Source organism: Rhinoderma darwinii, chromosome 10 (genome assembly GCF_050947455.1).
Source record: "Rhinoderma darwinii isolate aRhiDar2 chromosome 10, aRhiDar2.hap1, whole genome shotgun sequence".
NCBI lineage: Eukaryota > Metazoa > Chordata > Amphibia > Anura > Rhinodermatidae > Rhinoderma > Rhinoderma darwinii.
In genome coordinates, this window is record NC_134696.1 from 103,913,158 (window position 1) to 104,187,900 (window position 274,743).

Consider the following 274,743-nt stretch of genomic DNA (forward strand, 5'->3'; position numbering starts at 1 on the left):
GTGTATAATACAGGATGTAACTCAGGATCAGTACAGGATAAGTAATGTAATGTATGTGCACAGTGACTCCACCAGCAGAATAGTGAGTGCAGCTCTGGAGTATAATACAGGATGTAACTCAGGATCAGTACAGGATAAGTAATGTAATGTATGTACACAGTGACTCCACCAGCAGAATAGTGAGTGCAGCTCTGGAGTATAATACAGGATGTAACTCAGGATCAGTACAGGATAAGTAATGTAATGTATGTACACAGTGACTCCACCAGCAGAATAGTGAGTGCAGCTCTGGAGTATAATACAGGATGTAACTCAGGATCAGTACAGGATAAGTAATATAATGTATGTACACAGTGACTCCATCAGCAGAATAGTGAGTGCAGCTCTGGAGTATAATACAGGCTATAACTCAGGATCAGTACAGGATAAGTAATGTAATGTATGTACACAGTGACTGCACCAGCAGAATAGTGAGTGCAGCTCTGGAGTATAATACAGGATATAACTCAGGACCAGCACAGGATAAGTAATAATTTTGGGCAGACCTCCCCTTTAATCAGATGTTTATGTTCCACGTCTATTTTATGGAGAACATTATAATACACGGTCCTGTTTCTGCAGTTCCCCTCGGTGTCTCTGGCCTATGAGAAAGCTGAGAGTGACATCATGCACCTGAAGCCAAGAAACCCACGTCGTGACCGTCTAGTGAATGAATCTCTGGCGGTGTACTCCTACTTCCAGATCGGTAAATGAAGAGGAAATATGGGGTGCAGATATAGAAGATATTTGTGTTCCCACAAGTTAATCACATTAGGGGGGGGGGGAAGGGTTGACTTGGTAAATTGGTCCTGAACGAGGACATAACCTGACAATGAAGGAAGAACACAGATCTTCTCCTGATATTATTATCCCTCCTCTTCTCAGGTGTCATTCAGTCATTCGCCGGCTTCGTGGACTACTTCACAGCGATGGCTCAGGAGGGCTGGTTCCCGGCCTACTGTCTGGGGCTCCGCGCCAACTGGGAGAACCAGCACTTACAGGATTTGCAGGACAGCTACGGACAGGAATGGGTAATACAAGATGAATGATATTTCCAACTTACTGATTCACCCCAATTCTGGATCAGTCCAACTATTGGTCTGCCACCTTCCTCTTGTTCTCCCCTCCATGGAGCAGGAATCTTTGGTAGTGTGCAGTACTCCTCGCCATCCTGCAGGTGTCACTGTGGTACACTTGGGGCAGTACATTGATCCGATATGAACCTCCGTGTCTTTGATTTCCAGACGTTCAGTCAGCGCCTCTACCAGCAGTACAACTGTTACACCGTCTTCTTCCTCAGTATCGAGATCTGCCAGATTTCCGACGTCCTCATCCGAAAAACCAGGCGTCTGTCCGTCTTCCAGCAGGGATTCTTCAGGTGCGTTACTACAGCCTCATCCTCCTGAGCTCCATCATCCTCCAGGTCAGAGGATCACATGATTATTGAGTCATGTGACACTGGTGACATCACTGCTCTCCTGATAGAAGTTATATTTCACAGGCATCACGGGACTCCTTTACAGTTACAGACTCTGATAATCTGGAACATTTGTTGAAAATTCCAAACCATTGGAAGTTTTATTAACCACAGTTCTGTCCTTAGAGTCAATGCAAGTGGTCAGATACTAAAGGACTCCAGCTGCACCCCCCACCCCTCAACCAAATCCCCTTAGGACTAAACGTTCAGGAGTATTTGGGACTTTATGCTAGTGCCGGATTAGCAGATTTCCAGACAGAGGCTTGTGGAGCCTAATTCTAAATCCACAGCAGAGGCCTCATTTGCTATAGATGGTACCGCTGTCCTCTTATGTGGCCTCTGGGCCCCTCAGACACCGGGGCCCGGGTATAAAAGCAGCTTCTGATTCCAGACAATCTGGTTCCGGATTAAAGGACTTGTACTAGATGACATAGATGGTCGTATATGATAAGGATTTCCTTCCTCCCGTAGGAATAAAGTCTTGGTGCTCGCCATCGTCTTCCAGCTTCTTCTCGGTAACTTCTTGTGTTACTGCCCGGGAATGCCCAACGTCTTCAACTTCATGCCCATCCGGTAAGAAAATCTGTAAGACGACCCGATAAAATTCATGTCCTGTGCCCTGAAATCTGGTCCTCACAAGGACAAGTCACATCTCACCAGAAAGGTCCGTCTTTGACCCCCCGTCTTTGACCCCCGTCTCCATCTTTTTAGGTTCCAGTGGTGGCTCGTCCCTGTGCCGTTCGGTATCCTGATTTTCGTTTATGATGAGATCCGTAAGCTTGCCATCCGCAGACACCCAGGAAGTGAGTAGACCAATCCTATAAACCGTACATACTCAGCAGAGTAAGCATTAACAAGCAGAGCTGCAGTATAAAGTACGGTGGATAGACAGAGCAGCAGTCCAAGCATTTGATAAGACAAGAGGTGGATTTCAGGCGGTCAGACTTCATTAGATAATTATTTGAAATTGGAACCACTAATCACAACTGTGCCCAGACACAGCAGACCTGCAGTGTAAAGCATGGGGGAAAAGAGCAGCCCACGCCTATAGTGAAATAGGAGGCAGATTTCCGACTACCATAGACTCCAATAGCCAGTGCAGCTAAACTGGAGTCCCTGTGAACATAATACACAGCAGGGAGGGGGTCACCCGATCATGAGAAGTGCTCAGTCCAGCTTATAACCGATCACCTGTAAGATTGTCCTCAATATTTCTCCGTCCCACAATCCCATTGGGTGCTCGCTCTGCTGTCAATCATATTCAGAGATGACAATCATTTCACTGTACAATGAGAAGGGGTGTGGCCTAATGAAAGGAGTGACGGGTGACAGTGGTGCATTGTGGGTGTACTTACTTTTGCAATCATCTGCACTAAAGCGAAAACTAACAAAGAAAACTTGCACCTGCAACACCAATAACCCTGCAGATTATCTACTGCCGCCTGACTCCATAAAAATGATGTTACTGGCCCTTTAAATCGTCCTCATACTGACTTTGTGTTCTCCCGCAGGCTGGTGGGACAAGGAGCTTTACTATTAGCTGCCCGGACCCCGTCACATACCCCCCGCTCCTCCTCCGCAGCTGAAGACACAGGAAGTCGTACCCCTCACTCACAAGGAGCCCGTTCTGGATTTTCTCCAACGCAAGACGACGAATCAGAGAATCTGCTGTATATATAACAAATCTGGAAAATTGATTTCAGAAATGGCGCTACCCGCGAGCTCCCCCGGGCACGGCTGCAGTGTCGCGCCACAGTGGCAGCGGTAGATCCGCACGCAGAGGGGCGGGCACTTTCTTACCCTCTATTTCTGCTGTGACTCCGCCTATTGCGCCACGATAATGTGGCGCACGTGGTTGTAGATCGTGTGTGACGTCACCGCTCCGTACAATGGAGATTACCGGATTATACAAATAAATTCTTAAAACCGTAACTGCTGCGCGTCGTGTTCAGGGGCCGCACCTCCGGTAATTGTGGCAGTCTTCACTGCCGCTCTGGAATTCTATTTATGAACCCGGAGAGCACTGGAATAGTGGGAGGGCATACAGCAAGGCAGATAATGATGTAAAACTGATCACTGCTGTGGGTTTGTTACAATTGTATCCAGTCTAGACAATTATTGGCAGTTATGGAGTGGGAGAACAGCCCATGTGCTGGCAGGAGCATGCTCAGTGCAGTAGCAGCGGCGCTACAGATCAGATCGTTCTCTGTTGACACCGGCAATCTTCAAAGACATAATGAGGGGGTTTTTGTTTTTTTTATAAACTCCCTAAAAATAAGCCTGATTATAGTCAATAAAATTGTGAATGCAGCTCTGGATGTGACTGGAGTATACAACTTGATCAGAACACAATAAGTAAAGCAATGGCCGTGCCCACGGCAAGAATTACACATGGAACCGTCCAGCGGTCAGACCCCTCAGCTGAGACCCCGTACTGTGCTGCACTCTGCTGCATTGCATTCTGTGAGATGTATTTTGTACATGATATACATACATTGTCCACAATGCACTGCAGAGTGGAATGCAATGTATATACACTTAAACAGCAGGGGCCATCAGTAAGACAAACATTAAATCTGCAAAATAGTGAATGCAGCTCTGGATGTGATTGGAGTATAAAAGTTGATGCAACTCAGGATCAGAACAAGATCAGTGAAGCCAGGGCAGTGCCCACAGCAGGGCGCTCAGAATGACATATGGAAACTTCCAGCACGCAGCTTTCAGACACCCCTGCCGACTCACCTGAGATTCCATACGTTCTGCTACATTGCATTCAGGGAGATGTACTTTCTACCTGGTGTATGCACATTTCCCACAAAGCACTGCAGCGTGGAATGCAGCGTATATACACTAAAACAGCAGGGGGCAGCAGTGAGATATACAGTGAATCCATAGAGTAAACGCAGCTTTGGATGTGACTGGAGTGACACCAATGTTTTCTTTTCCCACAAGTCTAGAGGTCAAACGAATGGTCCAAGTGTCTTTTATTATAAAGATTTTACGAAATTAATTTAAAGCAGAACACACATAGCGTCGTCCCCGCCCTCGGGGCGCTCAGTTACCGTGAACGAGGCTTACAAAGAGCGTGAGGCAGCTCAGGGACAGCACGCCGGTGGTCACCGCCTTCAGGAGCAGAGACGTCCAGCTGCCCAGCAAGAAAATGTGCACAAAGCAGCTGCAAAGAAAGAGACAGAGGGTCACAGGAGGATTAACCCCTTAAGCACTATTTTAAATTTTTCGTTTTTCCCTCCCCGCCTTCCAAGAGCCGTATTTTTAGTTATTTTTTTCCCGTCAATAGAGCGGCGCGGGGGCTTCTCTTTTGCGGGAGGAGTTGTAGTTTCTAACAGCGCCACGTAAAGTACCAAATCGCGGGCTGAAATTGGAAAAAACTGCGATTCCTCCATGGTTTGTTTTTACGGCTTTCACCGTGCTGTAAAAACGACAACTTAACTTTATTCTGCGTCTCAGTACGATTACGGCGATACCGAATGTACACAGGTTTTTCATATTTTACAAAGAAAAAAACTATTTATTAAAAAAAAACAAAAAAAGTTTTGTTTCACCGCATTCTGGGAGCCGTAACTTTATTTTTCCGTGGATTGGGCGGTGTCGGGGAGAATTTCTTTGCGGGACGAGCTGCAGTTTTTATTGGTATCATTTTTTGGTACATGCGACTTTTTGATCACTTTTTATAAAAAAAAAATTTAGAGCCGAGGTGACCCAAAAACTGATTTTGGCGGTTAAAATTTTTGTTTTTGTACGGCGTTCACCGTGCGAGTTGAATAACGGTATATTGTTATAGTTCAGACTTTTACAGACGCAGAAATACAGATTTTGTTATTTTTGACATTACTTTAGAGGAAAAAAAAAAAAATAAATAAAAAAAAAAAAATAAAAAAATCGGGAAAAGGTGTTTTTTTTTTTTACACTTTTTATTAGTCCCACTAGGGGGACATGAACCAGCGATCGTTAGGTCGCTCGCGCATTGCAGCATATCGTCATTTTTACAGGCTCCTGTTCAGCCCTGGCCACAGGCAGACAGAAGGCAGTGCTGGGGGCTTTCATTAGGCCCCTGGGCTGCCATGACAACCATCGGCAGCCCATGATCGCATTGTGGGGGCACTGTTAAGCCGCCCCACCCCTCTTTTCAACGCCTCGGATGCCGCGGTCGTGGTTAACCGCAGCATTTGAGGGGTTAAACGGCCGGGAACACCGTTCCTTGCCGTTAGTCCTGGGTGTCAGCTGTAGAACACAGCCGACACCCGCAGCGTACGGAGCGCACTCAGCCCGTGACCGCGCTCCATACTTCCCTATATTGCTTATCACGTACATGTACGTGACTGGGGTTAAAGGGCAACTCCAGGAAGCAGCTTACATAAAGAGCAATGCCCCAAAAATTCCCTTATTATAAACTGAATCCCTCCCCCCACTGGCAGAGAGAAGGATCTGAGGCTTCAGAGCCAACCACTGCACACTACAGGCTGCCACAAACAGCAGTCTACAGAGCGTCAGTGACATCGCGGCATCACCCTCCCGTCTACTCACTCCATGAGGAAGGCCTTGTACATGCTGAGCCCCAGGAGCACGGTGACAGGCAGACGGAAGTGAGCGGGGAGATCATAGCGCGTCCACATCCAGACCAGCGCCGCTACCGCCATGTAGTGCACCTACAAAAGCAACGGGTACAGGTTAAAAGGTGAAACGGGCATTTAGAGGGTAATATGAGGCAGGAGGGTGAGGGGGTCATACCAGGCTGATGTTAGAGTCGATGCTCATCTGGATGTACTTCCAGTCAAATTCAATTCCTCGGGCACCGACCCAAAGAGGAAGACACCTGGCACCAGACGAGACGTGGCATCAGGTTAAAGGTGAATACCAAAGATTACAGGGGAAATCCACCCAGAAGTGATTATCGCATGTGACCGGTCACTTGGCGAGCCCCGGTCAGTCACTCGGCCGGCGAGCCCCGGTCAGTCACTCGGCCGGCGAGCCCCGGTCAGTCACTCGGCCGGCGAGCCCCGGTCAGTCACTCGGCCGGCGAGCCCCGGTCACTCACTCGGCCGGCGAGCCCCGGTCACTCACTCGGCCGGCGAGCCCCGGTCACTCACTCGGCCGGCGAGCCCCGGTCACTCACTCGGCCGGCGAGCCCCGGTCACTCACTCGGCCGGCGAGCCCCGGTCACTCACTCGGCCGGCGAGCCCCGGTCACTCACTCGGCCGGCGAGCCCCGGTCACTCACTCGGCCGGCGAGCCCCGGTCACTCACTCGGCCGGCGAGCCCCGGTCACTCACTCGGCCGGCGAGCTACTTCTGGGTGCACTTCCCTTTAAATACGATTTTTTACACTCAGGCTCTGAAGGTTAGTGAGAAGTCTTACCTGGACATGACCAGTTCTGCGGTCGCCCATCCCATCGCTGCCACCATTATCTTGTACTCCCCTTTTCCTGCGTTCCGAGACATTACCAAATGCAAACCCAACAAATCTGCCAGATCAACCGTGGCCTTCATGAACTCCTAGGAGACAAACGTTCCCGTCATAAATAACATCATGGTGATCTGCACTCTGCTCTATCTATATGTTATACTCCAGTCACATCCAGAGCTGCACTCACATCATATTACAGTTACATCCAGAGCTGCACTCACATCATATTACAGTTACATCCAGAGCTGCATTCGCATGTCTGATATTACAGTCACATCCAGAGCTGCACTCGCATGTCTGATATTACAGTCACATCCAGAGCTGCACTCGCATGTCTGATATTACAGTCACATCCAGAGCTGCATTCACGTCTGATATTACAGTCACATCCAGAGCTGCATTCAGAATCCTACAGATTCATCAGCACAGGGCTGCCAAACACTCCCAAGCATCTTAATTGAGCACCCATAATGCATTGCAGGAAGGGCATGATTTTTTTACTGCAGCAATTCCCCTCCTTTCCACCATGCGGCCCCCGGGACCCCCTCATGTACAGATATAAGATGTTCATATTGAGGACTGGCTATTATGGGATTCCCCGGCACATCCGAGCACAATCCCACACGCGGAACCTACAGTTATAGGGGTTGTTTCCCCCGAATATCTTCTCAACATGTGATGTCCGGGCTGCGGTCCTCAGTCCTGGGGTCCTGATCGCTGCCCCCCCCCCCCTATAACCTCCAGAGTGGACGATCCCTTATAGCATTTCCAGTCTCTCACCCCAATAAAGTCGAAGGCTCCGGCCGCTCCTTCCCAGGTCGGGAAAAACGTTGCCAGGAAAAGCATCTGTAACCGGAAGAGAAGATCATGAGCGGCTGCCAAACCTCCGCCCCCCAACACTCCCTGTACGAGCCGGTCCCCCCCTGAACCCCACAGCAGCGGCACACACACGTCCCCCCCCCCCCCATATCCAGACTCTAGAGCCTCCATAGCGGGCATGACAACCCCTCACTGACTGCCCCTCTATACCATCACCCCTCACCCACAACCTCACCACCCCCGGAACTACAGCAATATACTCTGACCACCTGACAACGAGATGTGCCCCCCCCCCCCCCCCACTATGTTATCAACCATGCCACATGCACCCCCAGCGTTACACTACACAGGCATTACCAACCCTATCAACTACCCCCTCCCCCTCTACCACCTGCACCCAATCCCATGTGACCTAGCGCTGGTGTATCTCCCAACCCTGCTGCCCCCCCTGACCCACAGCGCTGCCCCCAACCACCTGTGCCACTCCCTGCTGTGCCAACCCGTGCCTTCTACCCTGGTAACACCCTGTTCTGTGACGCTGCCGCTGCTGAAATAATAGAGGCGAGGTTTACATCTCCGGTGCCACCACCAGCCCTGGTACTGTGTTACCCACCCCCATGCCACGCCCTGGTGCCACCTTTACCCGCTGTTCTACATCCAACACCCTGTGCCTCCTATGCAAACCTTAGCCATGTAATGCCATTCACCCTGTGCCCCCTCACCTTGCAGAGCTGCACACACAGGTAGGTGGCTCCGGCCTGGACACATCTCCAGAAGGCGCTGTACTCCGACCTGCAACACAGACACATGGTCACCCGGTGCCCACCACCTCCACTCCGGTGCCCACCACCTCCCCGCTCCCGGTACTCACAGGCCGCTGCATTTGTAGGTGATGAAATACGGGAAATAGGCCAAAGCGAAGCAATTTCCGAAATGAAAGAGCGTCATGGCGACCAGCGACCCCGGCCCGGTCACCTCTCAGAGGCCAATCGAAACCAGGTCAGCGCGCATGCGCAGTACAGGTTGACCTCTGACACCTATCTTCGCATGCGCAGTAAGTGACAGCTAGACGAGAGGGGGTCATTTTCTGAGCATGCGCAGTAAGTGACAGCTAGACAAAGGGGGGGCATTTTCTGAGCACGCGCAGTAAGTGACAGCTAGACGAAGGGGGGGTCATTTTCTGAGCATGCGCAGTAAGTGACATCTAGACGAGGGGGGTCATTTTCTGAGCATGCGTAGTAAGTGACAGCTAGACGAAGGGGGGGGTCATTTTCTGAGCACGCGCAGTAAGTGACAGCTAGACAAAGGGGGGGCGTTTTCTGAGCACGCGCAGTAAGTGACAGCTAGACGAAGGGGGTTCATTTTCTGAGCATGCGCAGTAAGTGACAGCTAGACGAAGGGGGGTTCATTTTCTGAGCATGCGCAGTAAGTGACAGCTAGACGAATGGGGGGGGGCATTTTCTGACCATGCGCAGTAAGTGACAGCTAGACGAAGGGGGGTTCATTTTCTAAGCATGCGCAGTAAGTGACAGCTAGACGAATGGGGGGGGCATTTTCTGACCATGCGCAGTAAGTGACAGCTAGGTGAAGGGTGGGTTATTTTCTAAGCATGCGCAGTAAGTGACAGCTAGACTTAAGGGGGGGGGGGGTTAGGTGTGTTCTCAGTGACCACTCAGTGGATGCGCCTTTATAATATGGACCGGAGAATGACCGGCAGCAGGTGAAGGGTTATAAATCAGCAAGATCTTCATATCTGAAGTCACCGATGTAACACCTTGTAAAATATTCTACTAATCCACGATCCAAGTCACATCCTTGAAATGAGCCGCTGAAGGTATCAGACACTATGTAGCAATTAGAAAGATTTGAAAACCTGGAAAAGTTCTCATTCTCACAAAGCATGCTGGGAACACCTTATAGAAATCATTGTCCAAGACTAGAAAAACACAGCGCCACACCTGTTCAGTGGTTGTGTGTGGTATTGCAGCTAAGCTCATTCACTTCAATGAATCTGACCTGCAATACCAGACACAACCTGTGGTCAGATGTGGCGCTGTTTTTTGGAAGAAAGCAGCAATGTTTTTCTAATCCTGGACAATCCCTTTAAATAAAAGTGATTTCCGGAATTTTATTCAATATTTGAAGTTTTATTCCTTTAGGGGATATGATGAGAGGTAAATATGCTCCATGTCTGGTGGGGATGTACGGAGAGCAAGCGTTCACCCACCGAGGAACCCGAGCAAGGAAATGGCGGCAGGAAGGTCTTGGTAGCACCTCGCGGTAAACTTCTCGTTGGTCCAGGCTGGATTGTATAAAGGTCAACGATAAACTGGAGATAATCTTGAAGGAATATGGCGGCTCCCTGGCCCAACGGATAACATTAAGGCAATGTGGGAATTGGCTCTGCCCTTTAACCCCCCCCCCACCCCATTTTTTTTCTTGCCCCCATCTAGGACGGGTCAACAATATGCCCTCAAAACCACAGTGGAAAAACGGTCTACATTGTGTTGGATGGTGAAGGGGTTAATAGTGGTTGTCTATCTATAATTGATTTTATTACATCTAAAACGGTCCAGGGTTCTTTATAGGGGTTGGAGTTCTGTTTTTCTGACACATAGCTCCAAATCCCCTATTTTTCTTCACATGGCCATAGAACAACATAATAAAATTCTGGATACCTGCAGCCACCACTAGGGGGAGCTCATTGCATAGGGATTTAGACAGCTTACATAAATCAGTATGTAGTGAGCTCCCCCTAGTGGTGACAGAAAGAATTTTGCTGAATATTTTCTCCTGAAATGCTTAGACCACCTCTAAGCAGTTCAGGAGAAAATATTGAGCAAAATTCTTTCTTTCTGTCACCACTAGGGGGAGCTCACTACATCCTGGTACTGGGAACCCTCTCTAAGTGCGCCCCTGCCTTTCAGGATCCCCAGTCGGGGGGGAGAGCCGTGTGTCTCTCACTATAGAAGACTCGGCACCTCCATATATTACAAAGAAATCCCATTGATTTCAATGATGCAATACTTCATTTCCCCTGTGGTAGCGCTGCAGGGAAATTGGACACTAGGTTACACCATAGATTATAATTGATCGTCAGTGGATCGTACATTGTACTCCGCCGATAGATAACACTGAAGAAAAAATGTCGGACTCCGATAGATTGTTTTTATTTTTAAAGATGGCCGCTTGTATCACAAGATAAATCCTTCCGCATCTAACCACGAGAAGAATTTTAATATTGATTTTACAAAAATTATTTTAATTTACTCTATTATAGGAATTCGTGGTAAAATACAAGAAAAAAAAAAAAAAGGGCGGTTTTCGGGATGTTTTGCCGCATTTGTTGTTTGCAGAGGTCACGTGATTCCCGAAGGTCATCAGTTTGATGCAATAGTCTGAAATAAAACAGAGCGTACGGGGTTAATGTGAGATAAATTGCCAATGCAGCAAAAAAAAAATCAACCAATCAGATCGCTGCTTTTATGCGTCAGGTTTAAAAATGAATGCGGTGTTGTGATTGGTTGCCGTGCACCATGGGATACGTACTGTGCTGATCCAGCTGTTGTAGTCGGAGACGCGGCTGAAGACGGACGGCTTCTTGTAGTAGTTACATCCGAGGGAGGAACCAAAACTGACCACGCCATGGACTTCCCAGACGCCTTGGTCATTCAGACAGTTCAAGGGTCCTCCAGAATCTCCCTGCAAAACCAAAGTCACATTATAGGTCAGTGGTCCTCAACCTGCGGCTCCCCAGCTGTCGCAAAACTACAACTCCCAGCATGCCCTGACAGCCACAGTTTGGAGAACGCTTATCGGTTATAACTAATTGTCTCCTTTATACATACACACACAGCATCATTTTGTCCTTTGACTCCCCTCACATCCAGAGCTGCATTTAATACGGCTGGTTTCCTGTTAACACTCAGGATACAGAACCTTACATGTTGCTGCTTCCCCCTACATTGCTGTCTTACAGAACATGTTCTGCTGCAGTGTATTTTGGTAAGTGTAGTGTCACCAGGAGGGACTCTACCTAGAGTGCATTGCATTATGGGATCTCATCTAAATTGTAAGGAGCTTATCCAACAGCTGCTGTTCTGATTATTACAAGTGATGTCCAGCAGAATATTGCCTGCAGCTCTGGATGTGACCGGAGTATATGACATAATGTCACTCAAGACCACAACAAGATACGAGTACTAAAAACAAAAAAATCAAATAAATTACGTAGCAGCTTGAGATAACGCCATCTCCACCAGCGCAAATCATGTTAGTCTGAACTGATTTACCCCACCAGTCAGACTGAGAGCACGTGGCATGGTCCACCACCAACAGAGAACCTTGCTGCAGCTTGTCAGGAGAAGGACCATCAGCTATAAAAGACAAAAATCATCATCAAAATGAAGCAATAAAAAAGCCTACAAGCAGCTAGAAACCTCAATGTAACACTTATGGCCTAAACATAGAATAGTCTATTCCAAAACTCATGGAACCGCCATGGGGTCAGACATGACGCCTCTTAGGGTGAGCATAGGGAGTGCAGAGGCAAGAGTTGCACCTGGGGCCTGGAGGGAGCACAAACTGCCACGTAAGAAGACTCCAGTATTATAAATGGTATGTGCTAGATGGGGACCCTGGTACAGATTTTGCTTTGGGGCTCAGGAGCTTCATGTTCCTCCTCCATTGCCTTATCAAGTGACTTCCTGCATTTTATACTATACAATAAAAAAAACTTTGTTGTAAAACCGCACATAGTTGGAGGTTTAATGCAACTTTAATTTACAATACTATGGAACTGCCATGGGGTCACGCACAAGCCCTTCATTCATTTGTGGCCCTGATCTCACACTTATAACAAGTCTATATATTGAACGTCACTTACTTTGCAGATTGCCCCATCCAGTGACATAGCAGCCAACATTGTTATTCAGTATACTACCAGCAGCGGGCAGGCATGCAGGCTGGATAGTGTCGCTAAATTCTACTGGTTGTTCCAACTTAATCAGAGAGATATCGAATCTGGTGAGAAATATTTTATATATAAAATATCTCTTGTTTTAGAGAGGAGCAATGCCACCCTCCGCCCAGTGCCACTTTCCCTTGTTTGCTACATTTTGGACCTGTACTTATGGCAATGAGGTGCCAGGCATTAATTCACATTTTTTGGGGTTAATGTTCCAATGGTATATATAATCTAGCTATTCAATAATGATAGTCACAGGGGGCGGGGCTCTGACAACCTTAATGTAACAGGTACTATAAATATTCAAAAAATTCGAAAGGAATCCTATTATGATCTCATTGGACCTTCCCATAAATAACCCCTAAAGATGGACTCGGTGAGGACATTACCCTGCAGAGAGTCTGTTTGGGTTCCATTTTGAATGATTGATCAGTTTAACGACGCTGATGGTCTTCTGACCGGATTCAGCCACCCGAAAGTTGTGTTTACCCAACATGACACGGTAGATGTTGGAGGAACTGAAAAAGAGAGAAGCCATGGGGGCGAGTTTGAGGCCAACATTCTCCGTAACAATGTAACAGTTTAATAATATACATTACTAAAAAGTGTCACATGACCTCATGCAAAATACAAAACCACTCTCACCATAAACCCCCTTAGCCCAGTCGTCAGTGGTCTGCCATTGCTCCTTTACGCACTCACCTGATGCAGTGAGCAGCAGTCAGCACCCAGTTGGATGAGATGAGACTTGCTCCGCATGTGTGATACCAGTATCCATTATAGATGTACTGGAGAGACACCTGCATCACGGGAGAAAACCGCCCTCTGTTATTAATGAACACGTAACATACATAGAACAACAAATTACAGAGTACAGGTCTCCATAAACAGCACCCGGATCCTGTCGGCAGTGACCACGGGGTCATCATCAGGTCATTCTGGGGCAAATCTAATAATTTATGACAAATAATAAAGGACCTGCATTTGGTCTATATGGAGGAGGAAGCTCCACTCACCTGCCAGGGCCAGCTGTGGGGTATAACCTCATCACCATTTACCACTCGTGATACCAAGGGATTGTAAGTGGGGACTCCGCAGCCGGACGCTGTGCAAGACAAAAGCAAAAGATTAATTACAGGAAAAAAAAGAGTAACTAAGAGCGACCACAGATGGGCAGATAGGTCACTGGCACTGTCCTAGGATCCTCTATGTGCCCGCACTGCCATGCCGGAAATGCCTCTTATCTCGCCCTATAAGATCCAACCCTCACCCAGTCACCAGGAGCACTGCTACTACTTACCCCCAGTCACCAGGAGCACTGCTACTACTTACCCCCAGCCACCAGGATCACTGCTACTACTTACCCCCAGTCACCAGGAGCACTGCTACTACTTACCCCTAGCCACCAGGAACACTGCTACTACTTACCCCCAACCACCAGGATCACTGCTACTACTTACCCCCAGCCACCAGGATCACGGCTACTACTTACCCCCAGCCACCAGGAACACTGCTACTACTTACCCCCAACCACCAGGATCACTGATACTACTTACCCCCAGCCACCAGGAGCACTGCTACTACTTATCCCCAGTCACCAGGATCACGGCTACTACTTATCCCCAGTCACCAGGAGCACTGCTACTACTTACCCCCAGTCACCAGGAGCACTGCTACTACTTACCCCCAGCCACCAGGATCACTGCTACTACTTAACCCCAGTCACCAGGAGCAATGCTACTATTTACCCCCAGCCAGCAGGTCATGTATTCTATACTACTTACCCCCATCCACCAGGAGCACAGTTACTTCCTACCCTCAGCCACCAGGATCAGTTCTACTACTTACCTCCAGCCACCAGGAACACTGCTAATACCACGGGGATCATCATGGAGAATGTGGCGCCCAGTGCCGTGGCTCGTATTTATGGAGTAGCCTTATCTGGTGTTTGCACAGCCGTAGCTGTATACTGTAGCTGAAGCTGTTCCCACCACCAAGAATGTTTACAAACCAGATTATAAGAGACCTTGTGTAAAAATACATTTCCAAATTAATGTTCTGCGCCGAAAACAACCGCAGCATCTATTATGAGCGCGTTACCAGGTTTGGAAAAAGAGGAAAAGGTCAAAGATGTGTTCTACAGAGAGCAGGGGGTGCATGGGCTTTCCACGGGGCGCAGCGTCATCACTACCATAAGGGTCTGTTTCACGTGACCACACAGATGGGCAAAAACAGCGCCACGTGGCCGTATAGAGACAAGAGCGTTTCTGGTTTGTGGTGACAGGTGGCACAGCCCTCGTAGGAGGCAACTCTAGTGGCGATTACTTTTAGTCAGAGGTCAAGGTCATGTAATTGTTTAACATCCAACAGAGCACCCTCGTCCCCCATCTCCCACCCTGGGCCCACATTGGACTCTATTATCTACATAGGATTGAAATAATGGCCTAGGACTTCTCAGTCCACCATCGGGGCCCTAAGTACCTTGCATTTAATTTGCATTTAAACCAGAAGGGTGGAAAAGTTGTAACAAAACTTTTTCCTTTGCAGCAGCTGCCTGGCATTGAGCGGAGTCAGCTTGCAGCCCAGTAGTGCTAGTTCTTCTCACTGAATTAGAATATCATCAAAAAGTTACTTTATGTCAGTAATTCAATTCAAAAAGTGTCTCTCATATTCTATAGATTCATTACACACAGAGGGATCTCATATATTCTATAGATTCATCACACAGAGGGATCTATTTCCAGCAATTTTTTCTGTTAATGTTGATGATTATGGGAACAGTTACTGAAAACCCAAAATGTTGTGTCTCAGAAAATGAGAATATTATATAAGCCCAATTTCAAAAATGATTTTTAATACCGAAATCTCGTCCTACAGAGAAGTCTGTCCAGTATCTGCCCTCAATACTTGGCCGGGTCTCCGACTCTGCATAAATTCTGCATCAATGCGGCGTGGCATGGAGGCGATCAGTCTGTGGCACTGCTGAGGTGTTATCAATGCGGCGTGGCATGGAGGTGATCAGCCTGTGGCACTGCTGAGGTGTTATCAATGCAGCGTGGCATGGAGGTGATCAGCCTGTGGCACTGCTGAGGGGTAATCAATGCGGCGTGGCATGGAGGCGATCAGTCTGTGGCACTGCTGAGGTGTTATCAATGCGGCGTGGCATGGAGGTGATCAGCCTGTGGCACTGCTGAGGTGTTATCAATGCGGCGTGGCATGGAGGTGATCAGCCTGTGGCACTGCTGAGGGGTTATCAATGCGGCGTGGCATGGAGGCGATCAGTCTGTGGCACTGCTGACAATTCATCCCACAGATTTATGTTTAACTCCATCTCCACCCTCCTCACTCCGCATGGTGGAGTTGGGGGGGGCACATATTTTACAGGGGGTGACGGTCACAGTCATTGATGCTGTAATGTGATTATCAGAGATGTTACTATTGAACCTTCATTGTGACAACGTAACAGGAAAACATCTGCAGGTTCCTTACATGTAAACTTAGAATTCAACTGGTGTCCGAGTAGCAATTACAGGGCTGGTTTTAAGGGTGGGCGACCTGTGCGGTCTGCGGTGGGGGGCACCACGGATGGACGGGCGCTTGAGGCGAGCATCTACTAGCAGTTTTATGTAGACATTATATTGCACCGTTGTTGGATGACTGTGTATGGGGCTGTTATGTGGTCACTATATGTTGGTCTATGAGCACTGTATGTTGGTCTATGAGCACGGTATGTTGGTCTATGAGCACGGTATGTTGGTCTATGAGCACGGTATGTTGGTCTATGAGCACGGTATGTTGGACTATGAGCACTGTATGTTGGACTATGAGCACTGTATGTTGGTCTATGAGCACTGTATGTAGGTCTATGAGCACTGTATGTAGGTCTATGAGCACTGTATGTAGGTCTATGAGCACTGTATGTAGGTCTATGAGCACTGTATGTAGGTCTATGAGCACTGTATGTTGGTCTATGAGCACTGTATGTTGGTCTATGAGCACTGTATGTAGGTCTATGAGCACTGTATGTAGGTCTATGAGCACTGTATGTAGGTCTATGGGCACTGTATGTTGGTCTATGAGCATTGTATGTTGGTCTATGAGCATTGTATGTAGGACTATGAGCATTGTATGTAGGACTATGAGCACTGTATGTAGGACTATGAGCACTGTATGTTGTCTATGAGCACTGTATGTTGGTCTATGAGCACTGTATGTAGGTCTATGAGCACTGTATGTAGGTCTATGAGCACTGTATGTTGGTCTATGAGCACTGTATGTAGGTCTATGAGCACTGTATGTAGGTCTATGAGCACTGTATGTGGGACTATGAGCACTGTATGTAGGACTATGAGCACTGTATGTAGGACTATGAGCTATGTATGTAGGACTATGAGCACTGTATGTAGGACTATGAGCACTGTATGTAGGACTATGAGCACTGTATGTTGGTCTATGAGCACTGTATGTTGGTCTATGAGCACTGTATGTAGGTCTATGAGCATTGTATGTTGGACTATGAGCACTGTATGTTGGTCTATGAGCACTGTATGTTCGTTAATGAGCACTGCATGTTGGACTATGAGCACTGTATGTAGGACTATGAGCTATGTATGTAGGACTATGAGCACTGTATGTAGGACTATGAGCTATGTATGTAGGACTATGAGCACTGTATGTAGGACTATGAGCTATGTATGTAGGACTATGAGCACTGTATGTAGGACTATGAGCACTGTATGTAGGACTATGAGCACTGTATGTTGGTCTATGAGCACTGTATGTTGGTCTATGAGCACTGTATGTTGGTCTATGAGCACTGTATGTAGGTCTATGAGCATTGTATGTTGGACTATGAGCACTGTATGTTGGTCTATGAGCACTGTATGTTCGTTAATGAGCACTGCATGTTGGACTATGAGCACTGTATGTAGGACTATGAGCACTGTATGTTGGTCTATGAGCACTGTATGTTGGTCTATGAGCACTGTATGTTGGTCTATGAGCACTGTATGTAGGTCTATGAGCACTGTATGTAGGTCTATGAGCACTGTATGTAGGTCTATGAGCACTGTATGTAGGACTATGAGCACTGTATGTAGGACTATGAGCACTGTATGTAGGACTAGGAGCACTGTATGTAGGACTATGAGCACTGTATGTTGGACTATGAGCACTGTATGTAGGTCTATGAGCACTGTATGTTGGTCTATGAGCACTGTATGTTGGTCTATGAGCACTGTATGTTGGTCTATGAGCACTGTATGTAGGTCTATGAGCACTGTATGTAGGTCTATGAGCACTGTATGTAGGACTATGAGCACTGTATGTAGGACTATGAGCTATGTATGTAGGACTATGAGCACTGTATGTAGGACTATGAGCACTGTATGTAGGACTATGAGCACTGTATGTTGGTCTATGAGCACTGTATGTTGGTCTATGAGCACTGTATGTAGGTCTATGAGCATTGTATGTTGGACTATGAGCACTGTATGTTGGTCTATGAGCACTGTATGTTCGTTAATGAGCACTGCATGTTGGACTATGAGCACTGTATGTAGGACTATGAGCACTGTATGTTGGTCTATGAGCACTGTATGTTGGTCTATGAGCACTGTATGTTGGTCTATGAGCACTGTATGTAGGTCTATGAGCACTGTATGTAGGTCTATGAGCACTGTATGTAGGACTATGAGCACTGTATGTAGGACTAGGAGCACTGTATGTAGGACTAGGAGCACTGTATGTAGGACTATGAGCACTGTATGTTGGACTATGAGCACTGTATGTAGGTCTATGAGCACTGTATGTTGGTCTATGAGCACTGTATGTTGGTCTATGAGCACTGTATGTTCGTTAATGAGCACTGCATGTTGGACTATGAGCACTGCATGTTGGACTATGAGCACTGTATGTTGGACTATGAGCACTGTATGTAGGTCTATGAGCATTGTATGTAGGTCTATGAGCACTGTAAGTCGGACTATGAGCACTGTATGTTGGTCTATGAGCATTGTATGTTGGACTATGAGCACTGTATGTTGGACTATGAGCACTGTATGTTGGACTATGAGCACTGTATGTTGGACTATGAGCACTGTATGTTGGACTATGAGCACTGTATGTTGGACTATGAGCACTGTATGTTGGACTATGAGCACTGTATGTAGGTCTATGAGCACTGTATGTAGGTCTATGAGCACTGTATGTAGGTCTATGAGCACTGTATGTTGGTCTATGAGCACTGTATGTTGGTCTATGAGCACTGTATGTTGGTCTATGAGCACTGTATGTTGGTCTATGAGCACTATATGTTGGTCTATGAGCACTGTATGTTGGTCTATGAGCACTGTATGTTGGTCTATGAGCACTGTATGTTGGTCTATGAGCACTGTATGTAGGACTATGAGCACTGTATGTTGGTCTATGAGCACTGTATGTTGGTCTATGAGCACTGTATGTTGGTCTATGAGCACTGTATGTAGGACTATGAGCACTGTATGTAGGTCTATGAGCACTGTATGTAGGTCTATGAGCACTGTATGTAGGACTATGAGCACTGTATGTAGGTCTATGAGCACTGTATGTTGGTCTATGAGCACTGTATGTTGGTCTATGAGCACTGTATGTTTGTCTATGAGCACTGTATGTTGGTTTATGAGCACTGTATGTTGGACTATGAGCACTGTATGTAGGTCTATGAGCACTGTATGTTGGTCTATGAGCACTGTATGTTGGTCTATGAGCTCTGTATGTTGGTTTATGAGCACTGTATGTTGGTTTATGAGCACTGTATGTTGGTCTATGAGCACTGTATGTAGGTCTATGAGCTCTGTATGTAGGTCTATGAGCACTGTATGTTGGACTATGAGCACTGTATGTAGGTCTATGAGCACTGTATGTTGGTCTATGAGCACTGTATGGTGGACTATGAGCACTGTATGGTGGACTATGAGCACTGTATGTAGGTCTATGAGCACTGTATGTTGGTCTATGAGCACTGTATGTTGGTCTATGAGCACTGTATGTTGGTCTATGAGCACTGTATGTTGGTCTATGAGCACTGTATGTTGGTTTATGAGCGCTGTATGTTGGTCTATGAGCGCTGTATGTTGGTTTATGAGCACTGTATGTTCGTTTATGAGCACTGTATGTTGGTCTATGAGCACTGTATGTAGGTCTATGAGCACTGTATGTAGGTCTATGAGCACTGTATGTAGGTCTATGAGCACTGTATGTTGGTTTATGAGCACTGTATGTTGGTCTATGAGCACTGTATGTTGGTCTATGAGCACTGTATGTTGGTTTATGAGCACTGTATGTTCGTTTATGAGCACTGTATGTTCGTTTATGAGCTCTGTATCATAGCTATGATTAAGAACTGAAAAGTTCGAAACGCGTCGGCGTTCTCTCCCGGGATTTTTTTAATTTCTTGTTTTAATTTTTTTCGTTTTAACTGTTTTAACAGTTTTGTATTTTTTCACATCATATCGTGTGCTGGACCTCTAACTTTTCTCCTTGGATTTCTAGCTACTCCTGACATAACTCTCTTGCCCATGCACCGAATAATCATGGAATGTGGTGTCTTTACTTCGAATGAGTGGTGAGCGGACCAATTTTTCTGGTATATTTTTTTACTTAGTATCATACATGATAGGACTAGATACACGGCTCAGCAGACAGTATCACACATGATAGGATTAGATACACAGCTCAGCAGACAGTATCACACATGATAGTATTATATACACGGCTCAGCAGACAGTATCACACATGATAGGATTAGATACACAGCTCAGCAGACAGTATCATACATGATAGGATTATATACACAGCTCAGCAGACAGTATCACACAGGATAGGATTAGATACACAGCTCAGTAGACAGTATCACACAGGATAGGATTAGATACACAGCTCAGCAGACAGTATCACACATGATAGGATTAGATACCCAGCTCAGCAGACAGTATCACACATGATAGGATTAGATACACAGCTCAGCAGACAGTATCACACATGATAGGATTAGATACACAGCTCAGCAGACAGTATCACACATGATAGGATTAGATACACAGCTCAGCAGACAGTATCACACATGATAGGATTAGATACACAGCTCAGCAGACAGTATCACACATGATAGGATTAGATACACAGCTCAGCAGACAGTATCACACATGATAGGATTAGATACACAGCTCAGCAGACAGTATCACACATGATAGGATTAGATACATGGGCTCAGCAGACAGTATCACACATGACAGGATTAGATACACAGCTCAGCAGACAGTATCACACAGGATAGGATTAGATACCCAGCTCAGTAGACAGTATCACACATGATAGGATTAGATACCCAGCTCAGCAGACAGTATCACACATGATAGGATTAGATACACAGCTCAGCAGACAGTATCACACATGATAGGATTAGATACACAGCTCAGCAGACAGTATCACACATGATAGGATTAGATACACAGCTCAGCAGACAGTATCACACATGATAGGATTAGATACACAGCTCAGCAGACAGTATCACACATGATAGGATTAGATACAGGGGCTCAGCAGACCGTATCACACATGATAGGATTAGATACACAGCTCAGCAGACAGTATCACACATGATAGGATTAGATACACAGCTCAGCAGTAAACAGCCACTGGAGATAATACGTAACCTTTGCACATACACCATGAACCATCCCCCATTTTAACTATATCTGGGAGTAATTTTGTATATTTTTGAGTTTTTCTTTCTGCCGGGTCGGGGGAGGGGTCTCATGACTGATAAATAAAGACTTTACACCGCGGTTCAGCCGGATTCTTAGTTTCTTTATTGTTTTAGAAAGTTATTACATCGTGCAGGACATTAAACAGGAGATGATAACGGATAAGATCTCGCCAAGATCTGCGGTCGCTGCTGGAGGACGACTCTTCTTAGTTATTGAGGATTTTCTGTAAGTGAATAGTTACATGTGAGATACATTATATACTCCGCTGTTACAATGTAAATAAACTGCATATAATAATATGGCGGAATCTAAAGAAAAGCGAACACGTCCCACTGATGACACTGCGCTGTATATGGAAGAACCCTGCAGTACCACAATCCCCCACTAGAGGCCACTAGTGTCCTGTATTCCAGCTGACGTAACACTGTATAATGGAGTTTGTGGATTATATGGGGCAGGAATCGGATAGACATTCAGGAACATTTTATATAAGAAATTCATATATAGCATCTGGAAAGTAGGAGTAACGGTGACCTGCCGCTCTGAAATGAGGGTCTAAATTCCCCCTAATAACCCCCCGCTGTGCCTGAGTGAGGACCAGTGACACCCCAATAATATGTATTAGGTCTCTTGACAAGACTCTGGATGTGTATGAAGCTCCGCATGAGGGGCCGTGGGTAAAACTCACGTCGTTGATCCAGTCGATGTAGGCGGACACACGGGTGAAGACAGTGGGCTTCTTCTCGTAGTTGCAGCTGATTCCGGAGCCAAAGCTGACGACGCCGTGAACTTCCCAGGCTCCACCGGCAGCCTGACAGTTCAGAGGACCGCCAGAGTCTCCCTGTGAGGTGATACATTCAGCGGTTAGAAACTGGATACAATGTGATACAATAAGATATTATCTGAAAAATTATCCCCAAAAAAATAGCAAGAATCTTATGGATACAACTTCAAACCCCCGCATGACCACTGGCCAAAAGTTACAGGCGTCAGTCCTGCCTCCTAGGTCTGTGTCATGTGACTGTAAACGAGACCCCAATTTACAGTGACTATTAACTAGACAGTCTAATGTCCAGATTACTTATAGAATACAACTAGATAAAAGAGTAGAGCTGAGTTACAGCCTGTATAAAACTCCAGAGCTGCAATCATAAATCTGCTGGTATTTATTGAAAACAGTCAGCAAGCTTGAGGTATGACAAACACCTAAAACATTAGCTGAGCCTCTATAATAAAGGTGGGTAGTTTTTTTTCTACATCAGATGATTATGCGCCTGGTGTAAAGCTCTGGAGTATAATACAGGATATAACTCAGGATCAGTACAGGATAAGTAATGTAATGTATGTACACAGTGACCCCACCAGCAGAATAGTGAGTGCAGCTCTGGAGTATAATACAGGATATAATTCAGGATCAGTACAGGATAAGTAATGTAATGTATGTGCACAGTGACTCCACCAGCAGAATAGTGAGTGCAGCTCTGGAGTATAATACAGGATGTAACTCAGGATCAGTACAGGATAAGTAATGTAATGTATGTACACAGTGACTCCACCAGCAGAATAGTGAGTGCAGCTCTGGAGTATAATACAGGATGTAACTCAGCATCAGTACAGGATAAGTAATGTAATGTATGTACACAGTGACTCCACCAGCAGAATAGTGAGTGCAGCTCTGGAGTATAACACAGGATGTAACTCAGGATCAGTACAGGATAAGTAATGTATGTATACAGTGACTCCACCAGCAGAATAGTGAGTGCAGCTCTGGAGTATAATACAGGATGTAACTCCGGATCAGTACAGGATAAGTAATGTAATGTATGTACACAGTGACTCCACCAGCAGAATAGTGAGTGCAGCTCTGGAGTATAATACAGGATGTAACTCAGGATCAGTACAGGATAAGTAATGTAATGTATGTACACAGTGACTCCCCCAGCAGAATAGTGAGTGCAGCTCTGGAGTATAATACAGGAGGTAACTCAGGATCAGTACAGGATAAGTAATGTAATGTATGTACACAGTGACTCCACCAGCAGAATAGTGAGTGCAGCTCTGGAGTATAATACAGAATATAACTCAGGATCAGTACAGGATAAGTAATGTAATGTATGTACACAGTGACTCCCCCAGCAGAATAGTGAGTGCAGCTCTGGAGTATAATACAGGATATAACTCCGGATCAGTACAGGATAAGTAATGTAATGTATGTACACAGTGACTCCACCAGCAGAATAGTGAGTGCAGCTCTGGAGTATAATACAGGATGTAACTCAGGATCAGTACAGGATAAGTAATGTAATGTATGTACACAGTGACTCCCCCAGCAGAATAGTGAGTGCAGCTCTGGAGTATAATACAGGATATAACTCAGGATCAGTACAGGATAAGTAATGTAATGTATGTACACAGTGACTCCACCAGCAGAATAGTGAGTGCAGCTCTGGAGTATAATACAGGATGTAACCCAGGATCAGTACAGGATAAGTAATGTAATGTATGTACACAGTGACTGCACCAGCAGAATAGTGAGTGCAGCTCTGGAGTATAATACAGGATGTAACTCCGGATCAGTACAGGATAAGTAATGTAATATATGTACACAGTGACTCCACCAGCAGAATAGTGAGTGCAGCTCTGGAGTATAATACAGGATATAACTCAGGATCAGTACAGAATAAGTAATGTAGGTACACAGTAACTCCACCAGCAGAATAGTGAGTGCAGCTCTGGAGTATAATACAGGATATAACTCAGGATCAGTACAGGATAAGTAATGTAATGTATGTACACAGTGAGTCCACCAGCAGAATAGTGAGTGCAGCTCTGGAGTATAATACAGGATATAACTCAGGATCAGTACAGGATAAGTAATGTAATGTATGTACACAGTGACTCCACCAGCAGAATAGTGAGTGCAGCTCTGGAGTATAATACAGGATATAACTCAGGATCAGTACAGGATAAGTAATGTAATGTATGTACACAGTGACTCCACCAGCAGAATAGTGAGTGCAGCTCTGGAGTATAATACAGGATGTAACCCAGGATCAGTACAGGATAAGAAATGTCATGTATGTACACAGTGACTCCACTAGCAGAATAGTGAGTGCAGCTCTGGAGTATAATACAGGATATAACTCAGGATCAGTACAGAATAAATAATGTAGGTACACAGTAACTCCACCAGCAGAATAGTGAGTGCAGCTCTGGAGTATAATACAGGATGTAACTCAGGATCAGTACAGGATAAGTAATGTAATGTATGTACACAGTGACTGCACCAGCAGAATAGTGAGTGCAGCTCTGGAGTATAATACAGGATGTAACTCCGGATCAGTACAGGATAAGAAATGTCATGTATGTACACAGTGACTCCACTAGCAGAATAGTGAGTGCAGCTCTGGAGTATAATACAGGATGTAACTCAGGATCAGTACAGAATAAGTAATGTAGGTACACAGTAACTCCACCAGCAGAATAGTGAGTGCAGCTCTGGAGTATAATACAGGATGTAACTCAGGATCAGTACAGGATAAGTAATGTAATGTATGTACACAGTGACTCCACCAGCAGAATAGTGAGTGCAGCTCTGGAGTATAATATATAGTATATATAAAATGTAAAATATTTTTATGAAAACAATAAAGATTTGGATTCAGAAATATTTGGTTTTCTTACATTGCATCCAGACACGATTCCGTCACCTCCAGCGCACACCATGGTGGTCCTTACTTGGGTGCCCCACCAGTCACGCAGGGTGCAGGTAGCGTAATCGACCACAGGAAGAAGAGCCTGCTGGAGATTGTCAGCGATTGGTCCGTTGGCTGAAGAACAAAGTATATTGTATTAATTGACGGTCCGGCGGTCGGGATACATGTATTGGATACTGAGTAAATTTATTCTATGGTCATGGAGCGCAGTAAAAAATATGTTATTTGAGGTATGAGGCACATTGTACCTTGTGACTCTTTCTGTTACCTATGGAGAAGTTACTTACTGTACAGACGTCCCCATCCGGTGACAAAGCAGGGGAAGTCGTGTTCCAGGAGGGCGCTATCAGCTGGCAGGCAGGCGGGTTGCACGCTTTCGCTCCGTTGCACGGACTCGGACAGCTTGATGAGGGCGATGTCATTACTGAGACACAGACCAGAGATGGAGCGTTAGTGGGATCCTGGATCTGTGTAGGGGGCCCCTGAACATTACGGGGCCCCTGGCTGGCTGGTTGTACTTACATGATGAAGAAGGAGTTCCATTTCTCATGAACAATAATCTTCTCGGGAGAGAGGATGGCGGATCCTTCCTCCTCTTCAACAAGGTTGTGTTTTCCGACCAGGACTCTGTAGACGCGGGAGGAGCTGAGCGAGACGAGATATTATTAACAATGAGACATCGCGGAATATGGCGCTAGTCGCATATATATTTATACAGACTCCACCCACAATACAATGTGGGTGTGGTTAAGTTGTCAGAGTAGTCGACCTGTGGAAGGGGCATACAAGCGCTGTTCATGGCAGCCTGTATCCTGCGAATGAGCCAATCGCTCGCAGTGCAACTCCCTAATGTGATCATTGTCATGGCACTTGCTGTATATATGATCAGTATGATACCTGATACAGTGAGCAGCAGTCAGGACCCAGTTATCAGCAATCAGAGTGCCCCCGCATGTGTGCCCCCAGTTTCCGCTGGTGCCTTGGTACTGCAGGGAAATCTATAGTGGGAAGAAAAACATTATTGTATTAATGGAGGTTCCGGCATTTGGCATGGGATATCTCATGTCCGCTCTACGGTCCGTACCTGCCATGGCCAACTGTGTGCCCGCACATCGATGCCGCCCACCACTCTGGACAGGATGGGCTGCACAGCCGGAACACCGCAGCTATAGGCTGCAACAAGCAACACAGGTCAATCAACACTGGACGCAAAGGACGGACGACACAGAAGAGAATTTCACCCTAAAATACAAGTCCTGGAGTCGTCCTCTAATGTCAAGCGCTTGAAAATTCTGTTCTTTGTCATTTCTCAGGGATATCTGGCCCTGGGAAAGCTGGGTGACAACCAATATGGCTCTTAAAGGGTTATCACAAGGCTTTTCTGGTGTCCTGAAGGGCTCTACATCCCCTGCCCTTGTATTGCTGCATATCTAGGCCAATCAGGGAAAGCTGGGTGACAATCAAGAAAAAGATCTAAGACATAAATTTACTGCGGATTCTTATTTTTAGGGGTTAACCAGCTACGTCGGTGACACTTGACCATCATTGACCCCGCCGGGCCTTGACCCGTAGGCTCTGCACTGCATCTAAAACGCAACGTGGGAGTGATGTGGCCGGCCGCCACCGGACGATCCCATATAATGGGCCATTGCTGGCCACCCCATTGCCAGCCGCCGTGACCCCACCGGACCCTGCGCCATGGACATAAAGTTGGAGAAGTCCTGAATTACCGTAAGCCAGAGAGAGAGCGAGAACCACGAGCTTCAACATTGTGACGTGTCAGATCCCCCCCGACTGGAGACACCATTTATATAGCGAGCGGCCCTGACTCTCCGCCATAATGACCCCACCGAGGAGATCGCTGCAGCCAATGAAACCCGTCCACATTGCTCTCCAGGACGCCGGCTGCAGAATCTTCTGGTAGAAGTCATTACTCACCGAGCAGATAAGAACCTGTTTACCTTGTGGGACTGAAGTGACAAGTGCAACAATTTACATCAGACAGATGTGCAGATGCTGCGACATTCACAGGACGAGGCCTCAGCGTAACACTAAGGAGACCAGGCCTCTATATGAGAGGATTGTATATATACAGACTCTATAGATCCCATACTGATGGAGCATCCGGAGGCGAGGCCCCTATATGAAGGACTATCTATATACGGACTCTATAGATCACACAATGATGGGCTATCCTGAGCCGAGACCCTTATATGAGGGGATTGTATATTGTACTGTATATTGTATATTGTACAGATTATAGATTGTACGGATCCTATAGATCACACTAATGGACTATCCTGAGCCAAGGTCCCTATATGATGGACTCTATAGATCCCATACTGATGGACCAAACGGAGCCGAGGCCCCTATATGAAGGACTCTAGATCCCATATTGATGGTCCATCCGGAGCCGAGGTCCCTACATGAAGGACTATATATACAGATTCTATTGATCACATACTGATGGACTATCCTGAGCCGAGAACTCTATACGAGGGGATTTTATATACGATACCATAGATCACACACTAATGGACTATGCTGAGCCGAGACCTCTATATGAGGGGATTGTATATACAGATCCTATAGATCACGTACTGATGGACTATCCTGAGCCGAGAACTCTATACGAGGGGATTGTATATATGGACCACACACTTTGGGACTAACCTGGGCCCTCAATCTTATATTCAGAAAAACCTCTATAAAGCACATCCAGTGTTATACAACAGTAGTACATGGGATATACGCTGCCGCTCCGTAAATATTCACAAACCTCCAGTCACCCAAAAATTAATTGAGCGTTAAACATTACATAGTAGACAGGGGAGGAGGGGGATGCAGCTGCACGGTCTCTGTGAGAGGGGAGGAGGGGGATGCAGCCGCACTGTCTCTGTGAGAGGGGAGGAGGGGGATGCAGCTGCACTGTCTCTGTGAGAGGGGAGGAGGGGGATGCAGCTGCACCGTCTCTGTGAGAGGGGAGGAGGGGGATGCAGCCGCACTGTCTCTGTGAGAGGGGAGGAGGCAGCTGCACTGTCTCTGTGAGAGGGGAGGAGGGGGATGCAGCTGCACTGTCTCTGTGAGAGGGGAGGAGCACGGGAGAAGACACCTGATTGGTTCAAACAGTTGAGCATGTCACTTGCATCACACCAGGAAGAGCCGTCCCCTCAGGAGACACGAAGAAAAGAGCAGATGGAAAAACACCCCAAATCTGCAGGTTACACAACATTTCCGGCTGCCCATTAAGGGATGTATATAAAAAACAAAAGTACAAATTTTTTATTTGCTTACCTGTTTGCCAGGTTTTTACTGCATGAGTTTAAAGGTCTGGTGCCTGCAGCTCCTCTCCTGTCCCCATGACAACACTTCATGTACCACGCTATGACAAATTCCCTGTTATGGTAGGGACAGCGTGAGAATACAAGTCCCCAATGTCACATAACTAGGACTGCTACACAAGCCACCTGGGCAGCGGATTGGTACTTGGTAGCACACAATGTCCCTATGAAGTGTTGTCATGGGGACACAGGAGAATAATATAGGTGTGAGACTTATAAATAATGATAACATAAGAAGTAAGCTACCCGAATACTAATATGTTCTCCCTTACAATATTACAGCATTAACCCCGACCGATACTGCCGGCTGTGGACTGGCTGACGTTACGGCTGCCCCCCCCCCCTCCGGTCCGGTCTTCATGGGACAATCCAACTCTTCTCCAGCCTGACAGACTCGTTGCTAGGAATTAATGAGTCTTTTCTATGTGGTTGTCAGGGAGCGAGTCCTTAGCAACCGGCCTCAGGACTTCAACTCAAGGCAGAATTTACATTGACCAGGGGGGGCCAGATTGGAGAAATCCTTTAAGTGTTTAGTCCCTTTAATAAAAACTTACATGGGACAGACAAGTTTTTTTGGGCCGGTTTTCCTGGCAGGGGGTCTGGATATGTTCTGACTCAAGGCTGTTCTCGTCGCAGCAGCTGTGCCTCTTCTCACCGGGTGGAGATGAAGGGTCACGTCCCTAACAAAACTTAGAAAAATCCCTGACAAACTGGATCTTACCTGCAACTTTCTAACAGACTTTGTGTTCCAATTCCCTACCGATTTCAAAATCTCTGCTTGCTGTCAGTGAAAAAGGGACATTTCTGTTTATATCCAGAGACTGAAAACCTGTCCTGACCAAATACTTCTCACAGCTGAGGGTTTGATACAATTGTATCCAGTCTATACAATCCTCTGTCCTGCACTCCATGATACGCAGTTTACCTGCACTGATACATTGTAACAACTATCAGGACAGGAGAGAGATTTGTGCTGCTGATGTGTTCACCTCGCAGAGGTCTATATAGAAAATGGCGCTCTCTATGACCTAAGTTTAAGGATCGGCATTTACCTACGTGACGTTTCTTTTCGGGAGGACTGGGAGCCCCAGTGTTTTCCCGCAGGAACGATGAGTGACTCATCAGAAATAGTCAAGTTTTTTTTTTATTTTTCATGAAAAATGCAAAAACTATACATGTGGGTGGAGCAGGGGCCCTCAGGTCATTGGCCCTGGAGGAGGAGCGTGGTGTCTTCTTACATGACCCCACCCCCTATGAATCTAAGAGATCCCCTTTAATGTCACATTCTGAACATTCAGCTTTTTGTGCTATTAGAGCCTCGAATTCTCGCCCTCGCGGTGCCTCAAAACCAAATGTTCAGTATAAAATCCCCAGAATAATCCAGATCAGCAAATTAATCGCAGATCGTTCTCGTCTCCTTGTTAAAGAGGAACATAAAACGCTCCGATCCCCGGGGGAACGTGAGAAAAAGTTACCGGACGTTTTCTTATTCTTCCTGCAGACATAGAATTAACCACCAGGAGGCGCCGTCGCTGCGCTCATCACCCTGTTCTGAATAAAAATCTCTTCCGGAGAAAGTTAAAATATCCCGGGATTTGCTTGTAGGTTCCTTTAACTGAGACTCTGTCCGCAACCTGCAGATTAACAACATAACATTAGGAATAGTAACTGCTGACATCACCGATCCTCCACAGATAGTCCCACCCCTTATTCTGTGACATCACCAAGAGGTCCCCCTGACCATGGTCTCTGTCCACACTCCTTTAGTTGTGCTATCTCCTAGTGTGAAAGCGGCTTATCTTAGCTCAGGCAGTAATAGGTCCATCATCTGTCATTGACTATTGCCTACCAGTGATAACCAAGGGAGACCATTCAATTTTACTGCAGGCTGTAAAGCAAGATGCTCACATACCCTACGGCGGCCTGAATTATATATACGGAGCATTATTTTTATATATATATATGCGCAACACATACTACATTTTAACAAATGGTGGTGAGGGGGGAGGGGATAATGGAAGAAAATCTTAATAACTGGATGAGTAACTAAGGAGAATAAATCAGACATCTGTCATATATGTAATAGAGAAGATTCTCACCATCACCAGCATTGTCTGAAGATCAAAGGTCCCAGCAAACTGACCCAAAACATCATCTAACGTCTCCACATACCAAGTACCACTTAATGTCTCCCTCCAAGACACAAAACCTGAGACAGGAGCAAGAAAGAAAAGAGGAAAAGAAGTTATATTCTTGTATATAGGAGCAGTATTATAGTAGTTATATTCTTGTATAATGGGGCAGTATTATAGTGGTTATATTCTTGTATATAGGGGGCAGTATTATAGTAGTTATATTCTTGTATATAGGGGAAGTATTATAGTAGTTATATTCCTGTATATAGGGAGCAGTATTATAGTAGTTATATTCTTGTATATAGGGGGCAGTATTATAGTAGTTATATCCTTGTATACAGGGGCAGTATTATAGTAGTTAGATTCTTGTATATAGGGGCAGTATTATAGTGGTTATATTCTTGTATATAGGGGGCAGTATTATAGTAGTTATATTCTTATATATAGGGGGCAGTATTATAGTAGTTATATTCTTGTATATAGGAGCAGTATTATAGTAGTTATATTCTTGTATATAGAGGCAGTATTATAGTAGTTATATTCTTGTATATAGGGAGCAGTATTATAGTAGTTATATTCTTGTATATAGGGGGCAGTATTATAGTAGTTATATTCTTGTATATAGGAGCAGTATTATAGTAGTTATATTCTTGTATATAGGGGGCAGTATTATAGTAGTTCTATTCTTGTATATAGGGGCAGTATTATAGTAGTTCTATTCTTGTATATAGGGGCAGTATTATAGTAGTTATATTCTTGTATATAGGGGCAGTATTATAGTAGTTATATTCTTGTATATAGGAGCAGTATTATAGTAGTTATATTCTTGTATATAGGGGGCAGTATTATAGTAGTTATATTCTTGTATATAGGGAGCAGTATTATAGTAGTTATATTCTTGTATATAGGAGCAGTATTATAGTAGTTATATTCTTGTATATAGGGGCAGTATTATAGTAGTTATATTCTTGTATATAGGGGGCAGTATTATAGTAGTTATATTCTTGTATATAGGGGCAGTATTATAGTAGTTATATTCTTGTATATAGGGGGCAGTATTATAGTAGTTCTATTCTTGTATATAGGGGCAGTATTATAGTAGTTATATTCTTGTATATAGGGGCAGTATTATAGTAGTTATATTCTTGTATATAGGGGCAGTATTATAGTAGTTATATTCTTGTATATAGGAGCAGTATTATAGTAGTTATATTCTTGTATATAGGAGCAGTATTATAGTAGTTATATTCCTGTATATAGGAGCAGTATTATAGTAGTTATATTCTTATATATAGGAGCAGTATTATAGTAGTTATATTCTTGTATATAGGGACAGTATTATAGTAGTTATATTCTTGTATATAGGGGGCAGTATTATAGTAGTTATATTCTTGTATATAGGGGCAGTATTATAGTAGTTATATTCTTGTATACAGGGGGCAGTATTATAGTAGTTATATTCTTGTATACAGGGGGCAGTATTATAGTAGTTATAGTCTTATATATAGGAGCAGTATTATAGTAGTTATATTTTTGTATATAGGGGGCAGTATTATAGTAGTTATATTCTTGTATATAGGGAGCAGTATTATAGTAGTTATATTCTTGTGTATAGGAGCAGTATTATAGTAGTTATATTCTTATATATAGGGGCAGTATTATAGTAGTTATATTCTTGTATATAGGGGGCAGTATTATAGTAGTTATATTCTTGTATATAGGAGGCAGTATTATAGTAGTTATATTCTTGTATATAGGGGCAGTATTATAGTAGTTATATTCTTGTATATAGGGAGCAGTATTATAGTAGTTATATTCTTGTATATAGGGGGCAGTATTATAGTAGTTATATTCTTGTATATAGGGGGCAGTATTATAGTAGTTATATTCTTGTATGTAGGGGACAGTATTATTGTAGTTATATTCTTGTATGTAGGGGGCAGTATTATAGTAGTTATATTCTTGTATATAGGGGCAGTAGTATAGTAGTTATATTCTTGTATATAGGAGGCAGTATTATAGTAGTTATATTCTTGTATATAGGGGGCAGTATTATAGTAGTTATATTCTTGTATATAGGAGGCAGTATTATAGTAGTTATATTCTTGTATATAGGGGCAGTATTATAGTAGATATATTCTTGTATATAGGGGCAGTATTATAGTAGTTATATTCTTGTATATAGGAGGCAGTATTATAGTAGTTATATTCTTGTATATAGGAGGCAGTATTATAGTAGTTATATTCTTGTATATAGGAGGCAGTATTATAGTAGTTATATTCTTGTATATAGGAGCAGTATTATAGTAGTTATATTCTTGTATATAGGGGGCAGTATTATAGTAGTTATATTCTTGTATATAGGGGCAGTATTATAGTAGATATATTCTTGTATATAGGAGCAGTATTATAGTAGTTATATTCTTGTATATCGGAGGCAGTATTATAGTAGTTATATTCTTGTATATAGGGGAGTATTATAGTAGTTATATTCTTGTATATAGGGTGCAGTATTATAGTAGTTATATTCTTGTATATAGGAGCAGTATTATAGTAGTTATATTCTTGTATATAGGAGCAGTATTATAGTAGTTATATTCTTGTATATAGAGGGCAGTATTACAGTAGTTATATTCTTGTATATAGGGGGCAGTATTACAGTAGTTATATTCTTGTATATAGGGGGCAGTATTATAGTAGTTACATTCTTGTATATAGGGGGCAGTATTATAGTAGTTATATTCTTGTATATAGGGGCAGTATTATAGTAGTTATATTCTTGTATATAGGGACAGTATTATAGTAGTTATATTCTTGTATATAGGGGGCAGTAATATAGTAGTTATATTCTTGTATATAGGGGCAGTATTATAGTAGTTATATTCTTGTATATAGGGAGCAGTATTATAGTAGTTATATTCTTGTATATAGGGGCAGTATTATAGTAGTTATATTCTTGTATATAGGGGGGCAGTATTATAGTAGTTATATTCTTGTATATAGGGGGCAGTATTATAGCAGTTATATTCTTGTATATAGGAACAGTGTTATAGTGGTTATATTCTTGTATATAGGGGCAGTATTATAGCAGTTATATTCTTGTATATAGGAACAGTGTTATAGTGGTTATATTCTTGTATATAGGGGCAGTATTATAGTGGTTATATTCTTGTATATAGGGGGCAGTATTATAGTAGTTATATTCTTGTATATAGGGGGCAGTATTATAGTGGTTATATTCTTGTATATAGGGGCAGTATTATAGTAGTTATATTCTTGTATATAGGGGGCAGTATTATAGTAGTTATATTCTTGTATATAGGGGTCAGTATTATAGTAGTTATATTCTTGTATATAGGGAGCAGTATTATAGTAGTTATATTCTTGTATATAGGAGCAGTATTATAGTAGTTATATTCTTGTATATAGGGGGCAGTATTATAGTAGTTATATTCTTGTATATAGGGGGCAGTATTATAGTAGTTATATTCTTGTATATAGGAGCAGTATTATAGTAGTTATATTCTTGTATATAGGAGGCAGTATTATAGTAGTTATATTATTGTATATAGCGACAGTATTATAGTAGTTCTATTCTTGTATATAGGGGCAGTATTATACTAGTTCTATTCTTGTATATAGGGGCAGTATTATAGTAGTTATATTCTTGTATATAGGGGCAGTATTATAGTAGTTATATTCTTGTATATAGGAGCAGTATTATAGTAGTTATATTCTTGTATATAGGAGGCAGTATTATAGTAGTTATATTCTTGTATATAGGGGGCAGTATTATAGTAGTTATATTCTTGTATATAGGGGCAGTATTATAGTAGTTATATTCTGGTATATAGAGGGCAGTATTATAGTAGTTATATTCTTGTATATAGAGGCAGTATTATAGTAGTTATATTCTTGTATATAGGGGCAGTATTATAGTAGTTATATTCTTGTATATAGGAGCAGTATTATAGTAGTTATATTCTTGTATATAGGAGCAGTATTATAGTAGTTATATTCTTGTATATAGGAGCAGTATTATAGTAGTTATATTCTTGTATATAGAGGCAGTATTATAGTAGTTATATTCTTGTATATAGGGGCAGTATTATAGTAGTTATATTCTTGTATATAGGAGCAGTATTATAGTAGTTATATTCTTGTATATAGGAGCAGTATTATAGTAGTTATATTCTTGTGTATAGGGGCAGTAATAACGGTACGTGCAGTGGTCCTGTTCATACCAATCACTCTTTACAATATACATGACATGATGCGTTTACCTGGTAAGGTTGAATAAGATACCAGGATATCCCCAGATGTAGGAAGACTGGCCACAGCATCTGTCTCATCGGCGTCTCCTTTGTCTGGATGTACGGGGGTTGCATCAGTTTGTAAAGAATTTGTATCAGATTTATTGAAATGATCTCCTAAATCCCCCGAGTCCACAGCAAAACCTTTGTCCTTCTCCTCTAAAATGACAGAGCGAACAATCCCATTAAAGTCTTTGCAGCCTGAGACTTAAAAGTACACAATGCAACCAGCAGGTGGCACCACAACATTACATCAACTTCATTGAGATAGATTAAAGGGCCACTAACCAATAGAGCAGCAGCGTTATAAGAGGAGCGGCTGATATCAGTCACACATATGATGTAATGTCTCTGGAGGATATAATAGTGCTGGAGTGATATAAGAGGAGCGGCTGATATCAGTCACACATATGATGTAATGTCTCTGGAGGATATAATAGTACTGGAGTGATATAAGAGGAGCGGCTGATATCAGTCACACATATGATGTAATGTCTCTGGAGGATATAATAGTACTGGAGTGATATAAGAGGAGCGGCTGATATCAGTCACACATATGATGTAATGTCTCTGGAGGATATAATAGTACTGGAGTGTTATAAGAGGAGCGGCTGATATCAGTCACAAATATATAGATGTAATGTCTCTGGAGGATATAATAGTACTGGAGTGTTATAAGAGGAGCGGCTGATATCAGTCACACATATGATGTAATGTCTCTGGAGGATATAATAGTACTGGAGTGATATAAGAGGAGCGGCTGATATCAGTCACACATATATAGATGTAATGTCTCTGGAGGATATAATAGTACTGGAGTGATATAAGAGGAGCGGCTGATATCAGTCACACATATGATGTAATGTCTCTGGAGGATATAATAGCACTGGAGTGTTATAAGAGGAGCGGCTGATATCAGTCACACATATGATGTAATGTCTCTGGAGGATATAATAGTGCTGGAGTGATATAAGAGGAGCGGCTGATATCAGTCACATATGATGTAATGTCTCTGGAGGATATAATAGTACTGGAGTGTTATAAGAGGAGCGGCTGATATCAGTCACATATGATGTAATGTCTCTGGAGGATATAATAGTACTGGAGTGATATAAGAGGAGCGGCTGATATCAGTCACACATATGATGTAATGTCTCTGGAGGATATAATAGTGCTGGAGTGATATAAGAGGAGCGGCTGATATCAGTCACATATGATGTAATGTCTCTGGAGGATATAATAGTACTGGAGTGTTATAAGAGGAGCGGCTGATATCAGTCACATATGATGTAATGTCTCTGGAGGATATAATAGTACTGGAGTGATATAAGAGGAGCGGCTGATATCAGTCACATATGATGTAATGTCTCTGGAGGATATAATAGTAGTGGAGTGATATAAGAGGAGCGGCTGATATCAGTCACATATGATGTAATGTCTCTGGAGGATATAATAGTGCTGGAGTGTTATAAGAGGAGCGGCTGATATCAGTCACATATGATGTAATGTCTCTGGAGGATATAATAGTGCTGGAGTGATATAAGAGGAGCGGCTGATATCAGTCACATATGATGTAATGTCTCTGGAGGATATAATAGTACTGGAGTGATATAAGAGGAGCGGCTGATATCAGTCACATATGATGTAATGTCTCTGGAGGATATAATAGTACTGGAGTGATATAAGAGGAGCGGCTGATATCAGTCACACTTATGATGTAATGTCTCTGGAGGATATAATAGTGCTGGAGTGTTATAAGGGGAGCGGCTGATATCAGTCACACTTATGATGTAATGTCTCTGGAGGATATAATAGTGCTGGAGTGTTATAAGGGGAGCGGCTGATATCAGTCACACATATGATGTAATGTCTCTGGAGGATATAATAGTGCTGGAGTGATATAAGAGGAGCGGCTGATATCAGTCACATATGATGTAATGTCTCTGGAGGATATAATAGTGCTGGAGTGATATAAGAGGAGCGGCTGATATCAGTCACATATATGATGTAATGTCTCTGGAGGATATAATAGTACTGGAGTGATATAAGAGGAGCGGCTATCAGTCACACATATGATGTAATGTCTCTGGAGGATATAATAGTACTGGAGTGATATAAGAGGAGCGGCTGATATCAGTCACATATGATGTAATGTCTCTGGAGGATATAATAGTACTGGAGTGTTATAAGAGGAGCGGCTGATATCAGTCACACATATGATGTAATGTCTCTGGGGGATATAATAGTACTGGAGTGTTATAAGAGGAGCGGCTGATATCAGTCACACATATGATGTAATGTCTCTGGAGGATATAATAGTGCTGGAGTGATATAAGAGGAGCGGCTGATATCAGTCACACATATGATGTAATGTCTCTGGAGGATATAATAGTACTGGAGTGATATAAGTGGAGCGGCTGATATCAGTCACACATATGATGTAATGTCTCTGGAGGATATAATAGTACAGGAGTGATATAAGAGGAGCGGCTGATATCAGTCACATATGATGTAATGTCTCTGGAGGATATAATAGTACTGGAGTGATATAAGAGGAGCGGCTGATATCAGTCACACATATGATGTAATGTCTCTGGAGGATATAATAGTACTGGAGTGATATAAGAGGAGCGGCTGATATCAGTCACACATATGATGTAATGTCTCTGGAGGATATAATAGTACTGGAGTGTTATAAGAGGAGCGGCTGATATCAGTCACAAATATATAGATGTAATGTCTCTGGAGGATATAATAGTACTGGAGTGTTATAAGAGGAGCGGCTGATATCAGTCACACATATGATGTAATGTCTCTGGGGGATATAATAGTGCTGGAGTGTTATAAGAGGAGCGGCTGATATCAGTCACACATATGATGTAATGTCTCTGGAGGATATAATAGTGCTGGAGTGTTATAAGAGGAGCGGCTGATATCAGTCACACATATGATGTAATGTCTCTGGAGGATATAATAGTACTGGAGTGTTATAAGAGGAGCGGCTGATATCAGTCACACATATATAGATGTAATGTCTCTGGAGGATATAATAGTACTGGAGTGATATAAGAGGAGCGGCTGATATCAGTCACACATATGATGTAATGTCTCTGGAGGATATAATAGCACTGGAGTGTTATAAGAGGAGCGGCTGATATCAGTCACACATATGATGTAATGTCTCTGGAGGATATAATAGTGCTGGAGTGATATAAGAGGAGCGGCTGATATCAGTCACATATGATGTAATGTCTCTGGAGGATATAATAGTACTGGAGTGTTATAAGAGGAGCGGCTGATATCAGTCACATATGATGTAATGTCTCTGGAGGATATAATAGTACTGGAGTGATATAAGAGGAGCGGCTGATATCAGTCACACATATGATGTAATGTCTCTGGAGGATATAATAGTGCTGGAGTGATATAAGAGGAGCGGCTGATATCAGTCACATATGATGTAATGTCTCTGGAGGATATAATAGTACTGGAGTGTTATAAGAGGAGCGGCTGATATCAGTCACATATGATGTAATGTCTCTGGAGGATATAATAGTACTGGAGTGATATAAGAGGAGCGGCTGATATCAGTCACACATATGATGTAATGTCTCTGGAGGATATAATAGTACTGGAGTGATATAAGAGGAGCGGCTGATATCAGTCACATATGATGTAATGTCTCTGGAGGATATAATAGTAGTGGAGTGATATAAGAGGAGCGGCTGATATCAGTCACATATGATGTAATGTCTCTGGAGGATATAATAGTGCTGGAGTGTTATAAGAGGAGCGGCTGATATCAGTCACATATGATGTAATGTCTCTGGAGGATATAATAGTGCTGGAGTGATATAAGAGGAGCGGCTGATATCAGTCACATATGATGTAATGTCTCTGGAGGATATAATAGTGCTGGAGTGTTATAAGAGGAGCGGCTGATATCAGTCACACATATGATGTAATGTCTCTGGAGGATATAATAGTGCTGGAGTGATATAAGAGGAGCGGCTGATATCAGTCACATATGATGTAATGTCTCTGGAGGATATAATAGTACTGGAGTGATATAAGAGGAGCGGCTGATATCAGTCACATATGATGTAATGTCTCTGGAGGATATAATAGTACTGGAGTGATATAAGAGGAGCGGCTGATATCAGTCACACTTATGATGTAATGTCTCTGGAGGATATAATAGTGCTGGAGTGTTATAAGGGGAGCGGCTGATATCAGTCACACATATGATGTAATGTCTCTGGAGGATATAATAGTGCTGGAGTGATATAAGAGGAGCGGCTGATATCAGTCACATATGATGTAATGTCTCTGGAGGATATAATAGTGCTGGAGTGATATAAGAGGAGCGGCTGATATCAGTCACATATATGATGTAATGTCTCTGGAGGATATAATAGTACTGGAGTGATATAAGAGGAGCGGCTATCAGTCACACATATGATGTAATGTCTCTGGAGGATATAATAGTACTGGAGTGATATAAGAGGAGCGGCTGATATCAGTCACATATGATGTAATGTCTCTGGAGGATATAATAGTACTGGAGTGTTATAAGAGGAGCGGCTGATATCAGTCACACATATGATGTAATGTCTCTGGGGGATATAATAGTACTGGAGTGTTATAAGAGGAGCGGCTGATATCAGTCACACATATGATGTAATGTCTCTGGAGGATATAATAGTACTGGAGTGATATAAGAGGAGCGGCTGATATCAGTCACACATATGATGTAATGTCTCTGGAGGATATAGTAGTACTGGAGTGTTATAAGAGGAGCTGCTGATATCAGTCACATATATATGATGTAATGTCTGGAGGATATAATAGTACTGGAGTGATATAAGAGGAGCGGCTGATATCTGTCACGTATGATGTAATGTCTCTGGAGGATATAATAGTACTGGAGTGTTATAAGAGGAGCGGCTGATATCAGTCACACGTATGATGTAATGTCTCTGGAGGATATAATAGTGCTGGAGTGTTATAAGAGAAGCGGCTGATATCAGTCACACATATGATGTAATGTCTCTGGGGGATATAATAGTACTGGAGTGATATAAGAGGAGCGGCTGATATCAGTCACACATATGATGTAATGTCTCTGGAGGATATAATAGTGCTGGAGCGTTATAAGCGGAGCGGCTGATATCAGTCACACATATGATGTAATGTCTGGAGGATATAATAGTACTGGAGTGATATATGAGGAGCGGCTGATATCAGTCACATATGATGTAATGTCTCTGGAGGATATAATAGTACTGGAGTGATATAAGAGGAGCGGCTGATATCAGTCACATATGATGTAATGTCTCTGGAGGATATAATAGTGCTGGAGTGTTATAAGAGGAGCAGCTGATATCAGTCACATATGATGTAATGTCTCTGGAGGATATAATAGTACTGGAGTGTTATAAGAGGAGCGGCTGATATCAGTCACACATATGATGTAATGTCTCTGGAGGATATAATAGTACTGGAGTGTTATAAGAGGAGCGGCTGATATCAGTCACACATATGATGTAATGTCTCTGGAGGATATAATAGTACTGGAGTGTTATAAGAGGAGCGGCTGATATCAGTCACACATATGATGTAATGTCTCTGGAGGATATAATAGTACTGGAGTGTTATAAGAGGAGCGGCTGATATCAGTCACACATATGATGTAATGTCTCTGGAGGATATAATAGTACTGGAGTGATATAAGAGGAGCGGCTGATATCAGTCACATATGATGTAATGTCTCTGGAGGATATAATAGTACTGGAGTGATATAAGAGGAGCAGCTGATATCAGTCACATATGATGTAATGTCTCTGGAGGATATAATAGTACTGGAGTGATATAAGAGGAGCGGCTGATATCTGTCACGTATGATGTAATGTCTCTGGAGGATATAATAGTACTGGAGTGATATAAGAGGAGCGGCTGATATCAGTCACATATGATGTAATGTCTCTGGAGGATATAATAGTACTGGAGTGATATAAGAGGAGCAGCTGATATCAGTCACATATGATGTAATGTCTCTGGAGGATATAATAGTACTGGAGTGATATAAGAGGAGCGGCTGATATCTGTCACGTATGATGTAATGTCTCTGGAGGATATAATAGTGCTGGAGTGATATAAGAGGAGCAGCTGATATCAGTCACATATATGATGTAATGTCTCTGGAGGATATAATAGTGCTGGAGTGATATAAGAGGAGCGGCTGATATCAGTCACACATATGATGTAATGTCTCTGGAGGATATAATAGTGCTGGAGTGATATAAGAGGAGCGGCTGATATCAGTCACACATATGATGTAATGTCTCTGGAGGATATAATAGTGCTGGAGTGATATAAGAGGAGCGGCTGATATCAGTCACATATGATGTAATGTCTCTGGAGGATATAATAGTACTGGAGTGATATAAGAGGAGCGGCTGATATCAGTCACACATATGATGTAATGTCTCTGGAGGATATAATAGTACTGGAGTGATATAAAAGGAGCGGCTGATATCAGTCACACATATGATGTAATGTCTCTGGAGGATATAATAGTACTGGAGTGTTATAAGAGGAGCGGCTGATATCAGTCACACATATATAGATGTAATGTCTCTGGAGGATATAATAGTACTGGAGTGATATAAGAGGAGCGGCTGATATCAGTCACACATATGATGTAATGTCTCTGGAGGATATAATAGCACTGGAGTGTTATAAGAGGAGCGGCTGATATCAGTCACACATATGATGTAATGTCTCTGGAGGATATAATAGTGCTGGAGTGATATAAGAGGAGCGGCTGATATCAGTCACATATGATGTAATGTCTCTGGAGGATATAATAGTACTGGAGTGTTATAAGAGGAGCGGCTGATATCAGTCACATATGATGTAATGTCTCTGGAGGATATAATAGTACTGGAGTGATATAAGAGGAGCGGCTGATATCAGTCACACATATGATGTAATGTCTCTGGAGGATATAATAGTGCTGGAGTGATATAAGAGGAGCGGCTGATATCAGTCACATATGATGTAATGTCTCTGGAGGATATAATAGTACTGGAGTGTTATAAGAGGAGCGGCTGATATCAGTCACATATGATGTAATGTCTCTGGAGGATATAATAGTACTGGAGTGATATAAGAGGAGCGGCTGATATCAGTCACACATATGATGTAATGTCTCTGGAGGATATAATAGTACTGGAGTGATATAAGAGGAGCGGCTATCAGTCACATATGATGTAATGTCTCTGGAGGATATAATAGTAGTGGAGTGATATAAGAGGAGCGGCTGATATCAGTCACATATGATGTAATGTCTCTGGAGGATATAATAGTACTGGAGTGTTATAAGAGGAGCGGCTGATATCAGTCACACATATGATGTAATGTCTCTGGGGGATATAATAGTACTGGAGTGTTATAAGAGGAGCGGCTGATATCAGTCACACATATGATGTAATGTCTCTGGAGGATATAATAGTGCTGGAGTGATATAAGAGGAGCGGCTGATATCAGTCACACATATGATGTAATGTCTCTGGAGGATATAATAGTACTGGAGTGATATAAGAGGAGCGGCTGATATCAGTCACACATATGATGTAATGTCTCTGGAGGATATAATAGTACTGGAGTGATATAAGAGGAGCGGCTGATATCAGTCACACATATGATGTAATGTCTCTGGAGGATATAATAGTACTGGAGTGTTATAAGAGGAGCGGCTGATATCAGTCACAAATATATAGATGTAATGTCTCTGGAGGATATAATAGTACTGGAGTGTTATAAGAGGAGCGGCTGATATCAGTCACACATATGATGTAATGTCTCTGGAGGATATAATAGTACTGGAGTGTTATAAGAGGAGCGGCTGATATCAGTCACACATATATAGATGTAATGTCTCTGGAGGATATAATAGTAGTGGAGTGATATAAGAGGAGCGGCTGATATCAGTCACATATGATGTAATGTCTCTGGAGGATATAATAGTGCTGGAGTGTTATAAGAGGAGCGGCTGATATCAGTCACACATATGATGTAATGTCTCTGGAGGATATAGTAGTACTGGAGTGTTATAAGAGGAGCGGCTGATATCAGTCACACATATGATGTAATGTCTCTGGAGGATATAGTAGTACTGGAGTGTTATAAGAGGAGCTGCTGATATCAGTCACATATATATGATGTAATGTCTGGAGGATATAATAGTACTGGAGTGATATAAGAGGAGCGGCTGATATCTGTCACGTATGATGTAATGTCTCTGGAGGATATAATAGTACTGGAGTGTTATAAGAGGAGCGGCTGATATCAGTCACACGTATGATGTAATGTCTCTGGAGGATATAATAGTGCTGGAGTGTTATAAGAGAAGCGGCTGATATCAGTCACACATATGATGTAATGTCTCTGGGGGATATAATAGTACTGGAGTGATATAAGAGGAGCGCCTGATATCAGTCACACGTATGATGTAATGTCTCTGGAGGATATAATAGTGCTGGAGTGTTATAAGAGAAGCGGCTGATATCAGTCACACATATGATGTAATGTCTCTGGGGGATATAATAGTACTGGAGTGATATAAGAGGAGCGGCTGATATCAGTCACACATATGATGTAATGTCTCTGGAGGATATAATAGTGCTGGAGCGTTATAAGCGGAGCGGCTGATATCAGTCACACATATGATGTAATGTCTGGAGGATATAATAGTACTGGAGTGATATATGAGGAGCGGCTGATATCAGTCACATATGATGTAATGTCTCTGGAGGATATAATAGTACTGGAGTGATATAAGAGGAGCGGCTGATATCAGTCACATATGATGTAATGTCTCTGGAGGATATAATAGTGCTGGAGTGTTATAAGAGGAGCAGCTGATATCAGTCACATATGATGTAATGTCTCTGGAGGATATAATAGTACTGGAGTGTTATAAGAGGAGCGGCTGATATCAGTCACACATATGATGTAATGTCTCTGGAGGATATAATAGTACTGGAGTGTTATAAGAGGAGCGGCTGATATCAGTCACACATATGATGTAATGTCTCTGGAGGATATAATAGTACTGGAGTGTTATAAGAGGAGCGGCTGATATCAGTCACACATATGATGTAATGTCTCTGGAGGATATAATAGTACTGGAGTGATATAAGAGGAGCGGCTGATATCAGTCACATATGATGTAATGTCTCTGGAGGATATAATAGTACTGGAGTGATATAAGAGGAGCAGCTGATATCAGTCACATATGATGTAATGTCTCTGGAGGATATAATAGTACTGGAGTGTTATAAGAGGAGCGGCTGATATCAGTCACACATATGATGTAATGTCTCTGGAGGATATAATAGTACTGGAGTGATATAAGAGGAGCGGCTGATATCAGTCACATATGATGTAATGTCTCTGGAGGATATAATAGTACTGGAGTGATATAAGAGGAGCAGCTGATATCAGTCACATATGATGTAATGTCTCTGGAGGATATAATAGTGCTGGAGTGATATAAGAGGAGCGGCTGATATCTGTCACGTATGATGTAATGTCTCTGGAGGATATAATAGTACTGGAGTGATATAAGAGGAGCGGCTGATATCAGTTATATATGATGTAATGTCTCTGGAGGATATAATAGTGCTGGAGTGTTATAAGAGGAGCGGCTGATATCAGTCACACATATGATGTAATGTCTCTGGAGGATATAATAGTGCTGGAGTGATATAAGAGGAGCAGCTGATATCAGTCACACATATGATGTAATGTCTCTGGAGGATATAATAGTACTGGAGTGATATAAGAGGAGCGGCTGATATCAGTCACATATATGATGTAATGTCTCTGGAGGATATAATAGTGCTGGAGTGATATAAGAGGAGCGGCTGATATCAGTCACACATATGATGTAATGTCTCTGGAGGATATAATAGTGCTGGAGTGTTATAAGAGGAGCGGCTGATATCAGTCACACATATGATGTAATGTCTCTGGAGGATATAATAGTGCTGGAGTGATATAAGAGGAGCGGCTGATATCAGTCACACATATGATGTAATGTCTCTGGAGGATATAATAGTACTGGAGTGATATAAGAGGAGCGGCTGATATCAGTCACACATATGATGTAATGTCTCTGGAGGATATAATAGTACTGGAGTGATATAAGAGGAGCGGCTGATATCAGTCACACATATGATGTAATGTCTCTGGAGGATATAATAGTACTGGAGTGATACAAGAGGAGCGGCTGATATCAGTCACATATATGATGTAATGTCTCTGGAGGATATAATAGTGCTGGAGTGTAATAAGAGGAGCGGCTGATATCAGTCACATATGATGTAACGTCTCTGGAGGATATAATAGTGCTGGAGTGTTATAAGAGGAGCGGCTGATATCAGTCACACATATGATGTAATGTCTCTGGAGGATATAATAGTACTGGAGTGATATAAGAGGAGCGGCTGATATCAGTCACACATATGATGTAATGTCTCTGGAGGATATAATAGTACTGGAGTGATATAAGAGGAGCGGCTGATATCAGTCACACATATGATGTAATGTCTCTGGAGGATATAATAGTACTGGAGTGATATAAGAGGAGCAGCTGATATCAGTCACACATATGATGTAATGTCTCTGGAGGATATAATAGTACTGGAGTGATATAAGAGGAGCGGCTGATATCAGTCACATATGATGTAATGTCTCTGGAGGATATAATAGTACTGGAGTGATATAAGAGGAGCGGCAGATGGCTGATAACAGTGAACAACAGATAGCTTGAAGCAAATAGAAAGAATACAGACTGTGGGTGTCCCATATTAGAACTATAACCCGGGGACCCCCTGGCCAGTACCTCCCCCGCAGGCCTGGATGAAGAATAGCTTTGGCTTTCCTCGCAGGCTGGCGCAGTCGGAGCCGTTGAAGTAATTCACGATTCGTTGCACAGGGATCAGCCCGCCGTCTGTCCCGTAAACTGCACCAGGAAAGCGAGTGTGTCTGGTCTAGTAGGATGGAACACGAGAGAAAGGGAACATTTCATCACATTCCATTAATCCGGCACCTGATGGCTAATATAACAAGCAGCAAAAATATTCAGGTGCCCGGCAGTAGGGGGCGCTCACCTCACTGCCGTGGGATAAGATGACCACCAGGGAGCAGTCCCGCTTACTGTGATCCATGGAGGCCATGATCTGCAGCTCCTTATGGATCTCCTGTCAATATACAAGACGACACAGAGTAACCAGAGCGGAAAACGACTGTAATCCGGAAACAGCCGACAGCTCCGGAAACAGCCGACAGCTCCGGAAACAGCCGACAGCTCCGGAAACAGCCGACAGCTCCGGGTTATACAAACAGTCAGCGCTACAGGATGGACATAAAACATCTACAGAGAAGAGCGACCAGGGAGTGCCAAATTATCATAGAAACGTCATACCACCATCATACCCCCGTCACACCTCCGTCATACCCCCGTCACACCTCCGCCATACCCCCGTCACACCTCCGCCATACCCCCGTCACACCTCCGCCATACCCCCGTCACACCTCCGCCATACCCCCGTCACACCTCCGCCATACCCCCGTCACACCTCCGTCACACCCCCGTCACACCTCCGTCACACCCCCGTCACACCTCCGTCACACCCCCGTCACACCTCCGTCACACCTCCGTCACACCTCCGTCACACCTCCGTCACACCCCCGTCACACCCCCGTCACACCTCCGTCACACCCCCATATTACCTCTATCATAACACCGCCCTACCACCGTCAAAGTACCATAATAGCTCTATCATACCCCCGTCACACCCCCGTCACACCTCCATCATACCCCCGTCATAGCTCCGTCACACCTCCGTCATACCCCCGTCATACCGCTATAATTAGTTAGTGCTGGATTATCAGACGTCGGTTTAAAGGAACTTTGCTGCAAAATCATTAATAGTAAATACTACAATAACCATCATCCTCCTGGAGTCCTGTTCGGTGCTGGACTGGTCAGATGAACGGTCCGTCGCTCCTCGCACTTACCGCTGTTTTCAGGTTGTTCTTCACCGTCACCTCAAACCGATACGAGCGCATCCGTCTTTCCAGCTTCTCGCGGTCGATGTGTGAGCCGGTTCTGTAGGACAAGCCCGACGACTCGGAGAACTCCATGTTATTGATGATAAGACAGTAGCCGCAGGGGTCATAGTTCATGGGATAATCCTGACCGGAGGAAGAAAGAGCATTTATAGAAACTAAATACGCAACAGCGAAGGAGAACGTAACGCGCCATTTACACCCCCCGCTCCGTAATCAGAGGATGTTCAGAAAATACAAACCGTCTCCATGTCCAGGGGTTTAGGGGTCTGATCAACAAGATCTGAGGAAAGAGAAAAATGTACAAATATTACAGCACTAGAATTCCAGTACGACAGTAAAGACTGACACACACAGGCAGGGCCGGAGGAGGGAAGCAACTCTGCAGATCGATAGCCATTCAGGGTCTATGGAAAGCTGAGTGACTGAATAGAACATTATAAGACACAGTGACTTACGTTTGCCCTCAGGAATCCTGGAGATCGGTGCTGGGGCGATCAGAGCAGGTTTTGTCACCTCCCTCCTCCCCCCGTTTTCCTGCAGGAGGTCGGCGAGGTCGAGCTGCCCAGAGTCCCTCAGACACAGCAGGAACAGGTGGAAGGCGTCGCTGCCGCGGGTCTCAAGGTCGATCAATAACTGGCGGGACTGATCCCTCCGTGTCCCGGCTCTCTGATAGAAAACAAGGAGACCGACAACCGGGTCACAGGAGGGAAGGTGCGGCCAAGAGGTTACTTATAGGACAGGCGCCCCCTCTTTCATATTGTGGGGTGCAGTCGTCTCCTCTCATAGTGGGGGGTGCAGTCGTCTCCTCTCTCACATAGTGGGGGGCGCAGTCGCCTCCTCTCTCACATAGTGGGGGGCGCAGTCGCCTCCTCTCTCACATAGTGGGGGGCGCAGTCGCCTCCTCTCTCATAGTGGGGGGCGCAGTCGTCTCCTCTCTCACATAGTGGGGGGCGCAGTCGCCTCCTCTCTCACATAGTGGGGGGCGCAGTCGCCTCCTCTCTCATAGTGGGGGGCGCAGTCGCCTCCTCTCTCATAGTGGGGGGCGCAGTCGCCTCCTCTCTCATAGTGGGGGGCGCAGTCGCCTCCTCTCTCATAGTGGGGGGCGCAGTCGCCTCCTCTCTCATAGTGGGGGGCGCAGTCGCCTCCTCTCTCATAGTGGGGGGCGCAGTCGCCTCCTCTCTCATAGTGGGGGGCGCAGTCGCCTCCTCTCTCATAGTGGGGGGCGCAGTCGCCTCCTCTCTCATAGTGGGGGGCGCAGTCGCCTCCTCTCTCATAGTGGGGGGCGCAGTCGCCTCCTCTCTCATAGTGGGGGGCGCAGTCGCCTCCTCTCTCATAGTGGGGGGCGCAGTCGCCTCCTCTCTCATAGTGGGGGGCGCAGTCGCCTCCTCTCTCATAGTGGGGGGCGCAGTCGCCTCCTCTCATAGTGGGGGGCGCAGTCGCCTCCTCTCTCATAGTGGGGGGCGCAGTCGTCTCCTCTCTCATAGTGGGGGGCGCAGTCGTCTCCTCTCTCATAGTGGGGGGCGCAGTCGTCTCCTCTCTCATAGTGGGGGGCGCAGTCGTCTCCTCTCTCATAGTGGGGGGCGCAGTCGTCTCCTCTCTCATAGTGGGGGGCGCAGTCGTCTCCTCTCTCATAGTGGGGGGCGCAGTCGTCTCCTCTCTCATAGTGGGGGGCGCAGTCGTCTCCTCTCTCATAGTGGGGGGCGCAGTCGCCTCCTCTCTCATAGTGGGGGGTGCAGTCGCCTCCTCTCTCATAGTGGGGGGTGCAGTCGCCTCCCATTTTGCTCAGTGTAGTCTGTGGGGGCGGCAGCTCTTCTCGGGTTCTCAATCTCCTGTCTGGGGGTCTTGCAGCTGCCGCTATGACCCGTCCCCTCCCCCTCATGTTCTGCGGGTCCTCTCAGTCTATCATCTCTGTGGGACCCTCTGCTGCCCTCACCTGGATCTCCTCGATCATGTCATTGCTGAACACGTCCTTCTCCACCAGCAGATCCCAGATGTCCTTCAGCTCCAGGGATTTGACCAGCCGCACCCGGTTCCGCTGCAGGATCTGCCGGTATCTCTGCTCCATCTTCCTCGTACACTGTCAGAGCGATCTAGGTCGTTCACTTCCGTAAACACAACGTCATCAACCTGCGCCGGCGCAGTATACGTACACCCTGCTGGGAAGCCGCTGGTCACCATGTTTCTACACCTAATGATGTCGGCCTGCACCGACGTTTCAGTTATGTAAGCAAAACAACATGAATATGTGTGAGGCGTAACACTGCAAACTGTAAAGGAACTACAAGTCCCAGCATCTGCCTATATGTAGTCCCATAGATGCTGGATCTCATTGATCAAAAATGGCCCCATAGCAACCAATCAGAGCTCAGCTTTAATGTCTCAAACTGCTCTGGAATTAGAAAAGCTACGCTGTGATTGGTTGCTATGGGCAACAAGGCCAGTGTGTCTGTAAGTCAGTTTTATCACTAATAAAGTTGTATAAATTCAGTTCTGAGTCCAGGCAGCTGTACTTAGGTGCAAGGGAATGATAGAAAATAATGATAGCCACAACAAAATGGCGTCTTCTCTGGTTGTTACATTTTCTCTCAGTCCTGTCAACTCATCCGGTTGTTCTCGGTAGTCACCCCTTTTTTTCACCCCCACATTAAATCTCATTTCAATCTAAACATGAATAGATTCGGTAACCTATAATTTCCACAATATAAACATAATACATTTGGCATCTCACGGTTAAGACCGGTACATACGGAGCGTCCGTCATCTGTGGTGACTGCGTTAAAGGGTGTGTAGACTTTTGCAACAGATGCATCTAAAATAAAAAAGAAAGCGTCTTTGTAAACAGTCTTGATTATAAATCTTCTATGCAGATCTGTGTCTCCATGGTAACAGACTACAAACAAACCCTGTGTAGTCTGATCCTGCAGTCATGTTACTCCCTTACCTCTACTGTCTGTAGATGATAAAGAGGAGGCAGAAGGAGTAACGCATGACTGCAGGACCAGACTACACAAGTTGTGTTTGTAGTCTGTTACCATGGAGACACATAGGTAAGCATAGGAGCTATGGACACGAAATGGGAGGGTGTGAGAACTTGCTTCATTATTCAATTTAGATGCGTTGTAGCAATAACAAATTGTTGCAAAAGTTTACACGACCTCCAAATGAAAATGTGTTTGTTGGTATTATCCTCCACACCGTGCACACGTGGTTCACCCAGCTTTCTAAGGCTCCGGAATAGTAAATCTACCTAGTTATGCAGCAATGAAACATCAGCCAGACTTGTCGGGGAAAGCTGGGTGGCAAACTTAAGGCGGCCATATTGGTTTTTTATCCGGTTTTTCTCCAGCTGCGAGTTGTCACTCAGCTTTCCTAGACTCCCTGAATGGCATATTTCTCGGAGTAATGTTTCATTAGGCAGATATGACATTCCGGGCTCTGGGAAAGCTGGGTGACAATCCCTGTGCACGCTGTAACGGGGATCATATTTCGCCATATTTGCACCATTTGGGGAAGGACGAATTCCGTAGGGATAATGTGAGGGGACTGCAGGGATCAGCGGAGTGACATCCTCTATAGACGAGGCGGCAGCGGTGGCGGCGCGCAGGGCGCAGTCACGGGATTACAGGATCCGTCCTCGAAGAAAGAGCTTTATACTGAGATGCGGGAACTGAGGGGATAATGACGTCCTGTGTAATTACATGTCACTGAATAGTCGCTGTGTGGACGCTGCTGGAATGCCTGATGTGCTCTTAAAGGGGAACTCCAGTTATAATCTGTCATCACAATATAAGTCCGGTCCTGTCTAATGTGAATACGTCTTAATCATTGTAAAAATAAAGGCTCTGCAACTCTCTGCAATACTTTGTTTCAATTCCTCATGATTTTCAAGATCTCTGCTGGCTGTTAGTGACTGAAAACATTCATTGTTTACATCCAGAGTCTGAAAACCTGCACAGATCTAATACTTCTCACAGCTGAGGGTTTGTTACAGTTGTATCCAGTCTAGACAATTATACGTTGGAAATTGTCCGGTCTTTAGATTGATGCATTTTACCTGCGCTGATACATTGTAACAAACTATAAGGATAGGAGAAAGATTTGGACTGCTGACGTGTTCACCTCACAGAGGATTGTCTAGACTGGATACAATTGTAGCAAACCCTGAGCTGTGAGAAGTATGGGGGTGGGGAGAATATGCCGCACTGATCCGCACAACAGGTTGTCACTCCGCTTTCCTGACTGCTGAATGGCTAATCTGTCTGGCTTTGAGTAAGGGGATGTATCATTGCCATTCATGGACCTAGGAAAGCTGAGTGACAACCTCAGTGGGAGGTAATGGCAGCCATATTGTCACCCAGCTTTCCTAGGAACAGATAGAACCCCATTGAGCTCTTTTCATCTTGACAGACGACTTGAATTTCATGTTTTTCTTTTGTTTGTTTTTTAAAGGGACATGACGAGGAATTCACACCTGGAAAAATCTCATGAAGTGAATGGAGTCGGTTTCAGCTCTACAGGCCGGAGCTCTGGTCAGTGCTCAGATTTTTGGCTTGAATGTGACGGCCGCCCCACAGCCTCATGATTGGACTGACGGGTCCATGAGAAAGTTGTTGCGCCCATGTATGAAATTACTTGTCTGACTGGCCCTTTAAATTCCCTTATATTTTTCATACAATAGACCATCTCCATTGACATGAATTTAAATGGGTCGTCTACATTAGGACGAGCTCGATATCAATCAAGTAGTGCTTGACGTGAAGCTCCAACTCCCTGTTCTAAAAGGTGTTCTGCAGCAGCTGAGACATTATTGTATAATACAGATCGTAGCTGCTGCAAAACCTCACTTTGATAAAGCATGGGGAGGGTTTCATGTCAATCAATGATCACTTAACAGATTGCATCTTGGGGGGTGATGTACACTACATTTAACAAGCTGCTTCAGAATTCCTCTACCTCTTTCCTTAAAAAAAGAGGTCCTGCAGCATCTGTGGTGTTTATTATGATATTCTGCAGCAGCTAATATATGTATTATAAGGTTCTGCAGCAGCTGAGGTGTGTAATATGATGTTCTGCAGCAGCTGGTGTGTTCAATGAGGTTCTGCAGCAACTGAGTTGTGTATTATGAAGTTCTGCAGCAGCTGAGGTGTGTTATGATGTTCTGCAGCACCCGAGGTGTGTTCAATGAGGTTCTGCAGCAGCTGAAGGGTGTATTATGAGGTTCTACAGCAGCTGAGGTGTGTATTATGATGTTCTGCAGCAGCTGTGTGTTTAATGAGGTTCTACAGCAGCTGTGTGTATTATGATGTTCTGCAGCAGCTGAGGTGTGTATTATGATGTTCTGCAGCAGCTGAGATGTGTTCACTGAGGTTCTCCAGCAGCTGAGGTGTGTTCAATGAGGTTCTGCAGCAGCTGAGGTGTGTTTTATGATGATCTGCAGCAGGTGAGGTGTGTTCAATGAGGTTCTGCAGTAGCGGAGGTGTGTATAATGAGGTTCTGCAGTAGCGGAGGTGTGTATAATGAGGTTCTGCAGTAGCTGAGGTGTGTATAATGAGGTTCTGCAGTAGCTGAGGTCTGTATAATGAGGTTCTGCAGTAGCTGAGGTCTGTATAATGAGGTTCTGCAGTAGCTGAGGTGTGTATAATGATGTTCTGAAGTAGCTGAGGTCTGTATAATGAGGTTCTGCAGCAGCTGAGGTGTGTATAATGAGGTTCTGCAGTAGCGGAGGTGTGTATAATGAGGTTCTGCAGTAGCTGAGGTGTGTATAATGAGGTTCTGCAGTAGCTGAGGTCTGTATAATGAGGTTCTGCAGTAGCTGAGGTCTGTATAATGAGGTTCTGCAGTAGCTGAGGTGTGTATAATGATGTTCTGAAGTAGCTGAGGTCTGTATAATGAGGTTCTGCAGCAGCTGAGGTGTGTATAATGAGGTTCTGCAGTAGCTGAGGTCTGTATAATGAGGTTCTGCAGTAGCTGAGGTCTGTATAATGAGGTTGTGCAGTAGCTGGTGTGTATAATGAGGTTCTGCAGTAGCTGAGGTCTGTATAATGAGGTTCTGCAGTAGCTGAGGTGTGTATAATGAGGTTCTGCAGTAGCTGAGGTCTGTATAATGAGGTTGTGCAGTAGCTGAGGTGTGTATAATGAGGTTCTGCAGCAGCTGTGTGTAGTATACTATGCAGGTTAAGAATATTGGAAGTCACTTCTAAGCTCCTTGACCTCAATTTACAGCCTGGGTGACGTATGTGGCCCCCGGACTCCTCAGTGACCTAATATTCATATCATTTACAGCTGAGGGGGCCCTATCACATATATTAACTCTTCAGGAGCTGCTGTCACGTCCGCTGTGCTGGAATCTGCTGCACATTACCTGATCTGTTTGGTTGAGGTGCAAAAGTCAATAATTCCTGGAGATGATGAGATTTTTCCTCTGGTCAGAGAGGAAGGGGCTCGGGAGGGGGTGGGACCCGGCGCTGTCAGTCGCTGCTCATTCACCACTCACTTCTCCACATCTCACATTTTCTTCCTTCCTAAGGTTGTTACATGTGATTCCAATCGCCTCTGCCAGCTCTGCTGCTCCTGCGGGAGGGGGTGGCATGGCGGAGACGGCGAGGAGAGTCTCACAGAGGAGAAGTGACAGCGAGACAGGCGAAGACACAATAACCTGCCGGAAAACAGAGTAATGACAGGGATGGAACAACGACTGGAAGGAGAGACGGGGAGACGTAGGATGACGAGGAGGACAAAGACTCGTCAGAATTAACGAAATCGAGGAAAAGATAAAGTGAATGGAATAGGAGAAAAAAGCAGAGACGGGAGAAGGTGAGAAGACGGGACCGGGAGGGAGAGGAGGTAAGAAGAAAAGACGGGACCAGGAGGGACAGGAGGTAAGAAGAAAAGACGGGACCGGGATCCGGGTGGTGGAGAATTTGAGAAGCTAAGATGGGACCAGGATCTGGGTGATGGAGAACTTAAAAAGATAAGACGGGACCCGGATCTGGGTGGTTGAGAACGTAAGAAGATAAGACGGGACCAGGATCTGGGTGGTTGGGAATTCAAGAAGCTAAGACGGGACCGGGATCTGGGTAGTGGAGAACTTAAGAAGATAAGACGGGACCAGAATCTGGGTGGTGGAGAACTTAAGAAGATAAGACGGGACCAGGATCTTGGTGATGGAGTGGTTAAGAAGCTAAGATAGGAACAGGATGGTGGGGAAGGTGAGAAGCTAAGTCGGGACTAAAATCTTGGTGGTGGAGAAGGTCATAAGCTAAGATGGTAACAGGATTTGGATGTTGGATAAGGTGAGAAGCTAAGAAGGGACCAGGATAGTGGGGAAGTTGAGAAGCTCAGGACTGGGGTCGGGATGGTGGAGAAGGGTGAAGCCAAAATGAGCCCAGGGTGGGGATGGAGACGTTAAGACAGGACCAAGGTTGGATAGTGGAGATCTAGGATCAATGGAGAGACACTGGACAAAGAGGAGACACTTTCAATGGCCACGTCTCTGTAGAATAATACTTCACGGCTCACCAAATGGATAAACATTGGGATGGACTAATTGGCAAAGGGGCAGAGGTGGCATCTCCCGATGGGCTGCGGGTCTGGATTGCCGCCTTCCTTTGCTTCATTATCTTTCTCACCACCTTGGGAAACTCTCTACTTATCTTACTCATCTTCACCCAGAGGTCTCTCCGCAACACGTCCAACTATTTCTTGGTGTCCCTCTTCATGTCGGACCTCATGGTGGGCCTGGTGGTGATGCCGCCGGCCATGCTGAACGAACTCTATGGAAGGTGGGTTTTAGACGCGGAGTTCTGCTGCATCTGGTACTCCTTTGATGTGATGTGCTGCAGCGCGTCCATACTCAACCTGTGTGTCATCAGCCTGGACCGGTACCTCCTCATTATCTCCCCGCTCAAGTACAAGCTCCGGATGACGTCCTGTAGGGCCCTAGGCTTGATCTTGGCCACATGGACATTGGCCGCTCTGGCATCTTTCTTGCCCATTGAGATGGGTTGGCATGAGCCGGACTTTGAGTTGCAACCGTCCAACCTGACATCGGCGTCGCAGGAGAAGCAGTGTCGTCTGCTGGTCAGCTTACCCTACGCCTTGATCGCCTCCTGTCTGACCTTCTTTCTCCCATCAGCCGCCATATCATTCACCTACTGCAGGATCCTGCTGGCAGCCAGGAAGCAGGCGGTGCAGGTGGCCTCCTTGACCACGAATGTGCCCAACATGTCTGAAGACCACGTGCAGGTGAGCACCAATTCTGCATGTGACAGAGTACCAACTGTGACTTGTGGAAACGCTTTGCTGTGGTTTACAAAGGCAATGACACCCAGCAAATAGCACAAGAGAAGTGGTACTGTGCCCTGTCCATATATATATGTCCCTGAGAATTACACCCAGTATACAGGACAGGAGGAGTGGTACTGTGCAGTGTATATATATACAGAATAATACAGATACTGATAATTACACCCAGTATACAGGACAGGAGAAGTGGTACTGTGCAGTGTCCATATATACAGAATAATACAGATACTGAGAATTACACCCAGTATACAGGACAGGATAAGTGGTACTGTGCAGTGTCTATATATACAGAATAATACAGATACTGAGAATTACACCCAGTATACAGGACAGGAGAAGTGGTACTGTGCAGTGTATATATACAGACTAATACAGATACTGAGAATTACACCCAGTATACAGGACAGGAGAAGTGGTACTGTGCAGTGTCTATATATACAGAATAATACAGATACTGAGAATTACACCCAGTATACAGGACAGGAGAAGTGGTACTGTGCAGTGTCCATATATACAGAATAATACAGATACTGAGAATTACACCCAGTATACAGGACATGAGAAGTGGTACTGTGCAGTGTCTATATATACAGAATAATACAGATACTGAGAATTACACCCAGTATACAGGACAGGAGAAGTGGTACTGTGCAGTGTCCATATATACAGAATAATACAGATACTGAGAATTACACCCAGTATACAGGACAGGAGAAGTGGTACTGTGCAGTGTGTATATATATACAGAATAATACAAATACTGAGAATTACACCCAGTATACAGGACAGGATAAGTAGTACTGTGCAGTGTCTATATATACAGAATAATACAGATACTGAGAATTACACCCAGTATACAGGACAGGAGAAGTGGTACTGTGCAGTGTCTATATATACAGAATAATACAGATACTGAGAATTACACCCAGTATACAGGACAGGAGAAGTGGTACTGTGCAGTGTCCATATATACAGAATAATACAGATACTGAGAATTACACCCAGTATACAGGACATGAGAAGTGGTACTGTGCAGTGTCTATATATACAGAATAATACATATACTGAGAATTACACCCAGTATACAGGACATGAGAAGTGGTACTGTGCAGTGTATATATATACAGTATAATACAGATACTGAGAATTACACCCAGTATACAGGACAGGAGAAGTGGTACTGTGCAGTGTCCATATATACAGAATAATACAGATACTGAGAATTACACCCAGTATACAGGACAGGAGAAGTGGTACTGTGCAGTGTATATATATACAGAATAATACAGATACTGAGAATTACACCCAGTATACAGGACAGGAGGAGTGGTACTGTGCAGTGTATATATACAGAATAATACAGATACTGAGAATTACACAAAGTATACAGGACAGGAGAAGTGGTACTGTGCAGTGTATATATATACAGAATAATACAGATACTGAGAATTACACTCAGTATACAGGACAGGAGAAGTGGTACTGTGCAGTGTCCATATATACAAAATAATACAGATACTGAGAATTACACCCAGTATACAGGACAGGAGAAGTGGTACTGTGCAGTGTATATACACAGAATAATACAGATACTGAGAATTACACCCAGTATACAGGACAGGAGAAGTGGTACTGTGCAGTGTCCATATATACAGAATAATACAGATACTGAGAATTACACCCAGTATACAGGACAGGAGAAGTGGTACTGTGCAGTGTATATATACAGAATAATACAGATACTGAGAATTACACCCAGTATACAGGACAGGAGAAGTAGTACTGTGCAGTGTATATACACAGAATAATACAGATACTGAGAATTACACCCAGTATACAGGACAGGAGAAGTAGTACTGTGCAGTGTCCATATATACAGAATAATACAGATACTGAGAATTACACCCAGTATACAGGACAGGAGAAGTGGTACTGTGTAGTGTCCATATATACAGATACTGAGAATTACACCCAGTATACAGGACAGGAGAAGTGGTACTGTGCAGAGTCCATATATACAGAATAATACAGATACTGTAAATTACACCCAGTATACAGGACAGGAGAAGTGGTACTGTGCAGTGTCCATATATACAGAATAATACAGATACTGAGAATTACACCCAGTATACAGGACAGGAGAAGTGGTACTGTGCAGTGTATATATATACAGAATAATACAGATACTAAGAATTACACCCAGTATACAGGACAGGAGAAGTGGTACTGTGCAGTGTATATATATACAGAATAATACAGATACTGAGAATTACACCCAGTATACAGGACAGGAGAAGTAGTACTGTGCAGTGTATATATATACAGAATAATACAGATACTGAGAATTACACCCAGTATACAGGACAGGAGAAGTGGTACTGTGCAGTATCCATATATACAGAATAATACAGGTACTGAGAATTACACCCAGTATACAGGACAGGAGAAGTGGTACTGTGCAGTGTCCATATATACAGAATAATACAGATACTGAGAATTACACCCAGTATACAGGACAAGAGAAGTGGTACTGTGCGGTATATATAAACAGAATAATACAGATACTGAGAATTACACCCAGTATACAGGACAGGAGGAGTGGAGACCCCCCGGATGGGAAGAGGCTTTTGGAGGCTCAATTCGTCTCTCTTGGAAGAAGCGGAGATAAGACGGTCCTTTGAGGATTTCTTTCAGAGCCAGGTACCATTACTGGATCTTTGTAGCGGTAAGTCGGAGTGGTGGGAGATGTTCAAAAAAAGGGTGGCGAGTTTCTTCCGCCAGCTCTCGAGCCTCAGGAGCCTGGACAGGTACCGCCTGTATCAGGGCCTGAGGAGGAAACTCGAGCATCTTGTCTCGACTGGAGGTGACCGCGAGGACATCTCCAGAGTGAAATCTTTGCTTAAGAGTTGCCAGTATGATAGACACGCATCTTTAGTTTTTGAGAGGGATTTTGGGAAGTACCGCTCGCCCGACCCCTACAAGAACTGCAAGATGTCAGTAAATAGTAAAGTGGTTTCAGGACTGATGGACAGTACAGGATCCCTGAAAAGGTCCAGATCAGGGATCTTGGAGGTCGTCAGATCCTTTTACTCGCACCTCTTGGGAAAGATGGATCTTGATCGGGATGCGATGTCGGCTTTCCTGGCTGAAACTGTCCCCGAACCAGGAGTAGACCCCTCTCTTGGTGTCTTGGCAGAGGCGATCAGGGAAGAGGAAGTGAGACTGGCGATTGAAGGGCTTGCCCTCAAGAAGTCGCCGGGTCCAGATGGCTTAACGTCTGAATTTTACAAGACCTTTAAGGACATTTTAGTTCCCCTGTTGACTGAGGTGTTGAATGAGTGTCTTTCCTCGGGCACTTTGCCGAAGTCAATGAGGAGGTCGGCCTTGATCATCCTGTCAAAGGGTAAAGATCCATCGCACATTGAGAATTGGCGTCCCATAGCGCTACTCAATGTGGACAGAAAGGTTCTGGCAAAGGTGCTGTTTAATCGGCTGGTGAAATTTGCACCCGGCTCCTTTCGGGGGCTCAGCATTGCTCTGTTCCAGGCCGCAGTGCGTTTAGCGCTGTACTCGGTGTCCGAGAGGCAGTGGAGCAGAGTAGGGCGGGCCGTTGGAAGGGGTACTTGCTGTCCTTGGATCAGGCAAAAGCGTTTGATCGGGTTGATCACGAGTATCTCTGGTCGGGCCTTCTGAGGTATGGTCTGCCGGGGGGGGGTTTGTTGATTGGCTTAAGATCTTGTATGCAGGGGCAGAGAGTTTTCCGCTTGTGAACGGTTGGATTGGCCGCTCTTTTGAGGTTGGGTCTGGGGTTCGCCAGGGTTGCCCGCTGAGCCCGCTTTTATACGTGTTCGCGATTGACCCCTTTCCTTAGGAGGGTGGATCGTGGACCGTTGGTGGGAGTCAGCATGGACTTGGCAGCCTCGGAAGCCACTCTGAGAGTGGTGGCGTATGCGGATGACGTCACCGTCTTTGTGTCCTCGAGAGGGGAGGCAGAGTGAGTGATGTCTGAAGTTGACCGCTACTCGGAGGCATCCGGGTCCATGATCAACCCGGATAAGTGTAAGAGTCTCTGGCTGGGAGGGGGAGATCCTACCTTTGATCTCTCGGACACTCTTCCAGGGCCTCAGGAGTTTGTAAAAATTCTCGGCATCGAATTTGGCCAGGGGGATTACCCCAAACAAAATTGGGACAGCAGGCTAAAGATCGCCGCTCAGAAGGTCGACCAGTGGAAGGGTTGGTCTTTGACCCTCAGGGAAAGGGTCAACTTGATCAAAACTTACCTGCTCCCTTTGTTAATCTATTTGGGCAGTGTCTGCATCTTGCCAGAACCTCTCTGGACTCGGGTCTACAGCTTGTTCTTCCAGATGTTATGGGGGAATAAGCTGAACCTAGTCAAGAGGGAGGTGACATACCGTACGAGGAGACTAGGGGGGTTGTGTATGGTCAACCCTGTGGTATTCCTGGTTAATACCTTTGTAAAGATCAACATGTCAAACCTCTGGCAAGAGAGGGCTCCTCCGTGGGTAGTCTCCTGCAGGGGGTGGTTTCGGCCTTTCTTCCAGGAATGGGAGACAGGAGGGCAAGTGAAGGACCTTCGCACGCCGCATGGGCATCTTCCGTCTTACGCTACCGTGGTTCTGAAAACAATTCGCCGGTGGGGTCTGGGGATGTGGGAGATCAGGACTCTGTCAAGGAGGCTCCTTGACAACAGGGTTCTGTTGACCCATTTCCAGAAGCCCCTGGCGCTCAGGGACTGCCCAAGTCGGGATCTGGAGGTTGGTTTGAGGGATTTAAATTCTAGTAGGATCCCTTTAAAGTTTTGGGACTTGGCTTGGCGTTGCTTCCATGGGAAACTGTATGTGAGGGACAACTTGAAACACAGGAACCCTGAGGAAAGGGGTTGTCCCCGGGAGGAGTGTGGCGGCGTGCTGGAAAGCATGGAGCACTTCCTGCTTCATTGTCCCCTCAATACAGGGGTCTACAGCAGGGTGGGTGCCTCCATTGGTTGGCCTGGTCTGACCGGTCTCTCCTATGCGGAATGGGCCTATGGAACATTCAGACACCTGGGTGGTCGAGATCGGGGCACTTTATTCTTAGTCAGCTTAGCGGTCAGGTACGGCACGTGGAACGCACGGTGTTTTGTATCAACCAGACAAAAAACCCTCCCGGAGGAAGAGGTGGTGAGGAACATTCTCGGTGACCTGGGGAAGGTTCGTTCTTTGGAGTTCGAGAGACTGGGCACGAGTAGGGCCTCCATGCTTTGGAGGGGTTTCTCCTTCAGCGTGCCCTAGTCTAGTCGTCTCTATTCCTGGTGGGGGGCTAATGCTGTCACTGTAGCTTTTTGTTTTCTGTATAGTTGATGATGGATATAGGGCTTGCAGGTACCGAACCAGGGCCTTGTGGGTAGGATTTGTTAAGGATGTGTTATGTGTTATGTCAGGTAATGTATGCCATTGTACAGGCTGAGTCTTTACTTACTATATCTTGTAGAGTGTAGTATTTTTGTATAGATGTGAGGGGGTTAGGTGTTAGGTGGGGAGGGGGGAAAGGGGGGGAGGGGGGGTACAAATAATAAGAAAAAGCCGGGCCCGATCAAAGAGACATTGAAGGATGGACGATGGTGTCGGTCGGAGCTTAAAGGTACGGACTTTGGACTGGACATTGGTCTTGAATTGGGTATAATGTAGATATTATAGATATTATATATATATATGTATGTTCAGTATTGTTTTGTATATATTGTATATATTGGTTACTAATTGGTATTCATATTGCGGATTTGTGGTTAAGAAAAAGGGTGGAGGGAAAAAAAAAAAAAAATAAAAAAATTAAAAATGTAAAAAAAAAAAAAATAATTAAAAAAAAAAAAAAAAAAAAAAAAATTTAAGAAATAAATAAAAGGGGGGGGGTTATTTGCTGATTAGGCTCATGTTGTGTTTTCTCATGTAGGAGTTTCTCATTTTTCCTTGGTTAATATATTTTGATGGGCACATGGACCGGTTAGGGTCAGTTTTTGGTTTTATTGTGGTTTAACAATTTTATTTATTTTATTTTTTAGACTGTTACTGATTTTGTTCTTTTTGAGGCGTCTGGATTGATGTTGTGACTATGAGTTTTGTGTATTTGTATTTATACTGATGTGAGTGACGTGTGGATGATGTGAGTGATGTGTGGATGATGTGAGTTATAATACAGAAGACTGAGTGCTGGTAGGAATGTGATCTGGACCAGAGAGGAGGCGGCCGAGATTCATAATGTGTTTATAACTTGTTCATTTTGTGTTGGTTTATGACCCGTGTATTGTATGTGCGGATTTATGGCATGTGTATGTTTGTTAACATTTATTAAAAAGATGAGAAGTGGTACTGTGCAGTGTATATATACAGAATAATACATATACTGAGAATTACACCCAGTATACAGGACAGGAGAAGTGGTGCTGTGCAGTGTATATATACACAGAGTAATACAGATACTGAGAATTACACCCAGTATACAGGACAGGAGAAGTGGTACTGTGCAGTGTATATATACAGAATAATACATATACTGAGAATTACACCCAGTATACAGGACAGGAGAAGTGGTACTGTGCAGTGTTAATATATACAGAATAATACAGATACTGAGAATTACACCCAGTATACAGGACAGGAGAAGTGGTACTGTGCAGTGTCTATATATACAGAATAATACAGATACTGAGAATTACACCCAGTATACAGGACAGGAGAAGTGGTACTGTGCAGAGTCCATATATACAGAATAATACAGATACTGTAAATTACACCCAGTATACAGGACAGGAGAAGTGGTACTGTGCAGTGTCCATATATACAGAATAATACAGATACTGAGAATTACACCCAGTATACAGGACAGGAGAAGTGGTACTGTGCAGTGTATATATATACAGAATAATACAGATACTAAGAATTACACCCAGTATACAGGACAGGAGAAGTGGTACTGTGCAGTGTATATATATACAGAATAATACAGATACTGAGAATTACACCCAGTATACAGGACAGGAGAAGTAGTACTGTGCAGTGTATATATATACAGAATAATACAGATACTGAGAATTACACCCAGTATACAGGACAGGAGAAGTGGTACTGTGCAGTATCCATATATACAGAATAATACAGGTACTGAGAATTACACCCAGTATACAGGACAGGAGAAGTGGTACTGTGCAGTGTCTATATATACAGAATAATACAGATACTGAGAATTACACCCAGTATACAGGACAGGAGAAGTGGTACTGTGCAGTGTCCATATATACAGAATAATACAGATACTGAGAATTACACCCAGTATACAGGACAAGAGAAGTGGTACTGTGCGGTGTATATATACAGAATAATACAGATACTGAGAATTACACCCAGTATACAGGACAAGAGAAGTGGTACTGTGCGGTATATATAAACAGAATAATACAGATACTGAGAATTACACCCAGTATACAGGACAGGAGGAGTGGAGACCCCCCGGATGGGAAGAGGCTTTTGGAGGCTCAATTCGTCTCTCTTGGAAGAAGCGGAGATAAGACGGTCCTTTGAGGATTTCTTTCAGAGCCAGGTACCATTACTGGATCTTTGTAGCGGTAAGTCGGAGTGGTGGGAGATGTTCAAAAAAAGGGTGGCGAGTTTCTTCCGCCAGCTCTCGAGCCTCAGGAGCCTGGACAGGTACCGCCTGTATCAGGGCCTGAGGAGGAAACTCGAGCATCTTGTCTCGACTGGAGGTGACCGCGAGGACATCTCCAGAGTGAAATCTTTGCTTAAGAGTTGCCAGTATGATAGACACGCATCTTTAGTTTTTGAGAGGGATTTTGGGAAGTACCGCTCGCCCGACCCCTACAAGAACTGCAAGATGTCAGTAAATAGTAAAGTGGTTTCAGGACTGATGGACAGTACAGGATCCCTGAAAAGGTCCAGATCAGGGATCTTGGAGGTCGTCAGATCCTTTTACTCGCACCTCTTGGGAAAGATGGATCTTGATCGGGATGCGATGTCGGCTTTCCTGGCTGAAACTGTCCCCGAACCAGGAGTAGACCCCTCTCTTGGTGTCTTGGCAGAGGCGATCAGGGAAGAGGAAGTGAGACTGGCGATTGAAGGGCTTGCCCTCAAGAAGTCGCCGGGTCCAGATGGCTTAACGTCTGAATTTTACAAGACCTTTAAGGACATTTTAGTTCCCCTGTTGACTGAGGTGTTGAATGAGTGTCTTTCCTCGGGCACTTTGCCGAAGTCAATGAGGAGGTCGGCCTTGATCATCCTGTCAAAGGGTAAAGATCCATCGCACATTGAGAATTGGCGTCCCATAGCGCTACTCAATGTGGACAGAAAGGTTCTGGCAAAGGTGCTGTTTAATCGGCTGGTGAAATTTGCACCCGGCTCCTTTCGGGGGCTCAGCATTGCTCTGTTCCAGGCCGCAGTGCGTTTAGCGCTGTACTCGGTGTCCGAGAGGCAGTGGAGCAGAGTAGGGCGGGCCGTTGGAAGGGGTACTTGCTGTCCTTGGATCAGGCAAAAGCGTTTGATCGGGTTGATCACGAGTATCTCTGGTCGGGCCTTCTGAGGTATGGTCTGCCGGGGGGGGGTTTGTTGATTGGCTTAAGATCTTGTATGCAGGGGCAGAGAGTTTTCCGCTTGTGAACGGTTGGATTGGCCGCTCTTTTGAGGTTGGGTCTGGGGTTCGCCAGGGTTGCCCGCTGAGCCCGCTTTTATACGTGTTCGCGATTGACCCCTTTCCTTAGGAGGGTGGATCGTGGACCGTTGGTGGGAGTCAGCATGGACTTGGCAGCCTCGGAAGCCACTCTGAGAGTGGTGGCGTATGCGGATGACGTCACCGTCTTTGTGTCCTCGAGAGGGGAGGCAGAGTGAGTGATGTCTGAAGTTGACCGCTACTCGGAGGCATCCGGGTCCATGATCAACCCGGATAAGTGTAAGAGTCTCTGGCTGGGAGGGGGAGATCCTACCTTTGATCTCTCGGACACTCTTCCAGGGCCTCAGGAGTTTGTAAAAATTCTCGGCATCGAATTTGGCCAGGGGGATTACCCCAAACAAAATTGGGACAGCAGGCTAAAGATCGCCGCTCAGAAGGTCGACCAGTGGAAGGGTTGGTCTTTGACCCTCAGGGAAAGGGTCAACTTGATCAAAACTTACCTGCTCCCTTTGTTAATCTATTTGGGCAGTGTCTGCATCTTGCCAGAACCTCTCTGGACTCGGGTCTACAGCTTGTTCTTCCAGATGTTATGGGGGAATAAGCTGAACCTAGTCAAGAGGGAGGTGACATACCGTACGAGGAGACTAGGGGGGTTGTGTATGGTCAACCCTGTGGTATTCCTGGTTAATACCTTTGTAAAGATCAACATGTCAAACCTCTGGCAAGAGAGGGCTCCTCCGTGGGTAGTCTCCTGCAGGGGGTGGTTTCGGCCTTTCTTCCAGGAATGGGAGACAGGAGGGCAAGTGAAGGACCTTCGCACGCCGCATGGGCATCTTCCGTCTTACGCTACCGTGGTTCTGAAAACAATTCGCCGGTGGGGTCTGGGGATGTGGGAGATCAGGACTCTGTCAAGGAGGCTCCTTGACAACAGGGTTCTGTTGACCCATTTCCAGAAGCCCCTGGCGCTCAGGGACTGCCCAAGTCGGGATCTGGAGGTTGGTTTGAGGGATTTAAATTCTAGTAGGATCCCTTTAAAGTTTTGGGACTTGGCTTGGCGTTGCTTCCATGGGAAACTGTATGTGAGGGACAACTTGAAACACAGGAACCCTGAGGAAAGGGGTTGTCCCCGGGAGGAGTGTGGCGGCGTGCTGGAAAGCATGGAGCACTTCCTGCTTCATTGTCCCCTCAATACAGGGGTCTACAGCAGGGTGGGTGCCTCCATTGGTTGGCCTGGTCTGACCGGTCTCTCCTATGCGGAATGGGCCTATGGAACATTCAGACACCTGGGTGGTCGAGATCGGGGCACTTTATTCTTAGTCAGCTTAGCGGTCAGGTACGGCACGTGGAACGCACGGTGTTTTGTATCAACCAGACAAAAAACCCTCCCGGAGGAAGAGGTGGTGAGGAACATTCTCGGTGACCTGGGGAAGGTTCGTTCTTTGGAGTTCGAGAGACTGGGCACGAGTAGGGCCTCCATGCTTTGGAGGGGTTTCTCCTTCAGCGTGCCCTAGTCTAGTCGTCTCTATTCCTGGTGGGGGGCTAATGCTGTCACTGTAGCTTTTTGTTTTCTGTATAGTTGATGATGGATATAGGGCTTGCAGGTACCGAACCAGGGCCTTGTGGGTAGGATTTGTTAAGGATGTGTTATGTGTTATGTCAGGTAATGTATGCCATTGTACAGGCTGAGTCTTTACTTACTATATCTTGTAGAGTGTAGTATTTTTGTATAGATGTGAGGGGGTTAGGTGTTAGGTGGGGAGGGGGGAAAGGGGGGGAGGGGGGGTACAAATAATAAGAAAAAGCCGGGCCCGATCAAAGAGACATTGAAGGATGGACGATGGTGTCGGTCGGAGCTTAAAGGTACGGACTTTGGACTGGACATTGGTCTTGAATTGGGTATAATGTAGATATTATAGATATTATATATATATATGTATGTTCAGTATTGTTTTGTATATATTGTATATATTGGTTACTAATTGGTATTCATATTGCGGATTTGTGGTTAAGAAAAAGGGTGGAGGGAAAAAAAAAAAAAATAAAAAAAAAAAAAATTAAAAATGTAAAAAAAAAAAAAAAAATTAAAAAAAAAAAAAAAAATAAATAAATTTAAGAAATAAATAAAAGGGGGGGGGTTATTTGCTGATTAGGCTCATGTTGTGTTTTCTCATGTAGGAGTTTCTCATTTTTCCTTGGTTAATATATTTTGATGGGCACATGGACCGGTTAGGGTCAGTTTTTGGTTTTATTGTGGTTTAACAATTTTATTTATTTTATTTTTTAGACTGTTACTGATTTTGTTCTTTTTGAGGCGTCTGGATTGATGTTGTGACTATGAGTTTTGTGTATTTGTATTTATACTGATGTGAGTGACGTGTGGATGATGAGAGTGATGTGTGGATGATGTGAGTTATAATACAGAAGACTGAGTGCTGGTAGGAATGTGATCTGGACTACAGAATAATACAGATACTGAGAATTACACCCAGTATACAGGACAGGAGAAGTGGTACTGTGCAGTGTCCATATATACAGAATTATATATACTGAGAATTACACCCAGTATACAGGACAGGAGAAGTGGCACTGTGCACTGTCCATATATACAGAATAATACAGATACTGAGAATTACACCCAGTATACAGGACAGGAGACGTGGTACTGTGCACTGTCCATATATACAGAATAATACAGATACTGAGAATTACACCCAGTATACAGGACAGGAGAAGTGGTACTGTGCACTGTCCATATATACAGAATAATACAGATACTGAGAATTACACCCAGTATACAGAACAGGAGAAGTGGTACTGTGTAGTGTATATATATACAGAATAATACAGATACTGAGAATTACACCCAGTATACAGGACAGGAGAAGTTGTACTGTGCAGTGTCCATATATACAGATACTGAGAATTACACCCAGTATACAGAACAGGAGAAGTGGTACTGTGCAGTGTATATACAGAATAATACATATACTGAGAATTACACCCAGTATACAGGACAGGAGAAGTGGTACTGTGCAGTGTGTATATATACAGAATAATACAGATACTGAGAATTACACCCAGTATACAGGACAGGAGAAGTGGTGCTGTGCAGTGTATATATATATACAGAATAATACAGATAGTGAGAATTACACTCAGTATACAGGACAGGAGAAGTGGTACTGTGCAGTGTCCATATATACAGAATTATATATACTGAGAATTACCCCCAGTATACAGGACAGGAGAAGTGGTACTGTGCAGTGTATATACAGAATAATACAGATACTGAGAATTACACCCAGTATACAGGACAGGAGAAGTGGTGCTGTGCAGTGTATATATATATACAGAATAATACAGATAGTGAGAATTACACTCAGTATACAGGACAGGAGAAGTGGTACGGTGCAGTGTCCATATATACAGAATTATATATACTGAGAAATACACCCATTACACTGGACAGATATAATAGTGATTAAGGATTTAAGGCTTTATAGAGCACGGTCCCCTCTCCTGACACATCTGTTTTAGTAAATACTCGTATTCCCTATGAAATAACAATTCTGGAGCATCTTTTCTTAGAACTCTGTGTTGCACCGTTACTCTGTTATTCCTCCTAGAAATTTATGGATACATTTATAACTGGGTGCTACCATTTGGGGGGGGTGTCTCTACATTCTATGAGTGGAAGCACTGATTGGACAGTGTGAGAATGTGTAAGGGACACACCCCCAACTAGTAACACCCAGTTGTCAATGTATTCATAAATTTCTAGGAGGAACAACAGGGGAACGGCACAACGTAGCGTTCTAAGAAAAGCTGCTCCGGAATTGTTATTTCATAGGGGATACGGTTATTTACTAAAAACAGACACGTCAGGAGAGGTGACCGGTCCTCTTTAAGAAGAGATGCAGGAAATCGGAGGCCGGTGATGTCGTTTCTTGTACACTGTTAATATAATGATGGAAATAAAACTGTTCTGTGTCTTTAAAGTTAATTATTATATTTTACAACATGTGATAATCTTATTCTTCCTCTCTAACCAGGAAATAATTAAATGCTTCTGTTCGACAAACACAGGACAGCATTACCAGTGATGGCCACCAGGTGGCAATACGTCAAACAGTGACACCTTGTGGTCACTGGTGGTAATGGTATGCAGTAATAAAATTTGTACAGTGTGTAGGGCAGGATTGACATATACCAGGACTGTGTCGACGAGCAGTTGTCAAATGACATATCCCAGCATGCCCTGTCACCCCGCGGCATCAATCTGATTAGCGCTTTGTTTTAAGCAATGTATTAAATTTACCAAAATTGCATTCACCCCCATGTATCCTAATGATGGTCGGGTTGGGTGTCGATTTGCAAAAAGGCGAAATTGGGTAGATTATTTTCCACATCGCTAGTTAGCGCCATTCTGCTGCCACGACACGAGTGAGATTTACCCTGCAGAACAGCCGCTGCGATGAGTCACATGGTAATATGTTTCCAGTCCTGAACATGAGAACTGTGGGCAAGTCCCTTGCCAGGCTTAGCTCCAGCGCACCACGCATGCATAAAACATCCACACCCCTCTACCCTCTGCTGCAGGGTAACTGGTGCCAACTCAGTGTGTGTCGGGGGAGGGGAGCAGCAATTATCTGCAGAACGGTTTCCAAGCCCCTGATTTTATTCCAGATACATTCGCCTGTTATAATAACACTGACACTTTCGTCATAAACTCTGCGCTGACTCAGCTCTGCTGCAACCTGTAACCGGGATGGGCCCCTTTAAATTAGTGTATCTGTAAAACTGTAAACAAGGGGGCAAAGCTGCACCCATTAAATGGTTTACCCGGAGGTTCATATGCCCCAAAGGAAACCAATAGCAACTGAAGAAAGAAAGGGGGATTTAAAAAAAATATCACTATATGTGCATTGAAAGTGAAATGTCTGTGTAAAGCATGGCGGCCAGGCAGAGATGCTCTGCAGATGCTCTCTACTCCAGCTACCCTATTGGGGGATTCCTCCTTTTTGCCCCTTTAAGGTCACCTTGATATCACATGATCAGCCCCTTCACAAGGGCAAATTTGAAATGGAGATGCTCCTTAAAGGGGGATTCCGCTGCGGAGATCAATTGTATCCAGTCTAGATAATCCTCCATGAGCGAAACAATCAGGACTCCAAACTGAAACATTGTAACAAATGATCATGAAAACCGTCAGCTGTGAAAACCATATTGAGGTCTCTACCAGTTATCAGTCTCTGGAATGTAAAGAATGTCCCCATTCAGTGACAACAAGCAGAGATCTTGAATGTAGTGAGAAATTGAAACAAAGGGGCAGATTTACTAAGATCGGCGTTTCATACGCCATTTTTAGTCTAAAGCCGCAGGAATACGATGCGACAAATTTATTAAGAGACGCACGCCGATCGTGCCCCACAAAGTAGAACCATCGCTTGCGCCGGCGTGGATTTCCGCTATAATTTAAGGCAGTTTCTGGCGTAAATTTGTCGGATGGGCTGGACCGCCTCCTTTCACTAAGCCCCACCCACTGTTTGTTTAAAGGGCAGCGCATCGGAAAACAGTAAAAAGTCGCGAATTATTGCGTAAATATGACCTGCGCCATAATTGGCGACTTTTTAACGCCAGGGCTGGCATAGAACGATGAATAAATCCCGCCATAGTTAGAAGATGCAGAACTTATTATACAATGATTGAGCTTTCGCCCAATGGATGTGGCGCAGGCCGAGCTACGGCAGCGGCATCAACCGCCCACAGTAATGGCTTCTCGTCGCCGTCCCGTGGCGTTGTCGCGGGTGAGAGCTACGTATATGACGCGAGACGCTGATCTCCAGAGCTGCGGTGTGACCTAGATTTTCCAGAGCTCCGCTGCAGATGTGAATGTAATCCACTGACAGACGGAAGATTGGCATATTACGTGCGAGCGCGGGCGCGGTGCCAGGCGGATTGTGCCTGACCCGAATAAACGATGTGCGTCTGATCAGAGATGATGTTGATGGTTTGAGAGAACTCATTATATTATATTACACTACAGGATCCAGTCACATTTTCCGCTCAGCAATCATTATATCCATCATGTCTTATACTCTAGTCACCTCCAGAGCTGCATTCACAATTCTTCTGGTTTCCTGTTACCTCACTGCTGCCCCCTGCTGTGTTGTATGAGAGAAGATAACAGAATCTGCTATTTTTTTTAAAGAAACAGCGTCACTCTAGTCCATAGCCTGTGCCTTGTATTTGCAATACTGGACATGGGGTGGCACCCTTTCTGGAATGTGCCCCAGATGACCCCTTTAAGTGTTATGACCTACTGTGTTCCACCGTGGGAGATGCAATGTTATATATATTCAAAAACAAAACACTACATCTCCTGGAATGCAATGCAGCAGAGTAGCAGAACAGTGATTGTCAGTCTATGGATCATAGTCCGTCCTGTCCTATAATCGTGCCTCTTTTTCTTTTGGCGTCCCAGGTGCTCGCCGTTCCGGTCCTGGAGGGCAGGAAGTTTGTCACGAAGCACAGTAAGAAGGCGCTGAAGGCCAGTCTCACCCTGGGCATCCTGCTGGGCATGTTTTTCGTGGCATTGCTTCCATTCTTCGTCGCCAACATGGTTCAGGTAAGAAAGACGCATGAAACGTGAGACAGAAAACCACAAGTCCCCAGTAAAGTAATGGTTAACAATTCCATTCAGTGATTTTATCAGATTCTGGGAAAGCTGGGTGACAACCAATATGGCGGAAATCACAGCTACCGCAGGGCTGATGTCACAGCTTTTCCTACGTCCTGAATGGCAGATCCGCAGTGCTACATACGCCGCTCCCATATTGCCGATCAGGGTGGGTGGAAAGCTGGGTGAATTCCCATTCAGGAGCTTTATTTAAGGGGATGTCCATAGCACGCAATCGAGTCACTGACAGCAAAAAGCTGATTGACGCCCCCTGTGGGATATAAACCATATTCGAGGACAGATTATCATTGCCCTATAAAAGCTGAGCTAGGGGGCGCCATCTAGTAAATATCCTGTTAATCAGCCAATCAGGAGTTCAGAAGGATTAAGCCCCTCCTCCTGACTGCACTAGGACTCCTCCTTGTGGGTGTGTCATGGCTGAAAAGGCATAAAGGGGAGGGACTATGTGAAAAGCCCATTTTCCTGCTCTCTGATTGGCGGCTTATTTGGCGCCATTGTGCCAGTATTGTTAGAACATCTATAAGGAATCCTTATATAAAGGGGCCGACCCTGGGGACAGTTTCCCTTTAAATAGCGCCTAGGTCATGCCCTGTATTAGGAAGTGATGTGATGCCATCCTGTACATTGTGCCCGGTTTGGTGACCGTCCCCTTGCTGTGCCATGCAGGCCGTCTGTGACTGCGTCCCCCCGGGCTTGTTTGACGTCCTGACGTGGCTCGGATACTTTAACAGCACCATGAACCCCATCATCTACCCCCTCTTCATGAGAGACTTCAAGCGCGCCATGGGGAAGTACCTGCCGTGCTGCCGACGCTCCAGGGTCATCTCGCTGTCCGCGCGCAACTCCAACAGCGCCCCGCGCCTGGGGCTGTCGCTGAGGAACGTCCTGACGCTGCGCGGGGAGACCGACTCCATGTATTCCGCCACTCTGGGCAACGAGCACCTTCTCCAGAACTATAAGGACCACAGCACCGACCCGCTGCCCGTCACCGCCGCCGATTCCGTTAACCTCTTTGACCTGGAGCAGGAGATGCAGGGCCACCAGCTGAATATCCCCATGAGCTGAGCCCAACCGTAAACATGGCCGCCTCATCACGCGCCACCACGGACAACCGCAGAAACGTGCACGGTGCGGCCGGACAGGATCGGTTTCCAGACACAATGGCACGCACCACCCCCCCCCCCCCCCCGAGCTGGAAGGAAACTATAGCCCTGTCCATCCTAATCCTCCTGGTTCACAAATAGAATTCCAGAACTGCAGTGAAGACTGACACCAGTGCAAAACAGACTTATATGTTATCTGGATGTTTGGAAAGCTGGGTGACGACCCCTCTGGACATGGTATTAGGGATTATTAGCATCAATGGCGATAATCCGCGCACACGATGGCGACTCAGGGACGTGCGGTGTATTTGTAAATTGTTTCCTGGGGGAATATTCTTTTCACAGGTAAAGATCATTCATTTCCAGGAGGATTATTCAGAGTGACATCACATGGTTTGTGCTTCTGGATGAAAAGTGTTCAGTCTACAATCTATTGCTCCCTGTTATCAGCCATTTTAGGGTGGGAAGAAGCTGAGCGTACGACAGGTAAATCAGTCTAGTGCTCCCTGTTATCTGCCATTAGGGAGAGGCTGGCGAAAGTGACACGAAGTGCCGAAACCTCCAGAAATCCAGTTCTGCACCGGTCACTGGCCCTTTAAATATAAGCACAAGCTCAGCAGGGAGTTAAATAACTTTGCAAACTTTTTGAGGTACTGGGTCCCCCCCCTCCCCCTCCTATCCACTCCAAAGCTCTACCCATATTATTATAACAGGAAGCCAGCAGAACTGTGGATGCAGCTTTGGAGGTGACTGGAGTATTAGAGTTTTCCTACAGATTCTTTACCATATGATGACATTTTGGGCAGTAAATTAATTCTCTCCCGTCCATTTATTTCCATCATTTGTTTCCTAATAAAGTCAGTGATATTTGATGAACATGGGGGGAGGGGAACGCGCTCGTCCCGGCCGGCGGCACTGACGGAACGCGCTCGATGACATTAGATAAATGTCAGGTATTTGTAATGTGGGAGATCGAGTCATTAAAGGGTCAATCCCGGCTAGACCTCGATTTATGAATTAAAGGGCCGGTCCAGGTTTTTGTAAATGAAGGGTAATTACTGTATAAAGAAAAGTTCTTCTTTCTAAATGATTTTGTGTTTCAATTTCTCAACAAGATCTCTGCTTGCTGTCAGTCCTGACCAAATACTTCTCACAGCTGAGAGTTTGTTACACTTGTATCCAGTCTAGACAAGAAAAGGAAATACAGGTCAATGATGCCACAACAAGACCCTAATACCCCTGAACTTAGGGGGCGCAACTGAGCAAGACTCCTCCTGAAGGGGCGGAAACAGGGTCACATGACACCTCTTAGACAAAGGGGTTTTCTGATTGGACAGCTGCTCCTTATCCATCCATAGTTTACTAATCATTATGGGGGAAGATATTTACACTCCTAGTGGTGAAGGGGTTAACCCCTCTTTACGAAGCCCCTAGGCAGCTGCACTGTGCGTCTCTATGGCATTGCGTTTCAATTCCTCACCATTTTCAAGACCTCTGCTTCCTGTCAGTGCATGGGGATATTCTTGTTTACATCCAAAACTCCTCATGACTTATACTTCTCACAGCTGAGAGTTTGTTACACTTGTATCCGGTCTAGACAAAGAGGTATTGACAGCAGCAGCGCAAATCTCTCTCCTGTCCTGATCGTTTGTTAGTACTGCCTACACTGATACATTGTCACAAACCCTGCACTGTGAAATGTCAACTATGCTGAGAGTGAATTCTGAACACGATCACATTTGTAGGTCCGACGTTCGGCGCTGATGAATTCCAATATATATATTTAAAGGGGCAGAGCTTCCCCAAATGTGTGGCTCCTGCCGGGCCGAGCCCCCGTGAGGGCAGGAGCTGCTATTAGCGGATGAACCAATGTTCTCTTTTTACATCAAATAATATCTCCGTTCATCCTGAGCTACTTGTTTCATGAACAGAATCCCAGAACGGCAGTAAAGACTGACACACAGACACGCAGCGCTGTAAAGCCGGTCATAGATGGAAGGATCAGCGTTAACGACCCAAGAAGTTTTATGATCATTAACAATCATTATGTCTACGGTACTAAAAACTATTCAAATCAGCGCCATTGTTGGAACGGGTAACGTGTTCGCCTTAAAAGGTTTCTCGGACATTAGTGGTAAATGGTCGGATCGGAACGTTCACTCCGGTCCTACAAAAGTCCACGTGGGCACTGCCAGGGGACCATATTTAGCCACATATGCCCCTTCCCCGACAAGCAACGGGTATTCCCGTCTTGTAAAGTGATGGAATATGGCATCACTTTATGATCAGAGGGGGCGCGATCTCTGGGACCCCCACCGATCCAAAGAATGAAGGGGCCGCAGCGCTGATATAACCCTGAGCCCCTTTCTAAGTGTTCCCAGCACAGCGGTGATCCGGGCCACCCGGCCATGCAGGGAGCTATAGCCGGCCCCATTTAAATGGAGCGGGCTGCAGATCTCTGCACAGCATGTGGCTGGCGCCGCTGTGCAGGGCTCTTAAAGGGGTATACCCATCTTATAACGTGACGGCAGATCAATGCGATATGACAACACTTTATGATTGGTGGGGATCCGACCTCTGGGACCACTCCAGATCGTCAAGTGGTGGCCTATCCTAGTGATTTGCCATCAATTTATAAGATGGGAATACCCCTTTAAGAGATGTTTCTGCATAACTAAGCGTATATATCTATGCCATTCAGGGTCCCTAGAAAGCTGTGTGGCATCTGTTAAGGGGCAGCGACTTGTCACCAGGAGGACACAATGTATCTGGGCGTCACGGATACACTCACCGGATGCCGCCTGATGTCAGCTGACCTGCCCGCTGCGGTAACGTGTATCACCGTGTATCACAGTATCTAGGACATTGAGTCTGGATCACCCTACAGAACTGCAGCGGATTTCTGGCTCGTGTTCTGTCTCTTTAAGAGGGTGAGGAGCGTCGCTCTCGGTTTCCGTGTCGCTCTGCTCCTGATCTTCTGTCGCTGTGTTGTTGTTGTTATTGGCGCAGTCCTTACTGTACGTTTCCTCCACCTGCGTGGTACCGCAGCGGGCGCAGGGAGACTGGCACAGGTTTGGGGGGGCGGCAGATGCAGTGGTGATCGGCTCCCAGTCCCAGGGCGAAACGTCCTCCTCACTGCGCGGCTCTTCTGCCGCCTCACTGCTCTGAGACGAAGTGACGAATCCCAGCTGTGGGTGGAGAAGTCCATTCTGCTCTTCCAGCCGACACTCCTTAGTCTTAATGCCCACGGCCTTCAGTATCGTGTCCATCTGCTTTATGTAGTCCAGGTGTCCGTTCACCTATGGGGGAGGGGTGGAGACGTCAAGCCGTTATATACACGCTGATTAATGAGCGTTTCCCCGTAACATTGAACATCCCAGTAAATCTACGTCCTGAGTCGCCCACATAAGTCACGTTATCAAAACTATCACCCGTTTCTGAGTTATATCTGTTCCTGGTGATGACCGCCAATATGGCCGCCGTTACCGCTTCTATAGTCAGGCAACCAATATCCCCCCTAATTATGCAGTGATACACCCTCCGCCCCCTTAATCACACACCCTCCGCCCCCTTAATCACACACCCTCCGCCCCCTTAATCACACACCCTCCGCCCCCTTAATCACACACCCTCCGTCCCCTTAATCACACACCCTCCGTCCCCTTAATCACACACCCCTCCGCCCCCTTAATCACACACCCTCTGCCCCCTTAATCACACACCCTCCGCCCCCTTAATCACACACCCCTCCGACCCCTTAATCACACACCCCTCCGCCCCCTTAATCACACACCCCTCCGCCCCCTTAATCACACACCCCTCCGCCCCCTTAATCACACACCCTCTGCCCCCTTAATCACACACCCCTCCGCCCCCTTAATCACACACCCTCCGCCCCCTTAATCACACACCCCTCCGCCCCCTTAATCACACAACCCTCCGCCCCCTTAATCACACAACCCTCCGCCCCCTTAATCACACACCCCTCCGCCCCCTTAATCACACACCCCTCCGCCCCCTTAATCACACACCCCTCCGCCCCCTTAATCACACACCCTCCGCCCCCTTAATCACACACCCTCCGCCCCCATAATCGCACACTCCTCCGCCCCCTTAATCGCACACCCCTCCGCCCCCTTAATCGCACACCCCTCCGCCCCCTTAATCGCACACCCCTCCGCCCCCTTAATCGCACACCCCTCCGCCCCCTTAATCGCACACCCCTCCGCCCCCTTAATCGCACACCCCTCCGCCCCCTTAATCGCACACCCCTCCGCCCCCTTAATCGCACACCCCTCCGCCCCCTTAATCGCACACCCCTCCGCCCCCTTAATCACACACCCTCCGCCCCCTTAATCACACACCCTCCGCCCCCTTAATCACACACCCCTCCGCCCCCTTAATCACACACCCCTCCGCCCCCTTAATCACACACCCCTCCGCCCCCTTAATCACACACCCTCCGCCCCCTTAATCACACACCCCTCCGCCCCCTTAATCACACACCCTCCGCCCCCTTAATCACACACCCTCCGCCCCCTTAATCACACAACCTCCGCCTCCTTAATCACACACCCCTCCGCCCCCTTAATCGCACACTCCTCCGCCCCCTTAATCGCACACCCCTCCGCCCCCTTAATCGCACACCCCTCCGCCCCCTTAATCGCACACCCCTCCGCCCCCTCAATCGCACACCCCTCCGCCCCCTTAATCGCACACCCCTCCGCCCCCTTAATCGCACACCCTCCGCCCCCTTAATCGCACACCCTCCGCCCCCTTAATCGCACACCCTCCGCCCCCTTAATCACACACCCCTCCGCCCCCTTAATCACACACTCCTCCGCCCCCTTAATCACACACCCTCCGCCCCCTTAATCACACACCCCTCCGCCCCCTTAATCACACACTCCTCCGCCCCCTTAATCACACACCCCTCCGCCCCCTTAATCGCACACCCCTCCGCCCCCTTAATCGCACACCCTCCACCCCCTTAATCACACACCCTCCGCCCCCTTAATCACACAACCTCCGCCTCCTTAATCGCACACCCCTCCGCCCCCTTAATCGCACACCCTCCACCCCCTTAATCGCACACCCTCCGCCCCCTTAATCGCACACCCTCCGCCCCCTTAATCGCACACCCTCCGCCCCCTTAATCGCACACCCTCCGCCCCCTTAATCGCACACCCTCCGCCCCCTTAATCGCACACCCCTCCGCCCCCTTAATCACACACTCCTCCGCCCCCTTAATCACACACCCTCCGCCCCCTTAATCGCACACCCCTCCGCCCCCTTAATCGCACACCCCTCCGCCCCCTTAATCGCACACCCTCCGCCCCCTTAATCACACACCCTCCGCCCCCTTAATCACACACCCCTCCGTCCCCTTAATCGCACACCCTCCGCCCCCTTAATCGCACACCCTCCGCCCCCTTAATCGCACACCCTCCGCCCCCTTAATCGCACACCCTCCGCCCCCTTAATCGCACACCCTCCGCCCCCTTAATCGCACACCCTCCGCCCCCTTAATCGCACACCCTCCGCCCCCTTAATCGCACACCCTCCGCCCCCTTAATCGCACACCCTCCGCCCCCTTAATCGCACACCCCTCCGCCCCCTTAATCACACACCCTCCGCCCCCTTAATCAGCAGATTAGAAAGCTGGGTGACATGTAGCCACCGTGTGCCGTCCGGCCAAGAACCAAATTGCCGCTGTTTTGCGATGCGGTTTTTGGCCGCGCGGCTTGTACAGGTGAAGAACATCGTTTTACAAGCCGCGTGACCAAAAACCGCATCGCAAAACCGTGGCAATTTGGTTCTTGGCCGGACGGCACACGGTGGCTCTGGGCCGTCTTGGAACTAAAATGGTGGCCATGTTGGCGTCACTCTGCCGTCCTGGAATCAGGTCTGACCGAGAGTCGCATTATTAGGAATTCTGTAATATTTATCTGGGATTACTCCGCGATTCTGGCGCCATTTATATCATCATTGCAGATTGCACTAGTGGTGCGATTCCCCCTTATGAGTTGCTGCTCCCGTTGTAAGGGTATGTTCACACGGCAGCGTCCGTAACGGCTGAAATTACGGGGCTGTTTTCAGGAGAAAATTTTCAGGCGCTTTTTGCTGCGTCGATTTACAGACGTAATTGGAGCTGGTTTTCTATGGAGTCCATGGAAAACGGCTCCATTTACGTCTGAAGAAGTGACAGGCACTTCTTTGACGCGGGCGTCTTTTTTACGCCCCGCCTTTTGACAGCGGCGCGTAAAAAAAATTACCGTCGGCACAGAACATCGTAACACCCATTCAAATGAATGGGCAGATGTTTGCCGACGCTATTGAGCCGCATTTTCGGACGGAATTAGTGTGTGTGAACATACCCTTATCCCTCATTTTATTTCTGGCGCTGTGCGGTACGTGATCCCACTGGCGCAGCTGGAAGTCGGTGACAGAGGACGCCGAGGGCTCAGGAATACAAAGCAGCGATAAGGACAAAACCAAAGAAAGAAAATCAGGCGCTTACAGTAGAAAACAAAGGGGAGTGAACTCTGCGCTGCGGGTAATTACGGAGAGCGGCGGCGCGGTAAAGTACGGAGCGGCTGTTCTCTGCCTGTCTCCCCCAAACACCCAGAAACCTGCTGGGATCACCTCCCCCTCCCATGAAAAGGACAGCAGGTCAGCGCTTAATCTGAAGGTGTAATTAGTCTCTGCCAGGTGGGGGCGCCGCGCTAATTACCTGCTGCGATCGTCCGCGCAAATCATCAACTCAATGACAAAACACGGTGGAGAAATGGGAAATAATGATATTAAAGGAATCTCACCAATTATATGTAAGGGCAGTCCTGAGAGGTATTGCTGGGACTTGTAGTTCCTCAGGAGCTGGGAAGTATCAGGTCGCTAGTAAACTCTCCGGAGGATCTAGATCAGGGGTCTCCAGCCCGTGCTTCTCCAAATGTTGCAAAACTACAACCCCCAGCATGCCCTGACCACTGAGAGTGGTAGTTTTGCAAAACGGCACAGGTTGCGGGCCCCCGATGGGGAGTATCAGGAATAATGTAGGGGTGGCTGGGACTTGTAGTTCCACAGTGGATGGTACCGAACAGGCCACTAGTCAAATGGGACGTGAGGATCTAAAGCAATAGCCTTCAAAACTGTGGCGAAACTACAACTCCCAGCATGCCTGCACAGCTGGACAGCCACAGGAAGGGGTTTATGGAGTAACCTTGGGGTTGCTGGGACTTGTAGTTCCACAGGAGCCGGTAAGTAACGAGTTGTCATATACATAAAGCTTGTAGTGTACAAGGGATCCGTCTTGGGATTTGTAGTCCGGCAAGTAACGGGCTGTGAAGTTCTCACGGGTGGAAGAAGTTGTGGAGTCTATGGGATGGCTGGAACTTGTAGTTTCACTCCGACTGGCAAGTAACCGGACGCAGTAAAGAAGGGGATCTAGCATATGAATTATTAGCTGGCTGGGATTTGTAGTTCTGCAGCAGCTGGTGGCTAAGGGGTTACTGGTAATGCACCTATAGCGCTTCTAGCGATGGCTGTGACTTGTGGTTCTACAGCAAACGATAAGTACCAGGGCTGCTAGTACTACACCCATAGACAATCTAGGTTCAAATGATGAGAGTTGTAGTTCCACGACTGCGAAGTAAATGTTTGTAAGGAAAAGCAGCCATTAATGATACAAGAGCTTGTGGGGAGTCCATGGATTGCTGAGACTTGTAGTTCACCCGTCTTCTGGCGCACTCCCGGGTGAAGCGCCTCGTAGGATTTTAGTACCAAGAAATGGAAGAGAGACTGACGGGGGCACGTGACTTATTCCTAGCGCCGGGGGTCGCGCTCCCCTGTCACACGAAGGACCTGACAGGCATTAAGAAAATACGTTTTTGGCTGACCGGTAAAAAACGCATAAAAAAATTGCGCCTGCCATGGCTTCCGATGCGTTTTTTGCAGGTAAAATTTAAAGGGATAGGCCATCAATGTTATATCCTGGTGCCCCTCTATTTTCCCGTGATCGCTGTCGTCCGTCTTATAACCTTCCCTGGGCTCGTTCAGGCATCAAATCCCAGATCGCCGCCGATATCTCCCGATATACAGAAGATGGCGGCTGCTGTCGAGTTCTGTCCCTCGCCCGGCGGTTATGTCTCACGCTCAGCAATGTCTGGCCGCTCGTTACCGAAATGATGTCTCGAGCAGCAGAGAGACTATCGCCAAAAATATATCCGGAAGAGGTAATGGCTTGGGGAAGGGAATGCATCCAGATGTAGCAGAGCTGAGTGTGCCATGCTGATATTATTACAGGTGGTTTTACCTCTAAAGAGATAAATATCAATCTCAGCTCTGCTACATCTGTGCATCAGTCTGCTGCCGGTACGGGGACAGCGACACAAAAACATTGAGGTTCCATAATGCAAACTCATTTTAGTAAAAATTTCTCATTGCAGCCAATAAGGTAATAAAAAAAAAATCTACAACAATTCTATCCAGCCAGCACTTCTTAGATCTGTTCTAGGGAAAGCTGGGTGACAACCAATATGGCCGATCACTCAGCTTTCCCAGACTCCTAAACGGCAAATCGCCATTGGGAGCGGAGGATGTGCTGCTGCATCTAGTAATAGCGGAAACAATACGGAAATTCCGCAACATTTACAGTAGAAGCAAAATGGATGAGATGAAGTAAATCTCGTGTCCGCGCTGCAGAAAAAAACGCAGCGTAAACGTTAATAAATCGACCTGCGCTGCGGAATTTAAACCCGTAGAATGTCCGTTTACGCTGCGTTTTCATTGCTTTTCTGTTGCGTGTTTTTTCCCATTGAATTCGATGGGGATGCAAAAACCCGCTACATAAAGCCAAGTGTTGCGACTTTTGCGGCAGAATCGCAGCGGTTCCGCCGCAAAAATGCTGAGACGGCGCTCTCTCTCTCGTGCTGAGACGGCGCTCTCTCTCTCGTGCTGAGACGGCGCTCTCTCTCTCGTGCTGAGACGGCGCTCTCTCTCGTGCTGAGACGGCGCTCTCTCTCGTGCTGAGACGGCGCTCTCTCTCGTGCTGAGACGGAGCTCTCTCTCGTGCTGAGACGGCGCTCTCTCTCGTGCTGAGACGGCGCTCTCTCTCGTGCTGAGACGGAGCTCTCTCTCGTGCTGAGACGGCGCTCTCTCTCGTGCTGAGACGGAGCTCTCTCTCGTGCTGAGACGGCGCTCTCTCTCGTGCTGAGACGGCGCTCTCTCTCTCGTGCTGAGACGGCGCTCTCTCTCTCGTGCTGAGACGGCGCTCTCTCTCGTGCTGAGACGGCGCTCTCTCTCGTGCTGAGACGGCGCTCTCTCTCTCGTGCTGAGACGCCGCTCTCTCTCTCGTGCTGAGACGCCGCTCTCTCTCGTGCTGAGACGGCGCTCTCTCTCTCGTGCTGAGACGGCGCTCTCTCTCTCGTGCTGAGACGGCGCTCTCTCTCTCGTGCTGAGACGGAGCTCTCTCTCGTGCTGAGACGGCGCTCTCTCTCGTGCTGAGACGGCGCTCTCTCTCTCGTGCTGAGACGGCGCTCTCTCTCTCGTGCTGAGACGGCGCTCTCTCTCGTGCTGAGACGGCGCTCTCTCTCGTGCTGAGACGGCGCTCTCTCTCTCGTGCTGAGACGCCGCTCTCTCTCTCGTGCTGAGACGCCGCTCTCTCTCGTGCTGAGACGGCGCTCTCTCTCGTGCTGAGACGGCGCTCTCTCTCTCGTGCTGAGACGGCGCTCTCTCTCTCGTGCTGAGACGGCGCTCTCTCTCTCGTGCTGAGACGGCGCTCTCTCTCTCGTGCTGAGACGGCGCTCTCTCTCGTGCTGAGACGGCGCTCTCTCTCTCGTGCGGATTAATCCTGAACCTCATTTACATCTTCACGTACGAGAGCGAAACAAAAGTGGATTTAGAAATAATTACATTTGCCTGAGACTCAAAACAAAGTATTCATTTCCAAGAAGAGTAACCCCCTGATCTACGGAGAAACATGGCGGCCTGTTCTGATGGCCGATCCCCGGACAAACTGGGCGGATTATAGAAAAGCGAAGGCGCAAACACCACATAATGGGACAATAACGCTTTATTTAAAGGGATATTCCCCACTTTATCTTCGGGTCCTCATACACGGCCCGACGTAGGCCATGTAAACGAGCGCCGATCAACGAGATAGCTGGTTGACGGTCGCTCATCTGCTCCTTTCACAAGAAGCTATGTTTGGGGACGAGCGATCATTCCCACGATCACGTCGGCAGCGCGTCTTCCTGTTTACACGGATGTCCTGCCGACATCGATCATATATTCTGCTGCATAAGCGACTTGATCAGCTGATGAACGAGTGTTTGCCCGATAATTGGCCCGTGTAAAAGGGCCTTTAGATACAGATATCGGTAGAAAACATCAGAACAAGCAGAGCTGCAGTGTAAAGCACAGAGGACAGGAGGTGAATTTCAGACTACAATAAACAATGCAGCTGGGCTAGAGCCACTGAACATAGCGGTGTCCTAATAAAGCAGAACTAACGAACAACTGATTTAAAGGGTAACTAAACTTTTTGATGGGTGGGGTCCGAGCACTGAGACCCCCATCGATCACTAAATCAAAGCGGCTGAAGCGTTCAGGTAAGCGCTGTGACGATTCGTTTTAGATCTGCTTTCCTTGGAAGGCTCGCCCGGGCGCTTCTGCCGCTTCGTTTTAGCGATTGGTGGGGGTCTCAGTACTCAGACCCCACCCACCAAAACTTCTGACCTGTCAATATAACAAGTCAAAAGTTTTTTAAAAGTTTATTTCCACTTTAAACTGTATAAAGTAATGATAACAAACGACAGTAAAGATTCCCCCGGTCAGAGACATTGCGTCTCTTCCATATCTGTGACTACGGCGTCGACGGCACTTACCACGGAAGACAGGTCCACGTTAATCATTCTGCGGTCGTCCAGGTTCACAGGCTGCAGTCCGGCCACACTGAGCTTCACGGAAGAGCTGCGGTACACGAAGCTGAGCAGCCAGTCGCCTCTGCCACGAGAACAGGTCACATGTCAGGAAACACGTAAAGTCTAACTCCAACTCCTAACAGCATTTCATACATGATGCAATTAATCCTCCCTGCTGCCACCACTAGGGGGAGCTCACTACATACAGATATATACAGCTCCCATAGAGTTACAGGATAATATTCTCCATACCAGCGGCCACCACTAGGGGGAGCTCACTACATACAGATATATATACAGCTCCCATAGAGTTAAATGATAACATTCTCCATACCAGCAGCCACCACTAGGAGGAGCTCACTACATACAGATATATATACAGTTCCAATATAGTTAAATGATCACATTCTCCATACCAGCAGCCACCACTAGAGGGAGCTCACTACATACAGATGTATACAGCACCCATAGAATTACAGGATAACATTCTGCTGCCTGCAGCCACCACTAGGGGGAGCTCACTACATACAGATATATACAGCTCCCATAGAATTAAACCATAAGATTCTGCTACCTGCAGCCAGCACTAGGAGGAGCTCATTACATACAGATATACACAGCTCCCATAGAATTAAATGATAAGATTCTGCTACCTGCAGCCACCACTAGGGGGAGCTCACTACATACAGATGTATACAGCTCCCATAGAGTTACAGGATAACATTCTGCTGCCCGCAGCCACCACTAGGGGGAGCTCACTACATACAGATATACACAGCTCCCATAGAGTTACATGATAACATTCTGCTACCTGCAGCCACCACTAGGGGGAGCTCACTACATACAGATGTATACAGCTCCCATAGAGTTACAGGATAACATTCTGCTGCCTGCAGCCACCACTAGAGGGAGCTCACTACATACAGATATGTACAGCTCCCACTGAGCTTCCTACTAGCTGTATACCTCTGTATGTAAGGAGCAGAGGATTATCTTGACTGGATACAACTGCAGCAAACCCTCAGTTGTGAGAAGTATTAGATCATGATGGAATTTTAGATATAAATAAGAATATTTCTATTCACTGACAACAAGCAGAAATCTTGAAAATAATGAGGAGTTGTAAAAGAAAGTGGATTAAAACATTTCACTACTTATATCAGGGCAGATTATCACCCCCAGACACTATTGGTATAATATCGGCTACAGCCCAGGAATATATGACGTCCGCCCCCAGTCCTCCCCCACAATCTCTGCTCTCACATCTATTCTTGGGTTCTTTAATCAGGGTAATTACTAATCACATTATTCATTCTGCTGCAAACAAGAAATGATTCAGAGGAAGGGAAATATAATACAGATATATATACACATTGTATAGCCAAAAGTATGAGGGGGTTCGGCTTTCAATCACGTTCCAATTCATCCCAAACGTGTTGTACGGGGTTGAGGTCCGGGCTCTGCAGCCACTCGAGTTCCTCCACATCAAACTCCTCACCCCGTGTCTTTACGGAGCTCGCTGTGTGCACCGGGGCGCAGGCGTGGAGCAACAGGAAAGTGCCGAACCCCAAACTGTTACCACAAAGATGCAAACTACAATTGTGTAAAATGTCTTTGTATGTTGTAGCATTAACCCTTCACTGGAAATAAGGGGCCAAACCCTGAAAAACAGCCCCCCGACCATTACTCTTCCTCTATGCATCCTGGTAGGCAGCGTTCTCCTGGCATCCGCCAAACCAGATTCCTCTACCAGACTGCCAGATAGTGAGACATGATTCATCACTGCAGAGAACACGCCGCTCCAGAGTCAAGTGCTTTACACCACTCCAGCAGCCGCCTGGCACTGTGCAGGATGATCTTAGGCTTGTGTGCTGTCACCATCGAAACCCATTTCATGAAGCTGCAGGCGCGCAGTTTTGGTGCGGATGTCACTTATAGAGGCAGCGTGATCTCTGTAGTGAGTGACACAACGGAGGATATTACATGCCACGCGCTTCAGCACTCAGCCGCCCCGCGCTGTGCAGTTTGTAATCCCTACTACTTTCTGGCTCAGACATTGTTACTACTGCATACTTCTGCTTCACAATAATAACACTTACAGGTGACCAGAGCAGATCTAGTAGATAATAATAACACTTACAGGTGACCAGGGCAGATCTAACAGATAATAATAGCACTTACAGGTGACCGGGGCAGATCTAGTAGATAATAATAACACTTACAGGTGACAGAGCAGATCTAGCAGATAATAATAACACTTACAGGTGAATGGGGTAGATCTAGCAGATAATAATAGCACTTACAGGTGACCAGAGCAGATCTAGCAGATAATAACACTTACAGGTGACCGGAGCAGATCTAGCGGATAATAACACTTACAGGTGACTGGAGCAGATCTAGCAGATAATAATAACACAGGTGACTGGGGCAGATCTAGCAGATAATAATAACACTTACAGGAGACTGGGGCAGATCTAGCAGATAATAACACTTACAGGTGACCAGAGCAGATCTAGCAGATAATAACACTTACAGGTGACCGGAGCAGATCTAGCTGATAATAAAATTTACAGGTGACCGGAGCAGATCTAGCAGATAATAATAACACTTACAGGAGACTGGGGCAGATCTAGCAGATAACACTTACAGGTGACTGGGGCAGATCTAGCAGATAACACTTACAGGTGACCGGAGCAGATCTAGCAGATAATAATAGCACTTACAGGTGACCAGAGCAGATCTAGCAGATAATAATAACATTTACAGGTGACTGGGGCAGATCTAGCAGATAATAATAGCACTTACAGGTGACCTGAACAGATCTAGTAGATAATAACACTCACAGGTGACCGGGGCAGATTTAGTAGATAATAATAGCACTTACAGGTGACCTGAACAGATCTAGTAGATAATAACACTCACAGGTGACCGGGGCAGATTTAGTAGATAATAACACTCACAGGTGACCGGAGCACATACTTTTGTCTAGCTATAGGCTGCAGGGTTAGGAGTGATGTCATAGGGTCTACCTGCAGTAACCATTGATGATCCGGCCGGCCACAACACGTGTGAGCGGCTTCCATTTCTTCACGTCTCCTTCTACGGGGGCCCCCAGCAGCACCACGTCCTCGATGATCCCCTCAGCACCTGCCGGGCGAACACAATGCAGCAATCTCCATGACACGTTTACATTACACAACACGGAGTATAACATGATACATCACTGGGGTGCAAGGAGCAAGAACTCAGCATTTCTCCAAGTTAAAAAAATAAAATACTGTTTTTCAGAATTATTGGAAATCTGTGTCTGGGAAAGCCACCCAACTTTCCCAGACACAGATCAACCAAGAAACGGCTGAATACAACAAGTAGAGAGGAGAAAACGACTCCAGGACTCGATAGATGCCAAGGACGACTGTGGCCCTTACCTGCCTCCTGTGCCAGCTCCTGGAGACAGAAGTATATGACTCGGGCCCCGAGGCTGAAGCCGATGAGTGTGACCGGTCGCTTGCCCTGAATGAAGAGAACGATCGTGTTAATGTAGATGTACGGGGGGCGCTGGATCTGATGGCGACAGGGGGTACGGGAGAATAAATGGGAGGCCTGAAGGGGAGCTCGGACACCCCCATACACATGGGATAGTCGGCCGGTCCAGCTGAAATCTGCGGGTGCTGCTGACGTTCATCTAATATCTATGTGCACCTAAAAACAAAACCTATGACAGGCCGATCTCAGGCGACTTCCAGTAAGTAACGCGGCAATTCTCAAAAACAGGTTCTAATACCGGAAACCGGTCCTCATGTTATCAAGATCTCTGCTTCCTGTCAGTGCCTGTCCAGGCCTGATACTTTGGATTTTGTATCCAGTCCAGAGAATCCTCTGTGGGGTTAATATATCAGCAGCACAATTCTCTCTCCTGTTTGTTACAATGTATCAGTTTGAAAGTCCAGACTGTTTAGCTGACAGGGGATTGTCTAGACTGGATACAACTGTAGCAAACCCTCAGCTGTGAGAAGTGTTCGGTCAAGACGAGTTTTCAGCCACTGGATGTAAACAAGCAAGTTTCCGGTTAACGGAAAGCAAGCAGAGGTCTTATAATGGTGAGGAATTAAAACATAAAATGTATTAAAACATTGCGGGACAAAGTTTTACATGACGCACGATGAATGAATAACGTGACCTCGAGCCCCCTCCTCGCTGCAGACCCCTGAGGTAACTCCACTGCCCTATCAAAGCAGCCGAGGGGCCCGCTGCCACCCACACAGCCTGTCCAAGTGTCTACACACAGAATACCAGAGACGTGCCACGCCGCCGCTCCGTGGCGGCAGTCGTGATGAAGTGGCCGTGGTTAATCCGCACTCAGCGCTGTAATTATCCGTTTTCAGTTCGGAGGACATATGGTCAATAATGAGATTGCTGTCAAGAAATGAAATCACACGCGTGCAAGACGTCGGAGGAGCGGCCCCCACCCGCAGGTGTGTGACCCCCCCATACATGAAGTGATTCATCGAGCCTTCCTACATGTCTCTGCATATAGAGAGCTGCAGTGTGAGCGGGCTGGGGGGACCAAGACCCCCCCCCCCCCACAGAAAGACAAGAGTGGGGGAGACTATAAGACAAGACACGAGGAAGAGACAGCAAGAGACAAAGACATAGAGACATAATGGAAGAGACAGCGAGAGAGAAAGACATAGAGACATAATGGAAGAGACAGCGAGAGAGAAAGACAGAGAGAGACATAATGGAAGAGACAGCAAGAGAGAAAGACATAGAGAGACATAATGGAAGAGACAGCGAGAGAGAAAGACATAGAGAGACATAATGGAAGAGACAGCGAGAGAGAAAGACATAGAGAGACATAATGGAAGAGACAGCGAGAGAGAAAGACATAGAGAGACATAATGGAAGAGACAGCGAGAGAGAAAGACATAGAGAGACATAATGGAAGAGACAGCAAGAGAAAAAGACAGAGACATAATGGAAGAGACAGCAAGAGAGAAAGACAGAGAGAGACATAATGGAAGAGACAGCGAGAGAGAAAGACAGAGAGAGACATAATGGAAGAGACAGCGAGAGAGAAAGACAGAGAGACATAATGGAAGACACAGCGAGAGAGAAAGACATAGAGACATAATGGAAGAGACAGCAAGAGAGAAAGACAGAGAGACATAATGGAAGAGACAGCAAGAGAGAAAGACAGAGAGACATAATGGAAGAGACAGCGAGAGAGAAAGACATAGAGACATAATGGAAGAGACAGCGAGAGAGAAAGACATAGAGACATAATGGAAGAGACAGCAAGAGAGAAAGACATAGAGACATAATGGAAGAGACAGCGAGAGAGAAAGACAGAGAGACATAATGGAAGAGACAGCGAGAGAGAAAGACATAGAGACATAATGGAAGAGACAGCAAGAGAGAAAGACATAGAGAGACATAATGGAAGAGACAGCGAGAGAGAAAGACAGAGAGACATAATGGAAGACACAGCGAGAGAGAAAGACATAGAGACATAATGGAAGAGACAGCGAGAGAGAAAGACAGAGAGACATAATGGAAGAGACAGCGAGAGAGAAAGACAGAGAGACATAATGGAAGAGACAGCGAGAGAGAAAGACAGAGAGACATAATGGAAGACACAGCGAGAGAGAAAGACATAGAGACATAATGGAAGAGACAGCGAGAGAGAAAGACAGAGAGACATAATGGAAGAGACAGCGAGAGAGAAAGACAGAGAGACATAATGGAAGAGACAGCGAGAGAGAAAGACATAGAGAGACATAATGGAAGACACAGCGAGAGAGAAAGACATAGAGACATAATGGAAGAGACAGCAAGAGAAAAAGACAGAGACATAATGGAAGAGACAGCAAGAGAGAAAGACAGAGAGACATAATGGAAGAGACAGCGAGAGAGAAAGACATAGAGAGACATAATGGAAGAGACAGCGAGAGAGAAAGACATAGAGACATAATGGAAGAGACAGCGAGAGAGAAAGACAGAGAGACATAATGGAAGACACAGCGAGAGAGAAAGACATAGAGACATAATGGAAGAGACAGCAAGAGAAAAAGACAGAGACATAATGGAAGAGACAGCAAGAGAGAAAGACAGAGAGACATAATGGAAGAGACAGCAAGAGAGAAAGACAGAGAGACATAATGGAAGAGACAGCAAGAGACAAAGACATAGAGACATAATGGAAGAGACAGCGAGAGAGAAAGAGAGAGACATAATGGAAGAGACAGCGAGAGAGAAAGACCTAGAGACATAATGGAAGAGACAGCGAGAGAGAAAGACATAGAGAGACATAATGGAAGAGACAGCGAGAGAGAAAGACATAGAGACATAATGGAAGAGACAGCAAGAGAGAAAGACAGAGAGACATAATGGAAGAGACAGCGAGAGAGAAAGACATAGAGACATAATGGAAGAGACAGCAAGAGAGAAAGACATAGAGACATAATGGAAGACACAGCGAGAGAGAAAGACAGAGAGACATAATGGAAGAGACAGCAAGAGAAAAAGACAGAGACATAATGGAAGAGACAGCAAGAGAGAAAGACAGAGAGACATAATGGAAGAGACAGCGAGAGAGAAAGACATAGAGAGACATAATGGAAGAGACAGCAAGAGAGAAAGACATAGAGACATAATGGAAGAGACAGCAAGAGAAAAAGACAGAGACATAATGGAAGAGACAGCAAGAGAGAAAGACAGAGAGACATAATGGAAGAGACAGCAAGAGAGAAAGACAGAGAGACATAATGGAAGAGACAGCAAGAGACAAAGACATAGAGACATAATGGAAGAGACAGCGAGAGAGAAAGAGAGAGACATAATGGAAGAGACAGCGAGAGAGAAAGACCTAGAGACATAATGGAAGAGACAGCAAGAGAGAAAGACATAGAGAGACATAATGGAAGAGACAGCGAGAGAGAAAGACATAGAGAGACATAATGGAAGAGACAGCGAGAGAGAAAGACAGAGAGACATAATGGAAGAGACAGCGAGAGAAAAAGACAGAGAGACATAATGGAAGAGACAGCAAGAGAGAAAGACAGAGAGAGACATAATGGAAGAGACAGCAAGAGAGAAAGACATAGAGAGACATAATGGAAGAGACAGCGAGAGAGAAAGACATAGAGAGACATAATGGAAGAGACAGCGAGAGAGAAAGACCTAGAGAGACATAATGGAAGAGACAGCAAGAGAGAAAGACATAGAGAGACATAATGGAAGAGACAGCGAGAGAGAAAGACATAGAGAGACATAATGGAAGAGACAGCAAGAGAGAAAGACATAGAGAGATATAATGGAAGAGACAGCGAGAGAAAAAGACAGAGACATAATGGAAGAGACAGCAAGAGAGAAAGACAGAGAGACATAATGGAAGAGACAGCGAGAGAGAAAGACCTAGAGACATAATGGAAGAGACAGCAAGAGAGAAAGACAGAGAGACATAATGGAAGAGACAGCAAGAGAGAAAGACATAGAGACATAATGGAAGAGACAGCGAGAGAGAAAGACATAGAGAGACATAATGGAAGAGACAGCAAGAGAGAAAGACCTAGAGACATAATGGAAGAGACAGCGAGAGAGAAAGACAGAGAGACATAATGGAAGAGACAGCAAGAGAGAAAGACATAGAGACATAATGGAAGAGACAGCAAGAGAGAAAGACATAGAGAGACATAATGGAAGAGACAGCGAGAGAGAAAGACAGAGAGACATAATGGAAGAGACAGCGAGAGAGAAAGACAGAGACATAATGGAAGAGACAGCAAGAGAGAAAGACATAGAGACATAATGGAAGAGACAGCGAGAGAGAAAGACAGAGAGACATAATGGAAGAGACAGCGAGAGAGAAAGACAGAGAGACATAATGGAAGAGACAGCGAGAGAGAAAGACAGAGACATAATGGAAGAGACAGCAAGAGAAAAAGACAGAGAGACATAATGGAAGAGACAGCGAGAGACAAAGACATAGAGACATAATGGAAGAGACAGCAAGAGAGAAAGACATAGAGACATAATGGAAGAGACAGCAAGAGAGAAAGACAGAGACATAATGGAAGAGACAGCGAGAGAGAAAGACATAGAGACATAATGGAAGAGACAGCAAGAGAGAAAGACATAGAGACATAATGGAAGAGACAGCAAGAGACAAAGACATAGAGACATAATGGAAGAGACAGCAAGAGAGAAAGACATAGAGACATAATGGAAGAGACAGCGAGAGAGAAAGACATAGAGACATAATGGAAGAGACAGCAAGAGAAAAAGACATAGAGAGACATAATGGAAGAGACAGCGAGAGAGAAAGACAGAGAGACATAATGGAAGAGACAGCAAGAGAGAAAGACAGAGAGAAATAATGGAAGAGACAGCGAGAGACAGAGACATAGAGAGACATAATGGAAGAGACAGCGAGAGAGAAAGACAGAGAGACATAATGGAAGAGACAGCGAGAGAGAAAGACAGAGAGACATAATGGAAGAGACAGCAAGAGAGAAAGACAGAGAGAGACATAATGGAAGAGACAGCAAGAGAGAAAGACAGAGAGAGACATAATGGAAGAGACAGCAAGAGAGAAAGACAGAGAGACATAATGGAAGAGACAGCGAGAGAAAAAGACCTAGAGACATAATGGAAGAGACAGCGAGAGAAAAAGACACAGAGAGACATAATGGAAGAGACCGCGAGAGAGAAAGACAGAGAGGAGACAAAGTGGAAGAGACAGCAAGAGAGAAAGACAGAGAGAGACATAATGGAAGAGACAGCAAGAGAGAAAGACATAGAGAGACATAATGGAAGAGACAGCGAGAGAGAAAGACAGAGAGACATAATGGAAGAGACAGCAAGAGAGAAAGACATAGAGACATAATGGAAGAGACAGCGAGAGAGAAAGACAGAGAGACATAATGGAAGAGACAGCGAGAGAGAAAGACAGAGAGACATAATGGAAGAGACAGCAAGAGAGAAAGACAGAGAGAGACATAATGGAAGAGACAGCAAGAGAGAAAGACAGAGAGAGACATAATGGAAGAGACAGCAAGAGAGAAAGACAGAGAGACATAATGGAAGAGACAGCGAGAGAAAAAGACCTAGAGACATAATGGAAGAGACCGCGAGAGAGAAAGACAGAGAGGAGACATAATGGAAGAGACAGCAAGAGAGAAAGACAGAGAGAGACATAATGGAAGAGACAGCAAGAGAGAAAGACATAGAGACATAATGGAAGAGACAGCAAGAGAGAAAGACAGAGAGAGACATAATGGAAGAGACAGCAAGAGAGAAAGACAGAGACATAATGGAAGAGACAGCAAGAGAGAAAGACAGAGAGACATAATGGAAGAGACAGCAAGAGAGAAAGACATAGAGACATAATGGAAGAGACAGCGAGAGAGAAAGAGAGAGACATAATGGAAGAGACAGCAAGAGAGAAAGACATAGAGAGACATAATGGAAGAGACCGCGAGAGAGAAAGACATAGAGAGACATAATGGAAGAGACAGCAAGAGAAAAAGACAGAGACATAATGGAAGAGACAGCAAGAGAGAAAGACAGAGAGAGACATAATGGAAGAGACAGCAAGAGAGAAAGACAGAGAGAAATAATGGAAGAGACAGCGAGAGAAAAAGACATAGAGAGACATAATGGAAGAGACAGCGAGAGAGAAAGACAGAGAGACATAATGGAAGAGACAGCAAGAGAAAAAGACAGAGACATAATGGAAGAGACAGCAAGAGAGAAAGACAGAGAGAAATAATGGAAGAGACAGCGAGAGAGAAAGACATAGAGACATAATGGAAGAGACAGCAAGAGAGAAAGACATAGAGAGACATGATGGAAGAGACAGCAAGAGAGAAAGACATAGAGAGACATAATGGAAGAGACAGCGAGAGAGAATGACAGAGAGACATAATGGAAGAGACAGCGAGAGAGAAAGACATAGAGACATAATGGAAGAGACAGCGAGAGAGAAAGACAGAGAGAGACATAATGGAAGAGACAGCAAGAGAGAAAGACAGAGACATAATGGAAGAGACAGCAAGAGAGAAAGACATAGAGACATAATGGAAGAGACAGCGAGAGAGAAAGACAGAGAGAGACATAATGGAAGAGACAGCAAGAGAGAAAGACAGAGACATAACGGAAGAGACAGCAAGAGAGAAAGACAGAGAGAGACATAATGGAAGAGACAGCGAGAGAGAAAGACATAGAGACATAATAGAAGAGACAGCAAGAGAAAAAGACATAGAGACATAATGGAAGAGACAGCGAGAGAGAAAGACATAGAGACATAATGGAAGAGACAGCGAGAGAGAAAGACATAGAGACATAATGGAAGAGACAGCGAGAGAGAAAGACAGAGAGACATAACGGAAGAGACAGCAAGAGAAAAAGACAGAGACATAATGGAAGAGACCGCGAGAGAGAAAGACAGAGAGACATAATGGAAGAGACAGCAAGAGAGAAAGACATAGAGAGACATAATGGAAGAGACAGCAAGAGAGAAAGACAGAGAGAGACATAATGGAAGAGACAGCAAGAGAGAAAGACATAGAGACATAATGGAAGAGACAGCGAGAGAGAAAGACAGAGAGACATAATGGAACAGACAGCGAGAGAGAAAGACATAGAGACATAATGGAAGAGACAGCGAGAGAGAAAGAGAGAGAGACATAATGGAAGAGACAGCAAGAGAGAAAGACATAGAGAGACATAATGGAAGAGACAGCAAGAGAAAAAGACATAGAGACATAATGGAAGAGACAGCAAGAGACAAAGACATAGAGAGACATAATGGAAGAGACAGCAAGAGAAAAAGACAGAGACATAATGGAAGAGACCGCGAGAGAGAAAGACAGAGAGACATAATGGAAGAGACCGCGAGAGAGAAAGACAGAGAGACATAATGGAAGAGACAGCAAGAGAAAAAGACAGAGACATAATGGAAGAGACAGCGAGAGAGAAAGACAGAGAGACATAATGGAAGAGACAGCAAGAGAGAAAGACATAGAGAGACATAATGGAAGAGACAGCAAGAGAGAAAGACAGAGAGAGACATAATGGAAGAGACAGCAAGAGAGAAAGACATAGAGACATAATGGAAGAGACAGCGAGAGAGAAAGACATAGAGACATAATGGAACAGACAGCGAGAGAGAAAGACATAGAGACATAATGGAAGAGACAGCGAGAGAGAAAGAGAGAGAGACATAATGGAAGAGACAGCAAGAGAGAAAGACATAGAGAGACATAATGGAAGAGACAGCAAGAGAAAAAGACATAGAGACATAATGGAAGAGACAGCGAGAGAAAAAGACAGAGACATAATGGAAGAGACCGCGAGAGAGAAAGACAGAGAGACATAATGGAAGAGACCGCGAGAGAGAAAGACAGAGAGACATAATGGAAGAGACAGCAAGAGAAAAAGACATAGAGACATAATGGAAGAGACAGCAAGAGAGAAAGACATAGAGACATAATGGAAGAGACAGCGAGAGAGAAAGACATAGAGACATAATGGAAGAGACAGCGAGAGAGAAAGACATAGAGACATAATGGAAGAGACAGCGAGAGAGAAAGACATAGAGACATAATGGAAGAGACAGCGAGAGAGAAAGACATAGAGACATAATGGAAGAGACAGCGAGAGAGAAAGACATAGAGACATAATGGAAGAGACAGCGAGAGAGAAAGACATAGAGAGACATAATGGAAGAGACAGCAAGAGAGAAAGACAGAGAGACATAATGGAAGAGACAGCGAGAGAGAAAGACACAGAGAGACATAATGGAAGAGACAGCGAGAGAGAAAGACACAGAGAGACATAATGGAAGAGACAGCGAGAGAGAAAGACAGAGAGACATAATGGAAGAGACAGCGAGAGAGAAAGACAGAGAGACATAATGGAAGAGACAGCAAGAGAGAAAGACATAGAGAGACATAATGGAAGAGACAGCGAGAGAAAAAGACAGAGAGACATAATGGAAGAGACAGCGAGAGAGAAAGACAGAGAAATAATGGAAGAGACAGCAAGAGAGAAAGACATAGAGAAATAATGGAAGAGACAGCGAGAGAGAAAGACATAGAGAGACATAATGGAAGAGACAGCAAGAGAGAAAGACAGAGACATAATGGAAGAGACAGCAAGAGAGAAAGACATAGAGAGACATAATGGAAGAGACAGCGAGAGAGAAAGACAGAGAAATAATGGAAGAGACAGCAAGAGACAAAGACATAGAGACATAATGGAAGAGACAGCGAGAGAGAAAGACATAGAGACATAATGGAAGAGACAGCGAGAGAGAAAGACAGAGAGAGACATAATGGAAGAGACAGCAAGAGAGAAAGACATAGAGACATAATGGAAGAGACAGCGAGAGAGAAAGACAGAGAGACATAATGGAAGAGACAGCGAGAGAGAAAGACATAGAGACATAATGGAAGACACAGCGAGAGAGAAAGACAGAGAGACATAATGGAAGAGACAGCAAGAGAGAAAGACAGAGAGAGACATAATGGAAGAGACAGCAAGAGAGAAAGACAGAGAGAGACATAATGGAAGAGACAGCAAGAGAAAAAGACATAGAGACATAATGGAAGAGACAGCAAGAGAGAAAGACATAGAGACATAATGGAAGAGACAGCGAGAGAGAAAGACATAGAGACATAATGGAAGAGACAGCAAGAGACAAAGACATAGAGACATAATGGAAGAGACAGCGAGAGAGAAAGAGAGAGACATAATGGAAGAGACAGCGAGAGAGAAAGACCTAGAGACATAATGGAAGAGACAGCAAGAGAGAAAGACATAGAGACATAATGGAAGAGACAGCGAGAGAGAAAGACATAGAGAGACATAATGGAAGAGACAGCAAGAGAGAAAGACAGAGAGACATAATGGAAGAGACAGCAAGAGAGAAAGACATAGAGACATAATGGAAGAGACAGCGAGAGAGAAAGACAGAGAGACATAATGGAAGAGACAGCGAGAGAGAAAGACATAGAGACATAATGGAAGACACAGCGAGAGAGAAAGACAGAGAGACATAATGGAAGAGACAGCAAGAGAGAATGACATAGAGACATAATGGAAGAGACAGCAAGAGACAAAGACAGAGACATAATGGAAGAGACAGCAAGAGAGAAAGACAGAGAGACATAATGGAAGAGACAGCAAGAGAGAAAGACAGAGAGACATAATGGAAGAGACAGCGAGAGAGAAAGACATAGAGAGACATAATGGAAGAGACAGCAAGAGAGAAAGACATAGAGACATAATGGAAGAGACAGCAAGAGAGAAAGACATAGAGACATAATGGAAGAGACAGCGAGAGAAAAAGACATAGAGACATAATGGAAGAGACAGCAAGAGAAAAAGACAGAGACATAATGGAAGAGACAGCAAGAGAGAAAGACAGAGACATAATGGAAGAGACAGCAAGAGAGAAAGACAGAGAGACATAATGGAAGAGACAGCAAGAGACAAAGACATAGAGACATAATGGAAGAGACAGCGAGAGAGAAAGAGAGAGACATAATGGAAGAGACAGCGAGAGAGAAAGACCTAGAGACATAATGGAAGAGACAGCAAGAGAGAAAGACATAGAGACATAATGGAAGAGACAGCGAGAGAGAAAGACAGAGAGACATAATGGAAGAGACAGCGAGAGAGAAAGACATAGAGAGACATAATGGAAGAGACAGCAAGAGACAAAGACAGAGACATAATGGAAGAGACAGCAAGAGAGAAAGACAGAGAGACATAATGGAAGACACAGCGAGAGAGAAAGACATAGAGACATAATGGAAGAGACAGCAAGAGAAAAAGACAGAGACATAATGGAAGAGACAGCGAGAGAAAAAGACAGAGAGACATAATGGAAGAGACAGCGAGAGAAAAAGACATAGAGACATAATGGAAGAGACAGCAAGAGAGAAAGACAGAGAGAGACATAATGGAAGAGACAGCAAGAGAGAAAGACATAGAGAGACATAATGGAAGAGACAGCAAGAGAGAAAGACATAGAGAGACATAATGGAAGAGACAGCGAGAGAGAAAGACATAGAGAGACATAATGGAAGAGACAGCGAGAGAAAAAGACAGAGAGACATAATGGAAGAGACAGCGAGAGAAAAAGACATAGAGACATAATGGAAGAGACAGCAAGAGAGAAAGACAGAGAGAGACATAATGGAAGAGACAGCGAGAGAGAAAGACAAAGAGAGACATAATGGAAGAGACAGTGAGAGAAAAAGACATAGAGACATAATGGAAGAGACAGCAAGAGAGAAAGACAGAGAGAGACATAATGGAAGAGACAGCGAGAGAGAAAGACATAGAGAGACATAATGGAAGAGACAGCGAGAGAGAAAGACCTAGAGAGACATAATGGAAGAGACAGCAAGAGAGAAAGACATAGAGAGATATAATGGAAGAGACAGCGAGAGAAAAAGACAGAGACATAATGGAAGAGACAGCAAGAGAGAAAGACAGAGAGACATAATGGAAGAGACAGCGAGAGAGAAAGACCTAGAGACATAATGGAAGAGACAGCAAGAGAGAAAGACAGAGAGACATAATGGAAGAGACAGCAAGAGAGAAAGACATAGAGACATAATGGAAGAGACAGCAAGAGAGAAAGACATAGAGACATAATGGAAGAGACAGCGAGAGAGAAAGACATAGAGAGACATAATGGAAGAGACAGCGAGAGAGAAAGACCTAGAGACATAATGGAAGAGACAGCGAGAGAGAAAGACAGAGAGACATAATGGAAGAGACAGCAAGAGAGAAAGACATAGAGACATAATGGAAGAGACAGCAAGAGAGAAAGACATAGAGAGACATAATGGAAGAGACAGCGAGAGAGAAAGACAGAGAGACATAATGGAAGAGACAGCGAGAGAGAAAGACAGAGACATAATGGAAGAGACAGCAAGAGAGAAAGACAGAGAGAGACATAATGGAAGAGACAGCGAGAGAGAAAGACAGAGAGAGACATAATGGAAGAGACAGCAAGAGAGAAAGACAGAGAGAGACATAATGGAAGAGACAGCAAGAGAGAAAGACAGAGAGACATAATGGAAGAGACAGCGAGAGAAAAAGACCTAGAGACATAATGGAAGAGACAGCGAGAGAAAAAGACACAGAGAGACATAATGGAAGAGACCGCGAGAGAGAAAGACAGAGAGGAGACATAATGGAAGAGACAGCAAGAGAGAAAGACAGAGAGAGACATAATGGAAGAGACAGCAAGAGAGAAAGACATAGAGACATAATGGAAGAGACAGCAAGAGAGAAAGACAGAGAGAGACATAATGGAAGAGACAGCAAGAGAGAAAGACAGAGAGACATAATGGAAGAGACAGCAAGAGAGAAAGACATAGAGACATAATGGAAGAGACAGCGAGAGAGAAAGAGAGAGACATAATGGAAGAGACAGCGAGAGAGAAAGACATAGAGAGACATAATGGAAGAGACCGCGAGAGAGAAAGACATAGAGAGACATAATGGAAGAGACAGCAAGAGAAAAAGACAGAGACATAATGGAAGAGACAGCAAGAGAGAAAGACAGAGAGAGACATAATGGAAGAGACAGCAAGAGAGAAAGACAGAGAGAAATAATGGAAGAGACAGCGAGAGAAAAAGACAGAGAGAGACATAATGGAAGAGACAGCAAGAGAGAAAGACAGAGAGAAATAATGGAAGAGACAGCGAGAGAAAAAGACATAGAGAGACATAATGGAAGAGACAGCGAGAGAGAAAGACAGAGAGACATAATGGAAGAGACAGCAAGAGAAAAAGACAGAGACATAATGGAAGAGACAGCAAGAGAGAAAGACAGAGAGAAATAATGGAAGAGACAGCGAGAGAGAAAGACATAGAGACATAATGGAAGAGACAGCAAGAGAGAAAGACATAGAGAGACATGATGGAAGAGACAGCAAGAGAGAAAGACATAGAGAGACATAATGGAAGAGACAGCGAGAGAGAATGACAGAGAGACATAATGGAAGAGACCGCGAGAGAGAAAGACAGAGAGACATAATGGAAGAGACAGCGAGAGAGAAAGACATAGAGACATAATAGAAGAGACAGCAAGAGAGAAAGACATAGAGACATAATGGAAGAGACAGCGAGAGAGAAAGACATAGAGACATAATGGAAGAGACAGCGAGAGAGAAAGACAGAGAGACATAATGGAAGAGACAGCGAGAGAGAAAGACAGAGAGACATAACGGAAGAGACAGCGAGAGAAAAAGACAGAGACATAATGGAAGAGACCGCGAGAGAGAAAGACAGAGAGACATAATGGAAGAGACAGCGAGAGAGAAAGACAGAGAGACATAATGGAAGAGACAGCAAGAGAGAAAGACATAGAGACATAATGGAAGAGACAGCAAGAGAGAAAGACAGAGAGAGACATAATGGAAGAGACAGCAAGAGAGAAAGACATAGAGACATAATGGAAGAGACAGCGACAGAGAAAGACATAGAGAGACATAATGGAAGAGACAGCAAGAGAAAAAGACATAGAGACATAATGGAAGAGACAGCGAGAGAGAAAGAGAGAGAGACATAATGGAAGAGACAGCAAGAGAGAAAGACATAGAGAGACATAATGGAAGAGACAGCAAGAGAAAAAGACATAGAGATACATAATGGAAGAGACAGCAAGAGACAAAGACATAGAGAGACATAATGGAAGAGACAGCAAGAGAAAAAGACAGAGACATAATGGAAGAGACCGCGAGAGAGAAAGACAGAGAGACATAATGGAAGAGACCGCGAGAGAGAAAGACAGAGAGACATAATGGAAGAGACAGCAAGAGAAAAAGACATAGAGACATAATGGAAGAGACCGCGAGAGAGAAAGACATAGAGACATAATGGAAGAGACAGCGAGAGAGAAAGACATAGAGACATAATGGAAGAGACAGCGAGAGAGAAAGACATAGAGACATAATGGAAGAGACAGCGAGAGAGAAAGACATAGAGACATAATGGAAGAGACAGCGAGAGAGAAAGACATAGAGACATAATGGAAGAGACAGCGAGAGAGAAAGACATAGAGACATAATGGAAGAGACAGCGAGAGAGAAAGACATAGAGACATAATGGAAGAGACAGCAAGAGAGAAAGACATAGAGAGACATAATGGAAGAGACAGCAAGAGAGAAAGACAGAGAGACATAATGGAAGAGACAGCAAGAGAGAAAGACATAGAGAGACATAATGGAAGAGACAGCGAGAGAAAAAGACAGAGAGACATAATGGAAGAGACAGCGAGAGAGAAAGACAGAGAAATAATGGAAGAGACAGCAAGAGAGAAAGACATAGAGAAATAATGGAAGAGACAGCGAGAGAGAAAGACATAGAGAGACATAATGGAAGAGACAGCAAGAGAGAAAGACAGAGACATAATGGAAGAGACAGCAAGAGAGAAAGACATAGAGAGACATAATGGAAGAGACAGCAAGAGACAAAGACATAGAGACATAATGGAAGAGACAGCGAGAGAGAAAGACATAGAGACATAATGGAAGAGACAGCGAGAGAGAAAGACAGAGAGAGACATAATGGAAGAGACAGCAAGAGAGAAAGACATAGAGACATAATGGAAGAGACAGCAAGAGAGAAAGACATAGAGACATAATGGAAGACACAGCGAGAGAGAAAGACAGAGAGACATAATGGAAGAGACAGCAAGAGAGAAAGACAGAGAGAGACATAATGGAAGAGACAGCAAGAGAGAAAGACAGAGAGAGACATAATGGAAGAGACAGCAAGAGAAAAAGACATAGAGACATAATGGAAGAGACAGCAAGTGAGAAAGACATAGAGACATAATGGAAGAGACAGCGAGAGAGAAAGACATAGAGACATAATGGAAGAGACAGCGAGAGAGAAAGACATAGAGAGACATAATGGAAGAGACAGCAAGAGAGAAAGACAGAGAGACATAATGGAAGAGACAGCAAGAGAGAAAGACATAGAGACATAATGGAAGAGACAGCAAGAGAGAAAGACAGAGAGACATAATGGAAGAGACAGCGAGAGAGAAAGACATAGAGAGACATAATGGAAGAGACAGCAAGAGAGAAAGACAGAGAGACATAATGGAAGAGACAGCAAGAGAGAAAGACATAGAGACATAATGGAAGAGACAGCAAGAGAGAAAGACAGAGAGACATAATGGAAGAGACAGCGAGAGAGAAAGACATAGAGACATAATGGAAGAGACAGCAAGAGAGAAAGACATAGAGACATAATGGAAGACACAGCGAGAGAGAAAGACAGAGAGACATAATGGAAGACACAGCGAGAGAGAAAGACATAGAGACATAATGGAAGAGACAGCGAGAGAGAAAGACAGAGACATAATGGAAGAGACAGCAAGAGAAAAAGACAGAGACATAATGGAAGAGACAGCAAGAGAGAAAGACAGAGAGACATAATGGAAGAGACAGCGAGAGAGAAAGACATAGAGAGACATAATGGAAGAGACAGCAAGAGAGAAAGACATAGAGACATAATGGAAGAGACAGCGAGAGAGAAAGACATAGAGACATAATGGAAGAGACAGCGAGAGAAAAAGACATAGAGACATAATGGAAGAGACAGCAAGAGAAAAAGACAGAGACATAATGGAAGAGACAGCAAGAGAGAAAGACAGAGAGACATAATGGAAGAGACAGCAAGAGAGAAAGACAGAGAGACATAATGGAAGAGACAGCAAGAGACAAAGACATAGAGACATAATGGAAGAGACAGCGAGAGAGAAAGAGAGAGACATAATGGAAGAGACAGCGAGAGAGAAAGACCTAGAGACATAATGGAAGAGACAGCAAGAGAGAAAGACATAGAGACATAATGGAAGAGACAGCGAGAGAGAAAGACATAGAGAGACATAATGGAAGAGACAGCGAGAGAGAAAGACAGAGAGACATAATGGAAGAGACAGCGAGAGAAAAAGACAGAGAGACATAATGGAAGAGACAGCGAGAGAAAAAGACATAGAGACATAATGGAAGAGACAGCAAGAGAGAAAGACAGAGAGAGACATAATGGAAGAGACAGCAAGAGAGAAAGACATAGAGAGACATAATGGAAGAGACAGCGAGAGAGAAAGACATAGAGAGACATAATGGAAGAGACAGCGAGAGAGAAAGACAAAGAGAGACATAATGGAAGAGACAGTGAGAGAAAAAGACATAGAGACATAATGGAAGAGACAGCAAGAGAGAAAGACATAGAGACATAACAGAAGAGACAGCAAGAGAGAAAGACATAGAGAGACATAATGGAAGAGACAGCGAGAGAGAAAGACCTAGAGAGACATAATGGAAGAGACAGCAAGAGAGAAAGACATAGAGAGATATAATGGAAGAGACAGCGAGAGAAAAAGACAGAGACATAATGGAAGAGACAGCAAGAGAGAAAGACAGAGAGACATAATGGAAGAGACAGCGAGAGAGAAAGACCTAGAGACATAATGGAAGAGACAGCAAGAGAGAAAGACAGAGAGACATAATGGAAGAGACAGCAAGAGAGAAAGACATAGAGACATAATGGAAGAGACAGCGAGAGAGAAAGACATAGAGAGACATAATGGAAGAGACAGCGAGAGAGAAAGACCTAGAGACATAATGGAAGAGACAGCGAGAGAGAAAGACAGAGAGACATAATGGAAGAGACAGCAAGAGAGAAAGACATAGAGACATAATGGAAGAGACAGCAAGAGAAAAAGACATAGAGACATAATGGAAGAGACAGCGAGAGAGAAAGACAGAGAGACATAATGGAAGAGACAGCGAGAGAGAAAGACAGAGACATAATGGAAGAGACAGCAAGAGAGAAAGACAGAGAGAGACATAATGGAAGAGACAGCGAGAGAGAAAGACATAGAGAGACATAATGGAAGAGACAGCAAGAGACAAAGACATAGAGACATAATGGAAGAGACAGCGAGAGAGAAAGACAGAGAGACATAATGGAAGAGACAGCAAGAGAGAAAGACATAGAGACATAATGGAAGAGACAGCAAGAGAGAAAGACAGAGACATAATAGAAGAGACAGCGAGAGAGAAAGACATAGAGACATAATGGAAGAGACAGCAAGAGAGAAAGACATAGAGACATAATGGAAGAGACAGCGAGAGAGAAAGACATAGAGAGACATAATGGAAGAGACAGCGAGAGAGAAAGACAGAGAGACATAATGGAAGAGACAGCAAGAGAGAAAGACAGAGAGAAATAATGGAAGAGACAGCGAGAGAAAAAGACCTAGAGACATAATGGAAGAGACAGCGAGAGAAAAAGACACAGAGAGACATAATGGAAGAGACCGCGAGAGAGAAAGACAGAGAGAGACATAATGGAAGAGACAGCAAGAGAGAAAGACATAGAGACATAATGGAAGAGACAGGAAGAGAGAAAGACAGAGAGAGACATAATGGAAGAGACAGGAAGAGAGAAAGACATAGAGAGACATAATGGAAGAGACAGCAAGAGAGAAAGAGAGAGACATAATGGAAGAGACAGCAAGAGAGAAAGAGAGAGACATAATGGAAGAGACAGCAAGAGAGAAAGACATAGAGAGACATAATGGAAGAGACCGCAAGAGAAAAAGACAGAGACATAATGGAAGAGACAGCAAGAGAGAAAGACAGAGAGAGACATAATGGAAGAGACAGCAAGAGAGAAAGACAGAGAGAAATAATGGAAGAGACAGCAAGAGAGAAAGACAGAGAGACATAATGGAAGAGACAGCAAGAGAAAAAGACAGAGACATAATGGAAGAGACAGCAAGAGAGAAAGACAGAGAGAAATAATGGAAGAGACAGCGAGAGAGAAAGACATAGAGACATAATGGAAGAGACAGGAAGAGAGAAAGACATAGAGACATAATGGAAGAGACAGCAAGAGAGAAAGAGAGAGAGACATAATGGAAGAGACAGCGAGAGAGAAAGACATAGAGACATAATGGAAGAGACCGCGAGAGAGAAAGACATAGAGACATAATAGAAGAGACAGCAAGAGAAAAAGACATAGAGACATAATGGAAGAGACAGCGAGAGAGAAAGACATAGAGACATAATGGAAGAGACAGCGAGAGAGAAAGACATAGAGACATAATGGAAGAGACAGCGAGAGAGAAAGACAGAGAGACATAATGGAAGAGACAGCGAGAGAGAAAGACAGAGAGACATAACGGAAGAGACAGCAAGAGAAAAAGACAGAGACATAATGGAAGAGACCGCGAGAGAGAAAGACAGAGAGACATAATGGAAGAGACAGCGAGAGAGAAAGACAGAGAGACATAATGGAAGAGACAGCAAGAGAGAAAGACATAGAGAGACATAATGGAAGAGACAGCAAGAGAGAAAGACAGAGAGAGACATAATGGAAGAGACAGCAAGAGAGAAAGACAGAGAAATAATGGAAGAGACAGCGAGAGAGAAAGACATAGAGACATAATGGAAGAGACAGCGAGAGAGAAAGACATAGAGACATAATGGAAGAGACAGCAAGAGAGAAAGACATAGAGAGACATAATGGAAGAGACAGCGAGAGAGAAAGACATAGAGACATAATGGAAGAGACAGCGAGAGAGAAAGACATAGAGACATAATGGAACAGACAGCGAGAGAGAAAGACATAGAGACATAATGGAAGAGACAGCAAGAGAGAAAGACATAGAGAGACATAATGGAAGAGACAGCAAGAGAGAAAGACATAGAGAGACATAATGGAAGAGACAGCAAGAGAGAAAGACAGAGAGAGACATAATGGAAGAGACAGCAAGAGAGAAAGACAGAGAGACATAATGGAACAGACAGCGAGAGAGAAAGACATAGAGACATAATGGAAGAGACAGCGAGAGAGAAAGACATAGAGACATAATGGAACAGACAGCGAGAGAGAAAGACATAGAGACATAATGGAAGAGACAGCAAGAGAGAAAGACAGAGAGACATAATGGAAGAGACAGCGAGAGAGAAAGACATAGAGACATAATGGAAGAGACAGCGAGAGAGAAAGACATAGAGACATAATGGAACAGACAGCGAGAGAGAAAGACATAGAGACATAATGGAAGAGACAGCGAGAGAGAAAGACATAGAGACATAATGGAACAGACAGCGAGAGAGAAAGACATAGAGACATAATGGAAGAGACAGCAAGAGAGAAAGACAGAGAGACATAATGGAAGAGACAGCGAGAGAGAAAGAGAGAGAGACATAATGGAAGAGACAGCAAGAGAGAAAGACATAGAGAGACATAATGGAAGAGACAGCAAGAGAAAAAGACATAGAGACATAATGGAAGAGACAGCAAGAGACAAAGACATAGAGAGACATAATGGAAGAGACAGCAAGAGAAAAAGACAGAGACATAATGGAAGAGACCGCGAGAGAGAAAGACAGAGAGACATAATGGAAGAGACCGCGAGAGAGAAAGACAGAGAGACATAATGGAAGAGACAGCAAGAGAAAAAGACATAGAGACATAATGGAAGAGACCGCGAGAGAGAAAGACATAGAGAGACATAATGGAAGAGACAGCGAGAGAGAAAGACATAGAGACATAATGGAAGAGACAGCGAGAGAGAAAGACATAGAGACATAATGGAAGAGACAGCGAGAGAGAAAGACATAGAGACATAATGGAAGAGACAGCGAGAGAGAAAGAGAGAGAGACATAATGGAAGAGACAGCGAGAGAGAAAGACATAGAGACATAATGGAAGAGACAGCGAGAGAGAAAGACAGAGAGAGACATAATGGAAGAGACAGCAAGAGAGAAAGACAGAGAGACATAATGGAAGAGACAGCAAGAGAGAAAGACATAGAGAGACATAATGGAAGAGACAGCGAGAGAAAAAGACAGAGAGACATAATGGAAGAGACAGCAAGAGAGAAAGACATAGAGAAATAATGGAAGAGACAGCGAGAGAGAAAGACATAGAGAGACATAATGGAAGAGACAGCAAGAGAGAAAGACAGAGACATAATGGAAGAGACAGCAAGAGAGAAAGACATAGAGAAATAATGGAAGAGACAGCGAGAGAGAAAGACATAGAGAGACATAATGGAAGAGACAGCAAGAGAGAAAGACAGAGACATAATGGAAGAGACAGCAAGAGAGAAAGACATAGAGAGACATAATGGAAGAGACAGCAAGAGACAAAGACATAGAGACATAATGGAAGAGACAGCGAGAGAGAAAGACATAGAGACATAATGGAAGAGACAGCGAGAGAGAAAGACAGAGAGAGACATAATGGAAGAGACAGCGAGAGAGAAAGACATAGAGACATAATGGAAGAGACAGCGAGAGAGAAAGACATAGAGACATAATGGAAGAGACAGCAAGAGAGAAAGACATAGAGACATAATGGAAGAGACAGCGAGAGAGAAAGACATAGAGACATAATGGAAGAGACAGCGAGAGAGAAAGACAGAGACATAATGGAAGAGACAGCGAGAGAGAAAGACATAGAGAGACATAATGGAAGAGACAGCAAGAGAGAAAGACATAGAGAGACATAATGGAAGAGACAGCGAGAGAGACAGAGAGACATAATGGAAGACACAGCGAGAGAGAAAGACAGAGAGACATAATGGAAGAGACAGCAAGAGAGAAAGACAGAGAGAGACATAATGGAAGAGACAGCAAGAGAGAAAGACAGAGAGAGACATAATGGAAGAGACAGCAAGAGAAAAAGACATAGAGACATAATGGAAGAGACAGCAAGTGAGAAAGACATAGAGACATAATGGAAGAGACAGCGAGAGAGAAAGACAGAGAGACATAATGGAAGAGACAGCGAGAGAGAAAGACAGAGAGACATAATGGAAGAGACAGCAAGAGAGAAAGACATAGAGAGACATAATGGAAGAGACAGCAAGAGAGAAAGACAGAGAGACATAATGGAAGAGACAGCGAGAGAGAAAGACAGAAAGACATAATGGAAGAGACAGCGAGAGAGAAAGACAGAGAGGAGACATAATGGAAGAGACAGCAAGAGAGAAAGAGAGAGAGACATAATGGAAGAGACAGCGAGAGAGAAAGACATAGAGAGACATAATGGAAGAGACAGCGAGAGAAAAAGACAGAGAGACATAATGGAAGAGACAGCGAGAGAGAAAGACATAGAGACATAATGGAAGAGACAGCGAGAGAGAAAGACATAGAGAGACATAATGGAAGAGACAGCAAGAGACAAAGACATAGAGACATAATGGAAGAGACAGCACGAGAGAAAGACAGAGAGAGACATAATGGAAGAGACAGCGAGAGAGAAAGACATAGAGACATAATGGAAGAGACAGCGAGAGAGAAAGACAGAGAGACATAATGGAAGAGACAGCAAGAGAGAAAGACATAGAGAGACATAATGGAAGAGACAGCGAGAGAAAAAGACAGAGAGACATAATGGAAGAGACAGCGAGAGAGAAAGACAGAGAAATAATGGAAGAGACAGCAAGAGAGAAAGACATAGAGAAATAATGGAAGAGACAGCGAGAGAAAAAGACATAGAGAGACATAATGGAAGAGACAGCAAGAGAGAAAGACAGAGACATAATGGAAGAGACAGCAAGAGAGAAAGACATAGAGAGACATAATGGAAGAGACAGCAAGAGACAAAGACATAGAGACATAATGGAAGAGACAGCGAGAGAGAAAGACATAGAGACATAATGGAAGAGACAGCGAGAGAGAAAGACAGAGAGAGACATAATGGAAGAGACAGCAAGAGAGAAAGACATAGAGACATAATAGAAGAGACAGCAAGAGAGAAAGACATAGAGACATAATGGAAGAGACAGCAAGAGAAAAAGACATAGAGACATAATGGAAGAGACAGCAAGAGAGAAAGACAGAGAGACATAATGGAAGAGACAGCAAGAGAGAAAGACATAGAGACATAATGGAAGAGACAGCAAGAGAGAAAGACATAGAGAGACATAATGGAAGAGACAGCGAGAGAGAAAGACAGAGAGACATAATGGAAGAGACAGCGAGAGAGAAAGACAGAGAGACATAATGGAAGAGACAGCAAGAGAGAAAGACATAGAGAGACATAATGGAAGAGACAGCAAGAGAGAAAGACAGAGAGAGACATAATGGAAGAGACAGCAAGAGAGAAAGACATAGAGAGACATAATGGAAGAGACAGCAAGAGAGAAAGACATAGAGACATAATGGAAGAGACAGCGAGAGAGAAAGACAGAGAGACATAATGGAAGAGACAGCGAGAGAGAAAGACATAGAGACATAATGGAAGAGACAGCGAGAGAGAAAGACATAGAGAGACATAATGGAAGAGACAGCGAGAGAAAAAGACAGAGAGACATAATGGAAGAGACAGCAAGAGAGAAAGACAGAGAGAGACATAATGGAAGAGACAGCAAGAGACAAAGACATAGAGACATAATGGAAGAGACAGCAAGAGAGAAAGACAGAGAGAGACATAATGGAAGAGACAGCGAGAGAGAAAGACATAGAGACATAATGGAAGAGACAGCGAGAGAGAAAGACAGAGAGACATAATGGAAGAGACAGCAAGAGAGAAAGACATAGAGAGACATAATGGAAGACACAGCGAGAGAGAAAGACAGAGAAATAATGGAAGAGACAGCGAGAGAAAAAGACAGAGAGACATAATGGAAGAGACAGCGAGAGAGAAAGACAGAGAAATAATGGAAGAGACAGCGAGAGAGAAAGACAGAGACATAATGGAAGAGACAGCAAGAGAGAAAGACATAGAGAGACATAATGGAAGAGACAAAGACATAGAGACATAATGGAAGAGACAGCGAGAGAGAAAGACATAGAGACATAATGGAAGAGACAGCGAGAGAGAAAGACATAGAGAGACATAATGGAAGAGACAGCAAGAGAGAAAGACCTAGAGACATAATGGAAGAGACAGCGAGAGAGAAAGACATAGAGAGACATAATGGAAGAGACAGCGAGAGAGAAAGACATAGAGAGACATAATGGAAGAGACAGCGAGAGAGAAAGACAAAGAGAGACATAATGGAAGAGACAGCAAGAGAGAAAGACATAGAGACATAATGGAAGAGACAGCAAGAGAGAAAGACAGAGAGAGACATAATGGAAGAGACAGCAAGAGAGAAAGACAGAGACATAATGGAAGAGACAGCAAGAGAGAAAGACATAGAGACATAATGGAAGAGACAGCAAGAGAGAAAGACAGAGAGACATAATGGAAGAGACAGCAAGAGAGAAAGACAGAGACATAACGGAAGAGACAGCAAGAGAGAAAGACAGAGAGAGACATAATGGAAGAGACAGCAAGAGAAAAAGACATAGAGACTTAATGGAAGAGACAGCAAGAGAGAAAGACATAGAGACATAATGGAAGAGACAGCGAGAGAGAAAGACAGAGAGACATAATGGAAGAGACAGCGAGAGAGAAAGACATAGAGACATAATGGAAGAGACAGCGAGAGAGAAAGACAGAGAGACATAATGGAAGAGACAGCGAGAGAGAAAGACATAGAGAGACATAATGGAAGAGACAGCGAGAGAGAAAGACATAGAGAGACATAATGGAAGAGACAGCGAGAGAGAAAGACAGAGAGACATAATGGAAGAGACAGCAAGAGAGAAAGACAGAGAGACATAATGGAAGAGACAGCGAGAGAGAAAGAGAGAGAGACATAATGGAAGAGACAGCGAGAGAGAAAGAGAGAGAGACATAATGGAAGAGACAGCAAGAGAGAAAGACATAGAGACATAATGGAAGAGACAGCAAGAGACAAAGACAGAGAGACATAATGGAAGAGACAGCAAGAGAGAAAGACATAGAGAGACATAATGGAAGAGACAGCAAGAGAGAAAGACATAGAGACGTAATGGAAGAGACAGCGAGAGAGAAAGAGAGAGAGACATAATGGAAGAGACAGCGAGAGAGAAAGACATAGAGACATAATGGAAGAGACAGCAAGAGAGAAAGACATAGAGACATAATGGAAGAGACAGCGAGAGAGAAAGACAGAGAGACATAATGGAAGAGACAGCGAGAGAGAAAGACATAGAGACATAATGGAAGAGACAGCGAGAGAGAAAGACAGAGAGACATAATGGAAGAGACAGCAAGAGAGAAAGACATAGAGAGACATAATGGAAGAGACAGCGAGAGAGAAAGACAGAGAGACATAATGGAAGAGACAGCAAGAGAGAAAGACAGAGAGACATAATGGAAGAGACAGCGAGAGAGAAAGAGAGAGAGACATAATGGAAGAGACAGCAAGAGAGAAAGACATAGAGAGACATAATGGAAGAGACAGCAAGAGAGAAAGACATAGAGAGACATAATGGAAGAGACAGCAAGAGAGAAAGACATAGAGACGTAATGGAAGAGACAGCGAGAGAGAAAGAGAGAGAGACATAATGGAAGAGACAGCGAGAGAGAATGAGAGATGGGGAAGGGAAGAGTCAAAACCAAGGAAAGAGAAAAAAGTCAGACAGAGAGAGCAGGAGAACAAAGAGACAGCAGCAAGTGGGAAAGACTATAAGATCAGTCACAATAAAAGAGACACAAACTTCTGTCAGTAAATGATCGGTGATTTTAACCATTGATCGCCTCTCGATTAGTAAAATTTAAATAGAGCCAACATTGTTCTGTATGAGAATGTAGACAGAGAAGAACAGATACCGGGAAAGAGACTGCAAGATGTGGGAGAATGAGACCGCAGGGTGAGGGGATTCTGTGTACAGCACCATGACCAGTCTACCCTGAATCATCAGCCCCGGTCCCCCCACCCCCAGAGAACATGGAGTCACGTTTTTCTTTCTTCCTCATTACCTGCTGTCTCCTGAGCAGTAAATGTGCCAGATGCTTCCCGACTTCTGCAGACCGACTGAGACAAACCCCCCAGGGATTATCAATCACATTGGCCACAGTGATGAGAGAGGCCGGCCAGGTCAGAGCGGTCACGATTCCTGCAATAGAATAGTGAGTGCAGCTCTGGAGTATAATACAGGATATAACTCAGGATCAGTACAGGATAAGTAATATAATGAATATACACTGTGACTCCACCAGCAGAATAGTGAGTGCAGCTCTGGAGTATAATACAGGATGTAACTCAGGATCAGTACAGGATAAGTAATGTAATGTATGTACACAGTGACTCCTCCAGCAGAATAGTGAGTGCAGCTCTGGAGTATAATACAGGATGTAACTCAGGATCAGTACAGGATAAGTAATGTAATGTATGTACACAGTGACTCCACCAGCAGAATAGTGAGTGCAGCTCTGGTGTATAATACAGGATGTAACTCAGGATCAGTACAGGATAAGTAATGTAATGTATGTACACAGTGACTCCACCAGCAGAATAGTGAGTGCAGCTCTGGAGTATAATACAGGATGTAACTCAGGATCAGTACAGGATAAGTAATGTAATGTATGTATACAGTGACTACACCAGCAGAATAGTGAGTGCAGCTCTGGAGTATAATACAGGATGTAACTCAGGATCAGTACAGGATAAGTAATGTAATGTATGTACACAGTGACTCCACCAGCAGAATAGTCAGTGCAGCTCTGGAGTGGGTGGAGTAGGACGTGTGGAGAGAGCTGCTGAGACTACCGTGCAGGCCTTGGATCCAGGGACTTTCCTTATCCTATCTGCCCAGGCCTCATACCATCTGCCTGGGCTTGGAAAGTACCCTGAGGGGGGTTCCATCCTAGGATGGAGCCTCAGACCTCTACCTCCCGGAGCATGCCAGCGGGGGGTAGAGGGTCATCCCAGCTGGCTGGGAATATGAAAACAGTCGCGGGGGTGAGGAGATCATCTCGGGGCAAGGCTGTCCTGGCTCCCCCTGACGCTGGAACCCTGGATAAGGGTATGGAGACGCGGTCCGGCAGGGTGATCGAGGTGTTGTCATCTGGAGAAGGACCAGCGCCGTCCGGACATTTGGATGACGGTCGTGTGGAGGAATGGGGACAGCTGAGGACCGGAGAGACGGTGGAGAACTTCAGCTCCCGTCTGGCTATGCGGTTGGAGGAGTATCGGGACCTCAGGAAGTCGCTGCAACGGCTCCGTGCGGACTTGGCGGTCGCCAGAGGAAGAGCTGCAAAAGCCTCAGGAGGTAAGAGGTCCCGATACCTTTTAAATGTGAAATCCTTGTTGGAGGAAATAAAAGAAGTGGAAGAGAGACGTGAGGAGATTTTGGCAGGCGGAGGGGTGTTTGGTGAAAAATTAAAAAATGAAGAGAGGTTTGCCGAGATGGCAGAACCTATAAAAATAGAATGTGTGGAGGAAGACAGCAGAGCCCCAGACACAGCAAAGGAAAATGTGGGGGAGAAAATGGAGCATGAGAATGCAAAGTCCAGAGAAGGCTCAGATTCTGAGGCACCCAGGAGCAGTGAGGAGGAGGAGGGTGGACTCACAGCTGGGAGAAATCAGGAGAGTTTTGATACTGACAGTGAGCGGCCTCCAGGATTACTTACACAGATCCGTAATGTGGAGTCGCCGGTATCCTTCCAGGGATTTTGTTTCGGTGCAGAGTTACCCGCAGAGGAGGAAAAGCAAAAGAAAAAAAAATTTAAGAAGAAAAAAAAGACAAAGGAAAAAAAATCTGCTGAAGGTTCATTTAAAATGGTGTACACAGCAAGATCCTTCCTGTGCTCTGAGCCTGATGAAAGTCAGGATCAGGGCGCAGGTCCCGCAAGACCCCCAGCTCAAGCCTCTGCAGTGGGGCTGGAGCGGGAATGCGGGGAGAGTGTTACGGGTCCGGCATTAGAACACGTGGTGGTCAAAATGGCGCCGGACGCCAACCCCTGCAAAGGGGGCGGTACTGGTGGCCTGGTGACGCCAGGGGGTGTGTCCCCGTGTCCGGTTAATGGCGAGCCCGGGAAACTGGTCTCTGATGCGAGTCAGCGGTCTGGAGAACGGGTAAACCAGAAACCGGATGTGGTGTCTGAAAGCCGGAAGTCTGTCGGTGTCGCAGTAAAGCCGTCAGACGTTCCGGACAAGGGCGGTCACAGAGGGGGCTCCGGCTCTGTTGGCCACTCCTCTGTGGGAGGGGGGAGTGGTCCGGCGCCGGAGGCGGCTCCAGTGACATCAGTGGCTCCTTCGTCCGCATCACTGAAAAGTGGTGTAGGCGAGAAGGGGGCTGCTGGCGTCGGGGGCGGCGGTGGCCCCTTTCCCAAAAATGTTCCGCACATAGAAAAGATGGAGGTTAATGAGGCGGAGGGCACAGCGGGGACACCGCTTATAACATCTGGTGGCGTCCCTGCAAAGGTGCCTGATGATGCGGAGACTGAAGCAGTGTCTACCCACACAAAATGCACAGAAAAAATACACAACATAGAACCAGGCCTGGCCAGAAGGATGACTGCAGGGGGACCTGGTGGGTTAAATAAAAAAGTTGCGGCTGTGGATGTGGGAACTGCTGGGGTTATGCAGGTGTCTGTAAATAAAGATGCTGGAGTGTCTGCTGGTAATGGGGTGTTGAGTGCTGTGTCTGTAGGTGGTGAGGTGGTGGGTGGTGGGGATGGGGTATCAACCAGGGGCAATGGGCCTGGCGCTCCTCTTGCTGTGACATCCGGCAGGTCTTATGCTGGTGTGGCAGCGGGGGGACAGCGGGCCCACCCATCTTCATCCTCAAGGTCCGGGGACGGTAACTTGCAACAACGTCTCTTGGACGCTTTAAGAGAGGGAAAGCAAACCCTAACCATAGGGGGAGTGCAGAAGGACCTGTCTTTCTGGATAGACAGATATGGTCTAAATGCCTTCCGAGAGCAACGAGGAGATCAGTGGTCGCTCCCAACAGCCGGGCAGGCTGTAGCCAGGAGGAATGTGGTCCGTCTCCGGTGGCGTGGCAATGATGCGTGCCCTCCCAGAAAGAGGGTGGTGGAGCTGCTGCTGGGGATGGGCTTCAAGGCGAGTGACATCTTTGCCTTGATACATCCTCATGGCTCGGTCGAGTTTGACATCAGCTTTGTTCACCTAGGGGGCCTTGAGGTCTTCTGGGGGAACTACGAGCTGATGAAGGACGAGCCTGGCTGGCGAGACTTTGCTGCACAAGCAATTTCTCGCCAAAGTGGTCCCAAGAGAGTGACCGTTCTTACCCGTAATGAGTCACTCTCTTGTATTGATATCATGACCTGGTTGGGAAGGTACGGAGAGGTAGTAGAGATGCCACGGAAGAACATGGATGAGTTTGGCATCTGGTCAGGGGCCTGGACGTTTATGGTTAAATTAAAGCGTCTGGGACAGACGGTGTCCCACATACCATCGTCTGCTTTCCTGGGAAGAGATCGGATCCTTGTCTTCTACCAGGGGCAGCCGAAGTTGTGTCACCGGTGTGGCGACCCCTCACATTTGAGTGCAGGCTGCAAGGTGCAGAAGTGTGCTCATTGTGGGGGGATTGGTCATCTAGCCGCATCGTGTGACCGTATTCGGTGCAACCTGTGTGGTGACTTAGGTCACCCGTTCAGTCGGTGTCCTCGCTCTGTTGTCAATGCTTGTTCCAAACCTGCGGAGGATGAAAGGAGGGAGGCCTCCGTGGGTGAGGGTGCGGGCAGGGACGATGGGGCACAGGGGCAAGGGAAGAATGCAAAGAAGGGTCCCCCTTCTCGCCAGAGAAGGGCGGAGAAGCGAAGGAAGGAGAGGATTTGGAGGGCGCTCCAGGAAACTGGGACAACCTCTGATTCGGATCTGGATGCCCCCCCTGAATCTGATGCCCCTGGCGAGGCCGAATTGAATGGGGAGATGAGGAGGATCCAAAGGGAGCAGAGGGCTGAGGACTCTCAGTCCTCCCACTATGAAAGTGTGGGAGAGGAAGAGAGGACTCAGCCTACAGCAAAAGGGACACCGGGCAAAACCCAAGGGCCAAATACATCTGGCCCCGCCCTGGCCCAGGAAGGTAAATCCTGTACCCCCCTGGTGCGCTCTACTGATCGATACCATGCTCTCGTGGACATTCCAGCCTCTCATACTAAGAGGGAGGGCATGGTAGGGCACCCTAGAGTCGTTGAGCCTCCCCTGCTGCAGGGGCCGTTGCCCCCAGAGGGGGAGGTTGACCCGGTACTTGGGGATGAAGATGGGAATAGGGTGGTGAATATGGACTCCTCAGTTTGCAAGAAGCGAGGCAAAGAAGGGGGGTCCTCATCAGATAGAGGGGGGGGTGGGAAGAAGAAAGCCGTCTAACTCAAACATCCATGATGGCGGCACCCACTCCGTTGACGCTGGCATCAATTAACGTTGCCAGCATTAAGTCAGATAGGGCGAGATTTGCAGCCTTTGATTTTCTTGGCCGAGTTGAAGCCGACATTTTGTTTTTGCAGGAGACCAGGCTGTCACTTTTGGCAGACGTCGTTAAATCTAGGAGGGAGTGGCGACGCGGGCCCTCCTACTGGTCTCTTGCGGCTGAGCCCTATAGCGGAGTGGCGGTCCTTTTCACCGCACCGGTAACATGCCGACGGATGATTGAGTTAGAAATGGGGAGGTGCTTGATCTTAGATGTCCTCATGAGGGGACAGGAATTAAGACTAATCAATATATACGGACCCCAGAGCAAATGGGACCGTAAAAGTCTCTTCATGAGGATTAAGCCTTTCCTTTTTTCAGGTCGACAAGTTATCTTTGGAGGGGACTTCAATACTGTCGTGAGGCCCCGAGATAGAGGAGGTTCCGGAGATAAAAAATTGACCTACGATAGTGTAGCATTAAAAAATATAGTTAGCGATGCTCGCCTGGTGGATATCCACATCAGGCATACCCCAGGCCACTCGGGTTTCACCTATCGTAGAGGTAGTTGTAGGTCTAGGATAGACAGGTTTTTTTTGAAGGAGGAAGCCATCTCTTCACCAGTGTCCGTTGTTGAGGTGGAGTTCTCCGATCACTGTATGATTATTTTCTCTTTGAACATTGCAGAGTCCCTCCAGATGGGAAGAGGTATATGGAGGCTGAATTCTACTCTCTTGGAAGAAGCGGAGATAAGACAGGCCTTTGAGGATTTTCTTCAGAGCCAGGTACCTTTGTTGGATCTCAGTGGTACTAAGTCTGAGTGGTGGGAGTTGTTTAAAGTCCGGGTGGCAGGATTTTTCCGCAGGCTCTCGAGCCTCAGGTCCATGAGTAGGTACCGCCTATATCAGGAACTGAGGAGGAAACTCGAACATCTGGTCTCAACCGGGGGTAGTGGGGAGGAGATCTCCGTGGTGAAAGCTTTGCTCAGGAGGTGTCAGTATGATAGGCACACATCTTTAGTTCTTGAGAGGGATTTCGGGAGGTACCGCTCGCCCGACCCCTACAGGAACTGTAAGATGTCAGTGAGTCGTAAGGTTGTGACAGGACTGATTGATAGTACAGGATCTCTGAAGAGATCCAAATCAGGGATCTTGGAGGTCGTCAGATCCTTCTACTCGCACCTCTTGGGGAAGCAAGATCCAAACCGAGACGAGATGTCGGCTTTCCTGGCTGAAACCATCCCTGAGCCAGGGGTAGACCCCTCTCTCGGTGTTTTGATAGATTCGATCAAGGAAGAGGAAGTGGGATTGGCGATTGATGGGCTTGCCCTCAAAAAATCGCCAGGGCCGGATGGCTTAACATCCGAGTTTTATAAGACTTTTAAAGGAACCCTAGTTCCCCTCTTGACTGAGGTGTTTAATGAGTGCCTTTCCTCGGGTACTTTGCCAATGTCAATGAGGAGGTCGGCCTTGATCGTTTTATCGAAGGGTAAAGACTCGACCCGTATTGAGAATTGGCGTCCCATAGCGCTGCTCAATACGGACAGAAAGGTTCTCGCAAAGGTGCTGTTTAATCGGCTGGTGAAGTTTGCATCCCGGCTCCTTTCGCCGGTCCAGCATTGCTCTGTTCCAGGCCGCAGCACATTTAGTGCTGTCCTCAGTGTCAGAGAGGCAGTGGAGCAGGGAAATTCTGGTCGGTGGGAGGGGTACATCCTGTCCTTGGACCAGGCCAAGGCTTTTGACCGGGTGGACCACGAGTACCTCTGGTCGGTCCTTCTGAGGTACGGCCTACCGGGGGGGTTTGTCAATTGGCTACAGACCTTATACACTGGGGCTGAGACTTTTGCGCTGGTGAACGGTTGGGTTGGAACCCCCTTTGAGGTTGGGTCTGGTGTCCGCCAGGGTTGTCCCTTGAGCCCTTTGCTATATGCGTTCGCAATTGATCCTTTTCTTAAAAGGATCGATCGTGGGCCATTGGCGGGAGTCGGGGCCGGCCTGGAGGGGCCGGAGGCCACTCAGAGGGTGGTTGCGTACGCAGACGACGTCTCCATTTTTGTCTCCTCGAGAGGGGAGGCAGAGTGGGTGATGTCGGAAGTGGAGCGTTACTCATTGGCATCTGGGTCCAAGATCAACCGGGATAAGTGCAAAAGTCTCTGGCTGGGAGGAGGAGATCCTGGTTTTGATCTCCCGGACACCCTTCCAGAGCCTCAGGGGTCTGCTAAGATCTTAGGAGTCGAATTTGGCCCGGGTGATTACCCCAAGAAGAACTGGGAGGATAGGCTGAATCTAGTTGCCCAGAAGGTCGACCAATGGAAGGGTTGGTCCTTAACCCTGAGGGAAAGGGTTCACTTGGCCAAGGCCTACCTGGTGCCCATGTTGCTTTACCTGGGCAGTGTGTGCATCTTGCCAGAACCTCTCTGGACTCGGGTCTATAGCCTGTTCTTCCAGCTGTTATGGGGGAACAGGCTCAACCTAATCAAGAGGGAGGTTACTTACCTACCAAGGACACTAGGCGGGTTAGGTATGGTTAACCCGGTGGTGTTCCTAGTGAACACCTTTGTTAAGATCAACCTGGCAAACCTCTGGCAAGAGAGGGCTCCTTGGTGGATATCCTCCTGCAGGGGGTGGTTTCGGCCTTTCTTCCAGGAATGGGAGAGAGGAGGGCAAGTGAAAGACCTGCGTACACCTCACGGACATCTCCCGGCTTATGCCACCCTGGCGCTGAAGATTGTTCGCCGGTGGGGTCTGGAGGTGTGGGAGATCAGGACCATGTCGAGAAAATTTCTTGACAGGAGGGTCCTGATGACCCACTTCCAGAAGCCCCTGGCGCTCAAAGACTGCCCAAGTAGTGACCTCGGGGTGGGATTAAAACTTTTAAATTCAGCGAGGATTCCCCAGAAGTTTTGGGATCTGGCTTGGCGTTGCTTCCATGGGAGACTGTATGTGAGGGACAATCTAAAGTGCAGAAGCTCTGATCGGGATTGCCCCCGGGAGGAGTGTGGCGGAGTGCTGGAAAGCATGGAGCATTTCCTGCTTCATTGCCCTTTCAATACAGAGGTATACAAAAGGGTGGGAGCCTCCATTGGTTGGCCAGGCCTAACCAGCCTCTCCTATGCTGGGTGGGCCTATGGAGTGTTCGGAGACCTCGGTGGTAGGGACCATTGCACCTTGTTTCTAGTCAGTATAGTGGTCAGGCACTTTATGTGGAATGCACGATGTCTAGTTTCTACCCAGAAGAAAATCCTCCTAGTGGATGAGGTTGTTAGCAATATCATGGGTGACCTGGTGAAGGTGCATTCTTTGGAGGTTGGCAGATTGGGAGCATCCAAAGCCTCTCGTCTTTGGAGGGGCTTTTCCTTTTGGGTGCCTTAATGTGTCTGCCTTCATGAGGGAGGGGGAGTCTTCACCGGTGCTCAACTGGAGGTGGGGGTCTGCGTTCCGCTGAGGCACCAATAAAAAATATAGCGATAGGACTCGGAATAAGGGAAAGGTGAGGGTCAGCATAGGGTCAGCTTTCAATAGGGTCAAGAAAGGGTTAGTAATAGGGTAAGGAGATAGGGCAAGCGATAGGGAGGGTGCAGCGGTGGACGTGGTACCTTGGCCTCTGGGGGGGAGCTGGGGGGGGCTTTCCCTTCTCTCTATCTGGTGATGGGCTAGGTAAGCACTGGAAGATTTTTGTTTTGTTTAGGATTGAAATGGCAGGAAAAAGGTTTACAAGCGACCGAACTTGGTGCTTTCGGGTACGGTGTATTTTGTATATGGTTTGGTATTTGGACAGGTTGGTGACATGTATTGTATTATAATGTAGAAATGTTGTTAGAATAGGGATAGACTTAAGGGGGTTAATAGATAGGTTGGGAGGGGGTCGGGGGGGGGGGGGGGTTTGCCTGACCCAGCCCCGGACTATGCGGACATGGGAGGACATGGGGCGGGGGGCTGGGCTGGGGTGTTGGGTGTGGTGGTGGGGGCCAGCATCTGGACTATGCGGACGTGAGAGGACATGAGGCGAGATGCTGGCTGGGGTGGTGGAGTTTAGGTAAGAAGGGTAAGGTTAGGGAAAGTCAGGATGTGTATAGTGTGATTAAAAAATATATATATATAAAAAAAAAAAAGGATAAAAAAAAAAAAAAAAAAAAAAAATTTAAAAAAAAAATTGGGATTAGTATTATTATATTTTTGATTTTTGGGGTTATTATTATTATTATTTTATTATTATTATGTTGTTGTTTTATTATTATTATCATCATTATTATGTTGTTTCTTTAGGCCCTTGGTTGACGCGGGTCGGGGGATTTTCTGTTAGTACTTTGGATTACGTTTATATGATGTTTGTATATATTCTAGTTATTGTTTAGTTTCGGATGAAGTGTAGATGTAAGTATATAAGAGTGGGGTGTATGTGGCCGGGTCTGGTATCGTTTTCTCTTCTCATATACAGAGATGTATATAAGAAAATTTGTTTATAAGAATTGGGTTGTGACTTTTTGGTTATATGGAATTAGTTATGTATTTGTTTTTCAGTTTATGTTTTGTAAATTTATATAAAATAAAGAGATACAGGATGTAACTCAGGATCAGTACAGGATAAGTAATGTAATGTATGTACACAGTGACTCCACCAGCAGAATAGTGAGTGCCGCACTAGAGTATAATACAGGATGTAACTCAGAATCAGTACAGGATAAGTAATGTAATGTATGTACACAGTGACTCCACCAGCAGAATAGTGAGTGCAGCTCTGGAGTATAATACAGGATGTAACTCAGGATCAGTACAGGATAAGTAATGTAATGTATGTACACAGTGACTCCACCAGCAGAATAGTGAGTGCAGCTCTGGAGTATAATACAGGATGTAACGCTGGATCAGTACAAGATAAGTAATGTAATGTATGTACACAGTGACTCTACCAGCAGAATAGTGAGTGCAGCTCTGGAGTATGATACAGGATGTAACTCAGGATCAGTACAGGATAAGTAATGTATGTACACAGTGACTCCACCAGCAGAATAGTGAGTGCAGCTCTGGAGTATAATACAGGATGTAACTCAGGATCAGTACAGGATAAGTAATGTAATGTATGTACACAGTGACTCTACCAGCAGAATAGTGAGTGCAGCTCTGGAGTATGATACAGGATGTAACTCAGGATCAGTACAGGATAAGTAATGTATGTACACAGTGACTCCACCAGCAGAATAGTGAATGCAGCTCTGGAGTATAATACAGGATGTAACTCAGGATCAGTACAGGATAAGTAATGTATGTACACAGTGACTCCACCAGCAGAATAGCGAGTGCAGCTCTGGAGTATAATACAGGATATAACTCAGGATCCGTACAGGATAAGTAATGTAATGTATGTACACAGTGACTCCACCAGCAGAATAGTGAGTGCTGCTCTGGAGTATAATACAGGATATAACTCAGGATCAGTACAGGATAAGTAACGTAATGTATGTACACAGTGACCACCAGCAGAATAGTGAGTGCAGCTCTGGAGTATAATACAGGATGTAACTCAGGATCAGTACAGGATAAGTAATGTAATGTATGTACACAGTGACTTCACCAGCAGAATAGCGAGTGCAGCTCTGGAGTATAATACAGGATATAACTCAGGATCAGTACAGGATAAGTAATGTAATGTATGTACACAGTGACTCCACCAGCAGAATAGTCAGTGCAGCTCTGGAGTGGGTGGAGTAGGACGTGTGGAGAGAGCTGCTGAGACTACCGTGCAGGCCTTGGATCCAGGGACTTTCCTTATCCTATCTGCCCAGGCCTCATACCATCTGCCTGGGCTTGGAAAGTACCCTGAGGGGGGTTCCATCCTAGGATGGAGCCTCAGACCTCTACCTCCCGGAGCATGCCAGCGGGGGGTAGAGGGTCATCCCAGCTGGCTGGGAATATGAAAACAGTCGCGGGGGTGAGGAGATCATCTCGGGGCAAGGCTGTCCTGGCTCCCCCTGACGCTGGAACCCTGGATAAGGGTATGGAGACGCGGTCCGGCAGGGTGATCGAGGTGTTGTCATCTGGAGAAGGACCAGCGCCGTCCGGACATTTGGATGACGGTCGTGTGGAGGAATGGGGACAGCTGAGGACCGGAGAGACGGTGGAGAACTTCAGCTCCCGTCTGGCTATGCGGTTGGAGGAGTATCGGGACCTCAGGAAGTCGCTGCAACGGCTCCGTGCGGACTTGGCGGTCGCCAGAGGAAGAGCTGCAAAAGCCTCAGGAGGTAAGAGGTCCCGATACCTTTTAAATGTGAAATCCTTGTTGGAGGAAATAAAAGAAGTGGAAGAGAGACGTGAGGAGATTTTGGCAGGCGGAGGGGTGTTTGGTGAAAAATTAAAAAATGAAGAGAGGTTTGCCGAGATGGCAGAACCTATAAAAATAGAATGTGTGGAGGAAGACAGCAGAGCCCCAGACACAGCAAAGGAAAATGTGGGGGAGAAAATGGAGCATGAGAATGCAAAGTCCAGAGAAGGCTCAGATTCTGAGGCACCCAGGAGCAGTGAGGAGGAGGAGGGTGGACACACAGCTGGGAGAAATCAGGAGAGTTTTGATACTGACAGTGAGCGGCCTCCAGGATTACTTACACAGATCCGTAACGTGGAGTCGCCGGTATCCTTCCAGGGATTTTGTTTTGGTGCAGAGTTACCCGCAGAGGAGGAAAAGCAAAAGAAAAAAAAATTTAAGAAGAAAAAAAAGACAAAGGAAAAAAAATCTGCTGAAGGTTCATTTAAAATGGTGTACACAGCAAGATCCTTCCTGTGCTCTGAGCCAGATGCAAGTCAGGATCAGGGCGCAGGTCCCGCAAGACCCCCAGCTCAAGCCTCTGCAGTGGGGCTGGAGCGGGAATGCGGGGAGAGTGTTACGGGTCCGGCATTAGAACACGTGGTGGTCAAAATGGCGCCGGACGCCAACCCCTGCAAAGGGGGCGGTACTGGTGGCCTGGTGACGCCAGGGGGTGTGTCCCCGTGTCCGGTTAATGGCGAGCCCGGGAAACTGGTCTCTGATGCGAGTCAGCGGTCTGGAGAACGGGTAAACCAGAAACCGGATGTGGTGTCTGAAAGCCGGAAGTCTGTCAGTGTCGCAGTAAAGCCGTCAGACGTTCCGGACAAGGGCGGTCACAGAGGGGGCTCCGGCTCTGTTGGCCACTCCTCTGTGGGAGGGGGGAGTGGTCCGGCGCCGGAGGCGGCTCCAGTGACATCAGTGGCTCCTTCGTCCGCATCACTGAAAAGTGGTGTAGGCGAGAAGGGGGCTGCTGGCGTCGGGGGCGGCGGTGGCCCCTTTCCCAAAAATGTTCCGCACATAGAAAAGATGGAGGTTAATGAGGCGGAGGGCACAGCGGGGACACCGCTTATAACATCTGGTGGCGTCCCTGCAAAGGTGCCTGATGATGCGGAGACTGAAGCAGTGTCTACCCACACAAAATGCACAGAAAAAATACATAACATAGAACCAGGCCTGGCCAGAAGGATGACTGCAGGGGGACCTGGTGGGTTAAATAAAAAAGTTGCGGCTGTGGATGTGGGAACTGCTGGGGGTATGCAGGTGTCTGTAAATAAAGATCCTGGAGTGTCTGCTGGTAATGGGGTGTTGAGTGCTGTGTCTGTAGGTGGTGAGGTGGTGGGTGGTGGGGATGGGGTATCAACCAGGGGCAATGGGCCTGGCGCTCCTCTTGCTGTGACATCCGGCAGGTCTTATGCTGGTGTGGCAGCGGGGGGACAGCGGGCCCACCCATCTTCATCCTCAAGGTCCGGGGACGGTAACTTGCAACAACGTCTCTTGGACGCTTTAAGAGAGGGAAAGCAAACCCTAACCATAGGGGGAGTGCAGAAGGACCTGTCTTTCTGGATAGACAGATATGGTCTAAATGCCTTCCGAGAGCAACGAGGAGATCAGTGGTCGCTCCCAACAGCCGGGCAGGCTGTAGCCAGGAGGAATGTGGTCCGTCTCCGGTGGTGTGGCAATGATGCGTGCCCTCCCAGAAAGAGGGTGGTGGAGCTGCTGCTGGGGATGGGCTTCAAGGCGAGTGACATCTTTGCCTTGATACATCCTCATGGCTCGGTCGAGTTTGACATCAGCTTTGTTCACCTAGGGGGCCTTGAGGTCTTCTGGGGGAACTACGAGCTGATGAAGGACGAGCCTGGCTGGCGAGACTTTGCTGCACAAGCAATTTCTCGCCAAAGTGGTCCCAAGAGAGTGACCGTTCTTACCCGTAACGAGTCACTCTCTTGTATTGATATCATGACCTGGTTGGGAAGGTACGGAGAGGTAGTAGAGATGCCACGGAAGAACATGGATGAGTTTGGCATCTGGTCAGGGGCCTGGACGTTCATGGTTAAACTAAAGCGTCTGGGACAGACGGTGTCCCACATACCATCGTCTGCTTTCCTGGGAAGAGATCGGATCCTTGTCTTCTACCAGGGGCAGCCGAAGTTGTGTCACCGGTGTGGCGACCCCTCACATTTGAGTGCAGGCTGCAAGGTGCAGAAGTGTGCTCATTGTGGGGGGATTGGTCATCTAGCCGCATCGTGTGACCGTATTCGGTGCAACCTGTGTGGTGACTTAGGTCACCCGTTCAGTCGGTGTCCTCGCTCTGTTGTCAATGCTTGTTCCAAACCTGCGGAGGATGAAAGGAGGGAGGCCTCCGTGGGTGAGGGTGCGGGCAGGGACGATGGGGCACAGGGGCAAGGGAAGAATGCAAAGAAGGGTCCCCCTTCTCGCCAGAGAAGGGCGGAGAAGCGAAGGAAGGAGAGGATTTGGAGGGCGCTCCAGGAAACTGGGACAACCTCTGATTCGGATCTGGATGCCCCCCCTGAATCTGATGCCCCTGGGGAGGCCGAATTGAATGGGGAGATGAGGAGGATCCAAAGGGAGCAGAGGGCTGAGGACTCTCAGTCCTCCCACTATGAAAGTGTGGGAGAGGAAGAGAGGACTCAGCCTACAGCAAAAGGGACACCGGGCAAAACCCAAGGGCCAAATACATCTGGCCCCGCCCTGGCCCAGGAGGGTAAATCCTGTACCCCCCTGGTGCGCTCTACTGATCGATACCATGCTCTCGTGGACATTCCAGCCTCTCATACTAAGAGGGAGGGCATGGTAGGGCACCCTAGAGTCGTTGAGCCTCCCCTGCTGCAGGGGCCGTTGCCCCCAGAGGGGGAGGTTGACCCGGTACTTGGGGATGAAGATGGGAATAGGGTGGTGAATATGGACTCCTCAGTTTGCAAGAAGCGAGGCAAAGAAGGGGGGTCCTCATCAGATAGAGGGGGGGGTGGGAAGAAGAAAGCCGTCTAACTCAAACATCCATGATGGCGGCACCCACTCCGTTGACGCTGGCATCAATTAATGTTGCCAGCATTAAGTCAGATAGGGCGAGATTTGCAGCCTTTGATTTTCTTGGCCGAGTTGAAGCCGACATTTTGTTTTTGCAGGAGACCAGGCTGTCACTTTTGGCAGACGTCGTTAAATCTAGGAGGGAGTGGCGACGCGGGCCCTCCTACTGGTCTCTTGCGGCTGAGCCCTATAGCGGAGTGGCGGTCCTTTTCACCGCACCGGTAACATGCCGACGGATGATTGAGTTAGAAATGGGGAGGTGCTTGATCTTAGATGTCCTCATGAGGGGACAGGAATTAAGACTAATCAATATATACGGACCCCAGAGCAAATGGGACCGTAAAAGTCTCTTCATGAGGATTAAGCCTTTCCTTTTTTCAGGTCGACAAGTTATCTTTGGAGGGGACTTCAATACTGTCATGAGACCCCGAGATAGAGGAGGTTCCGGAGATAAAAAATTGACCTACGATAGTGTAGCATTAAAAAATATAGTTAGCGATGCTCGCCTGGTGGATATCCACATCAGGCATACCCCAGGCCACTCGGGTTTCACCTATCGTAGAGGTAGTTGTAGGTCTAGGATAGACAGGTTTTTTTTGAAGGAGGAAGCCATCTCTTCACCAGTGTCCGTTGTTGAGGTGGAGTTCTCCGATCACTGTATGATTATTTTCTCTTTGAACATTGCAGAGTCCCTCCAGATGGGAAGAGGTATATGGAGGCTGAATTCTACTCTCTTGGAAGAAGCGGAGATAAGACAGGCCTTTGAGGATTTTCTTCAGAGCCAGGTACCTTTGTTGGATCTCAGTGGTACTAAGTCTGAGTGGTGGGAGTTGTTTAAAGTCCGGGTGGCAGGATTTTTCCGCAGGCTCTCGAGCCTCAGGTCCATGAGTAGGTACCGCCTATATCAGGAACTGAGGAGGAAACTCGAACATCTGGTCTCAACCGGGGGTAGTGGGGAGGAGATCTCCGTGGTGAAAGCTTTGCTCAGGAGGTGTCAGTATGATAGGCACACATCTTTAGTTCTTGAGGGATTTCGGGAGGTACCGCTCGCCCGACCCCTACAGGAACTGTAAGATGTCAGTGAGTCGTAAGGTTGTGACAGGACTGATTGATAGTACAGGATCTCTGAAGAGATCCAAATCAGGGATCTTGGAGGTCGTCAGATCCTTCTACTCGCACCTCTTGGGGAAGCAAGATCCAAACCGAGACGAGATGTCGGCTTTCCTGGCTGAAACCATCCCTGAGCCAGGGGTAGACCCCTCTCTCGGTGTTTTGATAGATTCGATCAAGGAAGAGGAAGTGGGATTGGCGATTGATGGGCTTGCCCTCAAAAAATCGCCAGGGCCGGATGGCTTAACATCCGAGTTTTATAAGACTTTTAAAGGAACCCTAGTTCCCCTCTTGACTGAGGTGTTTAATGAGTGCCTTTCCTCGGGTACTTTGCCAATGTCAATGAGGAGGTCGGCCTTGATCGTTTTATCGAAGGGTAAAGACTCGACCCGTATTGAGAATTGGCGTCCCATAGCGCTGCTCAATACGGACAGAAAGGTTCTCGCAAAGGTGCTGTTTAATCGGCTGGTGAAGTTTGCATCCCGGCTCCTTTCGCCGGTCCAGCATTGCTCTGTTCCAGGCCGCAGCACATTTAGTGCTGTCCTCAGTGTCAGAGAGGCAGTGGAGCAGGGAAATTCTGGTCGGTGGGAGGGGTACATCCTGTCCTTGGACCAGGCCAAGGCTTTTGACCGGGTGGACCACGAGTACCTCTGGTCGGTCCTTCTGAGGTACGGCCTACCGGGGGGGTTTGTCAATTGGCTACAGACCTTATACACTGGGGCTGAGACTTTTGCGCTGGTGAACGGTTGGGTTGGAACCCCCTTTGAGGTTGGGTCTGGTGTCCGCCAGGGTTGTCCCTTGAGCCCTTTGCTATATGCGTTCGCAATTGATCCTTTTCTTAAAAGGATCGATCGTGGGCCATTGGCGGGAGTCGGGGCCGGCCTGGAGGGGCCGGAGGCCACTCAGAGGGTGGTTGCGTACGCAGACGACGTCTCCATTTTTGTCTCCTCGAGAGGGGAGGCAGAGTGGGTGATGTCGGAAGTGGAGCGTTACTCATTGGCATCTGGGTCCAAGATCAACCGGGATAAGTGCAAAAGTCTCTGGCTGGGAGGAGGAGATCCTGGTTTTGATCTCCCGGACACCCTTCCAGAGCCTCAGGGGTCTGCTAAGATCTTAGGAGTCGAATTTGGCCCGGGTGATTACCCCAAGAAGAACTGGGAGGATAGGCTGAATCTAGTTGCCCAGAAGGTCGACCAATGGAAGGGTTGGTCCTTAACCCTGAGGGAAAGGGTTCACTTGGCCAAGGCCTACCTGGTGCCCATGTTGCTTTACCTGGGCAGTGTGTGCATCTTGCCAGAACCTCTCTGGACTCGGGTCTATAGCCTGTTCTTCCAGCTGTTATGGGGGAACAGGCTCAACCTAATCAAGAGGGAGGTTACTTACCTACCAAGGACACTAGGCGGGTTAGGTATGGTTAACCCGGTGGTGTTCCTAGTGAACACCTTTGTTAAGATCAACCTGGCAAACCTCTGGCAAGAGAGGGCTCCTTGGTGGATATCCTCCTGCAGGGGGTGGTTTCGGCCTTTCTTCCAGGAATGGGAGAGAGGAGGGCAAGTGAAAGACCTGCGTACACCTCACGGACATCTCCCGGCTTATGCCACCCTGGTGCTGAAGATTGTTCGCCGGTGGGGTCTGGAGGTGTGGGAGATCAGGACCATGTCGAGAAAATTTCTTGACAGGAGGGTCCTGATGACCCACTTCCAGAAGCCCCTGGCGCTCAAAGACTGCCCAAGTAGTGACCTCGGGGTGGGATTAAAACTTTTAAATTCAGCGAGGATTCCCCAGAAGTTTTGGGATCTGGCTTGGCGTTGCTTCCATGGGAGACTGTATGTGAGGGACAATCTAAAGTGCAGAAGCTCTGATGATCGGGATTGCCCCCGGGAGGAGTGTGGCGGAGTGCTGGAAAGCATGGAGCATTTCCTGCTTCATTGCCCTTTCAATACAGAGGTATACAAAAGGGTGGGAGCCTCCATTGGTTGGCCAGGCCTAACCAGCCTCTCCTATGCTGGGTGGGCCTATGGAGTGTTCGGAGACCTCGGTGGTAGGGACCATTGCACCTTGTTTCTAGTCAGTATAGTGGTCAGGCACTTTATGTGGAATGCACGATGTCTAGTTTCTACCCAGAAGAAAATCCTCCTAGTGGATGAGGTTGTTAGCAATATCATGGGTGACCTGGTGAAGGTGCATTCTTTGGAGGTTGGCAGATTGGGAGCATCCAAAGCCTCTCGTCTTTGGAGGGGCTTTTCCTTTTGGGTGCCTTAATGTGTCTGCCTTCATGAGGGAGGGGGAGTCGTCACCGGTGCTCAACTGGAGGTGGGGGTCTGCGTTCCGCTGAGGCACCAATAAAAAATATAGCGATAGGACTCGGAATAAGGGAAAGGTGAGGGTCAGCATAGGGTCAGCTTTCAATAGGGTCAAGAAAGGGATAGTAATAGGGTAAGGAGATAGGGCAAGCGATAGGGAGGGTGCAGCGGTGGACGTGGTACCTTGGCCTCTGGGGGGGAGCTGGGGGGGGCTTTCCCTTCTCTCTATCTGGTGATGGGCTAGGTAAGCACTGGAAGATTTTTGTTTTGTTTAGGATTGAAATGGCAGGAAAAAGGTTTACAAGCGACCGAACTTGGTGCTTTCGGGTACGGTGTATTTTGTATATGGTTTGGTATTTGGACAAGTTGGTGACGTGTATTGTATTATAATGTAGAAATGTTGTTAGAATAGGGATAGACTTAAGGGGGTTAATAGATAGGTTGGGAGGGGGTCGGGGGGGGGGGGGTTTGCCTGACCCAGCCCCGGACTATGCGGACATGGGAGGACATGGGGCGGGGGGCTGGGCTGGGGTGTTGGGTGTGGTGGTTGGGGCCAGCATCTGGACTATGCGGACGTGAGAGGACATGAGGCGAGATGCTGGCTGGGGTGGTGGAGTTTAGGTAAGAAGGGTAAGGTTAGGGAAAGTCAGGATGTGTATAGTGTGTTTAAAAAATATATATATATAAAAAAAAAAAAGGATAAAAAAAGGATAAAAAAAAAAAAAAAAAAAATTGGGATTAGTATTATTATATTTTGGATTTTTGGGGTTATTATTATTATTATTTTATTATTATTATGTTGTTGTTTTATTATTATTATCATCATTATTATGTTGTTTCTTTAGGCCCTTGGTTGACGCGGGTCGGGGGATTTTCTGTTAGTACTTTGGATTACGTTTATATGATGTTTGTATATATTCTAGTTATTGTTTAGTTTCGGATGAAGTGTAGATGTAAGTATATAAGAGTGGGGTGTATGTGGCCGGGTCTGGTATAGTTTTCTCTTCTCATATACAGAGATGTATATAAGAAAATTTGTTTATAAGAATTGGGTTGTGACTTTTTAGTTATATGGAATTAGTTATGTATTTGTTTTTCAGTTTATGTTTTGTAAATTTATATAAAATAAAGAGATACAGGATATAACTCAGGATCCGTACAGGATAAGTAATGTAATGTATGTACACAGTGACTCCACCAGCAGAATAGTGAGTGCTGCTCTGGAGTATAATACAGGATATAACTCAGGATCAGTACAGGATAAGTAATGTAATGTATGTACACAGTGACCACCAGCAGAATAGTGAGTGCAGCTCTGGAGTATAATGCAGGATGTAACTCAGGATCAGTACAGGATAAGTAATGTATGTACACAGTGACTCCATCAGCAGAATAGTGAGTACAGCTCTGGAGTATAATACAGGATGTAACTCAGGATCAGTACAGGATAAGTAATGTAATGTATGTACACAGTGACTCCACCAGCAGAATAGTGAGTGCAGCTCTGGAGTATAATACAGGATGTAACTCAGGATCAGTACAGGATAAGTAATGTAATGTATGTACACAGTGACTCCAGCAGCAGAATAGTGAGTGCCGCACTAGAGTATAATACAGGATGTAACTCCGGATCAGTACAGGATAAGTAATGTATGTACACAGTGACTCCACCAGCAGAATAGCGAGTGCAGCTCTGGAGTATAATACAGGATATAACTCAGGATCCGTACAGGATAAGTAATGTAATGTATGTACACAGTGACTCCACCAGCAGAATAGTGAGTGCTGCTCTGGAGTATAATACAGGATATAACTCAGGATCAGTACAGGATAAGTAATGTAATGTATGTACACAGTGACCACCAGCAGAATAGTGAGTGCAGCTCTGGAGTATAATACAGGATGTAACTCAGGATCAGTACAGGATAAGTAATGTAATGTATGTACACAGTGACTCCACCAGCAGAATAGCGAGTGCAGCTCTGGAGTATAATACAGGATGTAACTCAGGATCCGTACAGGATAAGTAATGTAATGTATGTACACAGTGACTCCACCAGCAGAATAGTGAGTGCTGCTCTGGAGTATAATACAGGATATAACTCAGGATCAGTACAGGATAAGTAATGTAATGTATGTACACAGTGACCACCAGCAGAATAGTGAGTGCAGCTCTGGAGTATAATGCAGGATGTAACTCAGGATCAGTACAGGATAAGTAATGTAATGTATGTACACAGTGACTCCATCAGCAGAATAGTGAGTGCAGCTCTGGAGTATAATACAGGATATAACTCCGGATCATGTAAAAGTGACTCTATTGTCTCAATTTACATGGCCAGCCAGAGACAGTGTGCACCTACCTGACAGGATGGTATATTTCAGGGCTTCCTGTGCCATCATATTCACCAGGCCGTTCAGTAAGGTATCCAGTGCGTTTCCGAGCTCCATGAGGTATTTAGACTCCCACGCCAGGCAGTATTGTTCAGTAGAGTGCAGCAGACTCTGCCACGGGGCGGCAAAACTCCCTAAACAAGATATTCCCACATTATATGGAGTCCACCTACCTCACCCAAATACTACAGTAACATCAAGTATAAAACTCTCACCGTATTTTCCAGTGGAGAGCCACCCAGTGATGGCGATGCATATGTGGAGCTGACACCCACCGGTCAGCGGTAAAAACTCAAACTCTTCTATGGCTCCAACGCGTTTTTTCATCTTATAACCTGAGACACGGAGGACGCCATCTTGTAAGAATCAGATATATAACGCAGCTGGCACAAAAAACAATCCCGAGATATTCCTATAATATGACCGATCCTACACAGATTGTGGGTGGTATTGCAGCACAGCCCCAGTAACATTAATGTGGCTGAACTGCAATACCAGACACAACCTGTGGTTAGGTGTGGCGCTACTTCTGAAAAAAACCAAAAAACAGCCATGTGTATCTAATCCTGTACTACCCCTTTAATGATTGTAAAATCTTCCTTGACTATGATTCTGGTGTTTTATGAGTGGCACTAACCTGTCAACCCAGCTCCAGCTGCTCCGAAGAGAGACGCCATGATAGCGATGCCGGCAGTGGACCCCAGAACTGCAGCCCCAGCGCTGCCGATGATTGTGGCGGCTCCGGCGGCTACGAACGGAGCGGCGAGTCCTCCTGTCAGGCCTGTTATTAGAAGTACAGCAGATCAGAGACGTCACCTGAGGTAACCAGTTCACATGGCGGCCGAGCGGAGCCTTACGCCAAGACCCTCACCTATAACCGTCCCGCCACCAACAGTGGCCAGGCCTATGAGCAGATATCTCTTCATCTTCTTCCGAGTTTCCTTCTTCCTGCGAGACGCCTGCTCTGACCTGAAATACAACGCGTCGTCGCTTTAAGGGTCAGTTCACACGTAACGCAAATATAGCGGATTTTCCCTATTGAATTCAATGTGGAGGTAAAACCCGCAACAAATAGCAGATGTTGCGATATTTGCGGCAGAAAAGCCACGATTTTGCCGCAAAAATCGAAACGCAGAAAAAAAATAAAAATCTTATACTTACCAAGAATTCTGTTCTTCTTCGTCCAGGCCGGCCTCCTGGGATGACGTTTCATCCCATGTGACCGCTTGATCCAATCACAGGCTGCAGCGGTCACATGGGATGAAACATCATTCCAGGGGGCGGGGCTGCGGGACATCAGAAGGTGACCGTTTATATCTATTGGTCAGCAAGGCAATTACGGCTCTTACATTGGATGTCACCCAGCTTTCCGACAGTCCTGAATGTTATATCTACCGTGATAAGAGAGCGGGAGATGTATTATTACATGACCGGGCAAATATGGCCACCGTACCAAAGTGTAGCGACATAATGGCGGCAATATTGGTTCTTATTCAGCTTTCCCAAGAACTTTCCAGGGAAAAGCTTGTTTAACCCATACACTGCTGGAGTGGCGAAGAACTTCTAAGCACATCCACAGTCACGACGTCAGATAATAATGGCGGCTATTATTACAAGCAAAGAACTCATGGGGGAGGGGAAGGGAGTCTACAAAATCCAAACCCCTATATCAAGTACAGCATCTACTACACGTACTGTATGTAATGGGGTAAAGATTATGGACATTCCAGAAGAAGGACACCGAGGACTAATTAAATGGGTTAATTATGGCGTAAGTGTCAGATACATGCGGGTCCCATCTCTAGAACGGGGCCCTCGTCATCTTTTCTAGCTAAGCTACGTTGTATTCGTAACTCCTATAGAAGTGAATAGAAGTACAAAACTGAATGTAACTACTATAATACTGCCCCCTATGTACAAATATATGGATGTGTAAGGGTAGAAGAGTCTTCATATCTGACTTGACATAGACACAAAAAAAGGTGAAGAAATAAAACATCGTACCTGGGTGGCGGCTCCTTGAGTGGCAGAACAAAGAGTAAAGACAACGTTACTGAGGGACATTATAAGAGAACAGTAATAATTCTAGAACACGATCTGATCGGTATGAAGGTCACGTGTAGTCGTCTGGTCGTGTAGTCGTCTGGTCGTGTAGTCGTCTGGTCGTGTAGTCGTCTGGTCGTGTAGTCGTCTGGTCGTGTAGTCGTCTGGTCGTGTAGTCGTCTGGTCGTGTAGTCGTCTGGTCGTGTAGTCGTCTGGTCATGTAGTCGTCTGGTCGTGTAGTCGTCTGGTCATGTAGTCGTCTGGTCATGTAGTCGTCTGGTCATGTAGTCGTCTGGTCGTGTATTCGTGTAGTCGTCTGGTCTTGTAGTCGTCTGGTCGTGTAGTCGTCTGGTCATGTAGTCGTCTGGTCATGTAGTCGTCTGGTCATGTAGTCGTCTGGTCATGTAGTCGTCTGGTCGTGTATTCGTGTAGTCGTCTGGTTGTGTAGTCGTCTGGTCATGTAGTCGTCTGGTCATGTAGTCATCTGGTCGTGTATTCGTGTAGTCGTCTGGTCGTGTAGTCGTCTGGTCGTGTAGTCGTCTGGTCGTGTATTCGTGTAGTCGTGTATTCGTGTAGTCGTGTATTCGTGTAGTCGTCTGGTCGTGTAGTCGTCTGGTCGTGTATTCGTGTAGTCGTCTGGTCGTGTAGTCGTCTGGTCGTGTAGTCGTCTGGTCGTGTAGTCGTCTGGTCGTGTAGTCGTCTGGTCGTGTAGTCGTCTAGTCGTCTGGTCATGTAGTCGTCTGGTCATGTAGTCGTCTGGTCATGTAGTCGTCTGGTCATGTAGTCGTCTGGTCATGTAGTCGTCTGGTCATGTAGTCGTCTGGTCATGTAGTCGTCTGGTCATGTAGTCGTCTGGTCATGTAGTCGTCTGGTCATGTAGTCGTCTGGTCATGTAGTCGTCTGGTCATGTAGTCGTCTGGTCATGTAGTCGTCTGGTCATGTAGTCGTCTGGTCGTGTAGTCGTCTGGTCGTGTAGTCGTCTGGTCGTGTATTCGTGTAGTCGTCTGGTCGTGTAGTCGTCTGGTCGTGTAGTCGTCTGGTCGTGTATTCATGTAGTCGTCTGGTCGTGTAGTCGTCTGGTCGTGTATTCATGTAGTCGTCTGGTCGTGTAGTCGTCTGGTCGTGTATTCGTGTAGTCGTCTGGTCGTGTAGTCGTCTGGTCGTGTAGTCGTCTGGTCGTGTAGTCGTCTGGTCGTGTAGTCGTCTGGTCGTGTAGTCGTCTGGTCGTGTAGTCGTCTGGTCGTGTAGTCGTCTGGTCATGTAGTCGTCTAGTCCTGTATTCGTGTAGTCGTCTGGTCGTCTGGTCATGTAGTCGTCTAGTCGTGTATTCGTGTAGTCGTCTGGTCGTCTGGTCGTGTGGTCGTCTGGTCGTGTGGTCGTCTGGTCGTGTGGTCGTCTGGTCGTGTAGTCGTCTGGTCGTGTAGTCGTCTGGTCGTGTAGTCGTCTGGTCGTGTAGTCGTCTGGTCGTGTAGTCGTCTGGTCGTGTAGTCGTGTGGTCGTGTAGTCGTGTGGTCGTCTGGTCATCTAGTCGTCTGGTCATCTGGTCATCTGGTCGTGTAGTCGTCTGGTCGTGTAGTCGTCTGGTCGTGTAGTCTTCTGGTCGTGTAGTCTTCTGGTCGTGTAGTCTTCTGGTCGTGTAGTCTTCTGGTCGTGTAGTCGTCTGGTCGTGTAGTCGTCTGGTCGTGTAGTCGTCTGGTCGTGTAGTCGTCTGGTCGTGTAGTCGTCTGGTCGTGTAGTCGTCTGGTCATGTAGTCGTCTGGTCATGTAGTCGTCTAGTCCTGTATTCATGTAGTCGTCTGGTCGTCTGGTCATGTAGTCGTCTAGTCGTGTATTCGTGTAGTCGTCGGGTCGTGTAGTCGTCTGGTCGTGTAGTCGTCTGGTCGTGTAGTCGTCTGGTCGTGCAGTCGTCAGGTCGTCTAGTCGTCTGGTCGTCTGGTCGTGTAGTCGTCTGGTCGTGTAGTCGTCTGGTCGTGTAGTCGTCTGGTCGTCTGGTCGTGTAGTCGTCTGGTCGTGTAGTCGTCTGGTCGTGCAGTCGTCTGGTCGTCTAGTCGTCTGGTCGTCTAGTCGTCTGGTCGTCTAGTCGTCGGGTCGTGTAGTCGTCTGGTCGTGTAGTCGTCTGGTCGTCTGGTCGTGTAGTCGTCTGGTCGTGCAGGTCGTCTAGTCGTCTGGTCGTCTGGTCGTGTAGTCGTCTGGTCGTCTAGTCGTCTGGTCGTCTAGTCGTCTGGTGGTGTAGTTATCTGGTCGTGTGGTTGTCTGGTCGTGTAGTCGTCTGGTCGTGTAGTCGTCTGGTCGTCTAGTCGTGTAGACGCGTGGTCACGAGGTCGCATAGTCGTGTCTGTCCTGTAAACCTCCTGTGATCGGGCTGTGGATCTGTCTGTCGTTCCTCAGTCTTGGGCATTTTTTGGGGTGTCAGTATCTAATGTCCGTACTACAGGTCCCGGCTCTGAGAACATTCAGGGATTTATCTCACCGTCGTGTCACCATAAATAATCATTCAGCTCAATAGATTTTATGACAGTCCCAGTCCCTAATGGCAGAGACAACAGATACGGGGATGTTATTCCTCGGCTTGGGACCGATTTCCTACAGACATCATCTATAGAATCCGGGGGGAATTCCTGTAAAAGGCTCGTACAGTCTTATGTGAATAAAGTGCAATCATTGGATAATAAAAATGTTTGCAATTTTCTAATATACATGGTGTTTCAATTCCACACCTCTTTCAAGATCTCTGCTTGCAGTCAGCGAATGCTTAAAACCTGTACAAACCTAATACTTCTCACAACCTGGGGGTTTGCCACAATTGTAGCCAGTGTACATTCTTCTCTCTGGTCTGCAGACTGATACATTTTACCCACACTGATACATTGTAACAAACAATCAGAACAGAAGAGAGATTTGTGCTGCTGATATATTTAGCTCACAGCAGATTGTCTAGACTGGATACAAATTTAACAAACCCTCACCTGTGAGAAGTGTTTGGTCTATACCAATTCTCAACCCCAAGATGTAAACAAGAATGTTACCATTCACTGAGAGCAAGCAGGGTTCTTGAAAATGGTGCGGAATTGCATCGTAATGTCTATTATAAAGTTGCAGATCTCTTCATTATACATTGGTTAGACTACATTTACATAAAATCCTTACAACCCTGTCCGTAACAATGTAACCTCAGCATGGTGGACTGTACCAGGGGGAGATAAAATAGATTGTAAGCTCCACAGGTAAGGGGACTGTATGTAGGATCCTTAATGCTGGTTGTCAATGTCACACGCTACACGTGGCGATGTAAACAGTGATATAAAGAGACGATCACCCTATAGGTGAAGGGTGTAAGACAGGCCGGGGAATGACATCATCTACCCAGACATGTGCGGGGGCTGCTCTTATACAGCACTGATGGGGTTAATGCTGTAAAATCAACATCCAGAGATACTGCTAAAACAGCTCTGCAACTTTCTAATATAGTTAGTGTTTCAATTCCTCGCCATTTTCAAGATCTCTGCTTGCCGTCAGTGAACAGTCGGAATAGATCAGCTGTATCTATTATTGCTATATGTATATAAGTAAAAAGATTTCTTCCGACTGATGGAAATTTGTTGTGGTGATCGTGGAGAGTGGGGGTTACTGGCTGATTATTGCAGATATTTGCAGTGTATGGCCCTTTAATGAATAGTGTCTCGGTGTGATGTAGCTGTTCTAACTCTGCTTACTCTGATGGCTCCTCTGTGTATTTCTTCAGACTCTGCATCATGGAGTCCTCACTCAGTTCCATGGTTTCCGGGGGGACACGCAGCAGCCAGGAGACGTGGGAGATTAGTACTCGGCTCCGGGCGTCGTAGTACCCTGCACATACATAGAGATTATTTACAAGCCGCGCGATGGACAACGAGCATCAAACTGGCGCTGTTTTCCGATAAGTCGAAAAGTGGCCGAAAATGTTGCGGTGTGACTAAAGCCCTGCAGCGCCCACCATAGGGAAAATGTAGTATTACATGCGGCCCATTAAAATGAATGTCCAGTCATGTGATACAAGGACAGGATCACAAGAGCGAGAGACACTATTTGCGAGGCGGTCCCTGAGTTATAGAGGGGGGGTCTCGAATAAGGGATCCTCTCTATGACATCCAAATCCCCTATTAGGCAATATGAAAAGGGGTTGGTCCTGGATACGAAAACATATATATATGGCGGCAGTTTTTGTAAAACAGCACCACATCTGTCCACAGGTTGTGTATGGTATTGCAGCTCAGCCCTATTTACTATAATGAAGCTGAGCTGCAATACTTGACATGATGTAACTCAAGGGCCGTGAAGCTAAAGATCCAGTTCTCGATATCGTGCAGATTTGTCTTATGAAAACCTTCTAGATATGGGAGGAATCTTTTTAATGACGACCTAAAGCTGGAAGAACCAATCCCTGACGAGCTTCTGGTCCGTCACGTCGGCTGCGGCTCATTTTATAGGGAAACATAAAACAGAACGATCTCCCCGGCTGCAGTTTCATCAAATAAAAACAGATGGAATTTGGAATTAGCATTTAAATCCCACAATCTGCAATGTAACAACCGGTGTCTGTCAGCGACGAGATTTACAATGCGCCGCAAATTACCGCGCGGTGACGTCAGGGGCTCATCACCAGGGTATACAGAGGTTCAGTTATAACAATGACATTGTCGTCAGCCTATTGTCTGAATATTATCATCACCATCACTATCATCATCACTATCATCATCATCATCACCACCATCATTATCATCATCACTATCATTATCACCATCACCATCATCACCACCATCATCATCATCATCACCACCATCATTATCATCATCACTATCATCATTATCATCATCACCATCATCATCATCATTATCATCACCACCATCAACACCATCACTATCATTATCATCACTATCATTATCACCATCACCATCATCACCATCATCACTATCATCACTATCATTATCACCATCACCATGCTTATCATCATCATCATCATCATCATCACTATCATCATCATCATCATCATCATTATTATCATCACCATCCTTATCATCATCACCATCATCATCACCACCATCACTATCATCATCATCACCATCATCATCACCATCATCATCATCATCATCACCACCATCATTATTATCATCACCATCCTTATCATCATCACCATCATCATCATCATCACCATCATCACTATCATCATCACTACCATCATCATCACCATCATTATCATCATCACCATCACCATCACTATCATCATCATCATCACCATCATCACCAACACCATCACTATCATTATCATCATCATCACCACCATCATCATCATCATCATCACCACCATCATCATCATCACCACCATCACTATCATCACCACCATCACTATCATCACCACCATCATTATCATCATCACCACCATCATCATCATTATCATCATCACCATCATCATCATCACCATCATCATCATCACCATCATCATCATCATCACCATCATCATCATCACCATCATTATCATCACCATCATTATTATCATCACCATCCTTATCATCATCATCATCATCATCATCATCACCACCATCACTATCATCATCATCACCATCATCATCACCATCATTATCATCACCATCCTTATCATCATCATCATCATCATCATCATCACTATCATCATCACCACCATCATCATCACCATCATTATCATCATTATCATCATCACCATCATCATCATCACCATCACCACCATCATCATCATTATCATTATCATCATCACCATTATCATCATCACCATCATCACTATCATCATTATCATCATCACATCATCATCATCATCATCATCACCATCATCACCACCATCATCATCATCATCATCACCATCATCACCACCATCATCACCATCATCATCACCACCATCACCATCATCACCATCATCACCACCATCATCACCATCATCACCATCATCATCACCATCATCAACACCATCATCACCATCATCACCATCATCATCACCATCATCATCACCATCATCATCATCACCATCATCATAATTTCCACCATCATCACCACCATCATCATCATCACCGCCATCATTACCACCATCATCACCACCATCATCATCACCGCCATCATTATCATCATCATCACCGCCATCACCACCATCATCATCATCATCACAATCATCATCGTTATCAGAACTTACCATCCTGCAGGCAGAAAGACACCAGATCCTGAAATATAAAATATATGAGACATCGTTACAACAGAAGGAAAGAGTCGTCATATGTAATAAGAAGCAGTCCCTGAAATCTTGAAATATTCTCAGCTGTTTCCAAGTACCCGGGTGCTGTGTGACCACCACTGGCGGCTGCCATGACGGCCTCCATATTGGTTGTCACCCAGTGAATTGAGGTGGTAATAAGACGACGTCTGGAAATCCTCAGTAACATCTGTAGCTGCAATCCATGGGGACTCCATATCATACGGACACATTATGGGGGCCATGGGTGGGGACGGTCACTGATCGCTAGGGTGAAGGGGTCCGGTACGCTCCTTCAACAGTGACTTGGAGATCTTTGGACATACAGGGTTCTCCAAGCGAAAAGCCAGAGGGGCACGACACCTAGAAGTATGCAGCTTAATCATTATATAATGATTGTATAATTTTTGTTCCAATTCCACGCCATTTAAAAAATATTTGCTTGCTGTCAGTGAATGTGAACATTATCCTTTACATCCAGGGGCTAAAACCCTATCCAGACCTAGTTCCCACATAGTTGCTGGACTACAATGCATCAGTGTAAGTCTGGAGTCCAAGCTGTTCAGTTCACAGAGAATTATCTAAAATGAATACATTGCAGCAAACCCTCTGCTGTGTGAGCAGGGAGCTGGATGTGTACAAAAATGTTCTCCTTCACTGACAGAAAGCAGAGATCTCTAGGTTGGAAGGGATTGTATTACTCCTTTGCACATAACAATAACAGATACTGATAATCTATTCTGATTGTTCTCACACAGCAAGCAGAGATCTTGAAATGGTGAGGAATTGAAACGCAGAAATTGACAGAACTTGTCATAATACAATAAGCTTTATTGACATGGGAATGGATGACATCTGTACACTTCACTGCGGGGGGGGGGGGGGGGGTGACCGCCACTCTGTTACCTGAGTGATTACGGTTGGGTTGGTCTTCATGACAGAATCTTCCAGGAGAACATGAGTGAACGTGTCCGTTCCTTCTCCGCCCAGACCGCTGGCGAACGCCTCCATGGCGGGAATAACTGATGGGGAGAGGTCCAGCCATTGCACCAAGTCCCCCACAAACTTCCTGCAGAACTCCCTGTACAGAGAGAAAACGGCCGATGATGACCATAGAGAAAAAACGGACAGGCAGTGAATGGAAACACCACGGAAATGACGCAGGAATTACCTCTGTCCTCTCTCCGGGTACAGCTGAGCCAGTGACAGGCCGCACAGTCCAGCGTAGGCGAAGCGCGCGGGTTCACTCAGCGACCTCCCCAGCACAGCCGCGCTGACGCGTCCGTCCGATCCATCCTGCATGATGTCACCGCCGTCAGCTCGCCTGCAAATACAGGACAATGAACATAGTAGAGCAGAATTCAGTGCTTCAAGAGGAAAACTCCATCTGCAAAAAAAGAAACCCGCTCAGGACTTAGTGGTCGCAATATGGTTCCGTTTTCTGCACCGTATTATAAGTAAAAATGGAAACGCCCGTGTGCGTGCGGCCCCTACCCTGGAAACTCCTGATTCACTGGCCATAAATATATCAGCCGGGCAACGAAGGAAATCACAAAAACATGACCTGTTGGGGGTACGTGAGACAGAGCTATGATCAGTGAGACTGTTCTGTCCCTCCCTATGCTTTACACTGCAGCTCTGCTCTATTAGGACACTACTATGATCAGTGATTCCAGTTTAGCTTCATTGTCTCCTGGAGTCTGATGTAGTGTAAAATCCATCTCCTATCTCTTCAGAAACTCAGGCTGTTTCTCTATCCCTCCCCCATGCTTTACACTGCAGCTCTGATTGTTCTTATTGAATGCTGTGTAAAAGCAGAAGCTCGGCAGGAAGTCAGAACATAGAGGAAGATTATAAACTACAAGCAACTAAAACACTAGTGAGAAATAGATGATCAGGTGACGGCGACATATAGAATGAGGGGGAGGGGCCTCATCAGGGGGAGGAGTCTGGAAATCTGTTTGGTTTATTGAGCTTAGCTTTGGAATTGGGTCACCATATTTACTATGGCTGAAGTCCTACACTGCGCTAGTGTGCGGGGGAAAAAAACGCACAGCAAAACCGCATGCATTTTACTGTGTCCTGATTCCTCATTTGATAGACGCATCCTACTGATGGGAGGTACTGCGTGGCTGCCACTGTTATGGAGGATTAGGCGTGGCTGGCACTAGTATGGGGAATAATGCGTGTTTGGCACTGTTATGGGGGATTATGCATGGCTGGCACTGTTATGGGGGATTATGCATGGCTGGCACTGTTATGGAGGACTATGCGTGGCTGGCACTGTTATGGAGGACTATGCGTGGCTGGCACTGTTATAGGGGATTATATGTGGCTGGCACTGTTATAGGGGATTATGTGGCTGGCACTGTTATAGGGGATTATGTGGCTGACACTGTTATGGGGGATTATGTGTCTGGCACTGTTATAGGGGATTATGTGGCTGGCACTGTTATAGGGGATTATGTGGCTGACACTGTTATGGGGGACTATGCATGGCTGGCACTGTTATAGGGGATTATGTGGCTGGCACTGTTATAGGGGATTATGTGGCTGGCACTGTTATAGGGGATTATGTGGCTGCCACTGTTATAGGGGATTATGCGTGGCTGACACTGTTATGGAGGACTATGCGTGGCTGGCACTGTTATAGGGGATTATGTGGCTGGCACTGTTATAGGGGATTATGTGGCTGACACTGTTATGGGGGATTATGTGTCTGGCACTGTTATAGGGGATTATGTGGCTGGCACTGTTATAGGGGATTATGTGGCTGGCACTGTTATAGGGGATTATGTGGTTGACACTTATGGGGGACTATGCATGGCTGGCACTGTTATAGGGGATTATGTGGCTGGCACTGTTATAGGGGATTATGTGGCTGGCACTGTTATAGGGGATTATGCGTGGCTGACACTGTTATGGAGGACTATGCGTGGCTGGCACTGTTATAGGGGATTATGTGGCTGGCACTGTTATAGGGGATTATGTGGCTGGCACGGTTATAGGGGATTATGTGGTTGACACTGTTATGGGGGACTATGCATGGCTGGCACTGTTATAGGGGATTATGTGGCTGGCACTGTTATAGGGGATTATGTGGCTGGCACTGTTATAGGGGATTATGCGTGGCTGACACTGTTATGGAGGACTATGCGTGGCTGGCACTGTTATAGGGGATTATGTGGCTGGCACTGTTATAGGGGATTATGTGGCTGGCACTGTTATAGGGGATTATGTGGCTGACACTGTTATGGAGAACTATGCGTGGCTGGCGCTGTTATAGGGGATTATGTGTCTGGCACTGTTATGGGGGATTATGTGTCTGGCACTGTTATGGGGGATTATGTGTCTGGCACTGTTATAGGGGATTATGTGGCTGGCACTGTTATAGGGGATTATGTGGCTGACACTGTTATGGAGAACTATGCGTGGCTGGCACTGTTATAGGGGATTATGTGTCTGGCACTGTTATGGGGGATTATGTGTCTGGCACTGTTATGGGGGATTATGTGTCTGGCACTGTTATGGGGGATTATGTGTATGGCACTGTTATGGGGGATTATGTGTCTGGCACTGTTATGGGGGATTATGTGTCTGGCACTGTTATAGGGGATTATGTGGCTGGCACTGTTATAGGGGATTATGTGGCTGACACTGTTATGGAGAACTATGCGTGGCTGGCACTGTTATAGGGGATTATGTGTCTGGCACTGTTATGGGGGATTATGTGGCTGGCACTGTTATGGGGGATTATGTGGCTGGCACTGTTATGGGGGATTATGTGTCTGGCACTGTTATGGGGGATTATATGTGTCTGGCACTGTCAGGGTATGTTCACACGGCCTATTTTCAGACGTAATTCAGGCATTTTACGCCTCGAATAGAAAAGACGGCGCCATCACGTCTGCAAACATCTGTCCATTACTATCAATGGGTTTTACGATGTTCTGTTCAGATGAAGTCTAATTTTACGCGTCGCTGTCAAAAGACGGCGCGTAAAAATACGCCCGTGTCAAAGAAGTGCAGGACACTTCTTTGGACGTTTTTGGAGCCGTTTTTTTCATTGACTCCAATGAAGAACAGCTCCAATTACGTCCGTAATGGACGCCGCGAAAAACGTGAGTACTTGCATTTACGTCTGAAATTCAGGAGCTGTTTACGCCTGAAAACAGCTCCGTAATTTTAGACGTATTTTGCGTGTGAACTTACCCTTATGTCGGGTTTATGTAAGTCTGCCACGGTTATAGGGGATTATGTGTGGCTGGCACTGTTATTGGAGATTATATGTCTGCCACTGTTATGAGGGATTATGCATGTTTGCCACTGTTATGGGGGAACTGTGGTGCAAAATTTACTGTGAAATGATTTTTGTAGACGATGACCCTCTGTTTTACCCAGAATGCTTCTTCAAAGTCGTATTTCCACCTGAGACATTTATAGCCCGTAGATATATATCATCAATGTCTGATAGGTTCGGTACTCCAGACAGGAGAAGACGATGTGGAGTGCTGGCGGTGCGCGCGTGCGGCTCTTTCCATTGAAGTTTATGGGATTAGTGAAATGTTCGGCTGTTTTTGCATCATCCATCCCTCGTTCCCTCTCTGGAGTGCAGGGGACCCCCACTCTCCTCACCTATCAGATCTTTATACCATATACTGTCCATGTGCAATAAATGTGGCATGAGATTCCCCTTATTGTGCTACTTGGGAGCGGTATATTGGGACAATGTGGCCCCCCTATATTATACTGTATGGAAATCTCTAGGTTCTCTCATCCAGTCTTATGTATTTGAACAGACCTAACACTTCTGAGGGGTTGTTACAATTGTATCCAGTCCAGACAATCCTCTGTCAGCTGAACATCCGGTACTCCAGACGGATAAATTTTACCTGCACTGATACATTGTAACAACTATTAGGACAGGACAGAGATTTGACCTACTGACGTGTTTAGGTCATGTAGGAAACGCTGCACTATATATCCAGGCAATGAATGGCACTATGTGGGCAGTATATGACGTTATATGGCGCTGTATACGAGGGTGCACTATGTATCTGGGCACTGTATGGCACTATGTGGGCAGTATATGACGTTATATGGCGCTGTATACGAGGGTGCACTATGTATCGGGGCACTGTATGGCACTATGTGGGCAGTTTATGACGTTATATGGCGCTGCATACGAGGGTGCACTATTTATCGGGGCACTGTATGGCACTATGTGGGCAGTATATGACGTTACATGGCGCTGTTTACAAGTGTGCACTATGTATCGGGCACTGTATGGCACTATGTGGGCAGTATATGACGTTATATGGCGCTGTATACGAGGGTGCACTATGTATCGGGGCACTGTATGGCACTATGTGGGCAGTATATGACGTTATATGGCGCAGTATACGAGTGTGCACTATGTACCAGGGCACTGTATGACGTTATATGGCGCTGTATACGAGGGTGCACTATGTATCGGGGCACTGTATGGCACTATGTGGGCAGTATATGACGTTATATGGCGCTGTATACGAGGGTGCACTATGTATCAGGGCACTGTATGGCACTATGTGGGCAGTATATGACGTTATATGGCACTGTTTACGAGTGTGCACTATGTATCTGGGCACTGTATGGCACTATGTGGGCAGTATATGACGTTATATGGCGCTGTATACGAGGGTGCACTATGTATCGGGGCACTGTATGGCACTATGTGGGCAGTATATGACGTTATATGACGCTGTATACGAGTGTGCACTATATATCCGGCCACTGTATGGCACTATGTGGGCAGTATCTGACGTTACATGGCGCTGTATACGAGTGTGCACTATGTATCAGGGCACTGTATGGCACTATGTGGGCAGTATATGACGTTACATGGTGCTGTATACGAGTGTGCACTATGTATCAGGGCACTGTATGGCACTATGTGGGCAGTATATGACGTTATTTGGCACTGTTTACGAGTGTGCACTATGTATCGGGGCACTGTACGGCACTATGTGGGCAGTATATGACGTTATATGGTGCTGTATACGAGGGTGCACTATGTATCGGGGCACTGTATGGCACTATGTGGGCAGTATATGACGTTACATGGCGCTGTATACGAGGGTGCACTATGTATCGGGGCACTGTATGGCACTATGTGGGCAGTATATGACGTTACATGGTGCTGTATACGAGTGTGCACTATGTATCAGGGCACTGTATGGCACTATGTGGGCAGTATATGACGTTACATGGCGCTGTATACGAGTATGCACTATGTATCTGGGCACTGTATGGCACTATGTGGGCAGTATATGACGTTATATGGCGCTGTATACGAGGGTGCACTATGTATCGGGGCACTGTATGGCACTATGTGGGCAGTATATGATGTTATATGGCACTGTTTACGACTGTGCACTATGTATCTGGGCACTGTATGGCACTATGTGGGCAGTATATGACGTTACATGGTGCTGTATACGAGTGTGCACTATGTATCTGGGCACTGTATGGCACTATGTGGGCAGTATATGACGTTATATGGCCCTGTTTACGAGTGTGCACTATGTATCTGGGCACTGTATGGCACTATGTGGGCAGTATATGACGTTATATGGTGCTGTTTACGAGTGAGCACTATGTATCGGGGCACTGTATGGCACTATGTGGGCAGTATATGACGTTATATGGCGCTGTATACGAGTGTGCACTATGTATCCGGGCACTGTATGGCACTATGTGGGCAGTATATGACGTTATATGACGCTGTATACGAGTGAGCACTATGTATCCGGGCACTGTATGGCACTATGTGGGCAGCATATGACGTTATATGGCGCTGTATACGAGTGTGCACTATGTATCCGGGCACTGTATGGCACTATGTGGGCAGTATATGACGTTATATGTCGCTGTATACGAGGGTGCACTATGTATCGGGGCACTGTATGGCACTATGTGGGCAGTATATGACGTTATATGGCGCTGTATACGAGGGTGCACTATGTATCGGGGCACTGTATGGCACTATGTGGGCAGTATATGACGTTATATGGCGCTGTTTACGAGTGAGCACTATGTATCGGGGCACTGTATGGCACTATGTGGGCAGTATATGACGTTATATGGCGCTGTATACGAGGGTGCACTATGTATCGGGGCACTGTATGGCACTATGTGGGCAGTATATGACGTTATATGGAGCTGTTTACGAGTGAGCACTATGTATCGGGGCACTGTATGGCACTATGTGGGCAGTATATGACGTTATATGGCGCTGTATACGAGGGTGCACTATGTATCTGGGCACTTTATGGCACTATGTGGGCAGTATATGACGTTATATGGCGCTGTATACGAGGGTGCACTATGTATCGGGGCACTGTATGGCACTATGTGGGCAGTATATGACGTTACATGGCGCTGTATACGAGTGTGCACTATGTATCAGGGCACTGTATGGCACTATGTGGGCAGTATATGACGTTACATGGCGCTGTATACGAGTGTGCACTATGTATCTGGGCACTGTATGGCACTATGTGGGCAGTATATGACGTTATATGGCGCTGTATACGAGGGTGCACTATGTATCTGGGCACTGTATGGCACTATGTGGGCAGTATATGACGTTATATGGCGCTGTATACGAGGGTGCACTATGTATCTGGGCACTGTATGGCACTATGTGGGCAGTATATGACGTTATATGGCGCTGTATACGAGGGTGCACTATGTATCGGGGCACTGTATGGCACTATGTGGGCAGTATATGACGTTACATGGTGCTGTATACGAGTGTGCACTATGTATCAGGGCACTGTATGGCACTATGTGGGCAGTATATGACGTTATATGGCACTGTTTACGAGTGTGCACTATGTATCTGGGCACTGTATGGCACTATGTGGGCAGTATATGACGTTATATGGCACTGTTTACGAGTGTGCACTATATATCCGGCCACTGTATGGCACTATGTGGGCAGTATATGATGTTACATGGCGCTGTATACGAGTGTGCACTATGTATCAGGGCACTGTATGGCACTATGTGGGCAGTATATGACGTTACATGGTGCTGTATACGAGTGTGCACTATGTATCAGGGCACTGTATGGCACTATGTGGGCAGTATATGACGTTATATGGCGCTGTTTATGAGTGAGCACTATGTATCGGGGCACTGTATGGCACTATGTGGGCAGTATATGACGTTATATGGCGCTGTATACGAGGGTGCACTATGTATCGGGGCACTGTATGGCACTATGTGGGCAGTATATGACGTTATATGGCGCTGTTTACGAGTGAGCACTATGTATCGGGGCACTGTATGGCACTATGTGGGCAGTATATGACGTTATATGGCGCTGTATACGAGGGTGCACTATGTATCTGGGCACTGTATGGCACTATGTGGGCAGTATATGACGTTATATGGCGCTGTATACGAGGGTGCACTATGTATCGGGGCACTGTATGGCACTATGTGGGCAGTATATGACGTTACATGGCGCTGTATACGAGTGTGCACTATGTATCAGGGCACTGTATGGCACTATGTGGGCAGTATATGACGTTACATGGCGCTGTATACGAGTGTGCACTATGTATCTGGGCACTGTATGGCACTATGTGGGCAGTATATGACGTTATATGGCGCTGTATACGAGGGTGCACTATGTATCTGGGCACTGTATGGCACTATGTGGGCAGTATATGACGTTATATGGCGCTGTATACGAGGGTGCACTATGTATCTGGGCACTGTATGGCACTATGTGGGCAGTATATGACGTTATATGGCGCTGTATACGAGGGTGCACTATGTATCGGGGCACTGTATGGCACTATGTGGGCAGTATATGACGTTATATGGCGCTGTATACGAGGGTGCACTATGTATCTGGGCACTGTATGGCACTATGTGGGCAGTATATGACGTTATATGGCGCTGTATACGAGGGTGCACTATGTATCGGGGCACTGTATGGCACTATGTGGGCAGTTTATGACGTTATATGGCGCTGCATACGAGGGTGCACTATGTATCCGGGCACTGTATGGCACTATGTGGGCAGTATATGACGTTACATGGTGCTGTATACGAGTGTGCACTATGTATCAGGGCACTGTATGGCACTATGTGGGCAGTATATGACGTTATATGGCACTGTTTACGAGTGTGCACTATGTATCTGGGCACTGTATGGCACTATGTGGGCAGTATATGACGTTATATGGCACTGTTTACGAGTGTGCACTATATATCCGGCCACTGTATGGCACTATGTGGGCAGTATATGATGTTACATGGCGCTGTATACGAGTGTGCACTATGTATCAGGGCACTGTATGGCACTATGTGGGCAGTATATGACGTTACATGGTGCTGTATACGAGTGTGCACTATGTATCAGGGCACTGTATGGCACTATGTGGGCAGTATATGACGTTATTTGGCACTGTTTACGAGTGTGCACTATGTATCGGGGCACTGTATGGCACTATGTGGGCAGTATATGACGTTATATGGTGCTGTATACGAGGGTCCACTATGTATCGGGGCACTGTATGGCACTATGTGGGCAGTATATGACGTTACATGGCGCTGTATACGAGGGTGCACTATGTATCGGGGCACTGTATGGCACTATGTGGGCAGTATATGACGTTACATGGTGCTGTATACGAGTGTGCACTATGTATCAGGGCACTGTATGGCACTATGTGGGCAGTATATGACGTTACATGGCGCTGTATACGAGTGTGCACTATGTATCTGGGCACTGTATGGCACTATGTGGGCAGTATATGACGTTATATGGCGCTGTATACGAGGGTGCACTATGTATCGGGGCACTGTATGGCACTATGTGGGCAGTATATGATGTTATATGGCACTGTTTACGAGTGTGCACTATGTATCTGGGCACTGTATGGCACTATGTGGGAAGTATATGACGTTACATGGTGCTGTATACGAGTGTGCACTATGTATCTGGGCACTGTATGGCACTATGTGGGCAGTATATGACGTTATATGGCCCTGTTTACGAGTGTGCACTATGTATCTGGGCACTGTATGGCACTATGTGGGCAGTATATGACGTTATATGGCGCTGTTTACGAGTGAGCACTATGTATCGGGGCACTGTATGGCACTATGTGGGCAGTATATGACGTTATATGGCGCTGTATACGAGTGTGCACTATGTATCCGGGCACTGTATGGCACTATGTGGGCAGTATATGACGTTATATGACGCTGTATACGAGTGAGCACTATGTATCCGGGCACTGTATGGCACTATGTGGGCAGTATATGACGTTATATGGCGCTGTATACGAGTGTGCACTATGTATCCGGGCACTGTATGGCACTATGTGGGCAGTATATGACGTTATATGTCGCTGTATACGAGGGTGCACTATGTATCGGGGCACTGTATGGCACTATGTGGGCAGTATATGACGTTATATGGCGCTGTATACGAGGGTGCACTATGTATCGGGGCACTGTATGGCACTATGTGGGCAGTATATGACGTTATATGGCGCTGTTTACGAGTGAGCACTATGTATCGGGGCACTGTATGGCACTATGTGGGCAGTATATGACGTTATATGGCGCTGTATACGAGGGTGCACTATGTATCGGGGCACTGTATGGCACTATGTGGGCAGTATATGACGTTATATGGCGCTGTTTACGAGTGAGCACTATGTATCGGGGCACTGTATGGCACTATGTGGGCAGTATATGACGTTATATGGCGCTGTATACGAGGGTGCACTATGTATCTGGGCACTGTATGGCACTATGTGGGCAGTATATGACGTTATATGGCGCTGTATACGAGGGTGCACTATGTATCGGGGCACTGTATGGCACTATGTGGGCAGTATATGACGTTACATGGCGCTGTATACGAGTGTGCACTATGTATCAGGGCACTGTATGGCACTATGTGGGCAGTATATGACGTTACATGGCGCTGTATACGAGTGTGCACTATGTATCTGGGCACTGTATGGCACTATGTGGGCAGTATATGACGTTATATGGCGCTGTATACGAGGGTGCACTATGTATCTGGGCACTGTATGGCACTATGTGGGCAGTATATGACGTTATATGGCGCTGTATACGAGGGTGCACTATGTATCTGGGCACTGTATGGCACTATGTGGGCAGTATATGACGTTATATGGCGCTGTATACGAGGGTGCACTATGTATCTGGGCACTGTATGGCACCATGTGGGCAGTATATGACGTTATATGGCGCTGTATACGAGGGTGCACTATGTATCGGGGCACTGTATGGCACCATGTGGGCAGTATATGACGTTATATGGCGCTGTATACGAGGGTGCACTATGTATCGGGGCACTGTATGGCACTATGTGGGCAGTATATGACGTTATATGGCGCTGTATACGAGGGTGCACTATGTATCCGGGCACTGTATGGCACTATGTGGGCAGTATATGACGTTATATGGCGCTGTATACGAGGGTGCACTATGTATCGGGGCACTGTATGGCACTATGTGGGCAGTATATGACGTTATATGGCGCTGTATACGAGGGTGCACTATGTATCGGGGCACTGTATGGCACTATGTGGGCAGTATATGACGTTACATGGCGCTGTATACGAGTGTGCACTATGTATCAGGGCACTGTATGGCACTATGTGGGCAGTATATGACGTTACATGGCGCTGTATACGAGTGTGCACTATGTATCTGGGCACTGTATGGCACTATGTGGGCAGTATATGACGTTATATGGCGCTGTATACGAGGGTGCACTATGTATCGGGGCACTGTATGGCACTATGTGGGCAGTATATGACGTTATATGGCACTGTTTACGAGTGTGCACTATGTATCTGGGCACTGTATGGCACTATGTGGGCAGTATATGACGTTATATGGCCCTGTTTACGAGTGTGCACTATGTATCTGGGCACTGTATGGCACTATGTGGGCAGTATATGACGTTACATGGCGCTGTATACGAGGGTGCACTATGTATCGGGGCACTGTATGGCACTATGTGGGCAGTATATGACGTTACATGGCGCTGTATTCGAGTGTGCACTATGTATCAGGGCACTGTATGGCACTATGTGGGCAGTATATGACGTTACATGGCGCTGTATACGAGTGTGCACTATGTATCTGGGCACTGTATGGCACTATGTGGGCAGTATATGACGTTATATGGCGCTGTATACGAGGGTGCACTATGTATCTGGGCACTGTATGGCACTATGTGGGCAGTATATGACGTTATATGGCGCTGTATACGAGGGTGCACTATGTATCTGGGCACTGTATGGCACTATGTGGGCAGTATATGACGTTATATGGCGCTGTATACGAGGGTGCACTATGTATCTGGGCACTGTATGGCACTATGTGGGCAGTATATGACGTTATATGGCGCTGTATACGAGGGTGCACTATGTATCGGGGCACTGTATGGCACTATGTGGGCAGTATATGACGTTATATGGCGCTGTATACGAGGGTGCACTATGTATCCGGGCACTGTATGGCACTATGTGGGCAGTATATGACGTTATATGGCGCTGTATACGAGGGTGCACTATGTATCGGGGCACTGTATGGCACTATGTGGGCAGTATATGACGTTATATGGCGCTGTATACGAGGGTGCACTATGTATCGGGGCACTGTATGGCACTATGTGGGCAGTATATGACGTTACATGGCGCTGTATACGAGTGTGCACTATGTATCAGGGCACTGTATGGCACTATGTGGGCAGTATATGACGTTACATGGCGCTGTATACGAGTGTGCACTATGTATCTGGGCACTGTATGGCACTATGTGGGCAGTATATGACGTTATATGGCGCTGTATACGAGGGTGCACTATGTATCGGGGCACTGTATGGCACTATGTGGGCAGTATATGATGTTATATGGCACTGTTTACGAGTGTGCACTATGTATCTGGGCACTGTATGGCACTATGTGGGAAGTATATGACGTTACATGGTGCTGTATACGAGTGTGCACTATGTATCTGGGCACTGTATGGCACTATGTGGGCAGTATATGACGTTATATGGCCCTGTTTACGAGTGTGCACTATGTATCTGGGCACTGTATGGCACTATGTGGGCAGTATATGACGTTATATGGTGCTGTTTACGAGTGAGCACTATGTATCGGGGCACTGTATGGCACTATGTGGGCAGTATATGACGTTATATGGCGCTGTATACGAGTGTGCACTATGTATCCGGGCACTGTATGGCACTATGTGGGCAGTATATGACGTTATATGACGCTGTATACGAGTGAGCACTATGTATCCGGGCACTGTATGGCACTATGTGGGCAGTATATGACGTTATATGGCGCTGTATACGAGTGTGCACTATGTATCCGGGCACTGTATGGCACTATGTGGGCAGTATATGACGTTATATGTCGCTGTATACGAGGGTGCACTATGTATCGGGGCACTGTATGGCACTATGTGGGCAGTATATGACGTTATATGGCGCTGTATACGAGGGTGCACTATGTATCGGGGCACTGTATGGCACTATGTGGGCAGTATATGACGTTATATGGCGCTGTTTACGAGTGAGCACTATGTATCGGGGCACTGTATGGCACTATGTGGGCAGTATATGACGTTATATGGCGCTGTATACGAGGGTGCACTATGTATCGGGGCACTGTATGGCACTATGTGGGCAGTATATGACGTTATATGGCGCTGTTTACGAGTGAGCACTATGTATCGGGGCACTGTATGGCACTATGTGGGCAGTATATGACGTTATATGGCGCTGTATACGAGGGTGCACTATGTATCTGGGCACTGTATGGCACTATGTGGGCAGTATATGACGTTATATGGCGCTGTATACGAGGGTGCACTATGTATCGGGGCACTGTATGGCACTATGTGGGCAGTATATGACGTTACATGGCGCTGTATACGAGTGTGCACTATGTATCAGGGCACTGTATGGCACTATGTGGGCAGTATATGACGTTACATGGCGCTGTATACGAGTGTGCACTATGTATCTGGGCACTGTATGGCACTATGTGGGCAGTATATGACGTTATATGGCGCTGTATACGAGGGTGCACTATGTATCTGGGCACTGTATGGCACTATGTGGGCAGTATATGACGTTATATGGCGCTGTATACGAGGGTGCACTATGTATCTGGGCACTGTATGGCACTATGTGGGCAGTATATGACGTTATATGGCGCTGTATACGAGGGTGCACTATGTATCTGGGCACTGTATGGCACTATGTGGGCAGTATATGACGTTATATGGCGCTGTATACGAGGGTGCACTATGTATCGGGGCACTGTATGGCACCATGTGGGCAGTATATGACGTTATATGGCGCTGTATACGAGGGTGCACTATGTATCGGGGCACTGTATGGCACTATGTGGGCAGTATATGACGTTATATGGCGCTGTATACGAGGGTGCACTATGTATCCGGGCACTGTATGGCACTATGTGGGCAGTATATGACGTTATATGGCGCTGTATACGAGGGTGCACTATGTATCGGGGCACTGTATGGCACTATGTGGGCAGTATATGACGTTATATGGCGCTGTATACGAGGGTGCACTATGTATCGGGGCACTGTATGGCACTATGTGGGCAGTATATGACGTTACATGGCGCTGTATACGAGTGTGCACTATGTATCAGGGCACTGTATGGCACTATGTGGGCAGTATATGACGTTACATGGCGCTGTATACGAGTGTGCACTATGTATCTGGGCACTGTATGGCACTATGTGGGCAGTATATGACGTTATATGGCGCTGTATACGAGGGTGCACTATGTATCGGGGCACTGTATGGCACTATGTGGGCAGTATATGACGTTATATGGCACTGTTTACGAGTGTGCACTATGTATCTGGGCACTGTATGGCACTATGTGGGCAGTATATGACGTTATATGGCCCTGTTTACGAGTGTGCACTATGTATCTGGGCACTGTATGGCACTATGTGGGCAGTATATGACGTTATATGGCGCTGTATACGAGGGTGCACTATGTATCGGGGCACTGTATGGCACTATGTGGGCAGTATATGACGTTACATGGCGCTGTATTCGAGTGTGCACTATGTATCAGGGCACTGTATGGCACTATGTGGGCAGTATATGACGTTACATGGCGCTGTATACGAGTGTGCACTATGTATCTGGGCACTGTATGGCACTATGTGGGCAGTATATGACGTTATATGGCGCTGTATACGAGGGTGCACTATGTATCTGGGCACTGTATGGCACTATGTGGGCAGTATATGACGTTATATGGCGCTGTATACGAGGGTGCACTATGTATCTGGGCACTGTATGGCACTATGTGGGCAGTATATGACGTTATATGGCGCTGTATACGAGGGTGCACTATGTATCTGGGCACTGTATGGCACTATGTGGGCAGTATATGACGTTATATGGCGCTGTATACGAGGGTGCACTATGTATCGGGGCACTGTATGGCACTATGTGGGCAGTATATGACGTTATATGGCGCTGTATACGAGGGTGCACTATGTATCCGGGCACTGTATGGCACTATGTGGGCAGTATATGACGTTATATGGCGCTGTATACGAGGGTGCACTATGTATCGGGGCACTGTATGGCACTATGTGGGCAGTATATGACGTTATATGGCGCTGTATACGAGGGTGCACTATGTATCGGGGCACTGTATGGCACTATGTGGGCAGTATATGACGTTACATGGCGCTGTATACGAGTGTGCACTATGTATCAGGGCACTGTATGGCACTATGTGGGCAGTATATGACGTTACATGGCGCTGTATACGAGTGTGCACTATGTATCTGGGCACTGTATGGCACTATGTGGGCAGTATATGACGTTATATGGCGCTGTATACGAGGGTGCACTATGTATCGGGGCACTGTATGGCACTATGTGGGCAGTATATGACGTTATATGGCGCTGTTTACGAGTGTGCACTATGTATCTGGGCACTGTATGGCACTATGTGGGCAGTATATGACGTTATATGGTGCTGTTTACGAGTGAGCACTATGTATCGGGGCACTGTATGGCACTATGTGGGCAGTATATGACGTTATATGGCGCTGTATACGAGTGTGCACTATGTATCCGGGCACTGTATGGCACTATGTGGGCAGTATATGACGTTATATGACGCTGTATACGAGTGAGCACTATGTATCCGGGCACTGTATGGCACTATGTGGGCAGTATATGACGTTATATGGCGCTGTATACGAGTGTGCACTATGTATCGGGCACTGTATGGCACTATGTGGGCAGTATATGACGTTATATGTCGCTGTATACGAGGGTGCACTATGTATCGGGGCACTGTATGGCACTATGTGGGCAGTATATGACGTTATATGGCGCTGTATACGAGGGTGCACTATGTATCGGGGCACTGTATGGCACTATGTGGGCAGTATATGACGTTATATGGCGCTGTTTACGAGTGAGCACTATGTATCGGGGCACTGTATGGCACTATGTGGGCAGTATATGACGTTATATGGCGCTGTATACGAGGGTGCACTATGTATCGGGGCACTGTATGGCACTATGTGGGCAGTATATGACGTTATATGGCGCTGTTTACGAGTGAGCACTATGTATCGGGGCACTGTATGGCACTATGTGGGCAGTATATGACGTTATATGGCGCTGTATACGAGGGTGCACTATGTATCTGGGCACTGTATGGCACTATGTGGGCAGTATATGACGTTATATGGCGCTGTATACGAGGGTGCACTATGTATCGGGGCACTGTATGGCACTATGTGGGCAGTATATGACGTTACATGGCGCTGTATACGAGTGTGCACTATGTATCAGGGCACTGTATGGCACTATGTGGGCAGTATATGACGTTACATGGCGCTGTATACGAGTGTGCACTATGTATCTGGGCACTGTATGGCACTATGTGGGCAGTATATGACGTTATATGGCGCTGTATACGAGGGTGCACTATGTATCTGGGCACTGTATGGCACTATGTGGGCAGTATATGACGTTATATGGCGCTGTATACGAGGGTGCACTATGTATCTGGGCACTGTATGGCACTATGTGGGCAGTATATGACGTTATATGGCGCTGTATACGAGGGTGCACTATGTATCTGGGCACTGTATGGCACTATGTGGGCAGTATATGACGTTATATGGCGCTGTATACGAGGGTGCACTATGTATCTGGGCACTGTATGGCACTATGTGGGCAGTATATGACGTTATATGGCGCTGTATACGAGGGTGCACTATGTATCGGGGCACTGTATGGCACCATGTGGGCAGTATATGACGTTATATGGCGCTGTATACGAGGGTGCACTATGTATCGGGGCACTGTATGGCACTATGTGGGCAGTATATGACGTTATATGGCGCTGTATACGAGGGTGCACTATGTATCCGGGCACTGTATGGCACTATGTGGGCAGTATATGACGTTATATGGCGCTGTATACGAGGGTGCACTATGTATCGGGGCACTGTATGGCACTATGTGGGCAGTATATGACGTTATATGGCGCTGTATACGAGGGTGCACTATGTATCGGGGCACTGTATGGCACTATGTGGGCAGTATATGACGTTACATGGCGCTGTATACGAGTGTGCACTATGTATCAGGGCACTGTATGGCACTATGTGGGCAGTATATGACGTTACATGGCGCTGTATACGAGTGTGCACTATGTATCTGGGCACTGTATGGCACTATGTGGGCAGTATATGACGTTATATGGCGCTGTATACGAGGGTGCACTATGTATCGGGGCACTGTATGGCACTATGTGGGCAGTATATGACGTTATATGGCACTGTTTACGAGTGTGCACTATGTATCTGGGCACTGTATGGCACTATGTGGGCAGTATATGACGTTATATGGCCCTGTTTACGAGTGTGCACTATGTATCTGGGCACTGTATGGCACTATGTGGGCAGTATATGACGTTATATGGCGCTGTATACGAGGGTGCACTATGTATCGGGGCACTGTATGGCACTATGTGGGCAGTATATGACGTTACATGGCGCTGTATTCGAGTGTGCACTATGTATCAGGGCACTGTATGGCACTATGTGGGCAGTATATGACGTTACATGGCGCTGTATACGAGTGTGCACTATGTATCTGGGCACTGTATGGCACTATGTGGGCAGTATATGACGTTATATGGCGCTGTATACGAGGGTGCACTATGTATCTGGGCACTGTATGGCACTATGTGGGCAGTATATGACGTTATATGGCGCTGTATACGAGGGTGCACTATGTATCTGGGCACTGTATGGCACTATGTGGGCAGTATATGACGTTATATGGCGCTGTATACGAGGGTGCACTATGTATCTGGGCACTGTATGGCACTATGTGGGCAGTATATGACGTTATATGGCGCTGTATACGAGGGTGCACTATGTATCGGGGCACTGTATGGCACCATGTGGGCAGTATATGACGTTATATGGCGCTGTATACGAGGGTGCACTATGTATCGGGGCACTGTATGGCACTATGTGGGCAGTATATGACGTTATATGGCGCTGTATACGAGGGTGCACTATGTATCCGGGCACTGTATGGCACTATGTGGGCAGTATATGACGTTATATGGCGCTGTATACGAGGGTGCACTATGTATCGGGGCACTGTATGGCACTATGTGGGCAGTATATGACGTTATATGGCGCTGTATACGAGGGTGCACTATGTATCGGGGCACTGTATGGCACTATGTGGGCAGTATATGACGTTACATGGCGCTGTATACGAGTGTGCACTATGTATCAGGGCACTGTATGGCACTATGTGGGCAGTATATGACGTTACATGGCGCTGTATACGAGTGTGCACTATGTATCTGGGCACTGTATGGCACTATGTGGGCAGTATATGACGTTATATGGCGCTGTATACGAGGGTGCACTATGTATCGGGGCACTGTATGGCACTATGTGGGCAGTATATGACGTTATATGGCACTGTTTACGAGTGTGCACTATGTATCTGGGCACTGTATGGCACTATGTGGGCAGTATATGACGTTATATGGCCCTGTTTACGAGTGTGCACTATGTATCTGGGCACTGTATGGCACTATGTGGGCAGTATATGACGTTATATGGCGCTGTATACGAGTGAGCACTATGTATCGGGGCACTGTATGGCACTATGTGGGCAGTATATGACGTTATATGGTGCTGTTTACGAGTGAGCACTATGTATCGGGGCACTGTATGGCACTATGTGGGCAGTATATGACGTTATATGGCGCTGTATACGAGTGTGCACTATGTATCCGGGCACTGTATGGCACTATTTGGACAGTATATGACGTTATATGACGCTGTATACGAGTGAGCACTATGTATCTGGGCACTGTATGGCACTATGTGGGCAGCATATGACGTTATATGGCGCTGTATACGAGGGTGCACTATGTATCGGGCACTGTATGGCACTATGTGGGCAGTATATGACGTTATATGGCGCTGTTTACGAGTGAGCACTATGTATCGGGGCACTGTATGGCACTATGTGGGCAGTATATGACGTTATATGGCGCTGTATACGAGTGTGCACTATGTATCCGGGCACTGTATGGCACTATGTGGGCAGTATATGACGTTATATGTCGCTGTATACGAGGGTGCACTATGTATCGGGGCACTGTATGGCACTATGTGGGCAGTATATGACGTTATATGGCGCTGTATACGAGGGTGCACTATGTATCGGGGCACTGTATGGCACTATGTGGGCAGTATATGACGTTATATGGCGCAGTATGCGAGGGTGCACTATGTATCGGGGCACTGTATGGCACTATGTGGGCAGTATATGACGTTATATGGCGCTGTTTACGAGTGAGCACTATGTATCGGGGCACTGTATGGCACTATGTGGGCAGTATATGACGTTACATGGCGCTGTATACGAGTGAGCACTATGTATCTGGGCACTGTATGGCACTATGTGGGCAGTATATGACGTTATATGGCGCTGTATACGAGGGTGCACTATGTATCTGGGCACTGTATGGCACTATGTGGGCAGTATATGACGTTATATGGCGCTGTATACGAGGGTGCACTATGTATCGGGGCACTGTATGGCACTATGTGGGCAGTATATGACGTTATATGGCGCTGTATACGAGGGTGCACTATGTATCGGGGCACTGTATGGCACTATGTGGGCAGTATATGACGTTATATGGCGCTGTATACGAGTGTGCACTATGTATCCGGGCACTGTATGGCACTATGTGGGCAGTATATGACGTTATATGACGCTGTATACGAGTGAGCACTATGTATCCGGGCACTGTATGGCACTATGTGGGCAGTATATGACGTTATATGGCGCTGTATACGAGTGTGCACTATGTATCCGGGCACTGTATGGCACTATGTGGGCAGTATATGACGTTATATGTCGCTGTATACGAGGGTGCACTATGTATCGGGGCACTGTATGGCACTATGTGGGCAGTATATGACATTATATGGCGCTGTATACGAGGGTGCACTATGTATCTGGGCACTGTATGGCACTATGTGGGCAGTATATGACGTTACATGGCGCTGTATACGAGTGTGCACTATGTATCAGGGCACTGTATGGCACTATGTGGGCAGTATATGACGTTATATGGCACTGTTTACGAGTGTGCACTATATATCCGGCCACTGTATGGCACTATGTGGGCAGTATATGATGTTACATGGCGCTGTATACGAGTGTGCACTATGTATCAGGGCACTGTATGGCACTATGTGGGCAGTATATGACGTTACATGGTGCTGTATACGAGTGTGCACTATGTATCAGGGCACTGTATGGCACTATGTGGGCAGTATATGACGTTATTTGTCACTGTTTACGAGTGTGCACTATGTATCGGGGCACTGTATGGCACTATGTGGGCAGTATATAACGTTATATGGTGCTGTATACGAGGGTGCACTATGTATCGGGGCACTGTATGGCACTATGTGGGCAGTATATGACGTTACATGGCGCTGTATACGAGGGTGCACTATGTATCGGGGCACTGTATGGCACTATGTGGGCAGTATATGACGTTACATGGTGCTGTATACGAGTGTGCACTATGTATCAGGGCACTGTATGGCACTATGTGGGCAGTATATGACGTTACATGGCGCTGTATACGAGTGTGCACTATGTATCTGGGCACTGTATGGCACTATGTGGGCAGTATATGACGTTATATGGCGCTGTATACGAGGGTGCACTATGTATCTGGGCACTGTATGGCACTATGTGGGCAGTATATGACGTTACATGGTGCTGTATACGAGTGTGCACTATGTATCTGGGCACTGTATGGCACTATGTGGGCAGTATATGACGTTATATGGCCCTGTTTACGAGTGTGCACTATGTATCTGGGCACTGTATGGCACTATGTGGGCAGTATATGACGTTATATGGTGCTGTTTACGAGTGAGCACTATGTATCGGGGCACTGTATGGCACTATGTGGGCAGTATATGACGTTATATGGCGCTGTATACGAGTGTGCACTATGTATCCGGGCACTGTATGGCACTATGTGGGCAGTATATGACGTTATATGACGCTGTATACGAGTGAGCACTATGTATCCGGGCACTGTATGGCACTATGTGGGCAGTATATGACGTTATATGGCGCTGTATACGAGTGTGCACTATGTATCCGGGCACTGTATGGCACTATGTGGGCAGTATATGACGTTATATGTCGCTGTATACGAGGGTGCACTATGTATCGGGGCACTGTATGGCACTATGTGGGCAGTATATGACGTTATATGGCGCTGTATACGAGGGTGCACTATGTATCGGGGCACTGTATGGCACTATGTGGGCAGTATATGACGTTATATGGCGCTGTTTACGAGTGAGCACTATGTATCGGGGCACTGTATGGCACTATGTGGGCAGTATATGACGTTATATGGCGCTGTATACGAGGGTGCACTATGTATCGGGGCACTGTATGGCACTATGTGGGCAGTATATGACGTTATATGGCGCTGTTTACGAGTGAGCACTATGTATCGGGGCACTGTATGGCACTATGTGGGCAGTATATGACGTTATATGGCGCTGTATACGAGGGTGCACTATGTATCTGGGCACTGTATGACACTATGTGGGCAGTATATGACGTTATATGGCGCTGTATACGAGGGTGCACTATGTATCGGGGCACTGTATGGCACTATGTGGGCAGTATATGACGTTACATGGCGCTGTATACGAGTGTGCACTATGTATCAGGGCACTGTATGGCACTATGTGGGCAGTATATGACGTTACATGGCGCTGTATACGAGTGTGCACTATGTATCTGGGCACTGTATGGCACTATGTGGGCAGTATATGACGTTATATGGCGCTGTATACGAGGGTGCACTATGTATCTGGGCACTGTATGGCACTATGTGGGCAGTATATGACGTTATATGGCGCTGTATACGAGGGTGCACTATGTATCTGGGCACTGTATGGCACTATGTGGGCAGTATATGACGTTATATGGCGCTGTATACGAGGGTGCACTATGTATCGGGGCACTGTATGGCACCATGTGGGCAGTATATGACGTTATATGGCGCTGTATACGAGGGTGCACTATGTATCGGGGCACTGTATGGCACTATGTGGGCAGTATATGACGTTATATGGCGCTGTATACGAGGGTGCACTATGTATCCGGGCACTGTATGGCACTATGTGGGCAGTATATGACGTTATATGGCGCTGTATACGAGGGTGCACTATGTATCTGGGCACTGTATGGCACTATGTGGGCAGTATATGACGTTATATGGCGCTGTATACGAGGGTGCACTATGTATCGGGGCACTGTATGGCACTATGTGGGCAGTATATGACGTTATATGGCGCTGTATACGAGGGTGCACTATGTATCGGGGCACTGTATGGCACTATGTGGGCAGTATATGACGTTACATGGCGCTGTATACGAGTGTGCACTATGTATCAGGGCACTGTATGGCACTATGTGGGCAGTATATGACGTTACATGGCGCTGTATACGAGTGTGCACTATGTATCTGGGCACTGTATGGCACTATGTGGGCAGTATATGACGTTATATGGCCCTGTTTACGAGTGTGCACTATGTATCTGGGCACTGTATGGCACTATGTGGGCAGTATATGACGTTATATGGTGCTGTTTACGAGTGAGCACTATGTATCGGGGCACTGTATGGCACTATGTGGGCAGTATATGACGTTATATGGCGCTGTATACGAGTGTGCACTATGTATCCGGGCACTGTATGGCACTATTTGGACAGTATATGACGTTATATGACGCTGTATACGAGTGAGCACTATGTATCTGGGCACTGTATGGCACTATGTGGGCAGCATATGACGTTATATGGCGCTGTATACGAGGGTGCACTATGTATCGGGCACTGTATGGCACTATGTGGGCAGTATATGACGTTATATGGCGCTGTTTACGAGTGAGCACTATGTATCGGGGCACTGTATGGCACTATGTGGGCAGTATATGACGTTATATGGCGCTGTATACGAGTGTGCACTATGTATCCGGGCACTGTATGGCACTATGTGGGCAGTATATGACGTTATATGTCGCTGTATACGAGGGTGCACTATGTATCGGGGCACTGTATGGCACTATGTGGGCAGTATATGACGTTATATGGCGCTGTATGCGAGGGTGCACTATGTATCGGGGCACTGTATGGCACTATGTGGGCAGTATATGACGTTATATGGCGCTGTTTACGAGTGAGCACTATGTATCGGGGCACTGTATGGCACTATGTGGGCAGTATATGACGTTACATGGCGCTGTATACGAGTGAGCACTATGTATCTGGGCACTGTATGGCACTATGTGGGCAGTATATGACGTTATATGGCGCTGTATACGAGGGTGCACTATGTATCTGGGCACTGTATGGCACTATGTGGGCAGTATATGACGTTATATGGCGCTGTATACGAGGGTGCACTATGTATCGGGGCACTGTATGGCACTATGTGGGCAGTATATGACGTTATATGGCGCTGTATACGAGGGTGCACTATGTATCGGGGCACTGTATGGCACTATGTGGGCAGTATATGACGTTATATGGCGATGTATACGAGGGTGCACTATGTATCGGGGCACTGTATGGCACTATGTGGGCAGTATATGACGTTATATGGCGCTGTATACGAGGGTGCACTATGTATCCGGGCACTGTATGGCACTATGTGGGCAGTATATGACGTTATATGGCGCTGTATACGAGGGTGCACTATGTATCGGGGCACTGTATGGCACTATGTGGGCAGTATATGACGTTATATGGCGCTGTATACGAGGGTGCACTATGTATCGTGGCACTGTATGGCACTATGTGGGCAGTATATGACATTATATGGCGCTGTATACGAGGGTGCACTATGTATCTGGGCACTGTATGGCACTATGTGGGCAGTATATGACGTTATATGGCGCTGTATACGAGGGTGCACTATGTATCGGGGCACTGTATGGCACTATGTGGGCAGTATATGACGTTATATGGCGCTGTATACGAGGGTGCACTATGTATCGGGGCACTGTATGGCACTATGTGGGCAGTATATGACGTTATATGGCGCTGTATACGAGGGTGCACTATGTATCCGGGCACTGTATGGCACTATGTGGGCAGTATATGACGTTATATGGCGCTGTATACGAGGGTGCACTATGTATCTGGGCACTGTATGGCACTATGTGGGCAGTATATGACGTTATATGGCGCTGTATACGAGTGTGCACTATGTATCTGGGCACTGTATGGCACTATGTGGGCAGTATATGACGTTATATGGTGCTGTTTACGAGTGAGCACTATGTATCGGGGCACTGTATGGCACTATGTGGGCAGTATATGACGTTATATGGCGCTGTATACGAGTGTGCACTATGTATCCGGGCACTGTATGGCACTATTTGGACAGTATATGACGTTATATGACGCTGTATACGAGTGAGCACTATGTATCTGGGCACTGTATGGCACTATGTGGGCAGCATATGACGTTATATGGCGCTGTATACGAGGGTGCACTATGTATCGGGCACTGTATGGCACTATGTGGGCAGTATATGACGTTATATGGCGCTGTTTACGAGTGAGCACTATGTATCGGGGCACTGTATGGCACTATGTGGGCAGTATATGACGTTATATGGCGCTGTATACGAGTGTGCACTATGTATCCGGGCACTGTATGGCACTATGTGGGCAGTATATGACGTTATATGTCGCTGTATACGAGGGTGCACTATGTATCGGGGCACTGTATGGCACTATGTGGGCAGTATATGACGTTATATGGCGCTGTATGCGAGGGTGCACTATGTATCGGGGCACTGTATGGCACTATGTGGGCAGTATATGACGTTATATGGCGCTGTTTACGAGTGAGCACTATGTATCGGGGCACTGTATGGCACTATGTGGGCAGTATATGACGTTACATGGCGCTGTATACGAGTGAGCACTATGTATCTGGGCACTGTATGGCACTATGTGGGCAGTATATGACGTTATATGGCGCTGTATACGAGGGTGCACTATGTATCTGGGCACTGTATGGCACTATGTGGGCAGTATATGACGTTATATGGCGCTGTATACGAGGGTGCACTATGTATCGGGGCACTGTATGGCACTATGTGGGCAGTATATGACGTTATATGGCGCTGTATACGAGGGTGCACTATGTATCGGGGCACTGTATGGCACTATGTGGGCAGTATATGACGTTATATGGCGCTGTATACGAGGGTGCACTATGTATCGGGGCACTGTATGGCACTATGTGGGCAGTATATGACGTTATATGGCGCTGTATACGAGGGTGCACTATGTATCCGGGCACTGTATGGCACTATGTGGGCAGTATATGACGTTATATGGCGCTGTATACGAGGGTGCACTATGTATCGGGGCACTGTATGGCACTATGTGGGCAGTATATGACGTTATATGGCGCTGTATACGAGGGTGCACTATGTATCGTGGCACTGTATGGCACTATGTGGGCAGTATATGACATTATATGGCGCTGTATACGAGGGTGCACTATGTATCTGGGCACTGTATGGCACTATGTGGGCAGTATATGACGTTATATGGCGCTGTATACGAGGGTGCACTATGTATCGGGGCACTGTATGGCACTATGTGGGCAGTATATGACGTTATATGGCGCTGTATACGAGGGTGCACTATGTATCGGGGCACTGTATGGCACTATGTGGGCAGTATATGACGTTATATGGCGCTGTATACGAGGGTGCACTATGTATCCGGGCACTGTATGGCACTATGTGGGCAGTATATGACGTTATATGGCGCTGTATACGAGGGTGCACTATGTATCTGGGCACTGTATGGCACTATGTGGGCAGTATATGACGTTATATGGCGCTGTATACGAGGGTGCACTATGTATCGGGGCACTGTATGGCACTATGTGGGCAGTATATGACGTTATATGGCGCTGTATACGAGGGTGCACTATGTATCGGGGCACTGTATGGCACTATGTGGGCAGTATATGACGTTATATGGCGCTGTATACGAGGGTGCACTATGTATCGGGGCACTGTATGGCACTATGTGGGCAGTATATGACATTATATGGCGCTGTATACGAGGGTGCACTATGTATCTGGGCACTGTATGGCACTATGTGGGCAGTATATGACGTTATATGGCGCTGTATACGAGGGTGCACTATGTATCGGGGCACTGTATGGCACTATGTGGGCAGTATATGACGTTACATGGCGCTGTATACGAGGGTGCACTATGTATCGGGGCACTGTATGGCACTATGTGGGCAGTATATGACGTTATATGGCGCTGTATACGAGGGTGCACTATGTATCCGGGCACTGTATGGCACTATGTGGGCAGTATATGACGTTATATGGCGCTGTATACGAGGGTGAACTATGTATCTGGGCACTGTATGGCACTATGTGGGCAGTATATGACGTTATATGGCGCTGTATACGAGGGTGCACTATGTATCGGGGCACTGTATGGCACTATGTGGGCAGTATATGACGTTATATGGCGCTGTATACGAGGGTGCACTATGTATCGGGGCACTGTATGGCACTATGTGGGCAGTATATGAGGTTATATGGCGCTGTATACGAGGGTGCACTATGTATCGGGACACTGTATGGCACTATGTGGGCAGTATATGACGTTATATGGCGCTGTATACGAGGGTGCACTATGTATCGGGGCACTGTATGGTCCTATATCAACGCATTCATAGATAAATATGAACGTCACTAAGTCTGGACAAACCTGCGAAAGACACAAGTCCGCCACACATCGCTGTCCCTCATTCCTCTGTATACGGGGAGCGTTACCCATAGCAACTAGACTCCGGCTCATCTCTCATAAGCCCGCCAGACAATGAACGCAGCGTCCTGATTGGTTGCTATTGGCAACTGCGCCGCATATATGAGTGGTTTACAACGTGTGGATCGCCAGCTGTTGGGAAACTACAACACCCAGCATGCCCTGGCTGACTAGGGCTGTTAGGGCATGCTGGGATTTGTAGTATCTCAACAGCTGGAGAGGTTGCACACCACCGCCCTATGTACTATGGAGCCCAGAGGAGCCGCGCTGTGAATGGCTGCAGCCGGGTGAGGGTGGAGCTCTGCACTAACCATGGCGGCCACCGGGTGACATATACACAGCCATACACAGTGTTTACATTGCACCCACCATGACAGGGCCGACTCCCCACCAAATGAGCGTCACTTCCTGTATGACCCGAGTCCTAAACAGCTGCAGAGTGCCCACAGAAGTACTACTACCCCCACTATTACACACAACATGATGCTTCTCACCCGAGCAGCGACCCGCTCTCCGCAGTCCCGGAGCGCTACACGAACCAGGCCGCATCTACGAAATCAGCGTAAATCTCAGTGAATACCAACATTACGCTCATGGCGTACAATAGGCTACGAGCGGCGCTGGCGATAGATACGTTTATTACGTAGGTTACGCTGACTTGTAGAATAGGGTAATTCCGTAGGTTACGCAGTGCGCTGGCAGGAGGACTTTGAGTCCCGGGGAGGGTTGCTATGGAGACGGGACACTTCCGGTTTTATGCAGGGACAGCTGGACACATTCTCCTGATATTGTCTACATAATAAACCCCGTGCATCATTCAGTTATTCCAACCTATGAACTCCCAATTATATCTGTACCTGGGAAAGCTGGGTGATAACCAATATGACAGCTATTATGGCTCCTACTGGGGATTTTACTCCACTAAACTAGAAGGACAAACTCCTGAATGACAAATCCACCTTGTTAAGCGGTAATATCAGTGGTATCAATGCAAAGCTAAGCAGATTTACCATTCAGGGGTCTGGGAAAGCTGGGTAGGAGCTATAATGGCAGAGATATTGGTTGTCACCATGCTTTACTAGTATAGGTCACAATTCCCAACTCTCCAGGAATGTCCGGGAGACCCCCAGAAAGAGCAGGCAAATCCCGGGTGCCACCAACGTCATGATGCCAACACTGGCATCAGGACATTATTTGCTGCGGTGCCATGGAGCGAAGAATGTCTGGGGTCTGTATTAGTTTAGGGGTCTGGTCTGGGGTCTGTATTAGTTTAGGGGTCTGGTCTGGGGTCTGTATTCGTTTAGGGGTCTGGTCTGGGGTCTGTATTAGTTTAGGGGTCTGGTCTGGGGTCTGTATTCGTTTAGGGGTCTGGTCTAGGGTCTGTATTAGTTTTGGGGTCTGTATTCATTTAGGGGTCTGGTCTGGGGTCTGTATTAGTTTAGGGGTCTGGTCTGGGGTGTGTATTAGTTTAGGGGTCTGGTCTGGGGTCTGTATTAGTTTTGGGGTCTGGTCTGGGGTCTGTATTAGTTTAGGGGTCTGGTCTGGGGTCTGTATTAGTTTAGGGATCTGGTCTGAGGTCTGTTTTAGTTTAGGGGTCTTGTCTGGGGTCTGTATTAGTTTAGGGGTCTGGTCTGGGGTCTGTATTAGGTTAGGGGTCTGGTCTGAGGTTTGTATTAGTTTAGGGGTCTGGTCTGGGGTCTGTATTAGTTTAGGGGTCTGGTCTGGGGTCTGTATTAGTTTAGGGGTCTGGTCTGAGGTCTGTATTAGTTTAGGGGTCTGGTCTGGGGTCTGTATTAGTTTAGGGGTCTGGTCTGGGGTCTGTATTAGTTTAGGGGGTCTGGTCTGGGGTCTGTATTAGTTTTGGGGTCTGGTCTGGGGTCTGTATTAGTTTAGGGGTCTGGTCTGGGGTCTGTATTCGTTTAGGGGGTCTGGTCTGTGGTCTATTAGGTTAGGGGGTCTGTATTCATTTTGAAGTGTAATGAAGGGGGTCGTATACACTATTTGTGAGTCCAATGCCGTTGGTTGGGGTGTGTCCTATATAAAGGGCGGGGCATAATGCCCAGCATTTTACACAGTGCGCCACTTTATTTCCCGTTTTTGGCGTCTCCCTGATGTCCGTTTTCCTAAATTGACAACTATGATATAGGGAGATGCGGCGATTTCCCCCAATCTGACCAGTGTTACCATTTATTTTTACAATTAGGGCGCGGGACAAAGATTAGTGACACAAAGAGAATGATTTTCCTGCTGGACATTATTCCGGATGTTGCAATTATTGCGGTTATGGTTAACAATCGCCATTTACGGTCGGATTGCAAATAAGATTTATGACTGCAGGCAAAATACCATATTCTCCCCTTATCTGCCTTTTCCGAGATTTACCCCACTCCTCAGACAGGCCACATGACTTTAAAGTCCAGAGCGGTATTCACAATTCTGCTAGCTGGAAACAGTCAGTAAGTTGATTGACAGCCCCCATTATAACAGCTTATCTGAGCTCCGAAAAGCAATTCGTTTTTCCTACATCAATGACATTTTCTGGTGTGAAGACAACACTTCCCAGAATGCAAATCACCAGAATAGGCTCTATACAGACACTGAACAAGCAGGGTATGCTGGGAGATTTCAGCTCTGCAGTAAAATGGTGCTCAAAGGTGGAGTAAATACCATTAAAATTCTTCTACAATTCCCTAGGGCAACACAATAGCCTGTATAGGGTCCCCTCCTCCATCCCCTAACCTCAAAGGAAACCATTGACTAGAAAATGAATGATCCAGCACTGGGCACCAGCCCCCTCCTTACCCCCCTGCCATTAATCATTTAGTTACGTTTCGATCATAGGGCGCTATATGGATGAGGTCGTATCCAACATCCTGCGCAGTCTTCCCTCTGTCCCCTACTGAAGGTAGATGAGCAAAAAGTAGGGGACAGATGGAAAAGGATAACGCATGACTACGGGATCAGACTGCACACAGTTTGTAGTCTGTAACCATGGAGACATATTGGTAAGAATAGGAGCTGTATACACAAAACGGGAGGAGATTTAAAGGTGGGGATACCCTTTAAGAAAGTTCACGTTTCATATTTGACATGTTTTATTGAATAAATGCAAAAACAGTGAAATATAAAATTACACTCTACAGGGGGAAAGCCATAACAACCAATCCTGTGGTAGCTTATAGCCATTTTGGTAGGGTCACTGGTTGCTATGATTACGGCTCATGAGTTTCCCAGTGCGAGAATGGATACAAGGTTCACTTTGCAGCCGTTAATGTGACTATCCATCACCCTAATGTCTTCCAGTCCATGTATCATGCCCACGCATTGCAGTCTGTGCATTTACCTAATGCATTTCATTCCTTGTATCACCCCCACGCGTTTCATCCCATGTATCACCCTGCAACTCCATGTATCACCCCATGCGTTTCATCCCCTGTATTCCCCCCACGCTTTTCATCCCTTGTATTCCCCCCACGCATTTCACCCTCTATATTCCCCCCACGCGTTTCAGTCCATCTATCATCCCACGTGTTCCAGTCCATGTATCACCCCCACGCGTTCCAGTCCATTAATCATCCCATGCGTTTCAATTCACGTATCACCCCGACGCGTTTCAGTCCATGTATCACCCCACATGTTTCAGTCCGTATATCACACCACGCGTTTCAGTCCATGTATCACCCCCCCCGCGCGCGTTTCAGTCCATGTATCACCCCACGCGTTTCAGTCCATGTATCACCCATCACCCCACGCGTTTCAGTCCCTGTATCACCCCACGCGTTTCAGTCCATGTATCACCCCACGCGTTTCAGTCCATGTATTACCCCACGCGTTTCAGTCCATGTATCACCCCACGCGTTTCAGTCCATGTATCACCCCACGCGTTTCAGTCCATGTATCACCCCACATGTTTCAGTCCGTATATCACACCACGCGTTTCAGTCCATGTATCACCCCCCCCGCGCGCGTTTCAGTCCATGTATCACCACACGCGTTTCAGTCCATGTATCACCCATCACCCCACGCGTTTCAGTCCCTGTATCACCCCACGCGGTTTAATCCATGTATCAACCCACGCGTTTCAGTCCATGTATTACCCCACGCATTTCAGTCCATGTATCACCCCACGCGTTTCAGTCCATGTATCACCCCACGCGTTTCAGTCCATGTATCACCCCACATGTTTCAGTCCGTATATCACACCACGCGTTTCAGTCCATGTATCACCCCCCCCCCGCGCGTTTCAGTCCATGTATCACCCCACGCGTTTCAGTCCATGTATCACCCATCACCCCACGCGTTTCAGTCCCTGTATCAACCCACGCGTTTCAGTCCATGTATCACCCCACGCGTTTCAGTCCATGTATTACCCCACGCGTTTCAGTCCATGTATCACCCCACGCGTTTCAGTCCATGTATCACCCCACGCGTTTCAGTCCATGTATCACACAGTTGAGACATCATTGTCCTTTTGCTGATTGTCCTCCCGGGGGCAGCTCATCCTGCAGTTCGGGTTGAAGCAGAGCAGGACGGTGATGATCACGACTACGCCAAGAACGGACCCGAGAACCCATTTCATAATTCCAGTGTAGATAAATTGCAGGATGATAATGAGAAGAATGAGCAATATTAGAAATAGTATGAGGAGCCTTCTCGCCGCGATCCTCAGGTTCCCATGACGTTCATCATCCTGCAGGTCACATTGGCCACGGCCGTCCAGTCTTACAACCATCTCTGGGGTCCCAGAAGGTTCAAGAACTTCAACTTTGGGTTTAGGGTTCTCCAATCTGCTCATAAGGGACTCCTGGTTTTGCAAAGTGCATACAAGTCCTCCAAAAACTGGGGTAGGCGCCCTACAGACGGGGCAAACGATCCGCCAGGCGTTCAGCTCATTACGGATCAGCAGTTTGAGACAGGCCGCACAGAAGTTGTGCTTGCAAGACAGCTCCTTGGGGACCCTATAGATGTCATATCTGCTGAAACAGACGGGGCAGTCCATGTCAGTGAGGCAAGAGTCCGGCCCCGGGTCGGGGTATGGATATAATGATGGGTCTGTACCATGGGGTGATGCCCGCTGCTGGTCTTCACTAGGTTCTGGGTGCGGCACATCTGGACCCGGCCGTGCCCGCGGGGTTGACTGTCCTCGTAAAGTTTCATTAATCGCTAGTTCTGCGTCCTCCGGTGAATCCACCATGGCGGCTAAGGATTGAGCGTCCGGATCTCAGGTCTCCTGGTGGGGAATTCAAGCAGCTGAGCTCAACTGTTCCCGGCGCCCAGGTAAGCGTCCCTTATCTCCCGGAGATTAAACATTAACCCAATGTTTGAGAAGTTTTATGGATCATGATAAAGCCGCAGCTACCCTGCCTGGGAACACCATCCTCTGCAGGAAACGGCTGCAGTGTAAAGCAACTAGGCTTAACCCCTTAATGCGGACTGACAAACATGGACGTCATTCTGATCGCGCGGGCACAGGAGCTGCGACTGACAGCCGGGCACTCTCTGCAATGGCGGAATTGTTGCAGAATATTTAGCTGCAGCAAAAAAGCACCATTTTCTGCGGTTTTTACGGTAATTCAGTCCATTTTCCGCAGCAGGAACTGACATGCTGCGGTCTGAAAATTACGCACCGCAGGTCGATTTCTGCTCGGAGTTTTTCCGCAGCGTGTGGATGAGATTTGTTACATCTCCACTATGCGGCTACTGTATTCTGCTGCGTTTTTTCCGTCCGCAATTCTGGACGGAAAAAAACGCAGTCATTCCGCAGCGTGTGGACGAGCCCTTAAGAGTCAATGCACATGATGCGTATTATGTGTGCCGTGCATATTTGCGTGTGGCAAAACCGCAGCGTAATATAGTACCAGCATAGACAATGAGATTCCAGAGAATCTCATGTCCACGCTGCGCTATTTTTCTAGACGTAAATTGACCCGCCGTGCGTATTTTCAAAACCGCGGCATGTCAATTTATCCCGCGATTCTGCATGCGAATTCTATCCCTGTAGTTCTACAGAAATATGCAGCAAAATCCGCAGCATGAAAACGGCGTGATTTACGCAGCAAAACGTAAAAAAACGCACCAAAAATCACAAAAAAACACACAGAATACGCGTTCCTTAAGGTCAGAGCCCCATTATGGTACCGGTTTTTGCTACAGGTTCTCACCACTCAGTAGCAAAGGGTTTGGGACCAATCAGGGTTTGGCCTCTCACCAAGGGCTCCATAGCAGCTGCATGGTCTTCCTCTATAGGATTTATGCCCTCGCCCATAGAGGTTGTTCCCCAGCTTTCTACAGACCCTGATATAAAAATGACTTAGGATAGTCCATGTCTGATCATCGAGGGTCTGACTCCCGGCACCATCGCCGATCAGCAGCTCAGAGCTTGTTTGCAGCGCCATACATTTTATAGTGGCTGTGCCTGGTACTACAGCTTGAATGGAAGATGCAGTACAAGGCACGGCCACAGCCGAATGTATGGCACTGCAAGCAAGAGCCGAGCCCCTTCATGGAGCTGATTGACAGGGTTGCTGAGAGTTGGATCAGGTTTATTCGCTTGGTGTGTATATACGATGGCGGCTGCACCGAGAACAAGATGGTTACACATTCATAAAGACAGAAGGAAACTCCAGCACACAGCAGATCAGCAAAGGATCTTCTAGGTATACATTCAATATTTTTATTTGCTTTAGCACTACTTTTTAGCTTTTGCCATTCAGGCCACTGCTCTGTCTACTTCCCATGCTTTACACTGCAGCTTGGCTCCATTAGAGCACAGGTATGATCCGTGTTCTCAATTGGGACTCTGAAATAATGTGAAATCCACCTCCTGTCTCATTAGAGGCTCAAACTACTACTCTGTCCCTCCACCATGCTTTACACTGCAGCTCTGCTTGTTCTGATTGGCTGCTGTTTATATGCGCAAGCTCTGCAGAAAGTCAAGCCTGAACCCGTGTGGCACAACTCTGGGTTTCCACCATTGGAAATTTCCAACACAACACTTTAGATGGAGCATTGCTGATATCCAGGACCCCACTGCTGTCATCTAACGTGTCCATGTAACAGGTGATCGCAGGTGCCATCTCTAACGTGGGCTCTCAGGGTGTGAAGGGCGGTAATCTCCGCTATTAACGCGGCGCCGTCTGCTGAGAAAGCAAAATATTAATTGGAAAACAGGGCAATAAATGATGGGCAAAGTCTCCTATTAATAATAGTGAGGAGCAATGTGCAGCCGCAGATGTCACCCGCTCCCTGCTCTGTGCCCCCCATCTATATAAGCCAGTACCTTACTTTAGTGAGGGTTCCCTGCGATGCTGATTGAGATCTGGATGACTAGCGGGACCCCCAACTCAACGAGACGATTATCTGATATTTATCTTCAGCGTCGGCTGATTTTCAGATGTATACGGAAAATCTATGATCAGTGACTCCCGCTTAGCTGCAAATAAAGGTAGTCTGAAATCTGCCCCCTGTCTCAATGCAATGCTGCTCTGTCCCTCGCCTAATACTTTACACTTCAGCTCTGCTCTATTATGACACTATAAGCTATGGTTACCGACCCCAGCGTAGCTGTGTTGTCTATTGGAGTCTGAGGTAGTCTGAAATCCACCTCAGAGGCTCATGATTCTGTTGTGTCTCCCCTCATGTTTTACACTGCAGCTCTGCTTTTCAGACTAGCTGCTGGGAATAAGCACCAGCTCAGCAGAAAGTCCAGGTTTTCCATAAGGCCTCATTCAGATGGAAGTAACGCAGCCACATTTCAGCGCCCGTATTACGGCTGCAACATCTGGGCCTCCCGCAGGTCAGTGGAACTTAGATTACCCTAGAACCCTATGGCCCGCAGGAGGCCGGAGTGTCGAAGCCGCAATACAGACACTAAAATGCGGCCGCGTTACTGTTTTACAGCCAGAACTGAATATTTATAAACCACAAGCAACTACAATTCCAGCGAGATTGTCACAGAACTGCTGCACTGAGGGAGTGGGCTGTGCAAGAGGCAGGGTGCTCCTTTAGAGTGGCATTAAAAAGGAACTCTGACCATCCTAACCACAACCTAAGACATTAACATTAGAGGTTTTCCAGTCTTATGTGAATGAAGCTGAATCCTCACATAAAGAAAAATTCTTGCAACTTTCTAATTGACGTTTTGTTTTCATTTCACACCATTTTCAGCATCTGTTTGCTGTCAGTGAATGGAAATTTTATTGTTTACATCTACAGGCTGAAAACCCGTACAGACATAATACTTTTCATAGCTCAGAGTTTGTTACAATTGTATCCAGTCTAAACAATAAGCTAAACCCATCAGCGCAAATCTCTCTCCTGTACTGAGTTTGTAACAATGTATCAGCGCAGGTGACATGAGACCACAGATTGTCTGCTCTTGATGTATTTCTGCATTGTGGACTGGTGCTGCCACCTAGTGAACAAATAGTTTGTTGCAGTGATAACCCCAATAGTGCCATAAAGGGTGAATACAAGTCAAATACATAAAAAGAAAAGCAGAACGCAACAAAGGAATCACCTGGTTTGGTTGTGCAAAGGCAACGAGCGTGTGTATGCAGCATCACATCCAAGAAAAACTCTTTATTCAGACCTATGTTTGTTACGCGTTTCAGGGTGTAAGTAGACAATAAGATTGTGCATATCCCCCGACTACATAACAAAAAGTGGTCTGGATCAAGAGTTTGTTCTATATTTGATCGTACAGACTCGAATTTCATAAATTTGGAGCGTGGCCTCATGAGTGCTTTTCTTCCGTTTCACTTCTTCTCTGCCAAAAACAGTGGAGTCACTGTGTACATACATTACTGACCCTGAGTTACATCCTGTATTATACTCCAGAGCTGCACTCACTATTCTGCTGGTGGAGTCACTGTGTACATACATTACATTACTTATCCTGTACTGATCCTGAGTTACATCCTGTATTATACTCCAGAGCTGCCCTCACTATTCTGCTGGGGGAGTCACTGTGTACATACATTGCATTACTTATCCTGTACTGATCCTGAGTTATATCCTGTATTATACTCCAGAGCTGCACTCACTATTCTGCTGGTGGAGTCACTGTGTACATACATTACATTACTTATCCTGTACTGATCCTGAGTTACATCCTGTATTATACTCCAGAGCTGTACTCACTATTCTGCTGGTGGAGTCACTGTGTACATACATTACATTACTTATCCTGTACTGATCCTGAGTTATATCCTGTATTATACTCCAGAGCTGTACTCACTATTCTGCTGGTGGAGTCACTGTGTACATACATTACATTACTTATCCTGTACTGATCCTGAGTTACATCCTGTATTATACTCCAGAGCTGCACTCACTATTCTGCTGGTGGAGTCACTGTATACATACGTACTGATCCTGAGATCCTGAGGTATTATACTCCAGCGCTGCAGTCATATTTCTGCAGCTTCAGAGCTGAAATCTCCCAGTATTCCCTGCTTGTTGAGTGTCTACACAGTGGCTGCTCTGATGGTTTTCATTATGAAAAGTGTTTTTTTCTTCAATGCCAGATACTAACTACATATATGAACAGTACCGTCAAGTGCTTCCTCGAGCACAGCGCTTAAAGTAGCGCTGTGCCCGGAGAGTCATCGGTGACCGGAGGAGCTCCCTCTGCTCCGAACTAATTCTGAAGCAGGGAGCTGATGGTTCCTTGCTTCAGAATTAGTGGATACTCCTTGAGCGGAATTCCAGTTGCCGATGATCTGGCCGGGGATTCCGCTCCTAGAGGAAACCCCTGAGGTCACTGTCCATATATGGACAGTGACATCAGGGCTTCCCTCTAGGAGCGGAATCCCAGGCCCCTGCATGGCTGGGGAATCCGCTCCTAGAGGGAGTCCCAATGGCGCTATCTACAGGCGGGGGCTGGCGCTATCATCGTGGGGGTGTGGCACTATCTACATGGACATTGTGGCACTATATAGGGGCACTATCTACAGGGGACACTGTGGCGCTAGGTACATGGGCACTGTGTCACTATCTACAAGGGCACTGGCACTAGGGGCAGCTAAGGGGGCATTATACTGTATTGGGCAGCTGGGGGCATTATGCTGTATGGGGGAATTTGGGCATTATACTGCATGGGGGCATCTGTATGGGCATTATACTGCATGGGAGAATACATGTGGACATTATACTGTATGGGGGCATCTGTGTTGGCTTTATACTGTATGGGGGCAGCTATGGGAGCATTATACTGTGTGGGCTGAATCGGGTGTGTATGGGCGGGGATTGGAGTCGTGGCTTAAAATAAAAAATTGTCCCTCTTTGTGATTCTTGAAAGTTGGGAGGTCTGCATATCTCTAGCGCTAAGACCCTCCAGGAACATTGATATGTGACTGATATCTGTTATAAGGTGTAAGTGGCCCTTTAAGAGCGGCAGGGAGGACTGACCAGTGAGTACAGCGAGAAGTGTGGGCGTGTCTGGTATGTCTTCTTGCCACTCTATGGTCACTTCTTATCATGTGACCTGTGAATGCCGGAAGTGTCGCCGCCGTTGCCGTTGTGTTCCCGGTTCTCGGAGGTTGGGACGTTAGCGTCATGTCCAGGAAGCAGAGTGTCCGCTCCCGGCCCGGGAAAAAGGCTGAGTTGGAGCGGAAAAGGGACGAGAGGGCAGCGCGGAGAGCTATAGCTAAAGAGCGCAGAAACCGGGCCGGAGAAGACGGAGACAATGAGGAGTTCGTTAGTTTCGCCAACCAACTACTGGTGCTCGGACTCCGTCTGCGGGAAGTGCCGGGAGACGGGTGAGGACCGGGCCGGTGGACCCTATTCCGACATCTTACTACTCCCAGCTCCATCTTGGTACTCTCACACTGTCATAACACTAGAGCCTGAACACTGACCAGCTTCATGCTGGAGCTTTCATAGCCACGTCTAGAACCTCTTTGGGACCCTATGGTAAAACCAGAGACACCTAGAACCTCCGTTATGATGCCATGTTATAACTCATAGGACCGTATCAGCACCTAGAACCTGAGCCCTCCCTCCTCTATTGTCACCAACTCCCAGAATGTAATGTCATCATGGTGTCCAATCCTAGATTAGACCCTTAGCTGTAACATGATCTTGGAAATATCATGATTTGCTAGCAGCATCAGCTCTAACTGTTCTGTATCGTAGCAGCACCTAGAACTTTAGCTCTATCTGTTCAGTATAGAAGCATCACCTAGAACATTAGCTCTATCTGTTCAGTATAGTATCAGTACCTAGAACGTCAGCTCTATCTGTTCAGTATAGTAGCATCACCTGGAACATCAGCTCTAACTGTTCTGTATCGTAGCAGCACCTAGATCGTCAGCTCTATCTGTTCAGTATAGTAGTAGTAGCAGCACCTAGAACGTCAGCTCTATCTGTTCGGTATAGTAGCATCACCTAGAACATCAGCTCTAACTGTTCTGTATCGTAGCAGCACATAGAATGTCAGCTCTCTGTTCAGTATAGTAGCATCACCTAGAACGTCAGCTCTATCTGTTCAGTATAGTAGCATCACCTAGAACGTCAGCTCTATCTGTTCAGTATAGTAGCATCACCTAGAACGTCAGCTCTATCTGTTCTGTATCGTAGCAACACATAGAATGTCAGCTCTCTGTTCAGTATATGAAAAACACTAGAAACAGAAGGAGTCATGCACTATTGTAATACAAATTGCCAGTGGCATAGAAAAATAATTTTTATTGGACAATACAAAATACATAGAGTTAAAAAAGACTACAAATCTGAAGACTGTACACCTCCCAGGTGGTGAGGATGAACCTAAAGGAACCACTTCTTATATTGGCAGTTGCAGGAGGAAAGAGCTTAACTGACAGATAGCAAATACTAACTAGGACCAAGGCAGAAAATACAATAAAGTAGCACTAAGCATAGAAGTCAGGGTATGTAAATATAAGTAAGTACCAACATACATACAGCCGAAGTCACAAAATTAACGAAGGTAAATATTGTGAATGGATTCCAAACTGAGCAAAAAATTTGCTCACAAAGAATCCTCACAAAATAGACAGTCTTCCCAGAATATTATCGCCACAAGAAAGGAGCAAGTGAATATGTAAAACACAGCATAGAGTGTTACTAACCCATATGGTTCCTGTAGTTCAATATCTTCCCGAGTACAGAGAGACCCCGACGCGCGTTTCGCGTGGATGGCTTTTTCAAAAGGGGTATACTAACTTCAACTAAAGCCCTCCACTTTAAATATGCTTGAGTAATCCGATCAGCTGTAAAATTTGACCAATAGGATCTCCCCGGCCGTGCCTGTCAGGCTAAGACACCGCGAGACTCACGCACCTGAGAGCCGAGCTCCCACTGCGCACGCGCGGCTCCGGAAACCACGCATGCGCAGAAGAGAAAAAACGGCAGACAGAGCAAAAGCCAGCGGTGACGCGCCTGACAGGCAGGGCCGGTACAGACACTCATAGAATGAGACACCCAGGGTAAGTTCCAAATTGAAACAGATTTTAATGCTCCGGAAAAATAAATAAAATAAATAAAAAATAATCTGTTGTATACATTTCTAGTGGGACACAATTAAGGAAGACTATGTAATATATCAAAAACCCCGAAGGGGGAAAGGGAATAGTGACAAGTGACAACCATATATGCATTGATAAACAAATACAATATATAATCAAATAAATAAATAAACATTTATCATTTCATAAAAATAAATGAATAAGCTGAAAGTGCACAGGAGTAAATCCCTAATAAACTGACATAATAATATTATGTTATCAGCATACAATGCTGAAAAACAACAACAGTGAAGGACGCCCCCACCGCGAGGAGGGGGATATGTTATAACTGACTAAACAGTGACATTATATGTTTACTCCAAAAAATATATCAATCCTACGACATTTGGATAAAACATACATAAAGTGATTATATATAATAACAGTGAGTGAAAGATAAAAATAAAATAAAAAAATATAAAATAAAAACATAAAATAGTAAAAAATAAAAAATAAAAATAAAAAACATTATTGTAAAGTGTAATAAATTGTCCCACAGCGTATAGAGACGTTTAATACGACTCCAAACAGATCCATACAGCAAAAATTGGAGTCCCGCAAAACTCTTGACAGATGCCTCAAATATCGATCTCAGGTCAGTATAAATGTATATGATCAGACACGGCAAAAGTGGAAGACTAGAAGAGGAAAAATTAAAAATTAATAGACATACAGTATAAAAACACAAAATTTAAAAAAATGGTAGGTGAATTATAGGAAGGACGCAAAGCTAAGTGTCTCATTCAGACCAACAGGGGCCATTGTTCCAAGGGTGACAATCCACTTGCACTCCCTCTGAGCTAACAATTTCTTGACGTCCCCACCTCTGATACCACAAATCACCCTGTCTATCCCCCATGCTTTAAATGATTTTGGATCACCTGCGTGATAGGTTTTAAAATGTTTGGGGATTGTTTTGAGCAGTGTGAGATCTTCAATATCTCTAGCAGCGACTATGTCCATGTGCAGTGCTGGATGCGCTATATAGATGATGTCCTCTTTTTTTGGCAGGGGACGGAGACTGAGCTTATACATTTCATGCAGGGTCTTAATACCAATGATTTGAACATCAAATTGACCTATGTTTTCGATAAACATCGGGTTGAGTTTTTGGACATCAGTATTGAGGTAGATAGCATGGGATGTCTTCAGACTGATGTGTTTCGAAAAAAGACATCCGTTAACTCCTTGTTACATGCCACCTCTGCCCACAGCCAGTCCACGATTGGGGCCGTCCCTATTGGCCAATTTTTGAGAGTGAGGCGCATCTGCTCTTCAGACGGTAACTTTGAGAGGCAATCAAGAGATTTAGAGGAGAGATTCCGAGACAGGGGATATAGCCACAGAAGTATTAAGAAGGGCTACAGAAGGGCAAAAACTACAGATCGTAATTCCATTCTGCACCCACCAGTTAAGAATACCATTAATAAGAGTGAAGATAATAACATCCGTTATATTACCACATACAATAATCAGTGGCAAGCGATGAGAGTGGCGTTGGAAAAACACTGGCCAATTCTGCATTCAGAACCCGCTTTTGTCGATAAATTATCTCTAAAACCACAAATGACGGCACGTAGAAGTATGAATTTAAAAGACATGCTGGTGAAAAGCCACTACGTGCCAAAAGAACTTAATGTATTCTCATCAAGAAACCCTAGACAAGGTTGTTACCCATGCGGCGACTGTGTGGCGTGCACAAATATGGTCCGTACATCTATTTTTTCCTCTATGACTGAGAATAGAGAGTTTAAGATCCGTCACTATATATCTTGCAGCACAACGAATGTCATATATTATGCTACATGCGGCTGCTCGAAGGTATATATTGGTCTGACATCCAGACAATTACGGATCAGAATTAGAGAACATGTGCGCGACATAGTCGCTGCTAGAGATATTGAAGATCTCACACTGCTCAAAACAATCCCCAAACATTTTAAAACCTATCACGCAGGTGATCCAAAATCATTTAAAGCATGGGGGATAGACAGGGTGATTTGTGGTATCAGAGGTGGGGACGTCAAGAAATTGTTAGCTCAGAGGGAGTGCAAGTGGATTGTCACCCTTGGAACAATGGCCCCTGTTGGTCTGAATGAGACACTTAGCTTTGCGTCCTTCCTATAATTCACCTACCATTTTTTTAAATTTTGTGTTTTTATACTGTATGTCTATTAATTTTTAATTTTTCCTCTTCTAGTCTTCCACTTTTGCCGTGTCTGATCATATACATTTATACTGACCTGAGATCGATATTTGAGGCATCTGTCAAGAGTTTTGCGGGACTCCAATTTTTGCTGTATGGATCTGTTTGGAGTCGTATTAAACGTCTCTATACGCTGTGGGACAATTTATTACACTTTACAATAATGTTTTTTATTTTTATTTTTTATTTTTTACTATTTTATGTTTTTATTTTATATTTTTTTATTTTATTTTTATCTTTCACTCACTGTTATTATATATAATCACTTTATGTATGTTTTATCCAAATGTCGTAGGATTGATATATTTTTTGGAGTAAACATATAATGTCACTGTTTAGTCAGTTATAACATATCCCCCTCCTCGCGGTGGGGGCGTCCTTCACTGTTGTTGTTTTTCAGCATTGTATGCTGATAACATAATATTATTATGTCAGTTTATTAGGGATTTACTCCTGTGCACTTTCAGCTTATTCATTTATTTTTATGAAATGATAAATGTTTATTTATTTATTTGATTATATATTGTATTTGTTTATCAATGCATATATGGTTGTCACTTGTCACTATTCCCTTTCCCCCTTCGGGGTTTTTGATATATTACATAGTCTTCCTTAATTGTGTCCCACTAGAAATGTATACAACAGATTATTTTTTATTTATTTTATTTATTTTTCCGGAGCATTAAAATCTGTTTCAATTTGGAACTTACCCTGGGTGTCTCATTCTATGAGTGTCTGTACCGGCCCTGCCTGTCAGGCGCGTCACCGCTGGCTTTTGCTCTGTCTGCCGTTTTTTCTCTTCTGCGCATGCGTGGTTTCCGGAGCCGCGCGTGCGCAGTGGGAGCTCGGCTCTCAGGTGCGTGAGTCTCGCGGTGTCTTAGCCTGACAGGCACGGCCGGGGAGATCCTATTGGTCAAATTTTACAGCTGATCGGATTACTCAAGCATATTTAAAGTGGAGGGCTTTAGTTGAAGTTAGTATACCCCTTTTGAAAAAGCCATCCACGCGAAACGCGCGTCGGGGTCTCTCTGTACTCGGGAAGATATTGAACTACAGGAACCATATGGGTTAGTAACACTCTATGCTGTGTTTTACATATTCACTTGCTCCTTTCTTGTGGCGATAATATTCTGGGAAGACTCTGTCTATTTTGTGAGGATTCTTTGTGAGCAAATTTTTTGCTCAGTTTGGAATCCATTCACAATATTTACCTTCGTTAATTTTGTGACTTCGGCTGTATGTATGTTGGTACTTACTTATATTTACATACCCTGACTTCTATGCTTAGTGCTACTTTATTGTATTTTCTGCCTTGGTCCTAGTTAGTATTTGCTATCTGTCAGTTAAGCTCTTTCCTCCTGCAACTGCCAATATAAGAAGTGGTTCCTTTAGGTTCATCCTCACCACCTGGGAGGTGTACAGTCTTCAGATTTGTAGTCTTTTTTAACTCTATGTATTTTGTATTGTCCAATAAAAATTATTTTTCTATGCCACTGGCAATTTGTATTACAATAGTGCATGACTCCTTCTGTTTCTAGTGTTTTTCATAATTATTTTGGAGTTTCTATTCTGACAAAGGGAGGTTTAAATCCGCACATGCTGGTGACCTAGCCCTCATAACCATTTTCCTGTTGAGACATATGTTTATAAGTACTCTGTTCAGTATAGAAGCATCACCTAGAACGTCAGCTCTATCTGTTCAGTATAGTAGCTGTACCTAGAACGTCAGCTCTATCTGTTCTGTATAGTAGCAGCACCTAGAACCTTAGGTCTGGCCACCACCATGTTTGTGCTATCATACCATCCAGGAAACACCTAGAACTATAGCGATAATTTGTTAGTAATTCTCATCTTAGTGACATCTAGAACATTTAGTCCTTACACCGTTGGTTCCCTCAGTCTTTTCTCTCTCTCTCTCTCTGCAGTAATTGTTTGTTCCGCGCTCTGGGGGATCAGCTGGAAGGACATTCCCAGAGTCACCTGAAGCACCGGCAGGAAACGGTGGATTACATGAGGAAGCATCGCAGCGATTTTGAGCCCTTTGTAGAGGACGACGTTCCGTTTGACAGACACGGTGAGAGTCTCCATCATCGCAGCAGAACATCAACCTCGCTCCTCTATCACTGAGGCTGCTCCTCATCATCGTTTTTTCTCATTGCTCCTCTTCTCCTTCCTCTTCCATGGCTCCGCCTCCTTCTAATAGGGCTCCGCCTCTTTCCATGGCTCCACCTTTTTTGTACCTCGTTGCGCCTTTCTCATTGCTCTCACCCTCTTATTGCCCCGGCCTCACAATCTTACGATTTCCTTATAGTGGAGAACCTGGCGCAGGCTGGTACCTTCGCCGGTAACGATGCGATCGTGGCATTTGCACGCAGCAACCAAGTGAACGTCGTCATTCACCAGCTGAATAATCCTCTGTGGCAGGTAACGAGTCTCCGCTCAAAAAATTAAAATTTGATCTCCTCTGATTTCTCCTCCTCTTCTGTCATACACAATTTAACCAATCTCTTCTCCTGGAAAAGCTGGGTGACCTCCTGAATGATTGTTCCTCTGGAGTTGTGACCCTGCTTTCTCCGAGACCAAGCTAATACATCATCTACCCGTGTATTTCCTTAAAATTTGTCAGATTTGCCACTCAGGATTGTTGGAAAGTTGGGTCACTACCTGCTTTGGGAGCTGTGGCCATACTGGATATCACCCGACTGTGTCAGAAACACATTTTTATTCTGCCATTTCTTCATTATATCAGTTTCCGGGAAAGCTGGGTAACAAAATGCTGGTCACACATCTTCCCTGCAGTCCTGAAAGGCAAAGGTGTCTATTTTTACATTAATTTGCTGCTCTCTTATGTGCAGATTTGCCATTCAGGGCAGTGGAAAAGCTGGGTGACTGCTCCACTATAATAGAGGACATGTTGTCACCCTGCGTTACCAGATACATTTACCTCATCCGTTTTATATCTGTTTCTGGGAAAGCAGGGTGATAACCAATATAGCCTCTTCCGGCTCCTGCTGGGATAGGGGGGTTGTCCGCCAGCTTTCCTGCAGCCCTGAAGGACAAAACAGCACATAAGGCAGCAGGGGTTGTATCTCTGAAGATTTGCTTTTCAGGACTGTAGGAAAGCTGGGTGACCAACCATATGGGAACTGTAATTCGGCGGCCATATTGGTTGTCACCCAGCTTTTCAACAGAAGAGGGCGACAACCTGGGATTCTTTTAGGGGACAATACGGCAGATGAGGCTCGGACGGGAGTTGGTTAATTGCGCCCGATTAATAAGTGACCGGCGCGGTTGGCGTTTCTCTGGCAGACGTCTCCTCCAGCTGGCACGTCTCATGGCCGTTTGACTTGTTGGCATCGAATGTTCTGCCAAGACAAACACAAGGATTACGGGGGAAATGCCAAGTGCGCCGCGTTCTGAGGAATTTCCGCTCTGTCCACACAGATCCGAGGCTCCGACAAGGTCAGCGCGAGGGAGCTGCACATCGCCTATCGCTACGGAGATCACTACGACAGTGTCCGCTCCATCCACGACAATGCGGAGACGCCGGCCAATCTGCAGACAGAGGTGACCGACACAAGAAGAAACATTGTATCACTGGAGACGTCAACACACGTGACATTGTATCTACATGTATCCAAACACGACCACCCCCCTATATGCGATGTGACCTTTATCTCTGCTAATCCCCACTTCCTGGTTCACGAATAGAAGGCCAGGACGACAGTAAAGACTGACACTGTCACAAGCAGATCCATAGCAGAGACTGTGCAGATTTATATGCCATTCAGGGTCTCTGGAAAGCTTGGTGATGACCACTGTAGATATTGCATGGGCTGCTGTTTGTCGTGGTCATCGAGTAACTTTGTAAAGCGACTAAGAAGAGGCTTAATTCTCTACAGATTATGTGGAATATGTTTTTAAGGCAGGGACCTTTAAATTAGGGCACCCAAACACCCCACATCACCCCCTCTGTCTAAAAAATAATAAATAGCATTATATAATATATAGAAACCATCAGCAAGTAGCTATTATTATTTCTTTATGGTGAGCAAATATAAAACTCAGCATCTCTGTAATATCTTCCTGGCATATTTGTCAGGTTTATTCCAGGAAGGGTAGGAAATTCCATTGGAAACAGTCAACAAGCTGCTGTTGACAGACCTGGTATTTAGTACTGGGCGTGTATAATGGTGAATGGCTCCGTAACACATGACGCAGAGGTCCTCTAATGCGGCATCTGATAGGTAAAGGGATTGTGAATGTGAATGTTCATTATCCAAATCCCTGCAGTATATGATCTGTCCGCATCGGTTCACCTACTTGCTGATGGTTTCCAGGCACCAACTTTAGAGAGACAGAATAACGAAGACGATTCCTCCGGCCTTCCTTATTACTTCTGATCTCCGCTTGTAATTTTCTTCCATGTGCAGATGCTTTCCAAAGATGTTTCCAACCGGAAGGGAAAGCTGAAGTCTAATGTATCCGAGGAGCGGCTAGAACGGCGAGGAGACGCGGTGCAAAAAGTGCGGAACGCCACCGGCTGCGCGGTAAGACACTGATCACACTCCACAAGCGGCCGCCGTGGCATTATGCCCGTTATAGTCCAAAACACGGAATCACGAGTCCTGTCACCTGAACAGAGAAGAATGGCGCAAAGTACCGCACGTGATTAAACAGGAATCACACGCAGACGCTCCACCCGTCATGAGATCTGATAATATATAATGTACAGTCTATATGTGACTATGGGGAGCGCAATATAAAGGGACATTACACCGGTAGCTCATCAGTTTACTGTAAGATTAATAGAATGTATTGCTCCCTGTTATCAGCCATTAAAGGCAGGAAGTGTAATATCCTCCCCTCCCCCATGATCACTACTTTACGTCACATATCTCCAATGCCGAGAATCTGTAGAGACATTACATCATATATGTGACTGATATCAGCCGCTCCTCTTATATCACTCCAGCACTATTATATCCTCCAGAGACATTACATCATATGTGACTGATATCAGCCGCGCCTCTTATAACACTCCAGTACTATTATATCCTCCAGAGACATTACATCATATGTGTGACTGATATCAGCCGCTCCTCTTATATCACTCCAGTACTATTATATCCTCCAGAGACATTACATCATATGTGTGACTGATATCAGCCGCTCCTCTTATAACACTCCAGTACTATTATATCCTCCAGAGACATTACATCATATGTGACTGATATCAGCCGCTCCTCTTATAACACTCCAGTACTATTATATCCTCCAGAGACATTACATCATATATGTGACTGATATCAGCTGCTCCTCTTATAACACTCCAGCACTATTATATCCTCCAGAGACATTACATCATATGTGTGACTGATATCAGCCGCTCTTCTTATATCACTCCAGCACTATTATATCCTCCAGAGACATTACATCATATGTGTGACTGATATCAGCCGCTCCTCTTATATCACTCCAGCACTATTATATCCTCCAGAGACATTACATCATATGTGTGACTGATATCAGCCGCTCCTCTTATAACACTCCAGCACTATTATATCCTCCAGAGACATTACATCATATGTGTGACTGATATCAGCCGCTCCTCTTATATCACTCCATTACTATTATATCCTCCAGAGACATTACATCATATGTGTGACTGATATCAGCCGCTCCTCTTATATCACTCCAGCACTATTATATCCTCCAGAGACATTACATCATATGTGTGACTGATATCAGCCGCTCCTCTTATATCACTCCAGTACTATTATATCCTCCAGACATTACATCATGTGTGACTGATATCAGCCGCTCCTCTTATATCACTCCAGCACTATTATATCCTCCAGAGACATTACATCATATGTGTGACTGATATCAGCCGCTCCTCTTATATCACTCCATTACTATTATATCCTCCAGAGACATTACATCATATGTGTGACTGATATCAGCCGCTCCTCTTATATCACTCCAGCACTATTATATCCTCCAGAGACATTACATCATATGTGTGACTGATATCAGCCGCTCCTCTTATATCACTCCAGTACTATTATATCCTCCAGAGACATTACATCATATATGTGACTGATATCAGCCGCTCCTCATATATCACTCCAGCACTATTATATCCTCCAGACATTACATCATATGTGACTGATATCAGCCGCTCCTCTTATATCACTCCAGCACTATTATATCCTCCAGAGACATTACATCATATGTGTGACTGATATCAGCCGCTCCTCTTATATCACTCCATTACTATTATATCCTCCAGAGACATTACATCATATGTGTGACTGATATCAGCCGCTCCTCATATATCACTCCAGTACTATTATATCCTCCAGAGACATTACATCATATATGTGACTGATATCAGCCGCTCCTCATATATCACTCCAGCACTATTATATCCTCCAGACATTACATCATATGTGACTGATATCAGCCGCTCCTCTTATATCACTCCAGCACTATTATATCCTCCAGAGACATTACATCATATGTGTGACTGATATCAGCCGCTCCTCTTATATCACTCCAGCACTATTATATCCTCCAGAGACATTACATCATATGTGTGACTGATATCAGCCGCTCCTCTTATATCACTCCAGTACTATTATATCCTCCAGAGACATTACATCATATGTGTGACTGATATCAGCCGCTCCTCTTATATCACTCCAGCACTATTATATCCTCCAGAGACATTACATCATATGTGTGACTGATATCAGCCGCTCCTCTTATATCACTCCAGTACTATTATATCCTCCAGAGACATTACATCATATGTGTGACTGATATCAGCCGCTCCTCTTATATCACTCCATCACTATTATATCCTCCAGACATTACATCATGTGACTGATATCAGCCGCTCCTCTTATATCACCCCAGCACTATTATATCCTCCAGAGACATTACATCATATGTGACTGATATCAGCCGCTCTTCTTATATCACTCCAGCACTATTATATCCTCCAGAGACATTACATCATATGTGTGACTGATATCAGCCGCTCTTCTTATATCACTCCAGCACTATTATATCCTCCAGAGACATTACATCATATGTGTGACTGATATCAGCCGCTCCTCTTATATCACTCCAGCACTATTATATCCTCCAGAGACATTACATCATACGTGACTGATATCAGCTGCTCCTCTTATATCACTCCAGCACTATTATATCCTCCAGAGACATTACATCATATGTGTGACTGATATCAGCCGCTCTTCTTATATCACTCCAGTACTATTATATCCTCCAGAGACATTATATCATATGTGTGACTGATATCAGCCGCTCCTCTTATATCACTCCAGTACTATTATATCCTCCAGAGACATTACATCATATGTGTGACTGATATCAGCCGCTCCTCTTATATCACTCCAGTACTATTATATCCTCCAGAGACATTACATCATATGTGTGACTGATATCAGCCGCTCCTCTTATATCACTCCAGCACTATTATATCCTCCAGAGACATTACATCATATGTGTGACTGATATCAGCCGCTCCTCTTATATCACTCCAGCACTATTATATCCTCCAGAGACATTACATCATATGTGACTGATATCAGCCGCTCCTCTTATATCACTCCAGCACTATTATATCCTCCAGAGACATTACATCATATGTTACTGATATCAGCCGCTCCTCTTATAACACTCCAGTAATATTATATCCTCCAGAGACATTACATCATATATGTGACTGATATCAGCCGCTCCTCTTATATCACTCCAGTACTATTATATCCTCCAGAGACATTACATCATGTGTGACTGATATCAGCCGCTCCTCTTATATCACTCCAGTACTATTATATCCTCCAGAGACATTACATCATATGTGACTGATATCAGCCGCTCCTCTTATATCACTCCAGTACTATTATATCCTCCAGAGACATTACATCATATGTGACTGATATCAGCCGCTCCTCTTATATCACTCCAGTACTATTATATCCTCCAGAGACATTACATCATATGTGTGACTGATATCAGCCGCTCCTCTTATATCACTCCAGCACTATTATATCCTCCAGAGACATTACATCATACATGTGACTGATATCAGCCGCTCCTCTTATAACACTCCAGCACTATTATATCCTCCAGAGACATTACATCATATGTGTGACTGATATCAGCCGCTCCTCTTATATCACTCCAGTACTATTATATCCTCCAGAGACATTACATCATATGTGTGACTGATATCAGCCGCTCCTCTTATATCACTCCAGTACTATTATATCCCCCAGAGACATTACATCATATGTGACTGATATCAGCCGCTCCTCTTATATCACTCCAGCACTATTATATCCTCCAGAGACATTACATCACATGTGTGACTGATATCAGCCGCTCCTCTTATATCACTCCAGTACTATTATATCCTCCAGACATTACATCATGTGACTGATATCAGCCGCTCCTCTTATATCACTCCAGCACTATTATATCCTCCAGAGACATTACATCATATGTGTGACTGATATCAGCCGCTCCTCTTATATCACTCCAGCACTATTATATCCTCCAGAGACATTACATCATATGTGACTGATATCAGCCGCTCCTCTTATATCACTCCAGTACTATTATATCCTCCAGAGACATTACATCATATGTGACTGATATCAGCCGCTCCTCTTATATCACTCCAGCACTATTATATCCTCCAGAGACATTACATCATATGTGTGACTGATATCAGCCGCTCCTCTTATATCACTCCAGTACTATTATATCCTCCAGAGACATTACATCATATGTGTGACTGATATCAGCCGCTCCTCTTATATCACTCCAGTACTATTATATCCTCCAGAGACATTACATCATATATGTGACTGATATCAGCCGCTCCTCTTATATCACTCCAGCACTATTATATCCTCCAGAGACATTACATCATATGTGTGACTGATATCAGCCGCTCCTCTTATATCACTCCAGTACTATTATATCCTCCAGAGACATTACATCATATGTGTGACTGATATCAGCCGCTCCTCTTATATCACTCCAGCACTATTATATCCTCCAGAGACATTACATCATATGTGTGACTGATATCAGCCGCTCCTCTTATAACACTCCAGTACTATTATATCCTCCAGAGACATTACATCATATGTGTGACTGATATCAGCCGCTCCTCTTATATCACTCCAGCACTATTATATCCTCCAGAGACATTACATCATATGTGTGACTGATATCAGCCGCTCCTCTTATATCACTCCAGTACTATTATATCCTCCAGAGACATTACATCATATGTGTGACTGATATCAGCCGCTCCTCTTATATCACTCCAGTACTATTATATCCTCCAGAGACATTACATCATATGTGTGACTGATATCAGCCGCTCCTCTTATATCACTCCAGTACTATTATATCCTCCAGAGACATTACATCATATGTGTGACTGATATCAGCCGCTCCTCTTATATCACTCCAGTACTATTATATCCTCCAGAGACATTACATCATATGTGTGACTGATATCAGCCGCTCCTCTTATATCACTCCAGTACTATTATATCCTCCAGAGACATTACATCATATGTGTGACTGATATCAGCCGCTCCTCTTATATCACTCCAGTACTATTATATCCTCCAGAGACATTACATCATATGTGTGACTGATATCAGCCGCTCCTCTTATATCACTCCAGTACTATTATATCCTCCAGAGACATTACATCATGTGTGACTGATATCAGCCGCTCCTCTTATATCACTCCATATATACAGAGGAAGGACCCTTGTAGTTGGTGGGCATATGTTTACATTGAAAAAATTGATTTGCCTGCCGGCAAAAGAAGCCCTGTTTTCCAACTCACAAGATTGAAAATAGAAAATAAAAAATATATTTATTGGGTTTATGCAACAAGAACAAACTACATAGATGTTAAAACAAGGTCCAATGCTGACTACAAATCGGCACAGTGCAGAGTATAAGGAGCCTGGAGTCAACGGCTGCAGCACGTTGCACTCAGCCCACAATTAGATTAGAGGAGTCAGCAGGACAATCTGGGGGAGATATATCGATGATATTCTCCTCCTATGGGATGGTGACCTTAACACCTTTCATGACTTCATGCATGCACTTAATCTTAATCACATTGGCATGAAATTCACTCATGTTATTCACGAAAAAGAAATCACTTTTTTGGACCTCAAAATCTCCTTGGACCCTGTTGGTGGTGTCCATACTGACATCTCACGCAAATCTACGGCGACCAATAGCCTTTTACATTGGGATAGCTACCACCCCCCTGCTCTTAAAAAAGGAATACCTATCGGACAATATCTTCGTGCTAAACGTAATTGTTCCGATGAGGAGGCTTTTGAACGAGAGTGCAATGGCCTATTTATTAAATTCCTAGCACGGGGCTATCCTAGGAAATGGCTACACAAAGCCTATGCCAGAGCTAGAGCCACTAATAGAACTGATTTACTTTCTGAACACAAATCCGCGAGTATACAACACACTACTGCCGCTACTGGGTCCTGTGGAACTGCCAGTGTCAGATGTATTGGCACTTTTGATACGGGCTCCCAACAGGTTCGTAGTATTCTTGAACGCCATTGGCCAATCCTCTTGTCCGACCCTGACCTCCTGGGATTTGTACCTTCTGTCCCTACCATCACTTACCGCAGAGGTAGGAATCTGCGTGACTACTTGGTGCATAGTCATCACACTGGACCATCCACTGTCTCCAAAAACTGGCTCAAGACATCGGTCATAGGCTCTCATCCATGTGGCCGCTGTTCCTTCTGTCACCTAATGCCTACCACCAAACAGTTCACTAATCCCATTGATAATAGAACTTATCAGGTTAGACAATTCATTAATTGTCGGAGTAAGGGAGTTGTATATATCGCCAAATGTTCCTGTCCCAAGTTTTATGTGGGCAAGACCATACAGGAGCTGAGGAGGAGAATATCCAAACACCTCAGCACCATTAATAATAGAGAGGATACACCTCTATCTAGACATATACGTTATGTTCATGATGGAGATATCAGTTCGTTGCAGTTTTGGGGCATCGTACAGGTTAAACTTGGCCCAAGAGCGGGTAATTTGGACCGCAAGCTGCTCCAGGAGGAGGCGCGTTGGATCCATCGCATGGGCTCTCTTAGCCCAGGAGGTCTTAATGAGGGCTTCACTTATGCCGCGTTTCTATGAAAACATATGCGCTTATCACGTTACGAATCTAGGCCACTGGCCACTAAAATGGCACTTTTTGCCTATGTACTACGTATGATCACTAGATATCTTGGTACCTGTTTCTTATAAAACAGGACCCTTTTTGAACCAAACATTTATCCTACTCTTTGTACATTAATTCTACTAATTGATCTATGTACTTTAGTTTGTAGGCAACAACTACTCCTACATAATTTTAGCTTTATGTTTAGGAACTGACATAGTCGTGTCTATGCCATCTTTATTAGACCCTCTAGCTACAGAGTAATATAGTTGCTCCATCCGCTCCCAAAAATCGCCACTACACACGCTGGCAGGCTACTAATATAGCTCCTTGGCATATTTGATCTCCTTACACTGTCTCTGGGTGCAGGCCTGGTTTTGGCGTGCATTCATTCACAGTGACGTTTATATCTTATCCCTATGCAAGTGTGCGCCTGCTGTGATCTTGCTGGCTGTTATGAGTGATCGGCAATTGTGATATGGGACGTCCACTACTCAATTGGGGGCTCGACTGTTGCCCCCTCTCTGATTGGCCATTATCACTATGACAGTAATTCCACTGTGACAGCCGCTGAAATGTGGGATTTTTTCTCTATCACCTCTACTCTTGCTGCTGCGCAAGCGCGTCAATAGCAAGTCATTGTTAGTAACTTACCTGTTTTCACTTCAATGCGCCTGTGCGCTCTATTCTATCCACATTGGCTAGTTGAATTAGTCAGCCATTGGTGGTGTGGGATGTCCATCATCTATCAGAGGGCTTGTCCCCTGCCCTGTCTCTGATTGGCCGGTGGCCAATCAGGGGAACACGTGGAGCAACTCCATGATACATTTAAACACTGACTTTTCGCCGCGCGCTGTCAGTAGCCCCGATACCCCTGAAGACGCTACATCGTAGCGAAACATGTCGGGGGGGCTTCCTTCCTTGTTTTAAATACTTGTCCTGCTGACTCCTCTAATCTAATTGTGGGCTGAGTGCAACGTGCTGCAGCCGTTGACTCCAGGCTCCTTATACTCTGCACTGTGCCGATTTGTAGTCAGCATTGGACCTTGTTTTAACATCTATGTAGTTTGTTCTTGTTGCATAAACCCAATAAATATATTTTTTATTTTCTATTTTCAATCTTGTGAGTTGGAAAACAGGGCTTCTTTTGCCGGCAGGCAAATCAATTTTTTCTTATATCACTCCAGCACTATTATATCCTCCAGAGACATTACATCATATGTGTGACTGATATCAGCCGCTCCTCTTATAACACTCCAGTACTATTATATCCTCCAGAGACATTACATCATATATGTGACTGATATCAGCCGCTCCTCTTATAACACTCCAGTACTATTATATCCTCCAGAGACATTACATCATATGTGACTGATATCAGCCGCTCCTCTTATATCACTCCAGCACTATTATATCCTCCAGACATTACATCATATGTGTGACTGATATCAGCCGCTCCTCTTATATCACTCCAGCACTATTATATCCTCCAGAGACATTACATCATATATGTGACTGATATCAGCCGCTCCTCTTATAACACTCCAGTACTATTATATCCTCCAGAGACATTACATCATATGTGTGACTGATATCAGCCGCTCCTCTTATAACACTCCAGCACTATTATATCCTCCAGACATTACATCATATGTGTGACTGATATCAGCCGCTCCTCTTATATCACTCCAGCACTATTATATCCTCCAGAGACATTACATCATATATGTGACTGATATCAGCCGCTCCTCTTATATCACTCCAGTACTATTATATCCTCCAGAGACATTACATCATATGTGACTGATATCAGCCGCTCCTCTTATATCACTCCAGTACTATTATATCCTCCAGACATTACATCATGTGTGACTGATATCAGCCGCTCCTCTTATAACACTCCAGTACTATTATATCCTCCAGAGACATTACATTATATGTGACTGATATCAGCCGCTCCTCTTATATCACTCCAGCACTATTATATCCTCCAGAGACATTATATCATATGTGTGACTGATATCAGCCGCTCCTCTTATATCACTCCAGTACTATTATATCCTCCAGAGACATTACATCATATGTGACTGATATCAGCCGCTCCTCTTATAACACTCCAGCACTATTATATCCTCCAGAGACATTACATCATATGTGACTGATATCAGCCGCTCCTCTTATATCACTCCAGTACTATTATATCCTCCAGAGACATTACATCATATGTGTGACTAATATCAGCCGCTCCTCTTACATCACTCCAGTACTATTATATCCTCCAGAGACATTACATCATATGTGACTGATATCAGCCGCTCCTCTTATATCACTCCAGTACTATTATATCCTCCAGAGACATTACATCATACGTGTGACTGATATCAGCCGCTCCTCTTATATCACTCCAGCACTATTATATCCTCCAGAGACATTACATCATATGTGACTGATATCAGCCGCTCCTCTTATATCACTCCAGCACTATTATATCCTCCAGACATTACATCATGTGACTGATATCAGCCGCTCCGCTTTTAATGCTGCTGACCTTTTATCAAGGTTCAGGACTGCGTTACTGGCCCTTTAAATAAAGGCAACCTCTGCTTCCAGGTCTTTCTCCTGTTAACCGCACGCTGTTTGTACACAGGACGCCCGCCTCATCCTGCAGAGTTTAGAAGCCGAGAGCTACGACATCGAGTCGACTATTCAAGTCGTTCTGCAGATCGAGGAGCTGAAGCTGATAAGTGAGTGCGTCCCCCTGATAACCCCTAAAAACCCCGGAGTAGAACAGGCAGGAAAGAAATGTAAAGCCGGTTACAGGTGTGCAGGTGATTTTGGCAGAGGTGACCGGTGATAGTTTGTTACAATGTATCAGTGTAGGTAAAGACGGGGGGTGGGGGGGTCGCTATACATTCCATACAGCGGAGGATCGTCCGTTAGCAGGGTCAGGCTTGACTTTGTGGACTCCTGGGTCCTAGAGCCCTGTCCCGTTTACCTTGACGTCTATTCTCCTCTCAGGTGACGCGGACTGTATAGCTGAGGGAAGCGACTGCTCGTACTCCTCCGCAACCTGGGAGCCTAATGACTGCCAAGAACTAGACGTCCAGAGAAGACCCCAGACCCCGCAGCAGGAATCCGCTGAGCACAGGAAGCCGAGCCGGCAGACTAGACCTGGGGGGGACACGCAGGAGCAGAACAAGAAAAACAGCAGCCAGAAGGTGAACGCGTCCTCCGTATTTATCTCGCGTGCAGCCGAATACCAAGCAGGAACAATGCGGATGTAGTTGACGTTCAGGGTTTGTGGAAATCTGGGTTTTACGGTTGTCTCCGACTCCTGAACGGCTTTTTTTGTTGTTGTTTTTTGCTTTTTTTCTTAAAGGGGAAGTGTTCTTTTAGATGCGTTACTTATTATACAGCCTGAACCATTCTAGGAATACGGTGGTGTCAGCGGTTTAATATTTTATTTTCTCACCCCCTTCTGTATTAATGGACTATTCCAGATAAGCAATAAGCAGAGGAAAGAGCAGCAGCGACTGGAGAAAAAGAAACGGCAGGAGGACCGACACCGGCAGAAGGTGCAGGAGCTGCGGAGCAATAACGCGGACAATAACCGGCAGGAGGAGGCGGACGCTTCCGGCGTGACCGTGGTGAAGGCGTTCTCCACCCTCAACATTTGACGCTCTCCCCTCCTTATCCTACGAGTTGCGGGCGGAGCAATCCAAAGCCACGTCATCCCCTCCCCCAAAAAAACTTTAAAAAAAAAAGACTTCTCCCCACCCCGCAGTGCCTTGTCTCTGCTCACCTGGCGTTCTCCGGGAGATGGGCAGCAATTGTGGTGCATGCTGGGAGTGGTCACCGCCAAATCCGGTTACCTAGAGCAAATGTTAGGCGATGTGTAGAACTACAAGTCCCAGCAGGTGATGTCAGTCGCAGGCAATGGACTATTCCACTGTAGGGGGGGCTGGAGAGTTAATGGTTGGACAAATTGTACTTAAAAAGTTATATTTTTAAATAAAAACTAAAACGTGAGAATGAAGGGGAAATCTTTACTGATCGATGCAGAACCACCGATGCCCGTTCTTAAAGGGACAGTACACCTGCAGTCTGTCTCTGTGTTCAATCCATTGCTCTCTGGTATCGGCCATATTCGGCTCGGGAGGCGCTTGAAGGACACGTGATGAAGGAATCGTCAATGATTGCCAAACACGTAATATCGACCTTAAAGTGAACCATCGTTTTAGAGCATAACTTAAAGAGCGCGGTCCCTGCTCCTGACACGTCTGTTTTAGTAAATACTTTTATTCTCCTTGAAATAACCATTCTGGAGCATTTTTACTTAGAACTCTACGTTGTGCCGATCCTCTGTTATTCCTCCTAGAAATTTCAGAATAAACTGATAACTCAGTGTTACCTATTGGTGGGTGTGTCCCTACGCACACTGACCAATCAGCTGACAGAGTGGGACTGTAGGGACGCTCCTCTCTGTCAAGGGAATGGTGACAACCAAGTTGTCAATTTATTCATACATTTCTAGGAGGGATAACAGAGGAACGGCACAATGGAGAATTCGAAGTTCATGTGTTCCAGAATTGTTACATTGGAATATAAGTATTTACTAAAACAGACGTGTCAGGAGAAGAGAAAAAACGCAGCGAACGGCTGAATTGTCTTTTGACGCGTTTTATACCAAAAACCGTCCGCAATTTATCCTTTTGCCTGTTGAAGAAATAGGTAAAAAAAACTCATCAAAAACGCCTGTGGTGCACGACGACTAAAAAAAAAAAAAAACGGAGCTGATTTTTCCAGGCAGAATTTTCTGCCTGCATAAAACTCAGTGTGAACGTACACAAAGTTGCAGAATTTTTGCACAGAATCCGCAGCGTATCCTGCCCGTCAGATTATACCGTGAGTTCACACGCCGCAGATTTTCATTGCGGATTTTACGACAAATATGCGATGTGTGAACTCGGCCTTATCGCTCCCAGGGACGATGCAAAAGACAAAATCATGAGAAAAACTGTGTTTCGTTCAAATGGAGCGTTTTTTATGCCGCAGTTTTAAATAAAATAAACGCACGTTAAAAAAACGCAGCGTGAAAAGGAGCATGTCCCTTCTTGAGCCATTTTTGAAGCGATTTTACATTGTGTCAATAGAAAAAAATTAGGTCAGAGACGGAAACGCCTGAAGAAAGAGCTTGTCGCTTTTTCTGGGCGTGGTTTCCACGTCAAAGACGGCGCCAAAAGACTGTGTGAATTGGTTCTAAGAGGTTATTCCGGTTGAAGAAATGTTATGTTATTTTTTTGTATATGGAAAAGTTATACAACTTTCCAATATAGCTTCTGTGTCCGGTGCTTGTGACTTTCAAGATCTCTGCTTGCTGTCATTCAGTAGCAACCTTCAGGGTTTAAGGCCAGTGGATAAGTCTGTCCTGGTTATATAATGGACACACGGCTCTGGCACCTGTACTGTAACGAGCTGTACACCTGTGTGCCCATCACATTACCGGGACAGATTTTTATCCACTGGTAGTAAACAATGAATGTTCCTATTCAATGACCGCAAGCAGAGATCTTAGGACCTGTGAGGAATTGGTACAAAAAGTATATTAAACTGTGTTTTATGGTCCAATGAATAATCTGTATTTGCTGAAATGTGAATACACCTTTAAATTACTTTAGGTCACATTTAAAGGGGTTGTCCGTGTTTGATGCCCCTCGGTGGGGGGTCTCACTGCCGGGATCGTCCACAATCCTCTTATCACTGGGGGATCTTCCTGGTGACATGAAGCATTAACTAGAAATCAATGGGCACCTGTGTAACGGACAGACACCCGCTGTCCTGCACGCCCTACCCCGGTTATCGGAGGGGGGCACCAATCAGGACCCCATATTGGTGCCGTAGACTCTAATGGGGTGTATGGAACGGGTTGTATAAGCACCCGGCCTCCCTTCCCCCCCATTAATAACCATTACACAACTCATAGTGAATCCGCAGGATGATTATTCTTTATTTGCGGTGTGGATTTTGGGGTCCGCGCAGCCTCATCGCTAACATGGCGGCTTGATCCCCCAGCAGTTCTTCCTGAAAAAATTAAAACTGTTCGTTCTGGAATATCGGTCGTTGAATTCCTGGAAGCAGAGCGAAGCCGTCCGGTCACATTCACAAGTCCGTCTCGCGAATCCATCAGGGTCCTCGTCATCTGCGCCGGAGACGACAGCGGTTACTACACACAATCCATTTCCCTACTGATTGCATTTCATGTATGTATTTTACAGGTTATTCCATGCACTGTAGGACCCCCGGACCCCATATCTGGCTATAGCTCTGTTCAGCCTGTGGCTCCTGGTTCATGAATAGAATGCCAGGAACTACAGTGAAGACTGAAAGAGAGAGGAGGGGGAACAGGTGCATTACGCTCCCTGGTTCTTGGAATTCTAGAACTACAGTGAAGACTGACACGCACATCGGCGGAGCAGTCAGGACGGATTTACTCGTGTCTGAGAATTGAAATCTACAATCCTCTCTACACCTGATTGTCAGCTCTTGTCACAGATCTTATAGAAGGTAGAAATGCGTATTACCACATGTGAGGGTCCTATTGATGAGGGAGACTTTATAAGCCTGATGCAGAGGAGTGCCGCCCAAACTGATCAAAATGTCGTAACAGCAGTCGTGAAATCGACAGCACCTGCAAATGAAGATGAACAGCGCTGATACAAAGGAACGAAACAGAGCCGCAAACACAATCATCTCCAGGGACAGTGTGCTGCTCAGCCATGTATCTAAGCCTAGCATGTGTGAAATGGTCTGCTGAGCTGTGTATCTAATCCTATCATGTGATACTGTCTGCTGGACCTGGTATCTAATCCTATCATGTGATACTGTCTGCTGAGTTGCTGTATCTAATCCTATCATGTGTGATACTGTCCGCTGAGCTGTGTATCTAATCCTATCATGTGTGATACTGTCTGCTGAGCCTCTGTATCTAATCCTATCATGTGTGATACTGTTTTCTGAGCTGTGTATCTAATCCTATCATGTGTGATATTGTCTGCTGAGATACTGTATCTAATCCTATCATGTGATACTGTCTGCTGGACCTGGTATCTTAGCCTATCTTGTGATACTGTCTGCTGAGTTGCTGTATCTAATCCTATCATGTGTGATACTGTCTGCTGAGTCACTGTATCTAATCCTATCATGTGTGATACTGTCTGCTGAGCTGTGTATATAATCCTATCATGTGTGATACTGTCTGCTGAGCTGTGTATCTAATCCTACCATGTTTGATACTGTCTTCTCAGCTGTGTATCTAATCCTATCATGTGTGATACTGTCTGCTGGGCTGTGTATCTAAATCTATCATGTGTGATACTATCTTCTGAGCTGCTGTATCTAATCCTATCATGTGTGATGCTGTCTGCTGAGCTGTGTATCTAAATCTATCATGACCTGTAGCCTCCATTGCAGATTTTTGGACATTTAGCCACATGGTATATGGTCCAGGTTTGGGGTATTATATACGGTAATTTTATTTTTACCCCATGTGATTTTTTTTACCTGTCTGTTTTTCGCACGGTGATCTGCCGGCACCTGAGGCCGCACTGTGATCTGCCGGCACCTGAGGCCGCACTGTGATCTGCCGGCACCTGAGGCCGCACTGTGATCTGCCGGCACCTGAGGCCGCACTGTGAAGACTTCACGGCGTGAAAAAGATGATTCACAAAGTCAACAAGATGGTTTATTTGGTAACTTGAAGCGCAAATGGCAAGCACTAAACGGGACCCTGACGCAGATGTGAACGAAGCCTAAGGGTATGTTCACACGCAGTGTTTTCAGACTGATCCTGCAGTTTACAAATAAGAGGAATAGTAACGTCTGACAACCTAGTTCCCGTGCTCCTTCTGCGGCTGGAACAGACAAAGCTCCACAGTTCTGTAAATTGCTGAACTTTTGATTTTGGGTGGAATTTTTTTTTATCCATTCGACAACATACAAGGGGCAATATCTCGCTGACACCCGTGATGTCCCCCATGATCACTAATCCAACTATGACTCACCAGTCAATCTCATCGACCGGCAAACCGCTCCCTCCGATCCCGCAATGGCAGCCGTAGAATACGAATGAGGTTAGAGGAAGCCTCCTAGTCGCGTAGTTCACCATCAATCCAAACTCAAATATTCCAGCTTGTGCTCCGACCAGCAACACTAGACATGGGGAGAGACAGCGGGGTCAGACCAAGGGGACAGCAAATATGGCCAAGTAGTCATCAGGAGGACACAGGACACGCAATGTCCTGAAAAAAAGAGCGGTCAAATTCTTTCCAGCCTGATCTCATATTCGGAAAGCTGGGTGATAACCACCATTGCACCCAACTTTCCCAGAGACCTGAACAGTAGATCTTTCTAGTCCTGACATGCACATGACCGTAAAAATCATCCGTAATTGCGTACCCATTCACTTCTATTGGCCACGGACACCTTCCCTTACATTTGCGGGAAGGTTTCCGGGCCGTAGAAATGTTCTGAAAATGATGGATCATGTCCGTTCTTTTGGTTTTTACAGGCCATGCACTCATACTTTGTATGGGAGCACGGGACGAAAACGCGAGTGGCTGTCCGCAGCCGGCCGTGCCAGTGATCGCGGGCCGTGATTACGGGCACGGCCGTGTGCATGGGGCCTAGTTTTACTGATCAGGACTCTGGGAAAGCTGGGTGACAACCATTATGGTGTCCATTACAGCTCTGATAATGGTTGTCACCCAGCTTTCCAAGAGTCCTGAATAGAATTTGTAAAAAGATTTACAGGAGAGGATGAGTCCAGGACTGTAGTGGGACTATGTTTTCTTAAAGGGGAAGTTCCCTTTAAATATTTTTTCCGTGACTAAAGGCCCAGAAATGGGCAGGAAGAGATGATAGGTAAACACTCGGCCACAATACAGAATTATAAAACTTGGCTGGAGTCTACGTCGAGTCTGTGAAATGTAATATACCAAGACTAATAGGATTTGCTTTGCACTCAATATACATAACACTGGCCTTAAAGGGGAACTCCAGCACCGTATAAATAAAGTTTATTGAAGAGAGACAGGATGTGCTCAGACTTGTAGCAGTTGGGTCACCATGGATACAAGGACATCACTGCAGGCATTCACACAATGGGCCTCATTTATCAATCCAAGCCCCATTGCCCATAGCAACCAATTACAGAGCAGCTTAGATTTTTCCAGAGCAATTTAAGAAATGAAAGCTGAGCTCTGATTGGCTGCTATGGGACCAGTTTTTATGTTCAGTTTTATTTCATAGATAATGTGAGCATCTGCCGTGTTCCCTTCAATAAACTTTATTTATAATGCCCTGGAGAAACACCACAAGACTTTACTCACAGATTCCTAGAAGGGCAAGCAGAGAAGCCGTCATATTCCACCATTCACAGCGGATAGAAGAGAATGCAGGATGGCTTCTAGAACGAGAAATAAACGGACGTGAGGAGGATGCACATAGTGACTGTAAATCATAGAAGTGCCAGTCATACAGCGGTGTCCGTCATACAGCGCGGTCCGTCATACAGCGGGGACATTCAGACAGCGGGGTCCGTCAGACAGCGGGGTCTGTCAGACAGCGGGGTCATTCATACAGCGGGGTCCGTCATACAGCGGGGTCCGTCATACAGCGGGGTCATTCATACAGCGGGGTCCGTCATACAGCGGGGTCCGTCATACAGCGGGGTCATTCATACAGCAGGGTCCGTCATACAGCGGGGTCCGTCATACAGCGGGGTCCGTCATACAGCGGGGTCATTCATACAGCGGGGTCAGTCATACAGTGGGGTCATTCATACAGCGGGGTCATTCATACAGCGGGGTCCGTCATACAGCGGGGTCCGTCATACAGCGGGGTCATTCATACAGCGGGGTCATTCATACAGCGGGGTCCGTCATACAGCGGGGTCATTCATACAGCGGGGTCCGTCATATAGCGGGGTCCGTCATATAGCGGGCTCCGTCATACAGCGGGGTCATTCATACAGCGGGGTCCGTTATACAGCGGGGTCATTCATACAGCGGGGTCCGTCATACAGCGGGGTCTGTCATACAGCGGGGTCCGTCATACAGCGGGGTCATTCATACAGCGGGGTCCGTCATACAGCGGGGTCATTCATACAGCGGGGTCATTCATACAGCAGGGTCCGTCATACAGCGGGGTCCGTCATACAGCGGGGTCCGTCATACAGCGGGGTCCGTCATACAGCAGGGTCATTCATACAGCGGGGTCCGTCATACAGCAGGGTCCGTCATACAGCGGGGCCTGTCATACAGCGGGGTCCGTCATACAGCGGGGTCCGTCATACAGCAGGGTCCTTCATACAGCGGGGTCATTCATACAGCAGGGTCATTCATACAGCAGGGTCCGTCATACAGCAGGGTCCGTCATACAGCGGGGTCATTCATACAGCGGGGTCCGTCATACAGCGGGGTCATTCATACAGCGGGGTCCGTCATACAGCGGGGTCAGTCATACAGCGGGGTCATTCATACAGCCGGGTCAGTCATACAGCGGGGTCCGTCATACAGCGGGGTCAGTCATACAGCGGGGTCATTCATACAGCCGGGTCAGTCATACAGCAGGGGCCAGTCATACAGCAGGGGCCAGTCATGCAGCGGGGACAGTCATACAGCGGGGACAGTCATACAGCGGGGTCCGTCATACAGCGGGGTCCGTCATACAGCGGGGACAGTCAGACAGCGGGGACAGTCAGACAGCGGGGACAGTCAGACAGCGGGGTCCGTCATACAGCGGGGACAGTCAGACAGCGGGGACAGTCATACAGCGGGGACAGTCAGACAGCGGGGACAGTCATACAGCGGGGACAGTCAGACAGCGGGGACAGTCATACAGCGGGGACAGTCATGCAGCGGGGCCAGTCATGCAGCGGGGACCGTCAGACAGCGGGGTCCGTCAGACAGCGGGGTAATTCATACAGCGGGGTCATTCATACAGCGGGGCCCGTCATACAGCGGGGTCATTCATACAGCGGGGTCCGTCATATAGCGGGGTCCGTCATATAGCGGGCTCCGTCATACAGCGGGGTCATTCATACAGCGGGGTCCGTTATACAGTGGGGTCATTCATACAGCGGGGTCCGTCATACAGCGGGGTCCGTCATACAGCGGGGTCATTCATACAGCGGGGTCCGTCATACAGCGGGGACAGTCAGACAGCGGGGACAGTCAGACAGCGGGGACAGTCACACAGCGGGGTCCGTCATACAGCGGGGACAGTCAGACAGCGGGGACAGTCATACAGCGGGGACAGTCAGACAGCGGGGACAGTCATACAGCGGGGACAGTCAGACAGCGGGGACAGTCATACAGCGGGGACAGTCATGCAGCGGGGCCAGTCATGCAGCGGGGACCGTCAGACAGCGGGGTCCGTCAGACAGCGGGGTAATTCATACAGCGGGGTCATTCATACAGCGGGGTCCGTCATACAGCGGGGTCATTCATACAGCGGGGTCCGTCATATAGCGGGGTCCGTCATATAGCGGGCTCCGTCATACAGCGGGGTCATTCATACAGCGGGGTCCGTTATACAGTGGGGTCATTCATACAGCGGGGTCCGTCATACAGCGGGGTCCGTCATACAGCGGGGTCATTCATACAGCGGGGTCCGTCATACAGCGGGGTCATTCATACAGCGGGGTCATTCATACAGCGGGGTCCGTCATACAGCGGGGTCCGTCATACAGCGGGGTCCGTCATACAGCGGGGTCCGTCATACAGCAGGGTCATTCATACAGCGGGGTCCGTCATACAGCATGGTCCGTCATACAGCGGGGCCTGTCATACAGCGGGGTCCGTCATACAGCGGGGTCCGTCATACAGCAGGGTCCTTCATACAGCGGGGTCATTCATACAGCAGGGTCATTCATACAGCAGGGTCCGTCATACAGCAGGGTCCGTCATACAGCAGGGTCATTCATACAGCGGGGTCCGTCATACAGCGGGGTCCGTCATACAGCGGGGTCAGTCATACAGCGGGGTCATTCATACAGCCGGGTCAGTCATACAGCCGGGTCAGTCATACAGCGGGGTCCGTCATACAGCGGGGTCAGTCATACAGCGGGGTCATTCATACAGCCGGGTCAGTCATACAGCAGGGGCCAGTCATACAGCAGGGGCCAGTCATGCAGCGGGGACAGTCATACAGCGGGGACAGTCATACAGCGGGGTCCGTCATACAGCGGGGACAGTCAGACAGCGGGGACAGTCAGACAGCGGGGACAGTCAGACAGCGGGGTCCGTCATACAGCGGGGACAGTCAGACAGCGGGGACAGTCATACAGCGGGGACAGTCATACAGCGGGGACAGTCATACAGCGGGGACAGTCAGACAGCGGGGACAGTCATACAGCGGGGACAGTCATGCAGCGGGGCCAGTCATGCAGCGGGGACCGTCAGACAGCGGGGTCCGTCAGACAGCGGGGTCCGTCATACAGCGGGGTCATTCATACAGCGGGATCCGTCATACAGCGGGGTCCGTCATACAGCGGGGTCATTCATACAGCAGGGTCCGTCATACAGCGGGGTCCGTCATACAGCGGGGTCATTCATACAGCGGGGTCCGTCATACAGCGGTGTCCGTCATACAGCGGGGTCCGTCATACAGCGGGGTCCGTCATACAGCGGGGTCCGTCATACAGCAGGGTCATTCATACAGCAGGGTCATTCATACAGCAGGGTCATTCATACTGCAGGGTCATTCATACTGCAGGGTCCGTCAGACGGCAGGGTCATTCATACGGCAGGGTCCGTCATACGGCAGGGTCCGTCATACAGCCGGGTCAGTCATACAGCGGGGTCCGTCATACAGCAGGGTCATTCATATAGCAGGGTCATTCATACAGCAGGGTCCGTCATACAGCAGGGTCCGTCATACAGCAGGGTCATTCATATAGCAGGGTCATTCATACAGCAGGATCATTCATACAGCAGGGTCAGTCATACAGCGGGGTCCGTCATACAGCGGGGTCCGTCATACAGCGGGGTCCGTCATACAGCAGGGTCATTCATATAGCAGGGTCATTCATACAACAGGATCATTCATACAGCAGGGTCCGTCATACAGCGGGGTCCGTCATACAGCGGGGTCAGTCATACAGCGGGGTCCGTCATACAGCGGGGTCCGTCATACAGCGGGGTCCGTCATACAGCGGGGTCCGTCATAGAGCAGGGTCAGTCATACAGCAGGGGCCAGTCATGCAGCGGGGACAGTCATACAGCGGGGACAGTCATACAGCGGGGACAGTCATACAGCGGGGTCCGTCATACAGCGGGGACAGTCAGACAGCGGGGACAGTCAGACAGCGGGGACAGTCAGACAGCGGGGACAGTCAGACAGCGGGGACAGTCAGACAGCGGGGTCCGTCATACAGCGGGGTCCGTCAGACAGCGGGGACAGTCATACAGCGGGGACAGTCATACAGCGGGGACAGTCATGCAGCGGGGACCGTCAGACAGCGGGGTCCGTCAGACAGCGGGGTCCGTCAGACAGCGGGGTCCGTCATACAGCGGGGTCATTCATACAGCGGGATCCGTCATACAGCGGGGTCCGTCATGCAGCGGGGTCATTCATACAGCTGGGTCCGTCATACAGCGGGGTCATTCATACAGCAGGGTCCGTCATACAGCGGGGTCCGTCATACAGCGGGGTCCGTCATACAGCGGGGTCATTCATACAGCGGGGTCCGTCATACAGCGGGGTCCGTCATACAGCGGGGTCCGTCATACCACGGGGTCCGTCATACAGCAGGGTCATTCATACTGCAGGGTCATTCATACTGCAGGGTCCGTCAGACAGCAGGGTCATTCATACAGCAGGGTCCGTCATACGGCAGGGTCCGTCATACAGCCGGGTCAGTCATACAGAAGGTCATTCATACAGCAGGGTCCGTCATACAGCAGGGTCATTCATATAGCAGGGTCATTCATACAGCAGGATCATTCAAACAGCAGGGTCAGTCATACAGCGGGGTCCGTCATACAGCGGGGTCCGCCATACAGCGGGGTCCGTCATACAGCGGGGTCCGTCATACAGCAGGGTCCGTCATACAGCGGGGTCATTCATATAGCAGGGTCATTCATACAACAGGATCATTCATACAGCGGGGTCCGTCATACAGCGGGGTCCGTCATACAGCGGGGTCCGTCATACAGCGGGGTCCGTCATACAGCAGGGTCAGTCATACAGCAGGGGCCAGTCATACAGCGGGGTCCGTCATACAGCGGGGTCCGTCAGACAGCGGGGACAGTCAGACAGCGGGGACAGTCAGACAGCGGGGACAGTCAGACAGCGGGGACAGTCATGCAGCGGGGACAGTCATGCAGCGGGGACAGTCAGACAGCGGGGACAGTCGTACAGCGGGGACAGTCGTACAGCGGGGCCAGTCGTACAGTGTGTTACTGTAACATATGTCAGATCAGAGCCGGATTATAGGGATGGCACAAGGGGCACCTGCCTCCACCATCCACAAAGTGTGGAACTATTATTGGGGCACTTTGCATATGGTAATATTTTCAGGGACACTATGTATGCACGGCCATCTCTCCCATATATAACTAAGATAGGGGTCAAGTGGGGTCCAAATCCCAGTGGTGAGGTAGGGGACCCCGCCAAATTGTTTCCCAGGAGCCTCCACCAACCTTAATCAGGCCCTGTGCCAGGATGTTGCTACAATGTTGTCTTACTTGTGTCCAGCGATCTCTGCCCTCCGTCTCTACCACCGCAGCCTCAAAGCAATCAATGCCACAGTCAGAAGGATCGTGTAGGGAATGTGCCCGCACCTGAGAAGTGGAAATATCCTCCCTGCTCATCCCTGACTGAAGGGGGCACTCTGCCAAATTATCAGTTTCAGGTGGGTGGAGTTACTCAAAATGTCGCAACTTCACAAAATCAAGATCCTTCCTCCACCACCTGTGCTTAAGAAATAGACTGAATATAATGCCGCACCGACTGATAATACATTGTAACTGCAGGTAATACCACCCAGGTGACCCACATTACATAGGGAGCAGTATTATAGTAGTTATATTCTTGTATATAGGAGCAGTATTATAGTAGGTATATTCTTGTATATAGGGGGCAGTATTATAGTAGTTATATTCTTGTATATAGGGGGCAGTATTATAGTAGTTATATTCTTGTATATAGGGGGCAGTATTATAGTAGTTATATTCTTGTATATAGGGAGCAGTATTATAGTAGTTATATTCTTGTATATAGGAGCAGTATTATAGTAGTTATATTCTTGTATATAGGGGGCAGTATTATAGTAGTTATATTCTTGTATATAGGGAGCAGTATTATAGTAGTTATATTCTTGTATATAGGGGCAGTAATATAGTAGATATATTCTTGTATATAGGAGCAGTATTATAGTAGTTATATTCTTGTATATAGGAGCAGTATTATAGTAGTTATATTCTTGTATATAGGAGGCAGTACTATAGTAGTTATAGTCTTGTGTATAGGAGCAGTATTATAGTAGTTATATTCTTGTATATAGGAGCAGTATTATAGTAGTTATATTCTTGTATATAGGGGCAGTATTATAGTAGTTATATTCTTGTATATAGGGGCAGTATTATAGTAGTTATATTCTTGTATATAGGGGCAGTATTATAGTAGTTATATTCTTGTATATAGGAGCAGTATTATAGTAGTTATATTCTTGTATATAGGGGGTAGTATTATAGTAGTTATATTCTTGTATATAGGAGCAGTATTATAGTAGTTATATTCTGGTATATAGGAGCAGTATTATAGTAGTTATATTCTTGTCTATAGGAGTAGTATTATAGTAGTTATATTCTTGTATATAGGGGGCAGTATTATAGTAGTTATATTCTTGTATATAGGAGCAGTATTATAGTAGTTATATTCTTGTCTATAGGAGTAGTATTATAGTAGTTATATTCTTGTATATAGGGGGCAGTATTATAGTAGTTATATTCTTGTATATAGGGAGCAGTATTATAGTAGTTATATTCTTGTATATAGGAGCAGTATTCTAGTAGTTATATTCTTGTATATAGGGGCAGTATTATAGTAGTTATATTCTTGTATATAGGGGGCAGTAATATAGTAGATATATTCTTGTATATAGGAGCAGTATTATAGTAGTTATATTCTTGTATATAGGGGCAGTATTATAGTAGTTATATTCTTGTATATAGGAGGCAGTACTATAGTAGTTATAGTCTTGTGTATAGGAGCAGTATTATAGTAGTTATATTCTTGTATATAGGAGCAGTATTATAGTAGTTATATTCTTGTATATAGGGGCAGTATTATAGTAGTTATATTCTGGTATATAGGAGCAGTATTATAGTAGTTATATTCTTGTATATAGGGGGCAGTATTATAGTAGTTATATTCTTGTATATAGGAGCAGTATTATAGTAGTTATATTCTTGTATATAGGGGCAGTATTATAGTAGTTATATTCTTGTATATAGGAGCAGTATTATAGTAGTTCTATTCTTGTATATAGAGACAGTATTATAGTAGTTATATTCTTGTATATAGGAGCAGTATTATAGTAGTTCTATTCTTGTATATAGAGACAGTATTATAGTAGTTATATTCTTGTATATAGGAGCAGTATTATAGTAGTTATATTCTTGTATATAGGGCAGTATTATAGTAGTTATATTCTTGTATATAGGAGCAGTATTATAGTAGTTATATTCCTGTATATAGGAGCAGTATTATACTAGTTATATTCTTGTATATAGGAGCAGTATTATAGTAGTTATATTCTTGTCTATAGCAGTAGTATTATAGTAGTTATATTCTTGTATATAGGGGGCAGTATTATAGTAGTTATATTCTTGTATATAGGGGCAGTATTATAGTAGTTATATTCTTGTATATAGGGGGCAGTATTATAGAAGTTATATTCTTGTATATAGGGGGCAGTATTATAGTAGTTATATTCTTATATATAGGGGCAGTATTATAGTAGTTATATTCTTGTATATAGGGGCAGTATTATAGTGGTTATATTTTTGTATATAGGGGGCAGTATTATAGTAGTTATATTCTTATATATAGGGGCAGTATTATAGTAGTTATATTCTTGTATATAGGGGCAGTATTATAGAAGTTATATTCTTGTATATAGGGGGCAGTATTATAGTAGTTATATTCTTATATATAGGGGCAGTATTATAGTAGTTATATTCTTGTATATAGCGGCAGTATTATAGTAGTTATATTCTTGTATATAGAGGGCAGTATTATAGTAGTTATATTCTTGTATATAGGGGCAGTATTATAGTAGTTATATTCTTATATATAGGGGCAGTATTAGGGCGGGTTCACACATAGCGGAATTTCACTTAAATTCCGCTGCGGACACTCCGCAGCGTTAATCCGCAGCGGAGCCGTTTCTCCATTGACTTTCACTTTAATTTAGCAGTGTTCGTTTACACGATGCGTACAATTCCGCTGCGGAGCATAGGCTGCGGAGCGGAATTTGGTGTCCGCAGCATGCTCTGTCTGTTGCGGAGCAGTGGCGGACTGGTTGCGGACTCATGGCGGAATTTCTCCATTGACTTCAATGGAGAGTCAAAATTCCGCAATGAAGTCCGCAGATCTTATGTGGGCTGCGGAGCGTATTGTTTTTACTACCATGACATTTCTTCATTCTGGCTGGACCTATGTATTTCTAGGTCTACAGCCAGACTGAGGAAGTCAATGGGGCTCCCGTAATGACGGGAGCGTTGCTAGGAGACGTCTGTAAATAGTCACTGTCCAGGGTGCTGAAAGAGTTACGCGATCGGCAGTAACTGTTTCTGCACCCGGGACAGTGACTACCGATCTCAATATACATGTATCTGTAAAAAAATATATAAGTTCATACTTACCGAGAACTCCCTGCGTCTGTCTACAGTCCGGCCTCCCAGGATGACGTTTCAGTGTAAGTGACGGCTGCAGCCAATCACAGGCCAAGCACAGGCTGCAGCGGTCACATGGACTGGAGCGTCATCCAGGGAGGTCGGGCCGGATGCCGAAAGAGGGACGCGTCACCAAGACAACGGGCGGTAAGTATGAATTTCTTTGACTTTCACTAGGGAAAGTGCTGTCCCTTCTCTCTATCCTGCACTGAATAGGGAGAAGAGAAGCACTTTTCCTGCAGTCCGCAGCGGCCAGTCCGCATCAATTTTCTGCACATTTTGTGCAGATCCGCTGCAGAATCTGCAACGCAGATTCTGTGCGGCATTGATGCGGACAGTTGCGGAGGAATTCCGCCATGTGTGGTCATGCCCTTATAGTAGTTATATTCTTGTATATAGGGGCAGTATTATAGTAGTTATATTCTTGTATATAGAGACAGTATTATAGTAGTTATATTCTTGTGTATAGGGGCAGTATTATAGTAGTTATATTCTTGTATATAGGAGGCAGTATTATAGTAGTTATATTCTTGTATATAGGGGCAGTATTATAGTAGTCATATTCTTGTATATAGGGGGCAGTATTATAGTAGTTATATTCTTATATATAGGGAGCAGTATTATAGTAGTTATATTCTTGTATATAGCAGCAGTATTATACTAGTTATATTCTTGTATATAGGGGGCAGTATTATAGTAGTTATATTCTTGTATATAGAGGGCAGTATTATAGTAGTTATATTCTTGTATATAGGGGCAGTATTATAGTAGTTATATTCTTATATATAGGGGCAGTATTATAGTAGTTATATTCTTGTATATAGAGGGCAGTATTATAGTAGTTATATTCTTGTATATAGAGGGCAGTATTATAGTAGTTATATTCTTGTATATAGGGGGCAGTATTATAGTAGTTATATTCTTATATATAGGGGCAGTATTATAGTAGTTATATTCTTGTATATAGAGGGCAGTATTATAGTAGTTATATTCTTGTATATAGGGGGCAGTATTATAGTAGTTATATTCTTGTATATAGGAGCAGTAGTATAGTAGTTATATTCTTGTATATAGGGGGCAGTATTATAGTAGTTATATTCTTGTATATAGGGGGCAGTATTATAGTAGTTATATTCTTGTATATAGCGGCAGTATTATAGTAGTTATATTCTTGTATATAGGAGGCAGTATTATAGTAGTTATATTCTTGTATATAGGGGGCAGTATTATAGTAGTTATATTCTTGTATATAGAGGGCAGTATTATAGTAGTTATATTCTTGTATATAGCGGCAGTATTATAGTAGTTATATTCTTGTATATAGGAGGCAGTATTATAGTAGTTATATTCTTATATATAGGAGCAGTATTATAGTAGTTATATTCTTGTATATAGGAGCAGTATTATAGTAGTTATATTCTTGTATATAGGGGGCAGTATTATAGTAGTTATATTCTTGTATATAGAGGGCAGTATTATAGTAGTTATATTCTTGTATATAGGGGCAGTATTATAGTAGTTATATGCTTGTATATAGGGAGCAGTATTATAGTAGTTATATTCTTGTATATAGGGGCAGTATTATAGTAGTTATATTCTTGTATATAGGGGGCAGTATTATAGTAGTTATATTCTTGTATATAGGGGCAGTATTATAGTAGTTATATTCTTGTATATAGAGGGCAGTATTATAGAAGTTATATTCTTGTATATAGGGGGCAGTATTATAGTAGTTATATTCTTATATATAGGGGCAGTATTATAGTAGTTATATTCTTGTATATAGGGGCAGTATTATAGTAGTTATATTCTTGTATATAGGGGCAGTATTATAGTAGTTATATTCTTGTATATAGGAGCAGTATTATAGTAGTTATATTCTTGTATATAGGGCAGTATTATAGTAGTTATATTCTTATATATAGGAGCAGTATTATAGTAGTTATATTCTTGTATATAGGAGCAGTATTATAGTAGTTATATTCTTGTATATAGGGGGCAGTATTATAGTAGTTATATTCTTGTATATAGAGGGCAGTATTATAGTAGTTATATTCTTGTATATAGGGGCAGTATTATAGTAGTTATATGCTTGTATATAGGGAGCAGTATTATAGTAGTTATATTCTTGTATATAGGGGCAGTATTATAGTAGTTATATTCTTGTATATAGGGGGCAGTATTATAGTAGTTATATTCTTGTATATAGGGGCAGTATTATAGTAGTTATATTCTTGTATATAGAGGGCAGTATTATAGAAGTTATATTCTTGTATATAGGGGGCAGTATTATAGTAGTTATATTCTTATATATAGGGGCAGTATTATAGTAGTTATATTCTTGTATATAGGGGCAGTATTATAGTAGTTATATTCTTGTATATAGGGGCAGTATTATAGTAGTTATATTCTTGTATATAGGAGCAGTATTATAGTAGTTATATTCTTGTATATAGGGCAGTATTATAGTAGTTATATTCTTGTATATAGGGGGCAGTATTATAGTAGTTATATTCTTGTATATAGGGAGCAGTATTATAGTAGTTATATTCTTGTACATAGGGGGCAGTATTATAGTAGTTATATTCTTGTATATAGGGGCAGTATTATAGTAGTTATATTCTTGTATATAGGGGGCAGTATTATAGTAGTTATATTCTTGTATATAGAGGGCAGTATTATAGTAGTTATATTCTTGTATATAGGGGCAGTATTATAGTAGTTATATTCTTGTATATAGGGGGCAGTATTATAGAAGTTATATTCTTGTATATAGGGGGCAGTGTTATTCAGGTTCTAACTAGTTACAGATGTTATTAGGGCAAAGCCCCACGTGGCGGAATTGCTCTTGAATTCCGCTGCGGACACTCCGCAGCGTTAATCCGCAGCGGAGCCGTTTCTCCATTGCCTTCCACTTCTATTTAGAAGTGTTCGTTTAGACGTGGCTGAAAATTCCGCTGCGGAGCATAGGCTGCGGTGTGGAATTTGGTGTCCGCAGCATGCTCTGTCTGTTGCGGAGCAGTGGCGGACTCATGGCGGAATTTCTCCATTGACTTCAATGGAGATTCTAAGTTCCGCAATGAAGTCCGCAGCTGTCATGCACATGTTATGTGTGCTGCGGATGCGTCTTGCTTTTTTAACTTGACATTTCTTCATTCTGGCTGGACCTATGTATTTCTAGGTCTACAGCCAGACTGAGGAAGTCAATGGGGCTCCCGTAATGACGGGAGCGTTGCTAGGAGACGTCAGTAAATAGTCACTGTCCAGGGTGCTGAAAGAGTTAAGCGATCGGCAGTAACTGTTTCTGCACCCTGGACAGTGACTACCGATCCCAATATACAGCAACCTGTAAAAACATATAAGTTCATACTTACCGAGAACTCCCTGCTTCTGTCTCCAGTCCGGCCTCCCAGGATGACGTTTCAGTCTAAGTGACGGCTGCAGCCAATCACAGGCCAAGCACAGGCTGCAGCGGTCACATGGACTGGCGCGTCATCCAGGGAGGTCGGGCTGGATGCCGAAAGAGGGATGCGTCACCAAGACAACGGCCGGTAAGTATGAAATTCGTTTACTTTCACTAGGGAAAGTGCTGTCCCTTCTCTCTATCCTGCACTGATAGGGAGAAGGGAAGCACTTTTCCCGCAGTCCGCAGCAGCTAGTCCGCATCAATGTACTGCACATTTTGGGCAGATCCGCAGCAGAATCTGCAACGCAGAATCTGTGCGGCATTGATGCGGACAGCTGCGGAGGAAATCCGCCACGTGTGGTCATGCCCTTAGACACTATCATGATAATCTGAATAAATGCTGTTGAAGATTAAACTTGTCCAGAATTGGAGTCAATTAGAATCAGATTGTGATAAACATTGGGGTGGGGGAAGGTTCATTTATTGGTTTTACACAATTTCGGAGATTGCAGCTAGATTATAAATACAGATAGAGAAATGTGCTGCCGGCAGTCACTTTGGAATCAATATTGATTGAACTCTCTCTGATCCTAGAACATTTAGTGATTTGCACAGATGGGAAGTTTCCGGTTTAATCAGAAAAAAATGGGAACATTCCAATAATAACAGCAGTAAATTTGTACTTGTACTGTCAGCAGGTGCAGGCGCCTTTTGTAGCAGCCTGTATTTTGTCTATGGAGCAGCAGACACAGACCATCATAAAACAGCTTGTATTTGCTAATAGGGAATATGAATTTTAGGAAAACTTTTTTTCTGTGTCAGAATTTCAGTCTCCTGATAATAAACAAGTGTGTTTCTATTCACTGACAGCAAGCAGGAAACGCGAAAATGCTGAGAAACTGAAACACAAAGTATACTAGTAAGCTGCAGAACTTTACTGTTGGAGCGGGCTTTGTGTAAATCTCAATAGTTGTAATTCACCGAGAGGTCACTGAGAATTTCCTGACTCAGTAAAACCCTGGTCCATTCTTGGCGCTAGGTAAGAAGTGTCGCCACTCGGCCGTTGCCCAATTTAAGGTCCAAGTTTTTGGTGGTTATTCAGCCTCGAGGGACAAGGTCAACTACTGACCATGATCTGCATGTTTTTGGTTTGTACCGAGGGTTACATAGAGAAGAGGGCACCTATTGGGCTGAGATGAATCCTTACCTCCCTCCCATATGATGGGCATCACTTCATTTAGCAGTGAATTTGATTGAGAATCATTACCAGCATTAGGATCACTTTGCCCCACCCTTACCCCGGGTTCCGTCTGTATGGCAGGCATGTTGCTGGTTGGGGTCTCCGCCATTGTGCACAACGGTTTCCCCAAAATCAAGGATCACTAATTCAAAAGTCAGGATGTGACATCACGGTAAGTAGGACCCTGTAGTTATTGAGATCTCTGATTGTCTTCTGGCAGGGATGAGAGCGATCCAGAGAGTAGGTGCAGCACAAGAGAAAACTGGAAGCCTCAGAGATCAGAGATGATTAGAGAGGAGGAGAAATTGATGCAGTGGCCATTACTCAGGTGCACGAAGCTGTTTGTTTCTTGCTGCCTTCTGAATGCCTAAAAATATTGTGAGGAAAAGTGCAGCACCAACAGCGACGGCGGCAGCGCATGGATGATGTCGATACCAAAGCGATGATTGCAGGGGCAGAGCTTGGGAAAGAGTTTCTGCTTATTGAGCCAGATTTCTAGTAACTTTTCATAATCTGTGTTATACCAGAGCCGAGCTGTGAAATGAGGGGTGATTACGGGGAGCGGAAGATCTAGCAGGCTGGACAGCGCCCCCTACATGTGCCCTGAAACACGTATTTTGTATTTGCTTGTGGGAACTCGTGGCTCACGAAACACAAGGCGGTTTCCATGTCGCACTCACAGCCGAACTCGTCTTCACCATCTGAAGGGAAGAAGAAACGTCACCCAAGAAGATCGGCGCCCGGGACACGAGACAAAGCAGCTTTATTAACATGGCTGTAAGAAGGGGGAGGGGTCTCTGGTTGTACGGAAATAAAGTTTCATCATCGTATAATGAAAAGTTCTGCAACTTTCTGATAGACTCTACATTGCGTTTCAATTTCTCACAAGATCTCTGCTTGCTGTCAGTGAATCAGGACATTACTGTTTTTACCCAGATGCTGAAGAACAACCCTGACCTAACGCTTCTCACAGCTGAGGGTTTGCTACAATTGCTTTAAATTAAGGGGGAAAATATCAGAATAAATCCCTAAGTCGGTGACCCAGCAATCTAATGAAGAGATTGTGATATTACTGTATAGTATTCAAGAAAGGCATCCAGGCGCCCTGTGAACTCTTCCTGTCATCAAAGCGCCACACAAAAAAGTGCTCACTAGGATGAGATCTGCCACAAACCCTGTCAAAGAGACCTACTCCCAAATCCTCCGAACCAAAAGTCCCCACCAAGTGTCCTGTCTCTGCCCTGGTGTCTACCCGTGCTACTGCCCAAGCATCCCCAGAGCTTGAAAGTCTGTTTGGCTTTCCCAAATGGGTAGGGCAGGGTTGCGAGTGAGGAACCGGAAAACTTCAGTTTCACCCTTGACCTTCGTGAAGGACACTCGTAAGGGCACCGCACCCCAACAAATCCTAGTGACAAAAAAACTTGAAAAGCGTGAGAGAAGATGTGGGTTTACCATCCCTAAATGAGTCGCGGGTGCCCACAGGGTCACCACTCAGACCTTAGCACCTCTAATGACATTGGTCAGGTGGTCCCGGGTCTAAAACCACCTCGTGTATTATGTCCATTATTAATGGTCCCGGCCGACAACTGATAAAAAAACAAAGAAGGCCCAGAATGGGGATAGGTGATGTATGATAGTTTGGGGGGGGGGGGGGGGGGGGGATCGCTTGAACCACCACGTCGTGGTGAGGAGACGTTTTTATCGTGCGTGCTGCCGCCATATACAACTCTATGTATAAAGTGTGAGCTCATGGAGAATCCATATTGGGAGGAGGGGTCGGTATTGTTCGTCCATTGCCCCTTGGGGAGTGCTGCGCAGTGCTACAAATCGTGAAATGGTAAACGATATTACCGTACGCTATTTTATCGCGGTGCTTATACAGTGGCAAACGTCGCCGCCATCTATCGGAGGAATAAGTCATGGAACAGGAGCTTAAAGGGCAACTAAACGTTCGACAAACTTCTGACACGTCATAGTGACATTATAGAAGTTTGGATCACTTGGGGTCCGAGCACTGAGACCCCCACCAATCGCTAAAACGAAGCAGCAGAAAGTCTCCTGTGACCGCTCAGCCGCTTCGTTTCTTTTCGGCTTTTTCCGGAAAGCCGATGTAGCGGAGTACGGGCTCATAGACTTTCTATTGACCCCATGCTCCGATGCATTGATATCCGGAAAAAGCCGAACAGACACAAAGCGGCTGAGCGGTCACAGGAGACTTTCTGCTGCTTCGTTTTAGCGATTGGTGGGGGTCTCAGTGCTCGGACCCCAAGTGATCCAAACTTCTGACATGTCACTATGACGTGTCAGAAGTTTGTCGAACTTTTAGTTACACTTTAACAATTCAATGTGAGAATATATAAAAAGTTTTATGCCGGTTTTCTGGCCTTAAAAAGCTGCAAATTGGCGCTCACCATATTTTCGCTAAAATTTGCAACTTTTTACTTCTCTTGCCGCTTTCCAAAAGTGGTGAGCAAAGGGGGCAGGTTTAGTGGGTGGGGGCGGGACCTGTACAAACCGAAGTAGCGCCAAATATATTAATGCTTGTGCATTTCTTAATAAATTTGGCGCATTTCCCGCCAATGTAGATCACCTGAAAACTATCGTTTAAAACGCCGGTATATTCCCCCAATGTCTTTCAGTACAGTTCATGTGCACTACTCAGCTTGGTGGGTGGGGCATATATATTAGGGGGTGTGGCATGTATGTCAGGGGGTGGGGCATATATATTAGGGGGTGGGGCATATATTAGGGGGTGTGGCATGTATATCAGGGGATGGGTCACATTGATGAACATTATGCACCCACAATTTCTTACTGAATTATGTTGACTAAGTATGGTATATAAGTAGAAGACATTGTGCTATACTGTCATGGGTCATAGACTAACATTGGCACTCTGGAAGTCAATGGAAACTGCAGGCCGCCATGACAGGTACATATTTCCACTGATATCTCCCACTGTTACGCAACTCCACCAGTGCAAAGAATAGCCAGAGAGCAGGTCCAGCCTGGTGTGACCCATATACAGCAATATAAAATAATAGACACTTACACCAACCTGGTATCCATAACAAATATAATAACCCGCCAACAACATGGCCGCCGCCGGAAAAGCGACATCACGACACAATCCGGCCATTCTTGCAAACGTGATCACGTCACGCCGGCGCATGACGCATGGTTACCCCGGGAGACGGGGTTGTTTACTGGCCGCTAATGGACAGGCAGATGGCGGCGATAGGAGCGGACAGGTAACCCTGGGAGGTTTCTAAGTGGGCGAATAAACGGGTCACTGCAGCGGTCGTGGGTGACATAGGCAATGGGTGCAGAGTTGTGGGGAGTACCGGTTAGAAGGCCGGTATTTCTCCACCCCTTTTAATTAATGGATTATTCCGATCAGTCGTGGAATATTATGAGCTGCTCAGCTGGGATTGTACTATTTCATATTTCGGGGGGTGTTTGGTGACTGTATATGGTAATATAGTTGTGGTGTATATGTTGGAGGGGGATTGTGGATGGATGTTATGGGGTGACTTGAATTTTTAGAGGCTTCTGGTTACCCAGGAATACTAGTGCGCCCTCTATGGGTAGGGCCTGGTAGAAGTGGAGTCAATATGTGCAACTTTCCATGATGGATGTGATATTGCGGCTGGGACAACCTGAATCCGCAGGTGGAGGTGACGCTTTTCCGTTGACTTTTGCTGTAACATACGGAGACCGTTGCGTCTTTTGGAAGTCACGGACCTGAACACGTTTCTTTCCTGTCAGAATCACAAGGTACGAATTTTCCAATGTGGCCTATTTTTTGATTTTGGGGGAGGGGACCTTGAATTAAATGACACTTTGGGGTTCCCTACATTTACGAAGTACTAGTGGGGCACTGATGGGGAGCGACTTTTTGGGGGGTTCTTGTTGGGGGTTGTGGTCTTTATTGGGGGATTACATTGTGATGATTTGGTTCCGCTTCTTTCAGGTGCAGTGAATAGAGATGGCATCTGCTCCGACCGGCCTTAATTCCGCTGGCACAGGGGACCCCCTCCAGAGGATGCACGTCACTAGACCCAAATCTGCCAAAGGTCGCACCAGGACCACCCCGCACGCCACCACCCACAATACTGAGTCTTACTCCTGCCGCACGTCACCCACACCAAGGGTGTCGTCAGCGAGAGCCCTGTCCGGGCCCAGGACAACGCAGGACGATGCCCCGGAACTTCTCCATCAGCTTCCATACAGACCTCCGTCCTCCAGCCTCAACCGCTACCGAGTCCTCCCCTCCATTGGCGCGGTAGGCGGCAGGGACAACGCAGAGCAGGAACTGGTCCTTAAAACCAGCGCCATGAGGCTGGCCCCCGGCGTCCGCGATCGGCACAACGCCAAGACTCTGTATCGGGAGCAGACTAAGCCCCACCAGAGCGGGGGAGGGACGGGCAGCGGCCAGGGGCGAGGCAATATGGCGGACTCTGCAGTAAAAGTGCAGGAGCCGCCGTCCGAACAGGAGCCCAGGCTTCTCCTGGCCGTCCGGTCCCATTCCGGTCAGAGGTTTGAACGATTCTTCCGCCCCTGGGATACCCTGTACACCGTCCTGGCAGCAGCAGAAGAGAAGACGGGGACCTCGTGTAAGGACTGCAGCGTGGAGACGATGGAGGTGCCGAGGCGAAGCTTCCCAGACCTCAGCCGCACCCTACAGGAGTGCGGGATCCTCAACAAGTCCGTGCTCTGCATCCACCGGTTTGGAAGGGACTGAGGGTGCGGTGCCTTTACTTTATACATCATCCGCTGGTGACGTGACCCCGTGCCAGGACACAACCAAGCAGCGGAACATCATCGCCCTAAAATAGAAAATCACCAAAAAGTCCTGGCGTCGGCCCCTCCTGACCAAACTTATGTTCCAGTTATATGTTTTAAACTTGTTTTATAGAAAAACTGGGCGACCACCACTGCGGCCATCACAAGCATAAGGCTACATTCTGACCAGCGCGGGCGTTCTTCACCTCCACGCTGCGCCCGTGCGGGACGCTTTATGGCAGATCCCCCCCCCTAGACTTGAGTCTATGGAGCAATGCGTGAAATGCAAGAAAATGTCTCATTTTTTTCACGGACCCTTCACCCGCTCCATTGAAAAAAACGTGCGAACAGCCCCATTGGAATACACGAGTCCGTGCGACGGCCGTGGTTTTAATGGCCGTCACACAGTTGACTTATACGCTCGTCTGAATGAGCCTTTAGGGGGGGGGGGGGCACCCAGCTTCCCCAGAACCCTGAATGGCCGGTTACACATCAGTACGGAAGTGGAGGCGCATAGGCAGATTTGCCATTCAGGGCTCTGGGAAAGCTGGGTGGCCAACCTAATGAGATCCGTAATCAAGCCCATATTGGTTTAAGAGAGTGACTTTTATTTGTGGGGATCGCTGCCAGCGAAAGTATAAACAAGCGCCAGACGGGAGGGCACAGGACGCTGCCGCATTGTCGCGTATTATACGTCACGAGTATTAGACACGCCCCCTGTAGATTATACCCCACGTGACATTTTTATAGGAGAATTATATGGAGTCGCTCGGTTCCCTCCTTCACGTCGGTCGATTCTTCTCCGTTAGATTTTTTTTTTTTTTTATATTTTGTGATTTTTTTATCTGGAGTGTTGGAATTTGTCTTATTTCCCAGATCGGTGATGAGCAGAATATAAAGATGATTGTGATTAATCCGCCAATATCCACAATGTATTTATTATTTGATGTATCCGTCTCCTCAGTTTGACACTTTCACCTCTTAAAGGGCCGGTGTTCAGTCTATGTAAACCTTTGAAAAGCAAAATTTTTAATAAAAATGTGTATCTGTGTATTCGGTGCAACTTTGTAAATACTTTATTAAAAATGTGTTTTACTTTTTTTTTATTTTTATCGATACAGCTGCTTTATATCCTGTACACAGAGTAGCTGTATCTTTCGGTACAACCTGAATCCGTCACTCCCGGCGACCCGACCGGTTCAGTGTCAGCAGGTCCGGGCTGTCTCGGACACACAGGATCCACCTGTTATCACATCTAAGTTATGAACGGTCAGAGACGTGCTGGACCCGCTGACACTGAACCCGTCAGTTCCGCGGAGCTGACGGGAGCAGGATTTAGCGCTAGATACAGCTGCTCTGTATACAGGGCAACTGTATCTCAAAAAGTAAAAATAATTGAATAAAAACGAATTATGTTGCACTAAACGCACTGACCGACATATTATAAAAAAAATAACGACCATCAAAGGTTTATAGACTTTAAATAATATGTAAAACATTAAAAAAAAAAAATAATAATCCCTTTAAGGTCAGCCCATGTGTTTAGTGCAACATTATAATTAGTTTTTATAAAATTATTTTTACTTTTTGAGATACAGCTGCTCTGTACACAATGCAGCTGTATCTTTTGCTAATAACCTGAATCAGTTAATGTCGCGGACCTGATGGGTTCAGTAAAAGCGAGTCCACCCAGGACCCACCTGTTATCCATTACATGATATGATACATTACAGGTGGATCTGACACGCAGGACCCGCTGACACCGAACCCATCAGGTCCGTGGGACTGACGGATTCAGGTCTTAGCGCTAGATACAGCTGCTCTGTTTACCATGCAGCTGTAGCTCAAAAAGTAAAAAGATTTTCTACCTTCAAAGTTGTACATTGCCTTTAAAGGAACACTATGGTCAAAGCTGATACATTGTATTATACCTGGTGCAGGGGGAGGAGCATGACACAGGGCTTCAGAGAATACCAAAGAGAGAATCCCTGGGTCATGCTCCGCCCCCTCAGTTGTGGCTGGAGCGCCCCTCTAAATCATCATATAATAAATAGTTCTGCAAACATATAATGGACTTTGTATTTCAATTCTTCAACATTTGCAGTATCTCTTCCTGTTAGCAAATAGATTTATTATTGCTTAGGTTGAAAACTGAGCAGGCCTAATGCTTCTCACAGCTGAGGTTTTGTTACAGTGTAGACAATACTCTTCCTGTCCTGGACTCCAGGCTGATCATAGCTGTGTGAGCAGAACGAGGTCTGGATGGATTTTCAGCATGTGGATGTCCCTATTCATTGACTGGAAGCGGATATCTTGAAACCGGTATGGCATTAAAACACAAAGGGGGGAATTTACGAAGACTGACCTTTTCTATGCAGGAGGCCGCAGCCCAATAAGCTGGAACTCCATGGTGAACGCGGTTCTGATGGTCATAAAACATGTTAGGGCCCCTTTAAACGCTACAAGGGATAGAGGGACTTTAAAAGGGGGTACAGAAGGGGGGGGGGGGATAAAAGGTCCTTTGTGTAATGCTGCCAAAATTCAACCCCCCTTTGCTAATTTTAGGGTGTGTGAAGTAACAAGCTACACGCGGCCCCGGCCGGATTGATTGCTAATGTCTTACTAATTGACTCCATTGACAAACCGCTCCAAAAACGGCCGTAAAATACACAGCGAAAAGCGCGAGTTGCTACAAAAACGTCTAAAAATCAGGAGCGGTTTTCCCTTGAAAAGCTCAGTATTTTCAGACGTTTTTAGTCACTGCGTGTGAACATGGCCTTAGAGCGACCCAACACCCACAGGGAAGTTCACTTATAGCTTTGGACCTTTTGTAATGCGGCCCCCACCAGAGCGTCATTTGGGGTCTTAAGCTGCACATCCAGGACTAGCGCCGCACGCGGCCAGGAACCAGAACGTTTTACCAGAGGGTTTCACAACACGGTTTTTGGCTGCGCCGGATGAAGCACATAATTTCACCCGAACTATCTATGCCGCCAAAAACTGCAGCAAAAATGACAATAAAGGCCTGTTCACACAGGGCAGATCCGCTGCGTGACTGGTACAGTGTGTCAGTCGTGTGCGCGCCGCAGGGAACAACGGACCAAAAAAAACGCATCGACCTGTGGTGCCGTTTCTCAGCCAGAATATCCTCCGAGGAAAGCCGCACGTTGAAAATAAAGTCTATAAATTACCTGTAAAAATAAAAAGATAAAATGGCAGCACCTCAGTCCGTCACTTTATGGGCGATAGTTTTTTTGGGCGTTACCAAGTGGACGCCAGATATAGACAAAAAGGCCTTATTCACACGACCGTTGGTTACATGCAAGTAGGAAAAAAAAAAATATGTCAATTTATGTCAGTTTTCCCAGAAGTTTTTTTACGCAACACTTGTAATACGCTGCGGATGTTCCATCCTGAAATCTGCCGTATTTCCGCTTGGCGTGGACTTACCGAGTACGTGTGATCTTCTCATTACCACTCTGTGCGCCCCGATATAAATCACCCCCCACCGGCGCTCGTACATAAGACTTCATCACCAGCCGCACGGTATCATCACAGTCTTTATTTAAACATAAGGAAACAGCAGCGCGGCCGGAATCCACCCCTCCCCCGCACCCATGACCGGCGCTCCGGTGGATCATCCTACAATTTTCTCATCATCTAATTAAAATTGTCAATTTTCCCTAAAACTTTAGGTACAGATTTGTCATTTTTATCCTTTAAATTTTACTTGGTAAAAGAATTTCCTGCTTCGGTCCTGAAGCTATTTTTTTTTTAATTTATTTTTTACTTTTATAAACCAAAATGCTAAAACGTTAACCCAGAAAAAGGGGGAGGGGCAAGTGATAGGCGGGGGGGGGGGGGGGGGGGGCTCATAACTGCAAAATGGGAGAAACGGATAACGGCTAAAGATGAACCCGATCATTCACGATCATCCCGCCCTACGAGCGGCAGCTGCAAAGTCACGCAGACCCCCAAAAACTGACCGATACCCCCCGAAGCCACCAACGAGGGAGGGAAAGTGTCTGCCACGATGTCCGGAAACTTGTCAATAGGTCGTCGGAGGTCACCCCGCTGCATGATCTCCTATATCCCACCATACCGGGACCACCTAGCAGGGATTGCTGGGACTTGCCAAACTACAGGGGTCTCTGGCTGCTAAAATTCTATACTCGAGCATAGAAAAAAGCCAAATTTAATAAACAGCCCAAGACCGCGCCCGTGAACGTCTCAACCCAAAAAAAAATTAAATAGTTTGTATAATAAAATTTGGATAAACTGAAAAGGGCAACCGTCTCCCCATCACGTGATGTGCGCGGGCGATCAATGGAGGCGGCCGTCGCCGCAAAAATAAAATCTCGTTGTGAAGGTCGTAGTGACTGGCGTTGGAGGAGCGCAATTACCAGGGGGGGGGGGGTGAACGGGCGCCAGTCAGTAGAAGCCGATGACTAACCCTAAAGCCGGAGGAAGCAGAGCCCTGACAGGAGAGGAAGGGTTAACGCCCGGTCCGAAATAAAATAGAAGTTTAAGAATTCTTTAACACTCGGCTAAAACCATCGGGCCGCACGTCGTCCCCGTCCCAGGCGGAGGCCAGTTTGGCGTCGGATGCGCGACATCCGCAGAGTAACGCGACCTCAGCAGAGTCGGGAGGAGGAGACCTGACGGTTTAGTTGTTGATTTTCTCGATGTCGTCGATGTCGTCTGTGTCCAGCTTCTCGATCGGTTTATCTAAGAGAACGAAGGGACAGAAGAGACATCAGAAAGGCTACACTGAAGTCTGCTCCACCTCACCGCAGCTCCTGCTCCTTCAGTTCGCGGCTCGCTCCATCTGCCTGTACTGCAGCAATATAAAACTGCATATAAAATCCCCCTACTTTTTTGCTTTTTACAGACTGTGCTCGCATACTTTATATAGGGGCGCGGCCCGCAAAGGTGGTTCAGCGGCCGGCCGGGTCTAATCACAGACGGATGACGGGCACGGGGCCTCACACAGGACATGGGTTGCTCAGACTTACTGAAATGCTGCTCGATCTGTCTCAGGATGTTCATGCTGTGTTTGCTGTCCACCAGGTTGATGGCCAGGCCTCTCTTGCCGAAACGCCCGGTACGCCCGATTCTGTGCAGATACGTCTCGTTATCTGGATTTCCATCTTTGTCCACAGGGAGGTCAAAGTTGATCACCACAGAGACTTGCTCCACATCGATGCCTGGAGAGAGAGAGAAGAAGAGAGTCACGACCTCCCCTGATGACAACCTATAGCCAGTGTCCATTCTGAAGAGCATAGCCTTCCATGAACCGCAGTCTATGCCCGGGGGACCGATGGGCAGCTGCAGTAGATCTCACTCTTCTAGGTCACTCTGCCAGAGAGAGCGAATGTGCGGCTATTGGGCCAAGTTCACACCTAGAATTTGAACTTGGCTTTATGGAAACAGCAGGTGGAAAATTAGACAGAGGGTTGGCGATGATTAGAAAAAAAAACAAGTGCTTAATTTCAAAAACAGCACCACCCCGGTCCACAGGTCATATGCGGTATTGCAGCCCTCACTTCAATGGAAGTTGAACTGCACCAGGCAACCAATTGACGGATTTGGCCCTATAAGAAAGCAGCCATTTTTTTCTTCTAATTTAGGACGACCCCATCCTTTAGGGATCGCCCAGCTTTACCCACCTCTGGCGCACACATTGGTGGTAACCAAGACCTTTTCTTTGCCTTCTCTGAATCGGTCAATCACAGCCGCCCTCTGCTCCACCATCATCTCGCCGCTGAGTAACGCCACCTGGTGGCCTTCTTTAGACAGCTCTCCCGCAAGCCAAGAGGCCGTTTTCCGGGTCTACAGAGATTAATCATCAGTTTATTGGTTTAAAACAAACCTCCCCATCCCCCACCCACTCCAAAAGTGACCTCACATGGCAGAAGATCATGGCTTGTGCGATGGTGATAGACCCGTAGATGTTACACAGGGCATGGAACTTCTCTTCCCGGCTGTTGCACAGCACATAATATTGTTTGATGGTGTCCAGCGTCTCCTCTTCTCGCTTCAGTTTGATGATGTTGGGTTCGGGGACAACTTTCTGAGCAAATTTCCAAACGGAATCCTCAAACGTGGCGGAGAACAGGAGCATCTGGCAGTCCCTCGGCAGCATCCTGCAATACAAAAAGCCTGGTCAGCTGCCGGCACGTAGACGCGCAACGAGGCCACCTGCCCGGCTCTCACTTCTGGATGCGGATGCTTTGGTCCTGGTGCCCCTGAGTTGCGATCATGACATCGGCTTCATCCAGCACAAACACCTTCATCTTCTTGGGATCGATGAACCTCAGCTTGGAGCACCAGTCCATCACGGTGCCGGGCGTCCCGATAACGATCTGTTCTGCAATCTTGTGCCCGCGCTCCACTGCGGAGACATGAGAAGGAGACACCGGTTACACTGCAGGCCCCTGCCATATGTAGGACTTCCATCATTTACATTCAGATTTACCATTTACAACCTGCTCCTAGTTTCAGACTTGGCTCATGTAGTTGTGTGTGTCCCCCACCCCAGGATGAGAGATCTGTGAATCCAGGATGCTCCTGCCCTCACTAGCGCTTATACATCAGCACAGCTTCATTCCTGTACTGCTTTCCCCTTCTAGAGACACTTCTAGAGACCATGTGTGATGCAGCCTGGGTGTGTGTGATCTCTCCTCTCTCTACATTGATGCGGCCTGCGTGACCTCTACCCCTCCAGACACCGGGTGCTCTCCTCTTTCTAAGGGTATGTTCACACGGCTTATTTTCGGCAGTTTTTCTGGCCGTAAACAGAAAAAAAAAAATAACCGTAAGCAGAACGCCTCCCCATTGATTTTAATGGGAAAAACTGTGTTCTGTTCCGATGGGTCGTTTTTTTAACGCAGCATTTCTGAAAAAATGCCCCCGAAAAAGTGCAGGTCACGTCTTGAGCAGTTTTTCATTGACTCAATAGAAAAACAGCTCCAAAAACCGCCATAAAAAAAACTGCTGAAAATCAGGAGCCGTTTTCCCTTAAAAACAGCTCCATATTTTCAGAAGTTTTTTTAGTAAGCGGCGCGCCTACCCGGATACAGTTTACCCCGCCAAGTCTTTCCTCCCTGCTGGTGTCTCTAACACAGAAGGGAAGAGCAGATGACGTCGTCCATGACAGAATCCCGGGCCAGCTGCTAAATGTACAGGAGTGAGAAAAGTATTAAGTCTTGTACAAGCCGTCCCGGCAGAGGCGCCCGGAGCCACCGATACCCACGTGATCTGCAGAGAATGTCGCCTCTTGCTCCGCACGTGACAGGGGATTTACTTTACGCATTTGCAACCAGTAACGCCCCAATTTAAAAGCCATGTTCCCCTTTGTACAGCAATTTTTTTTTGTTTCATAAAAAAAGGTGCATCAGTGTGTTTGGCGCAACTTTACAAATACATATACAGCGCTGATCACTGAACCCGTCAGTCCCGTCCACTTTTTCACGGGCGTCTTTTTACGTGACTTTTTGGAAAAAAAGAGGCGTAAAAAAAACGTTTACAGCCCGAAAACACTAAGTGTGAACATCCCCTCACCCTTTAGTGTTGGAGTGATCCTATAAATCACACGGAACCTCAAGATACCCCCGGATAGCTGCAGCTGAAAGAAGAGGGTGTTCATGGAAGGAAAATAGGATTGGATTTCATACAGGACATTCACATGTTGTTGGTCCTGACCGGTCCTGCGAGGAAACCGCTGCCTCATTGCAGTTTATGTGATTCCCTACGTTTGTGACGTGCAGGTCCAGTGTGTCCCAAATAACACAGGAGCCGGTTCTGGACAGCAGCGCATTGTGCCGAGTACCCCGTCTGAGTCACTCACATTTGTTCCCTCGTACAGCGTAGGCCAAATTCAGCTCCGGGGAGAACTTTCCCATCTGTTCAATGACTTTTCCGGTTTGCAGGGCGAGCTCGTATGTCGGAGAGAGACACAGGCACTGCAGAAAGACACAGAAAAGGATGACGGACCACGATCAGATTAACAAAAACTCCAACCAGAAGTGGGAACATAGATTCTGAGAGTGCCGGGAGAAGAGGAGTCCATGTGTGTTTTGTATTCAATATTAAAGCTTGTTTTATTTAGAGATTTGCAGGACGCGCAGTGACACTATATATAAAATATCAATACATGAAAAAAACACGTTACTTATCCTGTACTGATCCTGAGTTACATCCTGTATTATACTCCAGAGCTGCACTCACTATTCTGCTGGTGGAGTCACTGTGTACATACATGACATTACTTATCCTGTACTGATCCGGAGTTACATCCTGTATTATACTCCAGAGCGGCACTCACTATTCTGCTGGTGGAGTCACTGTGTACATACATGACATTACTTATCCTGTACTGATCCGGAGTTACATCCTGTATTATACTCCAGAGCTGCACTCACTATTCTGCTGGTGGAGTCACTGTGTACATACATGACATTACTTATCCTGTACTGATCCGGAGTTACATCCTGTATTATACTCCAGAGCTGCACTCACTATTCTGCTGGTGGAGTCACTGTGCACATACATGACATTACTTATCCTGTACTGATCCTGAGTTACATCCTGTATTATACTCCAGAGCTGCACTCACTATTCTGCTGGTGGAGTCACTGTGTACATACATTACATTACTTATCCTGTACTGATCCTGAGTTACATCCTGTATTATACTCCAGAGCTGCACTCACTATTCTGCTGGTGGAGTCTCTGTGTACATACATTACATTACTTATCCTGTACTGATCCTGAGTTATATCCTGTATTATACTCCAGAGCTGCACTCACTATTCTGCTGGTGGAGTCACTGTGTACATACATTACATTACATATCCTGTACTGATCCTGAGTTACATCCTGTATTATACTCCAGAGCTGCACTCACTATTCTGCTGGTGGAGTCACTGTGTACATACATTACATTACTTATCCTGTACTGATCCTGTATTATACTCCAGAGCTGCACTCACTATTCTGCAGCTTAAAAGCTCAAGTCTCCCAGTATTCCCTGCTTGTTCGGTGTCTGCACAGCACTTGCTCTGGTGATTTGCATGTACCTGGATTCAAAGCTGAATGCACATTATAAAACGCTCACTTACCTGTGGGTATTTATTTGCAGGGTTGACCCGGGAGAGCATTGCCAGAACAAAGGCGGCCGTTTTCCCTGTGCCAGATTGTGACTGAGCGATCAGATTCTGGGGCCTATGAGACATCGAATCACAGACAATGAGTCCCAATCAGCACCTCGATGAACTGGATAGGAACGGGAGTAAACCCAGCAACGAACAACATCCGACAGTGCAGAAGTTTGTACACCCCCCCCCCCCCATACAGGACACTCACGGCTCCGCCAGCATCATCGGCAACGCGTTCTCCTGGATTTTAGACGGTCTGTTAAATCCCATGTCATAAACTCCTTGAAGAAGTTGGGGCTTCCTGAAAAGACAAAGGGAAAATGTCAAAATGGACAGAAAGTGGGGGGGGGGGGGGGTTGGCCGAGCTCAAACCTTCACCCCCAGGAACGTGCAAGTTAATGTAGATATCTAAAGTATCCAGACCCCCCCCCCCCCACGAGCCCCTTGTCGGCTCACAGCTCAGAAGGTTTATTTCAGTTACAGGAAAACCACATTGCGCACATTCCGTTAATTTCTGTTGTAATAAACATTTCATACAGCGCTCCGGCGGCACATCTGTTCACGAGGCCCCCGACGCCAGTCATTAGGGAGCGGAGAATAAGCCATTAAAGGCCCAGGAGCCTCCATGGAGGGTGGGGGGGGGGGGGGGGCTCGGTGGAAGAAGCTAGTTGCCGTGGAGACGCGGGCGAAGGATTTGGCTCGGTAATGTCATTAGCGCTGCTCCTTCGCAGCGGCTGCAAATTACCGCGCCTGACTGACAAACACGCAGGAAAATTATACCAGACGAGGAAAAAAAATGTTCCTGTGCTTCATTATACAAAACCGAATGTAAAAACTCTGATAATCCGGAATCCTCTGGACTAGTAGCGCCAGATATAAAAAAATAAAATAAAAAAACGTCCGAGATGCAGCCGTGCGGGACGCGGTTACAGATCCCCCATAGACTAGAATGGAGAGCCGGGTGATTAGTGGTGTGGGGGCAGCGCAGACTGTGCCTGGAATCGGTGACAAACGGGGGTGGGGTGACCACCAGTCCTGATGTAGGTCCCAGAGCTCAGACACTCATCCCGCGGACAGGCCGTAAATGTCTAAATTAGGAATAACCCGTTACGCTCCTATCAGTTTAAGACGAGCCCCACGCTGGATCGGGATTTTTGGTCCAATAGACTTTTATATCAGGACATGAGTCAGTCTATAAACCAACAACCTGCATGATCCCACTCCATCTGCGGATAAGCAACTCCCAGCGTCCGACAGCAAACCGATCCTCGATACACGCTGAGAGTTGTAGTTTAGCAAAAGCGAGAGTGTTAAAGGTCCGAAACAGAACCCCTCCCCCACCTTTTTACATGTCAGGATAACACTTACAGCCGCAGCTCCTCGAAGGACTTGACGGAGTACAGGGGAGAGTTGGGGTCGCGCTGCAGAACCTCCACCTGGTTGGTTGTGTTGACCAGATTATTACGTATGAGCTTATTGAGCAGAGACTGAGCCGCCTTGTCCTCTGAGGGGAGAGAAAACACAGTATAGCAGAGTATATAGAGGACACATATATATATATATATATACACTGGTGGTGATCTCCACACGTCAGGGAAGACACGAGGATCTGATACACTCCAGCAGTGACATGGACGAGTGACGCAGCTCGACCTGCGCTGCACTACATCCCACTCCTGCAGTCCGAACCGGAACGGCACTCAATGCGCCACTTCGTGGATTTTATTTTAGAGGCTTTCAATGCTACAAAACACGGCTGAAGTTTCCTCCCATTGTTTGCAATAAGCGGCGGAGGAGTTATTCGTGCAAGCGGAAAAAACGCGATATGCACCTTTCTCAGGCGTTTCCGTCTCTGACCTCCCATTGACGTCAATGGAAGGCAGAGAAAGTGATTTCCGTTGCATTTCTTGCCCGCGGCGCTCAATGGCCGCGGCTGAAAACTGCGACAAAGAGTGCAGGCAGGTCAAAATCTGCCTCAAAATTTTCGGAAGGAACTCACAAAACGCTGCGTGAACATACCATAAGGCCGGGTTCCCACGTAGCGTAAACGCTGCGGAATCTCCGCAATGGAATTCTGTGTAGAAATTCCGCTACGTTTACAGTTGCAGCAGAGTGGATGAGATTAAGAACATCTCACGCCCGCGCTGCGGAAAAATGCAGCGTAAACGTAAGTCGACCTGCGGTGCAGAATTTAATTCCACGGCATGTCAAAACAGAAAGCCAAGTGTTGCGACTTTTGCGGCGTCTTTACAGCGGTTACGGAGCAAAAAGTCGCAACTTCGTGAAAAACTACAAACACTTACCCAGAACACCTTCCTTCCTCCAGTCTGGCCTCCTGGGATGACATTGCAGCCCATGTGACCGCAGAAGCCAATCACAGACTGCAGCGGTCACATGGGCTCCAGAGTCATCCAGGGAGGCCGGACCGGACAGCAATGGAGCGACGCGTTACCATAACGACGGCCTACGCAAGTATCAACTGTTTAGCGAAGTGAGAATTCCATCAAAAAAAATAAAACGCACCACATTTTGGTGCAGTTTTCAGATGGAACGTTCTGCGGGTTCCAGGTCGGATACGCTGCGTGGTTTTTATGCAGTGTATCCGTCTCAAGGGTATCCGGCCTAAGAAGTTAAGTGCTTTGGACGATCCCTTCTTTGAAGGCTCCCTTGACAATGAGGAGGTCACAGAGTCCCCCCCCCCCCCCTGTAGGACCCCCAGTGATCAGCTGTTATATGTGGGGAAGCCTTGAAGTGTTTAGTTTCACTGCAGCGCCACCACAGGAGAAATAAAGTATTACAGAGTGTCCATTTATATCAACGTGTTGTCTGTGCAATACAGGACAGTGAGTGAGTGAGTGAGAGGAGACTATGTGACCGCTCCCCACTCTGATCAAGGGATGAGGATCGAGAACAGAGAACCCCCCCCCATTACCCCAGAATTCACTACGAGGGTGCATGACCATGGGTTTTATAAACTGGACAATCCGTTTAACCTCTATGACATACCCCTTGGCTCCGGTCAGCTGCAGTGACCAGACCCCTCAGTATAAGCGATTGAGGGTTCTCATTGGGTAGCCCCCCCTCATTCACACATTTATGGTATTTCCCGGTAATTGCAATCACAAGCGTTCTTGTTTTATGTAAATAAAGCCTAATCCTAATTTAATAAAAAAATTCCACAACAAATATACTAGTTGTTTCAATTTCTCATTTCTAAGAGCTCTGCTTGCGGTCAGTGAATTGGGACATCAAAAACTGCATTGCGTGATCCCGGCTCATCATAGGAACTAAAAGACATTCCGGCCGCTCACCTTTATCATCATCCTCCGTTTTTGCTTCTCCGTTATTAGTTTTCTCAGCTCCTTCATTGTCTACAGATTCTGTGCCTGGGATAAGCAGAAGAAAAATCATCACCATCTAGAATATTCTACATCACTACGACCAGCATGACAGCCGTGCCGCCAGTGTAATCTACTGCTTCTAAAACGTTATAGGCAAAAGTCTCCGCTGCCCCCTCGCACCGCCGCGACCCTCAGCTGCCCCCTCGCACCGCCGCGACCCTCAGCTGCCCCCTCGCACCGCCGCGACCCTCAGCTGCCCCCTCGCACCGCCGCGACCCTCAGCTGCCCCCTCGCACCGCCGCGACCCTCCGCTGCCCCCTCGCACCGCCGCGACCCTCCGCTGCCCCCTCGCCTCACCGCTTCCCCTCACACCGCCGCGACCCTCCGCTTCCACCTCGCACCGCCGCGACCCTCCGCTTCCCCCTCGCACCGCCGCGACCCTCCGCTTCCACCGCCGCGACCCTCCGCTTTCCCCTCGCACCGCCGCGACCCTCCGCTTCCACCTCGCACCGCCGCGACCCTCCGCTTCCACCTCGCACCGCCGCGACCCTCCGCTTCCACCTCGCACCGCCGCGACCCTCCGCTTCCCCACGCACTGCCACGACTCTCCGCTTCCCCACGAGTCATCCAATAGATACACAGATGTGCTCAGACTTCATGGAAGCAGACGCGTGGCTCGTGCCGTGCCAGGGGAGCGCAACGTCTGACGCCCACGTGCCCTTCCCAAGAAGAAAACTGCATGTAACACGTGGACATTTCTGGGTTCTCCCCCTGATACATCTTTACTGCATCACTCCCTGCAGAGGCGACCAGAGCTTGATATGAATAGGCAGCTGCTGTCATCTCTATAGTAGCAGAAGGTCAAGATACAGTATTGTCCCCGCCTAAGTCATTATTCAGACTGATGTTTAGGGGCGTCTGTACAGCAAAGCGATCGTGCAGCAAAACCAAACCCTATATTACAAGGCGGCTTTCAGCCAGGTATAGCACATATAAGCCATACGGTTCATCTGTACGTACAGGCCGCGCAGCTGAAACGCTCGAGAGCAAATTCACAGCCATTCGCGTTAAGAATAGTGCAGTTTTGCTGCTCGTTTCTTGGCCACCCAACAACTACCACGGCTCAGCTGCATCATTTACGGGCACCTTAACCGCTTCCCGACCGCCCACTGTATATTCACGTCGGCACTTGCTGGGCTCTGTGCAGTGCCGACGTGAATTCACGGTGGGTGTTAAAAGCGCGATCCGGGTGTCTCAGAGTAGCGCTGACACCCGGATTGCGCTGTTATCACCTGCCTCTGGTCCCGGAGATATGATCGGGACCTGATTAGTTCAGGTCCCGGTCATGTGATCGCAGGGAAAGTGTGTTGTAGCAACGAACTGGAAAGTTTGTTGCTATAACAAACTGGAAAGTTTGTTGCTACAACAAACTTTCCCGGGGACCGATTGCAGGTGCTGCAGTCGGTTATAAGGCAGAACTGGGGGCCATATAACAGCCCCCGGATCTGCCATGCACAGCAGCCTATGAGAACCAGCCGGAGGCCGGTCCTCATAAGCTTCCTGTCAGTGTGACTCTCAGCGTCACACTGACAGTATATAATACGTTACACTACCTAGTACACTACCTAGTAGGTAGTGTAATGTATTATAGCAGCGATCAGTGCTGCCAGGCTTCAAGTAAAACAAGTAAAAAATAAAAGTAATAAAAAAGTTTTATAAAAGTTAAAAAAAAATATAATGCTTTTTTTTCCTATAATAAGTCTTTTATTATAGGAAAAAAATGAAAATGTTAAAAAAGTACACATATTTGGTATCACCGCATCCGTAACGACCCCAACTATAAAACTATAATGTTATTTTTCCCGCACGGTGAACACCGGAAAAAAAATTATTAAAAAACAATGTCAGGATCACTTTTTTTTTGTCATCAACCCTCCCAAAATATAGAATAAAAAGTGATCACAAAGTCGCATGTACCCCAAAATAGTACCAATAAAAACTACAACCCGTCCCGCAAAAACAAGCCCTTACACCGCTTTTTTGACGGAAAAATATAAAATGATGGCTCTCAGAATACGGTGACACAAAATAAATTTTATCAAAGTGATTTTATTGCGCAATCGCCACAAAACATAAAAAACCTATATACATCTGGTATCGCCGTAATCGTATGTACCCTAAAATGGTAGCAATGAAATCTACAGATTGTCGTGCTACAAATAAGCCCTCACACGGCTCCGTTGGAGAAAAAATAAAAAAGTTCTGGCTCTCAGAATATGGCGAAGCAAAATGTGCAGAGTGTCCAAAAGCGGATAAGATCGGGCGACCATTTATCAGTGCGACACCGGCCACATATCTGCGAATTATTATTTATGTACCCCGTTATTATACCCTCTTATTATGCCCTGATGTTCTCCGCACAGATTACATATCCCCCCACATCATAAACTGAAATACCAGCAAAACCCCAAACTGAACAGTTACCAAGCAAAATCTGCGTTCCAAAAGCCAAATGGCGCTCCCTCCCTTCTGAGCCCCACAGCGTGCCCAAGCACCAGCTTACGTCCACATATATGACATTTTATATCCGGGAGAACCCGCTCAACATTGTATGAGGTATTTGTCTTCAGTGGCACAAACTGGGCACAATATATTGTGCATTAAAATGGCATATCAGTGGAAAATTTTAAGTTTCACTTTGCACCATCCACTGAGCATTAACGCCTTGGCGCACCACGACTTAATAGCATGTCGTGGTGCGAGGGGTTATATATGGAGTGGGCTCACGCGCTGCGCCTGCTCCATATTCTGCAGGTGTCCGCTGTGCATTACAGCTGAAACCCGGGACTAACGGACAGGAACAGTGATCGCGCTGTTACAGGAGCCTGTAAAATGACATTATACTGCAATACATTAGTACTGCAGTGTATTGTACCAGTGACCTAATGATCGCTCGTTCCAGTCCCCTAAAGGGACTTTTGAGAGGTTTCCATTGTTTTGGTACCTCAGGGGCTTTGCACATGCGACATGACACCCGAAAACCAATTGTTCCTTCCCTTCTGAGTCCTGCCGTGGGTCCAAACAGCAGTTTATTACCACATTTGGCGTATTGATGTAATCAGCACAAATTGCTTTACAAATTTTGGGGTAATTTTTCTCCTTTATTCATTGTAAAAATTAAACATTTCTATGTTTTTTCAGAAAAAAGTAGATTTTCATTTTCACGGCCTAATTCCACTAAATTCAGCAAAAAAAACTGTGGGGTCAAAATGCTAACTATACCCCTAGAACAATTCCTTGAGGGGTGTAGTCTTAAAAATGGGGTCAGTTTTGGGGGGATTCCACTGTTTTGCTCCCTCCAGGGCGTTGCAAACACGACACGGCACTAAAACCATCCAGCAAAATCTGCGCTTCAAAATCCAAATGGCGCTCCTTCCCTTCTGAGCTCTGCCGTGGGTGCAAACATCAGTTCAGTACCACATATGGGGTATTGGCGTAATCGGGAGAAGTAGCTTTACAAGTTCTGGGGTGCTTTTTAATCTTTATTCCTTGCAAATATTTTTTTTTTATATTTTTTCAGAAAAAAAAAAAAGTCGATTTTCACTTTCTCAGACAAACTCCAATAAATATAGCAAAAAACCTGTGGGGTCAAGATGCTAACTATACCCCTAGATAAATTCCTTGAGGGGTGTAGTTTCCAAAACCATCTCACTTTTGGTGTGTTTCCACTGTTTTGGCACCACAAGACCTCCTCAAACCTGACATGGTGCCTAAAATATATTCTAAAAAAAGGAGGCCCCAAAATCCACCAGGTGCCCCTTTGCTTCGGAGGCCGGTATTTCCGTCCATTATAACACTAGAGCCACATGTGGGATATTTCTAAAAACTGCAGAATCTGGGAAATAAATATGGAGTTGCATTTCTCGGGTAAAACCTTCTTTGTTACAGAAAAAAATGTATTACAAATGAATTTCAGCAAAAAAAATAACATTTGTAAATTTCCCCTCTACTTTGCTTTAATTCCTGTGACGCGCCTAAAGGGTTAAGAAACTTTCTGAATGCTATTTTGAATACTTTGAGGGGTGCAGTTTTTAATATGGGGTGATTTATGGGGTCTATCTAGTACATAAGGCCCTCAAAGCCGCTTCAGAACTGAACTGAACTGGTCCCTGTAAAAATAGCCTTTTGAAATTTTCTTGAAAATGTGAGAAATTGCAGCTAAAGTTCTAAGCCTTGTAACGTCCAAGAAAAATAAAATGTTCAAAAAACAATGCAAACATAAAGTAGACATATGGAATATGTAAAATAGTAAGGCCTTATGCACACTTCAGTTTTTTCCTTCAGGGTGAGATCCGTTTTTGTCACTGATCGCACCCTGAACCCATTCATTGCAATGGCCCCATGCACACTTCCGTTATTTAAACGGATCCGTTGTTCCGTTCCTTGCAAAGTAGAGCATGTCCTACTCTGGTCAGTGATTCAGTGACCGTGTGGCCCATAGAAGTCAATGGGTCAGTGAAAAAAACGGATGGCACACTGAAGGCTTCCGTGTGCTGTCCGTTTTTGACGGATCCGTTGCCATAGCAACGGCTGGGTGGGACAAAGTTCACAGACTCACAGTCTACAGTAGCCAGTCAGTTCTGAAGATGGATGTGGAGAGACTGATCGCATTGGTGCAGGATCAGCCAGAACTGCGGGATACGCGCACAGAACGCTACCACGACCGTTATAACAAGGACGCCGCGTGGGAGGAGCTTGCCAAGGAGCCTTTGACACGCAGATGGCAGAAGGGAACGAGTGCCCAGCGTCACAAAATAAGTAAGTAAATGCCCACATTGCACTGCTTGTTTTCTGAGCATGCTTTTCTTTTGTTCCATTGTATGTCATTCTCAGTAGGTAAACTTTACACACCTACAGTAATGTTATTTTCGCATTGACCTGCTGTCTTATAACATGTGCTTTGCCATCCCAAAATTCTGACCGGTATAGACTTTGCGCAGTTTCAAGTGTGTCAGAGGGTAGCGTAGACCTTGCACAGTTGTATTCTGTATTATTTCTAGTAGAGAGGAGCGAACTTATGAAAAGTTTGGTTCGGCTAGTTCGCCGAATTTCACGAAAAAGTTCGATTCGGACCGAACTAGTTCTGACCGAACCTGTAATTTCCGTGCGCCGTGCATGGTACTGTCCAGGGTGCTGATAGAGTTAATGAGCTGCACTAACTCTTTCAGCAACCTTGACAGTACATGCTCGGCGCGCGGAAAATACAATTTTAATGTAATAAAAAAAATATATAAATACGTTCATACTTACATTCCTCCTGTCCGGCCTCCAGCGATGACGTTTCATCCATGTCACCGCTCGCTGCAGCCAATCACAGGCTGCCGCGGCCGCTGCAGCCAATCACAGGCTGCCGCGGCCGCTGCAGCCAATCACAGGCTGCCGCGGCCGCTGCAGCCAATCACAGGCTGCCGCGGCCGCTGCAGCCAATCACAGGCTGCCGCGGCCGCTGCAGCCAATCACAGGCTGCCGCGGCCGCTGCAGCCAATCACAGGCTGCCGCGGCCGCTGCAGCCAATCACAGGCTGCCGCGGCCGCTGCAGCCAATCACAGGCTGCCGCGGCCTCTGCAGCCAATCACAGGCTGCCGCGGCCTCTGCAGCCAATCACAGGCTGCCGCGGCCTCTGCAGCCAATCACAGGCTGCCGCGGCCTCTGCAGGTCAGGATCTTGTTTCTTTTAAATGCTGCACTGTAGCACAGCCTTATATCGTGGATCGAGCGGGTTCCCCAGCAGCATTTAAAAGAAACAGGATCCTGACCTGTCCACAGAGTTTAAGGCAGCACAGAGTATTTCAGGAGATGAGCACGGCCGGCCACGGGCAGCCGGTCGTTTTTCCGAGCCGTGCTCCCATTATAAAGTATAGGAGCACGGCCCGTAAAATAAAAAAATAGAACATGTTCTAGCTTTTTAACGGCTCGGGCATCTTCCCGTGAGAAAACGGGAAGGTACCCATGGCCAACAGAAGTCTATGGGCCCGCTATTTCGGGTCGTAATTACGACCCGTAAATCCAAAGTAAGCCAAGCACAGTAATCTCAAACTGTTCTCTATGCTCTGAAAGCTAAGAAAACAGCACCAAAAACTTCTTGTAACCTTTCTATGCGTGTTTCCTGGGACATGTGACAGGTTCAAGTGAAGTTCACATCCGTTTTTTTAAAACGGAAACACGGAACGGAAACGGAGTGCACACGGATCCATCAAAAATGGCCGCTAAAATGGTGATGGAAGTGTGCATGAGGCCTAACTATTGTGTGTGGTATTACGATCTGTTTTACAAGCAGATACATTTAAAATGAGAAAAATCATAATTTTTGCAAATTTTCTCAAAATTTTGGTGTTTTTCACAAATAAGCAATGAATTTATTGACCAAATTTTTCCACTAACATAAAGTACAATATGTCACGAGAAAACAATCTCAGAATCGCTTGGATAGGCAAAAGCATTCCAGAGTTATTAAACACATAAATTGACACGTCAGATTTGAGAAAATGGGGCTGGTCATGAAGGTCAAAATGAGCTCGGTCTTGAAAGGGTTAAAGGGGTTGTCGAGTAAGAGAAGAACACGGTTCACTTAAAGGAACAGTGTCATCACAAATTATTTTTTTATATGTTAAAGATGTTAGTGCTTTATTAAAAATGTTTATATTTATTTGTGTGTTTGTGTTTTACTTTTTCTTATTTTTACACTTTTTCTTCCCTATGGGGGCTGCCATTTTTGTTTCCATTACTGTGTGTGTCGATTAACGACACACACAGACATGGAATACGGCAGCCACAGTCCCATAGGGACTGCGAACGGCTCCCGTCCCATTGACTGCCGTGTACGGCGTCTGTGTGGGAACTGCGCATGCGCCGCTCCCACACAGTCCTATTCGAAATTGGCGCCGTCCGGCGCCATTTTCCTGTGGACCGGAAGTCGCGGCCGGACAGTAATATTACTACTTCCGGTCGCGGCTTCCAGACAAGTGCACATGGAACAGTGGCAGCAAAGGGAGCGGACGGGCCGGAGGGAGCCGCGGCGGCAGGAGCAGGTAAGAGATTTCAATGTATGTTCGTGTTTGTGTGTGTTTACTACTGTATGTAAACCTACTACACTGTGGGTTACCTCAAAAAATGGCGACACACAGTGTAGGAGGTTAAACCTTTCAAACCCCTCGTTTATCCCGGCACTAGCCAGGATAAAGGAGGGGGGGATGCTGAGAGCTCACTAGAGCGAGGGCTTTTAACCCAATGTTGCAATGCTGCAATTTTGGGAACTAGCTCCAAACAGCTCCATCTAGTGACCAAAAATGGGTAGTATTATAAATTAGAAAAAATTTATAATATTTCCTGACTAGCGAAAAAAAAAAAAAAATTTGAACAATGTTTAATCACCCACACACTAAATGTTTAATTTTTAAAAAAAAAAACATGTTTTTCTGGCGACACATTCCCTTTAAATCCAGCAGAGCTGCAACACCAGACACAACCCACAGACAGGTGTGGCGCTGTTTCTGCAACAAAGCAGATTCTCAACAAACCCTTTAACCCACGGCGCAGGTCACAGCATTCATGAGGCCGTACAGGTGGATGATTGAGACAAATTTTTTTTTTTTTTGTCCACACAACCCCTTTAACAACTCCCAATATGCGGCTGTCTGGCATGCTGGGAGTCGTAGTTTCACCAACACAAGAGATTTAAAGACAAGCATCAGCAGTAAGCAGAGGACGGGCTCACACTCACCGTTACTCTCAGGCTGAGATATGACAACTTTATCTTCTTTCAGCTGCAGTTTATTTAGCTGGAGGGAGAAGAGAGAATGGTTAGAATGACGCGACCCAACAGACAAAAAAAATCCAAACTCCTAAGATCCCACTGAGCAGGGAAAAAACGGAAGGAGCGCTGCAGTCCCTTCATTACCAGGATCGGCGAGGGTATTGGCAGCCGGACCTTCACTGTACGGGGTGGCGTTTCCCAGCGAGACGCCGTCACTTTGTATTATGGCAATAAACCTTTGACGCAGAGTTTCAACGCCAACACAATACAGACCACTGCAAATGTTCCAGCCACGCGGGATGCAGGTAGTGATGAAGATGGCGATTTGGAGCCACTCTAGGTTTCCATTACAACACTGCACCCAATAGAATACATGTCAGACTAAACAGGTTTATCAGCCTCTGAATGGAAACGTGAATGGTCAATTCTCTGACAGCAAGCAGAGGTTTAAAATGGTGACGAACCGACACAAAGTAGATTAGAGCGACAGAATTTTGCAGTATAGGATGAGGATGCTTTCTCTCTATTGCAGACTGGATGACTGTATATTTCCGTACACTACCAGACATCTTGCGTTCCTGAGGGACGTCTGGCCGTATATGAGGGATGAATGCCGGACATTCACTGCAGCCGCTCTATGGACAGGTCGTCAGTTGTTCACTATCCAGTATGAGCCAAATATGACGGGATGAAGGGAGGGCGGGGGATTACATGGTGAATGAAAGGAGACGCAGGAAAGCCTCAAATTCTGCTCAGTCCCCTCCGTACACCGCAAATACCACAACAGAGGACAAGAAACCCCTTCATAAAGAATTAGTCTCCATAATCAGTAGCCTCGGCGAGTACAGACATTACATATCCTGGATCATAGAAAAATGGCGTGTAACGCGGAGATTTCATCCATCACTGCAGTGTGCGCCCCGTCTTATCCTCTGCAGAACCTCTTTATGTGAAGGCCGGGAGAACGTGCAGTAGAAACACCAAGTTCTGATACTTCATCTACCTCCTTGATATGGGGGATGGGGAGGAACTTTTCCTGGAGCCCACGTGTTTGATTCTCATCCAGACTGCACAGTGTCGCCCCATTACACATCATTTTTCTACATGTATTTCTGAGTGGATTGCTGGACTTTATTCACTGCAATTGAGTGTTCTACTAATTACAGATTACTGCAAACCACGTGTCAGTACATTATATCCAGTATTATACTCCAGAGCTGCACTCACTATTCTGCTGGTGGAGTCACTGTGTACATACATTACATTACTTATCCTGTACTGATCCTGAGTTATATCCTGTATTATACTCCAGAGCTGCACTCACTATTCTGCTGGTAGAGTCACTGTGTACATACATTACATTACTTATCCTGTACTGATCCTGAGTTACATCCTGTATTATACTCCAGAGCTGCACTCACTATTCTGCTGGTGGAGTCACTGTGTATATACATTACATTACTTATCCTGTACTGATCCTGAGTTACATCCTGTATTATACTCCAGAGCTGCACTCACTATTCTGCTGGTGGAGTCACTGTGTACATACATTACATTACTTATCCTGTACTGATCCTGAGTTACATCCTGTATTATACTCCAGAGCTGCACTCACTATTCTGCTGGTGGAGTCACTGTGTACATACATTACATTACTTATCCTGTACTGATCCTGAGTTACATCCTGTATTATACTCCAGAGCTGCACTCACTATTCTGCTGGTGGAGTCACTGTGTACATACATTACTTATCCTGTGCTGATCCTGAGTTACATCCTGTATTATACCCCAGAGCTGCGCTCACTATTCTGCTGGTGGAGTCACTGTGTACATACATTACATTATTTATCCTGTACTTATCCTGAGTTACAGCCTGTATTATACTCCAGAGCTGCACTCACTATTCTGCTGGTGGAGTCACTGTGCACATACATTACTTATCCTGCACTGATCCTGAGTTATATCCTGTATTATACTCCAGAGCTGCACTCACTATTCTGCTGGTGGAGTCACTGTGTACATACATTACATTACTTATCCTGTACTGTTCCTGAGTTATATCCTGTATTATACTCCAGAGCTGCACTCACTATTCTGCTGGTGGAGTCACTGTGTACATACATTACATTACATATCCTGTACTGATCCTGAGTTACATCCTGTATTATACTCCAGAGCTGCACTCACTATTCTGCTGGTGGAGTCACTGTGTACATACATTACATTACTTATCCTGCACTGATCCTGAGTTATATCCTGTATTATACTCCAGAGCTGCACTCACTATTCTGCTGGTGGAGTCACTGTGTACATACATTACATTACTTATCCTGTACTGTTCCTAAGTTATATCCTGTATTATACTCCAGAGCTGCACTCACTATTCTGCTGGTGGAGTCACTGTGTACATACATTACATTACATATCCTGTACTGATCCTGAGTTACATCCTGTATTATACTCCAGAGCTGCACTCACTATTCTGCTGGTGGAGTCACTGTGTACATACATTACATTACTTATCCTGTACTGATCCTGAGTTATAGCCTGTATTATACTCCAGAGCTGCAATCACTATTCTGCTGGTGGAGTCTCTGTGTACATACATTACTTATCCTGTACTGATCCTGAGTTTCATCCTGTATTATACTCCACAGCTGCACTCACTATTCTGCTGGTGGAGTCACTGTGTACATACATTACATTACTTATCCTGTACTGATCCTGAGTTACACCCTGTATATTACTCCAGAGCTGCACTCACTATTCTGCTGGTGGAGTCACTGTGTACATACATTACATTACTTATCCTGTACTGATCCTGAGTTACATCCTGTATTATACTCCAGAGCTGCACTCACTATTCTGCTGGTGGAGTCACTGTGTACATACATTACTTATCCTGTACTGATCCTGAGTTATATCATGTATTATCCTCCAGAGCTGCACTCACTATTCTGCTGGTGGGCAACATGACTTCAAGTGGCAATTAGCTAATTAAGGAGGAGGGGGTGTGGCGCTCATGAGGGTGCTATTGCTTTGGGTACCTGGAACAGATAGATAAGAGGCAAACCTACATTTTAAGATTTAAAACGGGTTTTCCCCAAAAATTTTTATCCATTAAAGGGATTGTATAGAATTAGATAGACATGGCTGTTTCTTCCAAAAACAGCGCCACTCCTGTCCACAGGTTGTGTGTGATATTACAACTCAATGGGACCGAGCTGCAATAGCAGACACAACCCATGGACAGGAGTGGCGCTGTTTTGGAAGAAATCGCGTTATATAATCCCTTTAAATGGTGTGTACAACTTAAATACGTGGCCCCTCATAAATAGCTGCACTGGATCAGGAAAGGGCTGGGGAGGATTGCACTAAGCCCACCACTCAGGTGAACGCGGGGCCCCGGGGAGTCACAGGGACACCGGCCGAGTCTAAAGCTGAATCCGAAAAATGAGGTAAACTAAGACCCAGAGACGAGACAGGAGAGCGGAGACCTCACACCGTCGTACGTCGTACGTCACACTCACCGACTCCGCTGCCGCCTCCTGCTCGTCCACCGCCAGGGCCCAGGAATCAGTCGCCATCGTGCTATAGATCTCTTTCACCGGAACCTTTCGGACCAGAACAAGCCGCCGCTTCCGCCAGCAACCAACCAATGAGAACGAAGCTCTGCCCCTCCCTGGTGCCCCTAAATATCCTCCCGGTCAGAAGTATAGACCCTAAATTTCCGTTCCGTATTGCGGACGTTCTATTCCACGCCACGCCCCAGTCTTTGATGATAGTGACCACGTGATACAGATGTGACGGGCTCTGCTGCCATGGAGATCATCCGTCGCCCCTCCCAGCTCTCCTCCGGGAGCGGCTCCTCCGTCTCATAGTCTGTCCTGAAAATCTCCCCGGAATGGCGCTGCTCCGACCTCCGTGTAGAAAGGTGACACCCCGGAGGTTATAATACACAATAGACTGTAATAGAATATAACTAATGTGTAATATATACTGACTGACACAGCAACATGTCATGGTACATTATAACACTATATCTCAGACTATCACACATGATAAGATTAGATACACTGGCTCAGCAGACAGAATCACACATCATAGGATTACATACACAGCTCAGCAGACAGTATCACACATGATAGGATTAGATACACAGCTCAGCAGTCAGTATCACACATGATAGGATTAGATACACCAGCTCAGCAGACAGTATCACACATGATAGGATTAGATACAGTGGATCAGCAGACAGTATCACACATGATAGGATTAGATACACAGCTCAGCCTCCAGTATCACACATTATAGGATTAGATACATGGCTTAGCAGGCAGTATCACACATGATAGGATTAGATACACAGCTCAGCAGACAGTATCACACATGATAGGATTAGATACACCAGCTCAGCTGACGGTATCACACATGATAGGATTAGATACACAGCTCAGCAGACAGTATCACACATGATAGGATTAGATACACAGCTCAGCAGACAGTATCACACATGATAGGATTAGATACACAGCTCAGCAGACAGTATCACACATGATAGGATTAGATACACAGGGTCAGCAGACAGTATCACACATGGTAGGATTAGATACACGGCTCAGCAGACAGTATCACACATGGTAGGATTAGATACAGAGGCTCAGCAGACAGTATCACACATGATAGGATTAGATACACAGCTCAGCAGACAGTATCATACATGATAGGATTAGATACAGCAGATCAGCAGACAGTATCACACATGATAGAATTAGATACAGTGGCTCAGCAGACAGTATCACCCATGATAGGATTAGATACACAGCTCAGCAGACAGTATCACACATGGTAGGATTAGATACACAGCTCAGCAGACAGTATCACCCATGATAGGATTAGATACACAGCTCAGCAGACAGTATCACACATGATAGGATTAGATACACAGCTCAGCAGACAGTATCACCCATGATAGGATTAGATACACAGCTCAGCAGACAGTATCACACATGATAGGATTAGATACACAGCTCAGCAGACAGTATCACACATGATAGGATTAGATACACAGTTCAGCAGACAGTATCACACATGGTAGGATTAGATACAGTGGCTCAGCAGACAGTATCACACATGATAGGATTAGATACACAGCTCAGCAGACAGTATCACACATGATAGGATTAGATACACAGCTCAGCAGACAGTATCACACATGATAGGATTAGATACAGCGACTCAGCAGACAGTATCACACATGGTAGGATTAGATACAGTGGCTCAGCAGACCGTATCACACATGGTAGGATTAGATACACAGCTCAGCAGACAGTATCACACATGGTAGGATTAGATACACAGCCCAGCAGACAGTATCACACATGGTAGGATTAGATACACAGCTCAGCAGCTAGTATCACACATGATAGGATTAGATACACAGCTCAGCAGACAGTATCACACATGGTAGGATTAGATACACAGCTCAGCAGCACACTGTTCCTGGAGATGATGCATTATGGGTAGTCAGATCTTGCACACTGGTTGGGGGGGGGGGGGGCGGCTCCAGATTCAGCTGAATGAAGATTTGTTGCCACAATAATTGTCGTGTAGTTTAGCGTCTCACTGTTCCTTGTCTACGGCGCGCGCCACGTCTGACATCCATTCCCACCGCTCTGCGTTACGCTGAAAGGCCGGAGTAATAACACCTGCAGATTCTGTCCGAGCAGGAGAGTCACTGACCGCTGCGTCATCTCATCCATCACATAAACTCTTTCCTTATCTGTCTCTGGGAAAGCTGGGTGACTACCATGAAGACTATCACTAAACCTCCTTCAGGGGTGGTCACCCAATTTTCACAGAATCAAATCACCTGCATCAGTACATTTACCGTGCTGGAGTCTGAGAAAGCTGGGTGACAAGTCACGTGATAAATCTTCTACTACCGCTCCAAAGAGGTAGTAATAGATGAATAGCTGTTACTGTATATAAGATGTGTGGATCTCATGTCTGATCACAGTGTAATTATATTATATATCAGTGATGTCAGTAACAGGGGGCGGGGCTGTGACAACCTCTCACACATGATATACAGGCTGGTTGTCAGTAGTAATAGATGAATAGCTGTTACTGTATATAAGATGTGTGGATCTCATGTCTGATCACAATGTAATTATATTATATATCAGTGATGTCAGTAACAGGGGGTGGGGCTGTGACAACCTCTCACACATGATATACAGGCTGGTTGTCAGTAGTAATAGATGAATAGCTGTTACTGTATATAAGGTGTGTGGATCTCATGTCTGATCACAATGTAATTATATTATATATCAGTGATGTCAGTAACAGGGGGTGGGGCTGTGACAACCTCTCACACATGATATACAGGCTGGTTGTCAGTAGTAATAGATGAATAGCTGTTACTGTATATAAGATGTGTGGATCTCATGTCTGATCACAGTGTAATTATATTATATATCAGTGATGTCATCAGTAACAGGGGGCGGAGCTGTGACAACCTCTCACACATGATATACAGGCTGGTTGTCAGTAGTAATAGATGAATAGCTGTTACTGTATATAAGATGTGTGGATCTCATGTCTGATCACAATGTAATTATATTATATATCAGTGATGTCAGTAACAGGGGGCGGGGCTGTGACAACCTCTCACACATGATATACAGGCTGGTTGTCAGTAGTAATAGATGAATAGCTGTTACTGTATATAAGATGTGTGGATCTCATGTCTGATCACAATGTAATTATATTATATATCAGTGATGTCAGTAACAGGGGGCGGGGCTGTGACAACCTCTCACACATGATATACAGGCTGGTTGTCAGTAGTAATAGATGAATAGCTGTTACTGTATATAAGATGTGTGGATCTCATGTCTGATCACAATGTAATTATATTATATATCAGTGATGTCAGTAACAGGGGGTGGGGCTGTGACAACCTCTCACACATGATATACAGGCTGGTTGTCAGTAGTAATAGATGAATAGCTGTTACTGTATATAAGGTGTGTGGATCTCATGTCTGATCACAATGTAATTATATTATATATCAGTGATGTCATCAGTAACAGGGGGCGGAGCTGTGACAACCTCTCACACATGATATACAGGCTGGTTGTCAGTAGTAATAGATGAATAGCTGTTACTGTATATAAGATGTGTGGATCTCATGTCTGATCACAATGTAATTATATTATATATCAGTGATGTCAGTAACAGGGGGCGGGGCTGTGACAACCTCTCACACATGATATACAGGCTGGTTGTCAGTAGTAATAGATGAATAGCTGTTACTGTATATAAGATGTGTGGATCTCATGTCTGATCACAATGTAATTATATTATATATCAGTGATGTCAGTAACAGGGGGCGGGGCTGTGACAACCTCTCACACATGATATACAGGCTGGTTGTCAGTAGTAATAGATGAATAGCTGTTACTGTATATAAGATGTGTGGATCTCATGTCTGATCACATGTAATTATATTATATATCAGTGATGTCAGTAACAGGGGGCGGGGCTGTGACAACCTCTCACACATGATATACAGGCTGGTTGTCAGTAGTAATAGATGAATAGCTGTGACTGTATATAAGATGTGTGGATCTCATGTCTGATCACAGTGTAATTATATTATATATCAGTGATGTCAGTAACAGGGGGTGGAGCTGTGACAACCTCTCACACATGATATACAGGCTGGTTGTCAGTAGTAATAGATGAATAGCTGTTACTGTATATAAGATGTGTGGATCTCATGTCTGATCACAGTGTAATTATATTATATATCAGTGATGTCAGTAACAGGGGGCGGGGCTGTGACAACCTCTCACACATGATATACAGGCTGGTTGTCAGTAGTAATAGATGAATAGCTGTTACTGTATATAAGATGTGTGGATCTCATGTCTGATCACAATGTCATTATATTATATATCGGTGATGTCAGTAACAGGAGGCGGGGCTGTGACAACCTCTCACACATGATATACAGGCTGGTTGTCAGTAGTAATAGATGAATAGCTGTTACTGTATATAAGGTGTGTGGATCTCATGTCTGATCACAATGTAATTATATTGTATATCAGTGATGTCAGTAACAGGGGGCGGAGCTGTGACAACCTCTCACACATGATATACAGGCTGGTTGTCAGTAGTAATAGATGAATAGCTGTTACTGTATATAAGATGTGTGGATCTCATGTCTGATCACAATGTAATTATATTATATATCAGTGATGTCAGTAACAGGGGGCGGGGCTGTGACAACCTCTCACACATGATATACAGGCTGGTTGTCAGTAGTAATAGATGAATAGCTGTTACTGTATATAAGATGTGTGGATCTCATGTCTGATCACAATGTAATTATATTATATATCAGTGATGTCAGTAACAGGGGGCGGGGCTGTGACAACCTCTCACACATGATATACAGGCTGGTTGTGAGTAGTAATAGTTGAATAGCTGTTACTGTATATAAGGTGTGTAGATCTCATGTCTGATCACAGTGTAATTATATTATATATCAGTGATATCAGTAACAGGGGGCGGGGCTGTGACAACCTCTCACACATGATATACAGGCTGGTTGTCAGTAGTAATAGATGAATAGCTGTTACTGTATATAAGATGTGTGGATCTCATGTCTGATCACAGTGTAATTATATTATATATCAGTGATGTCAGTAACAGGGGGCGGGGCTGTGACAACCTCTCACACATAGTATACAGGCTGGTTGTCAGTAGTAATAGATGAATAGCTGTTACTGTATATAAGATGTGTGGATCTCATGTCTGATCACAGTGTAATTATATTATATATCAGTGATGTCAGTAACAGGGGGCGGGGCTGTGACAACCTCTCACACATTATATACAGGCTGGTTGTCAGTAGTAATAGATGAATAGCTGTTACTGTATATAAGATGTGTGGATCTCATGTCTGATCACAGTGTAATTATATTATATATCAGTGATGTCAGTAACCGGGGGCGGGGCTGTGACAACCTCTCACACATGATATACAGGCTGGTTGTCAGTAGTAATAGATGAATAGCTGTTATTGTATATAAGATGTGTGGATCTCATGTCTGATCACAATGTAATTATATTATATATCAGTGATGTCAGTAACAGGGGGCGGGGCTGTGACAACCTCTCACACAAGATATACAGGCTGGTTGTCAGTAGTAATAGATGAATAGCTGTTACTGTATATAAGATGTGTGGATCTCATGTCTGATCACAATGTCATTATATTATATATCAGTGATGTCAGTAACAGGGGGCGGGGCTGTGACAACCTCTCACACATGATATACAGGCTGGTTGTCAGTAGTAATAGATGAATAGCTGTTACTGTATATAAGATGTGTGGATCTCATATCTGATCACAGTGTAATTATATTATATATCAGTGATGTCAGTAACAGGGGGCAGGGCTGTGACAACCTCTCACACATGATATACAGGCTGGTGATCAGTAGTAATAGATGAATAGCTGTTACTGTATATAAGATGTGTGGATCTCATGTCTGATCACAATGTCATTATATTATATATCAGTGATGTCAGTAACGGGGCGGGGCTGTGACAACCTCTCACACATGATATACAGGCTGGTTGTCAGTAGTAATAGATGAATAGCTGTTACTGTATATAAGATGTGTGGATCTCATGTCTGATCACAGTGTAATTATATTATATATCAGTGATGTCAGTAACAGGGGGCGGGGCTGTGACAACCTCTCACACATGATATACAGGCTGGTTGTCAGTAGTGATAGATGAATAGCTGTTACTGTATATAAGATGTGTGGATCTCATGTCTGATCACAGTGTAATAATATTATATATCAGTGATGTCAGTAACAGGGGGCGGGGCTGTGACAACCTCTCACACATGATATACAGGCTGGTGATCAGTAGTAATAGATGAATAGCTGTTACTGTATATAAGATGTGTGGATCTCATGTCTGATCACAATGTCATTATATTATATATCAGTGATGTCAGTAACAGGGGGCGGGGCTGTGACAACCTCTCACACATGATATACAGGCTGGTTGTCAGTAGTAATAGATGAATAGCTGTTACTGTATATAAGATGTGTGGATCTCATGTCTGATCACATGTAATTATATTATATATCAGTGATGTCAGTAACAGGGGGCGGGGCTGTGACAACCTCTCACACATGATATACAGGCTGGTTGTCAGTAATAATAGATGAATAGCTGTTACTGTATATAAGATGAGTGGATCTCATGTCTGATCACAATGTAATTATATATCAGTGATGTCAGTAACAGGGGGGGGGGGCTGTGACAACCTCTCACACGTGATATACAGGCTGGTTGTCAGTAGTAATAGATGAGTAGCTGTGACTGTATATAAGATGTGTGGATCTCATGTCTGATCACAGTGTAATTATATATATCAGTGATGTCAGTAACAGGGGGCGGGGCTGTGACAACCTCTCACACATGATATACAGGCTGGTTGTCAGTAGTAATAGATGAATAGCTGTTACTGTATATAAGATGTGTGGATCTCATGTCTGATCACAGTGTAATTATATTATATATCAGTGATGTCAGTAACAGGGGGCGGGGCTGTGACAACCTCTCACACATGATATACAGGCTGGTTGTCAGTAGTAATAGATGAATAGCTGTGACTGTATATAACATGTGTGGATCTCATGTCTGATCACAGTGTAATTATATTATATATCAGTGATGTCAGTAACAGGGGGCGGGGCTGTGACAACCTCTCACACATGATATACAGGCTGGTTGTCAGTAGTAATAGATGAATAGCTGTTACTGTATATAAGATGTGTGGATCTCATGTCTGATCACAGTGTAATTATATTATATATCAGTGATGTCAGTAACAGGGGGCGGGGCTGTGACAACCTCTCACACATGATATACAGGCTGGTTGTCAGTAGTAATAGATGAATAGCTGTTACTGTATATAAGATGTGTGGATCTCATGTCTGATCACAGTGTAATTATATTATATATCAGTGATGTCAGTAACAGGGGGCGGGGCTGTGACAACCTCTCACACATGATATACAGGCTGGTTGTCAGTGGTAATAGATGAATAGCTGTTACTGTATATAAGATGTGTGGATCTCATGTCTGATCACAGTGTAATTATATTATATATCAGTGATGTCAGTAACAGGGGGCGGGGCTGTGACAACCTCTCACACATGATATACAGGCTGGTTGTCAGTAGTAATAGATGAATAGCTGTTACTGTATATAAGATGTGTGGATCTCATGTCTGATCACAATGTAATTATATTATATATCAGTGATGTCAGTAACAGGGGGCGGGGCTGTGACAACCTCTCACACATGATATACAGGCTGGTGGTCAGTAGTAATAGATGAATAGCTGTTACTGTATATAAGATGTGTGGATCTCATGTCTGATCACAATGTAATTATATTATATATCAGTGATGTCAGTAACAGGGGGCGGGGCTGTGACAACCTCTCACACATGATATACAGGCTGGTTGTCAGTAGTAATAGATGAATAGCTGTTACTGTATATAAGATGTGTGGATCTCATGTCTGATCACAGTGTAATTATATTATATATCAGTGATGTCAGTAACAGGGGGCGGAGCTGTGACAACCTCTCACACATGATATACAGGCTGGTTGTCAGTAGTAATAGATGAATAGCTGTTACTGTATATAAGATGTGTGGATCTCATGTCTGATCACAATGTAATTATATTATGTATCAGTGATGTCAGTAACAGGGGGCGGGGCTGTGACAACCTTGTCATATGTAATGCCAGGGACAGACTAATAAATGGTTTTTCTCGGGGGGTGTTATGTATTCTGTATGAAGACGTTTCAGTTTCGTGCAGTCGGCTCTTCGCGGCGGTGATAGAGACATCATTACCATCGCCTGTGATCTCCCTCTAATTACTCGTCTGCTACAGAATTTGACATTTTAGGGAATGATAAATATTGCAGAAATAATGGAAATAACAATTCCCAGAAGGTTCTCGTCAGACTCGGATCACTTGGAAAGACGTCTTCTAGTTATAAGGATCAATGCAGCAAATGTCGCTCTGATACGAAGCCGCTCTCAGGGTTTGTTCACACGGCCGTAAGCGCCACGAAAAACTGCTTAAAAAACGGAAGCTGAACGCCTCCAAACATCTGCCCGGTGATTTCAATGGGAAAAACTGCGTTTCGTTCCGACGGGGCATCTTTTTTTACGCTGCCGTTTTAAAAAAACGGCATGTAAAAAAAAAACGCCCCGTAAAAAGTAGTGCATTGTGTCAATAGAAAAACCGCTCGAAAAACGGCCGCAAAAAACATTTGTGGTCTAAAAAAACCGCTGAAAATCAGAGGCTTTCCCTTGAAAACCGCTCCGTATTTTACAGCTGTTTTTCGTTTTGCGTGTGAACAGACCCTAAGACTTCTCTCTGACCAGTGCACGTCTGTCTCATTAACAGGAACATTCACATTTATATTTATTTGCTCCCTGTAGGAGCGGAATCTCCAATCCCCGGCCACAGCTTCGGCAACGCTGTGGCCGGGGATTGGGGATTCCGCTCCAGTAGAAGTCCCTGACTTGGCTGTCCATATATGGGCACAGTGACGTCAGGGACTTCTGAAGCGGAATCACCACCACTGTGGCCGGGGATTCAGATCCAGAAGTCCCTCACTTCACTCTCCATATATGGACAGTGAAGTGAGGGACTTCTCCTGGAGCTGTCCCCTACAGGAAAGTAGGGGGGGGGGTGCCATCTATGGGGGGTGACTATGTACAAGGGGTCTGTGTGGCATTACCTACAGGGGGGCTGTGTTGCATTACCTACAGGGGGGCTGTGTGGCATTACCTACAGGGGGGGCTGTGTGGCGCTACCTACAGGGGGGGCTGTGTGGCGCTACCTACAGGGGGGGCTGTGGCAGTATCTACAGAGGGAAGTGTGTGGCAAAAAATGTACAAATTAAATTAATCCGATTTTAAAACGGACAGGGGAAAAAAAATGTGTAAATTCGGAAACGGTGGAACGGAACGGATGCAAAACGGCCGGGAAAAACGGCCCAAAATTGCATTTATTGGCCGACACTCGGACCCTGTCCTTATGTAGTTACACGGCGCCTGCTCCTTCTGTTCTTTCATGTAAGTGTCAGTCTACACTGAAGTTGGAATTTGATTTATGGAGCAGGAAGCTCATGATGAACAGGACTCTCTCCCTCCAGATACGGCACTGCTTCCATGAAAAAAAAAACACCCCATTTTTTTTTTACTGTGCCTTTAAGAGCCATAAACTGCCAACAGAAGCGTTTGCCATGAAGGACTCTCCGGTCTCATCCGCCGCTGCTCAGTTTTCGAGGATTGCGTTCTGTAAACAGACGAGGGGGATAATATGCGGCGTGTTAATGTCTCGTAACCCGCGTTTGTATGACACTATGGGGTTTGTTATACCGAAGCGCCGTGAAGTGCTGCTCAACCAGCCGCCGCGCATTGTGATTATTGTATGAACTCCGCGCACCTGGTGCCGGCGACCTTCACTGCTGCGCGCACAGACCTAGCGAATCAAGGCCGCCCGAGAGAGAGCGAGAGAGAGAGCGCACTTCTAATAAACAATGGACACAGCCGGGTCCTCATACAGAGGCAATACAAGTACATGACAGCGACAAAAGTGAAGTGCGGCTGGTGTATCTAATCCTATCATGTGTGATACTGTATCTAATCCTATCATGTGTGATACTGTCTGCTGAGCCATGTATCTAATCCTATCATGTGTGATACTGTCTGCTGAGCCATGTATCTAATCCTATCATGTGTGATACTGTCTGCTGAGCTGTGTATCTAATCCTATCATGTGTGATACTGTCTGCTGAGCCGTGTATCTAATCCTATCATGTGTGATACTGTCTGCTGAGCCGTGTATCTAATCCTATCATGTGTGATACTGTCTGCTGAGCCGTGTATCTAATCCTATCATGTGTGATACTGTCTGCTGAGCAGTGTATCTAATCCTATCATGTGTGATACTGTCTGCTGAGCTGTGTATCTAATCCTATCATGTGTGATACTGTCTGCTGAGCCTGTGTATCTAATCCTATCATGTGTGATACTGTATCTAATCCTATCATGTGTGATACTGTCTGCTGAGCTGTGTATCTAATCCGATCATGTGTGATACTGTCTGCTGAGCTGTGTATCTAATCCTATCATGTGTGATACTGTCTGCTGAGCCGTGTATCTAATCCTATCATGTGTGATACTGTATCTAATCCTATCATGTGTGATACTGTATCTAATCCTATCATGTGTGATACTGTATCTAATCCTATCATGTGTGATACTGTATCTAATCCTATCATGTGTGATACTGTATCTAATCCTATCATGTGTGATACTGTCTGCTGAGCTGTGTATCTAATCCTATCATGTGTGATACTGTCTGCTGAGCTGTGTATCTAATCCTATCATGTGTGATACTGTCTGCTGAGCTGTGTATCTAATCCTATCATGTGTGATACTGTCTGCTGAGCTGTGTATCTAATCCTATCATGTGTGATACTGTCTGCTGAGCTGTGTATCTAATCCTATCATGTGTGATACTGGGTGCTGAGCTGTGTATCTAATCCTATCATGTGTGATACTGTATCTAATCCTATCATGTGTGATACTGGCTGCTGAGCTGTGTATCTAATCCTATCATGTGTGATACTGTGTGCTGAGCTGTGTATCTAATCCCATCATGTGTGATACTGTCTGCTGAGCCGTGTATCTAATCCTATCATGTGTGATACTGTCTGCTGAGCCGTGTATCTAATCCTTTCATGTGTGATACTGCCTGCTGAGCCGTGTATCCAATCCTATCATGTGTGAATACTGTCTGCTGAGCTGTGTATCTAATCCTATCATGTGTGATACTGTATCTAATCCTATCATGTGTGATACTGTATCTAATCCTATCATGTGTGATACTGTCTGCTGAGCTGTGTATCTAATCCTATCATGTGTGATACTGTCTGCTGAGCTGTGTATCTAATCCTATCATGTGTGATACTGTCTGCTGAGCTGTGTATCTGATCCTATCATGTGTGATACTGTCTGCTGAGCCACTGTATCTAATCCTATCATGTGTGATACTGTCTGCTATGCTGTGTATCTAATCCTATCATGTGTGATACTGTCTGCTGAGCTGTGTATCTAATCCTATCATGTGTGATACTTTCTGCTGAGCCGTGTATCTAATCCTATCATGTGTGATACTGTCTGCTGAGCTGTGTATCTAATCCTATCATGTGTGATACTGCCTGCTGAGCCGTGTATCCAATCCTATCATGCGTGATACTGTCTGCTGAGCCGTGTATCTAATCCTATCATGCGTGATACTGTCTACTGAGCCCTGTATCTAATCCTATCATGCGTGATACGGTCTGCTGAGCCGTGTATCTAATCCTATCATGTGTGATACTGTCTGCTGAGCTGTGTATCTAATCCTATCATGTGTGATACTGTCTGCTGAGCTGTGTATCTAATCCTATCATGTGATACTGGCTGCTGAGCTGTGTATCTAATCCTATCATGTGTGATACTGGCTGCTGAGCTGTGTATCTAATCCTATCATGTGTGATACTGGTCTTCGCCATGACTGAAGCTCACGTCAGCAACAGGATGCATTTCTTTTACATGGCGGTGTGTAAAGTTTTTATGTATTAATCCCTTTCCCACCAAGTCGGTGGTTAATATTTTGCTACTTATGATTTTACATCTGCAATATAATCTATTGCCCTCTTTTACCAGCCATTTTGAAATACATCCTGTATTATACTCCAGAGCTACAATCACTATTCTGCTGGTGGAGTCACTGTGTACATACATTACGTTACTTATCCTGTACTGATCCTGAGTTACATCCTGTATTATACTCCAGAGCTGCACTCACTATTCTGCTGGTGGAGTCACTGTGTACATACATTACATTACTTATCCTGTACTGATCCTGAGTTACATCCTGTATTATACTCCAGAGCTGCACTCACTATTCTGCTGGTGGAGTCACTGTGTACATACATTACTTATCCTGTACTGATCCTGAGTTATATCCTGTATTATACTCCAGAGCTGCACTCACTATTCTGCTGGTGGAGTCACTGTGTACATACATTACATTACTTATCCTGTACTGATCCTGAGTTACATCCTGTATTATACTCCAGAGCTGCACTCACTATTCTGCTGGTGGAGTCACTGTGTACATACATTACTTATCCTGTACTGATCCTGAGTTATATCCTGTATTATACTCCAGAGCTGCACTCACTATTCTGCTGGTGGAGTCACTGTGTACATACATTACATTACCTATCCTGTACTGATCCTGAGTTACATCCTGTATTACACTCCAGAGCTGCACTCACTATTCTGCTGGTGGAGTCCCTGTGTACATACATTACATTACTGATCCTGAGTTATATCCTGTATTATACTCCAGAGCTGCACTCACTATTCTGCTGGTGGAGTCACTGTGTACATACATTACTTATCCTGTACTGAGCCTGAGTTACATCCTGTATTACACTCCAGAGCTGCACTCACTATTCTGCTGGTGGAGTCACTGTATACATACATTACATTACTTATCCTGTACTGATCCTGAGTTACATCCTGTATTATACTCCAGAGCTGCACTCACTATTCTGCTGGTGGAGTCACTGTGTACATACATTACACTACTTATACTGTACTGATTCTGAGTTACATCCTGCATTATACTCCAGAGCTGCACTCACTATTCTGCTGTTGCAGTCACTGTGTACATACATTACATTACTTATCCTGTACTGATCCTGAGTTACATCCTGTATTATACTCCAGAGCTGCACTCACTATTCTGCTGGTGGAGTCACTGTGCACATACATTACATTACTTATCCTGTACTGATCCTGAGTTATATCCTGTATTATACTCCAGAGCTGCACTCACTATTCTGCTGGTGGAGTCACTGTGTACATACATTACATTACTTATCCTGTACTGATCCTGAGTTACATCCTGTATTATACTCCAGAGCTGCACTCAATATTCTGCTGGTGGAGTCACTGTGTACATACATTACATTACTTATCCTGTAGTGATCCTGAGTTATATCCTGTATTATACTCCAGAGCTGCACTCACTATTCTGCTGGTGGAGTCACTGTGTACATACATTACATTACTTATCCTGTACTGATCCTGAGTTACATCCTGTATTATACTCCAGAGCTGCCTTCACTATTCTGCTGGTGGAGTCACTGTGTACATACATTACATTACATATCCTGTACTGATCCTGAGTTATATCCTGTATTATACTCCAGAGCTGCACTCACTATTCTGCTAGTGGAGTCATTGTGTACATACATTACATTACTTATCCTGTACTTATCCTGAGTTACATCTTGTATTATACTCCAGAGCTGCACTCACTATTCTGCTGGTGGAGTCACTGTGTACATACATTACATTACTTATCCTGTACTGATCCTGAGTTACATCCTGTATTATACTCCAGAGCTGCACTCACTATTCTGCTGGTGGAGTCACTGTGTACATACATTACATTACTTATCCTGTACTGATCCTGAGTTACATCCTGTATTATACTCCAGAGCTGCACTCACTATTCTGCTGGTGGAGTCACTGTGTACATACATTACTTATCCTGTACTGAGCCTGAGTTACATCCTGTATTACACTCCAGAGCTGCACTCACTATTCTGCTGGTGGAGTCCCTGTGTACATACATTACATTACTTATCCTGTACTGATCCTGAGTTATATCCTGTATTATACTCCAGAGCTGCACTCACTATTCTGCTGGTGGAGTCACTGTGTACATACATTACATTATCCTGTACTGATCCTGAGTTACATCCTGTATTACACTCCAGAGCTGCACTCACTATTCTGCTGGTGGAGTCACTGTGTACATACATTACATTACTTATCCTGTACTGATCCTGAGTTATATCCTGTATTATACTCCAGAGCTGCAGTCACTATTCTGCTGGTGGAGTCACTGTGTACATACATTATATTACTTATCCTGTACTGATCCTGTATTCTACTCCAGAGCTGTACTCACTATTCTGCTGGTGGCGTCACTGTGTACATACATTACATTACTTATCCTGTACTGATCCTGAGTTATATCCTGTATTATACTCCAGAGCTGCACTCACTATTCTGCTGGTGGAATCACTGTGTACATACATACATTACTTATCCTGTACTGATCCTGAGTTATATCCTGTATTATACTCCAGAGCTGCACTCACTATTCTGCTGGTGGAGTCACTGTGTACATACATACATACATACATTACTTATCCTGTACTGATCCTGAGCTACATCCTGTATTATACTCCAGGGCTGCACTCACTATTCTGCTGGTGGAGTTACCGTGTACATACATTACATTACTTATCCTGTACTGATCCTGAGTTACATCCTGTATTATACTCCAGAGCTGCACTCACTATTCTGCTGGTGGAGTCACTGTGTACATACATTACTTATCCTGTACTGATCCTGAGTTATATCCTGTATTATACTCCAGAGCTGCACTCACTATTCTGCTGGTGGAGTCACTGTGTACATACATTACACTACTTATACTGTACTGATCCTGAGTTACATCCTGCATTATACTCCAGAGCTGCACTCACTATTCTGCTGTTGCAGTCACTGTGTACATACATTACATTACTTATCCTGTACTGATCCTGAGTTACATCCTGTATTATACTCCAGAGCTGCACTCACTATTCTGCTGGTGGAGTCACTGTGTACATACATTACATTACTTATCCTGTACTGATCCTGAGTTATATCCTGTATTATGCTCCAGAGCTGCACTCACTATATGCCAACCAGCACCTTGACCCTTAGAAACGGTGCACATTATTATAACACTTGCTCTCTGTATATTGGCCGGGTGGACGGCATCCTGGGGTCCTGTAGCTGAGTATTATTGCTCTTGTTTCCATGATCTTCACGCGGGATCTGATGCTTCTCTATTCTTATTAATTATAAGCGGACAATGATGCGGCCGTGGCGGTGCGTGGGGTCGGTCAACGTAATATATTATATATGTCAGATGACGTGAGGATCCCCCCATCACCTGTGTGATCAGGAGCGCACCTTAGCATCCCTCTGTCTCTGGGCAGGATATATATATATCACACACCTGCAGCTCATTGGCTGTGGATACAGATATATGTCCGGTATATACATACCCCCATGTATTGTCTGTATGTGAGATCTTATATCTGCCTCCCACCCCTCTCTGTACATAAAGATCTGCAGATGAAGTACTGGGGCTCTGATTCCCATTGCTGACTGTCTCTGGCGGTCTCGGGAGACTGTCATGTGGAACTTAATTATTTGTTATGACTTACTGCTGACTGTCAGATGTCACACTATGTCTAATTGCCTTTCTCCATCCGGGGGGGGGGGATATATGGGAGGGGGCGCCTGGTGAGAGGAGTAGTCTGTATACTAGGAGTTGCTATGGTTACCTATCCTGTCTGTGTAATGATGGTCACCCAGCCCGCTATGGCAGTGAGTGCAGGAATCATTGGGCTCCCAGCATAGCGCAGACCAGAGCACCCTGGAGATCAGCGGCTTCACCTCTCCCTGTCTGCAGCTGACGATTCTCTCCTGACACACGCTGCTGATGCATATTGCAAACATTTAAAGACTTCACGAGCTGAGGATTGATCAGGGGGTTCCTGGAGAGCTCTGGGGTGCACCCCTTAAAGACGGACACGGGCAGAGAACCGCTTTCTGACTTGCACCCTCCATACGTATAATCCAGATGACTAGAATAGTCCACGTCTGCACCCTGTAGGGCAGCGAGGTGCCGGGCGCCACTTGTTGCTGTGCTCCCCTCTTCTTCTCAGGATCCACCTTCTCTCTCCAGAAGAAAACAAGACGTTGTGTCTACACTCGGCGTCCTCTGCATTTCTGCCAGTCTGACAGCTCTTCATAGGGACCCCACAAGTGTCTCTGAATCAGGGTGAGTGGTCAGTGATTGTCTATATCCAGGTCTGTGCTCATTAACTGGCGGCTGGGGATCTGGGTGGGAGGCCCCAGTGGTAAGGAAGGGGTTAATATCAGGCAGGTTATGTACAGCAGCTAAGTGGCCCCGTCTCTGTAGAGGCTGTCTATGTGCAGAAGCTATTATACCTGTCCGTGGTGCCGGGGTTATTATAATGTCCGTGGTGCTGATGTTATTATAATGTCCGGGGTGCTGGGGTTATTATATTGTCTGTGGTGCGGGGTTATTATAATGTCCGGGGTGCTGGGGTTATTATATTGTCCGTGGTGCGGGGTTATTATAATGTCCGGGGTGCTGGGGTTATTATATTGTCTGTGGTGTCGGGGTTATTATAATGTCCGTGGTGCGGGGTTATTATATTGTCCGTGGTGCGGGGTTATTATAATGTCCGTGGTGCCGGGTTATTATAATGTCCGTGGTGCGGGGTTATTATATTGTCCGTGGTGTCGGGTTATTATATTGTCCGTGGTGCGGGGTTATTATATTGTCCGTGGTGCCGGGGTTATTATATTGTCCGTGGTGCGGGGTTATTATATTGTCCGTGGTGCGGGGTTATTATAATGTCCGTGGTGCCGGGTTATTATATTGTCCGTGGTGCGGGGTTATTATATTGTCCGTGGTGTCGGGTTATTATATTGTCCGTGGTGCGGGGTTATTATATTGTCCGTGGTGCCGGGGTTATTATATTGTCCGTGGTGCGGGGTTATTATAATGTCCGTGGTGCCGGGTTATTATAATGTCCGGGGTGCGGGGTTATTATAATGTCCGTGGTGTCGGGGTTATTATAATGTCCGGGGTGTCGGGGTTATTATAATGTCCGTGCTGCGGGGTTATTATAATGTCCGTGGTGTCGGGGTTATTATAATGTCCGTGCTGCGGGGTTATTATAATGTCCGTGGTGTCGGGGTTATTATAATGTCCATGGTGCGGGGTTATTATAATGTCCGTGGTGCGGGGTTATTATAATGTCCGTGGTGTCGGGGTTATTATAATGTCCGTGGTGCGGGGTTATTATAATGTCCGTGGTGCGGGGTTATTATATTGTGCGGGGTTATTATATTGTCCGTGGTGCGGGGTTATTATAATGTCCGTGGTGTCGGGGTTATTATATTGTCCGTGGTGTCGGGGTTATTATATTGTCCGTGGTGCGGGGTTATTATAATGTCCGTGGTGCGGGGTTATTATATTGTGCGGGGTTATTATATTGTCCGTGGTGTCGGGGTTATTATATTGTCCGTGGTGTCGGGGTTATTATATTGTCCGTGGTGCGGGGTTATTATAATGTCCGTGGTGTCGGGGTTATTATATTGTCCGTGGTGCGGGGTTATTATATTGTCCGTGGTGTCGGGGTTATTATAATGTCCGTGGTGCGGGGTTATTATATTGTCCGTGGTGCGGGGTTATTATATTGTCCGTGGTGCCGGGGTTATTATATTGTCCGTGGTGCCGGGGTTATTATATTGTCCGTGGTGCGGGGTTGTTATAATGTCCGTGGTGTCGGGGTTATTATATTGTCCGTGGTGCGGGGTTATTATATTGTCCGTGGTGTCGGGGTTATTATAATGTCCGTGGTGCGGGGTTATTATATTGTCCGTGGTGCGGGGTTATTATAATGTCCGTGGTGCGGGGTTATTATAATGTCCGTGGTGTCGGGGTTATTATATTGTCCGTGGTGCGGGGTTATTATATTGTCCGTGGTGTCGGGGTTATTATAATGTCCGTGGTGCGGGGTTATTATATTGTCCGTGGTGCGGGGTTATTATAATGTCCGTGGTGCGGGGTTATTATATTGTCCGTGGTGCCGGGGTTATTATATTGTCCGTGGTGCGGGGTTGTTATAATGTCCGGGGTGCCGGGTTATTATATTGTCCGTGGTGTCGGGGTTATTATATTGTCCGTGGTGCCGGGTTATTATATTGTCCGTGGTGTCGGGGTTATTATAATGTCCGTGGTGCCGGGTTATTATATTGTCCGTGGTGTCGGGGTTATTATATTGTCCGTGGTGCCGGGTTATTATATTGTCCGTGGTGCGGGGTTATTATAATGTCCGTGGTGTCGGGGTTATTATATTGTCCGTGGTGTCGGGGTTATTATATTGTCCGTGGTGCCGGGTTATTATATTGTCCGTGGTGTCGGGGTTATTATAATGTCCGTGGTGTCGGGGTTATTATATTGTCCGTGGTGCCGGGTTATTATATTGTCCGTGGTGCGGGGTTATTATATTGTCCGTCGTGTCGGGGTTATTATGTGGTGCGGGGTTATTATAATGTCCGTGGTGTCGGGGTTATTATATTGTCCGTGGTGCGGGGTTATTATATTGTCCGTGGTGCGGGGTTATTATAATGTCCGTGGTGCCGGGTTATTATAATGTCCGTGGTGTCGGGGTTATTATATTGTCCGTGGTGCGGGGTTATTATAATGTCCGTGGTGCCGGGTTATTATATTGTCCGTGGTGCGGGGTTATTATATTGTCCGTGGTGCCGGGTTATTATAATGTCCGTGGTGCCGGGTTATTATAATGTCCGTGGTGTCGGGGTTATTATATTGTCCGTGGTGTCGGGGTTATTATATTGTCCGTGGTGCCGGGTTATTATATTGTCCGTGGTGTCGGGGTTATTATATTGTCCGTGGTGCCGGGTTATTATATTGTCCGTGGTGCGGGGTTATTATATTGTCCGTGGTGCGGGGTTATTATAATGTCCGTGGTGTCGGGGTTATTATATTGTCCGTGGTGCCGGGTTATTATATTGTCCGTGGTGCCGGGTTATTATATTGTCCGTGGTGCGGGGTTATTATAATGTCCGTGGTGTCGGGGTTATTATAATGTCCGTGGTGTCGGGGTTATTATAATGTCCGTGGTGCGGGGTTATTATAATGTCCGTGGTGTCGGGGTTATTATATTGTCCGTGGTGCGGGGTTGTTATAATGTCCGGGGTGCGGGGTTATTATATTGTCCGTGGTGCGGGGTTATTATATTGTCCGTGGTGCGGGGTTATTATAATGTCCGTGGTGTCGGGGTTATTATAATGTCCGTGGTGTCGGGGTTATTATAATGTCCGTGGTGTCGGGGTTATTATATTGTCCGTGGTGCGGGGTTATTATAATGTCCGTGGTGCGGGGTTATTATATTGTCCGTGGTGTCGGGGTTATTATAATGTCCGTGGTGTCGGGGTTATTATAATGTCCGTGGTGTCGGGGTTATTATATTGTCCGTGGTGCGGGGTTATTATAATGTCCGTGGTGCGGGGTTATTATATTGTCCGTGGTGCGGGGTTATTATAATGTCCGTGGTGTCGGGGTTATTATAATGTCCGTGGTGTCGGGGTTATTATAATGTCCGTGGTGTCGGGGTTATTATATTGTCCGTGGTGCGGGGTTATTATATTGTCCGTGGTGCGGGGTTATTATAATGTCCGTGGTGCGGGGTTATTATAATGTCCGTGGTGTCGGGGTTATTATATTGTCCGTGGTGCGGGGTTGTTATAATGTCCGGGGTGCGGGGTTATTATATTGTCCGTGGTGCGGGGTTATTATATTGTCCGTGGTGCGGGGTTATTATAATGTCCGTGGTGTCGGGGTTATTATAATGTCCGTGGTGTCGGGGTTATTATAATGTCCGTGGTGTCGGGGTTATTATATTGTCCGTGGTGCGGGGTTATTATAATGTCCGTGGTGCGGGGTTATTATATTGTCCGTGGTGCGGGGTTATTATAATGTCCGTGGTGTCGGGGTTATTATAATGTCCGTGGTGCGGGGTTATTATATTGTCCGTGGTGTCAGGGTTATTATATTGTCCGTGGTGTCAGGGTTATTATATTGTCCGTGGTGCGGGGTTATTATAATGTCCGTGGTGCGTGGTTATTATATTGTCCGTGGTGCGGGGTTATTATATTGTCCGTGGTGCGGGGTTATTATATTGTCCGTGGTGCGGGGTTATTATAATGTCCGTGGTGCTGAGGTTATTATATTGTCCGTGGTGCGGGGTTATTATAATGTCCGTGGTGCGGGGTTATTATATTGTCCGTGGTGCGGGGTTATTATAATGTCCGTGGTGTCGGGGTTATTATAATGTCCGTGGTGTCGGGGTTATTATAATGTCCGTGGTGTCGGGGTTATTATATTGTCCGTGGTGCGGGGTTATTATAATGTCCGTGGTGCGGGGTTATTATATTGTCCGTGGTGCGGGGTTATTATATTGTCCGTGGTGCGGGGTTATTATATTGTCCGTGGTGCGGGGTTATTATATTGTCCGTGGTGCGGGGTTATTATATTGTCCGTGGTGCGGGGTTATTATATTGTCCGTGGTGCGGGGTTATTATAATGTCCGTGGTGTCGGGGTTATTATAATGTCCGTGGTGTCGGGGTTATTATAATGTCCGTGGTGTCGGGGTTATTATAATGTCCGTGGTGTCGGGGTTATTATAATGTCCGTGGTGTCGGGGTTATTATAATGTCCGTGGTGTCGGGGTTATTATAATGTCCGTGGTGCGGGGTTATTATATTGTCCGTGGTGTCGGGGTTATCATCGTCTCTGGTTCTTATCTCCACCCTGGATTCCCCGTCTCGCTCCTCCTCGCCTCCTCCTGTCTGGATCCGTTTTTATAATAGTTCGGGGGCGGTCAGACGTCTTCGTGGCTCTTCTCTGGATCGTTATAACTCTGTCAGGATCACGTCCGGTGTGTTGAGGATTTCGTCATCGTTCTCCGGCCTCCTCTGAAGATTTGATGTGATCACCGGTAATTGCACTTCATGTTCACAAGAGGCTCTTGACTTTATAAGACGGGGCATTGGAGGATTCACTTTATGGCGGGTGTTGAGATGTAGTAAATACTAAGCTTAGGGGCTTCTGGGATATGTAGTTCTTCCCATTCCTGAAGGATTACCCCTCTCATCTCTGTTTCCAGACTGGGAGGGTCGTGATTTATTTTAGCATCTTGTTCCTTATGGCGGCCGCTATGATCTCCCTCGTACAGGACATTACGCCTCTTACGCTTCACGCTCACATATTCTTTGATGTCTTTCATGGTCAATAAATGATTGCAGCTTCTGATTCATGTGGGATCTATTAGTAATGATGGACATGAATCCATACCCGCAGCTTAGTCTGTGTCAGGTCTCGGTTATAGGCTGTATTTCCAACTGACAAACTCGGCTCTGCTACATATGTGCACATATAATCACAGCTGACATCGTCCGTGTTTTACAACATTCGTAACGTGTAAACTGATGGCAGAAAATGGAAAGCGGCTGCGGGTAATGACTTTCCTTTCACGTAACTCCTTCCTTACGGTTTCCTCCCGCTCCGCACTGCCGCTCCTTCTGTCCGCGTGACGTCAATGCTGCTCTGAAACATCTCGGCGAGGTCCTAAACGCCTAATTTAATACATCCTCAGGCGGCTGCGAGACGATGGAAGACGAGAATATCAGCAGATCCTCAGCCAAGACATGGACGAGCGTTGTGCCGCGTCTTTATTATGGGGGCACTGCATCTGTTACAATTAGGGGCAGCCGCTGATTACTCATTTATGCCCCCCCCTAATCCTCTAATATAAAACGGAATTTTTTTGCACTCTTGGAATATCGACTTTTCCGATTCCCAAGACCCCCCGTGTGTCGTGCGAGTCTCTCGTGTCTAATGTCATATTATAGATTATTGTGCCGGCGCCAAATCGCGCAGGAGTCAGGGTTGGAAAAATAATAAAGCGGCAAATCTTCGTGTCAGTCCTCTAGGCGAACGGACGCGTCTCCTCGCAGTTAGTCAATAGATGGCATCAGATCTGTACGTCTTCTGGGGTCGCCGGGCTCTTAACCTCTTACATCTCACTCTGTCTGCTCGGGAATTGTTAAGCGTTGGGTAATCCCGCCGCGTGGCAGCCGCCAAAATGATTTATAGCATCCACAAACCGCCATGACCGTCTATGGCGGGAGAGATGGGCGCTCCTCATGTCTTCGGATATGGCAATCGAATAAATCCCTGGATCGAGATTCAGCAGTTACTTTTTAATGGACATCTCAGCTGCTGCAGAACCTCTTTGCGAATAGAAAACGCAAGCGTAATATCGCCAGATTTTAATTGATACGAGGATTTTTCTTATTTTCATCAAAGAGGTTCTGCAGCAGCTTGGTTGTATGTTACATAATATATCAGAATTGTCCTTGGCATTGCAAGACCCATGTGACCTCATACTTTCATATGACCCCCAGATTCTCCAGGAGTTACTTTATCCCATACGACTGTCAGAGCATGCTGGGAGTTGTAGTTTTGCGACAGGTTTGGATCATGCTGGTAAAAGACAATTCGGATGCTTTGCTGTGTATCCAATAGCACAATGCCTGCAACCCCAAAAGACAGGGGGCGCTGTGTTTCTTTAATATAGAGCCTCGTTCCTTTGCCCCCATTCACATACTTGTAAAGATTGTGGCTTCTAGTTGTCACCACTAGGGGGCGACCTGCATACATCTCCTATTCAGGTCAATAGGAAGTATATAACACTATATATAGATTGACCCCATAGTGGTTTGTTAAGTTCATGGAGGATTTCTTGGATAAAACTGTAACAAACCCTCAGCTGTGATAAATATTCGGTTCGGATGGGTTTGCAGTCTGGATTTAAAAAAATAAAATAAAAAAAAATCACATTCACTGACAGAAAGCAGTGATCTTGAACACAGTGAGGGATTGAAACAAAGTATATTGGAAAGTTGCAGAACTTTTTATTATACTCCACCCCCAACCTCTTTTCTTCCCTGTTTATTCAGTGTTCGCCCAACCTGCACAATCGCTGCCATTTATGTGTCGCGGTGCGGAGCGCAGGTAATTGTCGCCGTGCAGAGACGCGGCGGGGATCCGGGTACAAACGTTAGAAAATCTGCACCAAATGTCTGTAATCAAGGAAATGGCTGCAAATTGTTCTGTCACTTACACTGTAAAGACTTCACCGACATTGCGGAGATTGGCTGCCGAGCCGAAGGCGGAGGTAATGGCTGTAAATAGAGCTCAGGCCTCGTGGCGCCGCCATGACAGTCACATCTCTGGTACGTTTCCAGGTCACGTGTTTATCAATTCTGTGTGATCATATAATTCTATACATATAGTTACATACACATGTATACAGGAACATATATACACACAGATATATGTATACAGGAACATATATACACACAGATACAAGTATACAGGAACATATATACACACAGATACAAGTATACAGGAACATATATACACACAGATACAAGTATACAGGAACATATATACACACAGATACAAGTATACAGGAACATATATACACACAGATACAAGTATACAGGAACATATATACACACAGATACAAGTATACAGGAACATATATACACACAGATACACGTATACACAACACGTTTACAAACATCATCGCTGACCGATTCTAATGAGCCTCCAGATGACGTTTTTATCCCTAAGCCCCTCCCACGAACACTGACCACACCTCCTAATGACAGCCAAAGTGCCCCCATGAATAGTGCCGGTCATGATTAACGCCACCCACAGTTCCCCATGAATAGTGCTAGCTATAGAGTGCCCCATAATTAATGCCACCCACAGCTCCCCATAAAGGTTGCCCCATGATAAATGCCTCTACAGTTCCTCATCAAGGTCGCCCTGTGAATAGTTCCAGGCATAGAGTGCCCAATGATTAACGCCACCCACAGCTCCCCATCCAGGTTGTCCAATGATTATTGCCATCCACAGCTTCCTCTCCTGGTTGCCCCATGAGTAATGCCACCCACAGTTCCCCATAAAGGTTGCCCCATGATTAATGCCACCCACAGTTCCCCATAAAGGTTGCCCTATGATTAATGCCACCCACAATTCCTCATCGAGGTCGCCCCATGAATAGTGCTAGCTATAGAGTGCCCCATGATTTATGCCACCCACTGTTCGCCATTGAGGTCGCCCCATGAATAGTTCCAGGCATTGAGTGCCCCATTATTAATTCCACCCACATTTCCCAATTGAAATTGCCCCATGATTAATGCCACCCACAGCTCCCCATCCAGGTTGCCCCATGATTAATGCCACCCACAGCTCCCCCATCAGAAGTGGCAGCCAACACCATCTCCTTCTTGTTCCATTATCTCTGCTCACTGCCAGGAAGAGATATGTGAGTAGCAATCTTCTATCAGCGGCAATGAGTGCTACTCTACCTGCAGGATGGTCAGTGACCGAATGCTCCCGCTGAACAGACGTGTCTAGGATTCTGGGAGGTCTTTTTTGGGAAACTCCCCCATCCAGGAGTGTTATCAGGCATGCTATACGTATACAGTATATACCCTGACAGGAAAGCTCTGGTTTGGAGATCATGTATCTAATATATTAGGAAATTGGATATGATGATATCAGAGCTGTTCCCTTTACAAGCAGGATAACTCGGCTCTGCTACATCTGTGCATCCATCCCTGCTCTCTATCTCCTACTAGCCCGCCTTTGTGTCAGTCTGTACTGTAGCTCCGGCATTCTATTCATGAATCAGGATGAACAGATCTAAGGGGGGAGCTGCGGTGCATGGCGTTGTGGGGTCTCCCTGGGTCGGATGGTGGCCTGTTCTGGGGTCATTTACATGATCTGATCGCCAGAGGGAACGTATCGGTCACGCAGCGCCGGAGGAGCGCGACTCCACGTCCACCTGCCGCTTTCTTATCAGCAAATCGTCGTCGGATTGTGAGGGATTTGCCTGAGCGACTCCAGCGGGGAGAATTACTGGTGACATTGCCGACCGCGCTGACTGTCACCGCCGGCGAGGAAACCTGCGGGACGTCATTGATATTCTGATGGATTCTGCGGCAGGAATGTAACGGATTCTCAGCGTTCTCTTACATCGCCTTTTCCTGCTATCTTAAAGACAAAAATAAAGCCGTATCGGCGCCGGGCTGTGCGCTCCTTTAAGCGAGACTGCGCAGATTTATTTGTTGATCTCCCTGTAATCATTACCTTGCCGGCGCTCTATAAATGTCAGAGGCAGAACTGAGGAGATACGGGCTCCTGCGCGCCGCTTTACGGCTCTGATAATAGCTCGCGCTGCCGGGTGACCTTTAATGGCGACATCGAGGATCGGCACAAATCTCAAGCTCGTTTTTTTTAAAGGGATTCCCTGTTTATATAAATAAAGCTGAATCCTGGTATCATGTAAAAGCTCTGCAACTTTCTAAAAGACTGTGTTTTAATTCCTCACCAAATTCAAGATCTCAGCTTGCTGTCAGTGAATGAGAACATTCTTGTTTATACTCAGAAGCTGACTTAATACGTCTTACATCTCAGAATTTGTTATAATTGTATCCAGCCTGTGAGCTCCAGACTGATACATTTTTACCCGCACTCATACATTGTAACAAAATATCACGACAGGAGAGAGAGAGATTGCGTTGCTGATATGTATACTTCACAGAGGACTGTTAGGGCAGCAGTTTGTGCTCCAGAGCGGCTCTTCTGAGTAGGACTCGTTTCATTGGCCGCCATTTTGGAAGCTATGGAAAACTGTCTTTGGTCACCCGGTCACCTACCTGCTTGCAGGTTTACACAGACCTTTCTCTGTTTCTTTTTTCAGCTGTCTTCTCCGCCGGCGCCCTCGGCAGAGGTAAAAGACTCTTCCTGGTTAATTCTCTGATTTTCCAATTCATTATCGGAATATTTCAGCAGAATACATGAGAGACACGAGACGCTGCTGAAAGCAATTAAGTCCACGTTATTCTGGAGTCTGTAATTCCCCTGAAGTGCTCAGTGCAGGCGGATATTCTGGAAAAGATTCATTATGGAGATTTCCTGGGCGCGGGTGATTATGGCGGCGCAGGTGTATCGCTAACTCGCAATGAAGACCACTTTGATCCGACAGGGAACTGAGAGCAGATTCGGGGTTAACTCTTTACATTACGGCAGGCGATGGAGAGATCAGAAGGCTGTGACCCCATATGATCTATTAGGAGATATAGACTTCATATAGGGGCTCCCGCTCAGGACCCCCCTCTTTTATCATGGAGCTGCTCTGGCTCTGGCCGTCCTGGTCCGTCCGTGTATTTCATGGTCGGCCATTCATTTGAACAGTTGGCATATAATACTACAGACGGGAGATGTAAGACCAGGTGCGGCTTCCCCCCATAATAACTGATCGCTGGAGGATTCCCACAGCAAAGCCACCGAGCCCCCCGCCCGCACCGCGTCTATCCACATATACTGTAATAATTGGGGCCTATGTAGAAAACGACTCAGGAACTTCTGACTACAGTAACAGTATACGTACCCTCACCGCGCAGTATACGTACCCTCCCCGCGCAGTATACGTACCCTCCCCGCGCAGTATACGTACCCTCCCCGCGCCTGAGTCAGGACCCGGAGATGAAGAGGATCAAGGAGTATGCGTATAAGAATTGTCCTAGGTCCTGTATCCTAGCCTATCATGTGTGATACTGTCCGCTGAACCATGTATCTAATCCTATCATGTGTGATACTGTCTGCTGAGCTGTGTATCTAATCCTATCATGTGTGATACTGTCCGCTGAACCATGTATCTAATCCTATCATGTGTGATACTGTCCGCTGAACCATGTATCTAATCCTATCATGTGTGATACTGTCCGCTGAACCATGTATCTAATCCTATCATGTGTGATACTGTCTGCTGAGCTGTGTATCTAATCCTATGATGTGTGATACTGTCTGCTGAGCTGTGTATCTAATCCTATCATGTGTGATACTGTCCGCTGAACCATGTATCTAATCCTATCACGTGTGATACTTTTTCTAAACTGTGTATCTAAGCTTATGTGGGATACTGTCTGCTGAGCCTCTGTATCTAATCCTATCCTATGTGATACTGTCTGCTGGGCCCTATCTCTAATCCTATCATGTGTGATACTGTCTGCTGAGCTGTGTATCTAATCCTATCATGTGTGATACTGTCTGCTGAGCTGTGTATCTAATCCTATCATGTGTGATACTGTCTGCTGAGCTGTGTATCTAATCCTATCCTATGTGATACTGTCTGCTAGGCCCTATCTCTAATCCTATCATGTGTGATACTGTCTGCGGAGCAACTGTATCTAATCCTATCATGTGTGATACTGTCTGCTGAGCCGTGTATCTAATCCTATCATGTGTGATACTGTCTGCTGAGCCATGTATCTAATCCTATCATGTGTGATACTGTCTGCTGAGCCGCTGTATCTAATCCTATCGTGTGATACAGTCTGCTGAGCTGTGTATCTAATCCTATCATGTGTGATACTGTCTGCTGAGCCGTGTATCTAATCCTATCATGTGTGATACTGTCTGCTGAGCTGTGTATCTAATCCTATCATGTGTGATACTGTCTGCTGAGCTACTGTATCTAATCCTGTCGTGTGCTACTGTCTGCAGAGCTGTGTATCTAATCCTGTCATGTGTGATACTGTCTGCTGAGCTGTGTATCTAATCCTATCATGTGTGATACTGTCTGCAGGGCCACTGTATCTAATCCTATCATGTGTGATACTGTCTGCAGAGCCACTGTATCTAATCCTATCGTGTGCTACTGTCTGCAGAGCTGTGTATCTAATCCTGTCATGTGTGATACTGTCTGCTGAGCTGTGTATCTAATCCTATCATGTGTGATACTGTCTGCAGGGCCACTGTATCTAATCCTATCATGTGTGATACTGTCTGCTGAGCCCCTGTATCTAATCCTATCGTGTGATACTGTCTGCTGAGCTGTGTATCTAATCCTATCATGAGTGATACTGTCTGCTGTGTATCTAATCCTATCATGTGTGATACTATCTGCTGAGCTGTGTATCTAATCCTATCATGTGTGATACTGTCTGCTGAGCTGTGTATCTAATCCTATCATGTGTGATACTGTCTGCTGAGCCGTGTATCTAATCCTATCATGTGATATACTGTCTGCTGAGCTGCTGTATCTAATCCTATCATGTGTGATACTGTCTGCTGAGCTGTGTATCTAATCCTATCATGTGTGATACTGTCTGCTGAGCCGTGTATCTAATCCTATCATGTGTGATACTGTCTGCTGAGCAGCTGTATCTAATCCTATCATGTGTGATACTGTCTGCTGAGCCACTGTATCTAATCCTATCCAGTGGTGGAGCTATAGGGGTAGTAGTCTTATAGATGTGCTGTTTACAATATATATATAACTTTTGGGCCGGGGCTAAACATATGTATTGGGGTTATTGCCCCTCAGTAACACCCCCTGGCTGCTAGTGCTGCATCGATAGGTCACTTAAGCTGAAAGCTGCGGGATGTCGGCCCTGAGGAGGAGTTGGGGGGGGGGCGCATGAGTTACCCGTTACGCCCCTGCTTAGATGCCCCCTAGTGATGGCTCTTGGAGTTGAGGGAAGGCTCTTACCTGCCAGGCTGTCTACATTTATTGGCGTCAGTTGCCATGTTGGTGTGGCCCGCAAGCTCAGCGTACCCGTCTTATGCTGGAAGCTGCTTGGTTTTAATATGTAAGGAAAGCAACACATGACGGGAAGCCCATTATATTCACTGCCTGTCTATGAGGACCCTGAGGTATTACCTGATGTGCCCCACGGGGCAGGTGAGCAGGAGTTGTCTTTTTTGGGATCTGGGATCAGATAAGTCTACAATACAAGCCGAATCCATGCGGTTCTTTACACTGATAAATAAAAAATAATATAATATAAAAGAATACTCCAATCACATCCAGAGCAGCACTCAAAATACCCAACATTGTATGTAAATTTCTGTACCTATAGTTCTGTTTTGGCTGCGTAGATATAGGACCTCATAGAAGGGTCTGTCGCTTTTCATTGCTCCCTAGAACTGACACCGGTCGTCGTCCCCCCCCCCCCCCCCCCCCCCGACAGACGTCTTTAGGGTCAAATATCGTCCCAGGATTGACGGAGATTATTCCTCCAGCTGAAGGCGCCTGTTTATTATGAGAGATCAGAACTTTATGGACTTAATAGGCTTTTTAATTCAGTTTGTTTTCTGCAAAGTCTTTTCCCTAAAATGTTTATTGCACCCGGAGCCGAAGGCCGAAAACTGAATCATCCAGATAAGTAATGAGGTGATCAGAGAGCGGAGCGCAGGGAAAGAGTCAGCGGAGGGAGAAAGAGAGAGCGGAGGAGAGGGGAGAAAGAGAGAGCGGAGGGAGAGGGGAGAAAGAGAGAGTGGAGGGAGAAAGAGAGAGCGGAGGGAGAAAGAGAGAGCGGAGGGAGAAAGAGAGAGCGGAGGAGAGGGGAGAAAGAGAGAGCGGAGGGAGAAAGAGAGAGCGGAGGGAGAAAGAGAGAGCGGAGGAGAGGGGAGAAAGAGAGAGCGGAGGGAGAAAGAGAGAGCGGAGGGAGAAAGAGAGAGCGGAGGGAGGAAAGAGAGAGCGGAGGGAGAAAGAGAGAGCGGAGGGAGAAAGAGAGAGCGGAGGGAGAGGGGAGAAAGAGACAGCGGAGGGAGAAAGAGAGAGCGGAGGGAGAAAGAGAGAGCGGAGGGAGAAAGAGAGAGCGGAGGGAGAGGGGATAAAGAGAGAGCGGAGGGAGAAAGAGCGGAGGAGAGGGGAGAGAGAGCGGAGGGAGAAAGAGAGAGCGGAGGAGAGGGGAGAGAGAGCGGAGGGAGAAAGAGAGAGCGGAGGAGAGGGGAGAAAGAGAGAGCGGAGGGAGAAAGAGAGAGCGGAGGGAGAAAGAGAGAGCGGAGGGAGAAAGAGAGAGCGGAGGGAGAAAGAGAGAGCGGAGGGAGAAAGAGAGAGCGGAGGAGAGGGGAGAAAGAGACAGCGGAGGAGAGGGGAGAAAGAGACAGCGGAGGGAGAAAGAGAGAGCGGAGGGAGAAAGAGAGAGCGGAGGAGAGGGGAGAAAGAGAGAGCGGAGGGAGAAAGAGACAGCGGAGGAGAGGGGAGAAAGAGACAGCGGAGGAGAGGGAGAAAGAGACAGTGGAGGGAGAAAGAGAGAGCGGAGGAGAGGGGAGAAAGAGAGAGGGGAGAAAAGAGAGAGCGGAGGAGAGGGGAGAAAGAGAGCGGAGGAGAGGGGAGAAAGAGAGAGCGGAGGAGAGGGGAGAAAGAGAGAGCGGAGGGAGAAGAGACAGCGGAGGAGAGGGGAGAAAGAGAGAGCGGAGGGATAAAGAGAGAGCGGAGGGAGAAAGAGACAGCGGAGGAGAGGGGAGAAAGAGAGCGGAGGGAGAGGGGAGAAAGAGAGCGGAGGGAGAAAGAGAGAGCGGAGGAGAGGGGAGAAAGAGACAGCGGAGGGAGAAAGAGACAGCGGAGGGAGAAAGAGAGAGCGGAGGGAGAAAGAGACAGCGGAGGGAGAAAGAGACAGCGGAGGGAGAAAGAGAGAGGGGAGAAAGAGAGAGGGGAGAAAGAGAGAGGGGAGGGAGAAAGAGAGAGGGGAGGGAGAAAGAGAGAGGGGAGGGAGAAAGAGAGAGCGGAGGGAGAAAGAGAGAGCGGAGGAGAGGGGAGAAAGAGCGGAGAGAGCAAGAGAACGGAGGAGAGTGGGAGGAAAGAGAGAGCGGAGGGAGAAAGAGAGAGCGGAGGGAGAAAGAGAGAGCGGAGGGAGAAAGAGAGAGCGGAGGGAGAGGGAGAAAGAGAGAGCGGAGGGAGAAAGAGAGAGCGGAGGGAGAAAGAGAGAGCGGAGGGAGAAAGAGACAGCGGAGGAGAGGGGAGAAAGAGAGAGCGGAGGAGAGGGGAGAAAGAGAGAGCGGAGGAGAGGGGAGAAAGAGAGCGGTGGGAGAAAGAGAGAGCGGAGGAGAAAGAGAGCGGAGGAGAGGGGAGAAAGAGACAGCGGAGGGAGAAAGAGAGAGCGGAGGAGAGGGGAGAAAGAG

The 274,743-nt window shown here is 46.0% G+C and overlaps 13 protein-coding genes across 22 annotated transcripts in view; 5 read left to right on the plus strand and 8 right to left on the minus strand.

Annotated features, from left to right (window-relative positions):
* Window positions 1–3,832, plus strand: part of ATP4A (ATPase H+/K+ transporting subunit alpha) — a 40,928-nt gene extending 37,096 nt beyond the window's left edge. The window contains 6 exon segments of the mRNA XM_075840926.1: window positions 622–745; window positions 925–1,070; window positions 1,284–1,417; window positions 1,988–2,089; window positions 2,228–2,319; window positions 3,028–3,832. Coding sequence (XP_075697041.1) covers window positions 622–745; window positions 925–1,070; window positions 1,284–1,417; window positions 1,988–2,089; window positions 2,228–2,319; window positions 3,028–3,056 — 627 coding nt within the window. The 3' untranslated portion in view covers window positions 3,057–3,832.
* A 651-nt stretch (window positions 3,833–4,483) lies between these two features.
* TMEM147 (transmembrane protein 147) lies at window positions 4,484–8,799 on the minus strand. The gene is made up of 7 exons (XM_075839083.1): window positions 8,630–8,799; window positions 8,481–8,550; window positions 7,720–7,785; window positions 6,892–7,028; window positions 6,266–6,350; window positions 6,062–6,183; window positions 4,484–4,691 (listed from the first exon to the last, which is right to left on the minus strand). The coding sequence occupies exons 1-7, from the start codon at window positions 8,704–8,706 to the stop codon at window positions 4,571–4,573; spliced, it is 678 nt and encodes a 225-aa protein (XP_075695198.1). The 5' UTR covers window positions 8,707–8,799; the 3' UTR covers window positions 4,484–4,570.
* Window positions 8,800–10,921: 2,122 nt separating this feature from the next.
* On the minus strand, window positions 10,922–14,615 carry LOC142662713 (chymotrypsin-like elastase family member 2A). The gene is made up of 8 exons (XM_075840927.1): window positions 14,573–14,615; window positions 13,741–13,877; window positions 13,427–13,524; window positions 13,114–13,242; window positions 12,644–12,780; window positions 11,989–12,134; window positions 11,308–11,460; window positions 10,922–11,156 (listed from the first exon to the last, which is right to left on the minus strand). Exons 1-8 carry the CDS (start codon window positions 14,613–14,615, stop codon window positions 11,139–11,141), a joined length of 861 nt encoding a protein of 286 aa, XP_075697042.1. The 3' UTR covers window positions 10,922–11,138.
* Window positions 14,616–21,550: 6,935 nt separating this feature from the next.
* On the minus strand, window positions 21,551–28,073 carry LOC142662315 (chymotrypsin-C-like). The gene is made up of 8 exons (XM_075840476.1): window positions 26,918–28,073; window positions 26,272–26,360; window positions 26,085–26,185; window positions 25,710–25,832; window positions 25,475–25,611; window positions 25,156–25,301; window positions 22,160–22,312; window positions 21,551–21,694 (listed from the first exon to the last, which is right to left on the minus strand). Exons 1-8 carry the CDS (start codon window positions 26,955–26,957, stop codon window positions 21,677–21,679), a joined length of 807 nt encoding a protein of 268 aa, XP_075696591.1. The 5' UTR covers window positions 26,958–28,073; the 3' UTR covers window positions 21,551–21,676.
* Window positions 28,074–29,654: 1,581 nt separating this feature from the next.
* Window positions 29,655–49,360, minus strand: CASP9 (caspase 9). Its single transcript, XM_075840475.1, has 9 exons — window positions 49,054–49,360; window positions 47,576–47,786; window positions 47,360–47,400; window positions 47,067–47,243; window positions 46,157–46,246; window positions 45,889–46,036; window positions 34,947–35,135; window positions 30,628–30,737; window positions 29,655–30,162 (listed from the first exon to the last, which is right to left on the minus strand). Exons 1-9 carry the CDS (start codon window positions 49,183–49,185, stop codon window positions 30,070–30,072), a joined length of 1,191 nt encoding a protein of 396 aa, XP_075696590.1. The 5' UTR covers window positions 49,186–49,360; the 3' UTR covers window positions 29,655–30,069.
* A 4,095-nt stretch (window positions 49,361–53,455) lies between these two features.
* HTR6 (5-hydroxytryptamine receptor 6) lies at window positions 53,456–72,963 on the plus strand. The gene is made up of 3 exons (XM_075840474.1): window positions 53,456–55,364; window positions 70,582–70,725; window positions 71,464–72,963. The coding sequence occupies exons 1-3, from the start codon at window positions 54,642–54,644 to the stop codon at window positions 71,860–71,862; spliced, it is 1,266 nt and encodes a 421-aa protein (XP_075696589.1). The 5' UTR covers window positions 53,456–54,641; the 3' UTR covers window positions 71,863–72,963.
* Window positions 72,964–73,907: 944 nt separating this feature from the next.
* On the minus strand, window positions 73,908–166,814 carry TMCO4 (transmembrane and coiled-coil domains 4). 2 transcript variants are annotated; one of them, XM_075840473.1, is made up of 14 exons: window positions 166,578–166,814; window positions 139,687–139,839; window positions 139,422–139,596; window positions 138,459–138,486; window positions 135,979–136,111; window positions 131,094–131,191; window positions 130,860–131,003; window positions 130,438–130,557; window positions 130,192–130,356; window positions 110,678–110,814; window positions 86,248–86,332; window positions 85,849–85,966; window positions 82,784–82,901; window positions 73,908–75,199 (listed from the first exon to the last, which is right to left on the minus strand). In XM_075840473.1, exons 2-14 carry the CDS (start codon window positions 139,815–139,817, stop codon window positions 74,777–74,779), a joined length of 1,875 nt encoding a protein of 624 aa, XP_075696588.1. In that variant the 5' UTR covers window positions 139,818–139,839; window positions 166,578–166,814; the 3' UTR covers window positions 73,908–74,776. The 2 variants fall into 2 exon arrangements, with proteins under 2 accessions (XP_075696588.1, XP_075696585.1); XM_075840470.1 differs by lacking the exon at window positions 166,578–166,814 and adding an exon at window positions 166,027–166,112.
* Window positions 166,815–169,587: 2,773 nt separating this feature from the next.
* RNF186 (ring finger protein 186) lies at window positions 169,588–171,351 on the minus strand. The gene has a single exon (XM_075839084.1). It carries the CDS (start codon window positions 171,275–171,277, stop codon window positions 170,528–170,530), a length of 750 nt encoding a protein of 249 aa, XP_075695199.1. The 5' UTR covers window positions 171,278–171,351; the 3' UTR covers window positions 169,588–170,527.
* A 5,186-nt stretch (window positions 171,352–176,537) lies between these two features.
* On the plus strand, window positions 176,538–196,135 carry OTUD3 (OTU deubiquitinase 3). The gene is made up of 8 exons (XM_075840477.1): window positions 176,538–176,843; window positions 182,742–182,890; window positions 183,128–183,240; window positions 184,261–184,383; window positions 185,250–185,366; window positions 194,751–194,847; window positions 195,122–195,321; window positions 195,604–196,135. The coding sequence occupies exons 1-8, from the start codon at window positions 176,641–176,643 to the stop codon at window positions 195,778–195,780; spliced, it is 1,179 nt and encodes a 392-aa protein (XP_075696592.1). The 5' UTR covers window positions 176,538–176,640; the 3' UTR covers window positions 195,781–196,135.
* Window positions 196,136–197,718: 1,583 nt separating this feature from the next.
* LOC142662318 (phospholipase A2-like) lies at window positions 197,719–207,042 on the minus strand. 3 transcript variants are annotated; one of them, XM_075840484.1, is made up of 5 exons: window positions 206,806–207,042; window positions 201,490–201,566; window positions 200,164–200,311; window positions 198,685–198,791; window positions 197,719–198,302 (listed from the first exon to the last, which is right to left on the minus strand). In XM_075840484.1, exons 2-5 carry the CDS (start codon window positions 201,521–201,523, stop codon window positions 198,151–198,153), a joined length of 441 nt encoding a protein of 146 aa, XP_075696599.1. In that variant the 5' UTR covers window positions 201,524–201,566; window positions 206,806–207,042; the 3' UTR covers window positions 197,719–198,150. The 3 variants fall into 3 exon arrangements, with proteins under 3 accessions (XP_075696599.1, XP_075696598.1, XP_075696600.1); XM_075840483.1 differs by having other exon boundaries at window positions 206,851–207,041; XM_075840485.1 differs by lacking the exons at window positions 201,490–201,566; window positions 206,806–207,042 and adding an exon at window positions 200,910–201,147 and having other exon boundaries at window positions 198,081–198,302.
* UBXN10 (UBX domain protein 10) lies at window positions 206,499–221,038 on the plus strand. 7 transcript variants are annotated; one of them, XR_012850899.1, is made up of 3 exons: window positions 206,499–207,138; window positions 214,340–214,508; window positions 215,237–215,548. XR_012850899.1 is itself a non-coding variant. In XM_075840479.1 (2 exons), the coding sequence occupies exon 2, from the start codon at window positions 218,698–218,700 to the stop codon at window positions 219,451–219,453; it is 756 nt and encodes a 251-aa protein (XP_075696594.1). In that variant the 5' UTR covers window positions 206,499–207,138; window positions 218,683–218,697; the 3' UTR covers window positions 219,454–221,038. The 7 variants fall into 7 exon arrangements, 4 of the variants coding, with proteins under 4 accessions (XP_075696594.1, XP_075696597.1, XP_075696593.1 ...); XR_012850901.1 differs by lacking the exon at window positions 214,340–214,508; XM_075840479.1 differs by lacking the exons at window positions 214,340–214,508; window positions 215,237–215,548 and adding an exon at window positions 218,683–221,038.
* Window positions 221,039–223,036: 1,998 nt separating this feature from the next.
* On the minus strand, window positions 223,037–243,506 carry LOC142662319 (ATP-dependent RNA helicase DDX19B). The gene is made up of 12 exons (XM_075840486.1): window positions 243,336–243,506; window positions 239,773–239,830; window positions 231,964–232,038; window positions 230,021–230,156; window positions 228,861–228,953; window positions 228,617–228,719; window positions 227,344–227,458; window positions 225,711–225,888; window positions 225,403–225,640; window positions 225,164–225,326; window positions 224,510–224,701; window positions 223,037–224,222 (listed from the first exon to the last, which is right to left on the minus strand). Exons 1-12 carry the CDS (start codon window positions 243,390–243,392, stop codon window positions 224,161–224,163), a joined length of 1,470 nt encoding a protein of 489 aa, XP_075696601.1. The 5' UTR covers window positions 243,393–243,506; the 3' UTR covers window positions 223,037–224,160.
* Window positions 243,507–259,741: 16,235 nt separating this feature from the next.
* The window catches only part of VWA5B1 (von Willebrand factor A domain containing 5B1), a 126,878-nt gene continuing 111,876 nt past the window's right edge, over window positions 259,742–274,743 (plus strand). Inside the window, exon 1 of the mRNA XM_075840487.1 lies at window positions 259,742–259,913. The gene's annotated coding sequence lies outside the window, so the exon portion shown is untranslated. The remainder of the gene's footprint in view (window positions 259,914–274,743) is intronic.

Excerpts from the sequence above, each read along its gene's own strand:
- TMEM147 (XM_075839083.1), bottom strand. The coding sequence starts at position 8,706 with ATGACGCTCTTTCATTTCGGAAATTGCTTCGCTTTGGCCTATTTCCCG. Across the intron at positions 8,551-8,629 it reads ACCTACAAATGCAGCGGCCT|GTCGGAGTACAGCGCCTTCT; the intron begins GTGAGTACCGGG and ends TCTGTGTTGCAG. Across the intron at positions 6,184-6,265 it reads TCGACTCTAACATCAGCCTG|GTGCACTACATGGCGGTAGC; the intron begins GTATGACCCCCT and ends TTGCTTTTGTAG.
- LOC142662315 (XM_075840476.1), bottom strand. The coding sequence starts at position 26,957 with ATGTTGAAGCTCGTGGTTCTCGCTCTCTCTCTGGCTTACG. Across the intron at positions 26,361-26,917 it reads CGCTCTCTCTCTGGCTTACG|CCTATAGCTGCGGTGTTCCG; the intron begins GTAATTCAGGAC and ends TGCTTGTTGCAG. Across the intron at positions 25,612-25,709 it reads TGGAACTCCTTCTTCATCAT|TAATGACATCGCCCTCATCA; the intron begins GTAAGTACAACC and ends TCTGTGTCTCAG.
- LOC142662319 (XM_075840486.1), bottom strand. The coding sequence starts at position 243,392 with ATGGCGACTGATTCCTGGGCCCTGGCGGTGGACGAGCAGGAGGCGGCA. Across the intron at positions 232,039-239,772 it reads ATCTCAGCCTGAGAGTAACG|GCACAGAATCTGTAGACAAT; the intron begins GTGAGTGTGAGC and ends TGCTTATCCCAG. Across the intron at positions 224,223-224,509 it reads ACAGATCGAGCAGCATTTCA|ATAAACCGATCGAGAAGCTG; the intron begins GTAAGTCTGAGC and ends TCGTTCTCTTAG.
- TMCO4 (XM_075840470.1), bottom strand. The coding sequence starts at position 166,067 with ATGAGGGACAGCGATGTGTGGCGGACTTGTGTCTTTCGCAG. Across the intron at positions 139,597-139,686 it reads TACCCGGAGAGAGGACAGAG|GGAGTTCTGCAGGAAGTTTG; the intron begins GTAATTCCTGCG and ends CTCTCTGTACAG. Across the intron at positions 130,558-130,859 it reads AGCTGGAGCTGGGTTGACAG|GTTATAAGATGAAAAAACGC; the intron begins GTTAGTGCCACT and ends TCCGTGTCTCAG.
- OTUD3 (XM_075840477.1), top strand. The coding sequence starts at position 176,641 with ATGTCCAGGAAGCAGAGTGTCCGCTCCCGGCCCGGGAAAAAGGCTGAG. Across the intron at positions 183,241-184,260 it reads TGAATAATCCTCTGTGGCAG|ATCCGAGGCTCCGACAAGGT; the intron begins GTAACGAGTCTC and ends CTGTCCACACAG. Across the intron at positions 185,367-194,750 it reads GGAACGCCACCGGCTGCGCG|GACGCCCGCCTCATCCTGCA; the intron begins GTAAGACACTGA and ends GTTTGTACACAG.
- LOC142662713 (XM_075840927.1), bottom strand. The coding sequence starts at position 14,615 with ATGATGATCCCCGTGGTATTAGCAGTGTTCCTGGTGGCTGGAG. Across the intron at positions 13,525-13,740 it reads CCCACAGCTGGCCCTGGCAG|GTGTCTCTCCAGTACATCTA; the intron begins GTGAGTGGAGCT and ends CCCGTGATGCAG. Across the intron at positions 11,461-11,988 it reads GCGTTATCTCAAGCTGCTAC|GGAGATTCTGGAGGACCCTT; the intron begins GTAATTTATTTG and ends TTGGTTTTGCAG.
- HTR6 (XM_075840474.1), top strand. The coding sequence starts at position 54,642 with ATGGATAAACATTGGGATGGACTAATTGGCAAAGGGGCAGAGGTGGCA. Across the intron at positions 55,365-70,581 it reads TGTCTGAAGACCACGTGCAG|GTGCTCGCCGTTCCGGTCCT; the intron begins GTGAGCACCAAT and ends TTGGCGTCCCAG. Across the intron at positions 70,726-71,463 it reads TCGTCGCCAACATGGTTCAG|GCCGTCTGTGACTGCGTCCC; the intron begins GTAAGAAAGACG and ends TGTGCCATGCAG.
- UBXN10 (XM_075840479.1), top strand. The coding sequence starts at position 218,698 with ATGGCATCTGCTCCGACCGGCCTTAATTCCGCTGGCACAGGGGACCCC.
- CASP9 (XM_075840475.1), bottom strand. The coding sequence starts at position 49,185 with ATGGAGCAGAGATACCGGCAGATCCTGCAGCGGAACCGGGTGCGGCTG. Across the intron at positions 47,401-47,575 it reads CAGGATTCCTGAGGGCAAAC|ATCTTGTTGATCAGACCCCT; the intron begins GTAAGTCACTGT and ends CTCTTTCCTCAG. Across the intron at positions 35,136-45,888 it reads CATCCAGGCCTGCGGGGGAG|AGGAGAAGGACAAAGGTTTT; the intron begins GTACTGGCCAGG and ends CTGTCATTTTAG.
- RNF186 (XM_075839084.1), bottom strand. The coding sequence starts at position 171,277 with ATGGTGGATTCACCGGAGGACGCAGAACTAGCGATTAATGAAACTTTA.
- LOC142662318 (XM_075840484.1), bottom strand. The coding sequence starts at position 201,523 with ATGACGGCTTCTCTGCTTGCCCTTCTAGGAATCT. Across the intron at positions 198,792-200,163 it reads CCGGTCGATGAGATTGACTG|GTGCTGTCGATTTCACGACT; the intron begins GTGAGTCATAGT and ends CTTCATTTGCAG. Across the intron at positions 198,303-198,684 it reads CAATAGGACCCTCACATGTG|ATGACGAGGACCCTGATGGA; the intron begins GTAATACGCATT and ends TCTCCGGCGCAG.